Genomic DNA, 243,793 nt, shown 5'->3' with positions numbered 1-243,793 from the left:
ATGCTCCTATTAATCTAGCTCTTTATATGTAATATATCCATTAAATGTTTATATTAGTTGGCGAATGGGTGGGTTTTATTTCACTCTTTGATTCTCTCTATTTCTCTCCATCTCTCTCTCCCTCTCCCCCCCCCCTCTCTCCCCTCTCTCTTTCTTTCTCTCTCTCTCCACGTGGTAAACTCTCAGAATTCCGCACAATCCTATGCGATTTGTTATTAATTTACAATAGTCACATTGATGTCAGGTTCCTTCACACGCGAGGGCTGGAGACTGACTCCTCCTGTCCTGGCGGCCGCCGGTTTCGGCAAAGTGGGGTGGGGGGAGCGAAGGAGGAGGGAGCCGTCACGGGGGGCGGGGAGGGGGGGTCCCCAGAATCTTGGCGAGGTCCCGCAGCCGGCACTGCAGAGGGACGCTGTCCGGTTGCGGAACAAGGCGGGTGTGAGGATTATGTAACTTCTCTGGAGGCATAGTGGCACCACTTCCCCCACCCCACTCCCCGGATGATTGACAGCCCCCACAGGAGGGTATATAAAGAGCGGATCGCGGTGAAGCCCAGCTACTCCTGGGCTGCTGGTTAGAGCAACAGCTGACGTGCCCGGTGAGTACGAGAGAGAGAGAGAGAGAGACAGATAGACAGGTTAGCCAGCGGGCCGCCACAACACACACACACACACACACAGAGCTCCCCGTCTACAGATTACTTGCTGTATCGAACACCGATTTCAAACACTGGGTGAGAGACGTTTTAAATCGATTGCAACGTAGACGCGCAGAGAGAAACTTGCAATATTTTTTTAAAAAAACAATTAATTTCCATTGATCTGCATTAAGTTAAAACATTTAACTTTCTTTCTTGGTAAATTGCTCACCGTCTGTGTTAAGCCCAGAACTGGCTTCGCTGAAGTGCAGAGGTTTCGGCGTTAAGTGGGAATAGAGGTTGGAGTGAGTTTGGATGGCGGCTTTTCAAGACTGTTGTGCTCTGTTGTAGGGTGATGATGCCGAGTGAAGAGTTGCGTTGGCTCCTGCTTTGGCTGCTGGCGTTGGGAACCGGGGCTCAGTCTGTCGGTAAGTACGGAGCCCCGGTCTTTGGGCTGCGGCGCCGCCGGGCTGGCCGGCTGCTGGCCGACTCTCACTCTGTAATGTGCTCCCTAGGTGATGTCTCCGAAGAGGAGGTCACCTACGACCTGTTCGCCATCAGCAACGTGAACAGACAGACGGCGGGAGTGAAGCTCTTTCGCGGTCCCGAGCGCAACATCCCGGCTTTCCGGTTCAGCCGATTCGACCAGATACCTGCAGCCTCCAGCGAGAAGCTCGGCGAGATCGTGAGGCTCATGAAGTACCACGAGGGCTTCATCCTATGGGCCAGCGTGAGGCAAGACCGGAAGAGTCAGGGGACATTACTGTCCATCGAGGGTCCGGGTTACAAACAGCAACTGGAGATCATCTCCAACGGACTGACCAACACGCTGGATTTCCAGTACACAGTGGAGAGGTCCCAGAACCTGGTCTCCTTCCAGGATGTGGACATCGCTGATTCTCAGTGGAAGAACATCACCGTCCACGTGAGCGGAGAGAACGCCAACCTGTACGTGGGCTGTGAACTTGCTGATAGCTTCATCCTCGACGACCCGTTTTACGAGCAACTGACCTCAGCTAACAGCAGGCTCTACGTGGCGAAAGGACTGACGCCGGGAAAGAACTTCAAGGTATGTTCTCGGGACCTAATCACCAATTGCTGCTGATAAAGCCGCGTCCCGCAGTGACGTCAACAATAATCCAGTTGGCGCCCAGGTTGAACGCCTCCCCTCACCGATAATCCCACATACTCACCTCTGTTCAGATTCCTTCCCGGTAAGGAGTTAATGTTGTTGTTGTCTTGTCCGCAGGGCTTCCTGCAGAACGTCCAGTTCATTTTTGGCGCTTCCATAGCGGATGTCCTCAGGAGTAAAGGCTGCCTACATCCAGGTAAGAGTGAATTCTCAGCTGCGTTTAGGATGATTTTGAATCGTCTTGTGGTTCTGTTCTGAAATACACCAGGGAGAATGGACAATCGCTGAATGAAACGTCTTTTTTTTCTTTTTTAGCGTCTGTGGCGTTAATGAAAATTGCTCAGTGTTGTTAACAGTCTGCACGGGATGACAGACTGGGTGGATGGTGTATTTTGGTTTGATCCCACCCACAGGGTTAAGCTCTGTTGTCATATCATAATAATAGATCTCTCAGTCTTGGTTCAGTGGGTAACGCTGGGGCCGATGGTCCTCAATCTGAGCCTTATGCTGGGCTCTGGCGACCATGAGGGATGATGCATGAGATGTTGAGATGAGTTCTCTGGTGGTCTTGTTCAGGGGTGGCCTTGCCAGTACCAATTCCTCACCTGCATCATTTACAACAGAGCCGCTTAACTTGGCCATTACCACGTTGCTGTTTTAATTCCAATCCTGCGTGTCTGTCCCTGGCCTCCTCTTTTGCCACGACGAGCCACTCTCAGGTTAGAGGTACGACATGTCATATTCCATCTAGGTAGCCTCCAACCCGACTGCATAAACATCGATTTCTCCTTTCAGAGGTTGGTCCCCTCCTCCTTCGCTGGTCAATCCCCACCCTGGTTTCTTACCACTTCTAACCTCCTTTCACCTCCCCCTGGAGCCCTTCCTCCTCCCTTTTCTCCTATGGTCCACTCTCCTCTCCTATCAGATTCCTTCTTCTCCAGCCAGCTTCACCTATCACCTTCCATCTATTCTTCTTCCCTCCACCTCACCTTCTTACTCTGGCATCTTCCCCCTTCCCTTCCAGTCCTGGAGAAGGGTCTCGGCCCAACATGTCACCTGTTCACTCCTCACCACAGAAGCTGCCTGTCCCGAGTTGCTCCAGCACTTTGCATGTGCTGCTGTGGACTGTTACTTGATCTGTGGGGACTGGCTACTGTATGTTTGACAATGCAATGGTAACCACTTCAACAAGTCCCTCAGTGACGGTGTAGTGTTCTGGGCATGGTGCACGGTGTCACTTAAAAAACAGAAGTTTTTTTGCTTACTCACAAACAAGGAGAGTTGGAGAATGTTTGTGTGTGTTTCAGAAGTCTTGTGAGACTAAAAGGCTGGGGTATCCAAGTCAGAAAGAATGAACGTCATAAAACAAGAGATTCAGCAGATGCTGGAAATCTAGAGGAGCACACACACAATGCTGGAGGAACTCAGCAAATCAGGCAGCAGCGATGAAAGGGAATAAACAGTTGACCTTTCAGCCCGAGAGCCTTCATCAGAACTGGAAGGGAAGGGGGAAGAATCCAGAGTAAGAAGGTGGGTGAGGGGAAGGAGTACAAACCAGAGGGAGTGGATAAAGTAAGAAGCTGGGAGGTGATAGGTGGAAAAGGTGAAGGGCCAGAGAAGAAGGAATCTGGTAGGAGAGGAGAGTGGGCCACGGGACAAGAGTAAGGAGGAGGGGCACCAGTGGGAGGTGATAGGCAGGTGAGGAGAAGAGAAGAGGTAAGAGGGGAGCCAGAATGAGGAATGGAAGAGGAGGGAAGAGGGAGTGGAGAGCTGGAGAAATTGATGTTCAGGTTGAAGGCTATCCAAACGGAATATAAGGTGTTGCTCCTCCAACCTGAGAGTGGCCTCGTTGTGTCAGAATGGGAATCAGAATTAAAATGGTTGGCCTCGGGGAAGTCCTGCTCATTGTGGATTGAGTGAAGGGCTGAACAAAGCAGTCCCCAATCTACATCGGGTCTCACCAATGTAGAGGAGGCCGCACCAGCAGCACCAAATATAGTCGGTAACCCGACAGACTTGCAGCGAAGTGTGGACTCACCTAGATGTCCGTAATGGGTTTATGTTACTCGAGAGGTAAGAGGACTCAGCAGTGATTTCGGAGACATTACCTTTGTTTGATTTAAGATTCCTGTTCTGGATAGATTTCTGGTTGCTTCAAAAAGAAAACCCCCTCACAAATTGGAATAGTATGTGGTTAGATGTTTTGAAAGATATGTCAAAATAGCCGGGCAGTCTACAGAACAGTAGCCTTCAGCAAAGCGTGACGCTTGTCTGGAACTGCAGCTGTTAGCTGTGAAGCTTCAGAAACAATTTGCAGTGCCACAGTGGCTAAGACGGAGAATCTGTTAGGGAAGTAGTTGGAGTCATGAATGGCAGGGTGATGTCAGCTTGAACCAGTCTGGCCACTCTCCTCAGATCACTCTGATTAGCAAAGTGTTTTCACCCACAAAACTGCCGCTCACTGGATGTCCTTTGTTTATCGCACCATCCTCTGTAAGCTCTAGAGACCGTTGTGTATGAAAATCCCAGGCGATCAGCAGCTGCTGAGATACTCAAACCAACCTGTCTGACATCAGTAACCATTCCTCAATCAAAGTCACTTAGATCACGTTTCTTTCCATTCTGATGTTTGGTCTGGACAACAACTGAACCTCTTGACCATGTCTGCATGCTTTTGTGCATCCCAGTTGCTGCCATGTGATTGGCTGATTAGATATTCCCATTACAAGTGTACCTAATAACAAAGCAGCACTCACGAATCAGAATCTAGCCCAGATTTATTTTGTGCCTTTGTCTGACAAATCATGAGGCAATCAGTCATTTCAGAATTGAGCCAATTATTGCAAATTACACCAGAAAATATTCAACTGCAGTCACCTCTACATTGGTGAGGGCTGACGTAAATAAAGGGACCATCTTGTCGAGCCCAAAAAGTGGAGTTTTCTGGTGGCCTAGCATTTTAATTTCTATCCCCATTCCCGTTCCAACATGTCAGTCCAGAGCCTCCTCTTTTACCATGAGGAGGCCACTCTCAGGGTGGAGAAGCAATACTTTCCTCCTGCATAGCCTCCAAACTGATGGCATGAATATTGATTTCTCATTCCGGTCATTTTTCCCTCCTTCGTTCATTAGTCTGGCCGCTTATCTCTTCTCTTCCTGCAAATCAACTGCCCCTGGGTCCCCTGCTTCCCTTTCTCCTATGGTCCACTCTGCTCTCCTCTCAGATTCCTTCTTCTTCTTCTTCTTCTTCTTCTTCAGCCCTTTACCTTTTCCACCTATCACCTCCCAGCTTTGTTCTTCATCCTCCCTCCCTCCCTCCTTCCTTCCCCAATCTCTTTCTAGCTTGTATCCCTCCCCCACCCTTCCTTTCCAGAGCTGATGAAGGACCTCGGGCTGCAATATTGACTGTTTATTCCTCTCCTCTCTACAGAATCTGTGCTGCCCTTCAAAGATGCTACTCAGTCTGGAGAGTACCTCAGGTTTCACTGTGGATAACTTGTGATCCAAACATTTTTTGTAGCTGGTATAATTATTCAGTGTAACACACACAAAATGCTGAGGAACTCAACAGGTCAGGCAGCATCTGTGGCTCAGTTGGAAACACCAACCATTTATTCCTCTCCATAGATGCTGTCTGGCCTGCTGAGTTCCTCCTGCCTTCTGTCTGTGCTGCTCTGGATCTGCAGAATCTCTTGTGTTGATAATTATCTGGTGCACTAGGGGGCAGCCTAATCCACAGACAACAGTGTGTGCAGATGGTTGGAAGTCCGGGAAGAGGGTGAGAAAGGGTTAACCTTTTAATGTCCAACCTCTCCTTATGGCTCATACCCTCAAATCCAGGCATCATTCCAGAAAGCTTCTTTTGCAACATCTCCACAGTCTCTGCATCCTATTTACACACAATACTCCAAGGCCAATGGGTAAAGCAGGGATTGATAGGTTCTTGATTAGTCAGGCCGACAAAGGTTACGGGCAGAAGACAAGAAGAGGGGGTTGAGAGAAAGCTTTGACAGATTTCTGTGTTACGGCCTGGTAGGGAAACACCAATACCTTTGAGCAGAAAATCTCACAAAAGGTGGTGGATTCGCCTCAGTACAGCACAGGCAAAGCCCTCCCAACCACTGAGCGCATCTACATGAAACGTAGTGATGCACTCCAAAAGAGTGGAAATACTGAAATGCTTTTATTAGCAGTAAAACAGACCACGTCCATTCCGGATGACCGCCCTGGACTGTGGGAGGAGCAGTGACACAATCACCTTTATCCAGGGGTCTGTGGGAGGAGCCACAGGAGCAGTCAGCAGAGGGGCGTGTCCAGGCAGATTTACATGGTTTACCACAGAAAGCAGTATCCAGCATCAGAGATCCCTACCACCCAGGCCATGCTCTTTTCTCACTGCTGCCATCAGGGAGTAGGTACAGGAGCCTCAGGACTCACACCACCAGGCTCAAGAACAGTTACCACCCCTCAGCCATCAGGCTCTTGAATAAAAGGGGATGACTACACTCACTTGCCCCATTTCCCACAACCAATGATCTCACTTTAAGGACTCTTTATCTCTAGCTCATGTTCTCGTTATTTATTGCTATTTATTTATATTTGCATTTGCACAGTGTGTTGTCTTCTGCACTCTGGTTGATCTTTCATCGATCCTGTTATAGTTAGTAGTCTATAGATTTGCTGAGTATGCCACTGGAAGATGAATCTCAGGGTTGTAAATGGTGACATATCTGTACTTTTATTTACTTTGAACTTTGAAGTCATCCATAAAGGAATGATGGAGCAGACTCAATGCCGAATGGCCCAATTCTATCTTGTTCTAATTCTCTCATCTGTTTCTGCTGTTTTGTATAGGGGTGGTGGTGTTTCTGTCTCCTGCTGACGTGAAGCACCACGGGTCAATCCTCTAAAGTCTTGAGGCTTCCTGGGACTTGCCGGTGGCCGTGAGGGTGTGAGCTGCTATGCTTTTAGAGGCGATGTGTGTCAGGTGCTGGCATGGTGACATAAGTGGTAGAGTCACTTTCTCACAACTCCAGAGTCCCACGTTTGATCCTGATCTCCGGTGCTGTCTGCGTGGAGTTTGCACGTTCTCCTCAAAACCACATGCATTTCCTCCTAGTGGTGGATAATTTATAGCAACCAAGTAACCTGCCAGTGAGTTTTTCTGGGAGAATGGAGAGGCAGAGAGGTTGCAACTGGATATGATGAACCTACTAACTTTACAAACGGCACCCGAGATCAGACTTGAACCCATGTGAGGCTGTGGCACCAACTATTGAGCTCTGTGTCTGTCATGGTCTTGCCTGGCAATTCCCCATCTTGCTATTACCTCTTCAACTGGGCCTGAATCCCCTCGCCTGATTTCCATTTGTTCCCAGTTTAGCTACTTACAGCACACCTGGTTCCCATTAGCGAACGTAGGATAAAACTCAGGCGTCACAGCCCTGCTTTGCCAGTTTGCTGGTTGACTCTAGTGTGAGTAAACCTTGTTTCCTGATCCCTTAGGAATGTCAGTTCTAAGCTCTGCATCATTTCCTGGATACTCTACGTAAACCTTGTCTCGGTGTAAGGACTCTCCTGGATACCGGTTCCCCGTTCGCGACGGTGCTAACGCCTCACGACTCTGCCTCCGCGCCTGAGTCCTGCACTTGGGTTCATCCTCAGCCTCGGCCTTGCAACAGTGACACCTCAGCATGTAACGCCTAGCCTAGCTTGGTGGAGACCTTGATGGTCAAGGCAGGGGTCGGTCACTTTCCACTCCTTTTTAGATGATCACCTGTTTCAAAACTGTTAGAATGTACAGGCCCTTTGCCCACAATGTTGTGCAAATCTTTTACCCTACTCCAAGATTAATCTCCCCCTATCCTCTGACATATCCCGCTATTCTAATTTCGTCCATGTGCCGATCTATGATCTCTTAAATATCCTTAATGTATCTGCCTCTACTACCACCCACCACTCTGTTTAAAAATTCTGCCTGTGAAATCCCACCTACATTTCCCTCCAAACACCTTAAAATTATGCTCCCTTGTATTAACCATTATCAGCTGTCCCAGGAAAAAGTTTCTGGCTCTCCACTGTATCTCTTATCATCTTATACACCTCTATCGAGTTACTTCTCATCCTCCTTCACTTGATAGAGAAATAAAGGGTGGAATAAGAAACATATGACCACTCCAATGGGGCTAGATGACAGGCCACCCAACAGTCCGAGGGATTTAAAAGAACAAATTTGTAGAAAGATCGCAGACTGTTGCAAGAAACATAAATTTGTTATACTAGGTGATTTTAACTTTCCACATATTGACTGTGAATCCCATACTGTTAAAGGACTAGATGGGATAGAGTTTGTCAAATGTTCAGGAAAGTTTCCTTCATTAGCATGTAGAAGTATCAATGAGAGAGTATGTGATACTGGATCTGCTGGTAGGGAGTGAGACAGGGCAGGCGCAGGGGAACACTTTGCATCCAGTGACCACAATGCCATTAGTTTCAAAGTAAATAGTGCAAAGAGATAGGTCTGGTCCACAGGTTGAGATTCTAAATCAGAGAAAGGCCAATGTTGATGGTATCTGAAAGGATCTGGCAAGTGTGGATTGGGACAGGCTGTTTTCTGGCAAAGGTATTCTCGGAAAGTGGGAGGCCTTTAAAAATGAGATTTTGGGAGTATAGGGCTTGTATGTGCCTGTCAGAATAAAAGGTAAATATTACAAGTATAGGGAACCTTGGTTTTCAAGAGATATTGAGGTCCTGGTTAAAAGAGAACAGCAGGTATAGGCAAGGAGGAACAAATGAGGTGCTGATGGAGTACAAGATATGCAAGAAAATGCTTCAGAAAAAAAATCAGGAAGAATAAAAGAAGGCATGAGGTTGCTCTAGTAGATAGGGTGAAGGAGAATCCTGAGGGATTCTACAAGTACGTTAAGGGCAAAAGGATTGCTAGGGACAAAATGGGTCCTCTGGAAGACCAGACTGGTAATCCATGTATGGAAGCAAGTCAGATAGAGGAAATCTCAAGTGTATTCTTTACATCCGTATTTACTCAGGAGGCAGATCCAGAGTCTATAGAGGTGAGGCAAAGCAGCATCAACTTCATGGACCCTGTACAGATTACAGAGGAGGAGGTGTTTGCTACCCTGAGGCAAATCGGGGTGAATAAATCCCCAGGGCCTGACAAGATGCTCCCTTGGATCCAAAAAGAGACAAGTTCCGAAATTGCTGGGGCCCTAGCAGAGATTTAAAACATCCTTAGTGACAGGAGAGATACCAGAGGATTGGAGGATAGCCAATGTTGTTCCATTGTTTAAAAAAGGCTCTTAATGTAAATGAGGAAATTATAGACCGGTGAGTCTGACATCAGCTGTGGAAGTTATTGGAGGGTATTCTAAAGGACCGGATATACAAGTACCTGGATAGACATGGACTAATTGAGGATAGTCAGCATGGCTTCGTGCATGGTAGGTTGTGTCTAACCAGTCCTATGGAGTTTTTTTGAGGGAATTACCAGGAAAGTTGACGAAGGATGTTGTCTACATGGAACCCACACAAAATGCTGGAGGAATTCAGGAGTCTAGCCAAAGGGTTTTGGCCTAAAATGTTGACTGTACTTTTTCCATAGATGCTGCCTGGCCTGCTGAGTTCATCCAGCATTTTGTGTGTGTACGAACACAATGCTGGAAGAACTCAGCAGGTCAGGCAGCATCCGTGAGAAAAGAGTAGCCAACGTTTTGGGCTGAGCCCCGTCATCAGGAATAACCCTTCTGTTGAAGGATCTCGGCCTGAAACGTTGGCTACTCTTTTCTCAGATGCTGCCTGACCTGCTGAGTTCTTCCAGCGTTGTGTACGTATTCTTTGATCCACAGCATCTGCAGTTGTATTTTTGTGTTTTGTGTGTGTGTGTTCCTCGGATATCCAGCATCTGCAGATTTTCTCTTGTTTGTTGTCTGTAAGGTCCTGCATGGGAGGCTGGTCAACAAGGTTCAGTCACTCAGCATTCAGGATGAGGTAGTAAACTGGATTAGACACTGGCTTTGTGGGAGAAGTGAGAGAGTGGTAGTAGAGGGTTGCCTCTCTGACTGGAGGCCTGTGATTAGTGATGGGTGCTGGGTCCTTTGTTGTTTGTCATCTATATCAATGAGGTTAACTGGATCAGCAAATTTGCAGGTGACACTAAGATTGGGGGTGTAGTGGACAGTGAGGAAGGCTATCATGGTTTGCAGAGGGATCCCTTCTTCTTCCTTCCCCCATCCCACATTCACTCTGCCTCCTCTTCCAGCTGCCAGTCACCTCTCTCATGATTCTGTCTTCTGTCTTCTTCTACTACCCATAGTGCTTTCCCCTTGCATTCCTTCTTCACCTTTCCTGCCTATCCCCTCCCCCATCCCTTGATCTTTCCTCTGATTGGTTTTTCACCTGGCACCTACCAGCCTTCTCCTTCCCATCCTCCCCCCCACCTCCTTTATTGGGCCCTTGCCCCCTTCCTCTTCAGTTCTGATGAAGGGTCTCGGCCTGAAACGTTGACAGTTCATTTCCATGTATGCTGCCCAACCTGCTGAGATCCTCCAGCTTGTTTGTATGTGTTGATGCATCAGCTGGAAGATGGGCTGAAAAATGGCAGATGGAATTTAATGCAGACAGGTGTGAGGTTTTGTACTTCAGTGGGACCAACCAGGGTAGGTCTTGCATGCTCAGGTACTGAAGAGTGTGGTAGAACAAAGGGCTTGGGTGCATCATACGTAGATAGAATTGTAAAGAAAGCTTTTGGCACATTGGCATTCATAAATTGACATTGAGTACAGAAGATGGGATGTTATGTTGAAGTTGTATAAGATGTTGGCAAGGCCTAATTTGGAGTATTGTGTACAATTTTGAACACCTGTCTACAAGAAAGATGTAAATAAGGTTGAAAGAATGCAGAGAAAATTTATAAGGATGTTGCTGGGTCTGGAGGACCTGAGTTATATGGAGAGATTGAATAGAAATATAGAAACATAGAAAATAGGTTCAGGAGTAGGCCATTCAGCCCTTCGAGCCTGCACTGCCATTCAGTATGATCATGGCTGATCATCCAACTCAGAACCCTGTACCTGCTTTCTCTCCATACCCCCTGATCCCTTTAGCCACAAGGGCCATATCTAACTTCCTCTTAAATATAGCCAATGAACTGGCCTCTACTGTTTCCTGTGACAGAGAATCCCGCAGATTCACCACTCTCTGTGTGAAGAAGTTTTTCCTCATCTCGGTCCTAAAAGGCTTCCCCTTTATCCTTAAACTGTGACCCCTCATTCTGGACTTCCCCAGCATCGGAAACAATCTTTCTGCCTGTCCAATCCATTTAGAATTTTATATGTTTCAATAAGATCCCCCCTCAATCTTCTAAATTCCAGTGAATATAAGCCTAGTCGATCCAGTCTTTCTTCATATGAAAGTCCTGCCATCCCAGGAATCAATCTGGTGAACCTTCTGTACTTCCTCTATGGCAAGAATGTCTTTTCTCAGATTAGGGGACCAAAACTGCACTCAATATTCTAGGTGCGGTCTCACCAAGGCCTTGTACAACTGCAGTAGAACCTCCTTGCTCCTGTACTCAAATCCTTTTGCTATGAATGCCAACATACCATTTGCCTTTTTCACCGCCTGCTGTACCTGCATTCCCACCTTCAATGACTGGTGTACAATGACACCCAGGTCTCGTTGCACCTCCCCTTTTCCTAATCGGCCACCGTTCAGATAATAATCTGTTTTCCTGTTCTTGCAACCAAAGTGGATAACCTCACATTTATCCACATTAAATTGTATCTGCCATGAATTTGCCCACTCACCTAACCTATCCAAGTCACCTTGTATCCTCTTAGCATCCTCCTCACAGCTAACACCGCCGCCCAGCTTCGTGTCATCCGCAAACTTGGAGATGCTGCATTTAATTCCCTCGTCTAAATCATTAATATATATTGTAAACAACTGGGGTCCCAGCACTGAGCCTTGCGGTACCCCACTAGTCACTGCCTGCCATTCTGAAAAGGTCCCGCTTACTCCCACTCTGCTTCCTGTCTGCCAACCAATTCTCTATCCACATCAATACCATACCTCCAATACCGTGTGCTTTAAGGTTGCACACTAATCTCCTGTGTGGGATCTTGTCAAAAGCCTTTTGAAAATCTAAATATACCACATCCACAGAACCAAAGTAGTTATTTAATTGGTCTGCCATGTCTTTGTTCCCTATGATCAATTCACCCGTTTCTGACTGTAAAGGACCTACATTTGCCTTGATCAATCTTTTTCTTTTCACGTATCTATAAAAGCTTTTACAGTCAGTTTTTATGTTCCCTGCCAGCTTTCTCTCATAATCTTTTTTCCCTTTCCTAATTAAGCCCTTTGTCCTCCTCTGCTGGTCTCTGAATTTCTCCCAGTCCTCAGGTGTGCCACTTTTTTTTGCTACTTTATATGTTTCTTCTTTGGACTTGATACTATCCCTAATTTCCCTTGTCAGCCACGGGTGCACTACCTTCCCTGGTTTATTCTTTTGCCAAACTGGGATGAACAATTGTTGTAGTTCATCCATGCGATCTTTAAATGCTTGCCATTGCATATCCACTGTCAACCCTTTAAGTATCATTTGCCAGTCTATCTTAGCTAATTCACGTCTCATATCTTCAAAGTTACCCTTCTTTAAGTTCAGAACCTTTGTTTCTGAATTAACTATGTCACACTCCATCTTAATGAAGAATTCCACCATATTATGGTCACTCTTACCCAAAGGGCCTCGCACGACAAGATTGCTAACTAACCCTTCCTCATTGCTCAATACCCAATCTAGAATGGCCTGCTCTCTAGTTGGTTCCTCGACATGTTGGTTCAGAAAACCATCCCGCATACATTCCAAGAAATCCTGTTCCTCAGCACCCTTACCAATTTGGTTCACCCAATCTATATGTAGACTGAAGTCACCCATTATAACTACTGTTCCTTTATTGCACGCATTTCTAATTTCCTGTTTAATGCCATCCCCAACCTCACTACTACTGTTAGGTGGCCTGTACACAACTCCCACCAGCATTTTCTGCCCCTTAGTGTTATGCAGCTCTACCCATATCGATTCCACATCCTCCAGGTTAATGTCCTTCCTTTCTATTGCGTTAATCTCCTCTCTAACCAGCAATGCTATCCCACCTCCTTTCCTTTCCTGTCTATCCCTCCTGAATATTGAATATCCCTGGATGTTGAACTCCCATCCTTGGTCACCCTGGAGCCATGTCTCTGTGATCCCAACTATATCATATTCATTAATAACTATCTGCACATTCAATTCATCCACCTTGTTACGAATGCTCCTCGCATTGACACACAAAGCCTTCAGGCTTGTTTTTACAACATTCTTAGCCCTTATACAATTATGTTGAAAAGTGGCTCTTTTTGCTTTTTGCCCTGGATTTGCCTGCCTGCCACTTTTGCTTTTCACCTTACTACTTTTTGCTTCTACCCTCATTTTACACCCCTCTGTCTCTCTGCACTTGTTCCCGTTCCCCTGCCGCATTAGTTTAAAGCCTCCTGAACAGCAGTAGCAAACGCTTCCCCTAGGACATTGGTTCCAGTCCAGCCCAGGTGCAGACCATCCTGTTTATATCAGTCCCACCTCCCCCAGAACTGGTTCCAATGCCCCAGAAATTTGAATCCCTCCCCCTTGCACCATTTTTCAAGCCACGTATTCATCTGAAATATCCTCCTATTTCTACTCTGACTAGCACGTGGCACTGGTAGTAATCCAGAGATTATTACCTTTGTGGTCCTACTTTTTAGTTTATCTCCTAACTCCTTAAATTCACCTTGTAGGACCTCATCCCGTTTTTTACCTATATTGTTGGTACCTATGTGCACCACGACCACTGGCTGTTTACCCTCCCATTCCAGAATGTCCTGCAGCCGCTCAGAGACATCCTTGACCCTTGCACCAGGGAGGCAACATACCATCCTGGAGTCTCGTTTGCGGCCATAGAAACGCCTATCTATTCCCCTTACAATCGAATCCCCTAACACTATAGCTCTCCCACTCCTTTTCCTTCCCTCCTGTGCCGCAGAGCCACCCATGGTGCAATGAACTCGGCTGCTGCTGCCTTCCCCTGATGAGACATCTCCCCCAACAGTATCCAAAACAGTATATCTGTTTAGGAGGGAGATGACCTCAGGGGACTCCTGCACTACCTGACTACTGCTACACTGTCTATTGGCCACACCTTCCCTTTCTGCCCGTGTAGCCTTTACCTGCGGTGTGGCCAACTCACTGAACATGCTATTCACGACTTTCTCAGCATCGTGGAATCTCCAGTATGAATCCAATCACAGCTCCAGATGCTCAATGCGGTCTGCCAGAAGCTGCAGTTGGACACACTTCCTGCACACATAGTCATTGGGGACACTGGAAGTATCCCTGATTTCCCACATGCTGCAGGATGAACAAACCACGGGGCTGATCTCAGCTGCCATGACCTACCCAATACTTGCCTCAACTTTTGAAACTTTCTCCTTTGAAAGGAACTTACCCGGCCTCACCTCACTTGGAGTGAAGCTTGTCCTCAGCCTCTTCTCATCAAAGCCTCTCGAGTCAAAGCCTCAAATCTCCACACCTTCACAGGCCACTTACTCACTAGCCACTTTCCACAGGCCGCTCTGCTTGAGGTAACCCTCTATTTATTTGTTTGAGCTTTTCAAACTGCTTAGTCACCTGACCTCGATTGCCCAATCAGCTGCTTTCTGCTGAGTCTGAGCTATTCAAATCTTGATTGTCTAATCAATGGCTTTCTGCTGAGCTATTCAAATCTTGATTGACTTGATTGCACAGTCCAACTGCCAAAACTGCCAGAATCTCTCGAGTCAAAGCCTCAATTATCCACTCCTTCACTGACCCACTCACTCACTGGCCGCTTTCCACAGTGAGTGGAAATAGGTTAGGAGTTTGGAATGTAGAAGATTGAGAGGAGATATACAATCCCATGATTTAATCTGAGCATAATTACAGGACATTTTACAATGAGCAATTAACCTACCAAACCGGTACGTCTTTGAACTGTGAACCCAGAGGAAACCCACACCATCACCGGGAGAATGGACAAAACTCCTTACAGACAGCGGTGGGAATTGAACCTTACTATAAAGCATTGTGCTAACCACTATGCTACCATGCCACTCCAAATATAATAAACTCTTAGTTAGGCACACAGGCGAAAGGAAAATAGAGAGCTGGTGGAAGGAAAGGAATAAATTGATCTTGAAGTCAATTAAAAGTGGCACAAAATTGTGGTCCAGTTCCATGTTCTATGTTCTGTGTAAAGGCCTTCTAGAAGGTAGCATTGAGAGACTTTCCTGGATTTCCACAGCCCACTCTTCATTCGCTCCCAATATGCTGTTGGGAGGGAGTTTGAGCTTTATAGAACCAATGATAATAGGGTGACATGGCATACAGACAGGCCCTTTGACCATGCCGAGCAAAATGCCCATCCAAGCCATTCCCATCACCGATATCCCTCTAAATCATTCCTACCCATGCAATGCCTTTTAAAAGTTGCCATTGTACCTGCCTTTACCATTTCCCTAGCAGTTAGTTCCATATACTGTTTGCATAACCTTTTGTGTGAAGTATTTGCCTCTCAGATCCTTTTAAAACCTTCCCCTTCCAATAAACAAATTCTCCCACCGTCCTTCCTCCATTCCCCATTCTGACCTTCTCACCTGTCTATCACCTGGTGCCTTCCTCCTTCTCTTTCTCCTCTGGTCCACTGTCCTCTCCTATCAGGTTCCTTCTTCTTCAGCCCTTGACCTTTTCCACCCACCTATCAGCTTCCAACTAGCCTCTTTCCACTCTCCATCTTTTTATTCTGGCACCTTCCTTCTTCCTTCTCAGGCCTGATGAAGGGTCTCGACCCCAAACATCGACAGTTTACTCTTTTCCGTAGATGCTGCCTGACCTGCTGAGTTCCTCTGGCATTTTGTGTGTGTGGCCTTGGATTTCAAGCACCTGTAGACTTTCTTGTGTTTAAAATCCTTTTTCTCTCACCTTAAACCGATATACTCTAGTTTTTGATTGTCTTTCTCTGAGGGAAAAGACTGAGTACATTCACCCTCATGATTTTATACACCACTCTAGGGTTTCTGTGAGGACCAGTGGGACATTTAGTGTGGCATTTGCCCTGGTATGTGACTGCAAGAGACTGCAGAGACGTAGATGTGGCTCAGTACAGCACGGAAACCAGCCTCCCCTCTATACTCAGTAAAGATTCACTTTGTTTGTCGCAGGTACATCACAACATCAAAACATGCAGCAAAATGTGTCGCTTGTGTCAAAGACCAATGCAGTCCGAGAGTGTGCTGGAATCAGTACATGAGCGTGAATATGCTTTCGGCACCCACAGAGCAAGTCCACAATTTACTAACCCTGACCTTCTAGCCCCTACCTATTTGAAATGTAGGGGGGAGCCCAGGCAGTCATGGGGAGAACATACAAACTCTGTGAAGACAGTGGTGGGAATTGAACCCCGATCATTGGTGTTGTCAAGCCTTGCATTAACTGCTACACTACTATGGAGACTTTGCACTGTATTGTCGCCTGCACTGCACTTTTTCAGGAGCTGTTACACTTTATTCTGCATTGTTATTGTTTTACCTCAATGCACTGCGTAATGATTCGATCTGTATGAACAGGATGCAAGACAAGCTTTTCACTCTATCTTCATATGTAAGACTATAAAATCCAGGAACAGAATGTGCTGAGCAGACTCATTTGGCTCATTGAGTCTGCTCCATCATTTGATCATGGCTGACCTACTATCCCTCTCGACCCCATTCTCCTGCCTTCTCCCCGTAATCCTTGACACCCCAACTAATCAAGAACCTATTAACCTCTGCTTTAAATATACTCCTTGACTGGGCTTCCACGACTGTCATGTGACAGTAATAAACCAATACCAATGCCAGCAGTTTGGAGAGTTTTTATTGGTTGAAGCATTCCCATGCTGTCCTTGCTTTATCAGTAACACAGGGCATGACTTTGGGAGGCAGAGGTGTGGTGCTCTGTCTCAGTGTTATTGCCAGAATCCTTTCGGGCACACAAGCTCTGAAAAAGACACAATTTATTGCCAGTGGATGCCAGCGCCCGTGTTCTGTTTGTATGCCCGATGTGGTACGCAGAACATTGCTCACTGCCACTTGGACCATGCGCGCTGTGCAAGATCCGCTGTTCTTTGGGGAGTGTCTTTCATTCTCTCTCCCTTCTCTCTGTCCATTTCTCTGTCTTGTTCCCCCCTCCCCACCTTTCTTTCTGCTCTCTCTGTCTGTCTCTCCTTTCTACTCTCCCACACCCTCTCCACAGGGTGAAAATGCCTTGCTTTCTCTTTAAAGGTTATTATAATGAAACTAGTCTTAATGTAGGGATAAAGACAATGGTATTGTTTCCAAAGAATAGTTGCGGACCTATCTCCCAAAGTGCTCACCAATTAATTTCACATGCTTCTGTCTATTCCAATGGCTCTTGTAGAGAACCTTGCCAAACAATTCATTTGGACTCCATCTGTGAGCCTTTGCTACTTACCATAAAGCCATGTGCACACAACACTTCTTCCAAGTGGTATTTTGTTCACTTTCTTAATGCTACAGGGGATCACAGAGGCATACAACACACAGGCAGGCTCTTCATCCTGTCATGTTCATGCCAATCATCTGCCTTTACTAATCCTATTTCCCATTACTTAGCCTTCTATGTCATAAGTGCTCAGCTAGATAATTCCATAAATGTGCTTTGTGTTTCTCTGCCTCCAACACCCATTCAGACAAGGATTCCAATTACCCTTTGAGTAAAGCAACAGGTTCTTCCATAGATCTCTAAACATCTGACGGGTTACACTAAACCTATTCTCCAGTGAAATGTTTCTTATAAGTCACATTGTCTGTGCTCAGTGAGGATAGTTTGGGGAACGTTTTCAAGGACCCTTACTAGCCAGGTGTACGTGAGAGACAGGTCTGTAACGGTGTGATAAACGTGCTGGAAATCTTCAGCAGCACACAAAATGCTGGAGGAGCTCAGTGGTCAGGCAGCATCTGAGGAGGGGAATAAATTACTGATGTTTTGAGCTGAGACTGGTGAAGGGTCTCAGCTGGAAACATTAACCCTCCATAAATGCTGTCAGACTTGGTGAGTTCCTTCAGTAATCTTTATGTGTTGCTGTCATTGTACGAAGCTGCTGGCTTCCTGATAGAACACAGAACATCACAGCATATGATGTTGTGCCATTTCTAAGATCAGTCTAGCCCTTCCTCCTACATAGGCCTCCATGTGGCTATCTCAGAGTTTCTTAAATTTCACTGTTGTATCTCCCTCTACCACCACCCCTGGCAGGCTGTTCCACTCTGTAAAAAAACGTACCCCCTATAGTTTCTTCCAACACTACTTTACAATTCTTCTTCTTCTTTGGCTGTCCATCGATTTCAATGTGAACTGTGCTGAGAGTTTAGTCTCTGCAGGCACGTTTATGGGCCTCAAGACCAGCATTGACACACCATCCAGAAACTCCACTCCAACACGCCTTGCACAGTAATAAGACAGATGGTGTCGTGCCCCCACCGTACAGTCTCTCTGGGCGTCCAAATCTGATGCTAAGGGGTACACAGGAGTGTAACAGACTCAGCGGATAAGGAAGCTGCCCCGCAGTGACAGCCAACTAGTCTAGTGATGTCATCCGTTGACCAACACTCTGGTTCCTCCGCACGCCACCACAGTGGCTGTACCGTTGACCCTTTTGGATCCATCTACCACAGACACCATCAGACGCCCTGCTGCCGGCGTCCTCGTTGGGTGCAGCCTTTCCCTGAAGAGGCGTAACCTACAAAGTAGCAAAGGCATGCTTACCTCCTTGACTCAGCTAGCCACGATCCTACTACTGGATCTAGTCTAGTAGTATACCGATGGAACTTTACAACTATACCCCCTCTCAAAGGCCATTTCTGCCCTGGACAAGAGTCTCTGGCTGTCCACTGGACCTTCGGATGTTTCCAAAAGAAATTGGAATTATTTTCTAAGAAAAACAGAACAATTAATTGTAGTGAGATTAATGGTTATTGATAGATATTTGTCAACTGAGAGATATTTGGAGATTTGAGGGAAAGTGATGCTTCATTACATTGAGCCTTCATCTCAGGAGAGTGGCTTCCTTGAATTAGAGTGGAGTGCTGAACCAGGGTGGATAATTTCACTCAACCCAACACTGAACTTATTCCACAATATATGGACTCACTTTCAAGAACTCTACAACTCATGTCATAGAGCCATAGAAAAGCACAGCACAGAAACAGGCTCTTCTGCCCATCTAGTCCATGCTGAACCATTTAAACTGCCTGGTCCCATTGACCTGCATCCAGACCATAGCCCTCCATACCCCTCCCATCCATGTTCCTATCCAAATGTCTCTTAAACATTGGCTTTGAAATTACATCCACCATTTGTGCTGGCAGCTGGTTCTGCACTCTCACCACCCTCTTTGGGAAGAAGTTTCCTCAAACTTTTCACCTTCGCCCTTAAAATTGTTCTCAATATTATTTATTATTAATTTTTATAATAATTATTATTTTGTCTTTCTTTTTCTATTTGCAGAATTTGTTATCTTTTGCACATTGGTTGTTTGTTTTTGTGGAGTTTTTCATCGATCCTATTGCATTTCTTTGTATCTACTGTGAATGCCCGCAAGAAAATGAATCTTTTGAATGATCCAAACCCTCCCCCAGAGTTATAAACTCTATAATGGTTCCCTACTATGACAAGATGGATTCTTGACCTCACAATCTATCTCACTATGATCTTGTGCTTAATTGTTGAACCATATCGGATCGATTGTGAGAATGTGACAAGTGCTGATTGAGCCACACAGTGAATCCATTGTGTCTCCTGTGTGAGGAGGGCTCTCTCTTTCAGTGCGGGCTTTCGAATGCACATGGTTTTGTCTCAGTCGGCTTGGTTTATAGCTCCCACACTGTAGTGTTACGAGTGTGACTTTATAAAATGTTTAATCGTTCTACTCTGTCATCCTCCTTGCTCTGTGCAAACGTCACAATAGTCAATGATAGATAGATAGATAGATAGATAGATACTTTATTCATCCCCATGGGGAAATTCAACTTTTTTCCAATGTCCCATACACTTGTTGTAGCAAAACTAATTACATACAATACTTAACTCAGTAAAAAAATATGATATGCATCTAAAATCACCGTCTCAAAAAGCATTAATAATAGCTTTTAAAAAGTTCTTAAGTCCTGGCGGTAGAATTGTAAAGCCTAATGGCACTGCACTTTCGCTGTAGCTCTTGCACTTTATTCTATGTTCTGTTTAGAACAACATGCAACATGGAACATTATAGCAGAGTACAGGCCCTTTAGCCTGTGAAGTTGTGCCAAACTTTTAACCAACTCTGAAATCAATCTAACCCTTCCCTTCCACATAACCCTCCCGTTTTCTTTCATGCATGTGCCTGTCTAAGAGAAGGCACCACCTTGAACTAGCTCAATGCACTGTGTAATATATGATCCATATAGACAGTGTACAAGACAGTCTTTTTACTGTATGTTGGTACACATGACAATAATAAACCAGTTTCACTTCTAGTTGCAGTTGCCACTCAGGAGACCTGATGTCAAGTGGTGCAGGTTGACTACATTGTAGTACTGGTGAATTTACCGCTCATGTTGTTGTTCCCTTGTCGTTTTACATGGAACATGAATCATGGGTCCTGTCAACTCTTTCAGGTGGATGTAAAAGAGATTCCTTCAGTAAGTAGATGACTTGCCCTTGGAGTCCTGTATGATTTTCATTCCTCAACTAAGACCTCTTTACGTCAGTGGCACTGCAGTAGAAATTGCGAACTGCTTCAAACTCCTGGGAGGGCACATTTCGCACAACCTCTCATGGTCCCAGAACACAACTTACACAATCAAGAGAGCTCACCAACACTTCTACTTTCTGAAGAGGCTGAAGAGATCTGGAGTTTGCACATCCATATTCACGTCATTCCTCACATGCGTAGTAGAGATTGTCCTAACAAGCTTCATCACTGCTTGGTATGGAAACTGCACTGCAGTAGACAGGAATGATCTACAAAGGGTAGTCAAAGTTGGCACCAGCCCGCCTGCCGTTGGGGCTCCCCATCCATTATTCACAGTAAGGTGCCAGAAAAGGGCCAGTGACTTGATGAAGGATCCCATGCACCCTGCTCGGGGACTGTTTGTCACACTCCCATCAGGAAGGAGGCATATAGCATCCACGCCAGGACCACCAGACTCAAAAAAAAGTATCAACACCACCATCCACATTGTTTTACCCCCTTCCCACTGTATTACCCTAACCCCAGTGTATTACCCCATCCCCATTGTATTACCTCATCCCCACTGTATTACACCAATCCCCATTGTAATACCCCATCCCCATTGTATTACACCAATCCCCATTATATTACCCCATCTCCATTGTATTACCTCATCCCCACTGTATTACACCAATCCCCATTGTAATACCCCATCCCCACTGTATTACCCCAATCCCCATTGTATTACCCCATCTCCATTGTATTACCACCATTTCATTTTATTACACTATCCCCATTATATTACCCCAATCCCCATTGTATTACCACCATCCCCATTGTATCACACGCATCCCCATTGTATTACACCCAACCCCATTGTATTACCCCATCTCCATTGTATTACCCCCATTCAATTTTATTACCCTATCCCCTTTGTATTACCCCAATCCCATTGCATTACCCCATCTCCATTGTATTACCCCACAGCCATTGTATAACACCATCCCCATTATATTACCTCATGCTCATTGTATTACACCATCCCCAATGTATTACCCATCTCCATCTTATTACCCCCTGCCCCATTGTATTACCCTCATCTCCATTGTATTGCCCCATCCCCATTGTATTACCCCGTCCTCATTGTATTACACATCTCCATTTCATTACCCCCTTCCCCACTGTATTACCCCTCCACAATGTATGACCCCATTCTCTATTGTATTACCCTATCTCCATTGTATCACACACATCCCCATTGTATTACCAATATCCCTATTGTATTACCCCAAACCCCATTGTATTAACCTATAGCCATTGTATTACCCCATCTCCATTGTAATACCCTATCCCCGTTGTATTAACCCAATCCCCATTGTACCACCCTCATCTCCATTGTATTACCGGATCCCCATTGTATTACCCCCATCCCGATTGTATCACCCAATCCCCATTGTATTACTCCAACCCCATTGTATTACCCCATCACAATTGTATTACCCCCATCCCCAATGTATGACCCCATTCTTTATTGTATTACCCTATCCCCACTGTATTACCCCATCACCATTGTATTATACCATCCCCATTGTATCACACACATGCCCATTGTATTACCAATATCCCCATTGTATTACCCTCATCTGCAATGTATTACCCCAATTACCATTGTATCACACACATCCCCTTAGTATTACCCATGTCCATTGTATTACCCCAATTCCTATTGTATTTCCCGATCCCCATTGTTTTGCCCCATCTCCAATTTATCCACGCCATCATTGTATTACCCCATCTCCATTGTATTACCCTTCCCATTGTATTACTCCCATCTCCATTATATAACCCCATCCCCATTGTAATACCCCAAACCCCATTGTATTACCCTATAGCCAGTGTATTACCCTCCATCTCCATTGTAATACCCTATCCCCATTGTATTAACCTAATCCCCATTGTATTACCCTAACTCCATTGTATTACCCCAAACCCCATTGTATTAACCTATAGCCATTGTATTACCCCATCTCCATTGTAATACCCTATCCCCGTTGTATTAACCCAATCCCCATTGTACCACCCTCATCTCCATTGTATTACCGGATCCCCATTGTATTACCCCCATCCCGATTGTATCACCCAATCCCCATTGTATTACTCCAACCCCATTGTATTACCCCATCACAATTGTATTACCCCCATCCCCAATGTATGACCCCATTCTTTATTGTATTACCCTATCCCCACTGTATTACCCCATCACCATTGTATTATACCATCCCCATTGTATCACACACATGCCCATTGTATTACCAATATCCCCATTGTATTACCCTCATCTGCAATGTATTACCCCAATTACCATTGTATCACACACATCCCCTTAGTATTACCCATGTCCATTGTATTACCCCAATTCCTATTGTATTTCCCGATCCCCATTGTTTTGCCCCATCTCCAATTTATCCACGCCATCATTGTATTACCCCATCTCCATTGTATTACCCTTCCCATTGTATTACTCCCATCTCCATTATATAACCCCATCCCCATTGTAATACCCCAAACCCCATTGTATTACCCTATAGCCAGTGTATTACCCTCCATCTCCATTGTAATACCCTATCCCCATTGTATTAACCTAATCCCCATTGTATTACCCTAACTCCATTGTATTACCCAAATCCCCACTGTATTACCACAAACCACATTGTATTACCCCACCCCCATTGTTTTACACCATCCGCATTGTATTATCCCCATCCCCATTGTATTAACCTTCCCATTGCATTACCCCATCTCCATCCTATTACCCCCAACACCATTGTATTACCCACATTCCCATTGTATTATCACATCTCCATTGTATTACCCCATCATCATTGTATTACCCCCATCTTTGTATTACCACATCACCATTGTATTACCCCCATCTCCATTGTGATACCCCATCCCCTTTGTATTATCCCAACTCCTTTGTGTTACCCCACCCACATTGTATTACCCCAAACCCCATTGTTTTACCTCATATCCATTATATTACCCCCATCCCCATTACATTACCCCATCACGATTGTATTATCCCCATCTGCATTGTATTACCCCATTTCTCATTGTAATGCCCCAAACCCCATTGTATTACCTTATCATCATTATATTACCCCATCTCCATTGTAATACCCTATCCCCATTAATTTAACTCAATCCCCATTGTATTACCCCATTTCCATTTTATTAACCCCATCCCTACTGTATTACCCCATCCCCATTGTATTCACCCCATCCCCATTGTATCACACAACCCCATTGTATTACACCAATTCCCATTGTGTTACCCAATCTCCACTGTATCACACAAACACCAATTATATTACCCCCACCTCCATTGTATTACCCATCCCCATTCTATTACCCCATCCCCATTGTATTATCCCCATCTCCATTATATTACCCCATTCTCCATTGTATTACCCCATCACCATTTTAGTAAGCCCATCTGCATTGTATTGCCCCATCCCAATTGTATTACCCCAATTCCCATTGTGTTACCTAATCTCAATTGTATCACACAAATCCCCATTGAATTACCCCCACCTCCATTGTTTTACCCCATCCCCATTGTATTACCCCATCCCGATTTTATGTCCACAGCCATTATACTGCCCCCATCTGCATTGTATTACCCCATCCTCATTCTACTACCCCACTTCCATTATATGACCCCCATGTCTGTTCTATTACATGATCCCCATTGTATTACCCCATCTCCATTTTATCAACCCCATCCCTACTGTATTACCCCATCCCCACTGTATTATCCCATCCCCATTGTATTCACCCCATCACCATTGTAGTAACCCCATCTGCATTGTATTGCCCCCATCTAGATTGTATTACCCCAATTCCCATTGTGTTACCCAATCTCCATTGTATCACACAAATTCCGAATGTATTACCCCCACCTCCATTGTATTACTCCATCCCAATTGTATTACCCCATGCCCATTGTATTACCCTCATCCCCAATGTATTACCCCCATCCCCATTGTATTACCCCATCCCCATTGTATTACCATCCCTATTGTATTACCCCATCCCCACTGTATTACCAGATCACTATTGTATTACTCCATCTTCGTTGTATTACCCCATCCCCATTGTATTTCCCCATCACCATTGTATTACCCCATCTCCATTGTATTTCCCCATCACCATTGTATTACCCCATCTCCATTGTATTATCACATCCAAATTGTATTACACCCATCCCCTTGTATTACCCCATCCCCATTGTCCCACCCCAACTCCATTGTACTAATCCCATCTGCATTGTATTGCCCCCATCCTGATTGTATTACCCCAATTCCCATTGTGTTACCCAATCTCCATTGTATCACACAAATCCCCATTGTATTACCCCCACCTCCATTGGATTACCCATCCCAATTGTATTACCCCATCCCCATTTATTACCCCATTCTCCACTGTTTTACCCCATCCCCATTCTATTATAGCAATCCCCATTATATCACCCCCATCCCCATTGTATTCACCCCATCTCCATTGTATCACACACAACCCCATTATATAACCCCCATCTCCATTGTATTTCCCCAACACCATTGTATTACCCCAATTTCCATTGTATTACCCCATCCCCATTGTATCACACACATCCCCATTGTATTAACCCTATCGCCGTTGTATGACCCCATCACCATTGTATTACTCCCATGCCCATTGTATTACCACATCCCCATTGTTTTACCCCATCCCCATTGTATTACACCCATCTCCTTGTAATACTGCATCCCCATTGTACCATCCCCATCTCCATTGTGTTATCCAATCCCCATTGTATTACCCCAATCCCCATTGTATCATTCACATCCCCATTGTATTACCTCCATCTCCATTGTATTACCCCCATCTCCATTGTGTTAACCCATCCCCAATGTATTACCCCAATCCCCATTGTATCATTCACATCCCCATTGTATTACCTCCATCTCCATTGTATTACCCCCATCTCCATTGTGTTAACCCATCCCCAATGTATTACCCCAATCTCCATTGTATTACCCAATCTCCAGTGTATTACCCCCATCTCCATTGTATTACCCTATCCTATTGTTTTACCCCAAAACCCATTGTATTACCCCATCCAAATTGTATTACGCCATCCCCATTGTATTACCCCCATCCCAATTGTATTACCCCATCTCCATTGTATTACACCATCCCCATGGTATTACCCCAATTTGCATTGTATTACCCCATCCCCATTGTATTAACCCCATCTCCATTGTATTACCCATTGTCTCCATTCTACTATCTCCATCCCCATTATATTACCTCCATCACCATTGTATTACCCATCTCCTTTGTATTACTCTGATCCCTATTGTTTTACCCCATCCCCAGTGTATTACTGCATTCCCATTGTATTATCCCATCTCCATTGTATTACCCCACACCCATTGTATTACCCTAATCTCCATTGTATTACCCCATCTGCTTTGTATTACCTCATCTCCACTGTATTAACCCCATCCCCATTGTATCACACCCATTGCCATTGTATTACTCCATTTCCACTGTTTTACCCTAATCTCCGTTGTCATCTCTATTTTATCGTTTTCTTCTTATCATGGCTTGCAGTTGCATTGTGTCATTATTAATTTCTGTATTATAATTGTGCTGGTGTGAAATCACCATTCTATCTTCCCATTATCATCAGTTCTCCCCATCACCATTGTGCTTTGATCACTCTCCACTCCTTCCCCACCAGGATTAGTTCCAACAGAGAGCATAGAAGAGTACATCCCAGTGCAGGCCCTTCAGTCCGGTCTCTGCGGTGAGAATCTAACCTACCTAAGATCAGTCCTTCCCTCCCATTTAGCCCTCCATCTTTCTTTCATCCTCTTGCCTATCTAAGTATCCTTTATGTATTCCTGAAGTATTTCAAATTCAAAGTAATTTATTTTCAAAGTACATGCATGTCACCATTGAGATTCATTTGCTTGAGGCATTTTACAGGAAAATAAAAATATACAAGCAAATTTATGAACAAGTACACATAAAGAGTGTCTGAAAATCAACATGCAAAAGAAGATGAATTGTGCAAATAAATAATAAATAAATATAGAAGAACACAAACAAATGCGCAAATACCGCGAGCATGAGTTGTTGGGTCGATGAAAGTGAGTTTGTAGGTTCTGGTGTTTGTTCCGATTTGAGGTTCAGGAGCCTGATGGTTGTAGGGTAATAAATGTTCTCGAACCTGGTGGTGTAGGTTTGGGTTCTTGCCCCTACACCACCCCTGGCAGTGTGTTCCTCTGAGTCTTCGGAGTATCATGGTGTCATTTTAAATTTCTCAGTTACATTCTGTCTTTGTCATTTCCCAGGAACGTGAGTGGATTGTTATCAATTCCATGGTGTCATATTATCATGTTTCAAAGGTCACCAATATTTATTTACTATTACTTCCCAATCCCGTTAAGCTATTAATTGGTTCCTACAGGGCAGCACAGTGGGTAGCAGTTAACTCAATGCTTTTCAGTATAGCCAGTCCGGGTTTAGCTCCCACCACTGCCTGTGACCGTGTGGGTTTCCTCCCACAGCCCGAAGACGTACCGTTTGGTAGGTTAATTGGTCATTGTGATTAGGCTAGGATTAAATCGGGGGTTGATGGGTAGTGTGGTTCATAGGGATGCAACGCCCTATTTCACACTTTCTCTCAATAAAAAAAGTACATTAGGGACATTTAAGATTGGCATGTGAGTAAGACAGGTTATGTAGGAGAGAAGTGTTAGATTGATCTTAGAGTAAGTTAAAAGTTTGTCACAACATTGTGGGTGAAGGGCCTGTACTGTGCAGGAATGTCCCATGTTCTGTTATTATTGTGTTCTATTGAATTCCTATAGATATCATTGAGAAACTGGCAATTCCACCCTATGTCACCGTGTTATTTTATGCATTTCGCTCCGTACATATTGTTTGTTCTGCCGAGTTCCTCCATCTTCCTTGTGTGTGGCTTCAGATTTTCAGCATCTGCAGTTTCTCTTGCCTCCAAGTTATTAACATTCCTCCCCAGAGTGTTATTATCAACTCCTCTGAACGCAGTGACTATAAAATGTATCCTCCCCCTCCCCCGGGAAGTTTTCATGTTGTATTGTTTTACAACATTAAATCACATTGGATTTAATTTGGCTTTTTTTGACACTAATCAACAGGAAAAGGCTTTTTTGTGTCAAAGTGAAATAAATCTTCACAAAGTGATCTAAATTAATTACAAATATAAAACACAAAATAATTGATCCCATTAGTATTTACCCTCCTTTAGTATGACATATTAAATCATCATTGGTGCAGCCAGTTGGTATGAGGAGTCACTTAATCAGTCAAATTAAGATCTGTTTTTGGAGATCTGTGCGCAGTCAAGGTGTTTCAATTATTGTAGTAAAAATACACCTGTGTCTGGAAGGTCCAACTGCTAGTGAGTCAATATCCTGGCAAAAACTACACCATGAAGACAAAAGAACACTCCAAGCAACTCCGCGAAAAGGCTATTTGAAAACACAAGTCAGGAGATGGATAAAAGAAAATTTCCAAGTCACTGAAAATCCCTTGGAGTGCAGTTAAGTCAATTATCAAAAAATGGAAAGAATATGGCACAGCTGTAAATCTGCCTAGAGCAGGCCACCCTCAAAAACTGAGTGACCGTGCAAGAAGGAGACTAGTGAGAGAGGCCACAAAGAGACCTATGACAACTCTGGAGGAGTCACAAGCTTCAGTGGCTGAGATGGGAGAGACTGCACAAACAACAACTGTTGCCCGGGTGCTTCACCAGTCACAGCTTTATGGGAGAGTGGCAAAGAGAAAGCCACTGTTGAAAAAAACTCACATGAAATCTCAGCTAGAGTTTGCCAGGAGGCATGTGGGGGATTCACAAGTCAGCTGGAAGAAGGCTTTATGGTCTGATTAAATCAAAATTGAGTGTTTTGGCCATCAGACTAAACGCTATGTTTGGTTTAAGCCAAACACTGCACATCATCAAAAACACACCATCTCTACCGTAAAGCATGGTGGTGGCTGCATCACGCTGTGGGGATGCTTCACTGCAGCAGGCCCTGGAAGACTTGTGAAGGTAGAGGGTAAAATGAATGCAGCAAAATACAGGGAAATCCTGGAGGAAAACCTGATGCAGTCTGCAAGTGAAATGCGACTTGGGAGATTTGTTTTCAAGCAAGACAATGACCCCCAGCATAAAACTGAAGTCCTGGAGTGGCCAAGTCAGAGTCCAGACCTCAATCCCATTGAGAATTTGTGGCTGGACTTGAAAAGGGCTGTTCACCCATGATCCCCGTGTAATCTGACAGAGCTTGATCAGGTTTGTAAAGAAGAATGGGGAAAAATTGTAGTGTCCAGATGTGCAAAGCTGATAGAGACCTATCCACACAGACTCAGACTGTAATTGCTGCCAAAGGTGCATCTACTAAATACTGACTTGAAGGAGGTGAATACTTATGCAATCAATTATTGTGTTTTATATTTGTAATTAATTTCGATCACTCTGTAGGGATCTGTTTTCACTTTGACATGAAAGAGTGTTTTTCGGTTGATCAGTGTCAATAAATAGCCAAATTAAATCCACAGTGATTCAATGTTATAAAACAATAAAACATGAAAATGTCCGGGGAGGGGGGGTGAATACTGTCTATAGGGACTGTATGTTACCCCTCTTACCATGCATTATTCTCAGCTCTTCCAGTATCAGTGAAAGAGCAAACAGTTTCTCTGGATAGATTTCATTCAGACTGGCCTGGGGCCAATATTCTAGTGAATCATAGGACTAGGGGTGTCAATAAAGCTTTAAACTCAGTCAGACGTGATGGAAGTGGGCACCACGGTGGTGTAGCAGTTAAAATAAAGCTACCAAAGCCCGGAGCGTCAGAATTCAAATCCGACTGTGCGTTCTCCCTGTGACCAGGTGGGGTTTCTCCGGGTTCTCCGGTTTCCTCTCACAGTCTGAGGACATAGTGGTCAGTTGGTCATTATCATTAAGCTAGGGTTAAATAGGTGGGCTTCCGGGCAGAAGGGCCTGTCTAGCACTTTATCTCCAAATAAATAAACTGAATTATTAAGTGGGAGAAAATTTAGAAAGTTAAATATGAAGAATAGAAGTGAGTTTAGGAGAATGTAATGGATAATGATAATCAGGAGTCTTGTCAAGGAAGGAATACATTGGTGTCAGAGGTCCAAAGTAACATCATAAGACATACTGTACGTTATTTGGCCCATTAAATCTGCTCCACAGCGAATGCCACAGATGCACCACTGTCTAGCTGAAGAAATCTCTCCTCATCTCAGTTCTAAAGAAACATCCTTTAATTCTCAGGCTGTGCTCCTAGATTCTCCCACGATAGGAAACATCCTCTCCACGAATCAGAATCAGATTTATTATCACTGCCATATAGCATGAAATTTGTTAACTTTGTGGCAGCAATACATTGCAATGATAGAGAAAAGACTGAATTACAGTAAGAATGCATATATTAAATCGTTAAATTAAATAAGAAATGCTAAAAATCCACCTTATTTATACAAGGTACAACAATGTAACAGGAACTGTTTGCTCACTATGCCTAGCAGGAGGAGTTAAGGGTGATATTGGATCAAAGAGAAAGGTTTCTTGTGCTGTCAGTTTTCTATTCTGTTGTTCATTCATTTGTTATATGCCATGTCATATAACTTGGGCAATCATGGTGACCATGATTGTTCTTGGCAAATTTTTTTTTACAGAAGTGGTTTGCCATTGCCTTCTTCCGGGCAGTGTCTTTACAAGATGGGTGACCCCAGCCATTATCAATACCTTTCAGAGATTGTCTGCCTGGCGTCAGTGGTCACATAATCAGGACTTGTGATATCCTCCAGCTTCTCATACGACCATCCACCACCCGCTCCCATGGCTTGACGTGACCCTGATCGGGGGGGGGGGGGGAGAGGAGGGGTTCCTAAGCAGGTGCCAAATCGTGTGCAAGGGTGAGCTGCACTCTAGTGGAAGGAAGGAACATCTTACACTTCCTTTGGTAGAGATGTATCTCCAACCCGCCACCCACAGCTTTCTATAGATATATAAACAGACATACATGCAAAGCCCACATATAAATTCAGGAATCGAAAGGTCGATCATGGTGGGACTAGTGTTCTACATTGTGAATATTTCAATGCAAGGACATTTCTATTTACTTGGGAGATGGACACAAAGTCTACCCAGACAGGTACTTCTCAGAATCCACACAGCTAAAAGGAGTCACCTGCAATTCATTCCCAACTCATCACCTGCAGCCTATTGAAGCCCAGCTCTCATGCACCGTCCTTGTTCACGCGTCGAACCGGCCAGCCTCGATCAGTCACTCCTTCCCTTGTTTCCTTCTTGTGGTCAGTATTTGTTCGCTCTTGTTTTGTGGCATCTCGCGGCTCGTTATTTTGCAGTGTATTATCAAAGTTATCGCTCACCACCAAATCATCCCCACTGGTCTGTGTTTGAGTCAAGACTCCTCTACGCTTTCTGACCCCATGTGCAGATTACAGAGGAGGAAGTCTGTGCTTCCTTGAGGCAAATTATGGTGGGTAAATCCCAGGGCCTGACAAGGTATTCCCTCAGACCCTATGAAAGGCAAATGCAGAAATTGCATTTGAAATCTGCAATTTGAAATGTCCCTTGGCCACATGTGAGGTCCTGGAGGATTAGAGGATGGCTAATATTATTCTGTTGTTTAAGAAAGGCTCTAAGGATAAGCCAGGAATAAGTCCAGTGGTCCTGACATCAGAGGTGGGAAAGTTACTGAAAGGTCTTCTAAGGGACCAGATATACACAGATAAGTATTTGAGAATGAGAAATGAATCAGCTTTATTAGCACTGGCATGCATTCAATGCAATACATGGTAATACAGAAAGTGAAAAAAATCAATAAGTACATTAATTACAGTAAGTATATATTGTATATGTGCATTGAACAGATTAAAAATAGTGCAAAAACAGAAATAATATATATTTTTTAAAAAGTGAGGTAGTGTTCATGGGTTCAATGTCCGTTTAGGAATCGGATAGCAGAGGGGAAGAAGCTGTTCCTGAATCTCTTGAGTGTGTGCCTTCAGGCTTCTGTACCTCCTACCTGATGGTAACAGTGAGGAGAGGGCATGTCCTGGGTGCTGGGGGTCCTTAATAATGGACGCTGCCTTTCTGAGACACCGCTCCCTGAAGATGTCCATGGAGGCTAATACGCAAAATGGAGCTGACTAATTTGACAACTTTCTGTAGCTCCTTTCGGTCTTGCGCAGTAGCATCTCCCCCACCTTACCAGGCAGTGATGAAACCTATCAGAATGCTCTCCATGGTACATCTATAGAAGTTTTCAAATACTTTAGGTGACAAACCAATTCTCTTCAAACTCCAGATGAAATTTAGCCGCTGTCTTGCCTTCTTTATAGCTGCATCGATATATCTTGGGACCAGGTCAGATCCTCAAAGGAATTTGAAATTGCTCTCACTCTCCACCTCTGATCCCTCTACAAAGATTGGTTTGTGTTCCTTGTGTTCCTGAAGTCCACAATCAGCACTTCCGTCTTCCAGACATTGAGTGCAAGTTTGTAGCTGCGACACCACTCCATTAGCTGATATATCTCACTCCTATACGCCCTCTCATCTCCAGCAGACAGGAACTGATTAGTCAACATGGCTTTGTGTGTGGTAGGTCATGTCTAATCAATATTATAGAGTTTTTCAAGTAAGTTACCAAGGTAGTTAATGAAGGCAAGGTAGTGGATGTTGTGTACATGGATTTTAGCAAGGCCTTTGACGAGGTCCCGCACTGGAGCTTGTTCAAGGAGGCTCAGTTGCCTGCCATTCAAGATGAGGTAGTAAGTTGCATTAGACATTGGTTCATGGAAGAAATGGTTGTAGATGGTTGCCTGTCTGACTGGTCGTCTGTGACTAATGGTGTGCCACTGGGCTATTGTTTGTCATCTGTATTGACAATCTGTATAATAACGTTGTTAACCAGATCATCAAATTTGCACATGACACTGAGATTGGGAGTGTAGTGGAGAGTGAGGAAGACTATCAGAGCTTGCATTGGGATCTGGAATACAGCTGGAAAACTGAACTGAAAAATGGCACCTGGAATTTAATGCAGACAAGTGTGAGGTGTTGCACTTTGGAGGGACAAACCATCATAGTTCTTGCGTTTCTCAGCAGCAGGGCGCCGAGAAATGCAATAGAACAGAAGGATCTGGGAATACAGATCCACAATTCCTCGTAAGTGGTATCGCAGGTAGAGTTGTAAAGAAAGCTTTTGACATATTGATTGGCCTTAATAAAGCAAAGTACTGAGTGCAGGAGATGGGAAGCTGCATAAGACATTGATGAGGCCTAATTTGGAGAATTATGTGCAGCTTTAGACACTTACCTAAAGGAAAGATGTAAATAAAGTTGAAAGAGTACAGACAAAATTTGCAATGGTGCTGCCGAGACTTGAGGACCTGAGTTATATGGAAAGGTTGAGTAGGTTATGACTTTATTCCCTGAATGTAGGACATTGAGAGGAGATTCAATAGAGGTATGAGGGACATAGAGGGTAAATGCAAGCACCCTTTTTCCACTACAACTAGAGGTCATGGACTAAGGGTGAAAAGTGAAATGTTTAAGGGGAGCATGAGGGGAAACTTCTACGAGAGGGTGGTGAGAGAGTGGAATCAGCTGCCAGCAGAAGTGGTGGATGTAAGTTTGATTTCAACATTTAAGAGAAGTTTGGATAAATATACGGATGGCGTATGGAGGGCTGTGGTCCAGGTGCAGGTCAATGGGACTAGGCAGAGTAATAGTTCAGCATGGACTAGATGGGCCAAAGGGCCTGTTTCTGTGCTGTGGTGTTCTCTGACTCTATGAAAGCAATTATAACCATATAACAATGGTTATATAACATATAACAATCACAGCACGGAAACAGGCCATTCCGGCCCTCCTAGTCCGTGCCGAACTCTTAATCTCACCTAGTCCCACCTACCCGCACTCAGCCCATAACCCTCCACTCCTTTCCTATCCATATACCTATCCAATTTTACCTTAAATGACACAACTGATCTGGCCTCTACTACTTCTACAGGAAGCTCATTCCACACAGCTATCACTCTCTGAGTAAAGAAATACCCCCTCGTGTTTCCCTTAAACTTTTGCCCCCTAACTCTCAAATCATGTCCTCTCGTTTGAATCTCCCCTACTCTCAATGGAAACAGCCTATTCACGTCAACTCTATCTATCCCTCTCAACATTTTAAATACCTCGATCAAATCCCCCCTCAACCTTCTACGCTCCAATGAATAGAGACCTAACTTGTTCAACCTTTCTCTGTAACTTAAGTGCTGAAACCCTGGTAACATCCTAGTAAATCGTCTCTGCACTCTCTCTAATTTATTGATATCTTTCCTATAATTCGGTGACCAGAACTGTACACAATATTCCAAATTTGGCCTTACCAATGCCTTGTACAATTTTAACATTACATCCCAACTTCTGTACTCAATGCTCTGATTTATAAAGGCCAGCGTTCCAAAAGCCTTCTTCACCACCCTATCTACATGAGACTCCACCTTCAGGGAACTATGCACTGTTATTCCTAGATCTCTCTGTTCCACTGCATTCCTCAATGCCCTACCATTTACCCTGTATGTTCTATTTGGATTATTCCTGCCAAAATGTAGAACCTCACACTTCTCAGCATTAAACTCCATCTGCCAACGTTCAGCCCATTCTTCTAACCGGCATAAATCTCCCTGCAAGCTTTGAAAACCCACCTCATTATCCACAACACCTCCTACCTTAGTATCATCAGCATACTTACTAATCCAATTTACCACCCCATCATCCAGATCATTTATGTATATTACAAACAACATTGGGCCCAAAACAGATCCCTGAGGCACCCCGCTAGTCACCGGCCTCCATCCCGATAAACAATTATCCACCACTACTCTCTGGCATCTCCCATCTAGCCACTGTTGAATCCATTTTATTACTCCAGCACTAATACCTAACGACTGAACCTTCTTAACTAACCTTCCATGTGGAACTTTGTCAAAGGCCTTGCTGAAGTCCATATAGACTACATCCACTGCCTTACCCTCGTCAACATTCCTCGTAACTACTTCAAAAAATTCAATAAGGTTTGTCAAACATGACCTTCCACGCACAAATCCATGCTGGCTACTCCTAATCAGATCCTGTCTATCCAGATAATTATAAATACTATCTCTAAGAATACTTTCCATTAATTTACCCACCACTGATGTCAAACTGACAGGTCTATAATTGCCAGGCTTACTTCTAGAACCCTTTTTAAACAATGGAACCACATGAGCAATACGCCAATCCTCCGGCACAATCCCTGTTTCTAATGACATCTGAAAGATCTCCGTCAGAGCTCCTGCTATCTCTACACAAACTTCCCTCAAGGTCCTGGGGAATATCCGGTCAGGACCCGGAGATTTATCCACTTTTAAATTTCTTAAAAGCGCCAGTACTTCCACCTCTTTAATTGTCATAGGTTCCATAACTTCCTTACTTGTTTCCCACACCTTACACCATTCGATATCCTTCTCCTTAGTGAATACCGAAGAGAAGAAATCGTTCAAAATCTCTCCCATCTCCCTCGGCTCCACACATAGCTGACCACCCTGATTCTCTAAGGGACCAATTTTATCCCTCACTATCCTCTTGCTTTTAATATAACTGTAGAAGCCTTTCGGATTTACTTCCACCTTATTTGCCAAACCAAACTCGTAACTTCTTTTAGCTTTTCTAATCTCTTTCTTAAGTTTCCTTTTACATTCTTTATATTCCTCGAGCAATTCCTTTACTCCATGCTGCCTATATCTATTGTAGACATCCCTCTTTTTTCGAACCAAGTTTCTAATATCCCTTGAAAACCATGGCGCTTTCAAACCTTTAATCTTTCCTTTCAACCGAACAGGAACATAAAGATTCTGTACCCTCATAATTTCACCCTTAAATGACCTCCATTTCTCTATTACATCCTTCCCATAAAACAACTTGACCCATTCCACTCTCTCTAAATCCCTGCGCATCTCCTCAAAGTTAGCCTTTCTCCAATCAAAAATCTCAACTCTAGGTCCAGTCCTGTCCTTCTCCATAATTATATTGAAGGTAATGCTATTGTGATCACTGGACCCGAAGTGCTCCCCAACACATACATCTGTCAGCTGACCTATCGCATTCCCTAACAGGAGATCCAACACTGCCCCATCTCTAGTCGGTACTTCTATGTATTGTTGCAAAAAGCTATCCTGCACACATTTCACAAACTCTAAACCATCCAGCCCTTTTACAGAATGAGCTTCCCAATCTATGTGTGGAAAATTAAAATCTCCCACAATCACCACCTTGTGTTTACTACAAATATCTGCTATCTCCTTACACATTTGCTCTTCCAACTCACGCTCCCCATTAGGTGGCCTATAATACACTCCTATCAGTGTTACTACACCTTTCCCATTCCTCAATTCCACCCAAATAGCCTCCCTAGAGGAGCTCTGTAATCTATCCTTCCAAAGCACCGCCATAAGATTTTCTCGGACAAGCAATGCAACACCTCCTCCTCTGGCCCCTCCTACTCTATCACACCTGAAGCAACTAAATCCAGGAATATTTAGTTGCCAATCACACCCTTCCTGCAACCATGTTTCACTAATAGCTACAACATCATAATTCCATGTATCAATCCACACTTTAAGCTCATCCACCTTTCTTACAATGCTCCTAGCATTAAAATAGATACATTTAAGATACTCTCCACCTCCTCCTCTCTTTTCATCCCTAGCAATGCATTCAAATTTATTATCCTTTTCTTTCTTCTCCCCTACAACTTCGGGCTGAGCGCATCCCTCCTCCATCACCTGCCTGTCCTCCCTCACACACGGTCTACTTACTTGCTCTACTGGTGAACTAACCTCCTCTCCCATAGTTTCCTCAAATTGATTTCCGCCCCCCCATCTTACTAGTTTAAAGTCTGCCCCGTAGCCCTAGCAAACCTCCCCGCTAGGATATTGGTCCCCCCAGGATTCAAGTGTAACCCGTCCTTCTTGAACAGGTCACGCCTGCCCCAGAAGAGGTCCCAATGATCCAGAAACTTGAATCCCTGCCCCCTGCTCCAATCCCTCAACCACGCATTCATCCTCCACCTAATTCCATTCCTACTCTCACTGTCGCGTGGTACAGGCAGTAATCCCGAGATTACTACCTTTGCGGTCCTTCTTCTTAACTGCCTTCCTAACTCCCTATACTCTCGTTTCAGGACCTCTTCCCCTTTCCTACCTATGTCATTGGTACCTACATGTACCACGACCTCTGGCTCCTCACCCTCCCACTTCAGGATATCTTGGACGCGATCAGAAACGTCCCGGACCCTGGCACCAGGGAGGCAAACTACCATCCGGGACTCCCGATCACCTCCACAGAACCGCCTGTCTGAACCCCTGACTATCGAGTCCCCTATTACTATGGTCCTCTTTCTTCTATCCCTACCCTTCTGAGCTACAGGGCCGTCCTCTGTGCCGGAGGCCCGGCCACTGTCACTTCCTCCAGGTAGGCTGTCCCCCCCAACAGTACTCAAACATGAGTACTTATTGTCAAGGGGTACAGCCACTGGGGTACTCTCTAGTACCTGCCCCTTCCCCTTCCTGATCGTGACCCACCTATCTGCCTCCCGTGGCCCCGGAGTGACCACCTGCCTGTAACTCCTCTCTATCACCTCCTCACTCTCCCTGACCAGGCGAAGGTCATCGAGCTGCAGCTCCAGTTCCCTAATTCGGTCCCTCAGGAGCTGCAGTTCGGCGCACCTGGCGCAGATGTGGACGTCCGGGAGGCTCGGAGACTCCAGGATCTCCCACATCCGACACCGAGAACAACAAGCTGCCCTCACACTCATACCTCCCGAATAACTGAAAATAACAAGAACTAAAAGATAAGCCTACTGTGCCCTCTTCCGCCTAAGCCCTCTGAGCCCAAGCCCTACACTCTGCTCCCGACTCACTCCGCTGCCCGCAAACGAAGCTGCCCGCTGCTTAAGGCTGCGTTCTTTTTATATCTTCCCTCCTTCCCAGGCCTCCTTCACGCGCCTGCGCAGTCCCGCCTCTCAGAACTCCGATCTGAGAAGCAATTTGAAAATGGCCGCCGCCGCACTTCTTCTCAGCCTCGCTGTCCTCTTCCAAAAGTCTAATTAGCATTAGAAAAAGGAAAATAATAGGGCTGAAATCTCTATACCTTTCCTGTCTAAGCCCTGTACAAATACTTTGAAAATGTTGTTATTGGATCTGTCTGCGTTATCTCCTCCTGTAGCTTGTTGAAGATATTCACCACCTTCAGTGTGAAAAAACACAGATCTCCTTAAAATTTCAACCTCTCATATTAAACCTGTACCCTCTAGTTCTGGACTCCACTACCCTGGAAAAACTGTTTCTCCTTATCATTTTATGAGGTCACCCCTCGACCTACAATCTCATGAAGATAAATCCAGGTGTTCTAATCTCTCCTTATAACCACAGCCCTTCATTTTATATAACATACTGGTGAATACCTTCTGAACTCTCTCAATTGCTACCAGATAAATTCTGTCGTGTTGGTGTTTATACTTCAATATTTTGTGCAATCTAATGAATATTTCCAACAGAATTACAGCAAACCCCAGCTTTTGTATGCAGTGCTTCATGCTGTGGAGGCAATCACACCAAATGCCTTGTTCACGGGCTCATTTTCAGGGAGATGTGAACTTGCACACCAAGGGTATACCAGGAAACTTGTACATCAACACTCCTCAGGTTTCACCAGTCTGCACTATACGTGCCACAAGAAGCTGACCACACCTCACAATCTGAATTAGATTCCACCTGCCAGCACTCTGTCCAACTTTCCAGCTGACCTGTGTCTGGCTGTATCGATAGAATGGGAAGTTGGCCATGGCTTCTAGTCTTGCTGTGAATGTTTACATCCAGTGAGATGTCACGAGAAGGGTGGCAGTGGGCCTATTGTAATGGAGTCCTAGAGCACTACAGCACAGACAAAGGCCCTTCAGTCCATCTAATGTGTGCTGACCCAGTTTGTTGACTAGTCACATCTACCTACACCTGGACCACAACCTTCAAAAACCCTCCTATCCACATACCTATCCAAATTTCTTTTAAATATTGAAATCAAACCCACATCCACCACTTCCACTGCTCACCACTCTCTGAGTGAAGTTCCCCCTCAGAACCTCCAAAATATTTCACCTTTCACCCTTAACCTATGACCTCTAGTTCTAGTCTCACCCAACCTCAGTGGAAAAAGCCTGCATGTTCAGCAATTATTCTGTCTGTATCCCTCATAGTTTTGTATACCTCTATCAAATTTCCCCTCAATCTTCTACACCCCTGGGAGTAAAGTCCTAACCTATTCAACCTTTTCCTACAACTCAGGTCCCCAAGTCCTGGCAACATCCTTGTAAAGTTTCTCTGCACTCTTTCAAGCTCATTGCTAACCTTCCTGTAGGTAGGTTCCCAGAACAGCACACAGTACACACCTGCACACCTTTTGTGTGTCGTTTCACCGTTGAATGGCCTCCACCACATTTCATCTCACTCTCACCTTTCTCCATTGCAATGCTGGTGCCAGAACAGACATGAGGAGGGATTTCCTTAGCCAGAGGGTGGTGAATCTGTGGAATTCATTGCAATAGATGGCTGCAGAGGTTAAATCATTGGGCATATTTAAAACAGAGGTTGATAGGTTCTTGATTAGTCAGGGCATCAAAGGTTATGGGCAGAAGGCAAGAGAATGGGGTTGAGAGGGACAATAAATCAGCCAAGATGGAATGGCAGAGCCGGCTCGGTAGGCCGAATGCCGAATTCTGCTCCTATGTCTTATGGCTTTATAGAACCAATAGAATAGCCCTCCATACCTCTCATCCATGAACCAATCCAAATCTCCCGTAGATTTTGAATGTAAACCTGCATCCACCTCTTCTGCTGGCAGCTCTTTACATGCTCGCACCACCCTTGGACTGAAGAAGTTCCCTTTCAAGTTTCCTTAAATATTTCACCTTTCACCCTAGACCTTTAGTTCTTGTCTCACCCAACCTGAGGGCAAAAAGCCTGCATGTATTTACTCTATCTCACCTTATAATTCTGTATACCTCAATCAGATCTCCTCTCCTGTTCCTGGACTCCAAAGTTCAAAGTAAATACATTATTGATATATATATATAAGTGTGTGTGTGTGTGTGTGTGTGTGTGTGTGTGTGTGTGTGTGTGTGTGTGTGTGTGTGTGTGTGTGTGTGTGTGTGTGTGTGTGTGTGTGTGTGTGTGTGTGTGTGTGTGTGTGTGTGTGACCATGTACAAATCCGAAATTCATTTTCTTGCAGGCATACTCAATAAATCCAACAACCATAATAGAATCAATGAAAGTCCGCACTAAGAGGGCAAAAGACAACAAACTGCAAATTCAAAAAGAAAGAACTAATAATAATAATAATAGTAATAAAGATGCATAAATATCGAGAACACGATATGAAGAGTCCTTGAAAGTGAATCCCTTAGGTTGTAGGAACTTTTCGATGATGGGGCAAGTGCAGTTGAGTGACGTTATCCCCTTTGGTTCAAGAGCCTGATGGTTGAGGGATAATAACTGTTCTTGAACCTGGTGGCGTGAGTTCTAAAGCTCCTGTCCCTTCTTCCTGATGGCAGCAGATAGCACAGTACAGGCCCTTCAGCCCACAATGTTCTGCTGTCCTTTTCACCTACTCTAAGATCAATCTAACCCTTCATTCCGACACAGCCCTCCATTTTCCTATCATCCATGTGCCTACCTAAGTGTTTCTTAAATGCCCCTAATGTATCTGCCTCTACCACCTCCCCTGGCAGGGCATTCTGCAGACATTCACCCCCCCCCCCCCATACTTCCCTCCAATCACCTTAAAATTATTTTGCTCGTGTTAGCCATTTCCACTGTGGGGAAAAGTCTCTGGCTGTCTATTGGATCTATGCCTCGTATCATCTTGTATATCAAGGCATCAAAGAGAAAAGAAATAGCTCACCACGTTTATAGCAGTTCACTCAGTATTATGTATTAGTCAAAACATTTTCCCCAGCATTATTGAGCATCACTTTGTGTAATGTTGACATCACTGCTTCACGGGTCACTGTGACAGACACAGAAGCTTTTGTGAACAGCTCATCTCCTGCTGTGGGGAAGCGGGGCATCTACATTTGGCTCCAAACCTGAATTCTGAGGGAAAGCAAGTTCTTTCAGGGGTCTCTGTTGTTCCGTGGCAATCATTCACACCCCTGCAGTGGAGAATAAAAGTACAACTAATTTAATGCCAATGCTCTGGCAGTATAAATCCTCTGGGAACATCAGTTGGTGTAGAACATGAGGAAACATCATGTACAAAGCTTCCCAAAGCACATTGGACTAGGAATGGAAACGGGGATGGATTTAATGAAGAAAATAGGAACAGAGTACATGTTAATGAGAAACCATTACTGTGTCTGGCTGAAGTTCATGGAGTGTTGAAGGCACTTCTCTGCCAGCTTTGCAGTTTACATTATTGTTGTTGGAAGTAGGAGAATGACTGTAGGCTTTATCAGGAATTGGGTCTGTATTAACAATTTCTCATTGTGTTAATATTAAAATGCAGTTAATCACTGTGCTGTTGTTGTGTATATAGAATATGAAATCACAACGATATTATTGGTCCCCTGGTTTTGTTTTTTTATCAACAATATTGCCCACTGATACTTCCTAGAGCTTCATTAAGAATTTTTCATAGTCACAGAGCACTACCACCCTTCGGCCTGTCTAGTCCATACCAAGCTGTTATTCTGCCTAGTAACAGCAACCTTCATCTGGACCATAGCCCTCCATACCCCTCCCCTCCCTGTTGCAGTTAAGCCTGCGTCCATCAGTTCCACTGGTAGCTCATTCCACACTCGCACCACCCTCTGAGTTGAGAGGTTCCCTCTCGTTTCCTTAAATATTTCACTTTTCACCCTTAACCCACGACCTTTAGTTTTTATTTATTTATTGACATACAGCATGGAATAGGCCTTTCAGCACTTTGAGCCATGCCACCCAGCAATCCCCCCGATTTAATCCTAGCCTAATCACAGGACAATTTATAATTACAGATTAACCTGGTAAATCTTTGGACTGTGGGAGGAAACCGGAGCACCCGGAGAAAACCCACATGGTCACTGGTGGGAATTGAACCCGGGTCGCCTGTACTGTAAAGCGTTGTGCTGCCGTGTCACCCTTATCCAATCACAGTGGAAAAAAGCCTGTTTGCATTTACTTTATCTGTACCTCTTGTGACTTTGTATACCTCTACCTGTGCCACTCATATCATTTTGTTTACCCGCAGACAATGTGATGTAAGCCATTCACTAGAGTACCTCTTGGTCAGGAACAGCTCCATAAACAAAAAGTTCTGAGGATACTCGGCAAACCAAGCAGGATCTGTGGAGTGGGAAATTTCAGACTGGTGAATGTTCATCAGAATTAGATACAGGGATGGATTTAATGAACAAAGTATCAAAGAGACTCTGATGAAGCATTTTCTTAAAAGGCCACAATCTCGTTTTCTCTCTCCACGCATGCTGACTGAGATGCTAAGTATTCCCTGTATTATCTGTTTTCATTTCAGATTTCCAGCCACCTGCAAGATTTTGTCGTGCCTCCTGGTGTCAGAAAATTCTTGCAGATGCTGGAAATCTGAAGTAAGTGTTGGCCAAGGCCAGTGTCACCTTGCTTCCGGCACCTGGAGGAAACCTATGCAGACACAGGGAGAACATACAAATAGTGCCAGGATTCCAATCCCAATCTTACAGCCGGTGCACTAACCGGATTGCTACCACGCCACGGATTACAGTCAGTGCTGCTGAAAAGGTTTGCTTGTGGGGAATATGGTGTGAAGATGGAATCATCATCATTATATGCCGTGTCGTATGTCGTGGGCAATCATGGTCTATAAGTATGATTGTTCTTGGCAAAGTTTTCTACAGAAGTGGTTTGCCATTGTCTTCTTCTGGGCAGTGTCTTTACAAGACGGGTGAACTCAGCCACCATCAATACTCTTCAGAGATTGTCTGCTTGCATCAGTGGACGCATGACCAGGACTTGTGATATGCACCAGCTTCTCATACGACAATGCACCATCTGCTCTCATGGCTTCACGTGACCCTGATCAGGGGATGGGGGCTAAGCAGGTACTACACCTTGCCCAGGGCTGACCTGCAGGATAGGAGAGGGAAGGAGTGCCTTACACCTCCTTAGGTAGAAATGTATCTCCACCCCACTACCTAATGAAGATAGGATATTGTTATTAAAAATTCTACAGGATATAATTCAGTGGAAATACAGTAATAGTGATAATTATGTTGTGGTTTTGTGTAGGTACTGAAACCTCTTTGTTTGCCTTTACACATTGTGCTGTTCTGGCTGCTAAAGGGAGTTATTTGCTGGATTGCAACAGAGTGAGAAATGCCAGTGAGGATTGAATAGCTGAGATGGAGTGGATGTGGAGAGGATGTTTCTTATAGTGAAAAGGGATAATAAATCAGCCATGATCAAATGGCAAGGCAGTCTCAATGGGCCGAATGGCCTAATTCTGTTCCTATGTCTTATGGTCATATTCACAGTCATAGCCCGATCACTTGATGTTACTCTATACACTTGCAATGAGATCGCCAACGTGCTCAGCACTATCGGACTCCTAATCAGGGTTTATGAGTGATAAGAGTATTTCCATGGTAATGCACACAAAGTGCTGGAAAAACTCAGCAACTCTGGCTGGAAAGGAGAAAGAAATCAACATTTCTGGCCGAAACTCTTCACCAGTTTTGTTGGAGTGTCTCAGCTCGAAATGTCGATTCTGCATTCCTTTCAATAGATGCTGCCTGACCTGTTGGGTTCCTCCAGAATTTTGTGAGTCTCCTTCTGGATTTCCAGCATCTGCAGAACCTCTTGGGTTTTTATTAGAGCTCTCCCGAGGGCTGGTTGAAGAAAACCTGTTCAAAGTGAACACTTTGGGTCTTGTCCACTTCCAGCAGTGTTGTAGGACTTCTCCAGTCACATGATCCGACGGTGCTCTCCTTGTCCACTTCCAGCAGTGTTGTAGGACTTCTCCAGTCACATGATCCGACGGTGCTCTCCTTGTCCACTTCCAGCAATGTTGTAGGACTTCTCCAGTCACATGATCCGACGGTGCTCTCCTTGTCCACTTCCAGCAGTGTTGTAGGACTTCTCCAGTCACATGATCCGACGGTGCTCTCCTTGTCCACTTCCAGCAGTGTTGTAGGATTTTTCCAGTCACATGATCCGATGGTGCTCTCCTTGTCCACTTCCAGCAGTGTTGTAGGACTTCTCCAGTCACATGATCCGACGGTGCTCTCCTTGTCCACTTCCAGCAGTGTTGTAGGACTTCTCCAGTCACATGATCCGACGGTGCTCTCCTTGTCCACTTCCAGCAGTGTTGTAGGACTTCTCCAGTCACATGATCCGATGGTGCTCTCCTTGTCCACTTCCAGCAGTGTTGTAGGACTTCTCCAGTCACATGATCCGACGGTGCTCTCCTTGTCCACTTCCAGCAGTGTTGTAGGACTTCTCCAGTCACATGATCCGACGGTGCTCTCCTTGTCCACTTCCAGCAGTGTTGTAGGACTTCTCCAGTCACATGATCCGATGGTGCTCTCCTTGTCCACTTCCAGCAGTGTTGTAGGACTTCTCCAGTCACATGATCCGATGGTGCTCTCCTTGTCCACTTCCAGCAGTGTTGTAGGACTTCTCCAGTCACATGATCCGATGGTGCTCTCCTTGTCCACTTCCAGCAGTGTTGTAGGACTTCTCCAGTCACATGATCCGACGGTGCTCTCCTTGTCCACTTCCAGCAGTGTTGTAGGACTTCTCCAGTCACATGATCCGACGGTGCTCTCCTTGTCCACTTCCAGCAGTGTTGTAGGACTTCTCCAGTCACATGATCCGATGGTGCTCTCCTTGTCCACTTCCAGCAGTGTTGTAGGACTTCTCCAGTCACATGATCCGATGGTGCTCTCCTTGTCCACTTCCAGCAGTGTTGTAGGACTTCTCCAGTCACATGATCCGATGGTGCTCTCCTTGTCCACTTCCAGCAGTGTTGTAGGATTTTTCCAGTCACATGATCCGACGGTGCTCTCCTTGTCCACTTCCAGCAGTGTTGTAGGACTTCTCCAGTCACATGATCCGATGGTGCTCTCCTTGTCCACTTCCAGCAGTGTTGTAGGACTTCTCCAGTCACATGATCCGATGGTGCTCTCCTTGTCCACTTCCAGCAGTGTTGTAGGATTTTTCCAGTCACATGATCCGATGGTGCTCTCCTTGGTCTCCTTTGATCCGTTGCAGAATCACAGAAGATTTACAGAAAGAAAGAAGGTGATTTGGCCCATCAGGTCTGTGTTGGTGGAAAGATTCCTCCTAGTCCAATCCCACTTTTCAGCAATAGTATGTAGCTTTGCAGGTTACTGGTCTACCAAGTCATTTCAAGTCAAGTCTTAGTTATTGTCACATGCACAATGACAGTGAGGTACGGGTACAATGAATAACTTGCTTGTAGCAGCATCTCAGGCACGTAGATATAGACAACACACAGAATATACCGTAGATTCCGGACTACAGAGCGCACCTGATTAAAAGCCGCTGGCTCTAATTTTAGAAATAAAATCAATTTTTTAATTGTAAAGGCCGCACCGGATTTTAGGCCGCACTGCTACTTTTAAATATACATACGTATCGGTAACACAAATTACGTTGCATATACTTTTTTACTGAACAGCACGAACAACATTCCAATATCTCCTAGCGACTGGTAAAAATATATATACTGTAGCCTACCAGGAAAAGTTATTGATCGCCTTTAACTTAAAAGCAGCGTTTTCGCTCGGGTCTGACGCACTTGCGTAACGCGATCGGGTCTAATCGGGTCTGACGCGCTCAGGTCTGACGCGCTCGGGTCTAGCTTTTCTTCGAGTATTTTCCATATTGATGAGGGTGAGTACAAATGACTGATTTACAATAATTTAATTGTGAAAGTGTGCTTGATTTATCGTACAATTTCATTGGACCTCTGTGAACTACTCATCAATTTTATTGGTCTACTGTTACGAGGCAAAATGTTTACAAGGCGGCATGAAAAAAAAACATGTATTAAAGGCCGCAGAGTTCAAAGCTGTTCAAAATGTGGGAAAAAAGTAGCGGCTTATAATCCGGAATCTACGGTAGTTACTGCACACTCAGTGGCCACTTTATTAGGTACACCTGCTCGTTAATGCCAATCATGTGTCAGCAACTCAATGCATGAAAGCATGCAGACATGGTCAAGTGGTTCAGTTTTAGTTCAGGGCAAACATCAGAATGGGGGAGAAATGTGATCTCAGTGAGTTTGACTGTGGAATGAACTTTGGTGCCAGGCGGGTCGGTTTGAGTATCTCAGAAACTGCTGATCTCCTAGGATTTTCATGGATAACAGTCAAAAAAACCAAAAAAATATCCAGTAAGCCACAGATGTCTGGGTGAAAACACCTTGTTAATGAGAGAGGTCAGAGGAGAATGTCAGACTGGTTCAAGCTGACAGGACAGTGACAGTAACTCAAATAACCACACAGTGGTGTGCAGAAGAGCTTCTCCGAACACACAACATGTCAAACCTTGAAGTGGATGGACTACAGCAGCAGGAGACCACACCGGGTTACACCCCTGGGCCACTGAGTGGTATACAAGACAGTGAAGAGAGCAAGAAAAAAAAACCACGTGAAAACAAGACATTGGTGCAAATAAAAAGTGCTGTTTAAATGTGACGTAGTTTTCTGCATGTTCTCTTTCCAGATGTCCACCACCCTCTGGGTAAAAAACCTCTTCCTGATCTCCCTCTTAATCCTTTTATTGATTATTTAAGATCGATATTGTTCTGCTGAGGAAACGCAGAGAGGGCATGAATACTTAATGGCAAGTAAAACCGAAGCAGTGACTTTACAAGATGGGAATGCTCTTCAGAGATTGTCTACCTGGCGTCAGTGGTCATATAATTAGGACTTGTGATATGCTCCAGGATATAGACTATGTAGGCAGATGTGAAGTTCATATTGAGGAATATAGACCATGAAGATTGATGTGAAGTTCAAATTGAGGGATTTAGACCATGAAGATTGATGTGAAGTTCAAATTGAGGGATTTAGACCATGAAGATTGATGTGAAGTTTGAATTGAGGGATTTAGACCATGAAGATTGATGTGAAGTTCAAATTGAGGGATTTAGACCATGAAGATTGATGTGAAGTTTGAATTGAGGGATTTAGACCATGTAGGCAGATGTGAAGTTCATATTGAGGGATTTAGACCATGAAGATTGATGTGAAGTTGGAATTGGGGGATTTAGACCATGTAGGCAGATGTAAAGTTCATATTGAGGGAGAGATAGACCATATAGGCAGATGCGCAGTACACATTGGCCTCTTGGTGGGTACAGACATCATGGTTGAAGGGCATGTTCCTGTTCTGTTCTATGTTCTATTTCTTTGAACTCCGTTAAAGCTGTCTACTCAATGAGTAACTTGCTCAAGTGGATATAATACCAGAAGACAATAAGACATAGGAGCAGAATAAGACCATTCAGCTCATTGAGTTTGCTCTGCCATTCAATCATGGCTGATTTATTATTCCCACTCAACCCCATTCTCCTTCCCTTACTAATCAAGAAGTTATTCCTCTACTTTAAATAAGCCCAATAACTTGGCCTCTACAGCCTTCTGTGGCAATGAATTCCATGGATTCACTACCTTCTGGATCAAAAAAATCTACTCATCTCTGTTGTAAAGGGATGTCCTATTCTGAGTCTATGCCCTCTTGTGCTCGACTCCCCCATTGTGGGAAACATCCTCTCCACATCCACTAGATTCAGGCTTTTCAATATTTGATAGGTTTCAATGAGATCCCCCCTCATTCTTCTAAACTCCAGTGAGTACAGGCCCAGAACTATCAAACACTCCTCATAGATTCACCCTTCCATTACTAGGATAATTCTCATGAACTTCGTCAGGACCCTCTCCAATGTCAACATATTTTTTGCTTCGATAAGGGGCTCAAAACTGCTTTAATAACTAATATAACTAATGCATGATGAAGCACTAACACTCAGTACCTGATTTCAGATTCAGCTTATTGGCATTTAGAAACCACAAATGTAATGCAGTTAAAAAATGAGACAACGTTCTTCCAGAACGATATCACAAAAGCACATGACAAAGCAGACTACACTAGAAAATCCACATAATGTTTGGCAATCCCCAATCCAGAGTCCGGAGAGGCTGCTGCATATTAATATCACGCTACCATCTCCAAATCCACCAGACAGAACAAGACCAAAAACTAAAGCTACAAGACCTGCACAAAACCACATAGTTACAACATATAGTTACAACGGTGCAAACAATAGCATAATTGATTAAAAAAAAACAGACTATGGGCACAGTAAAAATAGTCCAAAGACGTTGACTATAAGTTGGAAAGAAACCACCACACAGTTTCCACAAGTCCTCAGGGTCCCCGATAGACTCATCATCCCACGCGGGTGGCAGAAGTGAATACCCCCACTATGGACTTCCACGGCGCCGCCCGACTCAGCCTTGCAGACGCAGCACACAGTGAAAGCTCCGTCGAATCCAGCCTCGCAGACACAGCACACAGTGAAAGCGCCCCGACCGCAGTGGACTCCGAGTCTATCGAACCTCTGAGCCTCCGGCCATCCCCTCCGGCACAGCTTCTCCGAGCACCATCCTCTGCCGAGCGTATTAAGACACTCCCGCCAACAGCCACCAGTAACACAACCCCGAGGACTGGGGGCCTGTTCTTCCCAGCAGAGACCCGGACCTCACAGCAGCAGCAGCAACAAAGAAGGCCTTCCTGGAGATTTCCAGATGTTCCTCCGTGCTCCCACGTCAGTTTTTCATCAGATTAGGATTGTGCACGGCACCCTGCTTAACAAATAACAGATATCAACTCTGGAGAGGAGGCTGCAAACTGCGTTGTGCCGCCATCTTGGTCACATGATGATTTTTTCCCATTTAGCCTGTTCAATTTTATTATTTTTGTTTAGAGATACAGCACAGTAGCAGGCCATTCTGGCCCAATGAGCTTGTACTGCCCAATGATTCTATGTGACCATTAACCGTCTAATCGTTACATCTTTGGATGGTGGGAGGAAACCAGAGAGCCCAGAGGAAATCCATGTGGTCACGGGGAGAACGTATTAGCTCCTTATAGACAGCGGCGGGATATGTCCCAGGATCTCTGATGGTGTAATAGCCTGGTGCTAACCGCTTGATTTCCCATGGCAATCAGAACAAATTACCAGGTCCACTGTAAAATGAAAGGCTGTATCATCTGTTACAAAAGTTACCAGTTCATCGTGTGCTCACCTTAATAAGTCAGAGAATTGGGTTCAAGAGACACGAGGTAATGTTGCAGCTCTATAAAACTCTGGTTAGACCACACTTGGAATATTGTGTTCAGTTCTGGTCACCTCATTATAGAAAAAACGTGGAAGTTGTAGAGAGGGGTAGAGAAGATTTACTACGATTAGAGAGCATGTCTTATGAGGAGAGGTTGAGAAAACTAGGCTTTTCTCTTGGAGTGAAGGAGAATGAGAGGTGACCTGGTAGTGGTACACAAGGTGATAAGAGATACACGCTGTAAATCAAGTGGAAAACCAGAGGTGATTTTCCCAGGTTGGAAATGACTTATATGAGGATGCATCATTTTGAGATGCTTGGAGGGAAGTATAGAGGGGATGTCAGAGCTGTGTGTATTACACAGAGAGTGGTGGGTGTGGAAAATGCGTTGGCAGGGTCTGTGATACAGGCAGATGCATTGCGGAAGTTTAAGATCAGTAACTGGATGAATAAAAAATGCAGGACTGGAAGGGTTAAATTGATCTTAGAGTAGGGTAAAAAAATTGGCCCAGTAATGTTCTATGTTCCGTGCTTAAAATGGAAAGTGAGGGAAGCATCCATTTAGGAGATCTTCCTACAACCTCAGGATATCCAGCCAGTGCACTGCTGTTATAGAGGAAATCTGTGCACAGCAAGACCCCGCAAGGCTGACAGAGTCCACTGCTCTCTGAAGCTTCTTTCGTCCTTGCCCAATTGAACTGTGGTACCAGACCTTGATGTGGGGAGAAGATGCCTGTAGTGTTAGAACCCACGTTGTTGGCAGAGGAACTGGAGAGCATCACTGGCATTTGTCGTGAAATAAGCTGTGCTGTGGCACCAGTACACTGCAAGATATTATTAATAAAACTGTAAATTACAATAAGCAATATATGTAAAATTAAATAAGTAGTGCAAAAAGAGAAAAAAAGGAAAAAATAGTGGGTTCATGGTCCATTCAGAAATCTGATGGTGGAGGGGAACAAGCTGTTCCTGACATGTTGACTGTGTATCTTCAAGCTTCTGTACTTCCTCCCTGATGGTAGCAATGAGAAGAGGGCATTCCTGGCTGATGTGAGTCCTGAATAATAGATGCCACCTTTTTGAGAAGTCCTCAATGCTGGGGAGGCTCGTGCCCATGATGGAGCAGGCTGAGCTTACAACTTCCTGCAGCCTTTTCCAATCCTGTGCAGTGGCCCCTCCATACCAGACAGTGATACAACCAGTCAGAATGCTCTCCAGAGAACCTCAGTGGAAATTTGCAAGAGCTTCCGATGACATACCAACTCTCCTCAAGCTCCTAATGAAATGTAGCTACAGTTGTGCCTTCTTTGTGATTGCATCAATATGTTGGGCCCAGGATAGATCTTCAGAGATGTTTACACCCAGGAACTTGAAACGCTCACCCTTTGCATTCTGATCCCTCAGTGAGGACTAGAGTGCGTTCTCTTGGCTGCCCTTTTCTGAAGTCCAAAATCAATTCCTTGGTTTTACTGGTTGAGTGCAAGGCTGTTGTTGCACCACCACTCAACAACTGACCTATCTCACTCCTGTACACCTCCTTGTCACCATCTGAAATTCTGCCAACAGTAGTTGTGTCATCATCAAATTTATACTTGACATTTGAGCTGTGCCTAGCCACACAGTTGTGGGTGTCGAGTGGACCAAGCACGCATCCTTGTGGTGCGCCAGTGCTGATTGTCATCGAGGAGGAGATGTTATTTCTGATCTGCGAAGACTGCGATCTCCTGATGAGGAGGTCAAGGATCCAGTTGCAGATGGAGGTACAGAGGCCCAGGGTTTGGAGCTTATTGATTAGAACTGAGGGTATGATTGTGTTGAAGGCTGTGATCAATAAACAGCAGCCTGATGTAGATGTTGTTATTGTCCGGGTGATCCAAGGTCGAGTGGAGAGGCAGTGAGAGTGAATCCACTGTAGATCTTTTGTTGCAGTGGGCAACTTGCAGACCTTACTTAGGCAGGAGTTGATTCTGGCCATGACAGTCAAAGCACTTTATCACTGTAGATGTGAATGCAACAGGGTGAGGCATCTCACCCTGCTCCTCTTGGGCACTGGTATGATTCTTCTGAAGCAGGTGTGAACCAACGACTGCAGTAGTGAGAGATTGAAGATGTCCTTGACCAGTTAGTTGGAACAGGTTTTTACCATGTATACCTTCAGGGCCCGAGGCCTTGTGATGGTTCAACCTCATTAAAGATGTTCTAATGCCAGCAATCACAGGATCAGATACGACAGGGATTCACACAGGTGTAGTTTTATTTTCCCTTTCAAAGCTGTACAAAAAGCATTGAGCTCATCTGCGAGTGAAGCACCACAGCCTTTCGCCTGCCAGAGTTGATGTGCATCCAATTCCATCTCTAACCTCAATAGGAATTGTTTTCGCACTCTTAAAATAGCCTTTGGTAGATCATAGCTGGAAGTCTTGTATAGTTCTGGATCACCGGTCTTGAATGCCATGGATATAGCCCTTGGCAGACTAGGATTCTCCTGGTTCATCCACGGCTTTGGTTTGCGTATGTCTGGTATGTTCATCCAACACAGGCCTTGATGAAGGACAAATGTGGCAAATTCATTCAGATCCATAGATGCAAATTTCACGACATGTGCCGGTAATAATAAACCTGATTCAGAATCCCCGAACAGTCCAGCGACAAAGCAGTCCCATAAACATCTTCTACTTCCATTGACCCCTACCTCCTTGGTCCTCACCACACGGTGGGTGCTGTCACCTTTAGTCTCTGCCTATGTCCTGGGAGTAGGAGCACAGCCAGGTGATTGGTCTTTCCAAAGTGTGGCCGTTGGAGGGAAGGCTAAATATTCTACCTGGTGGTACAATGTTGGTCAAGTGTGTTGGCTCCACAGGTAATATGTTGGTAGTCGTTATTCAGAGACTTTTTCAAGCTGGCCTGATTTTGAAATCCCTGAAAGGGTAGTGAAGGCACCAGGGTGTGCTGTTTCACACTTGTCGATCACGGTGCTCAGCTCCTCCAGTAACCACCTGACATTGGCCTGAGGCAGAATGTACACGCCTACCAGGATGACAGGTAAACTGAATGGCACTTGACCGTTAAATGTCCCAGGACTGGTGAGCAGAACTGGGACAGAACAGTCATGCCTGTGCACCACAATGAGTTCATCTTGAAGCATACATCCCCTTCTCTACTTTTAAAAGACTCAACTGACCTGTCTTTGCAGAAAATGGAAAGCCATTATGAATTTCAGTAAGGCATTTGATAAGGTTCCCCATGTGAGGCTCATTCAGAAAGTAATGAGGCATGGGATCCAAGGAGACCTTGCTCTGTGGATCCAGAATTGTCTTGCCCACAGAAGGTAAAAGGTGGTTGTCGATGATTTGTGCTCTCCATGGAGGATGGTGACCAGTGGTGCTCATAAGAGATCTGTTCTGAGATCCCTCTTCTTTGTGATTTTTATAAGTGACCTGGATGAGGAAGTAGAAGGGTGGGTTAGTAAGTTTGCTGATGACAAAAAAGTTGGGGTGTTGTGCATAGTCTGCAGGGTTGTCAGAGGTTACAGTGGGATATCAATAGGATGCAGAACTGGGCTGAGAAGTGGCAGGTGGAGTTCAACCTGGATAACTGAGAAGTTATTCATTTTGATAGGTCAAACTTGAAGACAGGATATAAAATTAACGGTAAGACTCTTGGTGTCATGGTCTGGATTGGTTCCCCTTTAAATTTAGTTAGGTTGCGATCCGGACCATTGACTCCTTGTTTTGTTCTGTTTCACATGTCCCTTGAGCTTGGCAATCAAGGTAATCTACCCTCGACCCGAACCGGCAGCTTATAAGCCCCTGGCTTTAGCCATTTGTGGTGAGAGTGTTAAGAAGCCTTCGCAAGTCACCGTCGCCACTGCTACGACAAGCCGAGAGTGACCAAGCCCGCATCGGAGTACCAGCAATTCACCTTCCGTCACCAGAGTGATCCAGCCCACATCCGAGTACCAGCAATTCACCTTCTGTCGCCAGAGTGATCCAGCCCGCATCGGAGTACCAGCAATTCACCTTCCGTCGCCAGAGTGATCCAGCCCGCATCGGAGTACCAGCAATTCACCTTCCGTCACTGGAGTGATCCAGCCTGCATCGGAGTACCAGCAATTCACCTTCCGTCACCAGAGTGATCCAGCCCGCATCGGAGTACCAGCAATTCACCTTCCGTCACCAGAGTGATCCAGCCCGCATCGGAGTACCAGCAATTCACCTTCCGTCACCAGAGTGATCCAGCCCGCATCGGAGTACCAGCAATTCACCTTCCGTCGCCAGAGTGATCCAGCCTGCATCGGAGTACCAGCAATTCACCTTCCGTCACCAGAATGATCCAGCCTGCATCGGAGTACCAGCAATTCACCTTCCGTCACCAGAGTGATCCAGCCCACATCGGAGTACCAGCAATTCACTTTCCGTCACCAGAGTGACCCAGCCCGCATCGGAGTACCAGCAATTCACCTTCCCTCACCAGAGTGATCCAGCCCACATCGGAGTACCAGCGATTCACCTTCCGTCACCAGAGTGATCCAGCCCACATCGGAGTACCAGCAATTCACCTTCCGTCGCCAGAGTGACCCAGCCCGCATCGGAGTACCAGCGATTCACCTTCTGTCACCAGAGTGATCCAGCCCACATCGGAGTACCAGCAATTCACCTTCCATCACCAGAGTGACCCAGCCCGCATCGGAGTACCAGCGATTCACCTTCCCTCACCAGAGTGATCCAGCCCGCATCGGAGTATCAGCGATTCACCTTCCGTCACCAGAGTGACCCAGCCCACATCGGAGTATCAGCAATTCACCTTCTGTCACCAGAGTGACCCAGCCCGCATGGGAGTATCAGCAATTCACCTTCTGTCGCCAGAGTGACCCAGCCCACATCGGAGTATCAGCAATTCACCTTCTGTCACCAGAGTGACCCAGCCCGCATGGGAGTATCAGCAATTCACCTTCCGTCGCCAGAGTGACCCAGCCCACATCCGAGTACCAGCGATTCACCTTCCCTCACCAGAGTGACCCAGCCCACATCGGAGTACCAGCAATTCACCTTCCCTCACCAGAGTGATCCAGCCCGCATCGGAGTACCAGCAATTCACCTTCCGTCACCAGAGTGACCCAGCCCGCATCGGAGTACCAGCAATTCACCTTCCGTCACCAGAGTGACCCACCCGCATCGGAGTACCAGCAATTCACCTTCCGTCACCAGAGTGATCCAGCCCGCATCGGAGTACCAGCAATTCACCTTCCGTCACCAGAGTGACCCAGCCCGCATCGGAGTACCAGCAATTCACCTTCCGTCACCAGAGTGACCCAGCCCGCATCGGAGTACTAGCAATTCACCTTCCGTCGCCAGAGTGATCCAGCCCGCATCGGAGTACCAGCAATTCACCTTCCGTCACCAGAGTGATCCAGCCCACATCGGAGTACCAGCAATTCACCTTCTGTCCCCAGAGTGACCCAGCCTGCATCGGAGTACCAGCAATTCACCTTCCGTCACCAGAGTGACCCAGCCCGCATCGGAGTACCAGCAATTCACCTTCCCTCACCCGAGTGACCCAGCCCGCATCGGAGTACCAGCGATTCACCTTCCCTCTCCAGAGTGATCCAGCCCGCATCGGAGTACCAGCGATTCACCTTCCGTCACCAGAGTGACCCAGCCCGCATCGGAGTACCAGCGATTCACCTTCCGTCACCAGAGTGACCCAGCCCGCATCGGAGTACCAGCAATTCATCTTCCATCACCAGAGTGACCCAGCCCGCATCGGAGTACCAGCAATTCACCTTCCATCACCAGAGTGACCCAGCCCGCATCAGAGTGCCAGCAATTCACCTTCCCTCACCAGAGTGATCAAGCCCGCATCGGAGTACCAGCAATTCACCTTCCCTCACCAGAGTGATCCAGCCCGCATCGGAGTACCAGCAATTCACCTTCCCTCACCAGAGTGATCCAGCCCGCATCGGAGTACCAGCAATTCACCTTCCGTCACCAGAGTGACCCAGCCCACATCGGAGTACCAGCAATTCACCTTCCGTCGCCAGAGTGACCCAGCCCGCATCGGAGTACCAGCAATTCACCTTCCGTCACCAGAGTGACCCAGCCCACATCGGAGTACCAGCAATTCATCTTCCGTCACCAGAGTGATCCAGCCCGCATCGGAGTACCAGCAATTCACCTTCCGTCGCCAGAGTGACCCAGCCCGCATCGGAGTACCAGCAATTCACCTTCCGTCGCCAGAGTGACCCAGCCCACATCCGAGTACCAGCGATTCACCTTCCCTCACCAGAGTGACCCAGCCCACATCGGAGTACCAGCAATTCACCTTCCCTCACCAGAGTGATCCAGCCCGCATCGGAGTACCAGCAATTCACCTTCCGTCACCAGAGTGACCCAGCCCGCATCGGAGTACCAGCAATTCACCTTCCGTCACCAGAGTGACCCACCCGCATCGGAGTACCAGCAATTCACCTTCCGTCACCAGAGTGATCCAGCCCGCATCGGAGTACCAGCAATTCACCTTCCGTCACCAGAGTGACCCAGCCCGCATCGGAGTACCAGCAATTCACCTTCCGTCACCAGAGTGACCCAGCCCGCATCGGAGTACTAGCAATTCACCTTCCGTCGCCAGAGTGATCCAGCCCGCATCGGAGTACCAGCAATTCACCTTCCGTCGCCAGAGTGATCCAGCCCGCATCGGAGTACCAGCAATTCACCTTCCGTCACCAGAGTGATCCAGCCCACATCGGAGTACCAGCAATTCACCTTCTGTCCCCAGAGTGACCCAGCCTGCATCGGAGTACCAGCAATTCACCTTCCGTCACCAGAGTGACCCAGCCCGCATCGGAGTACCAGCAATTCACCTTCCCTCACCCGAGTGACCCAGCCCGCATCGGAGTACCAGCGATTCACCTTCCCTCTCCAGAGTGATCCAGCCCGCATCGGAGTACCAGCGATTCACCTTCCGTCACCAGAGTGACCCAGCCCGCATCGGAGTACCAGCGATTCACCTTCCGTCACCAGAGTGACCCAGCCCGCATCGGAGTACCAGCAATTCATCTTCCGTCACCAGAGTGACCCAGCCCGCATCGGAGTACCAGCAATTCACCTTCCATCACCAGAGTGACCCAGCCCGCATCAGAGTGCCAGCAATTCACCTTCCCTCACCAGAGTGATCAAGCCCGCATCGGAGTACCAGCAATTCACCTTCCGTCACCAGAGTGATCCAGCCCGCATCGGAGTACCAGCGATTCACCTTCCGTCGCCAGAGTGATCCAGCCCGCATCGGAGTACCAGCAATTCACCTTCCGTCGCCAGAGTGATCCAGCCCGCATCGGAGTACCAGCAATTCACCTTCCGTCGCCAGAGTGACCCAGCCCGCATCGGAGTACCAGCAATTCATCTTCCATCACCAGAGTGACCCAGCCCGCATCGGAGTACCAGCAATTCACCTTCCCTCACCAGAGTGACCCAGCCCGCATCGGAGTACCAGCAATTCATCTTCCATCACCAGAGTGACCCAGCCTGCATCGGAATACCAGCAATTCACCTTCCGTCGCCGGAGTGATCCAGCCCGCATCGGAGTACCAGCAATTCACCTTCCGTCACCAGAGTGTAGTCCAGGCTCCTCAGCGAAGGGAAAGGGAAGCAGAGCCTATTGAACAGAGGCTGCCCCCAAGTAATGAATGGCTTCCGATGCCTTTGCTTTCACGAAGAGGTCATGCCCCAGATTCTCCTGCAAGGAGTGACTCAAGATCACCAGGAAACATAAGCTATTCACCAGTGTTCTTCACTAAACCAGAAAATACTTCCCCAATGGTGAAGTCAAAGAAACAGGAGAAATCCTCTGGCAGCGGGGAGTCTGACATTGCTAATGCTCCACCTGGGACTGAGATATTTAACCTTCCTGTGGTTACCACCATCAGGTGTGGTTTCATACAAGACAGGCAGAGTCCTGAGTTGACGTTCATGCCCCTTGTCCGTGTCTACCCCTCGAAGAGTCCTGGCTCGGTGCCTGAGTGGAAGGCAGAGTCCTGACTCGATGTTCATGCCCCTTGTCCGTGTCTACCCCTCGAAGAGTCCTGGCTCGGTGCCTGAGCTGAAGGCGACGTCCTGGTTTAAGATTCCTTGTCCTGTGTTTTGGTGTCCACGTTTCTGGCTGCAGCGATCCATGGTCTGCAAGTTTCTGGCGGCGGTGAATCAAGGTCCTTGTCTCCTAGTCCAAGGTCCACGGCGGTCCGTGTTCCCCCTGTCCAAGTCCAAGGTCCGCGGCGGTCCGTGTTCCCCCTGTCCAAGTCCAAGGTCCGCGGCTGTCCGTGTTCCCCCTGTCCAAGTCCAAGGTTCACGGCTATCCACGTTCCCACTGTCTCCTAGTCCGAGGTTCGTGTTTCTTTGTCCGCCGCGATTTCCCGATCTTCTGTGTAGTGAGTAATAAACACTATTTTATTGTACCTAAGAAAGACGTGTTTGTGTCCTGTGTGTGGGTCCTCTCCCAGCACCCTTGTTCCCACCTCGTGACACTTGGCAGCGTGAAGGACCAGTGAGATCTTGGAGTCCATATCCATAGGACACAAAGCTGCTGTGTAGATTGACAGTGTTGTTAAGAAGGCATGTTAGCCTTCATCAACTGTGAGACTGAGTTCAAGAGCCGTAACGTAATGTTACAGCTCTGTTAAGACCTTAGTTAGAACCCACTTGGAGTACTGTTCAGTTCTGATCACTTCGCTACAGAAAGGATGTGGATATTATAGAGAGCGTGCAGAGCAGATTTACAAGCATGAAGCCTGGATTGGAGAGCATGCCTTATAAGAATAGGTTGAGTGAACTCGGCCTTTTCTCCTTGGAGCGATGGAGGATGAGAGGTGACCCGATAGAGGTGTATAAAATAATGAGGGGCATTGATTGTGTGGATAGCCAGAGGCTTTTTTCTCAGGGCTGAAATGGCTAACACATAGTTTTAAGGTGCTTGGAAGGAGTTACAAGGGGGATGTCAGGGGTAAGTTTTTCACACAGGGAGTGGTGGGTGCGTGGAATGCACCATTGGTGAAGGTGATGGAGGCGGATACAATAGGGTCTTTTAAGAGACTGTTAGATAGGTACATGGACCGTAGAAAAATATAGCACTATGCGGTAGGGAAATTCTAGGCAGTTTCTAGAGTAGTCTACATGGTCGGCACAACATTGTGGGCCGAAGGGCCTGTAATGTGCTGTAGAGTTCTATGTTTTTATTAACTGGCTGCAGCACTGTGTCCAAAATTCAGGAGTTGAGACATATTTCCATGAAGCAAGACACACAGCAGTCCCTGATATCCCTCTGGTACTGCAATCTTGCTCTGAGGTCTTCAGTTTTATTTTCCATAGACTATACATTTGCTAGCAGGATAATGTAAAAGTTGGGGTCTAAGACCTCTGTATTTCAATTGTACCTGCAAATTTCTAGAGGTACAGAATATAAGTGCCAGGATGTGATGTTGAATCTCTATAAGGCACTCGTGAGACTGCACTTGGAGTATTGTGTGCAGTTTTGAGCTCCTTACTTTAGAAAGGATATACTGGCATTAGAGAGGATTCACGAGAATGGTTCCAGGAATGAAAGGGTTACCATATGAGGAACATCTGGCAGCTCTTGGGCTGTGTTCCCTGGAGTTCAGGAGAATGGGGGGGGGGGGGGGGCGGATCTCATAGAAGCATTCCGAATGTTAAAAGGCCTGAACAGATTAGATATGGCAAAGTTATTTCCCATGGTAGGGAGTCTAGGACAAGGAGGGCACGACTTCAGGTTTGAAGGACGTTCTCTTAGAACTGAGATGCGGAGAAATTACTTTAGTCAGAGGGTGGTAAATCTGTGGAATTTATTGCCAGGAGCGGCTGTGGAGGCCAAGTCATTGGGTTGTTACGTACCCCGTAACTGGGTCACTTACCAGCAAAGATAGAGAGGTCCGTTGAAGTCTGATGGTACTATTTTTAAAAGTCTTTATTTATAAAGGGGCACAAAAATAAGGTTAATACAAACATTCAGATAATATACGTCGTCAATACTCTAAAAGCGCGGGTATAGTAATAATCATCAATAAGAAATAGCTCTATCGTTTGTCTAGGGGATAATATATTGTCCGATGGAAATATAAAAGTCACTCAGTTCCTGCAGGCTTCAGCCTTTGGGGACCGCTGGGTTTTCACTTGTTGGAGAGAGAGAGATTTGTGAGAAAAGAAACTTGCCCGGGTCTTTTGATGAGGCCAATCCGTTGAGTCGGGGGAGTTGGTTCCCCGTTGTTAGTTCAAGAAAATCGTTTCTGTGGTACCCGCCACCGGCTCCCAGGCAAGGGAACTAAACGCACGTGGCTTCCTTCAAATGGCTTCCCGCTATTACGGGATCGCTAGCGTTTCTTCTGGTGCATCTGAGGGGCCGTCTCTACAGCCCCTCTTTTATCTTGACTCGCAGGGTAGTAGATGTCAATCAGGTTGGGGGTGATGCAATCTCTCTCCCATTTCCTGGGTCCACTTTGCCCGAGGGCTTGCACGTAGCCTAGTCCCCAATCCACAAATGTGTCTCCAAGAGACAATGGCCAATGTCGCGTTATTTGCATCGCCGGGGAACGAGGCATCCGGCACGTCTCTCTCCCATTTCCTGGGTCCACTGACTCACCCTCCCTTTAGAGCTCTTGCGATTCTCACAAGGGAGGGGGCTGCGGGCATAACAGGGTGTATTTAAGGCAGGGATAGATAGGTTCTTAATTAGCCAGGGCATCAAAGGTTATGGGGTGAGAGCAGGGGAGTGGAGATGACTGGAAGAATTGGATCAGCCCATGATTGAATGGTGGAGCAGACTCGATGGGTTGAATGGCTTACTTCTGTTTCTATATCTTATGGTCTTATTAAACCAGCATGCCCTCCCCGCTTACTAAAAAAATCCACAAAAAAAATTCCAGCAAAATTCTGTGACGGTGCTCGTCCGCCACCCTCTGAGGGGGAACTTGGCTGCAGTACATTCTCAGTGGTAATCTTTAGTCCGTGGGACGAGGCGCTGAAAGGATGATGTGTGCCAGATTACGGTCATTGGCAAAGGCAGCAGACTTCCTATCTGGGCCATGGTTTTCCATCGATTTTCTGTCACCGTTGCCCTCCCCAGTCCTCAGCGGTGATTATTTTGGCTGTATGTGGATTCTGGAACTGGCCCCCCCACGGTGCAGCTTCCGAAGCGAGAATGATTTGGACCACTAGCAAGACTGTTAAAGTCCATTCCTCATGATAAAGGGACAGCTTCTTGTTGGTTCAGTGTTTTGATGTTTTTGGATCTCCAGTAAGTGGAATTAGCATGTCAGTAGCACTTGATGAGCAGCAGTTTTGAAATCTTGACGCTCCTGACCTGCCCAGCCGCTTAATACAACACTGCAAATTTTACCTCTTGTTCTTTCACAGCCGAGGCCATGAACAGTCACGAAAGCCACGAGTTCACAGCGGTCAGCCCGGCTATGAAGAATGAGTTCATTGGCCAGAAAACCAACAAAGTGGTGGATTTCTGTGACCACTCCTGCTCGGACATTGGAAACATGTTTAAAGAGCTGAATGGACTAAGGGTTCTTGTCAGCACTCTGGCTGATGGACTAGTTAAAGTGGTAGGTACACAGAAGTAGCCTTTTATTAAATACAATGCATGTCACCTCATGTATACAGGGGAACACGTGTACACACCTCACCCTGTGTACATGGGGAACACACAGGGAAATACCCCACATTGTGGATATGGAGAAACACAAGTATACACTTCACACTGTGTACATGAGAGCATAGGTACACAGGGACATACTTCAGATGGTGTATATATGGGGAAACCAAGGGATATAACTCATCCTGTGTATGTGGAGAAACAAAAATATAACTCACACTGTCTGTACAAGGGAAAATAGGAATATACTTCACAGTATGTGCACAAGGGAACACAAGTGGAGAGGAATGTGCCACATATTAGGAATAAAGGGAAACAAGGGAATGTACTTCATACTGTGTACACGGGCAAACATAAATACACAGAAATACTATACAGCTCACACTGGCTGTCTAACTGAACACGGCTACACAGGAATGTACCTCTCATTATGTATACAGGGGAACATGGGAATATACTTCACACTGTGTACACAGGTAAATGCAGGTACACAAATATATTTCTCAGTGTGTGCACAACATCCCATGCACAATCAACTTGCAGGCCATGACACAGAGACTTGGGCTAGATTAGTATTTCTGACTCTGTTTTCAGGCTATTGTAATTATACATGTTATGTGTGACTTGTGTTGTATGTGACAGTTGCTATTGTAAATATACATGTTATGTGTGACTTGTGTTGTGTGTGACTGTTGATATTGTAATTATACATGTTATGTGTGACTTGTGCTGTGTGTGCCTGTTGGTGTTGTGTTTTGTACCTTGGCCCCAGAAGAACCAAGTTTCTTCTGTGTTTCAGTTGGCTGTATTCCTGGGTATGGTTACAAGGGGAACATGAAAGGGGAAAGTATGTAAAGTAGGGCATGTTTCTCAGTGTCTGGGTGTAAAATACAGATGGAGCAGTAACCTTCCTGCCCTGGCCAATGTTATTTTTCTCGCAGACAGAAGAAAACGTGATAATCCGGGACATCCTGGAGGAGTCGCTGAAGAAGGTGCGTCCAGGGCAATGTTGGCACAGTGGGCGGCTCTTTGACAACAATGAGGAGTGGACGGTGGACAGCTGTACGAAGTGTACATGCCAGGTGAGCTGGGTTCCCTCTGGGCACACCAGGCAGTGCCAGCAGTTGGCATGTTGCTAAGTGGCCAGCTGGTGAATTGCACAGGTCTGATTCTTAAAATGAAGGCACAAAATTTTCTTAAGGTTCCGGAAAAGGCACAGAGTTTGGAGACAGGAAGTAATCCCTCTCCAGAATATACGTTTCTGCTAAATACTTCTCGGTATTTATGTGAAATTAGCGCAGGTGTGCTTTGACCCTTGGGACAATCTGTGTTAAAGAAACAACAAGGACACTGTTCTTAGTTCATAGGGTCATAGGAACCAGGCCCTTCAGCCCAGCTTGTCTGTGCTGACCATATTGACTTTCTTAAGTCAGTCCCGTTTATCTGCGTTTGGACCAAGTTCTCAGTATGGATTCATGAGGACCCCCTTCAGCCAGACTGCATTAGAGACGGATTTTAGATGAAGCTAGGTGACCAGGAGGAGGACAGAAGGGGAGCGTGAGGCTGTTTTTATCTTACTTTATTTAGAGAAACAGCATGGTAACAGGCCCCTCCAATGAGGCCGGCTGCTCAATTCCAGTCATGTGACCAACTAACCTGCAAACCCGCACGTCTTTGGCCTGTGGGAGGAAACCCGAGCATGCAGAGGAAACCCACGCGGCCACGGAGGAAGCGTACGCGTTCCTGACAGACAGTGGGGGGGATTGAACCTGGGCTGCCGGTGATGTAATGACGTTATGCTACTGTCTTGTCCCATCAGCAGGAGCAGAAACCGAAGCTAATTGGGCTGAAATGCCAGTTCTGTTCAGCAACCAGGGTCACTGATAATAATCAGACCCAGCCACTTTACCCCCAGCCCGAGGTTTGCTCCACGCGCTCCCCTGCCCGCTTCTCTGCTCAACGGTAACTGCGACCGTCTGAGTGCACGGCTGAGCTCCTTGGAGCTGGGGAGCCTGGAACTGGAAGGCATGGTGGAGAGGCGGCGTCATTCACCCATAGCCAGCTTCCAGGCTGCAAGTAAACCGCTGTGAAGAATGACTTTTAAAATCCGATTTGTAACAGATGTATTTGCAGTCTGTGAATAGTTTTGGTCCTCAGTGGATCCGTTCCCACGAGCCTGGCAGAAGGATAAGCTACCTGAACGTGTCTTTAATTATTACAGGGGTGGAGCTCCAAATGAATTAAAGACTTCTCCCTGATTCACTGGCACGAATTTTTCCCTCAGCTGACATTCATACAACAGCTCGTAGCTTATTAACCTTTATGGGAGTTTGCGGCACACCAACTGCCCACGGAGCCTACCTGCAGTAACGTACAGGCTGTTTGTGTTTTGGGTCATGCCAAGGCCAGCAAGCGCCATGTAATTCAAGGTTTATCTGATTGCTCCCTGAGGATCGTTCCTCTCTGCTCACCACTCCCACATCCGCTCCTCTTCTGGGCCGTGGCGAGAAGCCCGAAGGGAGAGCAGTCTGCATTCTGCTGTATCTCGATTTGAGGAGAATTTCCTACGTCCACGGAGATCTGGCCATGGAAATAATCAGCAGAGGCTGTGGCAAGCCCACACTGCTTTCAAGCAATGCAGGAGGAGACCCTGCTGCTTCTGATCCTTGTCACTGCTTATTGAAAGACTTGTAGAATCATAGAGCACTACAGCTTAGAAACAGGCCTTTCAGCCCATCTAGTCCATGCCGAACTGTTATTCTGCGTTGTCCTATCTGGACCATAGCCTTCCTTGTAATTATCCAAATCAAATGCCTCTGATTGCAGCTTGTGCCACCCTCTGAGTCCTTACATTAATCCCACTTCCCGCTCCAACAAACACATCCTCAATAACTAGTTACCTTGTGCAAATTACTGATGAACTGAATTCTGCTTTGGAGGAGCCCATAAACAAACTTCTCTCGTTGTGAATGAGGGAGGTATGCATTATCCAGGATCTGGTTTACAGCATGGTACCAGGTCCTTCGGTCCAGTGGGCGCACTCCCCCCCCCCACCCCCGTTACACTCATGTGATCAATTGACCTACTAATCCGTGCATCTTTAGAATGTGCGGGGAATTGGAGCACCCGGACAAAACCAAGGCAGTCACAGGGAGAACCTAATAACTTCTTACACAGTGGTGGAATTGAACAGGGGTTGCGGGGTGGAATTGAACACGGGTTGCTGACGGTGGAATTGAACAGGGGTTACTGACGGTGGAAATGAACAGGGGTTACTGACGGTGGAATTGAACACGGTTTACTGACCGTGGAATTGAACAGGGGTTGCTGATGGTGGAATTGAACACGGGTTTACTGACGGTGGAATTGAACACGGGTTGCTGACGGTGGAATTGAACAGGGGTTGCTGACGATGGAATTGAACAGGGGTTACTGACGGTGGAATTGAACAGGGGTTGCTGACGGTGGAATTGAACAGGGGTTACTGACGGTGGAATTGAACACGGTTTACTGACCGTGGAATTGAACAGGGGTTGCTGATGGTGGAATTGAACAGGGGTTGCTGACGGTGGAATTGAACAGGGGTTGCTGATGGTGGAATTGAACATGGTTTGCTGACGGTGGAATTGAACAGGGGTTGCTGACGGTGGAATTGAACACGGGTTGCTGACGGTGGAATTGAACACGGGTTACTGACGGTGGAATTGAACAGGGGTTGCTGACGGTGGAATTGAACAGGGGTTGCTGATGGTGGAATTGAACACGGGTTGCTGATGGTGGAATTGAACAGGGGTTGCTGATGGTGGAATTGAACAGGGGTTGCTGACGGAGGAATTGAACAGGGGTTGCTGATGGTGGAATTGAACACGGGTTGCTGACGGTGGAATTGAACAGGGGTTGCTGATGGTGGAATTGAACATGGTTTGCTGACGGTGGAATTGAACAGGGGTTGCTGACGGTGGAATTGAACACGGGTTGCTGACGGTGGAATTGAACACGGGTTACTGACGGTGGAATTGAACAGGGGTTGCTGACGGTGGAATTGAACAGGGGTTGCTGATGGTGGAATTGAACAGGGGTTGCTGACGGTGGAATTGAACAGGGGTTGCTGATGGTGGAATTGAACAGGGGTTGCTGACGGAGGAATTGAACAGGGGTTGCTGATGGTGGAATTGAACACGGGTTGCTGATGGTGGAATTGAACACGGGTTGCTGATGGTGGAATTGAACAGGGGTTGCTGATGGTGGAATCGAACAGGGGTTACTGATGGTGGAATCGAACAGGGGTTGCTGACGGTGGAATTGAACACGGGTTGCTGAAGGTGGAATTGAACAGGGGTTACTGACGGTGGAATTGAACAGGGGTTGCTGATGGTGGAATTGAACAGGGGTTGCTGATGGTGGAATCGAACAGGGGTTGCTGATGGTGGAATTGAACAGGGGTTGCTGACGGAGGAATTGAACAGGGGTTGCTGACGGTGGAATTGAACACGGGTTACTGATGATGGAATTGAACAGGGGTTGCTGATGGTGGAATTGAACAGGGGTTGCTGATGGTGGAATCGAACAGGGGTTGCTGATGGTGGAATTGAACAGGGGTTGCTGACGGTGGAATTGAACAGAGGTTGCTGACGGAGGAATTGAACAGGGGTTGCTGACGGTGGAATCGAACAGAGGTTGCTGATGGTGGAATTGAACAGGGGTTGCTGACGGTGGAATTGAACACAGGTTGCTGACGGTGGAATCGAACAGGGGTTGCTGACGGAGGAATCGAACAGGGGTTGCTGACGGTGGATTTGAACAGAGGTTACAGACGGTGAAATTGAACATGGGTTTACTGACGGTGGAATTGAACACGGGTTGCTGACGGTGGAATTGAACATGGGTTGCTGATGGTGGAATTGAACAGGGGTTGCTGATGGTGGAATTGAACACGGGTTGCTGATGGTGGAATTGAACAGGGATTGCTGATGGTGGAATCGAACAGGGGTTGCTGACGGTGGAATTGAACAGGGGTTGCTGATGGTGGAATTGAACAGGGGTTGTTGACGGTGGAATTGAACACGGGTTGCTGATGGTGGAATTGAACAGGGGTTGCTGACGGTGGAATTGAACAGGGGTTGCTGATGGTGGAATTGAACACGGGTTGCTGACGGTGGAATTGAACAGGGGTTGCTGACGGTGTAATTGAACACGGGTTGCTGACGGTGGAATTGAACAGAGGTTGCTGACGGTGGAATTGAACAGGGGTTGCTGACGGTGGAATTGAACAGAGGTTGCTGACAGTGGAATTGAACAGGGGTTGCTGATGGTGGAATTGAACACGGGTTGCTGACGGTGGAATTGAACAGGGGTTGCTGACGGTGTAATTGAACACGGGTTACTGACGGTGGAATTGAACACGGGTTGCTGACGGTGGAATTGAACAGAGGTTGCTGACAGTGGAATTGAACACGGGTTGCTGACGATGGAATTGAACAGGGGTTGCTGACGGTGGAATTGAACAGAGGTTGCTGACGGAGGAATTGAACAGGGGTTGCTGACGGTGGAATCGAACAGAGGTTGCTGATGGTGGAATTGAACAGGGGTTGCTGACGGTGGAATTGAACACAGGTTGCTGACGGTGGAATCGAACAGGGGTTGCTGACGGAGGAATTGAACAGGGGTTGCTGACGGTGGAATTGAACAGAGGTTACAGACGGTGAAATTGAACACGGGTTTACTGACGGTGGAATTGAACAGGGGTTGCTGACGGTGGAATTGAACACGGGTTTACTGACGGTGGAATTGAACACGGGTTGCTGACGGTGGAATTGAACATGGGTTGCTGATGGTGGAATTGAACAGGGGTTGCTGATGGTGGAATTGAACAGAGGTTGCTGATGTTGGAATTGAACAGGGGTTGCTGACGGTGTAATTGAACACGGGTTGATGATGGTGGAATTGAACACGGGTTGATGATGGTGGAATTGAACACAGGACATTGGAGTAGAATTGAACAGGGGTTGCTGATTGTGGAATTGAACACGGGACGTTGGAGTAGAATTGAACAGGGGCTATTGATGGTGGAATTGAATACTGTTTGCTGATGGTAGATTTGAATACGGTTTGAAGTTGTTGTAATTGAATACGGGTTGGTGATGGTGGAATTGACCAAGGGCTACTGACGGTGGAATTGAAGACAAGTTGCTGGAGTGGAATTTAACACGGTTTGCTGGTGTTGAATTGAACATGGGTTTTTGACCGTGTAATATAACATAACCATATAACAATTACAGCACGGAAACAGGCCATCTTGGCCCTTCTAGTCCGTGCCAAACGCTTACTATCACCTTGTCCCATCAACCTGCACTCTGCCCATAACCCTCCATTCCTTTCCTGTCCATATACCTATCCAATTTTTTTTTAAATGACAATTTAATTGAACACGAGTTGTGGTGGAATTGAATATGGTTTAATGGAACAGGGGTTGCTAATGGTGGAATTGAACATGGGTTGCCGACGGTGGAATTGAACACGGGTTGCTGACGATGGAATTGAACACGGGTTACTGACGGTGGAATTGAACATGGGTTGCTGACGGTAGATTTCAATAACACAGGTTGGTGACGGTGAAATTGAACACAGGTTGCTGGAGTGTAATTGAACACGGGTTGCTGATGGTGGAATTGAACAGAGTTTGCTGACGGTGGAATTGAACAGGGGTTGCTGACGGTGGAATTGAACACAGGTTGCTGACGGTGGAATTGAACAGGGGTTACTGACGGTGGAATTGAACACGGTTTACTGACCGTGGAATTGAACACGGGTTGATGACGGTGGAATTGAACACAGGTTGCTGGAGTGTAATTGAACACGGGTTGCTGATGGTGGAATTGAACAGAGTTTGCTGACGGTGGAATTGAACAGGGGTTGCTGACGGTGGAATTGAACAGGGGTTGCTGATGGTGGAATTGAACAGGGGTTGCTGACGGTGGAATTGAACAGGGGTTGCTGATGGTGGAATTGAACAGGGGTTGCTGACGGAGGAATTGAACAGGGGTTGCTGATGGTGGAATTGAACACGGGTTGCTGATGGTGGAATTGAACACGGGTTGCTGATGGTGGAATTGAACAGGGGTTGCTGATGGTGGAATCGAACAGGGGTTACTGATGGTGGAATCGAACAGGGGTTGCTGACGGTGGAATTGAACACGGGTTGCTGAAGGTGGAATTGAACAGGGGTTACTGACGGTGGAATTGAACAGGGGTTGCTGATGGTGGAATTGAACAGGGGTTGCTGATGGTGGAATCGAACAGGGGTTGCTGATGGTGGAATTGAACAGGGGTTGCTGACGGAGGAATTGAACAGGGGTTGCTGACGGTGGAATTGAACACGGGTTACTGATGATGGAATTGAACAGGGGTTGCTGATGGTGGAATTGAACAGGGGTTGCTGATGGTGGAATCGAACAGGGGTTGCTGATGGTGGAATTGAACAGGGGTTGCTGACGGTGGAATTGAACAGAGGTTGCTGACGGAGGAATTGAACAGGGGTTGCTGACGGTGGAATCGAACAGAGGTTGCTGATGGTGGAATTGAACAGGGGTTGCTGACGGTGGAATTGAACACAGGTTGCTGACGGTGGAATCGAACAGGGGTTGCTGACGGAGGAATCGAACAGGGGTTGCTGACGGTGGATTTGAACAGAGGTTACAGACGGTGAAATTGAACATGGGTTTACTGACGGTGGAATTGAACACGGGTTGCTGACGGTGGAATTGAACATGGGTTGCTGATGGTGGAATTGAACAGGGGTTGCTGATGGTGGAATTGAACACGGGTTGCTGATGGTGGAATTGAACAGGGATTGCTGATGGTGGAATCGAACAGGGGTTGCTGACGGTGGAATTGAACAGGGGTTGCTGATGGTGGAATTGAACAGGGGTTGTTGACGGTGGAATTGAACACGGGTTGCTGATGGTGGAATTGAACAGGGGTTGCTGACGGTGGAATTGAACAGGGGTTGCTGATGGTGGAATTGAACACGGGTTGCTGACGGTGGAATTGAACAGGGGTTGCTGACGGTGTAATTGAACACGGGTTGCTGACGGTGGAATTGAACAGAGGTTGCTGACGGTGGAATTGAACAGGGGTTGCTGACGGTGGAATTGAACAGAGGTTGCTGACAGTGGAATTGAACAGGGGTTGCTGATGGTGGAATTGAACACGGGTTGCTGACGGTGGAATTGAACAGGGGTTGCTGACGGTGTAATTGAACACGGGTTACTGACGGTGGAATTGAACACGGGTTGCTGACGGTGGAATTGAACAGAGGTTGCTGACAGTGGAATTGAACACGGGTTGCTGACGATGGAATTGAACAGGGGTTGCTGACGGTGGAATTGAACAGAGGTTGCTGACGGAGGAATTGAACAGGGGTTGCTGACGGTGGAATCGAACAGAGGTTGCTGATGGTGGAATTGAACAGGGGTTGCTGACGGTGGAATTGAACACAGGTTGCTGACGGTGGAATCGAACAGGGGTTGCTGACGGAGGAATTGAACAGGGGTTGCTGACGGTGGAATTGAACAGAGGTTACAGACGGTGAAATTGAACACGGGTTTACTGACGGTGGAATTGAACAGGGGTTGCTGACGGTGGAATTGAACACGGGTTTACTGACGGTGGAATTGAACACGGGTTGCTGACGGTGGAATTGAACATGGGTTGCTGATGGTGGAATTGAACAGGGGTTGCTGATGGTGGAATTGAACAGAGGTTGCTGATGTTGGAATTGAACAGGGGTTGCTGACGGTGTAATTGAACACGGGTTGATGATGGTGGAATTGAACACGGGTTGATGATGGTGGAATTGAACACAGGACATTGGAGTAGAATTGAACAGGGGTTGCTGATTGTGGAATTGAACACGGGACGTTGAGTAGAATTGAACAGGGGCTATTGATGGTGGAATTGAATACTGTTTGCTGATGGTAGATTTGAATACGGTTTGAAGTTGTTGTAATTGAATACGGGTTGGTGATGGTGGAATTGACCAAGGGCTACTGACGGTGGAATTGAAGACAAGTTGCTGGAGTGGAATTTAACACGGTTTGCTGGTGTTGAATTGAACATGGGTTTTTGACCGTGTAATATAACATAACCATATAACAATTACAGCACGGAAACAGGCCATCTTGGCCCTTCTAGTCCGTGCCAAACGCTTACTATCACCTTGTCCCATCAACCTGCACTCTGCCCATAACCCTCCATTCCTTTCCTGTCCATATACCTATCCAATTTTTTTTTAAATGACAATTTAATTGAACACGAGTTGTGGTGGAATTGAATATGGTTTAATGGAACAGGGGTTGCTAATGGTGGAATTGAACATGGGTTGCCGACGGTGGAATTGAACACGGGTTGCTGACGATGGAATTGAACACGGGTTACTGACGGTGGAATTGAACATGGGTTGCTGACGGTAGATTTCAATAACACAGGTTGGTGACGGCGAAATTGAACACAGGTTGCTGGAGTGTAATTGAACACGGGTTGCTGATGGTGGAATTGAACAGAGTTTGCTGACGGTGGAATTGAACAGGGGTTGCTGACGGTGGAATTGAACACAGGTTGCTGACGGTGGAATTGAACAGGGGTTACTGACGGTGGAATTGAACACGGTTTACTGACCGTGGAATTGAACACGGGTTGATGACGGTGGAATTGAACACGAGTTGCTGACGGTGGAATTGAACAGGGGTTGCTGACATTGGAATTGAACACGGGTTGCTGACGGTGGAATTGAACACGGTTTGCTGACGGTGGAATTGAACACGGGTTGATGACGGTGGAATTGAACAGGGGTTGCTGACGGTGGAATTGAACACGGGTTGCTGACGGTGGAATTGAACACGGGTTGCTGACGGTGGAATTGAACATGGTTTACTGACCGTGGAATTGAACACGGGTTGATGACGGTGGAATTGAACAGGGGTTACTGTTGGTGGAATTGAACAGGGGTTGCTGACGGTGGAATTGAACACGGGTTGCTGACGGTGGAATTGAACACGGGTTGATGACGGTGGAATTGAACACGGGTTGCTGACGGTGGAATTGAACACTGGTTGCTGACGGTGGAATTGAACACGGGTTGCTGACGGTGGAATTGAACACTGGTTGCTGACGGTGGAATTGAACAGGGGTTGCTGGGGTGGAATTGAACAGGGGTTGCTGGGGTGGAATTGAATGTGGTTTACTGATCATGAAATTGAACACAGTTTGCTGGAGTGGAATTAAAGATGGGTTGCTGATGATGGAATTCAACACGGGTTGAATTCACAGTGTCATTGAACATAGGTTGCTCGGGTAGAATTGAACAGGGGTTGCTGACGGTAAAATTGAACCTGGGATGCTGAAGGTGGAAGTCAACACGGGTTACTGGAGTGGTATTGATCAACAGTTGCTGATGGTGGAATTGTACAGGGGTTGCTGACGGTGGAATTGAACACGGGTTGCTGACGGTGGAATCGAACAGGGGTTGCTGATGGTGGAATCGAACAGGGGTTGCTGACAGTGGAATTGAACAGGGTTTGCTAACGGTGGAATTGAACATGGGTTGCTTACGGTGACAGTTACTGACAGTGTTGACAGTGGAATAAAACACCGGTTTTTGGGCAGGAATTGAACACGGGTTGCTGATGGTGGAATTGAACACGGGTTGATGACGGTGGAATTGAACAGGGGTTACTGATGGTGGAATTGAACAGGGGTTGCTGACGGTGGAATTGAACACGGGTTGCTGACGGTGGAATTGAACACGGGTTGATGACGGTGGAATTGAACACGGGTTGCTGACGGTGGAATTGAACACTGGTTGCTGACGATGGAATTGAACAGGGGTTGCTGACGGTGGAATTGAACACGGGTTGCTGATGGTGGAATTGAACACGGGTTGCTGGAGTGGAATTGTACATGGGTTGTAATTTTGAGGAAGGGTTGCTAACGGTGGAATTGGACATGGTTCGCTGACTGTGGAATTGAACAGGGGTTGCTGATGGTGGAATCGAACAGGGGTTGCTAACGGTGGAATTGAACACGGGTTGCTAACGGTGGAATTGGACATGGTTCGCTGACTGTGGAATCAGCGGCGTATCTAAGGTATGGCACGTGCCCTCGGTGCCACTTGAAGTGTGGCACCACTGAGCAGTTTCTACTAAAGTCAGACAAGCCATCCTCGGATAGTAAAAAAAGAATTTTCTTCAGATGTATGATCTGCCTTTGATTATCATTGGTGGTGGAGGCGGATATGATAGGGTCTTTTAAGAGGCTTATAGATAGGTACATGGAGCTTAGTAAAATAGAGGGCTATAGGTAAGCCCAGTAATTTCTAAGGTAGGGACATGTTCAGCACGACTTTGTGGGCCGAAAGACCTGTATTGTGCTGTAGGTTTTCTGTGTTTCTATGTATGATCTGTCATTGATTATCATGGGTGACGAGCACTAGGGTGGACTTATTTCAGAGCATTATGTAAGAAGACCATGAAACGTTTCTTCACGAAGAGGAAGGAAAGTGGAGCTGAAGGACGGAAGAGATGGAAGCTGGAGGCAGAGGAAGCCAAGAAGTCGAGCAATTTCTTCATGCCCTTCTTTGAAAAGCCCGGAACAAGTAATTCAACACATTGCATGGAGTCGCCTGCACCTGCTACAAGTTTGTTAGAATCCAAAGGTGGATCAAATACAAATGCGTCACAAGCCGAGGAGGAAGTCAAGTCAGATAAATCTGAGTATGATGAGATTAAGAGTGAGGCTACCACAGAGAACGTGGACATGACAGGAGGGGAAGACGGTGGTGGTGGTGGTGATGTTGAGCTTATTGACGAGCTTTTACCTGACAAGATTGAACCTGACGACACTGAACCCAGTGAACTGGATGGTGTCAAAGAGCCTCGAACTGTCATACCAGAAGTGATTGAACAGCATGACATTGAACTTCTGAAGTTCGACAAGGATACTGGAAAAGCAATTTTGCCTGACGCGTTGAGAACAGAAATAATAAAGCTGGGTTCAAAGTATTTCCAGAACAGTGAGGGGCCTTTCCTACCAACAAATAACCACTCAATGAACAAAACTTGGTTCAAGAGGAAATTGGAAAATGGTTGTGGTGAGGAAGTGACTCGCTCATGGCTGGTCTATTCCCTTTCTAAAAAGTCTGCATTTTGTATCTGTTGTCTTCTCTATTACCAGTCAGACCATCAGTCCTCATTGGAGCAGGAAAGTGGATTCAACCAGTGGAAAGCACCTGAAAGGATTAGTGTTCATGAAAATGCCAAGAATCATTGGGAATGCTTCACAGTGGAAAGAAATGGAAAGAAATTTAGCTGGAAACAGAGGAGTCATTGACGTGGTATTTCAGTCACAGATTGAGAAGGAAAAGCAGAAGTGGCGTGATATCTTGATGAGAAACCTTCATGGCATAAAATTCCTTGCGACTCAGAACCTGGCTTTGGGAGGACACGGAGTCACTTCAGCTAGATGGTGACTCCAATGTGGGAAATTTCCTTGGCTTACCGAAACTACTGGCCATCTTTGGCCCTGTCATAAAAGAGCACCTCACTCATTTGGAAAGTCATCCTGGATCCACGTCTTATCTTTCACCAGGTGTTCAGAACGAATTCATCCACATGATGGCATCCCCTGTTCACTAGAGATTACTGAGAAACATTCATAAAGCCAAGTACTATGGTCTCATGTTCGACTCGACTCCTGATCAGGCACACCGTGAGCAAATGTCAGAAGTAGTGAGGTATGTGGAAGTTGATTTTGAGAGGAAAACAGTCCGTGTTAGAGAGTCCTTCCTTGGTTTTATCCAGATAAACATAGAACATAGAACATAAAATAGTACAGCACAGTACAGGCCCTTCGGCCCACAATGTTGTGCTGACCCTTAAACCCTGCCTCCCATATAACCCCCCACCTTAAATTCCTCCATATACCTGTCTGGTAGTCTCTTAAATTTCACTGATGTATCTGCCTCCACCACTGACTCAGGCAGTGCTTTCCATGCACCAACCACTCTCTGAGTAAAAAACCTTCCTCTAATAACCCCCTTGAACTTCCCACCCCTTACCTTACAGAGCAGTGGTGCCCTGGGGAACAGGCGCTGGCTGTCCACTCTATCTATTCCTCTTAATATGTTGTATACCTCTATCATGTCTCCTCTCATCCTCCTTCTCTCCAAAGAGTAAAGCCCTAGCTCCCTTAATCTCTGATCATAATGCATTCTCTCTAAACCAGGCAGCATCCTGGTAAATCCCCTCTGTACCCTTTCCAATGCTTCCACATCCTTCCTATAGTGAGGCGACCAGAACTGGACACAGTTCTCCAAGTGTGGCCTAACCAGAGTTTTATAGAGCTGCATCATTACATCACGACTCTTAAACTCTATCCCTCGACTTATGAAAGCTAACAACCCGTAAGCTTTCTTAACTACCCTATCTACCTGTGAGACAACTTTCAGGGATCTGTGGACATGTACCCCCAGATCCCTCTGCTCCTCCACACTACCAAGCATCCTGCCATTTACTTTGTACTCTGCCCTGGAGTTTGTCCTTCCAAAGTGTACCACCTCACATTTCTCTGGGTTGAACTCCATCTGCCACTTCTCAGCCCACTTCTGCATCCTATCAATGTCTCTCTGCAATCTTCGACAATCCTCTACACTGTCTACAACACCACCAACCCTTGTGTCGTCTGCAAACTTCCCAACCCACCCTTCTACCCCCACATCCAGGTCGTTAATAAAAATCACGAAAAGTAGAGGTCCCAGAACCGAACCTTGTGGGACACCACTAGTCACAACCCTCCAATCTGAATGTACTCCCTCCACCATGACCCTCTGCCTTCTGCAGGCAAGACAATTCTGAATCCACCTGGCCAAACTTCCCTGGATCCCATGCCTTCTGACTTTCTGAATAAGTTTACCTGAATAAGGCAGAAGGATGCTGAGAGCTTGGTTGAAGACACCTTGAAACAACTAGAGACGGATGAAATGGAGCTACAATATTGTTGGTCACAGTGCTATGATAACGCTGCTGTGATGGCTAGACACAGAAGTGGTGTTCATCAAAGAGTAAGTGAGGAAAAACAACCTGGCAATGTTTGTGAATTGCAACAATCACTCACTCTACTTGGTAGGTGTACATGCAGCCAAGCAGGATACAATGATCGTCACGTTTTTTGGAACCATCGAAGCTCTCTACGTGTTTTTCTCTCATCCAACACACCGCTGGGAAAAACTCAAAAACGCCATGCCTGTGGTTGTTAAGTCAGAGTCCAAAACCAGGTGGAGTGCAAGGACAGAAGCAGTGAAGCCCGTCAACAAGTACCTTGAGGAGATACTTCAAGTTCTCCAGGACACGATAGACAATGAAACCAAGAGCAGTGAAACAAGAAGTGAGGCAAGGCAGCTGTACAACCGCATGTTGAGTTATGATTTTCTGATTTTGCTAGGGTTTTGGAACAAAGTACTCATTCGCATTGACCATATTCAAAAGAGGCTGCAGGATCCTAGCATGAACTTCCACGATGCTGTCCTGGATTTGAAAGCACTCCGAGATCATTTTTATGATGAAAGAGAAGAAGGAGTCGGTCTCTGTCAAGAATGGAATACTGAAGTCGAAAGACGTCAGAGACGAAAGAAACGAATGGCTGATGAGAACTCGAGAGACACTGGGTTAACAGCTAAGGAGGAAATGGAAAGAGTCATGAAGGGAACACTCAACCGTCTTCACAGAGAAATGGACGAAAGGTTTACTTGTTTGCATGACACTGACGCCAAGTTTGGTTTCCTTCTCGATGTTGAGGGACTGTGTTACGGCGCCGACAGTAACGACCTAAAAAAGTGTGAAAATGTGGGTGAATTGTACAACTCTGATGTTGATGGACAGCAGCTACATGAAGAAATTTTGGATTGCAGAATGTCACTATCAAGGCGGGTCAACATGAAAATAAAAAGACCTGAAGAGCTTCTTGAATTTATTGTTCAGTATGGAGATGAGGGCGTCTTCCCCAATCTTCGCATTGCTACTCAGATAATGCTAACCATCGCAGTTTCCATCGCCAGCTGTGAGAGATCATTCAGCAAGTTAAAACTAATACTTTCATATTTGAGAGCCTCCATGGGTCAAGGCAGACACTGTGATCTTGTTCTGCTGTGAAAGTAGAAAGAGAAGAAACTGATAAAACTGACTTTGATCACATCATAGACCAATTTGCATCAATGAAAGCAAGGAAGGTGCAGTTATAATTTTCAGGTAGTGCCATAATTTGTTAATTAAAAGATTAATGAGCTTGACTTGTATTTTTGAGCTGATATTATGGTAAAGTTATCTAAAAGATGGGTGTCAGATGTTTGGACAGGGGTGCAATTTCAGTGCTTGCCATAGGTGCTATTTTCTGTAGATATGCCTCTGTGTGGAATTGAACACAGGTTGCAGATGGTGGAATTGAACACTGGTTGCTGGGATGGAATTGAACACTGGTTGCTGGGATGGAATTGAACACGGGTTGCTGATGGTGGAATTGAACACTGGTTGCTGGGATGGAATTGAACACGGGTTGCTGATGGTGGAATTGAACACTGGTTGCTGGGATGGAATTGAACACGGGTTGCTGATGGTGGAATTGAACACTGGTTGCTGACGGTGGAATTGAACACTGGTTGCTGGGATGGAATTGAACACGGGTTGCTGATGGTGGAATTGAACAGGGGTTGCTGATGGTGGAATTGAACACTGGTTGCTGGGATGGAATTGAACACGGGTTGCTGATGGTGGAATTGAACAGGGGTTACCGACGGTGGAATTGAACACGGGTTGCTGACGGTGGAATTGAACACGGGTTGCTGACGGTGGAATTGAACAGGGGTTGCTGATGGTGGAATTGAACGGGTTGCTGACGGTGGAATTGAACAGGGGTTGCTGATGGTGGAATTGAACAGGGGTTGCTGATGGTGGAATTGAACACGGGTTGTTGATGGTGGAATTGAACAGGGGTTGCTGATGGTGGAATTGAACACGGGTTGTTGACGGTGGAATTGAACAGGGGTTGCTGATGGTGGAATTGAACACTGGTTGCTGACGGTGGAATTGAACACGGGTTGCTGACGGTGGAATTGAACACGGGTTGCTGATGGTGGAATTGAACAGGGGTTGCTGATGGTGGAATTGAACACGGGTTGTTGATGGTGGAATTGAATGCGGGTTGCTGGAATGGAATTGAACGCGGGTTGCTGGAATGGAATTGAACGCGGGTTGTTGATGGTGGAATTGAACAGGGGTTGCTGACGATGGAATTGAACAGGGGTTGTTGATGGTGGAATTGAACTCGGGTTGCTGATGGTGGAATTGAACACGGGTTGCTGATGGTGGAATTGAACAGGGGTTGCTGACGGTGGAATTGAACACGGTTTGCTGATGGTGGAATTGAACACGGTTTGCTGACGGTGGAATTGAACACAGGTTACTGACGGTGGAATTGAACACGGTTTGCTGATGGTGGAATTGAACACGGGTTACTGATGGAGGAATTGAACAGGGGTTGCTGACGGTGGAATTGAACACGGGTTGCTGACGGTGGAATTGAACACGGTTTGCTGACGGTGGAATTGAACACGGGTTACTGACGGTGGAATTGAACACGGGTTGCTGACGGTGGAATTGAACACGGGTTGCTGACGGTGGATTTGAACACGCGTTCCAGATGTTGGAATTGAACACGGGTTGGCTGGAGTTCAATTCAACATGGTTTGGTGACGGTGCAATTGAACACAGATTGTTGGAGCGGAATTGAACACGGGTTGCTGACAGTGGAATGGAACACTACAGCTTGTTGTTGAGCCCACTAGGGGATTGGCTGTACTGGATTGGGTATTGTGTAATGAACCAGAGGTGAATAGAGAGATTGAGGTGAAGGAACCCTTAGGAGACAGTGATCATAACATGATTGAGTTCACTGTGAAATTTGAGAAAGAGAAGCCGAAATCTGATGTGTTGGTATTTCAGTGGAGTAAAGGAAATTACAGTGACATGAGAGAGGAACTGGCCAAAGTCAACTGAAAAGGGACACTAGTGTGAAGGATGGCAGAGCAACAGTGGCTGGAGTTTATGCGACAAGTGAGGAAGGTGCAAGACAGATATATTCCAAAGAAGATGAAATTTTCAAATGGGGAAAGGATGCAACCGTGGCTGACAAGAGAAGTCAAAGCCAAAGTAAAAGCAAAGGAGAGGGCATACAAGGAAGTAAAAATTAGTGGGAAGACAGGATTGGGAAGTTTTAAAAAGCTTACAAAAGGAAACTAAGAAGGTCATTAAGAGGGAAAAGATGAACTATGAAAGGAAGCTAGCAAATACTATCAAAGAGGATACTAAAAGCTTTTTCAAGTATATAAAGAGTAAAAGACAGGTGAGAGTAGATATAGGACCAATAGAAAATGATGCTGGAGAAATTGTAATGGGAGATAAAGAGATGGCGGAGGAACTGAACAAGTATTTTGCATCAGTCTTCATTGAAGAAGACATCAGCAGTATACCGGACACTCGAGGGTGTCAGGGAAGAGAAGTGTGCGCAGTCACAATTACGACAGAGAAAGTACTCAGGAAGCTGAATAGTCTAAGGGTAGATAAATCTCCTGGACCAGATGGAATGCACCCTTGTGTTCTGAAGCAAGTAGCTGTGGAGATGGTGAAGGCATTAGCAATGATCTTTCAAAAGTCAATAGATTCTGGCATGGTTCCGGAGGACTGGAAGATTGGAAATGTCACTCCGCTGTTTAAGAAGGGGGCAAGGAAGCAAAAAGGAAATCCTGCCTGACAAACCTGTTGCAACTTTTTGAGGAAATTACAAGTAGGCTAGACAAGGGAGATGCTGTGGATGTTGTGTATTTGGATTTTCAGAAGGCCTTTGACAAGGTGCCACACATGAGGCTGCTAAACGAGATAACTGCCCATGGAATTACGGAAAAGTTACATACCTGGATAGAGTGTTGGCTGATTGGCAGGAAACAGAGTGGGAATAAAGGGATCCCATTCTGGTTGGCTGCCGGTTACCAGTGGTGTTCCACAGGGGTCCTTTTTGGGGCTGCTTCTTACATTGTAAATCAACGATTTGGATTATGGAATAGATGGCTTTGTGGCTAAGTTTGCTGATGATACAAAGATAGATGGAGGGGCCGGTAGTGCTGAGGAAACAGAGAGTTTACAGAGAGACTTGGATAGATTGGGAGAATGGGCAAAGAAGTGGCAAATGAAATACAATGTTGTAAAGTGTACAGTCATGCACTTTGGTAGAAGAGATAAATGGGCAGACTGTTATTTAAATGGGGAGAGAATTCAAAGTTCTGAGATGCAACAGGACTTGGGAGTCCTCGTGCAGGATACCCTTAAGGTCAACTTCCAGGTTGTGTTGGTGGTGAAGAAGGCGAATGCAATGTTGGCATTCATTTCTAGAGGAATAGAGTATAGGAGCAGGGATGTGATGTTGGGGCTCTATAAGGCACAGGTAAGACCTCACTTGGAATACTGTGTGCGGTTTTGGGCTCCTTATTTAAGAAAGGATGCGCTGACGTTGAAGAGGGTTCAGAGAAGATTCACTAGAATGATTCCAGGAATGAGAAAGTTAACATATGAGGAATGTTTGACTGCTCTTGGACTGTACTCCTTGGAGTTTAGAAGAATGAGGGGGACGTCATAGAAACATTTTGAATGTTGAAAGGCATGGACAGAGTGGATGTGGCAAAGTTGTTTCCCATGGTGGGGGAGTCTAGTACGAGAGGGCATGACTTAAGGATTGAAGGGCGACCATTCAGAACAGAGATGCGAAGAAATTGTTTTAGCCAGAGGGTGGTGAATCTGTGGAATTTGTTGCCAGGGGCGGCAGTGGAGGCCAAGTCATTGGGTGTATTTAAAACAGAGATTGATGGGCATCTGAGTAGCCAGGGCATCAAAGGTTATGGTGAGAAGGTGAGGGAGTGGGACAAAATGGGAGATTGGATCAGGTCATGATAAAATGGCGGAGCTGACATGATAGGCTGAATAGCTGACTTCTGCTCCTTTGTCTTATGGTCTTATGGAGTTGCTAGGGTGGAATTGAAGACGGTTTGATGAACGTGGAATTGAAGACGGTTTGATGAACTTGGAATTGTACACGGGTTGCTGACAGTGGAATTGTACACAGGTTGCTGACGATGGAATTGTACACAGGTTGCTGACGATGGAATTGAACACAGTTTGATGACGGTGGAAATGAACGTGGGTTGCTGACGATGGTAGTGAACGTGGGTTGCTGACGATGGTAGTGAACATGGGTTGCTGATGGTGGTAGTGAACGCGGGTTGCTGACGATGGTAGTGAACATGGGTTGCTGATGGTGGAAATGAACGTGGGTTGCTGACGGTGGTAGTGAACGTGGGTTGCTGACGGTAGTAGTGAACATGGGTTGCTGATGGTGGTAGTGAACGTGGGTTGCTGACGGTGGTAGTGAACATGGGTTGCTGATGGTGGTAGTGAACGCGGGTTGCTGACGATGGTAGTGAACATGGGATGCTGACGATGGAAATAAACACAGGTTGCAGGGGGGAATTTAAAATATGTTGCTGATGGTGGAACTGAAGACGGGTTGCAGACAGTGGAATTACACACCGGTTTGCTGACGGTGGAATTGAACACATTATGCTGACAGTGGAATTGGACATGTTTGCAGACAGTGGAATTGAACACGAGTTGCTACTGGTGGAATTCAACAGGGGTTTCTTATGGTCGAATTGATCAAGAGTTGCTGGGGTGTAATTCAACCCAGGTTGCCGACTTTGGAATTGAACACGGGTTGCTGACGGTGGAATTGAACAAGGGTTACTGATGGTGGAATTGAACACGGGTTACTGACGGTGGAATTGAACAGGGGTTGCTGACAATGGAATGGAACACGGGTTACTGACGGTGGAATTGAACATAATAGTTGATGGTGGAATTGAATACAGGTTGCTGATGGTGGAATTGAACACGGGTTGCTGATGGTGGAATTGAACACGGGTTGCTGACGGTGGAATTGAACATAATAGCTGACGGTGGAATTGAACACGGGTTGCTGACGGTGGAATTGAACACGGGTTGCTGACGGTGGAATTGAACATAATAGCTGACGGTGGAATTGAAGACGGATTGCTGACGGTGGAATTGAACACAATAGCTAATGGTGGAATTGAACACGGGTTACCGACGGTGGAATTGAACACGGGTTGCTGACGGTAGAATTGAACACGGGTTGCTGACGGTGGAATTGAACACGGGTTGCTGACGGTGGAATTGAACAGGGGTTGCTGACGGTGGAATTGAACACGGGTTGCAGACAGTGGAATTGAACATGGTTTGCTGAGGGTGGAACTGAACACGGGTTGCTGAGGGAATTGAACACAGGTTGCTGACGGTGGAATATAACATGGATTATTGGGTTGGAATTAAATACGGATTGCTGATGGTGGAATTGAATATGGGTTGCAGATGGTGTAAGTTAACACGGGTTGGGGGGGATTTTTTGGGTGGAATTTTACAGAGTTTGCTGACAGTGGAATTGAACACGGGTTGCTGACGGTGGAATTGAACACAGGCTGCTAGACTGGAAGTGTACAGGGGTTACCGACGGTGGAATTGAACACGGGTTGCTGACGGTGGAATTGAACACAGGCTGCTAGACTGGAAGTGCACAGGGGTTACCGAAGGTGGAATTGAACACGGGTTGCTGACGGTGGAATTGAACACAGGCTGCTAGTCTGGAAGTGCACATGGGTTGCTGACGGTGGAATTGAACAGGGGTTGCTGACGATGGAATTGAACACGGGTTGCTGACGGTGGAATTGAACACGGGTTGCTGATGGTGGAATTGAACACGGGTTGCTGACGGTGGAATTGAACAGGGGTTGTTGACGGTGGAATTGAACACAGGCTGCTAGACTGGAAGTGCACATGGGTTGCTGACGGTGGAATTGAACAGGGGTTGCTGACGGTGGAATTGAACACGGGTTGCTGACGGTGGAATTGAACACGGGTTGCTGATGGTGGAATTGAACACGGGTTGCTGACGGTGGAATTGAACAGGGGTTGCTGACGGTGGAATTGAACAGGGGTTGCTGATGGTGGAATTGAACAGGGGTTGCTGACGGTGGAATTAAACAGGGGTTGCTGACGGTGGAATTGAACACGGGTTGCTGATGGTGGAATTGAACATGGGTTGCTGACGGTGGAATTGAACAGGGGTTGCTGAGGGTGGAATTGAACACGGGCTGCTGACGGTGGAATTGAACACGGGTTGCTGAGGGTGGAATTGAACACGGGTTGCTGACGGTGGAATTGAACACGGGTTGCTGACGGTGGAATTGAACACAATAGCTGATGGTGGTATTGAACACGGGTTACTGACGGTGGAATTGAACACGGGTTGCTGACGGTGGAATTGGACACGGGTTGCAGACAGTGGAATTGAACACGGGTTACTGACGGTGGAATTGAACATGGGTTGCTGACGGTGGAATATAACATGGATTATTGGGTTGGAATTAAATACGGTTTGCTGACGGTGGAATTGAACATAATAGCTAATGGTGGAATTGAACACGGGTTGCTGACGGTGGAATTGAACATAATAGCTAATGGTGGAATTGAACACGGGTTACCGACGGTGGAATTGAACCCGGGTTGCTGACGGTGGAATTGAACAGGGGTTGCTGACGGTGGAATTGAACATAATAGCTAATGGTGGAATTGAACACGGGTTACTGACAGTGGAATTGAACAGGGGTTGCTGATGGTGGAATTGAACACGGGTTACCGACGGTGGAATTGAACCCGGGTTGCTGACGGTGGAATTGAACACGGGTTACTGACAGTGGAATTGAACAGGGGTTGCTGATGGTGGAATTGAACACGGGTTACCGACGGTGGAATTGAACACGGGTTGCTGACGGTGGAATTGAACACGGGTTACTGACGGTGGAATTGAACAGGGGTTGCTGACGGTGGAATTGAACACGGGTTGCTGATGGTGGAATTGAACATGGGTTGCTGACGGTGGAATTGAACAGGGGTTGCTGACGGTGGAATTGAACACGGGTTGCTGACGGTGGAATTGAACACGGGTTGCTGAGGGTGGAATTGAACACGGGTTGCTGACGGTGGAATTGAACACGGGTTGCTGACGGTGGAATTGAACACAATAGCTGATGGTGGAATTGAACACGGGTTACTGACGGTGGAATTGAACACGGGTTGCTGACGGTGGAATTGGACACGGGTTGCAGACAGTGGAATTGAACACGGGTTACTGACGGTGGAATTGAACATGGGTTGCTGACGGTGGAATATAACATGGATTATTGGGTTGGAATTAAATACGGTTTGCTGACGGTGGAATTGAACATAATAGCTAATGGTGGAATTGAACACGGGTTGCTGACGGTGGAATTGAACATAATAGCTAATGGTGGAATTGAACACGGGTTACCGACGGTGGAATTGAACCCGGGTTGCTGACGGTGGAATTGAACACGGGTTACTGACAGTGGAATTCAACAGGGGTTGCTGATGGTGGAATTGAACACGGGTTACCGACGGTGGAATTGAACACGGGTTGCTGACGGTGGAATTGAACATGGGTTACTGACGGTGGAATTGAACACGGGTTGCTGACGGTGGAATTGAACACGGGTTACTGACGGTGGAATTGAACACGGGTTGCTGACGGTGGAATTGAACACGGGTTGCTGACGGTGGATTTGAACACGCGTTCCAGATGTTGGAATTGAACACGGGTTGGCTGGAGTTCAATTCAACATGGTTTGGTGACGGTGCAATTGAACACAGATTGTTGGAGCGGAATTGAACACGGGTTGCTGACAGTGGAATGGAACACTACAGCTTGTTGTTGAGCCCACTAGGGGATTGGCTGTACTGGATTGGGTATTGTGTAATGAACCAGAGGTGAATAGAGAGATTGAGGTGAAGGAACCCTTAGGAGACAGTGATCATAACATGATTGAGTTCACTGTGAAATTTGAGAAAGAGAAGCCGAAATCTGATGTGTTGGTATTTCAGTGGAGTAAAGGAAATTACAGTGACATGAGAGAGGAACTGGCCAAAGTCAACTGAAAAGGGACACTAGTGTGAAGGATGGCAGAGCAACAGTGGCTGGAGTTTATGCGACAAGTGAGGAAGGTGCAAGACAGATATATTCCAAAGAAGATGAAATTTTCAAATGGGGAAAGGATGCAACCGTGGCTGACAAGAGAAGTCAAAGCCAAAGTAAAAGCAAAGGAGAGGGCATACAAGGAAGTAAAAATTAGTGGGAAGACAGGATTGGGAAGTTTTAAAAAGCTTACAAAAGGAAACTAAGAAGGTCATTAAGAGGGAAAAGATGAACTATGAAAGGAAGCTAGCAAATACTATCAAAGAGGATACTAAAAGCTTTTTCAAGTATATAAAGAGTAAAAGACAGGTGAGAGTAGATATAGGACCAATAGAAAATGATGCTGGAGAAATTGTAATGGGAGATAAAGAGATGGCGGAGGAACTGAACAAGTATTTTGCATCAGTCTTCATTGAAGAAGACATCAGCAGTATACCGGACACTCGAGGGTGTCAGGGAAGAGAAGTGTGCGCAGTCACAATTACGACAGAGAAAGTACTCAGGAAGCTGAATAGTCTAAGGGTAGATAAATCTCCTGGACCAGATGGAATGCACCCTTGTGTTCTGAAGCAAGTAGCTGTGGAGATGGTGAAGGCATTAGCAATGATCTTTCAAAAGTCAATAGATTCTGGCATGGTTCCGGAGGACTGGAAGATTGGAAATGTCACTCCGCTGTTTAAGAAGGGGGCAAGGAAGCAAAAAGGAAATCCTGCCTGACAAACCTGTTGCAACTTTTTGAGGAAATTACAAGTAGGCTAGACAAGGGAGATGCTGTGGATGTTGTGTATTTGGATTTTCAGAAGGCCTTTGACAAGGTGCCACACATGAGGCTGCTAAACGAGATAACTGCCCATGGAATTACGGAAAAGTTACATACCTGGATAGAGTGTTGGCTGATTGGCAGGAAACAGAGTGGGAATAAAGGGATCCCATTCTGGTTGGCTGCCGGTTACCAGTGGTGTTCCACAGGGGTCCTTTTTGGGGCTGCTTCTTACATTGTAAATCAACGATTTGGATTATGGAATAGATGGCTTTGTGGCTAAGTTTGCTGATGATACAAAGATAGATGGAGGGGCCGGTAGTGCTGAGGAAACAGAGAGTTTACAGAGAGACTTGGATAGATTGGGAGAATGGGCAAAGAAGTGGCAAATGAAATACAATGTTGTAAAGTGTACAGTCATGCACTTTGGTAGAAGAGATAAATGGGCAGACTGTTATTTAAATGGGGAGAGAATTCAAAGTTCTGAGATGCAACAGGACTTGGGAGTCCTCGTGCAGGATACCCTTAAGGTCAACTTCCAGGTTGTGTTGGTGGTGAAGAAGGCGAATGCAATGTTGGCATTCATTTCTAGAGGAATAGAGTATAGGAGCAGGGATGTGATGTTGGGGCTCTATAAGGCACAGGTAAGACCTCACTTGGAATACTGTGTGCGGTTTTGGGCTCCTTATTTAAGAAAGGATGCGCTGACGTTGAAGAGGGTTCAGAGAAGATTCACTAGAATGATTCCAGGAATGAGAAAGTTAACATATGAGGAATGTTTGACTGCTCTTGGACTGTACTCCTTGGAGTTTAGAAGAATGAGGGGGACGTCATAGAAACATTTTGAATGTTGAAAGGCATGGACAGAGTGGATGTGGCAAAGTTGTTTCCCATGGTGGGGGAGTCTAGTACGAGAGGGCATGACTTAAGGATTGAAGGGCGACCATTCAGAACAGAGATGCGAAGAAATTGTTTTAGCCAGAGGGTGGTGAATCTGTGGAATTTGTTGCCAGGGGCGGCAGTGGAGGCCAAGTCATTGGGTGTATTTAAAACAGAGATTGATGGGCATCTGAGTAGCCAGGGCATCAAAGGTTATGGTGAGAAGGTGAGGGAGTGGGACAAAATGGGAGATTGGATCAGGTCATGATAAAATGGCGGAGCTGACATGATAGGCTGAATAGCTGACTTCTGCTCCTTTGTCTTATGGTCTTATGGAGTTGCTAGGGTGGAATTGAAGACGGTTTGATGAACGTGGAATTGAAGACGGTTTGATGAACTTGGAATTGTACACGGGTTGCTGACAGTGGAATTGTACACAGGTTGCTGACGATGGAATTGTACACAGGTTGCTGACGATGGAATTGAACACAGTTTGATGACGGTGGAAATGAACGTGGGTTGCTGATGGTGGTAGTGAACGTGGGTTGCTGACGATGGTAGTGAACATGGGTTGCTGATGGTGGTAGTGAACGCGGGTTGCTGACGATGGTAGTGAACATGGGTTGCTGACGGTGGTAGTGAACATGGGTTGCTGATGGTGGAAATGAACGTGGGTTGCTGACGGTGGTAGTGAACGTGGGTTGCTGACGGTAGTAGTGAACATGGGTTGCTGATGGTGGTAGTGAACGTGGGTTGCTGACGGTGGTAGTGAACATGGGTTGCTGATGGTGGTAGTGAACGCGGGTTGCTGACGATGGTAGTGAACATGGGTTGCTGACACTGCAATTCAACGTGGGTTGATGACAATGGAATTGAACACGGGATGCTGACGATGGAAATAAACACAGGTTGCAGGGGGGAATTTAAAATATGTTGCTGATGGTGGAACTGAAGACGGGTTGCAGACAGTGGAATTGCACACCGGTTTGCTGACGGTGGAATTGAACACATTATGCTGACAGTGGAATTGGACATGTTTGCAGACAGTGGAATTGAACACGAGTTGCTACTGGTGGAATTCAACAGGGGTTTCTTACGGTCGAATTGATCAACAGTTGCTGGGGTGTAATTCAACCCAGGTTGCCGACTTTGGAATTGAACACAGGTTGCTGACAATGGAATGGAACACGGGTTACTGACGGTGGAATTGAACATAATAGTTGATGGTGGAATTGAATACGGGTTGCTGATGGTGGAATTGAATACAGGTTGCTGATGGTGGAATTGAACACGGGTTGCTGATGGTGGAATTGAACACGGGTTGCTGACGGTGGAATTGAACATAATAGCTGACGGTGGAATTGAACACGGGTTGCTGACGGTGGAATTGAACACGGGTTGCCGACGGTGGAATTGAAGACGGGTTGCTGACGGTGGAATTGAACACGGGTTGCTGACGGTGGAATTGAACACAATAGCTGATGGTGGAATTGAACACGGGTTGCTGACGGTGGAATTGAACAGGGGTTGCTGACGGTGGAATTGAACACGGGTTGCAGACAGTGGAATTGAACATGGTTTGCTGAGGGTGGAAGTGAACACGGGTTGCTGAGGGAATTGAACACAGGTTGCTGACGGTGGAATATAACATGGATTATTGGGTTGGAATTAAATACGGATTGCTGATGGTGGAATTGAATATGGGTTGCAGATGGTGTAAGTTAACACGGGTTGGGGGGGATTTTTTGGGTGGAATTTTACAGAGTTTGCTGACAGTGGAATTGAACACGGGTTGCTGACGGTGGAATTGAACACAGGCTGCTAGACTGGAAGTGCACAGGGGTTACCGACGGTGGAATTGAACACGGGTTGCTGACGGTGGAATTGAACACGGGTTGCTGACGGTGGAATTGAACACAGGCTGCTAGACTGGAAGTGCACATGGGTTGCTGACGGTGGAATTGAACACGGGTTGCTGACGGTGGAATTGAACACGGGTTGCTGATGGTGGAATTGAACACGGGTTGCTGACGGTGGAATTGAACAGGGGTTGTTGACGGTGGAATTGAACACAGGCTGCTAGACTGGAAGTGCACATGGGTTGCTGACAGTGGAATTGAACAGGGGTTGCTGACAGTGGAATTGAACAGGGGTTGCTGACGGTGGAATTGAACACGGGTTGCTGACGGTGGAATTGAACAGGGGTTGCTGATGGTGGAATTGAACAGGGGTTGCTGACGGTGGAATTGAACAGGGGTTGCTGACGGTGGAATTGAACACGGGTTGCTGACGGTGGAATTGAACAGGGGTTGCTGAGGGTGGAATTGAACACGGGTTGCTGACGGTGGAATTGAACACGGGTTGCTGACGGTGGAATTGAACACTGATTGCTGACGGTGGAATTGAACATGGGTTGCTGACGGTGGAATTGAACACGGGTTGTTGATGGTGGATTTGAACAGGGGTTGCTGACGGTGGAATTGAACACGGGTTGCTGACGGTGGAATTGAACACTGGTTGCTGATGGTGGAATTGAACACTGGTTGCTGAGGGTGGAATTGAACACGGGTTGCTGATGGTGGAATTGAACATGGTTTGCTGAGGGTGGAACTGAACACGGATAGCTGACGGTGGAATTGAACACGGGTTACTGACGGTGGAATTGAACACGGGTTGCTGACGGTGGAATATAACATGGATTATTGGGTTGGAATTAAATACGGTTTGCTGACGGTGGAATTGAACATAATAGCTAATGGTGGAATTGAACACAGGTTACCGACGGTGGAATTGAACACGGGTTACCGACGGTGGAATTGAACACGGGTTGCTGATGGTGGAATTGTACACAGGTTGCTGACGGTGGAATTGAACACGGGTTGCTGATGGTGGAATTGAACACGGGTTGCTGACGGTGGAATTGAACAGGGATTGTTGACGGTGGAATTGAACACAGGCTGCTAGACTGGAAGTGCACATGGGTTGCTGACGGTGGAATTGAACAGGGGTTGCTGACGGTGGAATTGAACAGGGGTTGCTGACGGTGGAATTGAACACGGGTTGCTGACGGTGGAATTGAACACGGGTTGCTGACGGTGGAATTGAACAGGGGTTGCTGAGGGTGGAATTGAACACGGGTTGCTGACGGTGGAATTGAACAGGGATTGTTGACGGTGGAATTGAACACAGGCTGCTAGACTGGAAGTGCACAGGGGTTACCGACGGTGGAATTGAACACGGGTTGCTGACGATGGAATTGAACACGGGTTGCTGACGGTGGAATTGAACAGGGGTTGCTGAGGGTGGAATTGAACACGGGTTGCTGAGGGTGGAATTGAACACGGGTTGCTGACGGTGGAATTGAACACGGGTTGCTGAGGGTGGAATTGAACACTGGTTGCTGAGGGTGGAATTGAACACTGATTGCTGATGGTGGAATTGAACATGGTTTGCTGAGGGTGGAACTGAACACGGATAGCTGACGGTGGAATTGAACACGGGTTACTGACGGTGGAATTGAACACGGGATGCTGACGGTGGAATATAACATGGATTATTGGGTTGGAATTAAATACGGTTTGCTGACGGTGGAATTGAACATAATAGCTAATGGTGGAATTGAACACAGGTTACCGACGGTGGAATTGAACACGGGTTACCGACGGTGGAATTGAACACGGGTTGCTGACGGTGGAATTGAACACGGGTTGCTGACGGTGGAATTGAACACAATAGCTGATGGTGGAATTGAACACGGGTTACTGACGGTGGAATTGAACACGGTTTGCTGATGGTGGAATTGGACACGGGTTGCAGACAGTGGAATTGAACACGAGTTACTGATGGTGGAATTGAACATGGGTTGCTGACGGTGGAATATAACATGGATTATTGGGTTGGAATTAAATACGGTTTGCTGACGGTGGAATTGAACATAATAGCTAATGGTGGAATTGAACACGGGTTGCTGACGGTGGAATTGAACATAATAGCTAATGGAGGAATTGAACACGGGTTACCGACGGTGGAATTGATCACGGGTTGCTGACGGTGGAATTGAACACGGGTTACTGACAGTGGAATTGAACAGGGGTTGCTGATGGTGGAATTGAACACGGGTTACCGACGGTGGAATTGAACACGGGTTGCTGAGGGTGGAATTGAACACGGGTTGCTGACGGTGGAATTGAACACGGGTTGCTGACGGTGGAATTGAACACTGGTTGCTGATGGTGGAATTGAACACTGGTTGCTGAGGGTGGAATTGAACACGGGTTGCTGATGGTGGAATTGAACATGGTTTGCTGAGGGTGGAACTGAACACGGATAGCTGACGGTGGAATTGAACACGGGTTACTGACGGTGGAATTGAACACGGGATGCTGACGGTGGAATATAACATGGATTATTGGGTTGGAATTAAATACGGTTTGCTGACGGTGGAATTGAACATAATAGCTAATGGTGGAATTGAACACAGGTTACCGAGGTGGAATTGAACACGGGTTACCGACGGTGGAATTGAACACGGGTTGCTGACGGTGGAATTGAACACGGGTTGCTGACGGTGGAATTGAACACAATAGCTGATGGTGGAATTGAACACGGGTTACTGACGGTGGAATTGAACACGGGTTACTGACAGTGGAATTGAACACGGGTTGCTGACGGTGGAATTGAACACGGGTTACTGACAGTGGAATTGAACAGGGGTTGCTGATGGTGGAATTGAACACGGGTTACCGACGGTGGAATTGAACACGGGTTGCTGACGGTGGAATTGAACACGGGTTACTGACGGTGGAATTGAACACGTGTTGCTGACGGTGGAATTGAACACGGGTTACTGACGGTGGAATTGAACACGGGTTGCTGACGGTGGAATTGAACACGGGTTACCGACGGTGGAATTGAACACGGGTTGCTGACGGTGGAATTGAACACGGGTTGCTGACGGTGGAATATAACATGGATTATTGGGTTGGAATTAAATACGGTTTGCTGACGGTGGAATTGAACATAATAGCTAATGGTGGAATTGAACACAGGTTACCGACGGTGGAATTGAACACGGGTTACCGACGGTGGAATTGAACATGGGTTGCTATCGGTGGAATTGAACACGGGTTGCTGACGGTGGAATTAAACACAATAGCTGATGGTGGAATTGAACACGGGTTACTGACGGTGGAATTGAACACGGGTTGCTGACGGTGGAATTGGACATGGGTTGCAGACAGTGGAATTGAACACGGGTTACTGACGGTGGAATTGAACATGGGTTGCTGACGGTGGAATATAACATGGATTATTGGTTTGGAATTAAATACGGTTTGCTGACGGTGGAATTGAACATAATAGCTAATGGTGGAATTGAACACGGGTTGCTGACGGTGGAATTGAACATAATAGCTAATTAGTGGAATTGAACACGGGTTACCGACGGTGGAATTGAACACGGGTTACTGACAGTGGAATTGAACAGGGGTTGCTGATGGTGGAATTGAACACGGGTTACCGACGGTGGAATTGAACACGGGTTGCTGACGGTGGAATTGAACACGGGTTACTGACGGTGGAATTGAACACGGGTTGCTGACGGTGGAATTGAACACGGGTTACCGACGGTGGAATTGAACACGGGTTGCTGACGGTGGAATTGAACACGGGTTACCGACGGTGGAATTGAACACGGGTTGCTGACGGTGGAATTGAACACGGGTTACTGACGGTGGAATTGAACACGGGTTGCTGACGGTGGAATTGAAGACGGGTTGCTGACGGTGGAATTGAACACTGGTTGCTGACGGTGGAATTGAACAGGGGTTGCTGATGCTGGAATTGAACAGTGGTTGCTGACGATGGAATTGAACATGGTTTGCTGACGGTGGAATTGAACACGGGTTGCTGACGGTGGAATTGAACACGGTTTGCTGATGGTGGAATTGAACAGGGGTTGCTGACGGTGGAATTGAACACGGGTTGCTGATGGTGGAATTGAACATGGGTTGCTGACGGTGGAATTGAACACGGGTTGCTGACGGTGGAATTGAACATGGGTTGCTGACGGTGGAATTGAACACGGGTTGCTGATGGTGGAATTGAACACGGGTTGCTGACGGTGGAATTGAACACGGGTTGCTGACGGTGGACTTGAACACGGGTTGCTGAGGGTGGAATTGAACACGGGTTACTGACGGTGGAATTGAACAGGGGTTGCTGACGGTGGAATTGAACACTGGTTGTTAGGGTGGAAGTGAACACGCGTTGCTGATGGTGGAATTGAACACAGGTTGCTGACGGTGTAATTGAACAAGGGTTGCTGGGGTGGAATTCAACCCAGGTTGCCAACTTTGGAATTGAACACGGGTTGCTGACGGTGGAATTGAACACGGGTTGCTGACGGCGGAATTGAACAGGGGTTGCTGACGGTGGAATTAAACAGGGGTTGCTGACGGTGGAATTGAACAGGGGTTGCTCACGGTGGAAATGAACATGGGTTGTTGGTGTTGAATTGAACGCGGGTTACTGACCATAGAATTGAACACGGGTTTCTGTCGGTGTATTTGAACACACGTTGCTGGGTGCAAAAATGAACACAGGTTGCTAGGGTGGAATTAAAGACAGGTAGCTGACGGTGGAAATGAACAGGGGTTGCTAATGCTAGAATTGAACATGGGTTGCTGGAGTGGAATTGTATGCGGATTGTGGAATTGAACATGGATTTCTGGGGAGGAATAGGACACGGGTTGCTGATGGTGGAATTTAACACGGTCTGCTGGGGTTGAATTGAACACGGATTTTTGACGGTGTAATTGAACACGAGTTGTTGGGGTGGAATTGAACACGGGTTACTGATGATGGAATTGAAAGCAGGTTACTCAGGGTGGAATTGAACAGGGTTTGCTGGGTTGGAATTGAACACTGGTTGCTGACCGTGGAATTGGACCTGGTTTGCTGAAAGTGGAACTGAACATGGGTTGCTGATGATGAAAATGAACACGGGTTGCCGGAGAGGAAATGCACACATTTTGCCAACTGTGGAATTCAACCCAGGTTGCTGACAGTGGAATTGAACACGAGTTGCTGACGGTGGAATTCAACAGTGTTTCTTTTTCTTTCTTTTTAAATCTTTTTATTAATTTTAAGAAAAACATTAGTGAAATATGAATACAAAACGTTTGAGAGTACATAATTAATAGTTTAAATAGACAATCAGATACGTAATAATCAATATATAAGGCCTCCCAAACTCATAGTATTAATGTAAAAGAATCGAAAAAGAGAAAAAAAAACCCCAACAAAAACTAAAAGAAAACTTTTAAAAAAACTAACCAACATGGGCAAATGCATAATGTTAAATACATACAGTAGTGCCGATAACTCCGAACCTCCATCCAAATAATTAAGGATAATAACGGTAAGGTTTAGGATCAGACCATTTAACTCATATGAAAATGCTGAATAAATGGTCTCCAAGTTTCCTCAAATTTAACTGAAGAATCAAAGACCACACTTCTAATTTTTTCTAAACTCAGACAAGAAATAGTTTGAGAAAACCACTGAAATACAGTTGGAGGGTTAATTTCTTTCCAATTCAGTAAAATAGATCTTCTAGCCATTAATGTAACAAATGCAATCATTCGTTGAGATGAAGCGGATAGACGATTATTATCTATCATTGGTAAACCAAAAATTGCAGTAAAAGGATGCGGTTGGAGATTGATATTTAAAACTCTTGAAATAATATTAAAAATATCTTTCCAATAATTTTGTACACAAGGACAAGACCAAAACATATGAGTCAATGAAGCAACATCAGAATGACATCTGTCACAGGTTGAATTAACATAAGAATAAAATCGAGCAAGTTTATCTTTAGACATGTGAGCTCTATGTACAACCTTAAATTGTATTAGGGCATATTTAGCACAAATAGAGGACGAATTTACCAATGATAAAATTTTTTCCCATTCCTCAGTAGATATAGGACAATGCAATTCTTCTTGCCATTCCTTCTTAATTTTTTCTGATACATCTGGCTGTACACTCATAATCATATTATAAATGATAGCTACTAAACCCTTTTGACAAGGATTGAGGGCTAAAATTCTTTCTGTAATGTCCAATGGACATTCTTTCGAAAAAGACTTTAATTCATTATACAAAAAATTTCTGACTTGCAAATATCTAAAAAAATGGGTTTTAGGTAAATTATATTTATTAGATAGCTGTTCAAAGGACATAATGTTATCATCCAAAAACAGATCACGAAAACATGTTATACCTTTTGTTTTCCATAAAAGAAAAGCTTGATCTATAGATGAAGGTCGAAAGAAGTAGTTAGATATTATAGGACATGACAGCATAAACTTATTCAAGCCAAAAAATTTACGAAATTGAAACCAAATTTGTAATGTATACTTGACTATGGGATTAGTTATCTGTTTATTCATTTTGAATAACGAAAAAGGAAGTGAAGATCCTAAGATTGAGATCAGTGAAAAATCTTGCACAGATTTACATTCCAAATTTACCCATTGTGGGCAAGCAGCTGTAGTCAATTCTTGTGTCCAGAATATTAAATACCGTATATTAACTGCCCAATAGTAAAATCTTAAGTTTGGTAGAGCCAAGCCGCCCTCCTTCTTAGGCTTCTGTAAATATTTTTTGCTTATTCTAGGATTTTTGTTCTGCCACAAATAAGAAGATATTTTAGAGTCAACCATATCAAAAAAAGATTTAGGAATAAAAATTGGTAATGCTTGAAATAAGTATAAAAATTTAGGTAGTATCATCATCTTAATGGCATTAACTCTGCCTACCAAAGACAAAGATAATGGAGACCATCTATTAGCAAGTTGCTTATGTTACGTACTCAGGCAACAATAAATATAGATGAGTTAGACAAGGGTTTTCATAACAAATAACACCTTTATTAAACACTGAAAACAAACCCCCTCAAAAGTAAACAAACCCAAACGTAACCCGAACTCAGCTGCTGTGCGACACATTCACAGTTCTTAATAGCGCTGCAATTCCAAACAGTCTTTAAAGCGGTATTGAAAAAAAAACAGTTCTTTAAAGCGGTATGCCGAAAGTAAACAGTTCTTTAAAGCGGTATGCCGAAAGTTCAAAAGCTCACAGTCCTTTTAAAAGGAGAGACTTTTTAAGGCGATTTAAATTCTCTTCCACGTCGTTGTCCTTCGATTCCCCGGCGTTGAACTTTTCCACGAAGAATTTTATAAAATATAACGGCTTAAAGGAACTGACCTTCTTTCCACACTATTCTCAATCCTTTCTGGTCAAACCCAGGGATTAACAACAAGAATAGTCAACGAAATCCTTCCGAATGAGGATCAACTAAGGTCGTAACCAATCCACCGTCGAAAATCGATTCTCCTCGATCTTTATCTTCCAAATTCTTATCTTCACTCTCCACCAGCAAAGAAACCGCTGGCGATGACCTTTTAAACTTTAGGCATTATATAAAACTTCATTTTTAACTAAACTGCGTCATCACATTAAATCACGCAGGGACATGAAGTCATCTTGGCAAATTCCGCCATGAACTGCCCCACCTGACAGGGTGGGTCTTCCTTTTATACCCTGTAAAAAAAACTTGTCACATGACCTCTACTGGCGGGAAAATGACATCACTCCACCATCACAAGACCATTACCTCAAGTCCAGTATAACTTCAACCCCAGTCATGTGACAAGGGTATCACTGTCACGTGTCACGGGTACGTAACACCTCCCTCCAAAAAAAACATTTTTGGTCTGACAAGAACAAAAATTTTAACAATTTCTTACAAAAAAAAACAAATGTATAAATTATATAACATACACAATATACAATACAGTAGGAGTGTTACAATAAAAAAACCACTCCAAAAAAAAAATTACATTCACATTCAACATCGAGATAGACAATCAGCAACCACATTATCTTTACCTTCAACATGAGTTATCACAATATTGTACTCTTGTAACATCAAACTCCAATTTAACAATCTTCTGTTTTTGTTTTTCATCTTACTCAGAAAAACTAACGGATTATGATCAGTGTAAACAATAAGTGGTTTTTGAGTTGTACCAACATATACCTCAAAATATTCCAAAGCTAAAACAAGAGATAACAATTCTTTCTCTATTGTTGAATAATTTCTTTGATGCTTATTAAATTTCTTAGAAAAGTAAGCTACTGGATGATCAACCTTATCACCCTCATTCCTTTGCATCAATACTGCTCCCGCAGCTTCATCACTAGCATCTACAGCTAATGAAAAAGGTTTTTCAAAGTCAGGTGCCTTAAGCACAGGTTGTTGACATATCATTGTTTTCAATTTTTCAAATGCTTCCTGACAAGGCACTGTCCACACAAACTTTACATTCTTCTGCAGAAGATTAGTTAATGGAAGGGCAACATTAGCAAAATTCTTACAAAATTTTCGATAATATCCTACCATTCCCAAAAATCTTCTGAGAGTTTTTTTCCCCGTCGGAGTGGGAATCTCTAAAATTGCCTGAACTTTTGCCTGAACAGGAGCTACCTTACCTTGACCTACAACATAACCAAGGTAAGTCACAGTGGCATGTCCAAATTCACTCTTGGCTAAATTAATAGTCAAGTTAGCTTTTGAAAGCTTTTCAAACAATTTCTCCACCGCAATTATGTGTGCTTCCCAAGTATCATTTCCTGTCACTAAATCATCAATATAAGCATCAGTATCTTTCAATCCCTGAATCACGGAGTTAATCATCCTCTGGAAAGTACCTGGGGCATTCTTCATCCCAAATGGAAGAACATTATACTCATATAACCCAGATGGAGTTACAAATGCAGAAATCTCTCTACCTCTGTCCGTTAATGGAACACACCAATACCCTTTCAATAAATCAATCTTTGTAAGGAACTTTGCTTTTCCAACTTTATCTACACAATCATCTACTCTAGGAATTGGATAAGCATCTGTTTTCATTACAGCATTCACCTTCCTATAGTCCGTACAAAACCTAATACTACCATCAGGTTTTGGCACCATAACACATGGCGAACTCCAATTCGAGTTAGAATGTCTAATAACATCATTCTCTAACATGTATTCAATTTCTTTCTCAGCAAGTTCACATTTTTCCATGTTCATCCTATATGGATGTTGTTTAATAGGTTTGGCATCTCCAACATCTACATCATGTGAAGCTATAGTAGTCCTTCTCGGAACATCTGGAAACAAATCCTTATACTTAAAAAGCAATTCCTTCATCTGTTGTTTCTGCTCTAGCTGTAAATGTGCTAATTTCTCATCCATATTTTCCAGAATGGTCGAATTAGGTAACCTAACAGAAACAATGTTAGATTTAGAATGAAAGTCAGATGAATCATCTATCATGTTCCCAGTTAAATCAAACTCATTCTCACTAACCACAACAGTCACAGTATCAGATTGTTTCTCAAAATATGGTTTAATCATATTTATGTGGCAAAGTTGTGTTGACCTTCTACGATCTGGAGTTTTTATTACGTAATCCACATCATTGATTCTAGACACAATTTCATAAGGACCATGAAATCTAGCTTGTAAAGGATTTGTCTGCACTGGGAAAAGAACCAACACCTTATCTCCAGGCTTAAACATCCTCAACCTAGCTTCCTTATCATACCAAGTTTTCATTTTCTCCTGAGTCAACTTTAAATTTTCCTTGGCTAAACTACAAGCTTTATGTAACCTGTCCTTAAATTTCAAAACATAGTCCAACAAATTAGTGTGTACTTCCTTACTAATCCACTGTTCTTTCAATAAAGCTAAAGGTCCTCTAACTCTATGCCCAAACACAAGTTCAAATGGACTAAAACCTAAAGATTCCTGTACCGATTCCCTTACTGCAAATAAAAGTAAGTTTATACTCTCATCCCAGTCACTTTCATTTTCCACACAATATGTCCTAATCATATTCTTGAGAGTAGAATGAAACCTCTCCAAGGCACCTTGCGATTCTGGATGGTATGCAGACGAAGTGATTTGCTTAGCTCCCAATTTATAAACTATCTGTTGAAACAATCCAGACATAAAATTACTGCCTTGATCAGTTTGTATTTCCTTAGGCAATCCAAAATAAGTAAATAATTTTATAAGAGCCTTGGTCACAGTTTTAGCTTTTATATTCCTAAGTGGTACTGCCTCTGGAAACCTAGGCGAAGTACACATGATAGTCAACAAATACTGATAACCAGTTTTTGTCTTTGGTAATGGACCAACACAATCTACAATAACTTTAGAAAATGGTTCACCAAATGCTGGAATAGGTTGTAATGGAGCTACTGGTGTAACCTGATTTGGTTTACCCACAATTTGACAAGTATGGCACGTCTTACAAAACATCGCCACATCTTTTCTTAGACCAGGCCAGTAAAAATGTTTTAAAATCTTGTCCACAGTTTTCCTTACCCCTTGATGTCCACCTAAAGGCACACTATGAGCTAAAGTCAAAATCTCATTCCGATAAACTTTAGGAACAACTACCTGATAAACAACATTCCATTCCTCACTTGCAGGAATTGTAGGCGACCTCCACTTCCTCATCAACACTCCTTTTTCCAAATAATATCCTACTGACACCTTCTCAATTTCACTACCTAGTAAAGCTTGTTCCCTTAATTTTATAATCTCAGGATCTCTATTCTGCTCTGCTATCATCTCCTTCCGAGACAGAGATAAATCTTCATAGTCAGACTTACTCCCAGAATCTTGTTCAAACAACGAAGGTAAGAAAGTCTCTGACACATCCTCAAAACTCAAATCCTGAGTTGAACAGTCATGAGTAACAACCTCATTCTGCACATCAATTTTTTTAGCCATAGCTCTAGTCACAACACAGGAAGAATCTGTGTTAGAATTCACCTCTGGTTCCTCTGACTCCATTGACAAATGCACTTCAGGAAAAACTTGTCCACCTGCCAAGTCATTACCTAACAATAAAGAAATACCCTTCACAGGTAAGCTATGCTGTAATCCTACTTTAACAAATCCTGTAACTAACCCTGACTTTAAATTTACTTCATGTAAATGTACAGGCATAAAATCACTTCCAACACCTCTTATGTAATTTACCTCACCAGTATCACTCTCTTCATTAAACTTCAACACACTATCTAACATCAGTGATTGAGAAGCTCCAGTATCCCTAAGAATTTTTATTGGCACCAGAGTAGATCCTTCTTTCAAGGATACAAACCCTTCAGTTATAAAATGATCATATCCCTTTCTAACTTGGTCAGACTCTAACAAATCCTCATTTGTGTTTATCAAACCCTGTAACTTTACAGGTGCTTCAGTATGTTGCACATAAGCATCTGCAACTGCTTCCTTCTCTTTCTTTTTCAATTTGAAACAGTTAGCTATTACATGGCCAGGCTTCTTACAATAGTTACAAATAAGACCAAACTGTCTTTCCTTCACAGGTTTTCCTTCCTCCTTACCTCTCTCATTAACCTCTAATTTAATTTCTGATTTACCTTGAGTCTCCATATTATTTTTCCTCTTAAAAATTCTACCCTGAGGAAATTTATTCTTATGGATTAAAACATACTCATCAGCCAATCTAGCACAGTCCTGCAATTTATCAGTATCCCTCTCATTTAAGTAGGTCCTTACTTCAACAGGAATGCTTCTTTTAAATTCCTCCATCAAAATCAGCTCTCTCAATGTATCATAGTCCTCATTTACATTTTTAGAAGAAACCCATCTCTCAAAACACATAGCTTTATCATAGGCAAATTCCACATAAGTCTTTTCCACAGACTTCTTCAAACTTCTGAATCTTTCTCTATACGCTTCTGGGACCAATTCGTATGCTTTTAGAATATTTGTTTTCACAATATCATAATCAAGTGCTTGCACAGCAGTTAAAGCTGTATAAACTTGTTGTGCTTTGCCTTTAATCACACTCTGTAACAACACTGACCATTTATCTTTCGGCCACTCTGACATCCGAGCAATAGTTTCAAAATGTTGAAAATATCTTTCCACTTCTGTTTCACTAAATGGAGGGAACAATTTAATTTCTTGGCTAGCAACAAACGGTTTTCTAGAATCAGAAGACTGATTCTCAGACCTTAAATTCACCATTGCATATTCAAACTCTCTCTTTTTCTGGTCAGATTCCAATTTATAACGCTCCAATTCTGCTTTACTTTGTTCCAACTTCATTTGTTCAATTTGCAACTGTATCTCCAGATTACTTATTGGAAACGATTCTAAAATCGATTCATCAAAATCACCCGATGCCACAAAATGTGATGCGAATTTTCTCTGTATTACAGCTTTTGATGTAGTCGCCAAAATACCTTTAAGTTGCAATCTCTTAGCAATCTCAGATACATCAGTTTTTTTTCGCCTTCGTTAACAAATCCGCGTCTGGCGAATCCAGAAACTCATCAATATTCATCGTTGCCGAATACCACTCACAAGCCAATCAAACAAAAGAATCGAGTATTCCCCGTTACCAAAACACTGATTCAAAATTCAAAAAGCATTTAAACTCAAACGATCCAAATCCGGACGCAGCCCCCATAATTATGTTGCGTACTCAGGCAACAATAAATATAGATGAGTTAGGCAAGGGTTTTCATAACAAATAACACCTTTATTAAACACTGAAAACAAACCCCCTCAAAAGTAAACAAACCCAAACGTAACCCAAACTCAGCTGCTGTGCGACACATTCACAGTTCTTAATAGCGCTGCAATTCCAAACAGTCTTTAAAACGGTATTGAAAAAAAACCAGTTCTTTAAAGCGGTATGCCGAAAGTAAACAGTTCTTTAAAGCGGTATGCTGAAAGTTCAAAAGCTCACAGTCCTTTTAAAAGGAGAGACTTTTTAAGGCGATTTAAATTCTCTTCCACGTCGTTGTCCTTTGATTCCCCGGCGTCGAACTTTTCCACGAAGAATTTTATAAAATATAATGGCTTAAAGGAACTGACCTTCTTTCCACACTATTCTCAATCCTTTCTGGTCAAACCCAGGGATTAACAACAAGAATAGTCAACAAAATCCTTCCGAATGAGGATCAACTAAGGTCGTAACCAATCCACCGTCGAAAATCGATTCTCCTCGATCTTTATCTTCCAAATTCTTATCTTCACTCTCCACCAGCAAAGAAACCACTGGCAATGACCTTTTAAACTTTAGGCATTATATAAAACTTCATTTTTAACTAAACTGCGTCATCACATTAAATCACGCAGGGACATGAAGTCATCTTGGCAAATTCCGCCACGAACTGCCCCACCTGACAGGGTGGGTCTTCCTTTTATACCCTGTAAAAAAAACTTGCCACATGACCTCTACTGGCGGGAAAATGACATCACTCCACCATCACAAGACCATTACCTCAAGTCCAGTATAACTTCAACCCCAGTCATGTGACAAGGGTACCACTGTCACGTGTCACGGGTACGTAACACTTAATTTGATCGATTAAAGGTAGAAAATTAATTTAAAATAAATCTTTATGTTTTTTAGTAATTTTAATACCTAAATAAGTAAAATAATCTGTAACAATTCTATATGGTACATGGTTATAAATTGGAACATGCATATTTAATGGAAATAGTTCACTCTTATTAAAATTCAATTTATAACCAGAAAAGTTACTAAATTGAGCGAGCAAAGAAGAAATAGCAGGAATAGATCTTTCAGGGTCAGATATATATAATAACAAGTCATCCGCATATAATGATACCTTATACATCGTCTCCCCACGGGTAATACCGAAAATATTGGGTGATTCACGAATAGCTATAGCCAAGGGTTCTAAAGCAATGTCAAATAATAAAGGACTTAAAGGACAACCTTGCCTTGTACCACGAAATAGCTGAAAAAAAGGGGATCTTTGATTATTGGTAAAAACCGAAGCTAAGGGTTTATTGTATATTAATTTAATCCATGAAATAAATTTTGAACTAAAATTAAAATGTTGCATTGTATTAAATAAATATAGCCATTCGACTTTATCAAATGCTTTTTCGGCATCTAAAGAAATGACACATTCTGGTATTTTAGATGGAGGTATAAATAATATTAATTAATTTTCTAATATTAAAAGATGAATAGCGATTTTTAATAAATCTAGTCTGATCTTCAGAAATAATTCGAGGTAATATATTTTCTAATCTAATAGCCAAAATTTTACTAAAAATCTTAAAATCCGTATTCAACAAGGATATAGGCCGATAGGATACGAACTCCGTGGAGCATGTGGGGATCTTCTAATATCCAGGCATTCCTTTTTCTTTCTTTCTTTCTTTCTTTTTTCTTTCAATAGGGATGTTGGGGGGGAGGGGTTAAGGGGAGGGGGGATGGGTAACACATATTTTCTTTTTCACACACTTTTATTCTGTAACTTTGAAAACACAATAAAAAAAAGTTTAAAAAAAAAAGAATTAAAGAAATAGAAGCTTCATAAAAAGATTGTGGTAGTTTACCTATACTTAATGCATCTTTAAAAATTTTACAAAGCCAAGGAGAAAGTATGGAAGAAAAAGATTTGAAAAATTCTGTAGAAAAACCATCTGGACCAGAAGCTTTACCCGAATTCATTGAAAAAATAGCCTTTTCTATTTCAGACTCAGTAATAGGTGTATCCAAAAATACACTATCCTCAACAGTTACTTTTGGAATATTCAATTTCCTTAAAATTTCATTTATTATAGAAGAGTCCTTAGTACATTCTGATTGATATAAGGAATTATAAAAATCTTGAAAGGCTTTATTTATCTCTTTGTGATCGATCGTCAAAGTACCATCTTGTTTACGAATCCTAGTAATCTGTCGTTTATCCGAAACAATTTTCAATTGGTTAGCTAGTAATTTACCAGACTTATCTCCATATGTATAGAATTGGGCTTTTGATTTAATTAACTGACTTTCAATCGAGGAGGATAATAGTAAGCTATGCTCCATTTGAAGTTCCACTCTTTCTTTATAAAGTTCTTTGCTAGGGGTCATTGAATAAATCTTGTCAATTGCTTTGATTTTATCAACTAGCGTTAATATTTTAGAATTAGTTCGTTTCCTAACTCCAGCAGAATATGAAATAATCTGTCCACGAATATATGCCTTAAAAGTATCCCACAAAGTTCCACTAGAGATCTCTGCTGTAAAATTTGTTGAGAAAAACAAATCAATTTGCTGTTTAATAAAGTTGACAAAGTCAGGATCCTGCAATAAAACAGGATTAAACCTCCAACCTTTAGTATTAATATATGAATCCGTCGTCTTAATAGATAACTTCAAAGGTGCATGATCAGGTATGGTAATAGAGTCATATTTACAATCCATAACATCTGTAAGTAAATGGTGATCAATGAAAAAGTAATCAATTCTTGAGTAATTATGGTAAACATGGGAAAAGTATGAAAATTCTTTGTCGTTAGGGTGTAAAAAACGCCAAATTTCACAAATAGCTGAATCAATCATAAAAGAGTTAATGAGAGAAGCCGATTTATTCGGAAGAGTTTGGGTGGGCTTGGATCTATCCATCAAAGGGTTTAAACAACAGTTAAAATCCCCACCCATTTTCAATCTGTATTGATTCAAATTAGGAATGGTTGTAAATAAACATTTAAAAAATTCAGGACAATCAGTATTTGGAGCATAAACATTAACTAAAACAACTTTTTGATTAAAAAGTAGACCAGTAATAAGCAAAAATCTACCTTGCGGATCTGAAATTGTTTCATGATGTATAAAAGAAGTTGATGAATCTATAAAAATAGAAACACCTCTTACTTTGGCTTGCGAATTTGAGTGATACTGTTGGCCCTTCCAAAACCTAAACAACCGTTGACTATCCACCTTCTTTACATGAGTCTCTTGTACAAAAATAACATTAGCATTCATTCTATGGAATACTTTGAATGTTTTTTCCGTTTGATTGGATGATTTAAACCATTAGTATTCCAAGAAACAAAGTTAATAGTCCTATCCATATTGACAATATTTATTACAATTAACACATAAGTTTGAAAAAAAAGTGAACTCATGAACCTGGAAGAAGGAAGTAAGTTCAAGGAGAAACCGGAAGTCACGGCACTGCGACCATTTTTGTAGTTTCATATAAGCCCATGAAATAAAACTAAGCAGAAAGCAAAGAAAAAGAAAAGAAAAAAGAAAAATCCCCCTCCCTCCACCCTCAAAACCCCAGGAAAAAAGCCAAAAAGAGGCAAGCAAGCAATCTAATACTAAAATTACCCCCATGTCTCAAGACAGCAACTCAGACACAACAAAGTTAAAACAAATACAAACAACCCACATTATAAGAGAGGGTTGGTATAACAAAAGTTAAAATATAAAATTAGTATTATAAATGTATATAAACAAAAGGGTTAAAAAAGAATTAAAACGATAAAACCCATAAATGACAAATACTGGATTGGTATTTTAAATGAAAGTCTAAAACTTTCAAACACATCAAAACAGACATGACGTTCCAAACACTAAAGTCTGTCGGGAAGAAGAAACGACATTTTATTTTTTTTTTAATCTTAATATTTAAATGTTAAGAGTATAAAAAAGCATATATCAGCTTAAAAAGAAAAGTAAAAAGGAGAAAAAACCCCTACTAAGTTATTTTCAACGCTAATAGATTAATATGGAAAAATAATAAAGTCAAAATAAACCGAGCAAAAAGAGCTTTAACCATATATAAGAAATACATGTAAGCCATACCCAAAAAAAACCAAACATCATTCTGTAACAGATCCAAATCTATAGGCTAAATTACATTAGTCAGCCCGATAGAATGAAATTGTTCCAGAAAACTTTGAGCATCCGCTGGAGATTTAAACAGCCGAAAAGTTCCGTCCTCAAGAGTGACTCTCAAGTGTGCTGGAAATAACAGCGCTTGCTTGCAGCCTTTCTGGTGAAATTTCGACATAACCGATCTAAAAGCCATTCTAGCCCTTAAGACTTCAGGGCTATAATCTTCCAGAATGCAAAATTTAAACTCTTGATAGCAGATCATACCCTTTTTTCGAGCCGCCCGGATCAAACGTTCTTTGGTATGAGGGTAATGGATCCGAAGAATTACATGTCGTGGTTTCAAACTTGAATCAGACCGAAAACGGGAGACACGGTGTGCCCGATCGATTACAGGGGGAGAGTCCCATACCTCTGGACCCAAGACATCCATTAGAAATTTAGAGAAGAAAATGGTAAGATCACCGCTCTCAAATTTTTCCGGAATCCCAATTAATCAAAGATTTTGTCTTCGAGAGCGATTTTCCAAATCAGTAATTTTAACTTTATAACGATCCATCTGTTGAGAAGTCGAAGTTTGCTCTTCTTGTATTTTTTCAATTATACGATCTTTCTTGCGAGCGGCTTCTTCAGGAACCAAATTACTTGCTTGTTGTTTTTGTGATTCCAGTGAAAGTGTCTGGAGCTTTTCTTCAACTAGTTTCAAACGCTCATCAAACCGAAAAAACTTTACGGTTATTTTTCTCTCCAGTTCTGCAAATTTGTCTTCTATAAGCTTCACAATTGATTCTAAAGTTATCGGTTCTTTCGTCTGTTTCGATTCTTTTGCTCTAGACATTTCAGCAAGTTGAGAATAATTCAAATAGTTAAAAAGAAAAATTCTGTATGTTTAGACCCCTTTAGAATAAGTATAAGAAGATCCTTTAAGGGGTGTTTGTAGGTTAAAAAGACGTAAAAGGTTTGGAGCAAAGCCTAGAAGCCGTTTACTCCATGAGCGCCATCTTGAGACTCCAACAGGGTTTCTTACGGTGGAATTGAGCAAGAGTTGCTGGGGTGTAATCCAACCCAGGTTGCGGACTTTGGAATTGAACACAGGTTACTAACGGTGGAATTGAACACGGTTTGCTGATGGTGGAATTGAACACGGGTTGCTGACGGTGGAATATAACATGGATTATTGGGTTGGAATTAAATACGGTTTGCTGACAGTGGAATTGAACACCGATTGCAGACAGTGGAATTGCACATGGGTTGCTGATGGTGGAATTGAACACGGGTTGCTGACGGTGGAATTGAACAGGGGTTACTGACGGTGGAATTGAACAGGGGTTGCTGATGGTGGAATTGAACAGGGGTTGCTGACGGTGGAATTGAACAGGGGTTGCTGATGGTGGAATTGAACAGGGGTTGCTGACGATGGAATTGAACACGGGTTGCTGATGGTGGAATTGAACACGGGTTGCTGATGGTGGAATTGAACACGGGTTACTGACGGTGGAATTGAACAGGGGTTGCTGATGGTGGAATTGAACAGGGGTTGCTGACGGTGGAATTGAACACGGGTTACTGATGGTGGAATTGAACACGGGTTACTGACGGTGGAATTGAACACGGGTTACTGACGGTGGAATTGAACAGGGGTTGCTGATGGTGGAATTGAACAGGGGTTGCTGACGGTGGAATATAACATGGATTATTGGGTTGGAATTAAATACGGTTTGCTGACGGTGGAATTGAACATAATAGCTAATGGTGGAATTGAACACGGGTTACTGATGGTGGAATTGAACACGGGTTACTGATGGTGGAATTGAACAGGGGTTGCTGACAGTGGAATTGAACACAGGTTGCTGACGGTGGAATTGAACAGGGGTTGCTGACGGTGGAATTGAACAGGGGTTGCTGATGGTGGAATTGAACACAGGTTGCTGACGGTGGAATTGAACAGGGGTTGCTGACGGTGGAATTGAACATGGGTTGCTGACGGTGGAATATAACATGGATTATTGGGTTGGAATTAAATACGGTTTGCTGACGGTGGAATTGAACATAATAGCTAATGGTGGAATTGAACACGGGTTACTGATGGTGGAATTGAACACGGGTTACTGATGGTGGAATTGAACAGGGGTTGCTGACAGTGGAATTGAACACAGGTTGCTGACGGTGGAATTGAACAGGGGTTGCTGACGGTGGAATTGAACAGGGGTTGCTGATGGTGGAATTGAACACGGGTTGCTGATGGTGGAATTGAACAGGGGTTGCTGATGGTGGAATTGCACACTGGTTTTGCAGACGGTGGAATATAACATGGATTATTGGGTTGGAATTAAATACGGTTTGCTGACGGTGGAATTGAACATAATAGCTAATGGTGGAATTGAACACGGGTTACTAACGGTGGAATTGAACACGGGTTACTGATGGTGGAATTGAACACGGGTTACTGATGGTGGAATTGAACAGGGGTTGCTGACAGTGGAATTGAACACAGGTTGCTGACGGTGGAATTGAACAGGGGTTGCTGACGGTGGAATTGAACACGGGTTGCTGATGGTGGAATTGAACAGGGGTTGCTGATGGTGGAATTGCACACTGGTTTTGCAGACGGTGGAATATAACATGGATTATTGGGTTGGAATTAAATACGGTTTGCTGACGGTGGAATTGAACATAATAGCTAATGGTGGAATTGAACACGGGTTACTAACGGTGGAATTGAACACGGGTTACTGATGGTGGAATTGAACACGGGTTACTGATGGTGGAATTGAACAGGGGTTGCTGACAGTGGAATTGAACACAGGTTGCTGACGGTGGAATTGAACAGGGGTTGCTGACGGTGGAATTGAACAGGGGTTGCTGATGGTGGAATTGAACACAGGTTGCTGACGGTGGAATTGAACAGGGGTTGCTGACGGTGGAATTGAACATGGGTTGCTGACGGTGGAATATAACATGGATTATTGGGTTGGAATTAAATACGGTTTGCTGACGGTGGAATTGAACATAATAGCTAATGGTGGAATTGAACACGGGTTACTGATGGTGGAATTGAACACGGGTTACTGATGGTGGAATTGAACAGGGGTTGCTGACAGTGGAATTGAACACAGGTTGCTGACGGTGGAATTGAACAGGGGTTGCTGACGGTGGAATTGAACAGGGGTTGCTGATGGTGGAATTGAACACGGGTTGCTGATGGTGGAATTGAACAGGGGTTGCTGATGGTGGAATTGCACACTGGTTTTGCAGACGGTGGAATATAACATGGATTATTGGGTTGGAATTAAATACGGTTTGCTGACGGTGGAATTGAACATAATAGCTAATGGTGGAATTGAACACGGGTTACTAACGGTGGAATTGAACACGGGTTGCTGATGGTGGAATTGAACATGGGTTGCTGACAGTGAATTTAAACTCAGGTTGCTGATGGTGGAATTGAGCACAGGTTGCTGATGGTGGAATTGAGCACAGGTTGCTGACGGTGGAATTGAACAGGGGTTGCTGACGGTGGAATTGAACAGTGGTTGCTGACGGTGGAATTGAACACGGGTTACTGACGGTGGAATTGAACAGGGGTTGCTGACGGTGGAATTGAACACGGGTTGCTGATGGTGGAATTGAACAGGAGTTGCTGACGGTGGAATTGAACAGGGGTTGTTGATGGTGGAATTGAACACGGGTTGCTGATGGTGGAATTGAACATGGGTTGATGACGGTGGAATTGAACACAGGTTGTTGATGGTGGATTTGAACAGGGGTTGCTGACGGTGGAATTGAACAGGGGTTGCTGGGGTGGAATTGAACACGGGTTGCTGACAGTGGAATTGAACACGGGTTGCTGACGGTGGAATTGAACACGGGTTACTGATGGTGGAATTGAACACGGGTTACTGACGGTGGAATTGAACACGGGTTACTGACGGTGGAATTGAACAGGGGTTGCTGATGGTGGAATTGAACAGGGGTTGCTGACAGTGGAATTGAACACAGGTTGCTGACGGTGGAATTGAACAGGGGTTGCTGACGGTGGAATTGAACAGGGGTTGCTGATGGTGGAATTGAACACGGGTTGCTGATGGTGGAATTGAACAGGGGTTGCTGATGGTGGAATTGCACACTGGTTTTGCAGACGGTGGAATATAACATGGATTATTGGGTTGGAATTAAATACGGTTTGCTGACGGTGGAATTGAACATAATAGCTAATGGTGGAATTGAACACGGGTTACTGATGGTGGAATTGAACACGGGTTACTGATGGTGGAATTGAACAGGGGTTGCTGACAGTGGAATTGAACACAGGTTGCTGACGGTGGAATTGAACAGGGGTTGCTGACGGTGGAATTGAACAGGGGTTGCTGATGGTGGAATTGAACACGGGTTGCTGATGGTGGAATTGAACAGGGGTTGCTGATGGTGGAATTGCACACTGGTTTTGCAGACGGTGGAATATAACATGGATTATTGGGTTGGAATTAAATACGGTTTGCTGACGGTGGAATTGAACATAATAGCTAATGGTGGAATTGAACACGGGTTACTAACGGTGGAATTGAACACGGGTTGCTGATGGTGGAATTGAACATGGGTTGCTGACAGTGAATTTAAACTCAGGTTGCTGATGGTGGAATTGAGCACAGGTTGCTGATGGTGGAATTGAGCACAGGTTGCTGACGGTGGAATTGAACAGGGGTTGCTGACGGTGGAATTGAACAGTGGTTGCTGACGGTGGAATTGAACACGGGTTACTGACGGTGGAATTGAACAGGGGTTGCTGACGGTGGAATTGAACACGGGTTGCTGATGGTGGAATTGAACAGGAGTTGCTGACGGTGGAATTGAACAGGGGTTGTTGATGGTGGAATTGAACACGGGTTGCTGATGGTGGAATTGAACATGGGTTGATGACGGTGGAATTGAACACAGGTTGTTGATGGTGGATTTGAACAGGGGTTGCTGACGGTGGAATTGAACAGGGGTTGCTGACGGTGGAATTGAACAGGGGTTGCTGACGGTGGAATTGAACACGGGTTGCTGATGGTGGAATTGAACAGGAGTTGCTGACGGTGGAATTGAACGGGTTGTTGATGGTGGAATTGAACACGGGTTGCTGATGGTGGAATTGAACATGGGTTGATGACGGTGGAATTGAACACGGGTTGCTGATGGTGGAATTGAACACGGGTTACTGATGGTGGAATTGAACACAGGTTGTTGATGGTGGAATTGAACACAGGTTGATGACGGTGGAATTGAACACGAGTTGCTGATGGTGGAGTTGGACACAGGTTGCTGACGGTAGATTTGAATACAGTTTGATGTTGTTGGAATTGAATACGGGTTGCTGATGGTGGAATTGACCATGGGCTGCTGATGGTGGAATTGAATACTGTTTGCTGACGGTAGATTTGAATACGGTTTGCTTTTGGAGGAATTGAATATGGGTTGTTGATGATGGAATTGACCAAGGGCTACTGACGGTGGAATTGAAGGTGTTACGTAACCCCGTAACCAGGTAACTTACCAGCAAAGATAGATGGATCAGCTGAGTCGGATGCTACTATTTTCAAACGTTTTATTCGAAAAGGGCACAAACGTATGGTTAATACAAAACATTCAGATCATATACATCGTCAAACTCAATCTAAAACACCGGTGTAACCATAATCAATCAGAAATAAGCTCTACAGTTGTCTAGGGGTAATACTGAGTCCAATTGAAATATAAAGAGTCACTCAGCAGTTTGCAGGCTTTTCCCTTTGTGGAAAGGGACGCCAAAGTGGGCTGGTTGAGAGAGAGATCGCATTACCTGCAACTTGATTGACACCTGCGATCCCGTGAAGAAGTATAAAGGAGTGTCTGAGGGGGGGGGAACCCTCAGACGCACCCAGGAGACGAAGGAAGCACGATATCGATTCCCGTGGGAGCGGGACGCCATTCTGAAGGAAGCCACGTGCGTTAGATTCCAACTTTTGAATCTGTGGCTAGAGCCAACGAAAGACTGCTTTTAGCTAACAACGGGGAAGTCTGCTCCCCTGATTCCAAGGATTTGCTCTGCCAAGACGACGGGCAAGTGTTTATCTTTTCCAAATCATCTCTTTCTCTCTAATATGTGAAAACCCCAGCGGTTCCCAAAAGGGAAAAGCCTGCAAACGTCTGAGTGACTCTTTATATTTCAATTGGACTCAGTATTGCCCCTAGACAACTGTAGAGCTTATTTCTGATTGATTATGGTTACACCGGTGTTTTAGATTGAGTGTGGACGATGTATATGATCTGAATGTTTTGTATTAACCATACGTTTGTGCCCTTTTCGAATAAAACGTTTGAAAATAGTAGCATCCGACTCAGCTGATCCATCTATCTTTGCTGGTAAGTTACCTGGTTACGGGGTTACGTAACAAGTGGGGTTCTCGTCCCAGATTTGAAACCAAACGGGAGGGTCAGTGAATCGGGCTGTGTCCAAACTTAAATCTGGTTACGCAGGTAGCCAGACGGGAAACCAGCAAAGATGGATGTGGATGAATTTATGAGAAACCCGACGGTAGAGGCGCTAGAGAAGGCTACAAAATCAGACTTGGTAAATTTGGCGCAGGCGTTAGACCTCACAGCGGTGAAGCCAGCAATGAAAAAGCAGGAAGTGCAAAGGGTCATACAACAGCATTACATTGGGAAGAAGGTGTTTGCAGCTGAGGATTTGGAAAATATCCCTGAAAAGAGATTAGCGAGTGGGACAGATCAGGCAGAGTTGGAGAAAGCAAGGCTGGCCCATGAACTTAAAGTAAAGCAGCTAGAAGTAGAAGCAGCTGAGAAGGCTGCAGAGAGAGCTGCGAGGGAAAAGGATGCAGAGAGAGCTGCGAGGGAAAAGGCTGCGGAAAGAGAGCATGTGTTCAAACTAAAGCAGCTAGAAGTAGAAGCAGAAGAGAAAGAGAAACAAAGGAGCCATGAATTGGAGCTGAACAGGCGAAGGCAGGAGCGAAGAGCTCAAGGGGAAGAGAGAGAGGAGGGGTTTGATGTTAGTCGGGCGTTGAGGTTGGTCCCCCCGTTCGAGGAGATGGATGTTGATAGTTATTTCTTGATTTTTGAGAAGGTGGCAAGGAATCAAAAGTGGCCCAGAGAGCAGTGGGTGGCGTTGTTACAAAGTGTGTTACGAGGGAAGGCACAGCGGGTATATGCCGCACTGCCCCCAGAAAGGGACGGGAATTATGATCAAGTAAAGGAGGCCATTCTCCGAGGTTACGAGTTAGTACCTGAGGCGTATAGACAGAGGTTCCGAAATTTAAGGAAAGGGTGGAATCAAACATATACCGAGCTAGCCCATGAGAAGGGTGTGCTCTTGGACCGTTGGTGCACCGCTGACAAGGTGGCCGAGAACTATGGGCGTCTCAGGGAGTTATTTTTGATTGAGGAATTTAAAGGTTGCATTCCGGAAGAGATCCGAATGTATTTAAATGAGAGGACGAATCAGTCCCTCTCAGAGATGGCTAGGGTCGCAGATGAATATGCCCTAACCCACAAGACAAAGTTTTCCTCGCCAAAAAGTTACCCGAGAGACCGTCGGAATGGTAGGGAAAGCCCGCCGGCTGTGGCGGAGATCCCGCCGGGAGCTAGCAGCAAAAGTGAGGATAACAGACAGGAAACCTGGAGACCCTCTGGTTTAACCTGCTTTAATTGTGGGAAGGTGGGTCATATCGCATCAAACTGCTTTGCTCCGAGAAAGGAGCCAGAGAGGGAGAGAGCAGCGATCCCTATCGGGCGTGCAGTGGTAATCAGCAAATGGACAAGAGGGCCCCAGGTAGATGGATTACCGGAGGGGCGGGAGACATTTAGTTCCGAAGGAACCGTGTCTTTGAGGGAAGGGGACCCCCCCATCCCCGTACGAATTTGGAGAGACACGGGGGCGGAACTATCGTTAATTAGCCGTAATGTGTTAAAATTCGGCCCTCGCACGGGCGAGGTAGCCCTGAGAGGTATCGGGAACCAGACCGAGGTTGTGCCTTTGCATAGGGTTCTTCTCGATTGCGAGTTGGTGTCGGGACCTGTGGAACTAGGAGTCCTGCCGGAGTTACCGGGGGAGGGTGTGGACCTCCTTTTGGGTAATGACCTCGCGGGTGGGAAGATGGGAACCGCCCTGATAGTTGAGGCCCCGCCCATGGAGTCCCCGAGCTATCGCGCATGCGCGGTCACTCACGGCCTGTCGAGAAAAGCAGCTGAGAACCAGAGCAGTTTAAATCGAGCCAGTAGTGAATTGGCCAAGACGCTTTTACCGACCCTATACCACGAGGGTTCAGAGGGTGGTAAAACAGAAAGTTGTAAAGTAAACGGGGGTAAGGGTGCGGTGATAGCCCCCCCCCCCCTTAGTGAAGAGAAAGGTCCTAGAGGTAGGAAATAAAGATGAGAAATGGATAAAGCTGTTAAAACATCCAGAGTTGGACGTGGTTGATCTGTCTGGTTTGGCAGAATTGTTTGCAGAAGTTGAGAGTTCTAAAGGTGTTCTCGATGGTCCCGAGAGTGAAATGAGGGCAGTCTTAGAGGAGAAGGGTATCCTTGCTGTGGAGAAGTCAGCTGAAATGGCCGAGGAGGTTGTTTCAGCTCGCAGGGTTGCGCCTTCCCCAAAGGGGGGCTGCCTAGAGAGTAACTGGAAGGATCGGGGGACGTTAGAATGTGAAAAAAGGTACGGGTGTTGAAAGCCTGGAAGAGGCCAATGTCCCGTTTGAGTGTGTCCAAGATGGGGATGCACGTGGTGCTGAACCTAATCATGGAGCTCAAGGAAAAGGGGAATGTGTAGTTCCCAAATTGAATGAAGAAAATTTAAAGGCTGGACTGATATCAGAAGCAGCAACCAGGCTACAGAGACAATGGCTTGGTACCACAAAGCCTGTGAATCAATTACAGGTTGAGTTGGAAGGTAAAGGGGCCCCACACGCTATTGTTATTCCAGAGTGTGGTGTGAAAGGGCAGAATTTGAAATGCTGTCTGAACAAAGCGGGATCGCTTGCAGATCTTAACTTGGAAACTAATAGCATGACGGGTCCTGAAGAGAAAAATGACAAATTGCCTAAAATTAAGGAATTGGGTGGAAATCCGGAAGGTGGTCTAAGTTTGGAACACGCTGATACAATAACTTCTATGAAAGGAGCGGGCGAAAGCCTATTTCGCCAGGGTGCCCAAGATTAACTTTTGTGTGGATGCAGTTGTCCCTGTTAGAACTGTTCGCTGCTATCCCAATAATAAGCCCTGGATCACTAGTCACATCAAAGGCCTCCTAAACCAGAAGAAGAGGGCCTTTAAAGATGGTGATCGGTTGGAGCTTAAAAGAGTTCAGAAGGAACTCAGAGTACAGATAAGGGTGGCAAAGGAGCAGTATAGGAGGAAGCTAGAACAAAAGCTGCAGAAAAAAAGCATGAAGGAGGTGTGGGATGGGATGAAGATCATCACCGGATGCGGTGCAAAGCGGGGGGCGAACATAAGTGGAGATGTGGAGAAAGCAAACCAGCTGAACAACTTCTTCAACAGGTTCGACAGCTCAATCTCATGCTCACCGCAGAAATCCACACCAGGCTTACTTCCCTCACAGGAAAATAGCCACTCACAGGAGACCTTGCCCACGCCCAGGATTACGGCTGCACAGGTGGAAGGTCAACTGAGGAAGATCTGTACCAGCAAGGCGGCTGGACCGGATGGAGTTTCCCCACGATTACTGAGGGCCTGTGCGACTGAGCTGGGAGAACCACTACAGCGCATCTTCAACATGAGCCTGGAGCAGAGAAGAGTACCCAGACAGTGGAAGACATCCTGTATTGTCCCGGTACCGAAGAAACCACAACCAAAGGAGTTGAATGACTTCAGACCTGTTGCCTTGACGTCGCACGTGATGAACACCATGGAGCGGCTGATAATACAGAATCTGAGGCCACAAACCAGGCACGCCCAGGATCCTCTTCAGTTTGCGTATAAGGAGAAGGTGGGAGTGGAGGATGCTATCACGTATTTGCTGCACAAATCACTCTCTCACCTAGAGGGGGTCAGTTGTGCTGTGAGGATTACATTCCTTGACTTCTCTAGTGCCTTTAACACCATCCAGCCCAAGATCTTAAGGCACAAACTAACGGAGATGGGAGTAGACTCTCACATGGTGGATTGGATAGTGGACTTCTTGACAGATAAACCTCAGTATGTGCGGTTGGGAGACTGTAGGTCTGACACGGTGGTCAGCAGCACAGGGAACCGTACTCTCTCCGGTCCTGTTCACCCTGTACACATCAGACTTCCAATATAACTCTGAGTCCTGCCATGTGCAGAAGTTTGCTGATGACACGGCCATAGTGGGGTGTGTCAGGAATGGACAGGAGGAGGAGTATAGGAAACTGATACAGGACTTTGTGATATGGTGCAACTCAAACTACCTGCGTCTCAATATCACCAAGACCAAGGAGATGGTGGTGGACTTTAGGAGATCTAGGCCTCATATGGAGCCAGTGATCATTAATGGAGAATGTGTGGAGCAGGTTAAGACCTACAAGTATCTGGGAGTACAGTTAGACGAGAAGCTAGACTGGACTGCCAACACAGATGCCTTGTGCAGGAAGGCACAGAGTCGACTGTACTTCCTAAGAAGGTTGGCGTCATTCAATGTCTGTAGTGAGATGCTGAAGATGTTCTATAGGTCAGTTGTGGAGAGCGCCCTCTTCTTTGTGGTGGCGTGTTGGGGAGGAAGCATTAAGAAGAGGGACGCCACACGTCTTAATAAGCTGGTAAGGAAGGCGGGCTCTGTCGTGGGCAAAGTACTGGAGAGTATAACATCGGTAGCTGAGCGAAGGGCGCTGAGTAGGCTACGGTCAATTATGGATAACTCTGAACATCCTCTACATAGCACCATCCAGAGACAGAGAAGCAGTTTCAGCGACAGATTACTATCGATGCAATGCTCCTCAGACAGGATGAAGAGGTCAATACTCCCCAATGCCATTAGGCTTTACAATTCTACCGCCAGGACTTAAGAACTTTTTAAAAGCTATTATTAATGCTTTTTGAGATAGTGATTTAGATGCATATCATATTTTTTACTGAGTTAAGTATTGTATGTAATTAGTTTTGCTACAACAAGTGTATGGGACATTGGAAAAAAGTTGAATTTCCCCATGGGGATGAATAAAGTATCTATCTATCTATCTATCTATCTATCGCCACGAGGGAATTAACCGGAAAAGAGGCGAGGGTTAATGGGGACGCGATTTTTAAATAGCAGAAGCCGGTTTTAAGGGATTTTGACAAAGTATGTGAATAATAAAGACAACACCCATGGAAGCTTGACTGTTAAGTTTGAAAGTAACATAAAAATTAGTATTTTGCATGAACCTTTGTAGATGTATGTAAGCTGAGATCACACCTCCTTAGTTATGTTGCTGAAGAAAGCAAATAAATAAGGTGGTTATTGAGCTGAAGTCTGATGCTACCAGGCGTTAGTATGGCACATGAGGTTAAGGTATTAAAGAAAAGGGGCACTGTACTTGTTACCTGTTTAGAACCTGACTTGAATGTATAACAGTAGTACTCTGTGAAGAGAAAAGCTTGTGTAGTATGTAGATTAAAAAAAAACCCGGTACCAACCTGTTTTTAACCGCTGGTTAAAAACCCGTTATGGGGGGAGGTGTTATGCCATCGGCCCCCTCCTTTGTGAGAATCTCAAGAACCCTAGTCAAGGGGGGGTCAACTGACCCAAAAGAGGAAGAGACGTGCTGAATGGACACAGGAAAATGGGAGAGAGAGAGAGAGACCACGTACTGCTAAGAAGCAGAATAAAGGTGACCTTGACTATTGTCTCATGGAGACCACGTGAAGAGCCCTCGGGCAAAGTGGGCTGGTTGAGAGAGAGATCGCATTACCTGCAACTTGATTGACACCTGCGATCCCGTGAAGAAGTATAAAGGAGTGTCTGAGGGGGGGGAACCCTCAGACGCACCCAGGAGACGAAGGAAGCACGATATTGATTCCCGTGGGAGCGGGACGCCATTCTGAAGGAAGCCACGTGCGTTAGATTCCAACTTTTGAATCTGTGGCTAGAACCAACGAAAGACTGCTTTTAGCTAACAACAGGGAAGTCTGCTCCCCTGATTCCAAGGATTTGCTCTGCCAAGACGACGGGCAAGTGTTTATCTTTTCCAAATCATCTCTCTCTCTCTACAACGTGAAAACCCCAGCGGTTCCCAAAAGGGAAAAGCCTGCAAACTTCTGAGTGACTCTTTATATTTCAATTGGACTCAGTATTAACCCCTAGACAACTGTAGAGCTTATTTCTGATTGATTATTGTTACACCGGTGTTTTAGATTGAGTTTGACGATGTATATGATCTGAATGTTTTGTATTAACCATACGTTTGTGCCCTTTTCGAATAAAACGTTTGAAAATAGTAGCATCCGACTCAGCTGATCCATCTATCTTTGCTGGTAAGTTACCTGGTTACAGGGTTACGTAACAAGCAAAGATAGATGGAATCTAACGCACGTGGCTTCCTTCAGAATGGCGTCCCGCTCCCACGGGAATCGATATCGTGCTTCCTTCGTCTCCTGGGTGCGTCTGAGGGTTCCCCCCCCCCTCAGACACTCCTTTATACTTCTTCACGGGATCGCAGGTGTCAATCAAGTTGCAGGTAATGCGATCTCTCTCTCAACCAGCCCACTTTGCCCGAGGGCTTTTCACGTGGTCTCCATGAGACAATAGTCAAGGTCACCTTTATTCTGCTTCTTGGCAGTACGTGGCCTCTCTCTCTCTCTCCCATTTTCCTGCGTCCAATTCAGCACGTCTCTTCCTCTTTTGGGTCAGTTGACCCCCCCTTGACTAGGGTTCTTGAGATTCTCACAAAGGAGGGGGCCGATGGCATAACAAAGGCAAGTTGCTGGAGTGGAATTTAACACGGTTTGCTGGTGTTGAATTGAACATGGGTTTTTGACCGTGTAATATAACATAACCATATAACAATTACAGCACAGAAACAGGCCATCTTGGCCCTTCTAGTCCGTGCTGAATGCTTATTCTCACCTAGTCCCATCGACCTGCACTCAGCCCATAACCCTCCATTCCTTTCCTGTCCACATAACTATCCAATTTTTTTTTTTAAATAACAATTTAATTGAACACGAGTTGTGGTGGAATTGAACACGTTGTAATGGAACAGGGGTTGCTGATAGTGGAATTGAACATGGGTTGTTTGGGGTTGAATTGAACGCGGATTGCTGATTGTAGAATTGAAGACAGGTTGCTGATGGTGGAATTGAGTATGGGTGGTTTAGTTGGAATTTTACACGGTTTGCTGACAGTGGAACTAAACATTGGTTGTTGGGGTGGAATTGAACACAGGTTGCTGACGATGGAATTGAACATGGGTTGCTGATGGTGGAATTGAAGACAGGTTGCTGATGGTGGAATTGAGTATGGGTGGTTTAGTTGGAATTTTACACGGTTTGCTGACAGTGGAACTAAACATTGGTTGTTGGGGTGGAATTGAACTCAGGTTGCTGACAGTGAATTTAAACTCAGGTTGCTGATGGTGGAATTGAGCACAGCTTGCTGACGGTGGAGTTGAACACGGGTTGTTGATGGTGGATTTGAACAGGGGTTGCTGACGGTGGAATTGAACATGGGTTGCTGATGGTGGAATTGAACACAGGTTGCTGATGGTGGAGTTGGACACAGGTTGCTGACGGTAGATTTGAATACAGTTTGATGTTGTTGGAATTGAATACGGGTTGCTGATGGTGGAATTGACCATGGGCTGCTGATGGTGGAATTGAATACTGTTTGCTGATGGTAGATTTGAATACGGTTTGCTTTTGGAGGAATTGAATACAGGTTGTTGATGATGGAATCGACCAAGGGCTACTGACGGTGGAATTGAAGACAAGTTGCTGGAGTGGAATTTAACACGGTTTGCTGGTGTTGAATTGAACATGGGTTTTTGACCGTGTAATATAACATAACCATATAACAATTACAGCACGGAAACAGGCCATCTTGGCCCTTCTAGTCCATGCCAAACGCCTAATATCACTTAGTCCCATCGACCTCCACTCAGCCCATAACCCTCCATTCCTTTCCTGTCCATATACCTATCCAATTTTTATTTTTAAATAACAATTTAATTGAACACGAGTTGTGGTGGAATTGAACACGTTGTAATGGAACAGGGGTTGCTGATGGTGGAATTGAACATGGGTTGTTAGAGTGGAATTGAACAGGGGTTGCTGACGGTGGAATTGAACACGAGTTGCTGACGGTGGAATTGAACAGGGGTTACTGACGGTGGAATTGAACACGAGTTGCTGATGGTGGAATTGAACACGGTTTACTGACGGTGGAATTGAAAAGGGGTTGCTGACGGTGGAATTGAACACGGGTTGCTGACGGTGGAATTGAACACGAGTTGCGGACGGTGGAATTGAACAGGGGTTGCTGACGGTGGAATTGAACACGAGTTGCTGACGGTGGAATTGAACACGGGTTACTGACGGTGGAATTGAACAGGGGTTGCTGACGGTGGAATTGAAAAGGGGTTGCTGACGGTGGAATTGAACACGGGTTGCTGACGGTGGAATTGAACACGAGTTGCGGACGGTGGAATTGAACAGGGGTTGCTGACGGTGGAATTGAACACGAGTTGCTGACGGTGGAATTGAACATGAGTTGCGGACGGTGGAATTGAACACGAGTTGCGGACGGTGGCATTGAACACAGGTTGGTGATGTTGGAATTGAATACGGTTTGCTGTTGGAATTAAACACAGGCTTGTGACGGTGAAAGTGAACGCGGGTTGCTGACAGTGGAATTCAACACTGGTTGCTGACGATGGAATTGAACATGGGTTGTTGAGGTGAAATTGAACACGGTTTATGACAGTTTCATTGAACACAGGGTGCTGACGGTGCAATTGAACAGGTTGTTGGGATGGAATTGAACACGGGTTGCTGGCGATGTAATTAAACATGGGTTGCTGATGGTAGATTTGAATATGGTTTGCTGTTGTTGGAATTGAACACAGGTTGGTGACGGAGGAATTGAACACGGGTTGCTGGGGTTGAAATTAACATGAGTTGCTGACGATGGAATTGACCACGGGCTGCTGACGGTGGAATTGAAGACAAGTTGCTGGTGTTGAATTGAACATGGGTTTTTGACCGTGTAATATAACATAACCATATAACAATTACAGCACAGAAACAGGCCATCTTGGCCCTTCTAGTCCGTACCGAATGCTTAATATCACTTAGTCCCATTGACCTGAACGCAGCCCATAACCCCCCAATCCTTTCCTGTCCACATACCTATCCAGATTTTTTTTTAAAATGACAATTTAGTTGAACACAAGTTGTGGTGGAATTGAACACAGGTTGCTGACGGTGGAATCGAACATGGGTTGCTGACGATGGAATTGAACACGGGTTGATGATGGTGGAATTGAACACAGGACGTTGGAGTAGAATTGAACAGGGGTTGCTGATGGTGGAATTGAACACGAGGTTACTGACGGTGGAATTGAACAGGGGTTACTGACGGTGGAATTGAACAGGGGCTACTGACGGTAGAATTGAACAGGGGTTGCTGATGGTGGAATTGAACACGAGGTTACTGACGGTGGAATTGAACAGGGGTTACTGACGGTGGAATTGAACAGGGGTTACTGACGGTGGAATTGAACACGGGTTGCTGATGGTGGAATTGAACAGGGGTTGCTGATGGTGGAATCGAACAGGGGTTGCTGATGGTGGAATTGAACAGGGGTTACTGATGGTGGAATTGAACAGGGGTTGCTGATGGTGGAATTGAACAGGGGTTGCTGATGGTGGAATTGAACACGAGGTTACTGACGGTGGAATTGAACAGGGGTTACTGACGGTGGAATTGAACACGGGTTGCTGATGGTGGAATTGAACAGGGGTTGCTGACAGTGGAATTGAACACAGGACGTTGGATTAGAATTGAACAGGGGTTGCTGACGGTGGAATTGAACAGGGGTTGCTGACAGTGGAATTGAACACAGGACGTTGGATTAGAATTGAACAGGGGTTGCTGATGGTGGAATTGAACAGGGGTTGCTGACAGTGGAATTGAACACAGGACGTTGGATTAGAATTGAACAGGGGTTGCTGATGGTGGAATTGAACAGAGGTTGCTGACGGTGGAATTGAACAGGGGTTGCTGATGGTGGAATTGAACAGAGGTTGCTGATGGTGGAATTGAACACAGGACGTTGGATTAGAATTGAACAGGGGTTGCTGATGGTGGAATTGAACAGGGGTTGCTGACAGTGGAATTGAACACAGGACGTTGGATTAGAATTGAACAGGGGTTGCTGATGGTGGAATTGAACAGAGGTTGCTGACAGTGTAATTGAACACGGGTTACTGACGGTGGAATTGAACACGGGTTGATGATGGTGGAATTGAACACGGGTTGATGATGGTGGAATTGAACACAGGACATTGGAGTAGAATTGAACAGGGGTTGCTGATTGTGGAATTGAACACGGGACGTTGGAGTAGAATTGAACAGGGGCTATTGATGGTGGAATTGAATACTGTTTGCTGATGGTAGATTTGAATACGGTTTGAAGTTGTTGTAATTGAATACGGGTTGTTGATGGTGGAATTGACCAAGGGCTACTGACGGTGGAATTGAAGACAAGTTGCTGGAGTGGAATTTAACACGGTTTGCTGGTGTTGAATTGAACATGGGTTTTTGACCGTGTAATATAACATAACCATATAACAATTACAGCACGGAAACAGGCCATCTTGGCCCTTCTAGTCCGTGCCAAACGCTTACTATCACCTTGTCCCATCAACCTGCACTCAGCCCATAACCCTCCATTCCTTTCCTGTCCACATACTTATCCAATTTTTTTTTAAATGACAATTTAATTGAACACGAGTTGTGGTGGAATTGAATATGGTTTAATGGAACAGGGGTTGCTGATGGTGGAATTGAACACGGGTTGCCGACGGTGGAATTGAACACGGGTTGCTGACGATGGAATTGAACACGGGTTGCTGACGGTGGAATTGAACACGGGTTGCTGACGGTAGATTTCAATAACACAGGTTGCTGGAGTGAAATTGAACATGGGTTGCTGGAGTGGAATTGAACACGGGTTGCTGATGGTAGATTTCAATAACACAGGTTGGTGACGGTGGAATTGAACATGGGTTGCGGATGGTGTAATCGAATACCGTTTGATGTTGGTGAAATTGAACACGGGTTGCTGGGGTGGAATTGAACACGGGTTGCTGGGGTGGAATTGAACAGGGGTTGCTGACGGTGGAATTGAACACGGGTTGCTGACGGTGGAATTGAACAGGGGTTGTTGACGATGTAATTGAAGACAAGTTGCTGGAGTGGAATTTATCAGGGGTTGATGGAGTGGAGTTGTACAGAGGATGTTGGGGTAGAATTGAACACTGTTTGCTGACGGTAGATTTGAATACGGTTTGATGTTGGTGGAATTGAACAGGGGTTGCTGATGGTGGAATTGAACAGGGGTTGCTGATGGTGGAATTGAACAGGGGTTGCTGACGGTGGAATTGAACAGGGGTTGCTGATGGTGGAATTGAACAGGGGTTGCTGACAGTAGATTTCAATAACACAGGTTGGTGACGGTGGAATTGAACACAGGTTGCTGGAGTGTAATTGAACAGGGGTTGCTGATGGTGGAATTGAACAGGGGTTGCTGATGGTGGAATTGAACAGGGGTTGCTGACAGTAGATTTCAATAACACAGGTTGGTGACGGTGAAATTGAACACAGGTTGCTGGAGTGTAATTGAACAGGGGTTGCTGATGGTGGAATTGAACAGGGGTTGCTGACAGTAGATTTCAATAACACAGGTTGGTGACGGTGGAATTGAACATGTGTTGCGGATGGTGTAATCGAATACCGTTTGATGTTGGTGGAATTTAACAGGGGTTGCTGATGGTGGAATTGAACACGGGTTGCTGGGGTGGAATTGAACAGGGGTTGCTGACAGTGGAATTGAACACGGGTTGCTTACGGTGGAATTGAACAAGGGTTACTGATGGTGGAATTGAACACGGGTTGCTGACGGTAGATTTCAATAACACAGGTTGGTGACGGTGGAATTGAACATGTGTTGCGGATGGTGTAATCGAATACCGTTTGATGTTGGTGGAATTGAACACGGGTTGCTGATGGTGGAATTGAACACGGGTTGTTGACGATGTAATTGAAGACAAGTTGCTGGAGTGGAATTTAACACCGTTTGCTGGTGTTGAATTGAACATGGGTTTTTGACCGTGTAATATAACATAACCATATAACAATTACAGCACGGAAACAGGCCATCTTGGCCCTTCTGGTCCGTGTGCCGAATGCTTATTCTCACCTAGTCCCATCGACCTGCACTCCGCCCATAACCCTCCATTCCTTTCCTGTCCACATACCTATCCAATTTTTTTTTAAATGACAATTTAATTGAACACAAGTTGTGGTGGAATCGAACATGGGTTGCTGACGATTGAATTGAATGCAGGTTGCTGACAGTGGAATTGAACATAGGTTGTTGGGATGGAATTGAACGTAGGTTGCTGATGGTGGAATTGAACATAGCTTGTTGGGATGGAATTAAACACTGCTGATGGTAGATTTGAATACGATTTGCTATTGTTGGAATCTAACACAGCTTGGTGACAGTGGAATTGAACACGGTTTGCAGAAGGTGTAATTGAATACGGTTTGCTGTTGAAAATGGGTTGCTAATGGTGGAATTGAACACGACTTGCTGACGGTGGAATTTAACACGGGTTGCTGGAGTGGAATTGAACACGAGTTGTTGGGGTGGAATTGTACATGGCTTGCTGGAGTGGAATTGAACACGGGTTGCAGACAGTGAAATTGAACACTGTTTGTTCACTGTGGAATTGAACACAGTTTGCTGACGATGGAATTGACCATGGGCTGCTGACAGTGGAATTGAACACGGGTTGGTGATGTTGGAATTGAATATGGTTTGCTGTTGGAATTGAACACAGGCTGGTGATGGTGGAATTGAACACGGGTTGCTGACGATGGAATTGACCATGGGCTGCTGATGGTGGAATTGATCATGGTTTATGACAGTATCACTGAACACGGGTTGTTGAGGTGGAATTGAATATGGGTTGCCGATGGTGGAATTGCACAATGGTTGCTGATAGAGGAATTGAACACGGTGTGCTGATGGTGGAATTGAACACAGGTTGCTGGTAGTAGAATTGAACATGTTTGCTGATGATAGAATTGAACAGGGGTTGATGACGGTGGAAATGAATATGGTTTCCTGTCAGAATTGAACACAGGTTGCTGTTGTCGGAATTGAACACAGGTTGCTGACGGTGGAATTCAACACGGTTTGCTGACGGGGGATTTGAACACTGGTTGCTGATGATGTAATTAAACACGGGTTGCTAATGGTAGATTTGAATACAGCTTGCTGTTGTTGGAATTGAACACAGGTCGCTGATGGTGGAATGGAACATGGGTTGTTGGGGTGGAATCGAACAGGTTGCTGACGGAGTTGTACATGGTTTGTTGATGGTGGAATTGAACATGGGTTGCGGACGGTGAAATTGAACACGGGTTGCTGATGGTGGAATTTAACACAGGTTGGTGATGTTGAAATTGAATACGGTTTGCTGTTGGAATTGAACACAGGTTGCTGACGGTGGTATTCAACATGGTTTGCTGACGGGAGATTTGAACACGGGTTGCTAATGGTAGATTTGAATACAGTTTGCTGTTGTTGGAATTGAACACAGGTCGCTGACGGTGGAATGGAACATGGGTTGTTGGGGTGGAATCGAACAGGTTGCTGACGGAATTGTACATGGTTTGTTGATGGTGGAATTTAACACAGGTTGGTGATGTTGAAATTGAATACGGTTTGCTGTCGGAATTGAACACGGGTTGCTGATGGTGGGATTGAACACAGGTTGCTGACGGTAAAATTGAAGTCAAATTGCTGGAGTGTAATTGATCATGGGTTGATGGAGTGGAATTGAACACGGTGTGCGGACGGTGGAATTGAACACGGGTTGCTGATGGTGGAATTGAAAACGGGTGGCTGAGGGTGGAATTGAACAGGGGTTGCGGATGGTGGAATTGAATATGGATTACTGTTGGTGGAATTGAAAGCAAGTTGCTAACGGTGGAATTGAACATGGGTTGCGGATGGTGTAATTGATATATGTCAAACTCAAGGCCCGCGGGCCAAATCCGGCCCGCGGTGGAATTATCTTTGGCCCGCGAGATAATATCTAATTACTATTAAAGCTGGCCCCAGTAATCGAAGCGCCTATGGCGTATGATATGGCTAATGCAGAGTTTATTCAGGTACCAGGTTTTCAGGGTTTTTAGTGTTTATTCGACAGTCTTGCTCGGCAGTCATCTTCATAAGAAACGGAATTTGTAAAGTGAAACACTTTGTAGTTATAGCAGAGACTGAGACACATGAGAGCAGGCTGAAAAAACGGAGGCAACGAAAGCTGCGTTCGCACGCGTCCGACTGATCCGGCCCGCATGAAGCTGCATTTTGCTCAATCCGGCCCGTGACCTAAAATGAGTTTGACACCCCTGCTGTAATTGAATATGGTTTACTGTTGGTGGAATTGAAAGCGGGTTGCTAACGATGGAATTGAACGCGGGTTGCTAACGATGGAATTGAACAGGGGTTGCTAACGATGGAATTGAACAGGGGTTGCGGATGGTGTAATTGAATGTGGTTTACTGTTGGTGGAATTGAAAGCGGGTTCCTAACGATGGAATTGAACGCGGGTTGCTAACGATGGAATTGAACGTGGGTTGCTAACGATGGAATTGAACAGGGGTTGCGGATGGTGTAATTGAATGTGGTTTACTGTTGGTGGAATTGAAAGCGGGTTGCTAACGATGGAATTGAACAGGGGTTGCGGATGGTGTAATTGAATGTGGTTTACTGTTGGTGGAATTGAAAGCGGGTTGCTAACGATGGAATTGAACGCGGGTTGCTAACGATGGAATTGAACATGGGTTGCGGATGGTGTAATCGAATACCGTTTGATGTTGGTGGAATTTAACAGGGGTTGCTGATGGTGGAATTGAACACGGGTTGCTGGGGTGGAATTGAACAGGGGTTGCTGACAGTGGAATTGAACACGGGTTGCTTACGGTGGAATTGAACAAGGGTTACTGATGGTGGAATTGAACAGGGGTTGCTGACGGTGGAATTGAACAAGGGTTACTGATGGTGGAATTGAACACGGGTTGCTGACGGTAGATTTCAATAACACAGGTTGGTGACGGTGGAATTGAACATGTGTTGCGGATGGTGTAATCGAATACCGTTTGATGTTGGTGGAATTGAACACGGGTTGCTGATGGTGGAATTGAACACGGGTTGTTGACGATGTAATTGAAGACAAGTTGCTGGAGTGGAATTTAACACCGTTTGCTGGTGTTGAATTGAACATGGGTTTTTGACCGTGTAATATAACATAACCATATAACAATTACAGCACGGAAACAGGCCATCTTGGCCCTTCTGGTCCGTGTGCCGAATGCTTATTCTCACCTAGTCCCATCGACCTGCACTCCGCCCATAACCCTCCATTCCTTTCCTGTCCACATACCTATCCAATTTTTTTTTAAATGACAATTTAATTGAACACAAGTTGTGGTGGAATCGAACATGGGTTGCTGACGATTGAATTGAATGCAGGTTGCTGACAGTGGAATTGAACATAGGTTGTTGGGATGGAATTGAACGTAGGTTGCTGATGGTGGAATTGAACATAGCTTGTTGGGATGGAATTAAACACTGCTGATGGTAGATTTGAATACGATTTGCTATTGTTGGAATCTAACACAGCTTGGTGACAGTGGAATTGAACACGGTTTGCAGAAGGTGTAATTGAATACGGTTTGCTGTTGAAAATGGGTTGCTAATGGTGGAATTGAACACGACTTGCTGACGGTGGAATTTAACACGGGTTGCTGGAGTGGAATTGAACACGAGTTGTTGGGGTGGAATTGTACATGGCTTGCTGGAGTGGAATTGAACACGGGTTGCAGACAGTGAAATTGAACACTGTTTGTTCACTGTGGAATTGAACACAGTTTGCTGACGATGGAATTGACCATGGGCTGCTGACAGTGGAATTGAACACGGGTTGGTGATGTTGGAATTGAATATGGTTTGCTGTTGGAATTGAACACAGGCTGGTGATGGTGGAATTGAACACGGGTTGCTGACGATGGAATTGACCATGGGCTGCTGATGGTGGAATTGATCATGGTTTATGACAGTATCACTGAACACGGGTTGTTGAGGTGGAATTGAATATGGGTTGCCGATGGTGGAATTGCACAATGGTTGCTGATAGAGGAATTGAACACGGTGTGCTGATGGTGGAATTGATCATGGTTTATGACAGTATCACTGAACACGGGTTGTTGAGGTGGAATTGAATATGGGTTGCCGATGGTGGAATTGCACAATGGTTGCTGATAGAGGAATTGAACACGGTGTGCTGATGGTGGAATTGAACACAGGTTGCTGGTAGTAGAATTGAACATGTTTGCTGATGATAGAATTGAACAGGGGTTGATGACGGTGGAAATGAATATGGTTTCCTGTCAGAATTGAACACAGGTTGCTGTTGTCGGAATTGAACACAGGTTGCTGACGGTGGAATTCAACACGGTTTGCTGACGGGGGATTTGAACACTGGTTGCTGATGATGTAATTAAACACGGGTTGCTAATGGTAGATTTGAATACAGCTTGCTGTTGTTGGAATTGAACACAGGTCGCTGATGGTGGAATGGAACATGGGTTGTTGGGGTGGAATCGAACAGGTTGCTGACGGAGTTGTACATGGTTTGTTGATGGTGGAATTGAACATGGGTTGCGGACGGTGAAATTGAACACGGGTTGCTGATGGTGGAATTTAACACAGGTTGGTGATGTTGAAATTGAATACGGTTTGCTGTTGGAATTGAACACAGGTTGCTGACGGTGGTATTCAACATGGTTTGCTGACGGGAGATTTGAACACGGGTTGCTAATGGTAGATTTGAATACAGTTTGCTGTTGTTGGAATTGAACACAGGTCGCTGACGGTGGAATGGAACATGGGTTGTTGGGGTGGAATCGAACAGGTTGCTGACGGAATTGTACATGGTTTGTTGATGGTGGAATTTAACACAGGTTGGTGATGTTGAAATTGAATACGGTTTGCTGTCGGAATTGAACACGGGTTGCTGATGGTGGGATTGAACACAGGTTGCTGACGGTAAAATTGAAGTCAAATTGCTGGAGTGTAATTGATCATGGGTTGATGGAGTGGAATTGAACACGGTGTGCGGACGGTGGAATTGAACACGGGTTGCTGATGGTGGAATTGAAAACGGGTGGCTGAGGGTGGAATTGAACAGGGGTTGCGGATGGTGGAATTGAATATGGATTACTGTTGGTGGAATTGAAAGCAAGTTGCTAACGGTGGAATTGAACATGGGTTGCGGATGGTGTAATTGATATATGTCAAACTCAAGGCCCGCGGGCCAAATCCGGCCCGCGGTGGAATTATCTTTGGCCCGCGAGATAATATCTAATTACTATTAAAGCTGGCCCCAGTAATCGAAGCGCCTATGGCGTATGATATGGCTAATGCAGAGTTTATTCAGGTACCAGGTTTTCAGGGTTTTTAGTGTTTATTCGACAGTCTTGCTCGGCAGTCATCTTCATAAGAAACGGAATTTGTAAAGTGAAACACTTTGTAGTTATAGCAGAGACTGAGACACATGAGAGCAGGCTGAAAAAACGGAGGCAACGAAAGCTGCGTTCGCACGCGTCCGACTGATCCGGCCCGCATGAAGCTGCATTTTGCTCAATCCGGCCCGTGACCTAAAATGAGTTTGACACCCCTGCTGTAATTGAATATGGTTTACTGTTGGTGGAATTGAAAGCGGGTTGCTAACGATGGAATTGAACGCGGGTTGCTAACGATGGAATTGAACAGGGGTTGCTAACGATGGAATTGAACAGGGGTTGCGGATGGTGTAATTGAATGTGGTTTACTGTTGGTGGAATTGAAAGCGGGTTCCTAACGATGGAATTGAACGCGGGTTGCTAACGATGGAATTGAACGTGGGTTGCTAACGATGGAATTGAACAGGGGTTGCGGATGGTGTAATTGAATGTGGTTTACTGTTGGTGGAATTGAAAGCGGGTTGCTAACGATGGAATTGAACAGGGGTTGCGGATGGTGTAATTGAATGTGGTTTACTGTTGGTGGAATTGAAAGCGGGTTGCTAACGATGGAATTGAACGCGGGTTGCTAACGATGGAATTGAACATGGGTTGCGGATGGTGTAATTGAATGTGGTTTACTGTTGGTGGAATTGAAAGCGGGTTGCTAACGATGGAATTGAACGCGGGTTGCTAACGATGGAATTGAACGCGGGTTGCTAACGATGGAATTGAACATGGGTTGCTAACGATGGAATTGAACGCGGGTTGCTAACGATGGAATTGAACAGGGGTTGCGGATGGTGTAATTGAATGTGGTTTACTGTTGGAGGAATTGAAAGCGGGTTGCTAACGATGGAATTGAACGCGGGTTGCTAACGATGGAATTGAACGCGGGTTGCTAACGATGGAATTGAACGCGGGTTGCTAACGATGGAATTGAACAGGGGTTGCGGATGGTGTAATTGAATGTGGTTTACTGTTGGTGGAATTGAAAGCGGGTTGCTAACGATGGAATTGAACGCGGGTTGCTAACGATGGAATTGAACGCGGGTTGCTAACGATGGAATTGAACAGGGGGTGCGGATGGTGTAATTGAATATGGTTTACTGTTGGTGGAATTGAAAGCGGGTTGCTAACGATGGAATTGAACGCGGGTTGCTAACGATGGAATTGAACGCGGGTTGCTAACGATGGAATTGAACATGGGTTGCTAACGATGGAATTGAACGCGGGTTGCTAACGATGGAATTGAACAGGGGTTGCGGATGGTGTAATTGAATGTGGTTTACTGTTGGTGGAATTGAACGCGGGTTGCTAACGATGGAATTGAACGCGGGTTGCTAACGATGGAATTGAACAGGGGTTGCGGATGGTGTAATTGAATATGGTTTACTGTTGGTGGAATTGAAAGCGGGTTGCTAACGATGGAATTGAACAGGGGTTGCGGATGGTGTAATTGAATATGGTTTACTGTTGGTGGAATTGAAAGCGGGTTGCTAACGATGGAATTGAACGCGGGTTGCTAACGATGGAATTGAACAGGGGTTGCGGATGGTGTAATTGAATATGGTTTACTGTTGGTGGAATTGAAAGCGGGTTGCTAACGATGGAATTGAACGCGGGTTGCTAACGATGGAATTGAACGCGGGTTGCTAACGATGGAATTGAACATGGGTTGCTAACGATGGAATTGAACGCGGGTTGCTAACGATGGAATTGAACACGGGTTGCTAACGATGGAATTGAACAGGGGTTGCGGATGGTGTAATTGAATGTGGTTTACTGTTGGTGGAATTGAACGCGGGTTGCTAACGATGGAATTGAACAGGGGTTGCGGATGGTGTAATTGAATATGGTTTACTGTTGGTGGAATTGAACGCGGGTTGCTAACGATGGAATTGAACGCGGGTTGCTAACGATGGAATTGAACAGGGGTTGCTAACGATGGAATTGAACAGGGGTTGCGGATGGTGTAATTGAATATGGTTTACTGTTGGTGGAATTGAAAGCGGGTTGCTAACGATGGAATTGAACGCGGGTTGCTAACGATGGAATTGAACGCGGGTTGCTAACGATGGAATTGAACAGGGGTTGCGGATGGTGTAATTGAATGTGGTTTACTGTTGGTGGAATTGAAAGCGGGTTGCTAACGATGGAATTGAACAGGGGTTGCTAACGATGGAATTGAACTGGGGTTGCGGATGGTGTAATTGAATATGGTTTACTGTTGGTGGAATTGAAAGCGGGTTGCTAACGATGGAATTGAACGCGGGTTGCTAACGATGGAATTGAACAGGGGTTGCGGATGGTGTAATTGAATGTGGTTTACTGTTGGTGGAATTGAAAGCGGGTTGCTAACGATGGAATTGAACGCGGGTTGCTAATGATGGAATTGAACGCGGGTTGCTAACGATGGAATTGAACAGGGGTTGCGGATGGTGTAATTGAATGTGGTTTACTGTTGGTGGAATTGAAAGCGGGTTGCTAATGATGGAATTGAACGCGGGTTGCTAATGATGGAATTGAACGCGGGTTGCTAACGATGGAATTGAACAGGGGTTGCGGATGGTGTAATTGAATGTGGTTTACTGTTGGTGGAATTGAAAGCGGGTTGCTAATGATGGAATTGAACGCGGGTTGCTGACGATGGAATTGAACGCGGGTTGCTAACGATGGAATTGAACAGGGGTTGCGGATGGTGTAATTGAATGTGGTTTACTGTTGGTGGAATTGAAAGCGGGTTGCTAACGATGGAATTGAACGCGGGTTGCTAACGATGGAATTGAACAGGGGTTGCGGATGGTGTAATTGAATGTGGTTTACTGTTGGTGGAATTGAAAGTGGGTTGCTAACAGTGGAATTGAACAGGGGTTGCTGACGGTCGAATTGACCACGGTTTATGATGGTGTCATTGAACACAGGTTGTTGGGGTGGAATTGAACACGGGTTGCTAATAGAGGAATTGAACACGGGTTGCTGACGGTGGAATTGAACACGGGTTACTGACGGTCGAATTGACCACGGTGTATGATGGTGTCATTGAACACGGGTTGCTAATAGAGGAATTGAACACGGGTTGCTAATAGAGGAATTGAACAAGGGTTGCTGACGGTGGAATTGAACACGGGTTGCTGACGGTGGAATTGAACACGGGTTGCTGACGGTGGAATTGAACAGGGGTTGCTGACGGTGGAATTGAACAGGGGTTACTGATGGTGGAATCGAACAGGGGTTACTGATGGTGGAATTGAACAGAGGTTGCTGACAGTGGAATCGAACAGGGGTTGCTGACGGTGGAATTGAACACGGGTTGCTGACGGTGGAATTGAACACGGGTTGCTGACGGTGGAATTGAACAGGGGTTACTGACGGTGGAATTGAACAGGGGTTGCTGACGGTGGAATTGAACAGGGGTTACTGACGGTGGAATTGAACACGGGTTGCTGACGGTGGAATTGAACACGGGTTGCTGACGGTGGAATTGAACAGGGGTTACTGACGGTGGAATTGAACAGGGGTTACTGACGGTGGAATTGAACAGGGGTTACTGACGGTGGAATTGAACAGTGGTTGCTGACGGTGGAATTGAACACGGGTTGCTGACGGTGGAATTGAACAGGGGTTACTGACGGTGGAATTGAACACGGGTTACTGACGGTGGAATTGAACAGCGGTTGCTGACGGTGGAATTGAACACGGGTTGCTGACGGTGGAATTGAACATGGGTTGCTGACGGTGGAATTGAACAGGGGTTACTGACGGTGGAATTGAACAGGGGTTACTGACGGTGGAATTGAACACGAGTTACTGACGGTGGAATTGAACGGGTTGCTGATGGTGGAATTGAACAGGGGTTACTGACGGTGGAATTGAACAGGTTGCTGACGGTGGAATTGAACACGAGTTACTGACGGTGGAATTGAACGGGTTGCTGACGGTGGAATTGAACGGGTTACTGACGGTGGAATTGAACGGGTTACTGACGGTGGAATTGAACAGGGGTTGCTGACGGTGGATTTGAACACGGATTGCTGACGGTGGAATTGCACAGTGGTTGCTGACGGGGGATTTGAACATGGTTTGTTGACCATGGAATTGAATACGGTTTGCTGTCGGAATTGAACAAGGGTTGCTGACGGTGGAATTGAACAGGGGTTACTGACGGTGGAATTGAACACGAGTTACTGACGGTGGAATTGAACACGGGTTGCTGACGGTGGAATTGAACACGGGTTGCTGATGGTGGAATTGAACAGGGGTTGCTGATGGTGGAATTGAACAGGGGTTGCTGATGGTGGAATTGAACAGGGGTTGCTGAAGGTGTAATTGAACACGAGTTACTGACGGTGGAATTGAACACAGGTTGCTGACGGTGGAATTGAACACGGGTTGCAGATGGTGGAATTGAACACGGGTTGCTGACGGTGTAATTGAACACGGGTTGCTGACGGTGGAATTGAACACGGGTTGCTGACGGTGGAATTGAACAGGGGTTACTGACAGTGGAATTGAACAGGGGTTACTGACGGTGGAATTGAACAGTGGTTGCTGACGGTGGAATTGAACAGGGGTTACTGACGGTGGAATTGAACAGGGGTTACTGACGGTGGAATTGAACAGGGGTTACTGACGGTGGAATTGAACACGGGTTACTGACGGTGGAATTGAACACGGGTTACTGACGGTGGAATTGAACACGGGTTGCTGACGGTAGATTTGAATATGGTTTGCTGTTGTTGGAATTGAACACAGGATGGTGACAGTGAAATTCAACACAGGTTTGCTGTTGGTGGAATTGAACACAGGTTTGCTGTTGGTGGAATTGAACACTGGTTTCTGACGGTGGAATTGAACACGGGTTGCTGACGGTTGAATTGAACACGGGTTGCTGACCGTAGATTTGAATACAGTTTGCTGTTGTTGTAATTGAACACAGGTTGGTGATGGTGGAATTGAACACGGCTTGTGGACAATGAAATTGATCAAGTGTTGCTGGGGTGGAATTCAACATGGGTAGTGGCCGCTGAAATTGAACACAGATTGCTGATGGTGGAATTGAATACGATTTGTTGACGGTAGAAATGAACACTGGTTCCTGATGATGGAATGGAACATGGATTTCTGATGTTGGAAATGGACACTGGTCGCTGACTGTGGAAATGGAGACTGGTCGCTAACTGTGGAAATGGACACCGGTCGCTGACTGTGGAAATGGACACCGGTCGCTGACTGTGGAAATGGACACCGGTCGCTGACTGTGGAAATGGACACCGGTCGCTGACTGTGGAAAAGGACACCGGTCGCTGACTGTGGAATTGGACACCGGTCGCTGACTGTGGAAATGGACACCGGTCGCTGACTGTGGAATTGGACACCGGTCGCTGACTGTGGAAATGGACACCGGTCGCTGACTGTGGAATTGGACACCGGTCGCTGACTGTGGAAATGGACACCGGTCGCTGACTGTGGAAATGGACACCGGTCGCTGACTGTGGAAATGGACATCGGTCGCTGACTGTGGAAATGGACACCGGTCGCTGACTGTGGAATTGGACACCGGTCGCTGACTGTGGAAATGGACACCGGTCGCTGACTGTGGAATTGGACACTGGTCGCTGACTGTGGAATTGGACACCGGTCGCTGACTGTGGAAATGGACACCGGTCGCTGACGGTGGAAATGGACACCGGTCGCTGACTGTGGAATTGGACACCGGTCGCTGACTGTGGAAAAGGACACTGGTCGCTGACTGTGGAAATGGAGACTGGTCGCTAACTGTGGAAATGGACACCGGTCGCTGACTGTGGAAAAGGACACTGGTCGCTGACTGTGGAAATGGAGACTGGTCGCTAACTGTGGAAATGGACACCGGTCGCTGACTGTGGAATTGGACACCGGTCGCTGACTGTGGAAATGGACACCGGTCGCTGACTGTGGAATTGGACACCGGTCGCTGACTGTGGAAATGGACCCCGGTCGCTGACTGTGGAAATGGACACCGGTCGCTGACTGTGGAATTGAACAGCTGACGGTGGAATTGAACAGCTGACTGTGGAAATGGACACCGGTCGCTGACGGTGGAAAAGGACACCGGTCGCTGACTGTGGAAACGGACACCGGTCGCTGACTGTGGAAAAGGACACTGGTCGCTGACTGTGGAAATGGAGACTGGTCGCTAACTGTGGAAATGGACACCGGTCGCTGACTGTGGAATTGGACACCGGTCGCTGACTGTGGAAATGGACACCGGTCGCTGACTGTGGAATTGGACACCGGTCGCTGACTGTGGAAATGGACCCCGGTCGCTGACTGTGGAAATGGACACCGGTCGCTGACTGTGGAATTGAACAGCTGACGGTGGAATTGAACAGCTGACTGTGGAAATGGACACCGGTCGCTGACGGTGGAAATGGACACCGGTCGCTGACGGTGGAAATGAACACCGGTCGCTGACTGTGGAATTGGACACCGGTCGCTGACTGTGGAAAAGGACACTGGTCGCTGACTGTGGAAATGGAGACTGGTCGCTAACTGTGGAAATGGACACCGGTCGCTGACTGTGGAAAAGGACACCGGTCGCTGACTGTGGAATTGGACACCGGTCGCTGACTGTGGAATTGGACACCGGTCGCTGACTGTGGAAAAGGACACCGGTCGCTGACTGTGGAAATGGACACTGGTCGCTGACTGTGGAATTGAACAACTGACTGTGGAAATGGACACCGGTCGCTGACTGTGGAATTGGACACCGGTCGCTGACTGTGGAAAAGGACACCGGTCGCTGACTGTGGAAATGGACACTGGTCGCTGACTGTGGAATTGGACACCGGTCGCTGACTGTGGAATTGAACACTGGTCGCTGACTGTGGAAATGGACACCGGTCGCTGACTGTGGAAATGGACACCGGTCGCTGACTGTGGAAATGGACACTGGTCGCTGACTGTGGAAATGGACACCGGTCGCTGACTGTGGAAATGGACACTGGTCGCTGACTGTGGAATTGAACACTGGTCGCTGACTGTGGAAATGGACACTGGTCGCTGACTGTGGAAATGGACACCGGTCGCTGACTGTGGAAATGGACACCGGTCGCTGACTGTGGAAATGGACACCGGTCGCTGACTGTGGAATTGGACACCGGTCGCTGACTGTGGAAATGGACACCGGTCGCTGACTGTGGAATTGGACACCGGTCGCTGACTGTGGAAATGGACACCGGTCGCTGACTGTGGAAATGGACACCGGTCACTGACTGTGGAATTGAACAACTGACTGTGGAAATGGACACCGGTCGCTGACGGTGGAATTGAACAGCTGACGGTGGAATTGAACAGCTGACTGTGGAAATGGACACCGGTCGCTGACTGTGGAATTGAACAGCTGGCTGTGGAAATGGACACCGGTCGCTGACTGTGGAAATGGACACCGGTCGCTGACTGTGGAAATGGACACCGGTCGCTGACTGTGGAATTGAACACCGGTCGCTGACTGTGGAATTGGACACCGGTCGCTGACTGTGGAAATGGACACCGGTCGCTGACTGTGGAAATGGACACCGGTCGCTGACTGTGGAAATGGACACCGGTCGCTGACTGTGGAAATGGACACCGGTCGCTGACTGTGGAATTGGACACCGGTCGCTGACTGTGGAAATGGACACCGGTCGCTGACTGTGGAAATGGACACCGGTCGCTGACTGTGGAAATGGACACCGGTCGCTGACTGTGGAAATGGACACCGGTCGCTGACTGTGGAAATGGACACCGGTCGCTGACTGTGGAATTGAACACCGGTCGCTGACTGTGGAAATGGACACCGGTCGCTGACTGTGGAAATGGACACCGGTCGCTGACTGTGGAATTGGACACCGGTCGCTGACTGTGGAAATGGACACTGGTCGCTGACTGTGGAATTGGACACCGGTCGCTGACTGTGGAAATGGACACTGGTCGCTGACTGTGGAATTGGACACCGGTCGCTGACTGTGGAATTGGACACCGGTCGCTGACTGTGGAATTGGACACCGGTCGCTGACTGTGGAATTGGACACCGGTCGCTGACTGTGGAATTGGACACCGGTCGCTGACTGTGGAAATGGACACCGGTCGCTGACTGTGGAAATGGACACCGGTCGCTGACTGTGGAAATGGACACCGGTCGCTGACTGTGGAATTGAACAGCTGACGGTGGAATTGAACAGCTGACTGTGGAAATGGACACCGGTCGCTGACGGTGGAAATGGACACCGGTCGCTGACTGTGGAATTGGACACCGGTCGCTGACTGTGGAAATGGTCACCGGTCGCTGACTGTGGAATTGGACACCGGTCGCTGACTGTGGAATTGGACACCGGTCGCTGACTGTGGAATTGGACACCGGTCGCTGACTGTGGAAATGGACACCGGTCGCTGACTGTGGAATTGAACACCGGTCGCTGACTGTGGAATTGGACACCGGTCGCTGACTGTGGAATTGGACACCGGTCGCTGACTGTGGAAAAGGACACCGGTCGCTGACTGTGGAATTGGACACCGGTCGCTGACTGTGGAAATGGACACCGGTCGCTGACTGTGGAAATGGACACCGGTCGCTGACGGTGGAAATGGACACCGGTCGCTGACTGTGGAAATGGACACCGGTCGCTGACTGTGGAATTGGACACCGGTCGCTGACTGTGGAAATGGACACCGGTCGCTGACTGTGGAATTGGACACCGGTCGCTGACTGTGGAAATGGACACCGGTCGCTGACTGTGGAATTGGACACCGGTCGCTGACTGTGGAATTGGACACCGGTCGCTGACTGTGGAAATGGACACCGGTCGCTGACTGTGGAATTGAACACCGGTCGCTGACTGTGGAAATGGACACCGGTCGCTGACTGTGGAAATGGACACCGGTCGCTGACTGTGGAATTGGACACCGGTCGCTGACTGTGGAAATGGACACCGGTCGCTGACTGTGGAATTGGACACCGGTCGCTGACTGTGGAAATGGACACCGGTCGCTGACTGTGGAATTGGACACCGGTCGCTGACTGTGGAATTGGACACCGGTCGCTGACTGTGGAATTGGACACCGGTCGCTGACTGTGGAAATGGACACCGGTCGCTGACTGTGGAATTGGACACCGGTCGCTGACTGTGGAATTGGACACCGGTCGCTGACTGTGGAAATGGACACCGGTCGCTGACTGTGGAATTGGACACCGGTCGCTGACTGTGGAATTGATCACCGGTCGCTGACTGTGGAATTGATCACCGGTCGCTGACTGTGGAATTGAACACCGGTCGCTGACTGTGGAATTGAACACCGGTCGCTGACTGTGGAATTGGACACCGGTCGCTGACTGTGGAAATGGACACCGGTCGCTGACTGTGGAATTGAACAGCTGACGGTGGAATTGAACAGCTGACTGTGGAAATGGACACCGGTCGCTGACGGTGGAAATGGACACCGGTCGCTGACGGTGGAAATGGACACCGGTCGCTGACTGTGGAATTGGACACCGGTCGCTGACTGTGGAATTGGACACCGGTCGCTGACTGTGGAAATGGACACCGGTCGCTGACTGTGGAATTGAACAGCTGACGGTGGAATTGATCACCGGTCGCTGACTGTGGAAATGGACACCGGTCGCTGACTGTGGAAATGGACACCGGTCGCTGACTGTGGAATTGAACAGCTGACGGTGGAATTGAACAGCTGACTGTGGAAATGGACACCGGTCGCTGACGGTGGAAATGGACACCGGTCGCTGACTGTGGAAGTGGACACCGGTCGCTGACTGTGGAAATGGACACCGGTCGCTGACTGTGGAAGTGGACACCGGTCGCTGACTGTGGAAATGGACACCGGTCGCTGACGGTGGAAATGGACACCGGTCGCTGACTGTGGAATTGGACACCGGTCGCTGACTGTGGAAATGGACACCGGTCGCGGACTGTGGAATTGGACACCGGTCGCTGACTGTGGAAAAGGACACCGGTCGCTGACTGTGGAATTGGACACCGGTCGCTGACTGTGTAATTGGACACCGGTCGCTGACTGTGGAAACGGACACCGGTCGCTGACTGTGGAAACGGACACCGGTCGCTGACTGTGGAATTGAACACGGGTCGCTGACTGTGGAAATGGACACCGGTCGCTGACTGTGGAAATGGACACCGGTCGCTGACTGTGGAATTGAACACGGGTCGCTGACTGTGGAAATGGACACCGGTCGCTGACTGTGGAATTGAACACCGGTCGCTGACTGTGGAAATGAACACATCTAGCAGGGGGGGAATTGAACACGGGTTGCTGACGGTGCAATTAAACACAGGTCGCTGGGATGGAATTGAACAGGGGTTTCCAATCTTTTTTGCACAGTGGACCGGTTTAATATTGACAATATTCTTGTGGACCGTCCGACGGGGGGCAGAGAGGGGGGTGGTGTTAATCACCACCGGAATATAGGTGATAAGTCGACTATAAGTCACTTACAAGTGGCTAATGCACTCAATTTCATTTCTAAAGGGTTTATCTAACAAATTTAATATTAAACACACAGCGCATGAATATAGTGATCAGTCAATTATATGTCACTTATGTCAATAGCATCATAACATTTTAAGTAACATTTGGATATTAAACACACAGCACATATTTTCCTTGTATGAACATATAAAATCATTGCAACACACCAATATCGCTGAATCAGTGGGAGCCCTGGGCTCGTTTCCCTGCAACAAGACGGCCCCATTGAGGGGTGATGTCAGACAGCGATACTCGAAGGGGGTTCCTTATGTCCAGTCTATTCTGCAATTTAGGTTTTGTTGCATTCATTGCAGAAAACCCGGCTTCGCAGAGATATGATGTTGGAAATGGAAGCAACGTTTTCAGTGCTTTCATGGCTATCTCAGGATATTCAGCCTTGACTTTGATCCAGAATGCCAGCAGAGATGTTATGTCAAACATACTTTTCAGCCCACTGTCATTTGCAGGCTCGAGGAGTTGACTCTCACATGGTGGATTGGATAGTGGACTACTTGACAGATAGACCTCAGTATGTGCGGTTGGGAGACTGTAGGTCTGACACGGTGGTCAGCAGCACAGGGGCGCCGCAGGGAACCGTACTCTCTCCAGTCCTGTTCACCCTGTACACATCAGACTTCCAATATAATTCGGAGTCCTGCCATGTGCAGAAGTTCGCTGATGACACGGCCATAGTGGGATGTGTCAGGAATGGACAGGAGGAGGAGTATAGGAAACTGATACAGGACTTTGTGATATGGTGCAACTCAAACTACCTGCGTCTCAATATCACCAAGACCAAGGAGATGGTGGTGGACTTTAGGAGATCTAGGCCTCATATGGAGCCAGTGATCATTAATGGAGAATGTGTGGAGCAGGTTAAGACCTACAAGTATCTGGGAGTACAGTTAGACGAGAAGCTAGACTGGACTGCCAACACAGATGCCTTGTGCAGGAAGGCACAGAGTCGACTGTACTTCCTAAGAAGGTTGGCGTCATTCAATGTCTGTAGTGAGATGCTGAAGATGTTCTATAGGTCAGTTGTGGAGAGCGCCCTCTTCTTTGTGGTGGCGTGTTGGGGAGGAAGCATTAAGAAGAGGGACGCCTCACGTCTTAATAAGCTGGTAAGGAAGGCGGGCTCTGTCGTGGGCAAAGTACTGGAGGGTTTAACATCGGTAGCTGAGCGAAGGGCGCTGAGTAGGCTACGGTCAATTATGGATAACTCTGAACATCCTCTACATAGCACCATCCAGAGACAGAGAAGCAGTTTCAGCGACAGGTTACTATCGATGCAATGCTCCTCAGACAGGATGAAGAGGTCAATACTCCCCAATGCCATTAGGCTTTACAATTCTACCGCCAGGACTTAAGAACTTTTTAAAAGCTATTATTAATGCTTTTTGAGATAGTGATTTAGATGCATATCATATTTTTTTACTGAGTTAAGTATTGTATGTAATTAGTTTTGCTACAACAAGTGTATGGGACATTGGAAAAAAAGTTGAATTTCCCCATGGGGATGAATAAAGTATCTATCTATCTATCTATCTATCTATATTCTTCTCGTGCTGACATGGATGATTCACCGGGGATATTCACAAATGGGTCACAGACCCATTCCTTTGCACGTCCTGGATGATTTGCGGTTGGGAAGTAACGCTCGAATTCTGTCGACAGCGAAGATAGGTGATCGCGCACCAGCTGTGAGAAGGACGGTGCAGCCTCAGTCTCTCCCAAAATCCCAGCTAATGTTGGGAACATGTCAAATATGCCCCTGTCCACTCGCCGTCCCCACAGTTCCAGTTTGGCCTTGAAAGCAGACGCTTTATCTGCCAACTTGAAGGCAGTTATCATTCTCCCCTGAAGTGACAAATTGAATTCATTGAGCAGGTTGAAGATGTCACACAGATAAGCGAGTTTTGGTATCCACTCCTCGTCACATAGTGACTCGTTAAGCCATTCCAACAACTGTGCTTCGATGTCCTCCGCTATGTCATCGATTCTCCTTGAAACTGAGGTAGCTGAAAGAGAAACCTGTGCCATCTTGTTAGCTGCAGCTTCTCCCAACAGTTTACGGCACATGTCCCTGGCAGCAGGTAGAATCAATTCTTCACCAACAGTGAAAGGCTTCTTAGCCTTAGCAATACGGCTGGCCACTAAGTACGATGCTCTCAGAGCAGCAGCATTTGTGGAGACAGTGGCTCTCAGCACTTGCTTCTGGCCTGCTTGCCCACGTTTTTTCCGTTCAAAAAACTCAACGGGTTTGTCTTTAAGTGCAGGGCGTTTGGACTTAAGGTGTCAAAGCAGTTTTGAGGGCTTCATTGCCTCATTAGACAGTTTGTCTCCACATAACACACACAGGGGGCTTGGAGCGTGCAGGACACCGATCAAATGAAAGCCTTATTTTATGTATGACTCGTCATATTTTCTGTTGAAGGAAGCTTTCTGTTTTTGCAGTCTTGGCTTCAGCTGTCTCTGCGTTATCATCATCGTTAGGCCTTTTATGTCCCCTACCACCTCTTCCAAAGAAACTCTCAAGCAACGTTTGTTTTTACTCATCGAGTAGTTGTAGGTTAATGACCAACTGATGACCTCGCGGGCGTTCAAGTTCAACAGTGGGCGTGACAGGGAATGAGGAAAGGTGCAGCTGACTCGTATCGTTTCATATCGCCAAATCATATCGTTCCCTCGCGGCCCGGTAGCACAAGCATTGCGGCCCAGTGGTTGGGGACCACTGGAATTAAATACGGGTTGCTAGGGTGGAATTGAACATGGGTTTTAGGGGGGGGGGGGTGTTGAACATGAGTTGCTGGGGGTGAATTGAATACGGGTTGCTGATGGTTGAATTGAGCATGGGTTGCTGACGGTGGAATTGAACACGCATTGCTGAGGATGGAATTGAACACGGGTTGCTGACAGTAGATTTGAATATGGTTTGCTGTTGTTGGAATTGAACACAGGTTGGTGACAGTAGATTTGAATACGGTTTGCTGTTGTTGGAATTGAACACGGGTTGATGACGGTGGAAATGAACATGGGTCGTTAGGGTGGAATTGATCACGGGCTGCTGATAGTGGAATTGAACATGGGTTGCTGTCTGTGAAATTGAATACAGTTTGCTGATGATGGAATTGAACACAGGCTGTTTATGGTGGAATTGAACAGGGGTTGTGGATGATGGAATTGAGCACTGCTTGCTGACGGTGATATTGAACACAACTAGCTGATGGTGGAAATGAATATGTGTTGTTGACGGTGGAAATGAACACTGGTTGCTGTTGTTGGAATTGAACACGGGTGCTGACAGTGGAATTGAACATAGGTTGTTGGGATGGAATTGAACACAGTTTGCTGGGGTTAAATTGAACACTGGTTGCTGACGGTGGAATTGAACCAGGGTTGCTGAAAGTGGAATTGAACACGGGTTACTGACGATGGAATTGAACACGGGTTGCTGAAGGTGGAATTGAACATGGGTTACTGACGATGGAATTGAACACGGGTTACTGACGATGGAATTGAACACGGATTGGTGACAGTGGAATTGAACGCGGGTTGATGACGGTGGAATTGAACACGGTTTGCTGTCGGAATTGAAGATAGGTTGCTGACGGTGGAATTGAACACGGGTTGCTGACGGTGGAATTGAACACGGGTTACTGACGATGGAATTGAACACGGGTTACTGACGATGGAATTGAACACGGATTGGTGACAGTGGAATTGAACATGGGTTGCTGGGGTGGAATTTAACATGGGTTGCTGACGGTGGAATTGAACGCGGGTTGATGACGGTGGAATTGAACGCAGGTTGCTGATAATGGAATTGAACACGGTTTGCTGTCGGAATTGAAGATAGGTTGCTGACGGTGGAATTTAACACGGATTGGTGACGGTGGAATTGAACACGGGTTGCTGACGGTGGAATTGAACGCGGGTTGATGACGGTGGAATTGAACGCAGGTTGCTGATAATGGAATTGAACACGGTTTGCTGTCGGAATTGAACAGGGGTTGCTGACGGAATTTAACACGGGTTGCTGATGTTGGAATTGAACATGGCTTACTGATGGTGGAATTGAGCATGGGTTGCGGATGGTGAAATTTAAAAAGGATCTAAAAAGTGTGGATTGGAACAGGTTGTTCTCTAGCAAGGATGTGATTGTTAAGTGTGAGAAATCTAAAGAGAAATTTTGAGAGTGCAGAGTTTGTACGTTCCTGTAAGGATTAAAGGCAAAATGAATAAGAATAAGGAACCTTGGTTCTCGAGGGATATTGGAACTCTGATAAAGAAGAAGAGAGATGTATAACGTATAGGCAACAGCGAGTAAATAAGGAGCTTGAGGAGTATAAAAAGTGCAAAAAAACTTAAGAAAGAAATCAGGAGGGCTAAAAGAAGACATGAGGTTGCTTCGGCAGTCAAGGTGAAGGGTAATGCTAACAGTTTCTACAGGTATGTTAAGAGCAAAAGGATAGTAAGGGATAAAATTGGTCCTCTTAAAGATCAGATTGGTCAGCTATGTATAAAACCAAAAGAAATGGGGGAGATCTTAAATGGGTTTTTGCATCTGTATTTACTAAGGAAACTGGCATGGAGTCTATGGAAATAAGGCAAACAGGTAGTGAGGTCATGGAACCTATACAGATTGAAGAGGAGGAGGTGCTTGCTATCTTGAGGCAAATCAGAGCAGTTAAGTCCCCAGGACCTGACAGGATATTCCCTCGGACCTTGAAGGAGACTAGAGTTGAAATTGCAGGGGCCCTGGCAGATATATTTAAAATGACAGTAACTACGGTTGAGGTGCAGGAGGATTGGAGGATAGCTCATGTTGTTCCATTGTTTAAAAAAGACTCTTAAAAGTAATCCAGGAAATTATAGGCCGGTAAATTTGATGTCGGTAGTAGGTAAATTATTGGAAGGAGTACTGAGAGATAGGATCTACAAGTATTTGGATAGACAGGGCGAGTCAACACGTCTTTATGCGTGATAGGTCACGTTTAACCAATTTATTAGAGTTTTTTGAGGAGGTTACCAGGAAAGTGGATGAAGGGAAGGCAGTGGATGTTGTATACTTGGACTTCAGTAAGGCCTTTGACAAGGTCCCGCATGGGAGGTTAGTTAGGAAGATTCAGTCGCTATGTATACATGGTGAGGTAGTAAATTGGATTAGACATTGGCTCAGTGGGAGAAGCCAGAGAGTGGTAGTGGAGGATTGCTTCTCTGAGTGGAGGACTGGGGCTAGTGGTGTGCCACAGGGATCAGTGCTGGGTCCATTGTTATTTGTCATCTATATCAATGATCTGGATGATAATGTGGTAAATTGGTTCAGCAAATTTGCTGATGATACAAAGATTGGAGGTGTAGTGGACAGTGAGGAAGGTTTTCAAAGCTTGCAGAGGGATTTGGACCAGTCGGAGGAATGGGCTGAAAATGTCAGATGGAGTTTAATACAGACAAGTGTGAGGTATTGCACTTTGGAAGGTCAAACCAAGGTAGAACATACAAGGTAGATGGTAGGACACTGAGGAGTGCAGTAGAACAGAGGGATCTGGGAATACAGATACAAAATTCCCTAAAAGTGGCATCACAGGTTGATATTGTTGTAAAAAGAGCTTTTGGTACATTGGCCTTTATAAATCAAACAGTTGCGTATAAGAGTTGGAATGTAATGGTGAGGTTGTATAAGACATTGGTGAGGCTGAATTTGGAGTATTGTGAGCAGTTTTGGTCACCTAATTACAGGAAGGATATTAATAAGGTTGAAAGAGTGCAGAGATGGTTTACAAGGATGTTGCCGGGACTTGAGAAACTGAGTTACAGAGAAAGGTTGAATAGGTTAGGACTTTATTCCCTGGAGTGTAGAAGAATGAGGGGAGACTTGATAGAGGTATATAAAATTATGATGGGTATAGATAGAGTGAATGCAAGCAGGCTTTTTCCACTGAGGCCAGGGAAGGAAAAATAAACCAGAGGACATGGGTTAAGGGTGAAGTGGGAAAAGTTTAAAGGGAACATGGGGGGGGGGGGGGCTACTTCACACAGAGAGTGGTGGGAGTGTGGAATGAGCTGCCAGATGAAGTAGTAAATGTGGGCTCACTTTTAACATTTAAGAAAAACTTGGACAGGTACATGGATGAGAGGGGCATGGAGGGATATGGTCCAGGTTCAGGTCAGTGAGACTAGGCAGAAAAATGGTTTGGCACAGGCAAGAAGGGCCGAAGGGCCTGTTTCTGTGATGTAATGTTCTATGGTTCAATGGTTCTATGGTTTGTTAACGGTGGAATTGAACATGGGTTGATGACGGTGGAATTGAAAACAGGTTACAAATGGTGAAATTGAACAGGGGTTGCTGTTGTTGGAATTGAACACGGGTTGATGACAGTGGAAGTGAACACGGGTTGCGGATGGTGGAAACGAACACGGGTTGCGGATGGTGGAATTGAACACGGGTTGATGACGGTGGAAGTGAACACGGGTTGCGGATGGTGGAAGTGAACACGGGTTGCGGATGGTGGAAACGAACACGGGTTGCGGATGGTGGAAACGAACACGGGTTGATGACGGTGGAAACGAACACGGGTTGCTGACAGTGGAAATGAACACAGTTTGCAGGCATGGAATTAAACGCAGGTTGCTAACAGTGGAAATGAACACAGGTTGCGGACAATAGAATTGAACACCATTTGTTGGGGAGCAATTGAACATGGTTTGCTATTGTTGGAATTGAACTCGGGTTGCTGACTGAAATTGAACAGGGTTTGTTTGCAGTGTAATTGAACACGGGCTGTTTGCGGTGTAATTGAACACGGGCTGTTTGCGGTGTAATTGAACACGGGTTGCGGATGGTGTAATTGAACGCGGGTTGCTGACGGTGGAATTGAACACGGGTTGCTGACTGTGTATTGAACAGGGGTAATTAATGGTAGAATTGAAGACGGATCGTTGGGGTGGAATTGAACACGGGTTGCTGATGGTAGAATTGAACACGGGTTGCTGACAGAATTGAACACGAGTTCTGGTGTTGAATTGAACATGGTTTGGGGATGGTTGAATTGAACACGGGTCTTTGACAGTGTAATTAAACACGAGTTTTTGGGTGGGATTGAACATGAGTTGTTGTGGTGGAATTGAACACGGGTTGCTGACGATGAAATTTAACACGGGTTACAGAAGGTGGAATTGAACACGGGTTCCTGGGGTTAAATTGAACACTGTTTGTGGATGGTAGAATTGAACGTAGATTGCTGGAGTGGAATTGAACACGGGTTACTTATGATGGAATTGAACATGGTTTGCTGGGGTTGAATTGTACACGGGTTTTTGACGGTGTAATTGAACATGAGTTATTGGGGTGGAATTCAACACAGGTTGCTGATGGTGAAAAGAACAAGGGTTGTTGAGGTGAAATTGTACACGGGTTGCTGACGGTGGAATTGAACACGAGTTGCTGACGGTGGAATTGAACAGGGGTTACTGATGGTGTAATTGAACACGGGTTGCTGACGATGGAATTGAACACGGGTTGCTGACGGTGGAATTGAGCACGGGTTGCTGACGGTGGAATTGAACAGGGGTTGCTGACGGTGTAATTGAACACGGGTTGCTGACGGTGGAATTGAACACGGGTTGCTGACGGTGGAATTGAACAGGGGTTGCTGACGGTGGAATTGAACAGGGGTTACTGACGGTGGAATTGAACACGGGTTACTGACGGTGGAATTGAACACGGGTTGCTGACGGTGGAATTGAACACGGGTTGCTGACGGTGGAATTGACACGGGTTGCTGACGGTGGAACTGAACAGGGGTTGCTGACGGTGGAACTGAACACGGGTTGCTGACGGTGGAATTGAACACGGGTTGCTGGGGTGGAATTGAACACGGGTTGCTGACGGTGGAATTGAACACGGGTTGCTGGGGTGGAATTGAACACGGGTTGCTGACGGTGGAATTGAACACGGGTTGCTGACGGTGGAATTGAACACGGGTTGCTGGGGTGGAATTGAACACGGGTTGCTGACGGTGGAATTGAACAGGGGTTACTGACGGTGGAATTGAACAGGGGTTGCTGACGGTGGAATTGAACAGGGGTTGCTGATGGTAGAATTGAACAGGGGTTGCTGATGGTGGAATTGAACATAATAGCTGATGGTGGAATTGAACAGGGGTTGCTGACGATGGAATTGAACACGGGTTGCTGACGGTGGAATTGAACACGGGTTGCTGACGGTGGAATTGAACAGGGGTTGCTGATGGTAGAATTGAACAGGGTTTGCTGATGGTGGAATTGTACATAATAGCTGATGGTGGAATTGAACAGGGGTTGCTGACGATGGAATTGAACACGGGTTGCTGACGATGGAATTGAACAGGGGTTACTGACGGTGGAATTAAACAGGGGTTGCTGATGGTAGAATTGAACAGGGGTTGCTGATGGTGGAATTGAACATAATAGCTGATGGTGGAATTGAACACGGGTTGCTGACGGTGGAATTGAACACGGGTTGCCGACGGTAGAATTGAACACGGCTTGCCGACGGTGGAATTGAACAGGGGTTGCTGACGGTGGAATTGAACACGGGTTGCTGGGGTAGAATTGAACACGGGTTGCTGATGGTGGAATTGAACACGGGTTGCTGGGGTGTAATTGAACAGGGGTTGCTGACGGTGGAATTGAACACGGGTTGCTGATGGTGGAATTGAACAGGGGTTGCTGACGGTGGAATTGAACAGGGGTTACTGACGGTGGAATTGAACACGGGTTACTGACGGTGGAATTGAACACGGGTTGCTGACGGTGGAATTGAACACGGGTTGCTGGGGTGGAATTGAACACGGGTTGCTGACGGTGGAATTGAACAGGGGTTACTGACGGTGGAATTGAACAGGGGTTGCTGACGGTGGAATTGAACAGGGGTTGCTGATGGTAGAATTGAACAGGGGTTGCTGATGGTGGAATTGAACATAATAGCTGATGGTGGAATTGAACAGGGGTTGCTGACGATGGAATTGAACACGGGTTGCTGACGGTGGAATTGAACACGGGTTGCTGACGGTGGAATTGAACACGGGTTGCTGACGGTGGAATTGAACAGGGGTTGCTGATGGTAGAATTGAACAGGGTTTGCTGATGGTGGAATTGTACATAATAGCTGATGGTGGAATTGAACAGGGGTTGCTGACGATGGAATTGAACACGGGTTGCTGACGATGGAATTGAACAGGGGTTACTGACGGTGGAATTAAACAGGGGTTGCTGATGGTAGAATTGAACAGGGGTTGCTGATGGTGGAATTGAACACGGGTTGCTGACGGTGGAATTGAACACGGGTTGCCGACGGTGGAATTGAACACGGCTTGCCGACGGTGGAATTGAACAGGGGTTACTGACGGTGGAATTGAACACGGGTTGCTGGGGTAGAATTGAACACGGGTTGCTGATGGTGGAATTGAACACGGGTTGCTGGGGTGTAATTGAACAGGGGTTGCTGACGGTGGAATTGAACACGGGTTGCTGATGGTGGAATTGAACAGGGGTTGCTGATGGTGGAATTGAACGGGTTGCTGACGGTGGAATTGAACAGGGGTTACTGACGGTGGAATTGAACACGGGTTGCTGATGGTGGAATTGAACACTGGTTGCTGACGGTGGAATTGAACACGGTTTACTGACGGTGGAATTGAACAGGGGTTACTGACGGTGGAATTGAACACGGGTTGCTGACGGTGGAATTGAACACGGTTTACTGACGGTGGAATTGAACACGGGTTGCTGACGGTGGAATTGAACACGGGTTGCTGACGGTGGAATTGAACACGGTTTACTGACCGTGGAATTGAACACGGGTTGCTGACGGTGGAATTGAACATGGTTTAATGACCGTGGAATTGAACACGGGTTGCTGACGGTGGAATTGAAAATGGTTTACTGATGGTGGAATTGAACATGGTTTACTGACCGTGGAATTGAACACGGGTTGCTGATGGTGGAATTGAACATTGTTTACTGATGGTGGAATTGAACACGGGTTGCTGACGGTGGAATTGAACACGGGTTGCTGATGGTGGAATTGAACAGGGGTTGCTGATGGTGGAATTGAACGGGTTGCTGACGGTGGAATTGAACAGGGGTTACTGACGGTGGAATTGAACACGGGTTGCTGATGGTGGAATTGAACACTGGTTGCTGACGGTGGAATTGAACACGGTTTACTGACGGTGGAATTGAACGGGGGTTACTGACGGTGGAATTGAACACGGGTTGCTGACGGTGGAATTGAACACGGGTTGCTGACGGTGGAATTGAACACGGTTTACTGACGGTGGAATTGAACACGTGTTGCTGACGGTGGAATTGAACACGGGTTGCTGACGGTGGAATTGAACACGGTTTACTGACCGTGGAATTGAACACGGGTTGCTGACGGTGGAATTGAACATGGTTTAATGACCGTGGAATTGAACACGGGTTGCTGACGGTGGAATTGAAAATGGTTTACTGATGGTGGAATTGAACATGGTTTACTGACCGTGGAATTGAACACGGGTTGCTGATGGTGGAATTGAACAGGGGTTGCTGACGGTGGAATTGAACATTGTTTACTGATGGTGGAATTGAACACGGGTTGCTGACGGTGGAATTGAACACGGGTTGCTGATGGTGGAATTGAACAGGGGTTGCTGACGGTGGAATTGAACATGGTTTACTGACGGTGGAATTGAACACAGGCTGCTGGCACTGTAACAGCTTCACTCTAACTGCTTCGCTGCCATGGCCCCCTATTCCCTCATTGTTTACATGTAGTTTGTTTACATACCAAAGTTCATAAACCTGGTTATTAATGGCACATGTACTGGCGCGTGCGATTCATTGCAGCCATTCATTACATCATTGTATTGAGGCAGTACAAGGGAAAACCAAAATCTAAAGTCAATGTCAAGTTTATTGCCATATGAATAAATACATGGATGCACGTGTGCAATGGAAACCTTAATTGTCGCAACATCATGAGCACATATTCACAAGACAATCACAATTTTATTTATTTATTGAGGTACAATGTGGGCCATCAAGCCTCACTGCAAGATCTATTTTGATGCAAAGTGACCAGAATAGTCATGGTGTTGTTAATTCTGCTGATGACTTGGGTTTGGACAGTTTGTTCCGGAATCGAATAGTTGAAGGGAAGTAGCTGTTCTAGAACCTGGAGGCGTGGGAGTTCAAGCCTCCAGCTGTGAGAATTTGTCATGGCCCGGGCAGTGGAAATCTTTAATGATGGATCTTGCCTTCTTGAGGCAATGCCTCCTATAGATGCCGTCCACGGTGGGAATGACAGAGAACCAATAACAGAATGCAGAATATCGTGTTGCGGTGAGGCATTGCAGGTAGACAATAAGGCCATAATGAGGTAGATTGTGATCTTGTACTTGCACCCATTACACCACTGGCACTGAAGGTCCTCCATCTCTATCTGTCAATGCAGTCACTCTCTGATGGAGAAGGACTCTTCTTCGCTGTTTCCATTTTTTACCATGTTTTTCCAGTCAGGGTTGTTAGCCCTGAGCTGAATCCCCCAAATCCTGAGGGCCAGTGGACCACCCTTAGTCTGGCCTCTACACTTTGACCTGGTTGACCCTACCAATAGTCAGAGCACAAAGGCCTGACTCTAGTCAATGTAGCTCTCCAGGTCATTGAGGGACACAAGCCTGCAAACCCTTTGACAAGGTGTGGGCCTCTTGTATCTCAATCATAATCCAATTACAATTCCTTTATGTTACAATACTGAGCACATTGTCAATCTGAATAGCAGGCAACTAAGCATAAAACTGGGTGCCAATAGGTATAGCTAATCAAAGTGCTGAACTCAAATGACATTTTCTTTAAGCGTGCATGATGAGGTTTAATTCCTTCAACTATTAGTCATACTTGCTCAATGCCACATGTTAAGAATCAGGAAACTCTTCAGTGTTTAATATGCGACTCAGTCTGATGCCATAAAAATTCATTCAGAGAAACAGATAATTGGGAGCAGACTGAGTTTGAGGATAAAAACAAACTTTTGCTGGAAGATGATCCGAGCTGTTGAGCCTGAGAATGTGTCATTGACTTGGAGAGAGTCTTTGAACAGACACAGTTACTGGGAACTCGTGTAGGGAATTCTGTCATCTGGAAACAGAGCCAGATTTTCTTTTGGGTGGAGATGCACTCAGCAGTAACTTTTTCCTGTACCTCCTTTATCTAATAAAGTGGCCACTGAGCATATTTTGGGGGGTTTCTGCTGCTGTGCCATCCACTTCAAGGTTCGATGTGTTGTGTGTTCAGAGAAGCTCTTCTGCACACCTCTGTTGTAACGTGTGGTTATTTGAGTTACCGTCACCTTCCTGTCAACTTGAACCAGTCTGACATTCTCCTCTGACCTCTCTCATTAACAAGGCATTTCACTCACAGAACTGCTTTTCACAACATTTTCTGTAAAGTCTAGAGACTTGTGCGTGAAAATCCCAGGAGATTAGCAGTTTCTGAGACACTCAAACTACCCTGCCTGGCACCAACAATCATTCCACGGTCAAACTCATTGAGATCACATTTCTTCCCCTTCCTGCTGTTTGATCTGAACAACAACTGAACCTCTTGACCATGCCTGCATGCTTTCATGCGTTGAGTTGCTGTCACATGATTTGCGTTAGCGAGCAGGCGTACAGGTGGCCACTGAGTGAAAGTTTTTGGTGGAGGGTTTGATAGATGTCATGAGGAGATGTTGGGCATTCAGCCAGGACCATGGCCAAACCTGTGCCAGGGCACAGCTATATCCGAAATGGACCTCAGAAGGTGTCCCAGTAGTGCAGCAGTTAGCGTAATGCTTTACAGCGATAGCTGTAAGATCAGGGCTCATTTCTTGCTGCTATCTGTAAGGAGTTTGTACATTCTCCCTGTGACCATGAGTGCTTCCTCTGGGGGCTCCAGTTTCTACCCAAATTCTAAAGTCATGCAGGTTAGGGTTAGTGAGCTGGCATCAGAAATGTGGTGATACCTGCAGGCTGCCTAGCGCAATCCCTCGCCGATGTGAATTAACTTGTAGCAAACGACATATTTCACTGTATGTTCCAACGTACATGTGACAATTAAATAAAGCTGAAAGCTAATTAATGGTCATAGTCTTATTGCTGAGATATATCAAGGATGTGTTGGGACACATCATCAATGACGTAACCTGGGGCCTTTCAACATCGGACAGCCTCACCCAGGTGATCAGGCCACAGCTTGTGTCGCAGCAGCACTGGTCCATGGGTCACTCTTCTTGTCCACAGCCTTTGTGACGGTGCTGATGGCTCTTTTCTTTGCAGCCCCTGTAATACCAAAGAGAGAGTAGGGTCTGCAGAGTGAACAGCCGGCTGAACCTCTACACCCCACCTCTACAGGCTCACATCATGCTCTCCACCCCTATCTCTGCCACTGATCTACCAGTTCCTGGTATTTGGTCTCCTCAGTCCGGTCTTCCCAAGCAACTGTCAGCTCTAGCATGACCGACTGCTTTGAGGTTTCTGACAAAATGACCACGTCTGACCTCAGGGATGATGATGTGATGAAGCCAGGGATCTTCAATTGCTTGCCAAGATGGACTTTCAGTTGCCATTCAGACGCCATGGTGAGCAAGCCTGTTGGTGATCTGTGGTAGGTCTCCAGCTTTGACAAAAGCTATGGGCTTTCTGAGTTGATGGGGGTGCCTATTGTTGTTAATGGCCGAGGAGAGACTTTCTGCCACTGCCTTCAGAGGCTGGTCACGGTGCCAGTGGCTGAGGATGTCAAAATGTCTCTCAGTCGAGGCTTTTAAGAGACAATTGGATAGGCACATGGATGAAAGGAAGATGAGGGATATGGACCGGTGTAGGTAGGAGGGATTAGTGTTTGGGTGTTTTTGATTTGCTTTTTAGCTGGTTCGGCACAGGATTCTATACGCTATAAGCTGCAGGGTCCCTCTGCCAGGGCAGAGAGGACATGATGGTGCCTCACTTTTGCCCCAAGCAATATGTTCACTGGATTAGACGGCACTGGGGTTCAGCCTGACAGATGTTGGACCGGGAGATCTTCCACTTCAGCACACCCTCCCATCTTGTCCAAGCTCCCTGCTGTCCCATTCCCACCATCCTGGTGGTATGCACTTGCTCAACGGCTGCCCACACCTCCTCCTGGACCAGTTTGCATCTGTCCCTGTCCACGGCCCTGTCGAAGCAGGTTGAAGGGACAGTACCCAGCCCCATCTGACCAGATATCACTGTCCCTGTGACTCAGCTGTCTCCACTGCATCCTGGGCCTTCCACTTCCTGCCTGTCTGGATCTCAATTACTGCCGAAAACTCTATACGCAGCAATTCTCTTGTCCGGGAAACCATGAACTAGACCGAATCTCTCAGTAGCAAAGCTGACAATGATAGTTGACATGGTCTGGAGTCATCAATCGACATCTCCCTTGGTTATTGCCTCAATGATATGGACTATGTCTTCCTTAAACTGCAGCCATTCCTCCGATGGTTTGCTGGAGGCCACTTGACCTGCCACTCTGCCTGGAGTGGGAGCTTCTGGCATTTGGAGGTTCTGGACACTGTGGGCTGATTCTAGGCCAGGTTCCTTCTGCAACTCACCAGGAGTGAATCCTGAGCACTGTAACACTCTCTTCTTTCCCGCCATTTCAGCTTGGCCTGATGTATTTTTAGGCCACGCAGCTTCCTACAGATCTTGCAGACAGATGCACCTCTCACTCGTCATCGATGATCTGTTTGCGAAGGTTGGCATCCTTAGGTCGGTCCTGGCAAGCTGCTCATCCACCTGACCCCCGGGCTCCCCTGGGAGTATGCCTCTGCAGGTCCCTCTGTAGCGTGTAGGGTTTCTCCCTCTCAGAAGATGCCGGTTGCGGTGCTAGCCCTTCCTGTCCCAGTTGCCGTCCTTCCAAGCTGCCAATGGTATCTCCAGTAGTCACCTACCTGCCGTTGTTTGTCACCCAGACTATTCCTGGGTGTCACTGGCTGAGCCAGAGCTTATGATGCTGAGGTACATCCTAGGATGTGCTGGGACACATCATCGGTGATGTAACCGGTGCTCATCGGCTGATTCGCGTTTTTCAACATCAGACCAGGGGTGATCAGGCCCTGGCTAATGTCCCAGCAGCACTGGTCCACAGGTCACACCTCTTGATTCATAGCCATCTAGAATCTCTCTCAACAGCCTCTGTGACGATCCTGATGGCTCTTTTCTTTGCAGTCCATGTAATGCCAAGGAAAGAGTAGGTTCTGCACAGTGAGCAGCCAGCTAAACCTCTACACCTCACCTCCAGAATAACACAGCACAGTAATGGGTTCTTCAGCCCATCTGATTCATGCCAGCCACAGCATCCTCCTTGCTAGTTCCAGTTCCTCTTGTTCGGACCACAGCCCTCCAAGCCCTTCCCCTCCCAGTACTGATCCAAAAGTCTCTTAAACATCACAATTGTACTTGCCTCGATCCCCTCCTCCGGCAACCCATTGCAGGCATATAAGTCATGGTTCAGAGTTTGGACCTGAAATGTCGACAATTCCTTCCCCAACTACAGATGTTTTTCGACCTGCTGAATATAGCAAATGCAAGAAGCACAGTTGAATCAATGAAAGACCGCTCTCAACAGTTCTGACAAACAATCAAAGTGCAAAAATCAGCTATGAAAATACAGAAATAAAATTAATAATGATTATAATAATAAATTAGCAATAAATATCAGGAACGTGAGATGAAGACTCCTTGAAAGTGCGTCCACAGGTTGCAGGAACAGTTCAGTGATGGGGCGAGTGAAGTTATCTCCTCTGGTTCAAGAGCCTGATGACTGAGTGCAATAGATGTTCTTGAACCTGATGGTGTGAGTCCTGAGGCTCCTGTACCTTCTTCCTGAGGCAGCAGCAAGAAGAGAGCATGGCCTGGACGGTGGGGGTCCTCAATGATGGATGCTGCTTCCCTGTGACCGCAGCATGTTGTGAGAGATCGTAGAGTTGTACTGAACTAAACCTATCAGCCTGTCAGATCCTTACTAACCGTTTTCACATCAGTAATAATCCTGTGCCTGCATTAGCTTGGTATCCTTCAATATGCCTGTTTAAGTGCCTGTCTGGACTTCCCTTAAGGGTAGTAACTATATCTGATTCCATCACATCCTCTGGCAGTGGGTTCCAGATCAGCCAATCTCTGTGTAAAACTGCTTACCCGCATCAGATCTTGCTTAAAATTTCTTCCTCTCCCCTGAGATCCCTGTCCTCTCGTCCCTGAGATTCCCTAATCCTCTCCCCCGAGACACCTGGTCTCCTCTCCCCTGAGATTCCCGTAACGTTTCCCCTGAGATTCCTGTATTATCTCTTCACCCAAAATCCGCAAACCCTCTGTCCTGAATTTCTGACTCATCCCTCCTGAGATTGTCATCTCCCCGGCTCCAAGATTCCCATCCCCTCTCCCCCAAGATTCCCGTCCCCTCTCCCTGATTTCTCATCCCTGCTCCTCTTTGATGACAGTAAGAAGTTGAAAATATTGGACCCATTGGGATAGCCCCACTGGAAGATTCCCTGTCCAGTTTGCATGTACAGGTTTCCCCCGCTATCCGAAGGTACAGCGTTCCTATGAAACCGTTTGTAAGCCGAAATGTCGTAAAGTGAAGAAGCAATTACCATTAATTTATATGGGAAAAAATTTTGAGTGTTCCCAGACCTAAAAAAAAACCTACCAAATCAAACCAAATAACACACAAAACCTAAAATAACACGAACATATAGTAAAAGCAGGAATGATATGATAAATACACAGCCTATATATTGTATGTATGGTGTAGTTTCACTTATCAGAATCGGGAAGCCAAAATCGATTTGGAGAAAAAATTCAGCACGTACACACATGCGCACACAACTGCCCGCACAAGGCTTCACGGTCATGGTAGTCTTTCTCGGGGTAAACACACATATAAAGCGGGCGTCTTTTTTTCGTAAAAGCGAAAATCCTCTTTGGTTAGCGAAAACAGGTATTAATGTATGTCTTTCGTAACAGCGAGTTGTCGTAAAGTGAACGTTCAATAAATGGGGGCCACCTGTACTTCTTTGTCTGGAGGTAGTGATTCTGTTTGGAGGCATATCTCGAGTATTCCTTATGAGGGATAATGGTTCTGTTTGAGGCATTTCTGGGTCATTCCTGTGTGAGATAATGGTTCTGTTTACCTTTGTACAGGACTTCAGTATCATCTGTGGCCGAATCACCTGCCCTCCTGTGTCGTGTGCCAGCCCCTCCTTCATCGAGGGCGAGTGCTGCCCCTCCTGTCTCCGTGAGTACACCTACAGCGTTTCGTGCTGAAGTTCACAACTGCACACCGTGTTTCCGTGATTGCCCAGTGGGGATCAGAACTAGAAAACCCTTGTGGGGACAGGGCAGAGACGACAGGTGAAAGTACCATGTGTGTGTGTGTGTGTGTGTGTGTGTGTGTGTGTGTGTGTGTGTGTGTGTGTGTGTGTGTGTGTGTGTGTGTGTGTGTGTGTGTGTGTGTGTGTGTGTGTGTGTGTGTGTGTGCGCCTTTATGTATGGAGACTGGCACTGTGAGGAGATCAGCTTCGTTTGGGGAACTGCTCCATGTGGGGGACCTCTCTGTGAGGGACCAGCTCCGTGTGGGGGACCTGCTCTGTGAGAGGACCAGCTCCGTGTGAGGGCCTGCTCTGTGGGGGACCAGCTCTGTGTGGGGGACCTGCTCCATGTGAGGGGACCAGCTCCATGTGGGGGACCTGCTTTGTGCATGTGACCTGATCCTTGTGGGGACTGGCTCAGTGCAGGGTACCTGCTCCATGTGGGGAGCCTGCCCCATGAGGACTCCAGTCCCATGGGCTATCTAGTGAGTGCCACGGATGATGGGAACAGCTGAATTCCCCTCCACATCTGACAGCGTTATATCAGATATCCTGCTGAACAGTAAATGTTTCTCCTCTGAGATTCCTGCTCACTCTTTCCCAGTGGTTCCTATAGCTTCTCTCCTGGAAATTCCTGTACTTTCGCGCCTGGAATTCTCTTACCCACTCCCCTGGGATTCCCGTCTCTTTCCCCTGAGATTCCCATACCCTCTCTCCCAGAGATTCTTGTACTCTCTCCCCTCAGATTCCCATACTCTCTCACCTGGGATTCCCATCACACCCCTTGAGGTTCCTATGTCCTCCCTCCTGAACTTCCTGCGCCCGCTCTCCTGTGATTCTTTTCCCTCTGTAGCAGAGATTCTGATACCTTCTCCTCAGGATTCCCATACCCACTTCCCCAGGATTCCTATCTCTCTCTCCCCTGGGATTCCCTCTTTCCCTCGAGTTTCCTACTGCTCACCCCACCACCATCCTCGGGTATTTCCAAAACCTCTCTCGTCTGAGATTCTCAAACCCTTTTCCCCTGAGATTTCAGAAATCTCCCCTACCTCCTCTGATGACCATATGTTCGATATTTCAAGGTTCCCATTATGTTCATCACCTGAGATTTCTGTCTGCTCCACTTGGAAATTCCCATCTGCTCTGGGCTCTGGGATATTCCTGGGGATTTTGGCACTGGCTTTATACTCCTTTGCAGATTCTTGTACAAAAATGCAATTTAAGAAGTGATTTTGATTAGATTCTGCTGTTCTAGCAGAAGTTATCTCTGGGATTTATTTACACTGTGTTATAACAGATCACAGGGAGATAAGCTGCTGAAGTCCATGTTCTGAGGGTTTTGTGTTACAAGGAGAAGTCTTTGAGGTGGGTTGCCAGGGCTGTCTGGAACCATTCCCTACAGAGTGAGTCAAGATTCAGAGTCAGACAAGCAAGCTTGTAACGGTGAGGCTTTATAAAGCATTGCTCAGACCACATTTGGAGTATGGTGAGCAGTTTTGGGCCCCATATCTAAGGAATGATGTGCCGGCTTTGGAGAGGGCTTAAGGGAGGCTCCCGAGAATGATCCTGAGAATGAAAGGGTTAATGTATGGGGCGTGTTTGATGGCTCTGGACCTGTGTTCACCAGAGTTCAGAAGAAGGTGTGTTGGCAGGTTGTGGAGGTTGGTGGCAGGGGCATCTCACTGAAACTATTGAGTATTGAAAGGTCTTGAAAGAGTGGATGTGGAGAGTGTGTTTCCTATAGTGGGGGAGTCTGGGACCAGAGGACACAGATAGAGTGGATGTGGAGAGTGTGTTTCTGATAGTGGGGGAGTCTGGGACCAGAGGACACAGATAGAGTGGATGTGGAGAGGATGATTCCTATAGTGGGGGAGTCTAGGACCAGAGGGCACAGATAGAGTGGATGTGGAGAGTGTGTTTCTGATAGTGGGGGAGTCTGGGACCAGAGGACACAGATAGAGTGGATGTGGAGAGGATGATTCCTATAGTGGGGGAGTCTAGGACCAGAGGGCGCAGATAGAGTGGATGTGGAGAGGATGATTCCTATAGTGGGGGAGTCTGGGACCAGAGGGCACAGATAGAGTGGATGTGGAGAGTGTGTTTCTGATAGTGGGGGAGTCTGGGACCAGAGGACACAGATAGAGTGGATGTGGAGAGGATGATTCCTATAGTGGGGGAGTCTAGGACCAGAGGGCACAGATAGAGTGGATGTGGAGAGTATGTTTCTGATAGTGGGGGAGTCTAGGACCAGAGGACACAGATAGAGTGGATGTGGAGAGGATGATTCCTATAGTGGGGGAGTCTAGGACCAGAGGGCACAGATAGAGTGGATGTGGAGAGGATGATTCCTATAGTGGGGGAGTCTGGGACCAGAGGACACAGATAGAGTGGATGTGGAGAGTGTGTTTCCTATAGTGGGGGAGTCTGGGACCAGAGGACACAGATAGAGTGGATGTGGAGAGTGTGTTTCTGATAGTGGGGGAGTCTGGGACCAGAGGACACAGATAGAGTGGATGTGGAGAGGATGATTCCTATAGTGGGGGAGTCTAGGACCAGAGGGCACAGATGGAGTGGATGTGGAGAGTGTGTTTCTGATAGTGGGGGAGTCTGGGACCAGAGGACACAGATAGAGTGGATGTGGAGAGGATGTTTCTGATAGTGGGGGAGTCTGGGACCAGAGGACACAGATAGAGTGGATGTGGAGAGGATGATTCCTATAGTGGGGGAGTCTAGGACCAGAGGACACAGATAGAGTGGATGTGGAGAGGATGTTTCTGATAGTGGGGGAGTCTGGGACCAGAGGACACAGATAGAGTGGATGTGGAGAGGATGATTCCTATAGTGGGGGAGTCTAGGACCAGAGGGCACAGATAGAGTGGATGTGGAGAGGATGATTCCTATAGTGGGGGAGTCTGGGACCAGAGGACACAGATAGAGTGGATGTGGAGAGTGTGTTTCCTATAGTGGGGGAGTCTAGGACCAGAGGACACAGATAGAGTGGATGTGGAGAGGATGATTCCTATAGTGGGGGAGTCTAGGACCAGAGGACACAGATAGAGTGGATGTGGAGAGGATGATTCCTATAGTGGGGGAGTCTAGGACCAGCGGGCACAGCCTCAGAAAAGAAGGAACAGAGACGATGAGGAATTTTTTCAGCCAGATGGCGGTGAATTTGTGGAATTCATTGTCACAGACAGGTGTGGAGGCCCAGTCATTGGGTATCTTTCGAAGTGGAGGTTGCTAGGTTCTTGATTCGTGAGGGTGACAAAGGTATCTCTAAATATAATAAATTAAATTAAACCAAAATCACTGGCAGAACTGCGATGGCTATAGGTAGCTTCTGTGGAAGGAGGAAATGTGGAATGAAAGGAGCCCTGTTCTTCTATTCAGCACAATTCCTACTGGTCTTCTACCCAACTTAACTCTCCAGCCTCATCCCAAATCCCTCGATCCCCAGATCCAAATATCCATCAATATCAGTCCTGGGGGTGGTGAGGGGGTTGGGGGACACAGTGATACAGCTATTAGAGCCTCTGACTTACAACCCCAGAGACCTGGTTTCAATCTGGCCTCTCGTGCTGTTTGTGCAGACTTTGCACCTCCAGTTGCGTCCCCCAATCCCGAACGATTGTTGGCCAGCAGGTTAATTGGTCACTGCAATTTGATTCTCTCCACCATGAAAGTAGAATCTGGGGGAGACTTGATGAGAAGACAGGAAGAGTAAAATGGGATTAGTGTGACCAGATGCTTGATGGTTGGCAAGGTCTGTATGGAGCAAACATCCTATCAGAGAGTGAGGAGAGAGTGGCTGGGTGCCAAGGGCAGCCTATCAGAGAGTGAGAAGAGAGTGTATGGGTGCCAAGGACAGCCTATCAGAGAGTGAGGAGTGAGTGGGTGGGTGCCAAGGACAGCCTATCAGAGAGTGAGGAGGGGAATGAGTGGGTGTCAAGATATCCAGTCTGATTGAGGCAATGAGGCCCCTGTACCTGATAAAGTGGCCACTGAGTGTACATTCGTGGTCTTCTGCTGCTGTAGTCCATCCACTTCAATGTTTAATTTGTTGTGAATTCGGAGATGCTCTTCTGCACATCATTCTTCAAGCATATTGCTATTTGAATTACTGTTACCTTCCTGTCAATTTGAACCAATCTGGCTGTTCTCCTCTGATCTCTCTCATTAACACGGCACTTTTGCCCGCAGAACTGCTGTGCACTGGATTTTTTTTGTTTTTTGTAAACTCTGTAATTTTTTGTGAACCTCCTCTGGTCTTTTTTCAATGTCAGCACGTCTTTTCTCAGATAAGTTACCTTCTTGCTCCTTACATGATTGGACTTGCTTCCGTTTTAGCCTCTCTGCATTTCCTCAGCAGAACAACATCAATTTTAAATAATCAATAAAAGGATTAAGTGGGAGATCAGGAAGAGGTTTTTTACCCAGAGGGTGGTGGACATCTGGAAAGAGAACACGCAGAAAACTACGTCACATTTAAACAGCACTTTTTATTTGCACCAATGTCTTGTTTTCACGTGTTTTTTTTTCTTGCTCTCTTCACTGTCTTGTATACCACTCAGTGGCCCAGGGGTGTAACCCGGTGTGGTCTCCTGCTGCTGTAGTCCATCCACTTCAAGGTTTGACATGTTGTGTGTTCGGAGAAGCTCTTCTGCACACCACTGACTGTGTGGTTATTTGAGTTACTGTCACTGTCCTGTCAGCTTGAACCAGTCTGACATTCTCCTCTGACCGCTCTCATTAACAAGGTGTTTTCACCCAGACATCTGTGGCTTACTGGATATTTTTTTGGTTTTTTTGACTGTTATCCATGAAAATCCTAGGAGATCAGCAGTTTCTGAGATACTCAAACCGACCCGCCTGGCACCAAAGCTCATTCCACAGTCAAACTCACTGAGATCACATTTCTCCCCCATTCTGATGTTTGCCCTGAACTAAAACTGAACCACTTGACCATGTCTGCATTCTTTATTGCATTGAGTTGCTGACACATGATTGGCATTAACGAGCAGGTGTGCCTAATAAAGTGGCCACTGAGTGTGCAGTAACTATATTCTGTGTGTTGTCTATATCTACATGCCTGAGATGCTGCTGCAAGCAAGTTATTCATTGTACCCGTACCTCACTGTCATTGTGCATGTGACAATAACTAAGACTTGACTTGAAATGACTTGGTAGACCAGTAACCTGCAAAGCAACATACTATTGCTGAAAAGTGGGATTGGACTAGGAGAGATTGCTATATTAAGTGCCTCCCATACCCCTGCACACACCCCTACCCCCATACCCCCCTACCCCCATACCTCCCTACCCCCATACCTCCCTGTAACCCCTGTACCTAATAGAGTGGCCACTGAGTGCATGTTCATGGTCTCCTGCTGCTGTAGTCCATCCACTTCAATGTTTGACATGTGTGTTCAGAGAGGCTCTTCTGCACATCACTGTGTGGTTATTTGAGTTACGGTCACTGTCCTGTCAGCTTGAACCAGTCTGACATTCTCCTCTGACCTCTCTCATTAACAAGGCTTTTTAACCCACAAAATTACCACGCATTGGATTTTTTTGTTGTTTCTCACACCATTTTCTGAAAACTCTAGAGACTGTTGTGTGTGAAAATCTCAGGAGATCAGCAGTTTCTGAAATACTCAAACCACCCCATCTGGCACCAACAATCATTCCACGGCCAAAGCCACTCAGATCACATTTCTTCCCCATTCTGATGTTTGGTCTGAACAACATCTGAACCTCTTGACCATGTCCACATGCTTTAAGCATTGAGCTGCTGCCTCATGATTGGCTGGTTAGATATTTGCATTAACGAGCAGGTGTGCAGGTGTACTGAATGAAGTGGCCACTGAGTGTGAGTGTGTTATTTTATAACTTGGGGCTGAAATCCAAATGAGCTGAGCCAGGCCTTGAAACCCTGAGGAGACCCACAGGGGGAATGTATGATCTCCTTACCGACAGTGGCAGCAGCTGAACACGGGTCACTGGTGCTGTAATAGTGTTACACTAATCACAACACTACCAAGCTGCTCGCAGCCTTCCCCTTCTCCTGCGACCTTTAATCCTGAAACAAACCAGCCCAACCCACTGACTTGTCTCTTCTTAGTTCAGCTGGGGTGGTGATGGGCACTGCAACCTGGACCTCGGCTGTGGTGGGGTGGGGATTGTACGTGTCCGGGTGTTGAGCGGTCTCTGTTCTGCCTCCAGTCAAGGACAGTGAGAATGGCTGGTCGCCGTGGTCGGAGTGGACAGAGTGCTCCGTGACTTGCGGCACCGGAACGCAACAGCGGGGAAGGTCCTGCGATCCCACCAGCAGCCGCTGTGAAGGACCCTCGATTCAGACCAAGTCCTGCCAGCCGGCGGAATGTGACAAACGAAGTAAGCCTCACTGACGGGGAGCAGGGGGGTGGGGGGGAGGTTGTCGCTGTCTCTCAGTACTTAAGACCATAAAACAGGAGCAGAATCAGGCCATTCAGCCCATCGAGTCTGCTCCACCATTTGATCACGGCTGATCAGGCAGCCCCATTCTCCTGCCTTCTCCCTACAATCTTTAGTGCCTTTACTAATCAAGAACCAATTAACCTCCACTTTAAATATACCCAATGAATTGGTCTCCATACAAGTCTGTGGCAATGAATTCCATAGATTCACCACCCTCTGGCTAAATAAATTACTCATCTCTGTTCTGAAGGGACATCCTTCTATTCTGTGGCTGTGCCCTCTGGTCCAAGACTCTCCCACTATTGGATACATCATCTACACATTCATTTTATCTAAGTCTTTCAATGTTCTATAGACCGCCCCTCATTTTTCTAAACTTGACCAAGTACGTGCCCTGAACAAACAAATACTTTAACCGTGTCATTCCCGGGAACCTCCTCCATTGCTAGCACATTCTTCCTTAGATATGAGACCCAAAACTGCTCCCAGTGCTCCCAATGTGGTCTGACCAATGCCTTATAAAGCCTCAGCGTTACACCCTTGCTTTTCTTGATTGATCCCACTCCAAGAAGCACAACCAGTCTCCCAACTGCACCAGGTGTCAGCACCTTACCCACACATCACAGCAAGGATGTACAAACCTGCGACTTCCTCTGCTTTGCAAGGGCAGAAGGTGTAGTAGTATTGATAAACTGGTTTATTATTGTCACATGTACTGACATACAGTGAAAAGTGTCTTGAAAACTGTTCACACAGATCAAATCAATACGACGTAAGACAAGGTAAGGCCAATAATCATCATCATCATCATCATAAGTACTTTATTATTATAAAGTGGTAAATTATTTTGTTACAGCAACAACATTTAAAAACACAATTAGCAATAATAATAAATAATATGAACTCATAATAAAGTACAGAATAATAATATGCACAATAATAATTTATCAATATGCAATAATAATGTGTGAAATAATAAAGCAGAGACTATTGTACTATGATGTGTGTTCTCCTGTCACACAGAGGTAAACTGTTGTATATGCTTAGTGCATTTGGTAGGAAAGATTCTCTGTAATGATCCTGGTGATAGCAGAGCTGAATGAGCCTGTTCGAAAGGGTATTCCACTGCTTATTCAGTAGGTCAAGAGGATGATATGCCAGATTGTCCATAATGGATAACAGTTTGTTTAGTGACCTCCTCTCCACCACTAACTCAATAGGGTCCAGATTGGGTGGACTGATCCAGCTTTTTTGATGAGTTTCTTTAGACTTTTTGCATCACCAACACCAATGCTGCTCCCCCAACGTAAAGCAGCAAAGAAGGCTGCACTCACTACAACAGACTGGTAAAAAATCTCCAACATCCTGCTGCACACATTGAAGGATCGCAGCTTTCTTCGAAAATAGAGTCTGTTCATCCCCTTCTTGTAAACAGCCAGGGTGTTGGTTTTCCAGTCAAGTCTGTTGTTGAGGTGAACACCCAAGTATTTGTACTCCTCCACCAACACAACCTCTTCTCCCAGAATCGACACAGGACTCATCACAGTCCTCTTCCTCCTCAAATCAATCACCATCTCCCCAGTTTTGGCCACATTCAGGAGCAGGAGATTCCTCCCACACCACTCCACAAACTTGTCCACCAGTCCTCTGTACTCCGACTCCTGCCCATCTCTGATACACCCAACCACCGCAGAGTGATCGGAGAACTTCTGCAAGTGGCAAGACTCAGAGGTGCACAGTGATGCACAGAAACGGAGACAGGTCTGTCCCTTGTGGCAGCCCAGTGTCACTCTCCACCATCTCAGACAGAGAACTACCCAGCTGTACAAACTGGGGTCTATCTGTCAGGTAGACAGTAATCAGGAGATTGTGGATTTGTCTACACCCATCCTTTGCAGCTTCTCACTCAGAAGAAGTGTCTGGACTGTAGTGAAGGCACTAGAGTAATCAGAAATGTGATTCTCACGATGCCACCAGCATCATCCAGGCGGGAGTGAGCTCCCTGCAACAGGTAGGTGATGGCATCATCCACTCCCACATGAGGTTGGTAGGCAAACTGTAGCGGGACCAATGACGATCTCACTTGCAGTCCAAGGTAAGTCAGGACCATGCTCTCCAGCACCTTCATCACATGAGATGCGAGAGCAATTGGTCTGTAGTCATTAAGTTCAGATGAAGTCGCCTTTTTGGGTACAGGAACCAAGCAGGAAGTCTTCCATAGCACCAGTATCTTTTCCTGACTCAGACTCAGGTTGTAAAGGTGCTGCAAAATGGCAGACGGCTGGCTCGCACAGGCTTTTTCAGTACCCTGGGGCTGACACCGTCTGGTCCAGATATAGTCTCTGCAGGTGTCTTTTAACCTGACCTGCAGTCACAGTCAGGCGGGGGAGGGTGGTCATCCCATGGAGGCAGGATACTCCAAGGTTGGAGGCTTTGGAACACAAACACTCACCAGAGGGGTGGGTGGGGTGGAGGGAGAAGCACTTGGGAGCCGGGAGGGTGTGTGGTGAGAGGGAGGTGGAGGAGTGTCCAGAGACAATGGAGAGAAAAAGCCTAACACCTCGTGTGGTCTTCTCAAACCAGACTGGAGAGAACAGAAAGTCCAAAGGAAAGTTCATTGATTACAGTTAACCAATCAGAATGCCAGATTCAAGTAATGTGACACCCACCACTGCAATCACCTAGTTTCGGGAAAAATACAGAGGCAGCAGTAACCTCTGGAAAACTCACTGAGCAATTGTACAGGTGATGAAATAAAAATGCAAACAAGCTTAAGAAAGTTAATGAGCTTCCAGTAGAAGTGGTAGAGGCAGGTTCGGTATTGTCATTTAAAGTAAAATTGGATAGGTATACGGACAGGAAAGGAATGGAGGGTTATGGGCTGAGTGCGGGCCAGTGGGACTAGGTGAGTGTAAGCGTCGGCACGGACTAGAAGGGCCAAGATGGCCTGTTTCCGTGTTGTAATTGTTATATGGTTATAAGTTAAACTCCAATTCTTCATTCCAATCGAACACCATGAACAATACCTCAATATTTCTTTTTTTTACCATTTATTTGATTCCTGAATTTGCAATAATTTTATCCCTTTGTGATGTACAAGACAAATTTCCTGTTATTCTCCAGTGATTTGGATTTTGTTTCTGTCTGTGCCAAGCGTGTTGCCAAAATAAACTAATCCCTTCTACCTGCACGCGGGCAGTATAGCGCTGCGCGCCACGCTGTTGCAGTTCAGGATGTCAGAGGTCAGAGTTCGGTTCCAATGTCATCTGTCAGGAGACTGTATGTCGTCCCCATGCGTTTCCTCCGGGTGCTCCGGTTTCCTCCCACTCTCCAAAGACGTACCGGTTAGCCGGTGAATTGTTCGTTGTAAACTGAACAGTGATTAGGCTAGCGTTAAACATAGAAACATAGCGTTAGCATAGAAGAGTACAGTTCAGGAACAGCCCATTGGGCCTGTCGCCAAACCAGCTAAAAGTAAGTCAAAAAAAACCCCAAAAGCCAATCGCTCCTACCTGCACAATGTCCCTATCCCTCCATCTTCATCATATTCATGTGCCCATCTAAACATCCCTGCAAAGTCTCAAATGTATTTGCCAGGCAGCACATTCCAGGCATCTGTCACTCTGAGTAAAAAAACTAACCCCTCGCACCCCCTTTGAATGTATCCCCCTCACCTTCGATGCACGCCCTTCTTCTACCCTGGGAGAAAGACACTCCCTGTCTGCTCTGTCTGTGTCTCTCATAATATTATAAACCTCTATCACACCAGAGAAAACAGCCCAAGTTTGTCCAACCTCTCATGACAGCACATGCCCCCTAAACCAGGTGGTATCCTGGTAAACCGCTTCTGCACCTTCTCCAAAGGCTTGACATCTTTCCTGTAGTGGGGCGACCAGAACTGTATGCACTACTCCAGGTGTGGCCTAACCACAGTTGTATAAAGTTGCACAAAGCCGGTGGGTTGCCGGGCAGCACAGCCTAAAGGGCTGAAAGGCCTGTTCCATACTGTCTCTCAATAAATAAATAAATATCCCTCCGGTATATTCATGGGATCATCTAAAATCAGCTTGAAAAGCATTATCGTATCTGCTTCCACCAACCACCCCTGATACTCCATTCCAGGTACCCACCACATTCTCGCCTCAAAGCTATGTCTTTCGTATTCAACATTTCTACCCTGGAAGGAAGATTCAGAGTCTCATAATTTTATAAGTTCTCCCATCAGCCTCCAACGCTCCAGAGAAAACAATGTGATTTTGCTCAATCTCCTCTTGTAGCTATTGCGCTCGAATCTAGGCAATGAATTTGAGAATTGAGAGAGTGGTGTGTGATGGTGCGGGACAGACGTTAGTGAACCAGACATTCACTGGGCACGCTACTTCTTGTTCCTGTTTCCACTGAAGCTGCTAATTCATTACCACCTGCTTAATTCCTTCCTCTACCTTCCAGGGCTGTCCCTGTCTCCTGTAATCCTGAGATGTCTTCTTCCCTGTCAGATTTAATCAGGGCATCCAACACATAGTAACACAAACAAAATGCTGGAGGAACTCAGCGGGTCAGGTGGCGTCTCTGAAAAGAAATAAAACAGTCGAAGTTTCGTGCTGAGACCAGAATGGCTTTCTTCCCCTTCCTTTCCACTCCTCTTGAAGGGTTTCGGCCTGTAACGTTGACTGTTTATTCCTCTCCAGAGCTACTGCCTGACCAGAAGACCGTAAGATATCGGAGCAGAATTAGGCCATTTGCCCCATTGAGTCTGCTCTGCCACTTCATCATGGCTGATCTAATTTCTCTCTCAGCCCCAACCTCCTGCCTTCTCCCCGTATCCCTTCATGCCCTGACTAATCAAGAATCTATCAAACTCTGCTTTAAATATACCCAATGACTTGGCCTCCACAGCCGCCTGTGGCAATGAATTCCACAGATTCACCACCCTCTGGCTAAAGAAATCCCTCCTCATCTGTGTTCTAAATGGATGCCTCTCTATTCTGATGCTGTGTCCTCTGGTTTTCACCAGAGGACTTGCTAAGTTCCTCAAGCATTCTGTACCTGTTACTCTGTCTTATCTTTTGTAACTCATAAACATTTTTAAAAATTGAAAGGAAAACAAGAGAGCCAGGGATGCGAGTCTAACTTCATCTTTACTTTAAGTGACCCACACATGTGTAAGAAACATAGAAAACCTACAGTACAATACAAACCCTTCGGCCCACAATGCTGTGTTGAACATGTACTTCCTTTAGAAATTACCTAGCGTTACTCATAGCCCTCTATTTTTCTAAGCTCCATATACCTATCCAGGAGTCTCTTAAAAGACCCTATCGCAGCCCATTCCACGCACTCACTACTCTCTGAGTAAAAAACTTACCCCAACCTGTCTTCTGTACCTACTCCCCAGCACCTTAAACCTGTGTCCTCCTGTGGCAACCATTTCAGCCCTGGGAAAAAACCTCTGACTATCCACATGATCAATGCCCCTCATCATCTTATACACCTCTATCAAGTCACCTCTCATCCTCCGCTGCTCCAAGGAGAAAAGGCTGAGTTCACTCAACCTGTTCTCATAAGGTATTCCTCCCAATCCAGGCAACACCCTTGTAAATCTTCTCTCCACCCTTTCTATAGTTTCCTCATCCTTCCCATAGTGAGGCGATCAGAACTGAGCACAGCACTCCAAGTGGGGTCTAACCAGAATCCTATATAGCTGTAACATTACCTCTCGGCTCTTAAACTCAATCCCACGGTTAATGAAGGCCAATGCACCGTATGCCTTCTTAACCACAGAGTCAACCTGTGCCACAGCTTTGAGTGTCCTATGGACTCGGACCCTAAGATCCCTCTGACCTTCCACCCTGCCAAGAGTCTCACCATTAATATTATATTCTGCCATCATATTTGACCTACCAAAATGAACCACCTCACACTTATCTGAGTTGAACTCCATCTGCCACTTCTCAGCCCAGTTTTGCATCCTATCAATGTCCTGTTGTAACCTCTGACAGCCCTTCACACTATCCACAACACTCTCAACCTTTGTGTCATCCGCAAATTTACTAACCCATCCCTCCACTTCCTCATCCAGGTCATTTATTAAAATCACAAAGAGTAGGGGTCCCAGAACAGATCCCTGAGGCACACCACTGGTCACTGACCTCCATGCAGAATATGACCCGTCTACAACCACTCTTTGCCTTCTGTGGGCAAGCCAATTCTGGATCCACAAAGCAATGTCCCCTTACTTTCTCAATAAGTCTTGCATGGGGAACCTTATCAAATGCCTTGCTGAAATCCATATATACATTACGTGGTAGCATCATGATGTATGAAATTCACTTATTTTTACATATGTAAAAATGTAAAGATGGGCTGTAGGAAGACCAAACCTGCACCGCTCCATTACTATTGGTGGTGAGGACCTGGATGTGGTGAGGACCTGGATGTGGTGAGGACCTGGATGTGGTGAGGGCCTACAAGTACCTGGGAGTGCACCTGGATGTCAGGTTTGAGTAGTGGAACACCAACACTGACGCTGTGTAGAAGAACGATCAGAGTCACATCTGCTTCCTGAGGTCCTTTGGAGTGTGCAGGCCTCTCCTTCACATGTTCTACCAGTCTGTTGATGCCAGTACAGTCCTCTATGCGTTGGTGTGCTGGGGCAATGGCATCAATATGAGTGATGCCAACAGGCTCAATAAACTGATTAGAAAGGCTGGCTCTGTTACAGGAGTCAAACTGGACACCCTGGAGGCTGTGGTAGAACAAAGGACCCTACTGAAAATCCTGGCAATTCTGAACAATGTTTCTCACCCTCTGCATGCCACCTTGGCTGAACAGAGGAGCATTTTTAGTCATAAACTAAGACAACTGCGCTGCTCCAAAGAGTGCTAAATGAAATCATTCTCACCCTCGGCCATTAGGCTCTATAATGAGTCAACCTATAGCCGGGGAAGTGGTGGTCCCCTCCTGTTCAACTGTTTGAGGTAACTTATTTTTTATTCTTTCTTACTTGTCTTCTAATATTTATATCTGTGCACTTGTAATGCTACTGTGATACTGTAATTTCCTTTGGGATCGATGAAGTGTCCATCTATCTATATAACCCATATTGATTTACTTAAGCAAATAATGCTTTCTCAGACAATATATTTACAAGAGTACTCAAATATGACTGAAATATTGAATACTCTAGATTTCCAGCATCTGCAGAGTCCCTAATGTATCTGACACAGTGTGGCTCTGCCCTGAGAAAGGACTGGACAGCCAGAGGCTACCGTCAAGCTCAACAGCTTCTTCTGTACAGAGTTCATGAGAAAATCCCTGATCTGGACTGTGTCCAAAACCTTTCTGAGCTCCCTTCTGTACTAAATTCTGTCTGTAAAGAATTTCTGTTCGGTTGCTCTAACACTTACATTGGAGAGGAACCTTTTCTGATCAAAAGAAATGCAGCAAATCTTCCCTTCGAGTTCCTGAGAGGCAGAAGGCAGTCAGGTTTGAAGATCTGAATTGCCAGCTCACTTTCCATCAATGGATTTCATGCATCCCACATTTCCCTGTACTTTCCGATGTTTCGAAGTACACAAAAAAAATAAAGCTGATCTTTAAATCTTTAAATTCGAGCTATGCACTTACGGTAACTTAGACCATGAGGCATAGGAGCAGAATTAGGCCATTCAGACCATCAAGTCTATTCTGCCATTGATCTTGGCTGATTTATTTTCCCCTCTCAACCCCTTTCTCTCTCCTTACCCCCCCCCCCATAAAGTTTGAAACCCTGACTAATCAAGAACCTATCATCCTCCACTTTAAATATATCCATTGACGTGGCTTCCACAGCCGCCTGCTGGCTCACGGAGCAATCCTCCATGAATTTCATCACCTAGTGTACATTGGGTGCAATGTACAATGGCTGATCCTGGAGATGAAGGGGTTAACCTATGAGGCGAGATTCACTCACCTGAGACCATACTTACTGCAATTCAGCAGAATGAGAGGGGATCTCATATTGAAAGGGATAGATAAGATAGAGGCAGGAAAGCTGTTTACACTGATTGTTGAGTCTAGAACCGTAGGATAGGTTCTCAAGATTCAGGGGAATAGATTTCGGACGGAGATAACGAGAAACTGCTTTTCCTAGGGAGCAGTGAATCTACAGAAATCTCTGCCCAGAGATGCAGTAGAGGCTACCTCATTAAATATCGATGTTTGCGTAGCAGGGGAATTAAGGCTTATGTGGAAAAGGCAGGTAGGTGGAGCTGAGTCTAGTGATGGGCCAGATGGCCGACTCCTGCTCCTATTTGTTATAGTGACATTTGCCAGGGTATCTCCATGTCAGTATTATTTTTTATATAATTTGTATACTCTTGCACGTTTGTTGTTTGTCTTTGTCTGCTGATGCATATATTTTTGTAAAAGCTATCGAATTTCTTTTCTCTCTGTAAATGCCTGCAAGAAGGTGAATTTCAAGGAAGTGCATGGTAACGTAGTTTGATAATAAATTTACTTTGAACTTTGAAACTATTTTTTATGTCTTATAACTTTAAAACATTAAATTAATTCAAAGGAACACCTGGGAGTCTGAAATGTAGGTCTAACTTCATGTTTACCTTAAGCGAGGTGCGCACATATCAGGTGGTAGTGTGATGACGTATGCAATTGATGCATTTATATACGTAACCCGTAATGAATTATTTAATCAAACAAGAATGCTTAATCAAAAAAAAAATATATATATATACAAGGTTATTGAATTATTACATAAATGACACTATCGCCATTGCTTCAGTCTGTATCACCTGTTGGCCTCCTTGGAATACCGTGCTATGTTAAGGGTGCTCTGGAAATGGAGGTAGTGGTTGTCTGTGTTATGTTGGAAGTCTCTCTGCCAGTGTACTGATGTGAACTCGTGTGCCTTCAGTTCGCCAGGACGGGGGCTGGAGCCACTGGTCGCCATGGTCTCCCTGCTCGGTATCCTGCGGAGACGGCATCACCACCCGCATCCGCCTCTGCAACTCGCCCGTGCCGCAGCTCGGCGGGCAGGACTGCCAAGGGAACGGTCGGGAGACGAAGCAGTGCATGAAGGCCCCGTGCCCCAGTAAGTCCCACAGCTCTGCACGTCTCCCTACAGCTTATCACATCTCCCTACAGCTTATCACATCTCCCTACAGCTTATCACGTCTCCCACAGCTTATCACATCTCCCACAGCTTATCACGTCTCCCCACAGCTCTGCACGTCTCCCACAGCTTATCACGTCTCCCTACAGCTTATCACATCTCCCACAGCTTATCACATCTCCCACAGCTCTGCACGTCTCCCTACAGCTTATCACGTCTCCCACAGCTTATCACATCTCCCACAGCTTATCACATCTCCCACAGCTCTGCACGTCTCCCTACAGCTTATCACATCTCCCACAGCTCTGCACGTCTCCCTACAGCTTATCACATCTCCCCACAGCTTATCACATCTCCCCACAGCTTATCACATCTCCCCACAGCTCTGCACATCTCCCACAGCTTATCACATCTCCCTACAGCTCTGCACATCTCCCACAGCTTATCACATCTCCCTACAGCTCTGCACATCTCCCACAGCTTATCACATCTCCCACAGCTTATCACATCTCCCCACAGCTTATCACGTCTCCCTACAGCTTATCACATCTCCCACAGCTTATCACATCTCCCACAGCTCAGCACATCTCCCACAGCTTATCACATCTCCCTACAGCTTATCACATCTCCCACAGCTTATCACATCTCCCTACAGCTTATCACATCTCCCTACAGCTTATCACATCTCCCACAGCTTATCACGTCTCCCTACAGCTCTGCACATCTCCCACAGCTTATCACATCTCCCACAGCTTATCACATCTCCCACAGCTTATCACATCTCCCACAGCTTATCACATCTCCCACAGCTTATCACATCTCCCTACAGCTTATCACATCTCCCACAGCTTATCACATCTCCCTACAGCTTATCACATCTCCCTACAGCTTATCACATCTCCCACAGCTTATCACGTCTCCCTACAGCTCTGCACATCTCCCACAGCTTATCACATCTCCCCACAGCTTATCACATCTCCCACAGCTTATCACATCTCCCACAGCTTATCACATCTCCCTACAGCTTATCACATCTCCCTACAGCTTATCACATCTCCCACAGCTTATCACGTCTCCCTACAGCTCTGCACATCTCCCACAGCTTATCACATCTCCCCACAGCTTATCACATCTCCCTACAGCTTATCACATCTCCCCACAGCTTATCACATCTCCCACAGCTCAGCACATCTCCCACAGCTTATCACATCTCCCACAGCTTATCACATCTCCCACAGCTTATCACATCTCCCTACAGCTTATCACATCTCCCACAGCTCTGCACGTCTCCCTACAGCTTATCACATCTCCCACAGCTTATCACATCTCCCACAGCTTATCACATCTCCCTACAGCTTATCACATCTCCCCACAGCTTATCACATCTCCCACAGCTCAGCACATCTCCCACAGCTTATCACATCTCCCACAGCTTATCACATCTCCCTACAGCTTATCACATCTCCCCACAGCTTATCACATCTCCCACAGCTCAGCACATCTCCCACAGCTTATCACATCTCCCACAGCTTATCACATCTCCCACAGCTTATCACATCTCCCACAGTTTATCACGTCTCCCACAGCTTATCACATCTCCCACAGCTTATCACATCTCCCACAGCTTATCACATCTCCCTACAGCTTATCACATCTCCTACAGCTCTGCACGTCTCCCTACAGCTTATCACATCTCCCACAGCTTATCACATCTCCCACAGCTTATCACATCTCCCACAGCTTATCACGTCTCCCACAGCTTATCACATCTCCCACAGCTTATCACATCTCCCTACAGCTTATCACGTCTCCCACAGCTTATCACGTCTCCCACAGCTTATCACATCTCCCCACAGCTTATCACGTCTCCCTACAGCTTATCACATCTCCCACAGCTCTGCACGTCTCCCTACAGCTTATCACATCTCCCACAGCTTATCACATCTCCCTACAGCTTATCACATCTCCCACAGCTTATCACATCTCCCACAGCTTATCACATCTCCCACAGCTTATCACATCTCCCACAGCTTATCACATCTCCCACAGCTCTGCACATCTCCCACAGCTTATCACATCTCCCACAGCTTATCACATCTCCCACAGCTTATCACATCTCCCACAGCTTATCACATCTCCCACAGCTCTGCACGTCTCCCTACAGCTTATCACATCTCCCTACAGCTTATCACATCTCCCACAGCTTATCACATCTCCCACAGCTTATCACATCTCCCACAGCTCTGCACGTCTCCCTACAGCTTATCACATCTCCCACAGCTTATCACATCTCCCACAGCTTATCACATCTCCCACAGCTCTGCACGTCTCCCCACAGCTTATCACATCTCCCTACAGCTTATCACATCTCCCACAGCTTATCACATCTCCCACAGCTCTGCACGTCTCCCTACAGCTTATCACATCTCCCACAGCTTATCACATCTCCCACAGCTCTGCACGTCTCCCTACAGCTTATCACATCTCCCTACAGCTTATCACATCTCCCACAGCTCAGCACATCTCCCACAGCTCAGCACATCTCCCACAGCTTATCACATCTCCCACAGCTCAGCACATCTCCCACAGCTTATCACGTCTCCCTACAGCTCTGCACGTCTCCCTACAGCTTATCACCAGCTCTGCACGTGCCTTCGGAGCCTGGATTGTGCCATGCTCCAGAATCAATCCTAATGCTTAGAAACACAAAATGCCAGGGGAACTCAACAAACTCAGCAGGTCCAGCAGCGGCTATGGAGAGGAATAAAGACTCTTCATCAGAACCGGTGAGGCTGCTGAGTTCCTCCAGCGTTTTGCCTGTGTCCCAGCATCTGCAGAATCCCTGGTTTTTGCGCCATTGAATAGAACCTGGAGCAAGTCAGCACAGGCCCAAAATGTCAGTGCTGACCGTGCTTCTAACTCAAACTACATATCTGCCTTTTCATGGTCTCTACCCTCTATTCCCTTCTCTTCATGTCCCTGTCTAAAGATTGGAATGGTTGAGGTAGAGTGAAAAGCTTGTTTTGCATACTGTTCATACAGATTGAATCATTACGCAGTGCATTGAAGTGGAAAGGGGTAAAACAATAACAGTGCAAAAGCTGCTGAAAATGTGCAGTGCAGGTAACTGATGAATACCAATTGTATCATTGCTATTTTATTGTGTAAAAGCAGGCTGAAGAGTGCACCGCAAATACCAGGCCTTGAACCTTCTCATTCACAAGACTGATGTGTGTGTGTGGGATGAGGGAAGGCTGAGTACATTGTTCCATTGTCTCCAGAGTTTGGAGGAATGGGAGGTGAGTTGGCTGAGGAGATAAGTTCACACTCATATAGAGCAATGCCTCCAGCTGAGGCTTAGCATCCACTCTGAACCCTGTTAGGACCCAACCCTTTACAGAGAGGGTAGAAGATCAGTACCAATTGGGAGGAGAGAGACAGTAAAGCGACCAATCGATATGAGTTACCTGCCTGACTTCGACTCACTGAGGGCGACACGTTACCTCAAGTTTCTAGGCCTTACCTCTGTCCTTTAAGGGAGACTCTTACCAGCTCAACATCATCAGGATCCTGGAGGTGGACCTCCACACTAGATCATGTCTAGGTTGGGGACTGTGTTGGTGCCAGCTTCTCCTCCCCCCATCAAGGACAACCACCAACCACCCAACTGACCATCTCTTTCCTCGTTCCCTCCACAGTCGATGGCAACTGGAGCCCCTGGTCCCCTTGGTCAGCCTGCACGGCGACCTGCGGCGGCGGACTCCACGAGCGCAAGCGGAACTGCAACAACCCCGTGCCCAAGTACGGTGGCAAGAAGTGCCTGGGAGACACCAAGGACAGTACGCTGTGTAACAAGGAGCCCTGTCCCATAGGTGGGTGCAATCCAGTTCCGGTCTGCCCTACTCATCCCAACGCAGTCACACATCAGCTCCAGTTCGTTTCTTCTGTAAGATAGGCCTATAATAAGAATGGAAATGACAAGCAGGATAGACAAAGGAGAATCAGTGCATGTTGTGTACTTGGATTTTCAGAAGGCTTTTGACAAGGTGCCACACATTGAGGCTGCTTAAAAGTTATGAGCCCACAGTATTACAGGAAAGATGCCAGCGTGGATAGAGCAGTGGCTGATTGGAGGAGGCAAAGAGTGGGAATAAAGGGAGACTTTTCTGGGTGGCTGCCTGTAGCTAGTGGTCCACAGGGGTCGGTGTTGGATCCGCTTATGTTTATGTTGTATATCAATGATTTGGATGAAGGAATTAATGGGCTTGTGGCCAGGGTTGCAGACGATATGAAGATAGGTCGAGGGGCACGTTGTGTTGAGGCTGCGGAAGGATTTACACAGACTGGGAGAACGAGCAGGGAGGTGGCAAGTGTTGGGAAGTCACGCACTTTGGCAGGAGGAATAAAAGCACAGACTATTTTCTAAACAGTGAGAAAACTCAAAAATCAGAGGAGCAAAGGGATTTGGGGATCCTCGTGCAGCAGGGTTAATTTGCAGGTGAGGAAGGCAAATGCAATGGTAGCACTCATTTTGAGAGGACTAGAATTTAAGAGCAAGGATGCAATGTCGAGACGTTATAAAGCCCTGGTGAGGCCTCACTTGGAGTATTGTGAGCAGGTTTGGGCCACTTATCTCAGAAAGGATTTGCTGAAACTGGAGAGGGTTCAAATGAGGCTCACAAAAATGATTCCGGGATTGAATGGCTTGTCATATGAAGAACATTTATTGGCTCTGGGCCTGTACTCACTGGAACTCAGATGAATGAGGGGCTGATCTCATTGAACCCTATTGAATGTGTTAAAAGACCTCAAGAGAGAGAGTGGGTGTGGAGAGGATGTTTCCTTTGGAGGGAGAGCCTAGGACCAGAGGGCACAGCCTCAGAATAGAGGGACATCCATTTAGAATGGAGACGAGGAGGAATTTCTTTCATTAGAGAGTGGCGAATCCGTGGAATTCTTTGCCACAGAGGGCTGTGGAGGCCATCATTGGGTATATTTAAAGCGGAGGTTGATAGATTTTTGATTAATCAGGGTGTGAAAGGTTCTGGGGAGAAGGCAAGAGAATGGGGTTGAGAGGGAAATGGATCAGCCATGATGGAATGGTGGAAAGGTTCCACATTCCTCCTGTAATGAGGTGGCCAGAACAGAACACAATATTCCAAGTGTGTTCTAACCAGGGGTTAAAAGAGCTGCAACGTTTCCTCATGGCTCATGAATTGAAGGCCAACACATAGTACACCTTCTTAATTCCCCCATCAAAGCACAGCATTTTGCGGATGTGAACCCCAAGATCCCTTTGTTCCTCCACACTGTCAAGACTCCTGTCACTAGCCCTATATTCGGCCCTCAAATTCGGCCTTCCGATGTGAAGCACTTCACACTTTTCTGGATTAAGCTCCATCTGCCACTTCTCAGCCCAGCTCTGCATCCTGGCAATGTCCCGCTGTGACCTCTGACAACCTGAAGCCTCTTTCTCTACCCATTGCTAGATGGATGCTTGTCCAACCCCTGCTTCGCTGGAGTACAGTGCAGCAGCTCCCCTGATGGCTCCTGGGAGTGCGGCCCATGTCCCGCTGGTTACCAGGGCAACGGCACCTTCTGCGAGGACATCGACGAGGTAGGGGAACCATGAAAGAGGTTCAGATCCAACATATTGCTGGGCTCCCGCTGACCCTCTCTGATTTGCTTGCAGTGTGCCGAGGTCCCCGATGCCTGCTACCAGATGAATGGTGTCCAACGGTGTATCAACACTGAGCCAGGATTTCACTGCCTGCCCTGCCCTCCGCGTTACCGAGGCAACCAACCATTCGGCCTTGGAGTTGAAGCAGCCCAAAAGGACAAGCAAGTAAGGAGAGCCTAACATAAGGCCATAAGATCATGAGACTTAGGAACAGAATTAGGCCATTTGACCTATTGAGTCTGCTCGGCCATTCCATCATGACCAGTTTAATGCCCTTACTAATCAAGTACCCATCAACCTCTGCTTTAAATATACCCAATGACATTGCCTCCATATCCATCTGTGGCAACAAATCCTACAGACTCACCACCCTCTGCCTCAGGGAATCCCTTCTTATCTCTGTTCTAAAGCGGTGACCTATTCTGCGGCTGTGGTCTCTGATCCGAAAGTCTCCCACTATTGGAAACATCCTCTACAGATTCACTCTCTCGGCCTTTCAACATTGGATCAGTTTCAATGGATCTAAACTCCAGTGACTATGGGCCCAATTCCCATCTAAGAATCATAGAAACATAGAAAATAGGTGCAGGAGTAGGCCATTTGGTCCTTTGAGCCTGCACTGCCATTCAGTATGATCATGGCTGATCGTCCAACTCAGAACCCTGTACCTGCTTTCTCTCCATACCCCCTGTTCCCTTTAGCCACAAGGGCCATATCTAACTTCCTCTTAAATATAGCCAATGAACCGGCCTCAACTGTTTCCTGTGACAGAGAATTCCACAGATTCACCACTCTCTGTGTGAAGAAGTTTTTCCTCATCTCGGTCCTAAAAGGCTTCCCCTTTATCCTTAAACTGTGACCCCTCGTTCTGGACTTCCCCAACATAGGAAACAATCTTCCTGCATCTAGCCTGTCCAATCCCTTTAGTAGAATTTTATACGTTTCAATAAGATCCCCCCTCAATCTTCTAAATTCCAGTGAGTTCAATAAACATGGGTCAATGAACTAAGCTAGTTCAATGACCCATGTTTGGTGCATGTCCTTCTAAAGCAGGGGTTTCAACCTGGGGTCCATGTACCCCTCAGTTAATGGTATTGGTCTAAGGCATAAAAAAGGTTGGGAACCCCTGTTTTACACCTTTCCTATCCAGGTACCTGTCGAAATGCATTTGACATGTTGTTATTATGTCTGCCTCAAACACTTCCTATTCTAGTTCTTATTCACTTATGGATCACCCTCAGTTGTCACTCAGGTTCCCATCAATTCTTTCCCTCTCACCCTAAACCTATGCCCTCTGTTCTTGAGTCTACAACCTTGTTATTCACCCTCTCTAAACCCCTGATGGTTCTGCTGAGTGGATGACTCTTGAAACTTCTGTTAAAAATACATCTGTCCAGAGCCTTATAGGCTCATCAGACCAGTGCTTATGTGTGGCTTATGTGTGGACTGGAGCAATGTGTGGTTAAGTGCCTTACTCAAGGACACAACACACCGCCCCAGCTGGGGCTTGAACTCACAACCTTCAGATTGCTAGTCCAACGCCTTAACCACTTGGCCACACGCCACACTTGAAACTCTTGGTTTGAGCTTTAAAGAAAAGATTTTGAAAGATGAACTTTATTTGCCATGGGTACTTTGAAACATACAGTGAAATTTGTCATTTGTGTCCACAACCAGCACAGACCGAGGATGCACTGTGGCGGCCCGCAAGTGTAGCTACACTTCCGACACCAAAATAGCATGCCCACAACTTGCTAACCTATGTCACATTAGTCCGTATGTCTTTGGACTGCAGGAGGAAACCAGAACACCCGGACGAGTTCCGCATGGCCATGAGGGAATGTGCAAACTCCTTCCAGACAGTGGTGGGAATTGACCCCGATCAGTGACTACTGACGTTGTAAAGAGTTATGCCACCCATATTACATTACAATGCCACCCAGCCTGTGTCCTAGTATTTCCCTCTTTTGTCCTAGTGAAATAATTCTCTCCATAAAATGCTGGGGGTGGGGTTTGGTGGGGTTGGCTGGGATGTTTCCCTCGGCTACGACTTGCCCCTGTAGTGACCCTCCACTCCTTCCTTCCGTCTGCAGGTCTGTGAGCCTCAAAACCCGTGCAAGGATGGTTCCCACGAGTGCCACAGGTACGCCAGGTGCATCTACCTGGGCATTTTCAGTGAGCCCATGTACAAGTGCGACTGCAGAATAGGATACGCTGGTGATGGCATCATTTGTGGAGAGGATTCTGACCTGGACGGCTGGCCCAACGAGCAACTGGCCTGCTCAGCCAATGCCACCTACCACTGCAAGAAGGTAAGAGGGGAGAAATATAAAGGAGAACAAAATAAAAATCAAGATGAAAAGATTAGCTTTATTTATCACACGTACAATGAAACATACAGTGAAATGCATTGGCAAGTGTTCCCAAGCCTATGGCGCCAACATTGCTTGCACAGAATTTACAAGTCATCTTTTGGAATATGGGAGGAAACTGGAGCCCCTGGAGGAAACACTCACAGTCACAGGGAGAGCATACAAACTCCACAGACAGAGTGGCGGGAATTGATCTCCGACCACTGATCTCTGGTACTGCAGATTGTCACGCTGGCCACTACGCCGCTACAGCGAAAGGCCCCACAGATCGCTGCGTACCATGGCAGGGCTGACTCAAAGCGGGAGGGGTGAGAGGGTGAGCCTGACTGCTGCACTCAGGCCATTGGCAGGAGGAGAGTTCACCGTGTTCACTGGAGACACTCCAATGTATACTGGCTTTGGTGCACGCGCACACACACACACACACACACGCACACACACACACACACACACACACACACACACACACACACACACACACTCGCACACACACACACTCGCACACACACACGCACACTCACACTCGCATACACACACACGCACACACACACATGCACACACACACGCACACACACACACACTCGCACACATACACACACACACTCACACTCGCACACACACACTCGCATACACACACACAGACTCGCATACACACACACACTCGCATACACACACACACACTTGCATACACACACACTAATGCTGTCCCTCGCATACACACATACACACTCGCATACACACACACTAATGCTGTCTCTCACATGCACACACACACACACACACACACACACACACACACACACACACCATGCTGTCTCTCACATACACACATTCACCTTCTGTCACAAAGCCACTCTCTCTCACATAAGAAGTAGGAGCAGGGTTCAGCCTTCTGGCCTGTCACACTCACACACATGCACACACTCACACACAGATGCACACATTCACACACAGACACACACTCGCACACAGACACACACTTGCACACACACTCACACACAGACCCACACTCGTGCACACACACAGACACACGCTCGCATACACACACATTCACACAGACACACACATACGCTCACACACAGACACACACTCGCATACACACACACACACTGACATACAGACACACAGAAACGCTCACACACAGATGCACACTCACACACAAACACTCATACACAGACACACATACACTCACACACACACACACACACACAAACACACATACACTCATTCACAGACACACATACACTCACACACACATTCACACACAGACACACACTCACACACAAACACACACACTAACGCTCACACACACAGCCATATACATACACACACAATTTCTGACATAACCTTGCACATGTACATTTATACACACAATCACATCCCCATAATGTTATCATACCTTCACGTATTTGTGCACACACTCACACACACTCCAACAAGATGCACAAAAGCACACAGATTTCATCTGCACACTCCTTCACACACACAGTGTAACTATGACCCTGTTGCATTTCATGGAATGGCAAAGAAGGTCATTAATGCCATTAAAATAGCATACAGCTGGTTTGATTCTGACAAAAAATGTTGACTGCATTGTTTGAAAAAATGATAGGAGCGACTAGAATTATTCTAAGAGGCAGGAGTGAGTTTTAAATATGTTCCTAATTTGAAGAGAGAGTTTTGACCTCATTCACAATCTCTGTCAACTCCCTAGGACTCCTCCAGGCAGTAATCAGACACTTGCATCATGAAAAGCAAACTTTTGTAACTGGCACGGTTTTTCAAAACCCCTCCCCACTTTGTTTTAACCTCCTGTTAATCATTATGGCCCAGAAACCCTATAACGTGGCATAACTGAGGGCTGGGCCTTGATCGGCAGGGTCTGTTTCTCCCAGAAGCACAGGAAGCTGAGGGATCATCGTACAGAGGTTTATAAAGTCATGAGATAGAGTGGGTAATCACAGGCTTTTTCCTAGGATGGGGGAGAGTAAAATCAGAAAGCATAGGTTTAAGTTGAGAAGGGAAAGATTTAAAGGGGACCTGAGAGATTTGTTTTACACACAAAGGATGGTGGCTATGCTGAATGAGCTGCCAATGGAAGTTGTAGAGGCTGATACTGTTACAACTTTTAAAAGGCATTTGGCACATTTGGCCTTCATAAATCAAAGTATTGAGTACAGGAGATGGGATGTTATGTTGAATTTGCACGAGATGTTGGTGAGACCTAATTTAGAATATTGTGTGCAATTTTGGTCACCTATCTACAGGAAAGATGTAAATTAGGTTGAAAGAGTACAGTGAAAACTTACAAAGATGCTGTCTGGTCTGGAGGATCTGTGTTATAAGGAAAGATTGAATAGGTTAGGACTTTATTCCTTGGGACGCTGAAGACTGAAAGAAGATTTGATAGAGGTCTACAAAATTATGAGGGGTATCGAAAGGGTAAATGCAAGCAGGCTTTTTCCACTGAGGTCAGGTGGGACTACAACTAGAGGTCATGGGTTAAGGGTGAAAGGTGAAAAGTTAATGGGAACATGAGGGGAAAGTTTTTCCGTCAGAGGGTGGTGAGAGAGAGGAACGAGCTGCCAACGCAAGTGGTGCATGTGAGCTCAATTTCAACATTTAAAGGAAGTTTGGAAAGGTACTGTATATGGATGGTAGGGGTATTGAGGTTCCAGTGCAGGTTGATGGGGGTAGACGGTTTGAATGGCTCAGTAGAGTCTCGATGGACCAAAGTGCCTGTTTCTGTGCTGTACTTTTCTCTGATTCTATGACAGGTACCTGGACAGGAAAGGTATAGAGGGAATTGGGTCAAATGTAGACAAGTATGGTTAGAAACAGAATCAGGGAAACAGACCCTTTGACCCAGTGATCAATGCCGACCCATACTCTTATCTAAGTCAGTCACATATCTGTGTTCGGCCCATATCTCTCTCTGTATCATGTTGTTAATATACTTCCCCGGCTGTATACCGGAACAGTACAGGTTCAGGAGCAGTTATTACCTTACAACCATCGTGGATAACTTCCCTCATCTCAACTCTGAACTGATTTCACAACCTGTGGACTCAACAACTCATTATTTATTAATTTGTTAATTTCTGCATACTGGTTGTTAGTCAGTCTTTGTGTCGTTTTCCATTGATTCTCTTTGTTTTCCTGCAGGAAATGAATCTCTTGGCAGCACAAGCTGATGTAGGTGTAGTTTGATAATAAATGTACTATCACCACACTCTGGGCGACAAAGTTGACCCAGGTTCTTCTTAAATCTCTCCCAATCACTGTAAACTTTTGTTCTCCTACTTTTGGTTCCCCTACCCTGGGGAAACATCAATGTGCATTGACAATATCTATGCCTATCTTGATTCATACATCTCTATAAGATTACCCTCCACACTCCTGTGAAAAGGCAGTTTGGATGAGTTGGGCTGACAGGCCTGTTTCTTTCTTGGATAACTCCCTGACGTCGGACCCACTATGATGTAGCCAGATCGACATTGATTCTACAGAAGTAGCTGAATACTCTCTGCTATCCTCTAGTGAACTGTCAGGGGTAAACAGGGATGAGTAATACACATCACAGGGACAAATATCCCCTTTATGGACCCTTGTTGCCTCAGTGAAGCAGCCAGCATTAACCAAAATGCCACCACCTGAGATGGTATCATCTCCTCCGCCTGCCCCATCAGGCAGAAGTTACAAAAGCATGGAATCACATACCACCAGGCTTCTATCCCACTGTTATCAAGCTGTTGAAAGGTCCCCCCATATGACAGATTCTGAGCCTCACAATCTACCTTGTCATTTCTGACCACCCTGTACTTTCTCGAAGTGTAACTATTCTGCATTCTCTTATAGTTTTCCCTTGACCTCACAAGTTGCCCCGTTAAAATCACACACTTTATTGCACCTTTCGGTAGTTTTCCCACTTTATTCTTTGTCATTGTTTTACCTTGTTCTAGCTCAATACACTGTAATGATCTGATCTGTGTGCAAGACAAGTTTTCCACTGAACCTTGAGCCAATTGCAATACCAACTCAATTCACTGATGTGATGAAAAGATCTGTACAGAGGGCATGCGAATCAAAGATTTTCACTCGACCTTGCTCCAGATGACAACAGTACACCAATTTGCCAGTTTGCCAATTTAAATCCATTGTTTCTCTTGCAGGATAACTGCCCTCATCTGCCCAATTCCGGGCAAGAAGACTTCGACCGGGATGGAGAGGGAGATGCCTGTGACAAGGACGATGACAATGATGGGAGGAATGATGACCGAGTGAGTTCTGAAACTTTCCAGCTGCATTCAGTCCCCACCCAATAATTAGTATTGTAAAATCTGACCATCTGGCAGCCTCCACCCAGACTGTGGTGCTGCTGGACGAGACTGTCACATTTTCCAGAGCATTGGATGCAGTTCCTATTGATAGCAGAGCATAAGTCTAATTCACTTTGTGCTTTGGTGGTATGATACCCTAAGTGTAGGGGGAATTCGGGAAACCAGTGAGGTTAACAGGGTCACGGTGAGTTTAATGGAGAGTGGGAAATGGGGTTCTGGTAAGTTTAAAGAGAGAGTGGGAGACAGGGTCACGGTGGGTTTAAAGGGGAAATGGGAAACAGGGTCACGGTGGGTTTAAAGGGGAAATGGGAAACAGGGTCACGGTGGGTTTAAAGGGGAAATGGGAAACAGGGTCACGGTGGGTTTAATGGAGAGTGGGAAATGGGGTTCTGGTAAGTTTAAAGAGAAAGTGGGAGACAGGGTCACGGTGGGTTTAAAGGGGAAATGGGAAACAGGATCACGGTGGGTTTAAAGGGGAAATGGGAAACAGGGTCACGGTGGGTTTAATGGAGAGTGGGAAATGGGGTTCTGGTAAGTTTAAAGAGAAAGTGGGAGACAGGGTCACGGTGGGTTTAAAGGGGAAATGGGAAACAGGGTCCCTGTGGGTTTAAAGGGAGAGTGGGAAACGGGGTCATGGTGGGTTTAAAGCGAAAATGGGAAACAGGATCCCGGTGGGTTTAAAAGGGAAGCATGACACATAGGTCGAATCATTAGGTATTCCTATATTTCACTGCATGCTACACCCGACTGTACCAGTGGGATAACATGGGGGATGTGTTTCTCTTCCAGGACAATTGCCCTCTGCTTTACAACCCCAGGCAGTTTGACTATGACAAGGATGATGTGGGCGACCGATGTGATAATTGCCCGTACGACCACAACCCAGCGCAGATTGACACAGATGGAAACGGCGAAGGGGATGCCTGCTCTGAGGACATCGATGGGGACGGTGAGTGCTGTGGGCCCACACCCAGCACAAGCCAAGCTGGGCCTATATGGCACAGGGAGAGGCCATTCAGCCCATTGGCCAAATCACTCTCCCTGCCTATCCACTTGTATTACACGGGCCCCGTCTCCTTAAGTTTGTGCCATTCGTACAGATGCCAGCTCTCTGAATAAAATAACTGAACCTCTCTCTTTTACTTTTGACCCAACATTGACGTCAGTGCATCAGGCCCGGAGCCATTAATTAATGATTGACTAACTGCCTCCTTCTGTGCAGAAGTTCCATCGTCCTATGACACAAAATCCTAATCTTGGGTAGGGAGTGTGAAGGAGTGGAATTTAAAACGTAGATCACAGATCAGAGGAATAGGCAGGGAATGGGCCCTTCAGTTCACTATGGTGTGGCAAATTAATTAAAATAATGACTCCTGATTATTATTACCCTCCTGCTTGCACGAGGTCCATACTCACTGCATATTCATGAGCTCTGACGTGTAGAAGGTGGGAAGTTGACAGGATGCAGAGTTGCGCTGAGAGGTGGCAGCCGGTGGTGAATCTGGGAAAAGTATGACGTGACTCCCTTCAGAAGGTCAAAGGTGAAGACGGAGTGCACAGTGAAATGCAGAATTCTTAGCAGTGTCGAGGAACAGAGGGACGTTGAGGTCCAAGTCCATAGATCTTAAAGCTGTCAAGGACGTTGATAGGATGGTTCAGAATGTGTCGGCCTACATTAGTCAGGGGGATTGAGTTCAAGAGCCATGAAGTAATGTTGCAGCTCTACCAAACGCTGGAGTATTGTGTTCCGTTCTGGTCACCTCATTGCAGGAGTGCTGTAGAAGCTTTAGAAGGCATGCAAAGGAGATCGACCAGGATTAGACGGCATGTCCAATGAGGACAGGTTGAGGGAGCTAGAGCTTTTCTCTTTGGAATGACGGAGGGTGAGAGGTGACCTGATAGAGGTGTAAAAGATGATAAGAGGCATAGATAGAGTGGATAGCCAGAGAGAATTGGCTAATACCAGAGGACGTCCTTTTAAAGTAAGTGGAGGAGAGTTTAGGGAAGTAGGTTTTGTAGAATACACTGCCAAGTGTAGTGGTGGGGGCAGATACATTCGAGGGTGGTGAATGCATGGAATTGGTTTCCACAGACAGCCGTGGAAGCCAAGTCATTGGGTATGTTTAAAGCAGAGGTTGATAGGTTCTTGATTAATTAGCAGGTCAAAGCACGAGAATGGGTTTGGGAGGGATAATCGATCAGACATGTTGGAATGAGAGAAACGACTCGATGGGCTGAATGGCCTAATGCCACTCCGAGGTCTTATGGGACATTTTAGAGACTCATGTGGATGTACAAAAAATGGAGGGCTGTGGGCTGTGAAGGAGAAAAGGGTTAGATTGATCTTGGAGTAGCTTTTTATAGGTCAGCACAACATTGTGGGCCAAATAGATGTACGGTGCTGTCATTTTCTACGTATCATCTAAAAGGCTCTCAAGTGCCCCAATTGTATCTCTACCTTCCGCCACTAATGCCAGTGCATCTTCTCTCTTGCCCCGCACACATCTCCTTTGAATTGCCTTCCTCTCACCTTAAGTGCACGCCCTCTAATATTTGACATGTTGATTTAATCTTTCTTAGTCTACGACCACAGTTACCAGAGTAATCTTATTCCCATGTCAACAGGCATCCTGAATGAGGGCGACAACTGTCCCTATGTTTATAACACTGAGCAGAGGGACACTGACAAGGATGGTGTTGGAGACATGTGTGACAACTGCCCGCTTATGCATAATCCTGACCAGGTAAGGACAACTGTCCCTGTTCTGCCTATATCGCTTCTGGAATTACCAGGTGCAAGAGACCCCGCCCACCCCAGAATTTCTCTTTTCTCTCCCCACCCCTCCTATCAGGCAGAAAATACAAAAACACGTATTACCAGGCTCAAGTACAGCTTCTGTATCCCCCAAATATAAGATTACTGAATGATTCCCTTGTATGATAAGATGGACTCTTGACCTCACAATCTACCTCGTTGTGATCTTGCACCTTATTGTCTATCTGTTCTACACTCTCAGTAGCTGAAACACTAGATTCTGCATTCTGTTAACGGAAACATTGACTCCTAATTCCCCTCCATAGATGCTATATGATTTGCTGAGTTCCTCCAGCATTTTGTGCAGGTGGCATACAGCTTGGTACCTGTGACAATAATAAACCAATATACCCAGATCTGCTTGCCCATGGGTTATTGAGTTCATGAAGAGCTCTACTGAAGTACAAGCCCTCTTGTCTACGGTTGAATCTCGTCCCCAGCAAGAACCACTGGAAGGACAGCAGATGCTGGTATTGGCCACATCTCTTGAACATAAAGAGAAGTTCCTTGGACTCACATGAGACTGCAGTCGCTGTAAGGCAAACTGCTCACAGGACTCAATCCAGATCTAGGGTCTCGACCCAAAATATCGACCATCCCTTTGCCTCCACAGATGCTACCTGATCTGCTGTGTTCTTAAGACTCTGTTTTTTTTGCTGAATAGATGATCCAATACTAGACCAGCATTAGTTGCTTTGTGCTCAGTGGATGTGGGTTCGAATCAGTCACTCCAGAAGACCATGGCACAGGGATAGATTAGGGCCTGCAGCCAATCAACCCTCCTCTGCCAGTCAATCATGACTGATTTATTTTTCACTAGAAACATCAACTATCCACTGCACTCCATAGATGCTGCCTAACAAGCTCTTTTTGTGTTGCTGCATCTACAGTCACTTTGTTATCTGAATTAATCTAACCCCCATTCTCCCCATAACCCTTAGCCCCTTACCAGTCAGGGACTATCAATCTCTACCTTAAATATACTCACTGACTTGGCTTCCACAGGTTCACTGCCTTCTGGCTGAAGGAAGTCTGCCTCATCACAATCCAAAGGGGCCTCCCCCTTTGTTCTGAGGCTGTGCCCTCAGATCTTAAACTCTCCTACTAATGGAAACCTCTCCCTATCCACACTATCCAGGCCATTCAGTATCCAGTAGGTCTTAATAAGATCCCCCCCCCCCATCCTTTAAACTCCCAGAGAACACGCGATAAATCCATGAACACCAGCTCACTGTTCATGCTCACTTTTTGCATATATATGTGTGTGTAATTTATAGAATATCTTATGTATTGCATTATACTGCAGCTGTGAAACTGGTGAAGTGTTTTGGGATATAGTGAAAAAGTTTGTCTTGCATGCAAACATTGTTTCATCACAGCAGTTCATCGAGGTAGTAGAAGGAAAACTGTCTCGGAATCTAGAATAAAGTTCAAAATAAGTTTATTATCAAAATGCATATGTGTCACTACATACATCCCTGGGATTTGTTTTCTTGCGGGCATACACAGTAAATCCAAGAACCATAATAGGGTCAAAGGAAGACTGTACCCAAGAGGATGGACAAGCAACCAATATGTAAAAGACAATAAACTACGCAAAAGAAACAAAAAGAAATAATGATAGTAAATATATACGCTATAAACATTTAGAACATGAGGCAAAGAGTCCTTGAAAGTGAGTCCATAGGTTGTGGGAACAGTTCAGTGACGGGGAGAGTGAAGTTACCTCCAACAGTTCAAGAGCCTGATGGTTGATTAATAACTGATCTTGAACCTGTTGGAGTGAGTGAGTCCCAAGGCTCCTGTATCTCCTTCCTGATGGCAGCAGCAAGAAGAGAGCACATTTCCTGCAACAACACTTCATGTGTATGTGCTCAGGGGTGAGGAGGGCCTCACCCATGATGGACTGGCCTGTATCCACTGCTTTATGTCGCAGTTAGAGAGGAAGCACAGACTGTAAGCTGCAGGGGCCTTGATGCGGTAGGGTTAGGGGGTTAATGTCCACCTTACCTTACAAGAATTCCATTCTATAGTCTTACCATACTGTCCTTGAGCCTGGTAGTGCTTGCTTTCAAACTTTTCTACCTTCTGCCTGAGGGGAGGGGTGGGGGCAGGAGGGAATATCCAGAGCGGGTGGGTTTCTTTCCATTACGTTGGTTGTTTTACTGGAACAGCGAGAAGTGTAGACAGACACCATGGGGGGGTTAGTTTCAGAATAACAATCAGATTTTAAAATCATTGACATATGTGAAATTTGTTGTTTTGCACCACGTACTGTACACGCCTTAAAATCACAATAAGTTACAAAAATAAGTAAGTAATGCAAAAGGTCGTGTTCATGGGTTACATAGAGCATCAAACAGTACAGCACAGGAACAGGCCCTTCAGCCCACAGTGTGAACTAGCTAAAACGTAAATCAAAAAGATCTCCAAAACTAATCCCTCCGACCTACCCCATGTCCATATCCCTCCATCTCCCTCATCTTCACGAGCCTCTCTAAAGTCTCTTCAAAGCCTCCAATGTATTTGCCTCCAACACCATACCAGAAAACTTACCCCTGACATCCCCTTTGAACCTACCCTCTTTCATCTTCAATGCATGCCCTCTGGTATTAGGAAACAGATGCTACCTGTCTACTCCATCTACCCCTTTCATAATCTTATAAACTTCCATCAGACCTCCCATCGGCCTCCACTGCTCCAAACAAAACAACCCAAGCCTCTCAAGATAGCACATGCCCTCGAACCCAGGCAGCATCCCGGTAAACTACTTCTGCCCCAACATCCTTCCCGTAGTGAGAGTTGACATGGACTGTTCAAAAATCTGATAGCAGAGAGGAAGAAGCTGTTGTTAAAACACTGAGTAACACACATGAAATGCTGGAGGCCAAGCAGTATCTATGGAAAAGAGTACAGTCGACCCTTAGGGCTGAGACTCTTCAGCAGTTTAATTCGGTCACTGTCTGTAAGCGGTTTGTATGTTCTCCCCAACAATGCGTGGGTTTCCTCTGGGTGCTCCAAAGACTTACTGATTCGGATTAGTAAGTTGTGGGCATGCTATGTTGGAATCGGAAGTATGGTGACACTTATGAATTGCCCCCAGCAAATCCTTGGACTGTATTGGTGGTTGATCCAAACAACACATTTCATTGTATGTTTCAATGTCCTGTACGTGTGACAATAAAGCTGATCTTCTTTTCTCTCTGCCTTGTCCTGCAGGAGGACTCCGACTCGGACCTGGTGGGCGATCAGTGTGATGACAATCAGGATATCGATGAGGATGGCCACCAGAACAACCTGGACAACTGCCCGTACATTGCCAACTCCAACCAGGCCGACCACGACAAGGACGGGAAGGGAGACGCCTGTGATCCTGACGATGACAACGATGGGATCCCTGATGAGAGGGACAACTGTCGCCTTGTGCCCAACCCCGACCAGCTAGATGCTGACGGTGAGTGCTTACTGGAGTATATCTCAGCAAGGGGCCTCCCACAGTCTCAAGGAAGCCCACGAATATTCAGTCCTCTGATATACAGCAGATTCCAGTTCATTGGTCCATCGGTTAATTGGGGCAGCCGCTTATTTGGGACAACCCTTAAAGAACAAAAACTAATTGAGAAAATAGCCGGGATTTCCTTTGTCTATTTAGGAAACTATGCTGCTTAATTGAGACAGGGGACTGTTTTCAAACAGTTTCTATCTAGCGTCAGTTATGTGAATTTCTGTGGCTGTTAGACGCTGCACATGCTTAGAGAAACAGTTTTTAATTAGTGTCACTTGCGTGTGTTTGTGTTCAAAAAGCAGTGATTTTTGTCACTGATAGCTGGTAAGAAACAAGCATTCGGGCTCGGAGATGCCACAAATGGTGAGAATGAAACAATTTCACAACTTCACCAAGTTAGGAACTACGAAGAATGTGAAGGTATCAACAATCATCTTGAATGTTACAATGAAAAGGAAGATTCGGAGGATGTAATCATCGAGATTATTTGATGAAGGCAGTCCACTAGGTGTTGGTGCTAATTTTGTTAATCTACTGTCAATCAAGAGAACGTTGGTTGTCCGTTGCTCCAAAGTTGACCGTGAAACCTGTGCAGGTGAGTTTTTAAAGTGGAAAAGCCATTGCACTGGGACAATTCCAGTCTCTTGGCTTCGAAATTCCAGTCCAGTGGTGCAAGTAGTTGTCACAAACTGGGATCTTCCTTAGTTGCAAGGGTTAGCCATGACTTGTGTGCCTTCTCATGCCCTTTGCTTTCCACAAAGCATTGCAAAACCGCCTTCTTGGCCGTTGGATCTCATCGGCTCAGTCTGGTGGAGCTGACTCCACATTCTAGGGCAGAAATGTCCCTATCTCAGCAGGGTCTGAAGCCAGCTATCGTCACCAGGTTTAGCCCGTCTGTCGAGTTGGTGTGGCTACTGTCCCATGCAAACAGCTACTTGGGGCCACAGGTGAGAGCTGAGTGTCCAGTGGGGACCAAAGGTGAGTGAGCTGCCCCGGTATGGACACAACAAGGACCTTCGCTAGAGGGGCTGCCCTCCCTGGATGATGCTATGCACCAGAAGAATTCCTCTGTTGATAACTATTATACATGGGTTCACAGTGCTGTAATAACATTGGTGGTGTTCTAATTTGTTCTGTATTTGATTTAGATATACAATTTGTTTCTCAATTAAACAGATTAGACTCTTTTATACCGTTATAACTATTTCCATGAATGTTCAGCTAATTGGGCCAAAATGTACAGGTCCGGATGTTTCCCAATTAACTAGTATCCACGACATTAAAGTTCTGCATGACTGCTAAAAACAAAATCATGTTTAGAGTCAATATTCTCTATAATATTGAGTACACTAGAGAGTTGGCTGATGTGTGTAGAGAACTTGGACAATTATCTGCAGAACACTGTCCCAACTCTGTCTAGATAATCTGTTGAAATGCTGAGTGTCTGGACACCACACACAAAATGCCGGAGGAACTCAGCAGGTCAGGCAGCATTTAGGGGAACAAACTCCTCAGGACTGAGAAGGAAGGGGGCAGAAGCCAGAATAAGAAGGTGGGGGGAGGGGACGGCAGGTGATAGGTGAGACTAGGTGAGGGGGAAGGTGCATGGGTGTAGGATGGGAGGATGAAATGAGAAGCTGGGAGCTGACAGGTGAAGAGGTAAGGGGGCTGCAGAAGAAGGAATCTGATAGGAGAGAGAAGTGGACAATGGGAAAAAGGGGACGAGGAGGGGAGCCAAACGGAGGTGATAGAGGTGAGGAGAAGAGAAGGAGTGAGGGGGGTAACCAGAACGGGGAATGGAAAAAGAGAGAAAAGGGGATGGGGGTGTCATTACTGGAAGTTTGAGAAATCAATGTTCATGCCATCAGATTGGAGGCTACCCAGGCGTAACATGAGGTGTTGCTCCTCCACCTTGAGTTTGGCCTCATCAGGCAATCACAAAGGCTATTTTTAAACATATGGGAATGGGAAGTTCGACTGAAATGTGTAGACACCAGGAGATCCTGTCTTTTGTGATGGACAGATCAAAGGTGCTCGACGAAGCAGTCCCACCTGGTCTCATCTGTCACCTGCCGGCCGTATTCTGCCCCTACCACCTCCTTCTTATTCTAGCTTCTTCCCCCTTCCTTTCCAGTCTTGACGAAGGGTCTCATCCCGAAACGTTCGTTCTCCTCTATAACTGCTGCCTGACCAGCTGAGTTCTTCCACCATTTTGTGTGTGTTGCTCTGGATTTCCAGCATCTGCAGAATCTCTTGTGTCCATGAGAATCTGGACAATCTGATACATACTCATGCCTATGATCTGCTCTTTGAGAGTTCCATTGCCTTGTTCTTGCCCTCCACTTCTTTACCATTTGGCCTTATGAATATTTAGCCAATTCTTGTTTTGAGTGTCATTTTGGAATGTCCATCCAAACAGCAAATTGTTGCCTGTTGCTCTTTAGCTGCCCTGTGGTTTCTGCCAGTACCCCTCTGGTCCAAGGAGAAGCCAATAGATTCAAATCCACCCCAAAGATCAAGGCTACAAGATCCTTGGACTTGCACACCCAACATTCCCCATTCCTCCCAAGGAACCTGGTGTTTGTGGTGTATTTCCAATCAAAGTACATCACTTGCGCTTATCAGCATTAAGGTCTCCCACATTCTTTCTTGTTGCCGATTGGTGGGCTGGGGGTTTGATCTTGTTTCTCCATGTGGGCAATCTGTTAGTTTTTGTGTAATGGAGGGGTTGTGGGGGGGGGGATGCTTGGGGTTCGCCCGTTTTTGTTCCTTTTTCTTTTCATGCATGGGGTTGGGGGGATTATAACTAGAGGATTGATGTCTTTTTTCCAACTACTTCCACAGTTCTCTCTATTTTATGGCTATCTGGAGAAGAAAAATTCTGAGTTGCATTTTGCATACATACTTTGATAATGAAATGAACTTTTGAACCTTTAAGTTCAATTTTCTATTGCTCTGCCCATCTTACTATCACCCTGGTGTAAATGGCTGTTCTTACGGTTAACAACACCACTGATTTTCATGTCAAAGTCAAGTTTACTGTCATATGCACAAGTACATCCATACACAGGTGCAATGGGTAAGCACCCTAATGCCTTCACCATTGTTCACTAATCTGCTAATCTGCAAAAATCACTAAGCAATTACCATCAACAGATCACTTGCAATACCAGAGGAACAACACACTGGACCATTGTTACACCATCATCAAGAATTCCTACCGTGCTATTCCACGCCCTCACTTCGCAAAGTCTGATCACCTGGCTGTACTTCTACTCCATGAGTATAGGCAGAGACTGAAGACTGCAGCACCAGCAGGGTTTGCAAGACATTACTTCCTACAAAGCAAAACCCAACAGCATGAATGGCAGCGATGCTTCACTACCAGATGAACTCAATGCCTTCTATGCCCGCTTTGAAAGGGAGAACACAACTACAACTGTGAAGACCCCTGCTGCACCTGATGACCCTGTCGTCTCTGTCTCAGAGGCTGATCTTAGACTGTCTTTAAAGAGAGTGAACCCTTGCAAGGCGGAAGGTCCCCGATGGAGTACCTGGTAAGGCTCTGAAAACATGTACCAACCAACTAGCGGGAGTATTCAAGGACATTTTCAATCTTCACTGCTATGGGCGGAAGTTCCCACTTGCTTCAAAAAGGCAACAATTATACCAGTGCCTAAGAAGAATAATGTGGGCTGCCTTAATGACTGTCACCCAGTAGCACTCACTTGAAGGGCCGAATGGTTTTCTTCTGCACCTATTGTCTATTGTCTATCAACAGTGATGAAATGCTTTGAGAGGTTGGTTATGACTAGACTGAACTCCTGAATCCATTGCAATTTGCCTATTGCCACAATAGGTCAACGGCAGACACAATCTCAATGGCTCTCCACATGGCTTTAGACCACCTGGACAACACAAACACCTACATCAGGTTGCTGTTCATCGACTGTAGCTCAGCATTTAATACCATCATTCCCACAATCCTGATTGAGAAGTTGCAGAACCTGGGCCTCTGTACCTCCCTCTGCAATTGGATCCTCGACTTCCTAACCGGAAGACCACAGTCTGTGTGGATTGGTGATAACATCTTCTCCTCGCTGACGATCAACACTGGCACACCTCAGGGGTGTGTGCTTAGCCCACTGCTCTACTCTCTGTATACACATGACTGTGTGGCTAGGCATAGCTCAAATACCATCTATAAATTTGCTGATAATACAACCATTGTTGTTAGAATCTAAGGTGGTGACGAGAGATATGCCAACTAGTGGAATGGTGTCATAATTTATTATTATTATGTTTTTTTTTCTCTGCTAGATTATGTATTGCATTGAACTGTTGCTGCTAAGTTAACAAATTTCATGTCACATGCTGGTGATAATAAACCTGATTCTGATTCAGATGGATAATAGAAAAATGGAGGGTTCTGTTCTATGTTGGAGGGAAGGGTTAGATTCATCATGGAGTAGATCGAACATTCACAGCATGTTGCACTATATTCTTTGTTCTAAAATCTAAACATAAATTATACACGTTTGTCACAAAATAGTACATAACTAGAATCCGGACACTGTAAGTCTTGTGCAAAGTGGCGATAGCGATCATCTGCAGACTTAATAATCTCACCTCCAACATTCATAAAGAATGCTATTTCATTAGGAGTTTGAGGAGATTTGGTATGTCACCAACGACTTTAATAAATTTCTACAGATGTACTGTGGCGAGCATTCTAACTGGTGGCATCACTGTCTGATACGGAGGAGCCACTACTCAGGATCAGGAAAACTGCATCGGGTTGCAAACTCAGCCAGCTTCCATAATGGACAATAGCTTCCCCGACATTTCCAAAACGCGATGCCTCAAAAAGGTGGCATCTATCATTAGGGACCACAATCATAAAGGATGGGCATCATAGAGGAGCTACAACATCCTGAAGACACACATTTAACATTTTAGGAACAGCTCCTTCCATTCTGCATTAGCTTTCTGAACCAGCAATGAATGCTACCTCACTATTCACAAACAAGAGACAATCTGTAGATGTTGGAAATCCGAGCAACACACACAAAATGCTGGAGGAACTCAGCTGGCCAGGCAGCATCTATGGAAAAAGAGTTAACAGTCGACTTTTTGGGCCGAGACCTTCTGTACTTTTTTCCATAGATGCTGCCTGGTCTGCTGAGTTCCTCCAGCATTTTGTGTGTGTTGCTCTACCTCACTATTTATGCTCTCTTTTTGCACCACTTATTCAATATTTTAATATATATTTTTTGTCATTTATAGTTTTTGTAAATGTATTTCACTGCACTGCTGCCGTAAAACAACAAATTTCATAATGTATGTCAGTGATACTAGAGAAATGTCTCATTTCCATATACATTAATTAGTTAATTACATTATATATAGTCAAATGACATTAAACTTGACTTGGCTGGATCCTGACCTTGTTAATATGTGTGAAAACCCTTGCATCCAACCTCTTCCCTGTGTATTTTTGTTCTGAAATGAGTGTGGATTACCAGAGTTGTGATGTTCTGTTGTATTGCACTCCCTGTGCTGGCTCCCCCCAGTGTTTTCGATCCTAGATCGTAAGACCATAAGGCAAAGGAGAAGAATTAGGCCATTCAGCCCATTGAGTCTACTCTACCATTCCATCATGGCAGATTTATTGTCCCTCTCAACCCTGTTCTCCTGCCTACTCCCGTAACCTTTGACACCTCTGCCAATCAAGAACCTATCAACCTCCGCTTTAAGCTGAACCAATGACTTGGCCTCCACAGCTGTCTGCGGCAATGAATTCACCACCCTCTAGGAAAAGAAATTCCCCCTCATGTCTGTTCTAAAAGGATGTGTCCCTCTTCTGAGGCTGTGTCCTCTGGTCCTAGACTACCCCACTAGACAAAACATCCTTTCCACATCCACCCTATCAAGGCCTTTCAATATTCAATAGATTTTAAGGAGATCTCCCTCATTCTTCTAAACTCCAGCAAGCACAAGCTCAATACCATGAACCATTCCTCGTACTTTAACCCTTTCATTCCTGGGATCACTCTCATGAACCTCCTCTAGATCGTTACGGGTGAGGAGGAGGAACTAACCACTTCTGACTGTGCTCCTGCAGGTGATGGTCGAGGGGACGCCTGTAAGGACGACTTTGATAATGACAACATCCCAGACATCTATGACGTGTGCCCTGAGAACAGCGCCATCAGTGAGACCGACCTGAGAAACTTCCAGATGGTCCACCTGGATCCAAAAGGGACAACGCAGATCGATCCCAACTGGGTGGTGCGTAACCAGGGCAGGGAGCTGCTACAGACCGCCAACTCCGACCCCGGCCTGGCTGTTGGTAGGTAACAATCGGGTCAAGCCAGGAAAGGCAGAGGCTTTGCCCATAATATCATAAGACACAAGAACAGAATTAGGCCATTCAGCCCATCAAGCCTGCTCCACCATTCCATCATGGCTGATTTTTTATCCCTCTCAGCCCCATTCTTCTGCTTTCTTCCCGTAACATTTTATGTCCTGATTAATTAAGAATCTATCAACCACTGCCTTAAATGTACCCAATGAACTGCCATGCATAGCTGTCTGTGGCAGTGAATTCCACAGATTCAATACCCTTTGGCTAAAGAAATGTATTCTCTTCTCTGTGGTAAATGGATGTCCCTCAATTCTGAGGCTGTGCCCTCTGGTTCTAGACTCCTCCACTATTGGAAACATCCTCTCTACATTCACTCAATCTCAGCCTTTCCATGTTCAACAAAGTTCAATAATATCCACCCTCCTTCTTCAAAACTCTAGTGATTACAGGCCCAGAGCTATCAAATACTCCTCATAGGTTAACTCTTTCATTGCCGGGATCTTTCTTATGCACCTCCTCTGGACCCTCTTCAATGCCAGCACTTCTTTTCTGAGATAAAGGGCCCAAAACAGCTCACAATACTCCCAAGTGTGGTCTGGCCTTCTCTCCATATCCCTTAACCCCTTGGTCAATCAGGAACCAATCAATCCCTGCCTTCAGTGACTTGTTCTCCTTAGCCTTCCACAGCAATGAATTCCCACAGTTCACCACCTTCTGGCTGAAGAAATTAGTTAGAACATAGAACAATCAGCAGACCAACCCTCTTTTCAGCCCACAATGTGATGTCAAAACAGTTAAAATGCAAATCAAAAACCCACGAAGAGTTCCTCGCATTCATGTGCTGATCTAAAAGCCTCTTAAAAGCTCTAATATATTTGCCTCTACCACCATACCACCCAAACGGACTCAGGGTTCGAACCCTCCCCAAGTGCAGCTGTGACGTTCTCAGTGTTTAGTGGTGCAACACCTCCCATTCTTTTGACCCCTTCCTCCAAAACTTCAAAAACCCGGTACATTAATCACCTGCCCGCTCTCTCAACCAAGTTTCAGAAATGGTGACAACGTCATAGTTCCATGTGCTGATCCAGGCTCCAAATTCATCACCCTTACTCCTAGCATTAAAACGTTTCAAACGACCCAACCCATCATACTGGCTCGAAAAGATTTCTTCAGATAGAGTGATAAACATTTGTTTGTATGCCAATCTACAAATTGTTCCATATATAAGTACAGCGGGTAGTACAGATCGTTCCGGGGGTAGATACAGCGGGTAGTACAGATCGTTCACGGGGTAGATATGGCAGGAAGTACGGATTGCTCTGGGGGTAGAAACAGCAGGAAGTACGGATCGTTCCGGGGGTAGATACGGCAGGAAGTACGGATCGTTCCAGGGGTAGATACGGCAGGAAGTACGGATTGCTCTGGGGGTAGAAACAGCAGGTAGTACGGATCGTTCCGGGGTAGATACAGTGGACAGTACGGATCGTTCCGGGGTAGATACAGTGAATAGTACGGATCGTTCCGGGGGTAGATGCAGTGGATAGTACGGATCGTTCCGGGGTAGATACAGCGGGTAGTATGGATCGTTCCAGGGGTAGATACAGTGGATAGTACCGTTCGTTCCGGGGGTAGATACAGTGGACAGTACGGATCGTTCCGGGGTAGATACAGCGGGTTGTATGGATCGTTCCGGGGGTAGATACAGCAGGTAGTACGGATCGTTCCGGGGTAGATACAGTGGACAGTATGGATCATTCCGGGGTAGATACAGTGGACAGTATGGATCATTCCGGGGGTAGATACAGTGGATAGTACGGATCGTTCCGGGGGTAGATACAGCAGGTAGTACAGATCGTTCCGGGGGTAGATACAGTGGATAGTACGGATCGTTCCGGGGGTAGATACAGTGGACAGTATGGATCATTCCGGGGTAGATACAGTGGACAGTACGGATCGTTCCGGGGTAGATACAGTGGACAGTACGGATCGTTCCGGGGGTAGATACAGTGGACAGGTCGGATCGTTCCGGGGGTAGATACACTGGATAGTACGGATCATTCCGGGGGTAGATGCAGTGGATAGTACGAATCGTTCCGGGGTAGATACGGCAGGAAGTACGGATCGCTCCGGGGGTAGAAACAGCGGGTAGTACGGATCATTCTGGGGTAGATACAGTGGACAGTACGGATCGTTGCGGGGTAGATACAGTAGATAGTATGGATCGTTCCGGGGGTAGATGCAGTGGATAGTACGAATCGTTCCGGGGTAGATACGGCAGGAAGTACGGATCGCTCCGGGGGTAGAAACAGCGGGTAGTACGGATCATTCTGGGGTAGATACAGTGGACAGTACGGATCGTTGCGGGGTAGATACAGTGGATAGTACGGATCGTTCCAGGGGTAGATACAGTAGATAGTATGGATCGTTCTGGGGTAGATACAGTAGACAGTACGGATCGTTGCGGGGTAGATACAGTGGACAGTATGGATCATTCCGGGGGTAGATACAGTGGACAGTATGGATCATTCCGGGGTAGATACAGTGGATAGTACGGATCATTCCGGGGGTAGATGCAGTGGATAGTACGGATCATTCCGGGGGTAGATACAGTGGATAGTACGGATCGTTCCGGGGGTAGATACAGTGGGTAGTACAGATGGAGGAGAAAGTGGAATGTAGAACAAGGTGTTACAGTTATGGTGAGAGTGTAGTGCAGGTAGACTGTACGGTGCTTTAGCCATACCAGGTAGGCTGAGAAATCAGGAGATCATTCTCATCACATGCTGTCTGTTCCATCGTGTTATAACAGTGGGAGTGGGGTGGAAGTTGTCGTTGTGCCAGTTTTCAATGTTTTTTATCTTTGGCTTAAGGGAAGTGGGGAGAGCAGAGAATATCTGGGGGAGGAGAGGAGTGGGATGAGGAAAGAACGTCTGGGGCAGGAGAGGAGTGGGATGAGGAAAGAACGTCTGGGGCAGGAGAGAAGTGGGACGAGGAAAGAACGTCTGAGGGAGGAGAGAAGTGGGACGAGGAAAGAACGTCTGAGGGAGGAGAGGAGTGGGACGAGGAAAGAACGTCGGGCGCAGGAGAGGAGTGGGATGAGGAAAGAACGTCTGGGGCAGGAGAGAAGTGGGACGAGGAAAGAACGTCTGGGGCAGGAGAGAAGTGGGACGAGGAAAGAACGTCTGAGGGAGGAAAGAAGTGGGACGAGGAAAGAACGTCTGAGGGAGGAGAGAAGTGGGACGAGGAAAGAACGTCTGGGGCAGGAGAGAAGTGGGACGAGGATAGAACGTCTGAGGGAGGAGAGAAGTGGGACGAGGAAAGAACGTCTGGGGCAGGAGAGAAGTGGGACGAGGATAGAACGTCTGAGGGAGGAGAGAAGTGGGACGAGGAAAGAACGTCTGAGGAAGGAGAGAAGTGGGACGAGGAAAGAATGTCTGGGGCAGGAGAGAAGTGGGACGAGGAAAGAACGTCTGAGGGAGGAGAGAAGTGGGACGAGGAAAGAACGTCTGGGGCAGGAGAGAAGTGGGACGAGGAAAGAACGTCTGAGGGAGGAAAGCAGTGGGACGAGGAAAGAACGTCTGAGGGAGGAGAGAAGTGGGACGAGGAAAGAACGTCTGGGGCAGGAGAGAAGTGGGACGAGGATAGAACGTCTGAGGGAGGAGAGAAGTGGGACGAGGAAAGAACGTCTGGGGCAGGAGAGAAGTGGGACGAGGATAGAACGTCTGAGGGAGGAGAGAAGTGGGACGAGGAAAGAACGTCTGGGGCAGGAGAGAAGTGGGACGAGGAAAGAATGTCTGAGGGAGGAGAGAAGTGGGACGAGGAAAGAACGTCTGGGGCAGGAGAGAAGTGGGACGAGGAAAGAACGTCTGGGGCAGGAGAGAAGTGGGACGAGGAAAGAACGTCTGAGGGAGGAAAGAAGTGGGACGAGGAAAGAACGTCTGAGGGAGGAGAGAAGTGGGACGAGGAAAGAACGTCTGGGGCAGGAGAGAAGTGGGACGAGGATAGAACGTCTGAGGGAGGAGAGAAGTGGGACGAGGAAAGAACGTCTGGGGCAGGAGAGAAGTGAGACGAGGATAGAACGTCTGAGGGAGGAGAGAAGTGGGACGAGGAAAGAACGTCTGAGGAAGGAGAGAAGTGGGACGAGGAAAGAATGTCTGGGGCAGGAGAGAAGTGGGACGAGGAAAGAACGTCTGAGGGAGGAGAGAAGTGGGACGAGGAAAGAACGTCTGAGGGAGGAGAGGAGTGGGACGAGGAAAGAACGTCTGGGGCAGGAGAGGAGTGGGACGAGGAAAGAACGTCTGGGGCAGGAGCGGTCTTCGATTACATTGACTTTATTCCCAAGGCACGCTCAGTGGAAGAGAAGCTGGTTTACATGATAAATTGGGGTGTGTCCACAACTCTGCAATTCTTTGCAATCTCAAGTATGATAGGATACCTTCCCTGGTGCATCGATACAAATAGGTGAGGGTCAGTGGGGATATTCTGAATTTCGTTAGCCTCATGTGGAATTAGAGATGCTGGTGAGCTCTCATGGCCATAGCACCTACATGACTGGACCAAGATAAGTTATTGGTTATGTTCACACCCACGAATTTGAAGGTCCAAACCATCTCTACCTCAGCACCATTGGTACCTGCAGAGGCATTTGCACCACTCTGCTTTCTGAAAGTCAGTAGATCCGACACCATTACCCCGTCTAGAATATATGTGACTCCAGACCCCAGCAAATGGCCTGATCCAAAATTGCCCAGGAGCCAGGGATGGGCAGGTATGTGGATTAACTGCCAGGGATCTCTCTCGCCCCAATAGCGAACACCCACCTTCTCTAAAATGGATGCACAGCGAGGTGAGGCTTTCCTGTTTGGAAATAATGTCCTTTGCCAATCCACAGGCTTCGATAAGTTCAACGCCATCGACTTCAGCGGCACCTTCTACGTCAACACAGACCGGGACGACGACTATGCTGGCTTCGTCTTTGGCTACCAGTCCAGCAGTCGGTTCTACGTGGTGATGTGGAAGCAGGTCACCCAGACCTACTGGGAGGAGAAGCCATCCAAGGCCCACGGATACGCCGGCGTCTCCCTCAAGGTGGTGAACTCCACCACGGGCCGGGGAGAGCACCTGCGCAATGCTCTCTGGCACACCGGGAACACCCTGGGACAGGTAGGAGAGCCTGATCTATGGTAAGCTGGCCCATCGCCCAACCCATGGGACTACAGGCTCACAACACATCACCCTGGCAGATGTAAGATGATGACTGCTCCTGAACCTTGTGGTGTGGGTCTTTAGGCTCCTGAACCTTGTGGTGTGGGTCTTTAAGCTCCTGAACCTCCTGGCCAATGGTATTACTGAGAAGAGGACAGCCCCTGGGTGGTGGGCATCCCTGTTGATGCATTCTGTATTCCTGCGACAGCGCTCCATGTAAGCGTAGTCCATGGTAGGGAGGGTTTTACCCGTGATAAACCTGGCTGTATCTACCACTTTTTATAGATTTTCTCCACTCTTGGATTTTGATGATTCTGTACAAAGCTGAGGCAACCAGTTAGGATACTCTCCTCTGTGAATCTCTAGAAGCTTATCAAAGTTTTAGGTGACATGCCAAATCTATGCAAACTTTGAAGAAAGTAGAGGCACTGTTGTGTCTTCTTTGTGATGGCATGTATGCTAGTCCCAGGGCAAATCCTCTGATACAGTACTGACCCTCACCCCTACAATTCCCTAATCAAAGCTGACTCATGGACCACCGGCTTCTTCCTACTGTAGTCAATAATCAGCTCTTTGGTCTTGCTGACATAGAGTGAGAGGTTGTTATTACGGCAGCACTCAGCCAGATTTTCAATCGTCCTCCTGTGATGCCACTTTCGATGAAATATGGATCTGGATTCCCAGAGCCTTCTGTTCTACAGCACTCCTCAATACCCTACCGTTCCCTGTCCAATTTGTCCTCCTAGACTGCAACACCTCGCGCATGTCTGCAGGTAATTCCATCTGCCATTCTTCCAGCTGCTCCAGATCATCTCCTGAATAAAAAGCAAACACCTCACCACTTGGTCCATAGTCCCAAAAGATTCAGCTTCAAGGACTTATCCAGATGCTTTTTAAAGGTGCCAGCAGTTTCTGCCTCCCCACCCTATCAGATCTCTGCCTCCCCCACCCTATCAGATTCCCACCTCCCCCACCCTATCAGATTTACCTCCCCCACCCTATCAGATCTCTGCCTCCCCACCCTATCAGATTCCCACCTCCCCCACCCTATCAGATTTCCACCTCCCCCACCCTATCAGATTCCCACCTCCCCCACCCTATCAGATTTACCTCCCCCACCCTATCAGATCTCTGCCTCCCCCACCCTATCAGATTCCCACCTCCCCCACCCTATCAGATTCCCACCTCCCCCACCCTATCAGATTTCCACCTCCCCCACCCTATCAGATTCCCGCCTCTCCCACCCTGATTCCCGCCTCCCCCACCCTATCAGATTTCTGCCTTCCCCACCCTATCAGATTCCTGCTTCCCTACCCTATCAGATTCCCACCTTCCCCACCCTATCAGATTCACACCTTCCCCACCCTATCAGATTTCTGCTTCCCCACCCTATCAGATTCCCACCTCCCCCACCCTATAAGATCTCTGTCTCCCCCACCCTATCAGATTCCCACCTCCCCCACCCTATCAGATCTCTGCCTCCCCCACCCTATCAGATTCCCACCTCCCCCACCCTATCGGATCTCTGTCTCCCCCACCCTATCAGATTCCCACCTCCCCCACCCTATCAGATCTCTGCCTCCCCCACCCTATCAGATTCCTGCCTCCCCCACCCTATCAGATTCCCACCTCCCCCACCCTATCAGATCTCTGCCTCCCCCACCCTATCAGATTTCCACCTCCCCCACCCTATCAGATTTACCTCCCCCACCCTATCAGATTCCCGCCTCCCCCACCCTATCAGATTTCTGTTTCCATAATCCCATCAGACTGTACATTTTGGGCCCCTCTGCCTTTTGGGTGAAAAGAAAATCCTCATTTCTTCTCTGATCTTTCCGTTGATTCCCTTGTCCTTTTCTCTTTAACGTCTCTGCCAACTGTTACGTACCCCGTAACTGGGTCACTTACCAGCAAAGATAGAGAGGTCTGTTGAAGTCTGATGGTACTATTTTTAACAGTATTTATTGATAAAAATACACAAAAATAACATCGATGCAAACATACAGATAATATACGTTGTCAATATTAAATCTAAAAGCGCGGGTATAATAATAATCAATAAGAAATAGCTCTATCGTTGTCTAGGGGATAGTGTATTGTCCGATGGAAATATAAAAGTCACCCAAGTTCATTCAAGCTGCAGGCTGCAGCCTTTGGTTGGAGTCAAGAGAGAGAGTTTAAACTTGCCCATTCCTTTTATGATGTCAATCCTTCGAGAGTCGTTGGGGCTGATTTCTCCTTTGTGTTAGCTAAAGCCGTTCTTCCGTGGCAAGGCCCACCAATTCCGAGGCAAATGGAAAAGGACGCTTGTGGACTTTTCACCGGCTTTCGCTATTTCGCTGTTACAGGATTTCTAGCGTTTCTTCTGGTGCGTCTGAAGGGGCTGTTCCCACAGACCCTCTTTTATCCTGACTCACAGGGTCTCAGATGTCAATCAGGGTGGAGGGATGCCTCCCCTCAACCAGCCCTCGTTTGCCTGAGGGCTTCAAATAAATAGCACCATACTCAATACACAAGCCCATCTCCAAGAGACAATGGCCATTTCCCGTAGCTTTGTATCGCCGAGGGGCCAAGACATTCCAAACATCTCTCTCTCATTTCCTGGGTCTCCTGACCTGAATTAATAGCGATCTTGCGATTCTCAAAAAGGAGGGGGCTACTTTGGGACCCTTCGACCCCTCAGAGTTGGGCACAGGCGTAACACAACAGATAGGAAACCTTCCATTCTGTTCACTCCAGACTCTTCCCTCGGCCCACAACCATCAATGCTTTGCTTAAACGATGTTGCACACTCACTACTTCATTCGTCCCTAACGCTGCCTCTTTCTGCTCAGAGAACATGGGCTCATTTTCAGGGACACGCAGATCCCTCTGCACATCTGTACAGTGCAGGAATAGACCCTTCAGTCCACAATGTAGTGCCCAACTCATTAAATTAATAATCAAATGCCCCGATAAACCATTCCCCTCTGCCTGCACAATGTTCATCGAATTCCATTTTCCCGCACATTCATGTGCCCTTGAACACTTCTATCGTATCCGCCACCAGCCCTGGCAGCACACCCAACACTCTCTGTGTAAAAGAACTTGCTCCACACATCCCCTTTGAATTTACCCCTTCTCTCATTAAATGCATGCTCTGTGGTATTAGACAATAAAGCCCTGGGGGAAACCGATACTGGCTGTCTAATTGGTCTATGTCACTCATAATATTATACATCTCCCCTCAGCCTCTGTGGTTGCAAAGAAAATAACTCCAGTTTGTCCAAGTTCTCCTTATAACAGATGCCCTCTAATCCAGGCAGCATCCTGGGGAACCTCTTCTGCATCCATTCATTCATTCATTATATGCCCTGCCATATAACATGGGCGATCAAGGTCTTAATCATAGCAATCCTTTCTATAGAAGTGGTTTGCCATTTCCTTCTTCTGGGCAGTGTCTTTGCATTATGCATTATTTTTATTTCTTTTTAAATCTTTTTATTAATTTTAAAAAAACATAAGTGAAATATGAATACAGAATGTTTGAGAGTACATAATTAATAGTTTAAATATACAATCAGATATGTAATAATCAATATATAAGGCCTCCCAAACTCCTAGTATTAATGTAAAAGAATCAAAAAAAAGAGGAAAAAAAACCCCAAAAAACTAAAAGAAAACTTTAAAAAAAACTAAAAAAAACTAACCAACATGGACAATTGCATAATGTTAAATACATACAGTAGTGCCGATAACTCCGAACCTCCATCCAAATAATTAAGGATAATAACAGTAAGGTTCAGGATCAGACCATTTAATTCATATGAAAATGTTGAATAAATGGTCTCCAAGTTTCCTCAAATTTAACTGAAGAATCAAAAACCACGCTTCTAATTTTTTCTAAACTCAAACAAGAAATAGTTTGAGAAAACCACTGAAATACAGTTGGAGGGTTAATTTCTTTCCAATTCAGTAGAATAGATCTTCTAGCCATTAATGTAACAAATGCAATCATTCTTTGAGATGAAGCGGATAGACGATTATTATCTATCATTGGTAAACCAAAAATTGCAGTAAAAGGATGCGGTTGGAAATTGATATTTAAAACTCTTGAAATAATATTAAAAATATCTTTCCAATAATTTTGTAAACAAGGACAAGACCAAAACATATGAGTCAATGAAGCAACATCAGAATGACATCTGTCACAGGTTGAATTAACATGGGAATAAAATCGAGCAAGTTTATCTTTAGACATGTGAGCTCTATGTACAACCTTGAATTGTATTAGGGCATGTTTAGCACAAATAGAGGACGAATTTACCAATGATAAAATTTTTTCCCATTGCTCAGTAGATATAGGACAATGCAATTCTTCTTGCCATTCCTTCTTAATTTTCTCTGATACATCTGGCTGTATACTCATAATCATATTATAAATAATAGCTACTAAACCCTTTTGACAAGGATTGAGGGCTAAAATTCTTTCTGTAATGTCCAATGGACATTCTTTCGAAAAAGATTTTAATTCATTATACAGAAAATTTCTGACTTGCAAATATCTAAAAAAATGGGTTTTAGGTAAATTATATTTATTAGATAGCTGTTCAAAGGACATAATGTTATCATCCAAAAACAGATCACGAAAACATGTTATACCTTTTGTTTTCCATAAAAGAAAAGCTTGATCTATAGATGAAGGCCGAAAGAAATAGTTAGATATTATAGGACATGACAGCATAAACTTATTCAAGCCAAAAAATTTATGAAATTGAAACCAAATTCATAATGTATACTTGACTATGGGATTAGTTATCTGTTTATTCATTTTGAGTAACGAAAAAGGAAGTGAAGATCCTAAGATTGAGATCAGTGAAAAATCTTGCACAGATTTACATTCCAAATTTACCCATTGTGGGCAAGCAGCTGTAGTCGATTCTTGTGTCCAGAATATTAAATACCGTATATTAACTGCCCAATAGTAAAATCTTAAGTTTGGTAGAGCCAAGCCGCCCTCCTTCTTAGGCTTCTGTAAATATTTTTTGCCTAGTCTAGGATTTTTGTTCTGCCACGAATAAGAAGATATTTTAGAGTCAACCATATCAAAAAAAGATTTAGGAATAAAAATTGGTAATGCTTGAAATAAATATAAAAATTTAGGTAGTATCATCATCTTAATGGCATTAACTCTGCCTACCAAAGACAAAGATAGTGGAAACCACCTATTAGCAAGTTGCTTAATTTGATCGATTAAAGGTAGAAAATTAGTTTTAAATAAATCTTTATGTTTTTTTAGTAATTTTAATACCTAAATAAGTAAAATAATCTGTAACAATTCTATATGGTACATGATTATAAGTTGGAACATGCATATTTAATGGAAATAGTTCACTCTTATTAAAATTCAATTTATAACCAGAAAAGTTACTAAATTGAGCAAGCAAAGAAGAAATAGCAGGAATAGATCTTTCAGGGTCAGATATATATAATAACAAGTCATCCGCATATAATGATACATACGTCGTCTCCCCACGGGTAATACCGAAAATATTGGGTGATTCACGAATAGCTATAGCCAAGGGTTCTAAAGCAATGTCAAATAATAAAGGACTTAAAGGACAACCTTGCCTTGTACCCTGAAATAACTGAAAAAAGGGGATCTTTGATTATTGGTAAAAACCGAAGCTAAGGGTTTATGGTATATTAATTTAATCCATGATATAAATTTTGAACTAAAATTAAAATGTTGCATTGTATTAAATAAATATGGCCATTCGACTCTATCAAATGCTTTTTCGGCATCTAAAGAAATGACACATTCTGGTATTTTAGATGAAGAGGTATAAATAATATTAATTAATTTTCTAATGTTAAAAGATGAATAGCGATTTTTAATAAATCCAGTCTGATCTTCAGAAATAATTCGAGGTAATATATTTTCTAGTCTAATAGCCAAAATTTTACTGAAAATCTTAAAATCCGTATTCAACAAGGATATAGGCCGATAGGATGCGCATTCAGTAGGGTCTTTATCTTTTTTAAGAATTAAAGAAATAGAAGCTTCATAAAAAGATTGTGGTAGTTTGCCAATACTTAATGCATCTTTAAAAATTTTACAAAGCCAAGGAGAAAGTATGGAAGAAAAAGATTTTAAAAATTCTGTAGAAAAACCATCTGGACCAGAAGCTTTACCTGAATTCATTGAAAAAATAGCTTTTTCTATTTCAGACTCAGTAATAGGTGTATCCAAAAATACACTATCCTCAACAGTTACTTTTGGAATATTCAATTTCCTTAAAAATTCATTTATTATAGAAGAGTCCTTAGTACATTCTGATTGATATAAGGAATTATAAAAATCTTGAAAGGCTTTATTTATCTCTTTGTGATCAATCGTCAAAGTACCATCTTGTTTACGAATCCTAGTAATCTGTCATTTATCCGAAGCAATTTTCAATTGGTTAGCTAGTAATTTACCAGACTTATCTCCATATGTATAGAATTGGGCTTTTGATTTAATTAACTGACTTTCAATCGAGGAGGATAATAGTAAGCTATGCTCCATTTGAAGTTCCATTCTTTCTTTATAAAGTTCTTTGCTAGGGGTCATTGAATAAATCTTGTCAATTGCTTTGATTTTATCAACTAGCGTTAATATTTTAGAATTAGTTCATTTCCTAACTCCAGCAGAATATGAAATAATCTGTCCATGAATATATGCCTTAAAAGTATCCCACAAAGTTCCACTAGAGATCTCTGCTGTAGAATTTGTTGAGAAAAACAAATCAATTTGCTGGTTACTAAAGTTGACAAAGTCAGAATCCTGCAATAAAACAGGATTAAACCTCCAACCTTTAGTATTAATATATGAATCCGTCATCTTAATAGATAACTTCAAAGGTGCATGATCAGATATGGTAATAGAGTCATATTTACAATCCATAACATCTGTAAGTAAATGGTGATCAATGAAAAAGTAATCAATTCTTGAGTAATTATGGTAAACATGGGAAAAGTATGAAAACTCTTTGTCATTAGGGTGTAAAAAACGCCAAATTTCACAAATAGCTGAATCAATCATAAAAGAGTTAATGAGAGAAGCCGATTTATTCGGAAGAGTTTGGGTGGGCTTGGATCTATCCATCAAAGGGTTTAGACAACAATTAAAATCCCCACCCATTATCAATCTATATTGATTCAAATTAGGAAAGGATGTAAATAAACATTTAAAAAATTCAGGACAATCAGTATTTGGAGCATAAACATTAACTAAAACAACTTTTTGATTAAAAAGCAGACCAGTAATAAGCAAAAATCTACCTTACAGATCTGAAATTGTTTCATGATGTATAAAAGAAGTTGATGAATCTATAAAAATGGAAACACCTCTTACTTTGGCTTGCGAATTTGAGTGATACTGTTGGCCCTTCCAAAACCTAAACAACCGTTGACTATCCACCTTCCTTATATGAGTCTCTTGTACAAAAATAACATTAGCATTCATTCTATGGAATACCTTGAATGTTTTTTTCCGTTTGATCGGATGATTTAAACCATTAGTATTCCAAGAAACAAAGTTAATAGTCCTATCCATATTGACAATATTTATTACAGTTAACACATAAGTTTGAAAAAAAAGTGAACTCATGAACCCGGAAGAAGGAAGTAAGTTCAAGGAGAAACCGGAAGTCACGGCACTGCGACCATTTTTGTAGTTTCATATAAGCCCATGAAAGCATTATGCATTATCAATACTCTTCAGAGATTGTCTGCCTGGCGTCAGTGGTCGCACAACCAGGACTTGTGATAAGCACCAACTGCTCATACATTCTGCTCCCATAACTTCATGTCACCCTGATTGGGGGGCTAAGCAGGTGCTGCACCTTGCTGAGCAGGCTAGCGGAGGGAAGGAGCACCCTACACCTCCATTGGTAGAGACAAATCTCCACCCCGCCACCTCTGCCGCATCCTCTCCAGAACCTTGTCATTCTTCCTATTGCTGGGGCAACTGGAACCAATTACAATACTCCAGAAGTGGCCTGGCTCGAGTTTTATCAGGCTGCAAACATAACATCCTCACCCCTGAGCTCAGTTCCTCAACTCATAAAGACAAACATGTCATATGCCTGTTCACTGCCCTATTGACCTGTGGAGCTCAGGAGCAGGGTCCCAAGATCTCTCTGTACATCATCCCAGTGAAGGGTCTTGCCATCGTACATTTGATCTAAAGTTCAACATTTCTCATTTGGCCCAGTTAAACTCATTCTGTCTGCCCTAGAGCAGTAAAGGAGAGAGTTCTGGGTTACAAGATCCTTGGTTCAATAAACAGAGACAAAATAGTAGAGGAAAGGCATCTTCCAGGGCTCTTTTATATGTAAACTTTCTTGTTGCTAACGTGCACCCTGTGGACTCCCCAGAATGAATGTAGACCTATTTGCATTTTAGGTCCGAACTCTGTGGCATGACCCCAAGAACATTGGCTGGAAGGATTACACCGCGTACAGATGGCACCTGATTCACCGGCCCAAAACAGGCTTCATCAGGTAACTGGCCATGGCGCTGGGTGAGCTCCCCGGCCATCCACCAGCTTTCCAGCTGCTCATTTGGGGGTGCGGGGCGGTGGAATCAACCAGCTGTGTGGGGTGCAAACAGGGTGGGGACTAAGGACCTTTCCAGTCTGGGAATAGCTCAGGCCAGTCAAGGCCTGTTCCCGCTCATACAAACACAAGGAGCGGTTCTCACACCCCTGCTCCACCGTTAAGGCCTGTTCTCGCTCATACAAACACAAGGAGTGGTTCTCACACCCCTGCTCCAGTGTTAAGGCCTGTTCTCGCTCATACAAACACAAGGAGCGGTTCTCACACCCCTGCTCCAGTGTTAAGACCTGTTCTCGCTCATACAAACACAAGGAGTGGTTCTCACACCTCTGCTCCACCGTTAAGGCCTGTTCCCACTCATACAAACACAAGGAGCGGTTCTCACACCCCTGCTCCACCGTTAAGGCCTGTTCTCGCTCATACAAACACAAGGAGTGGTTCTCACACCTCTGCTCCACCATTAAGGCCTGTTCCCGCTCATACAAACACAAGGAGCCGTTCTCACACCCCTGCTCCACCGTTAAGGCCTGTTCTCGCTCATACAAACACAAGGAGCGGTTCTCACACCCTTGCTCCACCGTTAAGGCCTGTTCTCGCTCATACAAACACAAGGAGCGGTTCTCACACCCCTGCTCCACCATTAAGGCCTGTTCTCACTCATACAAACACAAGGAGCGGTTCTCACACCTCTGCTCCACCGTTAAGACCTGTTCTCGCTCATACAAACACAAGGAGCGGTTCTCACACCCCCGCTCCACCGTTAAGGCCTGTTCTCGCTCATACAAACACAAGGAGCGGTTCTCACACCTCTGCTCCACCGTTAAGGCCTGTTCTCGCTCATACAAACACAAGGACCGGTTCTCACACCCCTGCTCCAGTGTTAAGGCCTGTTCCCGCTCATACAAACACAAGGAGCGGTTCTCACACCCCTGCTCCACCGTTAAGGCCTGTTCTCGCTCATACAAACACAAGGAGCGGTTCTCACACCCCTGCTCCACCGTTAAGACCTGTTCTCGCTCATACAAACACAAGGAGCGGTTCTCACACCCCTGCTCCAGTGTTAAGGCCTGTTCTCGCTCATACAAACACAAGGAGCGGTTCTCACACCCCTGCTCCACCGTTAAGGCCTGTTCCCGCTCATACAAACACAAGGAGCGGTTCTCACACCCCTGCTCCACCGTTAAGAACTGTTCTCGCTCATACAAACACAAGGAGCGGTTCTCACACCCCTGCTCCACCGTTAAGGCCTGTTCTCGCTCATACAAACACAAGGAGTGGTTCTCACACCCCTGCTCCACCGTTATGTCTGGGCTGACCTGGAATTGGAACTGGTTGGCTATTGCCACACAATGAGTTACAGTGAGAAGATTTTGGTCTGTGCACCATCCAAGCAGATCATTCAAATGCATGATTAGTATAGAAAGCAGAATGCAGAATAGAGTGTGACAGTTACAGGCAGAGTGCATTGCAGGCAGGCAAATAAAGTCCAGGCTGGGAGATTAGGATTTCGTTGAGTTTATGGTATGAGGTGTACAGTGTGTTTAACTTTGTTAGTCAAGGGGTTGAGGTGAAGAGCCGAGAGGTGACATTGCAGCTCTGTAAGACTCCGGTGGGATCACCCTTGGGCTAATGTGTTCAGTTCTGTCACCTCACTACAGGAAGCATTGGAAGCTTGAGACGGGGCAAAGGGGAGTTTCTAGGGCTGCTGCCTGGATTCGAATGGATGTTGTATGCGATAGTTTGAATGAGCTACGGCTTTTCTCTTTGGAACAAAGGAGGGTGAGAGATGAATTCGCAGAGGTGTGTAAGATGATAAGAGGCATAAATTGTGTGAATAGCCAGAGACTTTTTCCCAGGGCAGAAATGGCAAGGTCATCACTTTAAGGTGATTGGAGGAAAATATAGGAGAGATGTCAGAGTGATGGATGTGTGGAACATACTGCCAGGGGTAATAGCACTCTGAGGCAGACGCATATTTTTATGTTATTTCATGTATTATTTGAGTCAAATGTGGAACCAGGAATATATTTATTTTTCTTGAAATGCAGCACAGAATAGGCCCTGCTGGGCCTTCAAGCTGTTTCGACCAGCAAACTCCCAATTTAATCCCAGCCTAATCATGGGTTAATTTACAACTAACCTGTCAATGGGTATGTCTTTGGACTGTGGGAGGAAACAAAACAGGCCATTCAACCCATCTAGTCCATACTGAGCTATTATTCAGCTGAGTCCCATCGACCTGTACCTGGACCACTGCCTTGCACGCCCCTCCCATCCATGTACCTATCCAAATTTCCCTTAAAAGTTGTAATCAGACCTGCATCCACCATTTCCACTGACAGCTCATTCCACAATCTCACAACCCTCTGAGTGAAGAAGTTCCCCCTCATGTTTCCCTTTAACCTATGATTTATAGTTTTAATCTCAACCAGCCTCAGTGGAAAAAGCCTGACTGCATTGCTTGCAATTATCTGATTTTATAGTGATTGAATGAACTTTTGTATATGATATATAAGTATGTAGCAACAGTAAAGAGTGTCTCTTCTTCCACAGGGTGGTGGTCTATGAAGGTAAACAAATAATGTCTGACTCCGGTCCCATCTACGATAAGACGTTAGCCGGTGGACGACTAGGGCTCTTTGTCTTCTCCCAAGAAGCCGTTTACTTCTCTGATCTCAAATATGAGTGTAGAGGTAAGCCCACTGCAGCCAGCCTGCCCGTGTGAACGACGTTTCGCGGAACCTGCGATTCAGTGACCCTTGAGTGGCTGCAATGCTCTCACTATTCAGACAGTGTCAAACCTGGCCCTCTCTCATGATCACTGTCCATCCTGGTAGTTAAAACTACCTGATTCTTAAACCAAAGTTGTGGAATCTATTCAGGGTTCCAGAACTCACTGTTGAAAGGCTTGTGGTGGGGAAGGGAAGTGGAGGCAGGAATATTTGTCACATTTAATAAGCACATTTACAAGCTCATGAAAGCTGAAAAGTTGAATTAAATACCTTGGCCAAATATAGACTTGCAGCACAGAAACAGGCCCGTCAGCCCATCTATTAATCTGCCTAGTTCCATTGACACTCACCTGGACCATAGCCCTCCATACCACTCACATCCATCATAAAGGAGTACAGCAGGCCATTCAGCCCATCTGGTCCATGCCAAACTATTTAAACTGCCTACTCCCGTTGACTTACACCGGGACCAAAGCCCTCCAAGTACCTATCCAAGTTTCTCTTAAACATTGAAATCGAGCTGGCGTGCACCACTTGTGCTGGCAGCTCACTCCACACTCTCACCACCCTCATGGTCACCTTAAACTTCTCAATCTTTTTGTAACTCGGGTCCTCCGGACCTGGCAACATCCTTGTAAATTTTCTCTGTACACTTTCAACCTTATTAACATCTTTCCTGTAGGTAGCTGACCAAAATTGCACATAAAACTCCAAATTAGGCCTCACCAATGTCTTATACAACTTCAACACAATATCCTATTTGCTATACTCAATGCATTGATTTATGAAGGCCAATATGCCAAAAGCTTTCAATGAATTATGGACCTGTATTCCCAGACCCCTTTCGAGTCCAGCTCTCCTCAGTGCCCCACCGTTCGCTGCATAAGACTTACCATGGCTGGTTCTACCGAAATATAACACCACTCACTTGTCTGCATTAGATTCCACCTGCCGTTTACAACCCATTTTCTCAGCCGGTCCAGATCCTATGCAAACTCTGATAGTCTTCCTTGCAGTCCACTACGCACCCAGTCTTGGTGTCATCAGCAAATTTGCTGATCCAGTCAACCACATTGTCATCCAGCCCATTGATATAGATGACAAATAACAAAGGACCAACCACCTACCCCTGCGGCACTCCACTAGTCACAGGCCTCCAGTCAGAGAGGCTGCCATCTACTACCACTCTCTGGCTTCTACACCAAAGCCAGTGTCCAATGCAATTTACAAACTCATCTTCAATGCTGAGTGACTGAACCTTCTGTAATCTGTACAAGGTCCATGAAATTAATGCTGCTTTGCCTCACTTCTGTAGACTCTGTGTCTCTCTCCTGAGTAAACATAGATGCAAAAAATCTATTTAAGATTTCCCCCATCTCTTTTGGTTCCATACATGGATTATCATTCTGATCACCCAGAGGAATTATCTCTTTCTAACTCAAAAACGAAAATCACCTACTAATGGAATAAAATATGTTTCAAAAGAATGAAATGTTGTACGACTGTGAAGGTAAATTTAGCTAAAGAATTCCAGTTCTTGAAGAACAGAAACCGCATCATGCAACTTTCTTAAAGAACTCAGTGATTCAAGCAGCATCTGTGCGAGGAATTAGTGGCCTCACAAGTGAAAACCCTGCATTAGAACCAAGATTAGTGAGGGCCAGTATAGAGACAGAGGGAATGGTGACACAAGGGCCAGTGGTAATTGATGGACCAAGATGGTGGATAAAGGTTAAGCCAGGTAGGGTAAAGGGAGTGGTGGACCTGGGAGACAGAGCCAAGTGACTGCCTAGCGACTAATCCTTCTCGATCAACCTCCCATGCAGAACCTTGTCCAACATGTACTTACTCAAACTTCTTTTTCACTGGCACCTCGTTCCACGCTCTCACCACCCTCTGAGTGAAGAAGTTCCCTTAACCTTTCACCCTTAACTTCTAGCTCTAGTCTCACCCAACCTCAGTGGAGAAAGCCGGCTTGCATTTACCCCTCATAATTTTGAATACCTCCATCAAATCTCCATTCATTCTCCTGAGCTCCAGGGAATAAAGTCCTAACCTATTTGACCTTTCCCTTTAACTCGGGTCCTCTGAGTAACTAGAACTGCACACGATACTCCAAATTAGGCCTAACCGATGTCTCTACAGCTTCAACATAACATCCCAACTCCTACACATCTTGGGAATGAATGGCCTCCCTATGTTCCAAGAATACATACATTCCTTAGATATAGGAAATTCCAAGAATCCCCTTAGCGATTGGTCCCATTTAACCAGTCCTCTCTCCAGAAGCACGTTGAATTGTCCACTGGCATCATTACCACCTGAGTGTGCGCCCGTAGGTTCATTCCAGGGGCTGCTTTTCATCTAGTTTCATCCATGCTCCGTAGCATCACTGACTAATCCGAGTTAACTCCCAGCCATCGGGCATTCACTTCTCAAACGCCACAAGAAACTGGCGTTCAGCTCCTGTCTTCAGTTCTAGTCACCTCATTATAGGAAGCATCAAGTCAAGTCACTTTTTATTGTCATTTCGACCATAACTGCTGGTACAGTGCACAGTAAAAATGAGACAACGTTTTTCAGGACCATGGTGTTACATGACACAGTACAAAAACTAGACTGAACTACGTAAAAAACAACACAGAGAGGGAAAAAAAACAACTACACTAGACTACAGACCTACCCAGGACTGCGTAAAGTGCACAAAACAGTGCAGGCATTACAATAATAAACAGGACAATAGGGCAGTAGGGTGTCAGTCCAGGCTCTGGGTATTGAGGAGTCTGATGGCTTGGGGGAAGAAACTGTTACACAGTCTGGTCGTGAGAGCCCGAATGCTTCGGAGCCTTTTCCCAGATGGCAGGAGGGAGAAGAGTTTGTATGAGGGGTGCGTGGGGTCCTTCATAATGCTGTTTCCTTTGCGGATGCAGCGTGTAGTGTGAATGTCTGTGATGGCGGGAAGAGAGACCCCGATAAAGCTCGTCCAAGCTTTAGAGATTTACCAGAACGCTGCCTAGATTAGAGAGCACGTCTTATGAGGATAGGGTGAGTGAGTCAGGGTTTTACTCTTTGAAGCGTAGGAGGTGGAGAGATGAGGTGTACAAGATGGTAAGAGGCAGAGATGGAGTGGTCAGCCAGACTTTTTCCCAGCACGTACCGCCAGGTTGAAGGACAAACTGCACCCCGCTGTTATAAGTATACTGACTGGTTTCCTAGTACGATAAGATGTACAGGGTGTTTAAGATGATAAAAAGTATAATTAGAGAGTGGACAGCCAGAGACTTTCACCTAGGCCTGAAATGACAAATATGAAGGGACATCATTTTAAGGTGATTGGACTGAAGGGAATGCTCCAGCATTTACTCGATGGGCCAAATGGTCTCCTGCGGTGCCACAGGAAATGCAATGTAGAAGTAATCTGATGTTCTGTCTCCACAGATAACTAAGTCTTGCCTGTAGCACGGATCATGGAACTTCGAACAGGCTGCGCAGCCTGGCCGCCTCAATCAGTCTGGCCTCCTCGACTCCCGCCCACTCTTTCCTCGCTCTCCCTCCCCGAGTGTAACCTCTGGCCTTCACACCCTCAGTGCCCCTTTGGTTGACTGTGGTGACCCACCCTCGCTCTGTGCACACTGGCTCTCTGGACGGCCCGGCCCAAACGCAGCAGCAGAGACCGCAGCGACTGGACGCTGGCTGTATCTCAACAAGTCTCACAGCGTGACTATACCTAGACAGAGTGATCATTTAACACACTTATACTGCTAAGATATCAGGCTGTCTTGATTGTTCTCTTATGGCATGGAAACTGAACAGCGGACTGTTTCTATTTTAAAGACAAGAATCTGATTTAACAATGTTTAAAATGACATTTTCTGGGAAACAAGAATGAATTACAAAAAAAAGTTTTTAAAACCACTTTGTTTATAAATTTTTCTACCACATTTCACTGCCTGTGCATAGAAGCTTTCAAGTGTTAACATTACAAGTGACGGTGTCCAGCAGACACCCGCTCTTTACTGTTTAATCCTTCATCTGATGCGCTAATTGCTTCCTCGGCTGATCACCACTAGGTGAGTAAACACCAAAGCCATAGGGGAAAATCAGGTAACAACCAATAATGTATCTACTTAACCCGAGTATATCTGCAGTGAGAGAATTATTCTACTTTTGCATATTGTTTTTGAAAGTCATTTTGTTCCAGACCTCACGGGCTCTATCAATGTTGAGCAACGTGCACCAAGAAACTTGCATTCATAAGAAGCCACTGTACCACTCCCCTTCCTACTCCTTCCCCCTCTTCCCTCCCCTTTCCCCGCCACCTAATTCTGCACGAAAACAATCCCAGCCAATCCGTAGGTCAAGTTAAAGGTTTGAAGGAACTAAATTTACCCCCATCACCCCCCCTTCCTGTCACCTTCCCCATCTCCCCTCTCTCTCCTGATACATTCCTTTCCCTGCCACCTAATTTTGCACGAAGACAGTCCCAATAGGTCAACTTAAAGGGCAAATGTCTTATGAGGACAAAAGAAATGGCATTTGTGGTTGGGGGGGGAGGTGTGGTGGAAAAGATGTGAATATTTAGATTGTATCATATTTTCCTATTTAATTTATTTATGAATTTTGCCTCATTCTTTCTGTCTGCCTCTCTATCTATCTCTTTCTCTTTCGCACATTCTTTAAAAATATGTTTGTGGGGAGCAGTGAATTTTGCCAAAAACTGTAAATAATTTATTTATTTGTTTACACTGAAGTAATATCAAAATTTGAAAGCGAAACCTAGCCGACAAACCCTAGTCTTTATTTTTTGATTAATGTTAGGCAAATAAACTATCAAAAAAGGCTCAAACAGTGTTCTGTGAGTTAAAACAATCTGTGTTCATACGCAATCTTCATTAGTTAAATAAACATGCTGAATTTTATTTGCTTTGAGCTGTAAATAGCAGTGGTGTAGTGTAAAGTAGGCCTCTGTTGGTTGGTTTTGCAATCCTTTAATCACGGGTAAAGCCCTCCCCACCATTGAGAACATCTACATGGAGCGCTGTCACAGGCAAAGAGCATCCATCATCAAGGATCCCAACCATCAAGAAGGAGGTACAGGAGCTTCAGGACCCAAACCACCAGGTTCAGGAACAGTTATTACCTCTCAACCATCAGGCTCCTGAACCAGTGGAGATAACTTCGCTCACTCCAGCATTGAACTGATTCCACAACCTATGGACTCACTTTCAAGGACTTGACAACTCAAGTTCTTAATGTTAATTACTTTATTTATTATTAAGTTTTTTTTCTTATTTGTACTTTCACACTTTGTAGTCTTTTGCACATTGATGGTTTGTCCGTCTTTCTTGTGTGTGGTTTTTCATTGATTCTATTGAGTTTCTTTGTACATGCTGAGAATGACTGCAAGAAGATGGAAGTCAGGATAGTATATAGTGATATAACTTTATAGTACTTTGATAATAAATTTACTTTGAACTTCGGAAGTTCTCTGGTCACACCTAGCTGTTAACTGATATCCCTATTACTCTGCTCAAGAAGTTAACACTAGAGTTTTGGTTCATTGATTTGATACATAAACAAAGCTTTCCCAAATCTAGGAGCAGCCCTTGATTGGACAGCCAGTGGTGACATAGCAGCAGAAAGCTGGAAGTACTCAGAATGGCAATCAGCATCTGTGAAGACAAAAGGTGTTAGTCAATGTTTCAGGATGACACCTACATCAGGACTCCTGATGGAGGATATCAAAGACAAAGTCAAAGTAAAATCATTAGCAAAGTACACCACCATATCGTACCATAAGATTTGTTTTCTAGCGGCCATTTACAGGAAAATCAAGAAATACAACAGAATTTATGAAAAACTATACATAAACAAAGATTGACAAACAACCAATGTACAAAAGAAGACAAATTGTGTAAAGAAATAATACTGTGAACATAAGTTGTAGAGCCTTGGAAATGAGTCTGTAGGCTTTAGAGTCAGTTCAGAGTTGAGGTGAGGGAAGTTATCCATGTTGGCTAAGAAGCCTGATATTTGGAGGGTACTAACTCTTCCTGAACCTGGTGATCTCGACTCAAAATGGTGACTTACGCTGTTTGCTTCTACAGGTGCTGATTGACCTGCTGAGTTTTTCCAGCGTTCTGTTTCTTTATTCCAGATTCCAGCATCTGCAGTATATTTTGTCTTCAGCAAGTCGCCAACTATAGGCCTCACTGGATCAATCACTTGTCCTGTCAGACTGCAAGCTGGAGGCTATGCTTTGGACAACATTCATCCTTACAAGCCTCGATCCCCTCAATCCCCTGCCTTTGATTGCCAACTCAGTCATTTTTCATTTGACCTCTTTAATGGTCTTCTGCCATCCCCTACATTTCACAGTGAGAGAACAGGGTTAAGAGTAGCAGGATATTGGTTTTGCTAGACTCAAACTTATTGTATCAGAGCACAGCTTTGCATTGTATTGTTTTCAGGATAATTTGTCTCCTTTCATCAGGTTTTGAAGCTTGTCATGTTTGGTTTCTCTTATCGCGCACACATGGTCATTAACTGTATACAGCCAAAGGGTGCAGATTGTTAACAAAGCACATAATAAAGCATTTTTGTATCAGAGTTGAAGTTCATGTCTGCCAGAAGTGCTTTTCAGCTGTTTGGCAGTGTCTTCGATGAATCCCAGTGATGACTGACCGGTCAACATCGTTCCCTCCCTTAGAACAACACCTTTGGCCTTCCGTTCCGGGTTCTGGTGTGTAACAATCAGTGGACCGCACTGCACAGATGGTTGGTGACCTGCAAAGCATTAAAATAAAGGAAGATCTTGCCTTTCCAACAGCATCATTACAGTTTTAGTGGCGTTTGGGGCTTGTCAAATGCAGGAAGCCAGCACATTCACAGAGTAATCACAGAAACTGTGAGGTGTAAAACAATTCATAAATCTGAGTGAGGTTCACACGCACAATGTTGGAGAACCTTAGCAGGTCAGAGAATACTTGGAGTTTTGTGAGCAGTTTTATCTCAGGTCCAAAGGAGGGTCACAAGAATGATCGTGGGAATGAAAAAGTTACCATATGGAGATAGAGTGGATGTGGAGAGGAAGTTTCCTATAGTGGGGGAGTCTAGGACCCAAGGACACAGCTTCAGAATACAAGAACATCCCTTTTAGAACAGAGATGAGGAGGAATTTCTTTAGCCACAGGGTGGTGAATCTGTGCAATTCATTGCCATGGGTGTCTTCAAGGCCAAGTCATTGCGTATATCTAAAGCAGACGCTGAGGTGCTCTTGAGTAGAAAGGAGATCAAAGTTTGCAGGGAGAAGGCAGGAGAATGAGGATGAGAAGGGAAATTGATCAGCCATGATGGAATAGTGGAGCAGACTCAATGGGCCGAATTGCCTAATTCTGCTTCTGTGCCTTGTGGTCAGGCAGCGTCTATGGAGAAGAAATGAACGGTTGAGATTTTGGCCCAAGAGGACCGGAAAAGAAAGAGGCAGGAGCCAGAATGAGAAGGTGCACTCAAACTTTCCAGCAACTGCAGAATGCCCCATGTGAAGTCAGTTGGCGGGATGTTGGGACAGCAATCCCACAGTTCCTTGGAGAAACACCATAAGGCCAGCAGACATAGGAGCAGAATTAGTCCATTCTGCCTATAGGGTCTATTCCATTACATATTGATCATAACTCACTTATTTTTCCTCTCAACCCCATTCTTCTGCCTTCGCCCCATAACATTTGATGCTCTTACCAATCAAGAACTTCTGCTTGAAATACACCCAATAACTTGGCCTCCAGAGCTGTCTGTGACAATGAATTCCATAGATTCATCACCCTGTGGCTAAAGAAATTCATCCCCATCTGTTCTAAAGGGTTGTCCTTCTATTCAGGGGCTGTGACCTCTGGTCCTAGACTCTCCCACCATCGGAAACATCCTCTCCACATGTACAGAGATACAGTGAAAAGTTTACATCGCATACTGTTCACACAGATCAAATCCTTCCACAGTCCATTGTGGTAGAACAAGGTAAAGCAATAACATAGCAGAATAATACAGACAATACAGGTTTTGGGAGCAGCTTCTTCCTCTCCGCCATCAGATTTTTAAATGTTCCCTGAACATTACCTCGCTGTTTTGCTCTCTTTTTGGTTATGTCTTGCACTGTAGTGCTGTCACAAAACAAATTCACAACATCCAGTGTGTCAGTGATAATGGATTCTGTGAGGGCGGTGCAGGTAAACATTAAAGTGCAGGGTAACACAGAAAGGTTGTCTGTGAGGCCAAGAGTCTACCTTATCGTACAAGAGGCCCGTTCAAGTGCCTGATCACAGTGGATCAGAAGCTGTCCTCGAGCCTGAGGCAGGTGCTTTCAGGCCTTGGCAACTTCTGCCCAATGGGAGAGGGGAAGAAGAGAGAATATTCCAGGTGTGTGGGGTACACTGGCTGCTCTGCTGAGACAGTGGGAGGTACAGAGTCCAGCCAGTCTGTAACGTTGCATTGTGTGCTTTCAAAGCGGGTGGACCCCCAAAGAACTACCTGGAGGAGCAGCTGAATTTTCAAGGCATGGTAAGCCAATGAGCAGGAGCTGTTAAATGGACAGATAGTTGGCATGGATGTGGACAGCTTGTTTCTGTGCTGGGCCCTGGGGCTGTGAAAGGCACAAACGGAAGACATGCAACATGGCCCTTCATCAATAAAACCATAGAACATCACGAGACAGTACAGGATCTTCGGCCTATGATGTTATGCTGACCTTTTAACCTACTCTTAAGATCAATCAAACCTCCCCTCCAGCATAGCCCTCCAATTTTCTATTGTCCATGTGTTTATCTAAGAGCTTCTTAATGTCCCTAATATGTCTGCCTTCACCAACACCCCTGGCAGGGCGTTCTATGCACTCACCACTCTCTGTGTGAAGAATTTATCTCTGATTGTACTTTCTTCCAATCATCATACATTTACGGCCCCTTGTAATAGCTATTTCCACCCCGGGAAAATAAAAAGTAACTGGCTATTCACTCCATCTATGCCTCCTATCATCCTGTACATCTCTATCAAGTCACCTCTCATCCTCCTTCACTCCAAAGAGTGAAGCCCTAGCTCACTCAACCTATCTTCATCAGGCATGCCCTCTCATCCAGGCAGCATCCCAGTAAATCTCCTCGGCACCTTCTCCAAAGCTTCCACATCATTCCCTTAATGAGGGAACCAGAACTGTAGGCAATACTTCCAGTCTGGTCTAACTGGAGTTTTACGGAGCTGTTCTGGCTCTCGAACTCAGTCCCCGGACTAATGAAGACCAACCTTTCTATCCACCTTGTCAACTTGCACAACAACTTTGAGGGATCTATGGAACCCAAGGTCCCTCTGTTCCTCCACAATGTGAAGAATGCTGACAAAATATGAGGAGAAACTGACGAGTGCCAAGTTTTCTCACACTGGTTACTCGTTCATTGAAAAATAAATCCAATAAAGCATTTTTTTGTTGGCGACCAAACCATCAGCTCACCCTCTCCCTTAATTGTTTCTCTGTCCAGTAACGCACCGCCAGTTGTTTCTTGAATTCATGCCCATGTCTATGCCAATTCATTGCATAATTCTGAAAGGAAGGGATTGTGCAGATGCTGGAAATCCAGAGCGGCAGACACAAAACGCTGGAGGAACTCAGCAGGTCAAGCAGCAACTATGGAAATGAATGAACAGTTGATGTTTCGTGCCAAGACCCTCCACCAGGACTGGAGGGGAAGGGGAAATAATCCAGAGTAAGGAGGTGGGTGGGGGGAGGGGAAGGAGTACAAGCTAGAAGCTGATAGGTGGGTGGATAACGTGAGAAGCTGGAAGGTGGTAAGTGGAAAAGGTAAAGGCCTGAAGTGGAAGGCATCTGAAATGAGAGGAGAGTGGACTATAGGAGAAAGGGAAGGAGGAGGAGCAGCAGAAGGAGGTGACAGGTAGGTGAGGAGAATTGATATGAGGGAGGCCAGAGTGAAATGTAGAAGAGGGAAGTGGGAGGGGAAGTATCACTAGAAGTGAAAGAAATCAATGTTCATGCCATCAGATTGGAGGCTACCCAGATAGAATTTGAGGTGTAGCTCCTCCAACCAGAGAGTAGCCTCATTGAGGCACAAGAGGAGGCCATGGACTGACATGTTGGAATGGTAAATGGCGATTGGAATTGAAATAGCTGGCCAGCAGGAAATCCTGCTTTTAGGGGATGGAGTGAAAGTACTCGACAAAGCAGTCCCTTAATCTATGACGGGTCTCACCAATGTAGAGGAGGCTGTTTTGGGAGCACCTCATACAGCAGATGACCCCAGTTCAGCCAGACGGACGAGGGTGATGGTGGAGGAGAGGTGATAGGAGAAGAAAGGATCTCTTTGTAAATGAAAGCAGATCATGGGAGAAAAGGGGGGAGGTGATAGGCAGGTGAGACGAGGTAAGAGGCCAAGGTGGGTGAATGAAGATGATGGAAGGGGGAGGGGAGAAAAATTACTGGAAGTTGGAGAAATCAATGTTCATGCCATCAGGTTGGAGGCTACCCAGCCGGAATATGAGGTGTTGCTCCTCCAACCTGAGAACAGCCTCATCATGGCCAAAGAGGAGGCCTTGGACCAACATGTTGGAATGGGGAATGGAGATAGGAATTGAAATGGTGGGCCACAGGGAGCTCTAATCCTGTTAAGGCAGCAGAAAGAAGCGGTGAGCGCGAATGCGTGGGAAAGGAAGGAGATGCAGGTGAGAACGGTGGAAGAAGGGAATCCCCATTATTTGAAGAAGGTGGACGTCTCTGATGTCCTGGAAAGGAAAGCCTCATCCTGGGAACGGATGCAGTAGAGATGAAGGAACTGAGGAAAGGGAATGGCATGTTTGCAGGAGACAGGTGGAAAGAGAACTAAATTCAACTGAACTAAAGCGAGTACTCCTGGGTTGCTGGTTTGATGTTGATATTCTATGTGTTGTTCATCTGCTTTTTGCTGCCTGCACTATTTGCTCTTCTCGTACGCTGGGTTGTTGATGTTTTCTTTGATTGGGTTCCATGGTGCTTCATTGTTTTGTGGCTGTTTGCAGGAGAACGAATTTCAGAGTTGCATTCCATGTATATGATAATAAATGTACTTTGAGAGAGGGTAGGAATAGGATGTTTTGGCAGATGAATGTGTGGCGGAGGAATTGGTGCAGGAGGCAGGGTTTCAGATTTCTGCATCATTGGGATCTCTTCTGGGGAAGGTATGTTGCGCACAAAAAGGACGGGTTACACCTGAACACAAGGGGGACCGATATATTTGCAGGCAGGTCTGCTAGAACTGTTGGGGAAGGTGTAAACTAATTTTACATTGGGATGGGAAATGGAATGATAAGGTTGAGGATGGAACCTTAACCAATGGAAAGCTATTATTCAGTACTGCAGTACTAAGTTACCAATGAGAAAGCACTTAGTCAAGTAATGCAGAACAAAGAAAGTTCCGGAGCTTACCAGAATTATACTTGGTATAGCTACTTAAACTGTTATTAAACTACTTTCAATACGAGCAGTTAATTATTATAAAACAGCAAAGAAAATGGCAATTAAACAGTCTAATCTAAGAATTAAATAGTTGAATCTAGTACATTCAACGAATTTGTTCAGAAAAAAACCTCATGGTAAGCAAACACCCTTGCTTAGACCAGTTATGCCAAATGAGCCTAATATTAAGACCTTAAGACATAGGAGCAGAATTAGGCTATTCAGCCCATCAAATCTGCTCCGCCATTCCATTATTAACCCTCTCGCTCCCATTCTCCTGCCTCCTCCCTGTAACCTTTGACACCCTTACTAATCAATAATCTATCAACCTGCGCTTTAAATATACCCAATATTCTATTGACATCAACCAACTCTATTACACAGTGACCATTCTAATAATTGACCATCAGACCTTTAGGTACGGGAGAAAAATTAGCCCAGTTGGCCTATTGAATCTGTTCCACCGTGACTGATATTGTTTTCAGCCTCATTCTGTACCCTTCCCATTGAAAGCCTTAACCCATTTGTCAATCAAAGACCTTTCTGTCTCTGTCTTATATAAACCCATGACTTGGCCTCCATAGACTTCTGCAGCAACAAATTCCACAGATTCACTGCTCTCTGGCTGAAGAAATTCCTCTTCATCTCAGTTTTAAAGGCAGGTCCCTTTATTCTGAGGCTGTGCCCTCAGATTCTAGAATCTCCCACTACTGGAATCATCTGCTCCACATTCAGGCTTTTCAATATCTAATAGGTTTCAATGTTTCCTCTCACTCTTCTGAACTTCCTCAACTATAGATTCAGAAACATCAAAATGCTTCGTTGCTGTAACAGTGTTACTTTCGAAACTCAGAGAGCGACAATTAGTGTGAGCGGCCATTTGTTGGTGACTCAGTGTGAGGTTTAAAAAGAGCTTGGGTACCTTTTGGCTGTTTACTAGGTGAATGGCAGTCAGTGCAGGGTCAGTAAAAGGAAAGGATGTGTAAGTAGAGCAGACATTGTTTGAGGGGGACAGTGTTAGAGTGGTCAGGCTTTGGCTCAACAGGCTTTGGCAAGCAGAGGTGGAGGTTCTAAATAAGTTCGGAAGTTTGTATTAAGTTTTTTCTTCTCTATTAGGAGATAGCTAGTGTGCTGAGAGGGGGCTCGGAGTTATTGATACATTCCTTGTGTGAAATGTGGGAAATTTGAAAGACCTCCAGTAACCCTGATAACTACATCTCCATGAAGTGCATCCAGCTGTAGCTCCTTAGAGACAAGGTAAAGGAACTGGGGCTGAAGGTACAAGACCCGCGGCTCTTTCTTGCAAAATCCTTGTATTATTAATGTTTTTCTTGTCAATGCTGCTATCTGCTGCTCTCCGCCTGTGACTCGGCTGGAAATAATGTTTAGCAGAGGGTCGAGAATCGGGGGCAGAGTTAAAGAGTGATTGATGAGAGCATAAGGAGAAGCAAAGGGCCATTTTCTCCGAGCAGCAGGGTGGGTCTGGTCTAAGAGGTCTGACATGGCAGAAATTACTGGATTCTGTGAAATGCCCGTTTCCTAGGGAACAGGGATACAGCTGCTTACCTGAGACCAGAACAACACCAGTTTACTGGAAAACAGGGACACACTAGTTTACTGCAGAACAGCGCCACAACAGTTGACTGGGAGCAGTGACACACCAGATTACTGGAATCTGTAAAATACTAATTTGCTGCAGAATAGAGCCACACCAGTTTACTGTGGAAAAGTTAAACACACTCTACTGGGCAAGAGGGGCACAACAGTTTACTGGGGAACAGTGAAACACCAGTTTACGGGGGAACAGTGAAACACCAGTTTATGGGGGAACAGTGAAACACCAGTTTATTGGGGAACTGTGAAACACCAATTTTCTCGGGAACAGTGAAACACAAGTTTACCGGTGAACAGTGAAACACCAGGTTACTGGGGAACAGGGACACACTGGTTTATTGTGGAACAGGGAAACACCAGTTTACTGGGAACAGAGAAACACCAGTTTACTAGGGAAAAGGGACACAACAGTTTACTGTGAGCAGGGAGAACCCAGATTAATAGATTCAGTGAAATGCCCATTTCCTAGGGAACATGGATACACCTGCTTACCTGAGACCAGAACAACACCAGTTTACTGGAGAACAGGGACACACTAGTTTACTGCTGAACAGCGCCACAACAGTTGACTGGGAGCAGTGACAAGCCAGATTACTGGAAACTGTGAAATACCACTTTGCTGGAGAATAGAGCCACACCAGTTTACTGTGGAACAGTTAAACTCCACTCTACTGGGGAAGAGGGGCACAGCAGTTTACTGGGGAACAGTGAAACTCCAGTTTACACGGGAATAGTGAAACACCAGTTTACTGTTGAACAGTGAATCACCAGGTTACTGGGGAACAGTGAAACACCAGTTTACTGGGGAACAGTGAAACACCAGTTTACTGTGAAGAAGTGAAACACCAGTTCACTGGGGAACAGTGAAACACCAGTTTAATGGAGAAATGTGAAAAACCAGTTTAATGGAGAAATGTGGGAAACTATTTTATGGAGGAAAAGTGAAACACCAGTTTACTGGGGAATAGTGACACAACAGTTTACTGGGGAACAGTGAAACACCAGTTTACTGGGGAACAGTGAAACACCAGTTTACTGGGGAACAGTGAAATACCAGTTTACTGGGGAACAGTGAAACACCAGTTTACTGGGGAACAGTGAAATACCAGTTTACTGGGGAACAGTGAAACACCAGTTTACTGCGGAATAGTGAAACACCAGTTTACTGGGTAACAGTGGAACACCAGTTTATATGGGAAGAGTGAAACACCAGTTTACTGGTGAACAGTGAAACACAAGTTTACTGGTGAACAGTGAAGCACCATGTCACAAGAAAACAGGGACACACAAGTTTACTGCAGAAAAGGGATACTCCAGTTTACTGGGGACCTGTATATTACCAAAATACTTGCGAACAGGGCCATGCAGTATACTGGGAACAGGGACACAACAGTTTACTGGGAAAAGTGAAATACCAGTTTCCTTTGGAACAGGGAGACACCAGTTTATTGGGGAACAGTGAAACACCAGTTTACTGAGGGGCAGTGAAACACCAGTTTAATTAACGATAGTGAAACACCAGTTTACTAGGGAACAGTGAAATAAGTTTATTGGGGAACAGTGAAACACCAGTTTACTGTGAAACACCAATTTTCTCGGGAACAGTGAAACACAAGTTTACCGGTGAACAGTGAAACACCAGGTTACTGGGGAACAGGGACACACTGGTTTATTGTGGAACAGGGAAACACCAGTTTACTGGGAACAGAGAAACACCAGTTTACTAGGGAACAAGGACACAACAGTTTACTGTGGAAGGGTGAAACACGAGTTTACTGTTGAACAGTGAAACACCAGGATACTGCGGAACAGGGACACACCAGCTTACAGTGGAACTGGGACACATCAGTTTACTGGGGTACAGTGAAACACCAGTTTACTATGAAGCAGTGAAACACCAGTTTACTGGGGAACAGTGAAACACCAGTTTAATGGAGAAATGTGAAAAACCAGTTTAATGGAGAAATGTGGGAAACTATTTTATGGAGGAAAAGTGAAACACCAGTTTACTGGGGAATAGTGACACAACAGTTTACTGGGGAACAGTGAAATACCAGTTTACTGGGGAACAGTGAAACACCAGTTTACTGGGGAACAGTGAAATACCAGTTTACTGGGGAACAGTGAAACACCAGTTTACTGCGGAATAGTGAAACACCAGTTTACTGGGTAACAGTGGAACACCAGTTTATATGGGAAGAGTGAAACACCAGTTTACTGGTGAACAGTGAAACACAAGTTTACTGGTGAACAGTGAAGCACCATGTCACAAGAAAACAGGGACACACAAGTTTACTGCAGAAAAGGGATACTCCAGTTTACTGGGGACCTGTATATTACCAAAATACTTGCGAACAGGGCCATGCAGTATACTGGGAACAGGGACACAACAGTTTACTGGGAAAAGTGAAATACCAGTTTCCTTTGGAACAGGGAGACACCAGTTTATTGGGGAACAGTGAAACACCAGTTTACTGAGGGGCAGTGAAACACCAGTTTAATTAACGATAGTGAAACACCAGTTTACTAGGGAACAGTGAAATAAGTTTATTGGGGAACAGTGAAACACCAGTTTACTGTGAAACACCAATTTTCTCGGGAACAGTGAAACACAAGTTTACCGGTGAACAGTGAAACACCAGGTTACTGGGGAACAGGGACACACTGGTTTATTGTGGAACAGGGAAACACCAGTTTACTGGGAACAGAGAAACACCAGTTTACTAGGGAACAAGGACACAACAGTTTACTGTGGAAGGGTGAAACACGAGTTTACTGTTGAACAGTGAAACACCAGGATACTGCGGAACAGGGACACACCAGCTTACAGTGGAACTGGGACACATCAGTTTACTGGGGTACAGTGAAACACCAGTTTACTATGAAGCAGTGAAACACCAGTTTACTGGGGAACAGTGAAACACCAGTTTAATGGAGAAATGTGAAAAACCAGTTTAATGGAGAAATGTGGGAAACTATTTTATGGAGGAAAAGTGAAACACCAGTTTACTGGGGAATAGTGACACAACAGTTTACTGGGGAACAGTGAAACACCAGTTTACTGGGGAACAGTGAAATACCAGTTTACTGGGGAACAGTGAAACACCAGTTTACTGGGGAACAGTGAAATACCAGTTTACTGGGGAACAGTGAAACACCAGTTTACTGCGGAATAGTGAAACACCAGTTTACTGGGTAACAGTGGAACACCAGTTTATATGGGAACAGTGAAACACCAGTTTACTGGTGAACAGTGAAACACAAGTTTACTGGTGAACAGTGAAGCACCATGTCACAAGAAAACAGGGACACACAAGTTTACTGCAGAAAAGGGATACTCCAGTTTACTGGGGACCTGTATATTACCAAAATACTTGCGAACAGGGCCATGCAGTATACTGGGAACAGGGACACAACAGTTTATTGGGAAAAGTGAAATACCAGTTTCCTTTGGAACAGGGAGACACCAGTTTATTGGGGAACAGTGAAACACCAGTTTACTGAGGGGCAGTGAAACACCAGTTTACTGAGGGGCAGTGAAACACCAGTTTAATTAACGATAGTGAAACACCAGTTTACTAGGGAACAGTGAAATAAGTTTATTGGGGAACAGTGAAACACCAGTTTATGGGGGAACAGTGAAACACCAGTTTACTGTGAAACACCAATTTTCTCGGGAACAGTGAAACACAAGTTTACCGGTGAACAGTGAAACACCAGGTTACTGGGGAACAGGGACACACTGGTTTATTGTGGAACAGGGAAACACCAGTTTACTGGGAACAGAGAAACACCAGTTTACTAGGGAACAAGGACACAACAGTTTACTGTGGAAGGGTGAAACACGAGTTTACTGTTGAACAGTGAAACACCAGGATACTGCGGAACAGGGACACACCAGCTTACAGTGGAACTGGGACACATCAGTTTACTGGGGTACAGTGAAACACCAGTTTACTATGAAGCAGTGAAACACCAGTTTACTGGGGAACAGTGAAACAAATGTTAACTGGGGAACAGTGAAACACCAGTTTAATCTGTGAAATACCACATGGCTGGAGAATAGAGCCACCAGATCACTGGGGAACTGTGAAACACCAGTTTACTGGGAAACAGTGAAACACCAGTTTACTGGGGAACAGTGAAACACCAGTTTACTGGGGAACAATGTAACACCAGTTTAGTGTGACAGGGAGACCCCAGATTACTGGATGTTGTGAAATGCCCGTTTCCTAGGGGACAGGGATACACCAGCTTACCTGAGACCAGAACAACACCAGTTTACTGGAGAACAGGGACACACTAGTTTACTACAGAACAAAGCCACAACAGTTGACTGGGAGCAGTGACACACCAGATTACTGGAATCTGTGAAATACCACTTTGCTGGAGAATACAGCTAGACCAGTTTACTGCGGAACAGTTATACCCCACTCTACTGGGGAAGAGGGGCACAGCAGTTTACTGGGGAACAGTGAAATACCAGTTTACTGGGGAACAGTGAAACACGAGTTTACTGGGGAACAGTGAAACACCAGTTTACTGGGGAACAGTGAAACACGAGTTTACTGGGGAACAGTGAAACACGAGTTTACTGGGGAACAATGTAACACGAGTTTACTGGGGAACAGTGAAACACGAGTTTACTGGGGAACAGTGAAACACGAGTTTACTGGGCACAGATAAACACCAGTTTACTCGGGAAGAGTGGAACTCCAGTTTACTGGGGAACAGTGAAACAACAGTTTACTGGGCACAGATAAACACCAGTTTACTCGGGAAGAGTGGAACTCCAGTTTACTGGGGAACAGTGAAACACCAGTTTACTGGGGAACTGTGTAACACCAGTTTAGTGTGACAGGGAGACCCAGATTAATTGGATGCTGTGAAATGCCCGTTTCCTAGGGAACAGGGATACACCAACTTACCTGAAACCAGAACAACACCAGTTTACTGGGGAACAGTGAAACACCAGTTTACTGGGGAACTGTGAAACACCAGTTTAATCTGTGAAATACCACATGGCTGGAGAATAGAGCCACCAGGTTACTGGGGAACTGTGAAACACCAGTTTACTGGGGAACAGTGAAACAAATGTTAACTGGGGAACAGTGAAACACCAGTTTAATCTGTGAAATACCACATGGCTGGAGAATAGAGCCACCAGGTTACTGGGGAACTGTGAAACACCAGTTTAATGGTGAAATGTGAAAAACCAGTATAATGGAGAAATGTGGGAAACTATTTTACTGAGGAAAAGTGAAACACCAGTTTACTGGGGAACAGTGAAACACCAGTTTACTGGGGAACAGTGAAACACCAGTCTACTGGGGAACACTGAAACTCCAGTTTAATGGGGAACAATGTAACACCAGTTTAGTGTGACAGGGAGACCCCAGATTACTGGATGCTGTGAAATGCCCATTTCCTAGGGGACAGGGATACACCAGCTTACCTGAGACCAGAACAACACCAGTTTACTGGAGAACAGGGACACACTAGTTTACTACAGAACAAAGCCACAACAGTTGACTGGGAGCAGTGACACACCAGATTACTGGAATCTGTGAAATACCACTTTGCTGGAGAATACAGCTAGACCAGTTTACTGCGGAACAGTTATACCCCACTCTACTGGGGAAGAGGGGCACAGCAGTTTACTGGGGAACAGTGAAATACCAGTTTACTGGGGAACAGTGAAACACCAGTTTACTCGGCACAGATAAACACCAGTTTACTCGGGAAGAGTGGAACTCCAGTTTACTGGGGAACAGCGAAACACCAGTTTACTGGGGAACTGTGTAACACCAGTTTAGTGTGACGGAGACCCAGATTAATTGGATGCTGTGAAATGCCCGTTTCCTAGGGAACAGGGATACACCAACTTACCTGAGACCAGAACAACACCAGTTTACTGGGGAACAGTGAAACACCAGTTTACTGGGGAACAGTGAAACACCAGTTTACTGGGGAACAGTGAAACACCAGTTTAATGGAGAAATGTGAAACACCAGTTTACTGGGGAACAGTGAAACACCAGTCTACTGGGGAACAGTGAAACACCAGTTTACTGGGGAACAGTGAAACTCCAGTTTACTGGGGAACAATGTAACACCAGTTTACTGGGGAACAGTGAAACACCAGTCTACTGGGGAACAGTGAAACACCAGTTTACTGGGGAACAATGTAACACCAGTTTAGTGTGACAGGGAGACCCCAGATTACTGGATGTTGTGAAATGCCCGTTTCCTAGGGGACAGGGATACACCAGCTTGCCCGAGACCAGAACAACACCAGTTTACTGGAGAACAGGGACACACTAGTTTACTACAGAACAGCGCCACAACAGTTGACTGGGAGCAGTGACACACCAGATTACTGGAATCTGTGAAATACCACTTTGCTGGAGAATACAGCTAGACCAGTTTACTGCGGAACAGTTATACCCCACTCTACTGGGGAAGAGGGGCACAGCAGTTTACTCGGGAAGAGTGGAATTCCAGTTTACTGGGGAACAGTGAAACACCAGTTTACTGGCGAACAGTGAAACACCAGTTTACTGGCGAACAGTGAAACACCAGTCTACTGGGGAACAGTGAAACACCAGTTTACTGGGAAACAGTGAAACACCAGTTTACTGGGGAACAGTGAAACACCAGTTTACTGGCGAACAGTGAAACACCAGTTTACTGGCGAACAGTGAAACACCAGTCTACTGGGGAACAGTGAAACACCAGTTTACTGGGAAACAGTGAAACACCAGTTTACTGGGGAACAGTGAAACACCAGTTTACTGGGGAACTATGTAACACCAGTTTAGTGTGACAGGGAGACCCCAGATTAATTGGATGCTGTGAAATGCCCATTTCCTAGGGAACAGGGATATACCAACTTACCTGAGACCAGAACAACACCAGTTTACTGGAGAACAGGGACACACTAGTTTACTGCTGAACAGCGCCACAACAGTTGACTGGGAGCAGTGACACACCAGATTACTGGAATCTGTGAAATACCACTTTGCTGGAGAATACAGCTACACCAGTTTACTGCAGAACAGTTATTCCCCACTCTACTGGGGAAGAGGGGCACAGCAGTTTACTGGGGAACAGTGAAGCACGAGTTTACTGGGGAACAGTGAAGCACGAGTTTACTGGGGAAGAGTGAAACACCAGTTTACTGGGGAACAGTGAAACACCAGTTTACTGGGGAACAGTGAAACACCAGGTTACTGGGGAACAGTGAAACACCAGTTTACTGGGGAACAGTGAAACACCAGTTTACTGGGGAACAGTGAAACACCAGTTTACTGGGGAAGAGTGGAACTCCAGTTTACTGGGGAACAGTGAAACACCAGGTTACTGGGGAACAGTGAAACACCACTTTACTGGGGAACAGTGAAACACCAGTTTACTGGGGAACAGTGAAACACCAGTTTACTGGGGAAGAGTGGAACTCCAGTTTACTGGGGAACAGTGAAACACCAGTTTACTGGGGAAGAGTGGAACTCCAGTTTACTAGGGAACAGTGAAACACCAGTTTACTGGGGAACAGTGAAACACCAGTTTACTGGGGAAAACTGAAACACCAGTTTACTGGGGAAAACTGATACACCAGTTTACTGGGGACGAGTGGAACTCCAGTTTACTGGGGAGCAGTGAAACACCAGTTTACTGGGGAAGAGTGGAACTCCAGTTTACTAGGGAACAGTGAAACACCAGTTTACTGGGGAACAGTGAAACACCAGTTTACTGGGGAAAACTGAAACACCAGTTTACTGGGGAACAGTGAAACACCAGTTTACTGGGGAAGAGTGGAACTCCAGTTTACTGGGGTACAGTGAAACACCAGTTTACTGGGGAAGAGCGAAACACCAGTTTACCAGGGAACAGGACTTCATTCCTTCTCGTATGAAACATATTGCAGATTCATCTCCCCTACCCTGGAACTCAGTCTGTAACTACCTACTTATCTGTACCTTTCTTGTTTCTATGAGGCCTTGTCTGTTCACACTTCAGCTTGCTTTGTTCCCGGGTGAGTTCTCCCAGCCTATCCAATCTTTCCTTGTAACCAGTCATGGCAACATCATTCTGAATTTTTTCTGCATTCATTCCAGCCTGCTCACATCCTCCCTATTGTACGGCGTCCCAAACTGCACCCAGTATTCCAGCTGCTGTCTCACCAGCACTCGATGTACTGTCGCATGACGGTCCAGCTCTTGTTATCGGGGCCCTCCTCAACGAAGGCAGCCTCACCTCCATGTCTCCTTGCAACACCACGCTCAGTGATCTGTGCCATTTTCCCCAAGGTCTCTCTGTTGTCCATTGCTCCTCAGGACACTGCCTCTGTCTGCACGATCTCAGTGACTGTCACGGCTCATTAGAGGATCATCACAGTTCCCTCACTGAACCCTGTGGTACAGGCCACCAATCAGAGAAACAAATCTCTACTTCCCTATGATTCCTTTACTGATCAGGACTTGCATCCCACCACTGCCTGTGTGGAGTTTGTACGTTATCCCCGTCACCTGGTGAGCTCTCTCTGAGTGCCCTGGTCTCCCGCCACATTCGTACTTGCTAGGCTTACTAGGTTGTGGGCATGCTATTTTGGTGCTGGAAATGTGGCAACCCTTACGGGCTGTCCCCAGCACACCCTCAGAATGTGTTGGTTATTGATGCAAATGGGGAGCTGAGTTATAAGTGAAAATTGAAAAGATTAGGATGTTATTCCTTGGAACGTAGAAGAGCAAGAGGAGATTTGATAGAGGTGTACAGAAGGATAACGGGTTGAGATTCTAGGGTAAATGCAAGCAGGCCTTTTCCATTGAGGCTGGCTGTGACTACAACCAGAGGTCATGGGTTAAGGGTGAAAGATGAAAAGTTTAAAGGGAACAAGAGGGGAAACTTCTTCACTCAGAGGGTGGTGAGACTGTGGAGTGAACTGCCAGCACAAGTGGTGCATGCAAGGCCGATTTCAATATTTAAGTTTAGATAGGTGCATGGATGGTAGGGCTATGGAGGGCCATCGCTCTGGTACAGGTCAATGGGAGTGGGCAGTTTAAGTGGTTCAGCACAGACGAGATGGGCTGAAGGATCTCTGTTTCCATTCTGTACTTTTCAACAACTCTCTGACACATTTCACTACATATTTCCATCTACATTTGATAAATAAAGCTAATCCATCTAGCTAGCTCACCCTGGACATCATATGATCTCACCTTCTGAGCCAGTCTGACACGAGAGACTTGCTAAAGTCCAATGTACTCCTGGTTTAGCTAGCGATTTAAGATAGGGGATGATAGCCCCCGGACTGGCCCCCTGTTACAAATCAGTACCACAAACTAATAAAGAGTACACAATATGCGATTAAACAACTGAGCTTTATAATTCCTAATTTGACTATATATTTAGTAAAGAAAACAAAAAAAAAGAAAAAGGGCCCATTCTCATGAAACAGTCTAATGCACAACGTTGGAGCTCATTGATAAGGCCATTCGTCCACCCTCGACCGCCTTCGATCGACTCGACACTGACCTGCGGACTCTCACTCCAAGTCCACTCTGTCCAGCGGTCTACCAACTCTCTCCATTCGCATCTTCTCTCTTCATCTCTCCCAGGCAAAAAGACTGAGAATACCCGGCTCCCAGACACACAAGAAAGAACAGCATCCCGCTCATTGGCTAACATGCCCCGTTATCTCTAGGCATAACCCAAACAGTGCTGCTGCAGAGAAACCATTACCTCAGCAGTGGAACATTACAGAGAGGCCATTACATTAGCAGTGAAACCTTACAGTGCGTTACACCAAGATGATAACATCTATAGCCTTGTTCTCATTAATTCTCTTGGTCACCTCCTCAAAATATATCAGTTACGTTTATGAGACATGATATTCCAAGAGCACATATGGTGACCAGCAATCCAGGATCAATTTCACTACTGCCTGGAAGGAGTTTGCACATTCTCCCTGTGACTGAATGGATTTCCTTTGGGTGCTTTGGTTTCTCCCCACACTCCAAAGATGTAGGGGCTGTTAGGGTATTTGAACCATGCGTGTAATGGGAGGGGGGTGCACAGGCTTACTGGATGGAAGGCCCCGCTACTATGTCATATCTCTAAACAAACCAATCAATAGATAGATTCCACGTACAAAAATCATGCTGGCCGTCGCTAGTCAGTTCTTGGCAGATAGATAACTTTCAGAATCCCATCCTCTAATGTCACTATCACTAATTTCAGGCTCAACTGCTTATAGTTCCCTGGCTTATCCTTGCAGCCTATTGAGACAGAGGCAGAAATGGCTTTATCATCACTGGCATGTCATGAAGTTTGTTGTTTTGCAGAAACAGCGCAGTGCAATTTAAAAAAATTCTATCAGTTATAAAAGAAATGTAAAATGATGAAGAGGGTAAAAAGAGAGCAAAATATGAGGAAGTGTTCATGGTTCGTTCGAGCATTTGACGGCAGAGGAGAAAATGCTGTTTCTAAAACACTGAGTGTGTGTCTTCAGGCTCCTGTACCTCCCCACTGAAGGTAGCAATGAGAAGAGGGCATTCCTGAATGGTGAGGGGCCGTGAACGACAGGTGCTGCTTTCTTGACTGCCACCTCTCGAAGATGTCCAACGTTAAGATTTGACATTGAAGATGTCAAAGGCATAACATTAGCATCCAATAGGAGAGGAAGATTCAATTGTAATGCTCTAAAAGGAGCTGCATAAATATCTGAATTGGAAGGCCTAACAGGCTCTGGTTTCTTCAAGCATGCATCTTAAATAAACTGAGGATTCGTGAATCTGCAACCCTCTTTGGCTGTGAATTCAAGACTCCCAGAGCCCTCTGATTGAAAAACAAAATTATTTTCTAACCTATCAATAACTTTAAATGCCTGTTCTGTGGTTTTCCATCTCTCCTCTAAGGGAATTGGGGTTATCTATTTCTTTGGGACCTGCATAGCTTTATAATCTCAATTAAGTCTCTTCACGTCACCTTCCATTCCAAGGAAAAGAACACGAGATCATCTAATCTTAGAGTTCAAAGTTCAAGTTCAAAGTAAATTTACATAAACGTCACCTATGCAACCCTGAAATTCATCTTCTTGCGGGTATTCACAGTAAATACAAGAAACACAATAGAATTAATAAAAGACCTAACAGGATGGACAAACAATGAATATGCAAAAGACAACAAACTGTAAATAGAAAATAATAATGTTACGTATTCAGGCAACAATAAATATATATGAGTTAGGCAAGGGTTTTTATAACAAATAACACGTTTATTAAACACTGAAAACAAACCCCCCAAAAGTAAACAAACACTAGCGTAACCGGAAAACAGCTGCTGTGCGGCAGATTCACAGTTCTTAATAGCGTTGCAGTTCAAACAGTTCTTAAAGCGGTATTGAAAAAAAACAGTTCTTTAAAGTGGTATGCCGAAAGTTCAAAAGCTCACAGTCCATTTAAAAGGAGAGACTTTTTAAGGTGATTTAAATTCTCTTCCACGTCGTTGTCCTTCTATCCCCGGCGTCGAACTCTTCCCACGTCGAACTTTTATGAAACGTAATGGGTTAATGGCATTAACCTCTTCTTCCACACTCTGTCCTCAATCTCCCGCTATCCCAGCGGAGATTAACACGAGAACAGTCAACGAAATCCTTCCGAATGAGGATCAAATAAGGTCGAAACCAATCCACCGTCGAAAATCGATTCTCCTCGCTCTTTATCTTCCAAATTCTTATCTTCACTCTCCACCAGCAAAGAAACTGCTGACAAGGACCTTTTAAACTTTAGGCATTATATAAAACTTCATTTTTCAACTAAACTGCGTCATCACATTAAATCACGCAGTGGCATGAAGTCAACATGGCAAATTCCGCCACGAACTGCCCCACCTGACAGGGTGGGGTCTTCCTTTTATACCCTGTAAAAAAAAACCTGTCACATGACCTCTACTGGTGGGAAAATGACGTCACTCCACCATCACAAGACCATTACCTCAAGTCCAGTATAACTTCAACCCCAGTCACGTGACAAGGGTACCACTGTCACGTGTCACGGGTACGTAACAATAATAACAGCAAATAAGTAAGCAATGGGGACTTCCGGTAAGATGGCGATTGCTTAGCTGCTCCGAACTTTTGTTCCATTACTGTCGCAATCTTTGCACTAAATGTCTCCATTTTTTAAACCTTAGTTAGGAATTATTTTGGTATCCCTTACTTGCCTGTGAATATATCTAACTTACAATGTCTAGCAAGAGTTCTAAATCCGGGAGAAAAGAAGCTATGACCGCGTTGGACGAGACGCTGGTTGCGCTCGGAAAGCTCCGAGACGAAATCTTAAAGGAATTTAAAACCGCTTTTAAACAGTTAGAAGACAAACTGGATTGGATCAACGATAAAGTGGACAAACATGCTGAACACTTATCTCGCATCGATTCGACTTCTGAAGATTTAGAAAGTCGTGTTCGATACTTGGAGACTCTCTGTTCCAGCTTAGAGGAAAAATCTAATAAACTTCTTTCCAAAATGGTGGATCTCGAAAATCGCAGCAGACGCTGCAACATCAGAATTCTGGGATTACCAGAGGCAACTGAGAAGGGGTCAACCGTGAAGTTTTTCGCCGAGTTTCTCTGTGAGTTATTCGGGAAAGATTTGCTTCCGAAGCCGCCCGAGCTCGAACGGGCACACAGAGTTTACGTTCCCCCTGGAATTCTGGGCTCCCGCCCGCGACCAGTAATCTTGTGTTTCCATCAATACCAGGTAAAACACACTGATCATAGAGGCACGTCGCAGGGGGTCTCTTCCTTTCAAGGATACAACCATTCGCTTTGTGGAAGATTTTGCACCCCAGACCTTAAAGATGCGCACTGAGCTTAAAGGCGCAATGAAAGTGCTTTTTGATCGTGGTTTCAAACCTTCCCTTCGTAACCCTGCCGATCTACAAATCAAGCTTAATACCAGGAAATACAAGTGCTTCAAATCAGTGAAGGAAGCTGAAGCGTTTGTGGCAAGTCTTCTGGCTATCCAGTCATCTTCGGAATCTGATCAGACCTCCTAAAATGGTGGATAAGTACTCCTCGTAGTAAAATTACTTTCTCTGGACTCGGAATTCACTTGAATCACTCAGACATTATTCATTGAAACTTTAAGGGCTGTTGACAATCTCTCCCGGGATTTGGTGTGTGTGTAATCTATTTTTATTCTTGCATAACTTTACCTACAGAGTTCTACAACTAACTCTAACTTGTTTTGGAGGTTCGAAGTCTTTAGTGAAGGTCTCCCTGTTTGTCGGTTCACAGTTCAACTGCTGATTTATTTTTCCTTTGCTTTAAATATTTATTTATTTTATCTTTTTCTTTTCTTCACCTCTTTTTTCTAATCTCTGAATTTTTTTCTCCCTTCTCTGTAAATGGTTGATAAATACTCGTCTTGAATTTATAATTTTCCCCTTCCTCTTCTTTTTTCTTTTTCCTTCTTACCTTTTTTTTCCCTTTCTCTTACTTTATTCTTCTATAATTTTTCGCGGGTAGGTTAGTTTTGGTTTTCTTCCGATTTTCTCTGTATTAAGTTTTATATTTCTGCAGAAGGTGTTCTAATCTGTAGTTATGTTTTCTAGTGCATAAACTAGTTACTATTTGCTATAGTATTTATACAGAACTGTTGTTAATGACACAGATCTGGAAGTTGTATTTGGGTTAATTTTTTTGGTAGAGCTAGCTACTTGTTTTGGTAGCCATCTAGTTTCGGGTTGTGCGGATGGGGTGGATTTTCCAGTTCCAACATCTCTTTATTGCTTAGGACATGTTTATATTTTGACCTTACGAATCTATGTTTACATCTCTGCTCCCAGACTGCTATTGTACTGCTTGACTTTTTATATGCCTGCTGCCTTTTATGCATTAGTAATTGATAATGGCTAGTGCACTTAAATTCGTGAGCTGGAATGTAAAGGGATTGAATCACCCTGTTAAAAGGAGGAAGGTATTCTCACATATTAAACAACTCAAAGCTGACATTGCTTTCCTCCAAGAAACTCATATTTGTTGTTCTGATAACTCCCGGCTTCTGTCAAAGTGGGCGGGTCAGCATTTTCATTCATCCTTTGCCGCTAAAGCTAGGGGAGTTTCCATTCTTATTAACTCAAATATTCCTTTTGAACTCCATAATAAAATATCTGATACAAATGGCCGTTTTATTATTGTTTCTGGTAAACTATATAACACTAAAGTTGCACTAGCAAACCTGTATGCCCCCAACTTTGATGATGTTAACTTTTTTGAACGTTTTTTTTCCTCACTACCAGACTTAAACTCATACTCTCTTATACTGGGTGGTGACTTCAACTGTTGGTTGGATCCTAAACTGGACCGATCGTCCTCTGTTACCAGATCACCTACTAAATCTGCCTTAGCTATTCAATCGTTTCTCTCTAATTTTGGTATCTCTGATATATGGTGTTTCCTCCATCCTACAGAGAGAGATTATTCTTTTTTCTCACATGTTCACCATACCTTCACTAGAATTGACTATTTCTTACTCGATAACCAACTTATCCCATTTGCCCACTCTTGTGACTATCAGAGTATACTGATTTCTGACCATGCCCCAATTACCCTCTCTCTGAACTTTCCTGGTCTCCCTCAGAGGAACAAACACTGGCAGTTCGATTCAACTTTATTATCGGATGATGATTTCGTAAAATTTATTAAGGATCAGATAACCTTTTATTTTAACACTAATACATCACCTGAAGTGCCATCCCAGATTGTCTGGGATGCCATGAAAGCATATCTGAGGGGTCAAATAATCTCTTACACAGCAAATCTCAATAGAAGATCCCGTGCAGATCGAGCAGACCTCATTAACCAGATTAAAGATCTGGATCAAATATATGCCCAAACTAAGAACCCTGAATTATACAAGAAGCGCGTTGAACTCCAAACTAAATTTAACCTTCTGTCCACTCAACCTGTCGAACGCCAACTTCTCGAAAGCAAGAGCCGCTTTTACATTCATGGGGATAAGTCTGGTAAATTCCTAGCCAATCAGCTGAGGCGCTCCAAAGCCAAACAACATATTACAAAGATCCGGAAGGAGAACGGAGACTTTACATCGGATCATTTAGAAATTAATGACGCATTTAAAAAATTTTATTCTCGGCTTTATTCCTCTGACTCTCTGAATGACAATATCTCTGTTGATCAATTTTTACAGAATCTGAATATCCCCTCACTTTCATCTGATTTCAAAGCCAAACTCAATGTGCCTATATCACCAGAAGAAATATCTTTTGCAATTTCTGCACTGTCCTCAGGGAAATCTCCTGGACCTGATGGGTTCCCTGTAGAATTTTATAAATCATTCTCTTCACTTCTTTCTCCTCAGTTACTTTCAGTATTATCTGACTCGTTTAATTACGGCAAATTGCCACCCTCTTTCAATGAGGCATCTATTATTCTTCTTTTAAAAAAGGGCAAAGACCCAACAGAGTGTTCCTCGTACAGGCCGATCTCTCTGCTCAATGTTGATGTAAAGATTTAGCTAAAGTGTTGGCTCATAGATTAGAAACCGTTATTCCCTCCATTATCTCTGATGACCAAACAGGCTTTATTAAAAACCGTCTCCCTTTTTTTAACATTCGGTGTCTATTTAATATTTTATACTCAGTTCCAACTGGGACTCCTGAATGTGTTATCTCCCTTGATGCGGAGAAAGCATTTGATCGTATAGAGTGGAACTACCTTTTTGCAGTCTTAGAAAAATTTGACCTCGGCCAAAGTTTCATCTCTTGGATCCAATTGCTGTACCTGTGTCCTACTGCTTCTGTTCTAACCAATTTTCAGAAATCCCAAGTATTTAATCTCAAACATGGCACCCATCAGGGATGCCCCTTAAGTCCCTTTCTCTTTGATTTGGCTATAGAACCTCTGGCGATAGCATTTCGAAATTGTCCTGAATTGACCGGGATTTGGAGAGGGTGTGTTGAGCATAAAGTTTCTCTCTATGCTGATGACTTATTACTCTTTCTCTCATATCCGTCTACATCCTTACCTCTAATGTTTTCACTTCTTGACCAGTTTAGCCAGATCTCTGGCTATAAACTCAACTTACATAAGAGTGAACTTTTCCCAATTAATAAAGAAGCACAAGAACTAATATTTCGTGATCTCCCTTTTAAAGTAGTCCATAATCAATTTACTTATCTTGGAATTACAGTCACAAGGAAGTTTAAAGATCTCTTTCGTGAAAACTTTGTCAATCTTTCATATGCTATAAAACAGAGTCCGGTACAATGGTCACCTCTATCTATGTCCTTGGTAGGTCGTATTAATGTTGTTAAAATGTATGTTCTCCCCAAATTTTTATACTTATTTCAATCTATCCCAATTTTTATTCCTAAATCTTTTTTTGATTCCTTAGACTCTATTATTTTGTCATATCTGTGGCAGAATAAGCGCTCTAGAATTAATAAAATCCACCTCCAAAAATCTAAAAAAGAGGCTGGCATGGCTTTACCTAACTTTCGCTTATATTACTGGGCAGCTAATATACGTTGTGCTACCTTCTGGTCTTTCTTCCACGGTCAACCCGAGTGCCCTAACTGGGTGGCAAAGGAGTTGAGCTCCACTAAAGAATTATCTATATCTGCACTTCTTGGCTCTGCACTCCCTAGCAGTCTGCCCAGATCAATAGCTAATCCTCTGGTTAGACACACTTTGCGTATATGGGCTCAGTTCAGGAAATGCTATGGTTTCCAGGGGTTTTCCGTTTCTAGCCCTGTCGCACATAATCACCTTTTTTTACCTACTACATACGATTCAGCATTCCATGTTTGGTACAGGAAGGGCATTAGACATTTTGAAGATCTCTTCATTGATAATCGCTTTGTTTCTTTTCAGCAGCTCTCCGTTAAGTTCAACCTGCCTAACGCTCACTTTTTCAGATATCTCCAAATCCGACACTTTACTGCTCCTTTAATTCCTAACTTTCCTGAAATGCCTGCGAAAAATGCTATGGACTTATTTCTTTCCATTAATCCACTAGGTAAAGGTTTAATTTCAATTATCCGAGATAAATTAGCAGCCTTACAACGGGCCCCTGTGGATAAAATTAAAATGGCCTGGGAGCAGGATTTAAATATCTCCTTATCCGAGGAGAGCTGGGACTCAGTTCTCAAATCAGTTAACTCAACCTCCCTTTGTGCTCGCCATTGCCTCTTACAGTTTAAGATTGTTCATAGAGCCCATATGTCTAAATCTAAACTATCTCGATCCTACCCTGGCATTAGTCCGCTCTGTGATAAATGCAAGAGAGGCGTGGCCTCTCTCATCCATATGTACTGGTTCTGTCCTAGCTTGGAGAAATTC

At 45.6% G+C, this 243,793-nt stretch overlaps 1 protein-coding gene across 3 annotated transcripts; it reads left to right on the top strand.

Moving 5' to 3' along the window:
- The first annotated feature begins 473 nt into the window (after nt 1–473).
- Nucleotides 474–219,934, top strand: LOC140730862 (thrombospondin-2-like). Of its 3 annotated transcripts, none has more exons than XM_073051832.1 (22): nt 474–598; nt 989–1,065; nt 1,153–1,706; nt 1,887–1,965; nt 60,610–60,806; nt 61,798–61,938; nt 155,999–156,092; nt 162,388–162,558; nt 171,533–171,709; nt 175,429–175,602; nt 177,220–177,347; nt 177,423–177,575; nt 179,504–179,722; nt 183,955–184,062; nt 184,912–185,071; nt 186,748–186,866; nt 190,157–190,391; nt 196,567–196,794; nt 201,701–201,972; nt 210,442–210,539; nt 213,147–213,286; nt 216,764–219,934. In XM_073051832.1, exons 2-22 carry the CDS (start codon nt 993–995, stop codon nt 216,769–216,771), a joined length of 3,528 nt encoding a protein of 1,175 aa, XP_072907933.1. In that variant the 5' UTR covers nt 474–598; nt 989–992; the 3' UTR covers nt 216,772–219,934. The 3 variants fall into 3 exon arrangements, with proteins under 3 accessions (XP_072907933.1, XP_072907934.1, XP_072907936.1); XM_073051833.1 differs by having other exon boundaries at nt 592–637; XM_073051835.1 differs by lacking the exon at nt 474–598 and adding an exon at nt 690–733.
- Nucleotides 219,935–243,793: the final 23,859 nt, after the last annotated feature.

The sequence above is a fragment of the Hemitrygon akajei genome, chromosome 7 (genome assembly GCF_048418815.1).
Source record: "Hemitrygon akajei chromosome 7, sHemAka1.3, whole genome shotgun sequence".
NCBI classification, from domain to species: domain Eukaryota; kingdom Metazoa; phylum Chordata; class Chondrichthyes; order Myliobatiformes; family Dasyatidae; genus Hemitrygon; species Hemitrygon akajei.
This window is presented reverse-complemented; position numbering and strand designations above follow the sequence as displayed.

Coding starts and splice junctions, on each gene's coding strand:
- LOC140730862 (XM_073051832.1), top strand. CDS start 993: ATGATGCCGAGTGAAGAGTTGCGTTGGCTCCTGCTTTGGCTGCTGGCG. Junction 156,093..162,387: donor GTGCTGCCCCTCCTGTCTCC/GTGAGTACACCT, acceptor TTCTGCCTCCAG/TCAAGGACAGTGAGAATGGC. Junction 201,973..210,441: donor CCGGGAACACCCTGGGACAG/GTAGGAGAGCCT, acceptor TTTGCATTTTAG/GTCCGAACTCTGTGGCATGA.